This window comes from Sinohyriopsis cumingii, chromosome 8 (assembly GCF_028554795.1).
Source record: "Sinohyriopsis cumingii isolate HCF-2022 chromosome 8, ASM2855479v2, whole genome shotgun sequence".
NCBI lineage: Eukaryota > Metazoa > Mollusca > Bivalvia > Unionida > Unionidae > Sinohyriopsis > Sinohyriopsis cumingii.
In genome coordinates this window covers 82,010,539-82,266,173 of record NC_142968.1, presented here as the reverse complement: position 1 = coordinate 82,266,173, position 255,635 = coordinate 82,010,539, and the positions used below count along the sequence as shown (strand labels likewise).

General features: G+C 36.1%; 7 protein-coding genes across 8 annotated transcripts; 3 read left to right on the top strand and 4 right to left on the bottom strand.

The window, feature by feature from the left end:
- Nucleotides 1–12,125: 12,125 nt before the first annotated feature.
- On the bottom strand, nt 12,126–22,921 carry LOC149794000 (peroxisomal membrane protein 11C-like). The gene is made up of 4 exons (XM_089967925.1): nt 22,650–22,921; nt 18,357–18,541; nt 17,651–17,731; nt 12,126–14,956 (listed from the first exon to the last, which is right to left on the bottom strand). Exons 1-4 carry the CDS (start codon nt 22,869–22,871, stop codon nt 14,710–14,712), a joined length of 735 nt encoding a protein of 244 aa, XP_089824051.1. The 5' UTR covers nt 22,872–22,921; the 3' UTR covers nt 12,126–14,709.
- Nucleotides 22,922–33,083: 10,162 nt separating this feature from the next.
- Nucleotides 33,084–45,624, top strand: LOC149793999 (uncharacterized). The gene is made up of 3 exons (XM_089967921.1): nt 33,084–33,415; nt 40,338–40,692; nt 41,597–45,624. The coding sequence occupies exons 1-3, from the start codon at nt 33,269–33,271 to the stop codon at nt 45,592–45,594; spliced, it is 4,500 nt and encodes a 1,499-aa protein (XP_089824047.1). The 5' UTR covers nt 33,084–33,268; the 3' UTR covers nt 45,595–45,624.
- Nucleotides 45,625–47,631: 2,007 nt separating this feature from the next.
- On the top strand, nt 47,632–148,797 carry LOC149793997 (dynein light chain Tctex-type 5-like). 2 transcript variants are annotated; one of them, XM_089967923.1, is made up of 3 exons: nt 47,632–50,545; nt 141,211–141,286; nt 147,939–148,797. In XM_089967923.1, exon 3 carries the CDS (start codon nt 148,069–148,071, stop codon nt 148,612–148,614), a length of 546 nt encoding a protein of 181 aa, XP_089824049.1. In that variant the 5' UTR covers nt 47,632–50,545; nt 141,211–141,286; nt 147,939–148,068; the 3' UTR covers nt 148,615–148,797. The 2 variants fall into 2 exon arrangements, with proteins under 2 accessions (XP_089824049.1, XP_089824050.1); XM_089967924.1 differs by lacking the exons at nt 47,632–50,545; nt 141,211–141,286 and adding an exon at nt 145,649–145,709.
- On the bottom strand, nt 60,100–85,477 carry LOC149793998 (SAC3 domain-containing protein 1-like). The gene is made up of 8 exons (XM_089967920.1): nt 85,346–85,477; nt 80,596–80,655; nt 79,706–79,834; nt 75,215–75,376; nt 73,208–73,411; nt 68,281–68,427; nt 67,276–67,459; nt 60,100–66,829 (listed from the first exon to the last, which is right to left on the bottom strand). Exons 1-8 carry the CDS (start codon nt 85,426–85,428, stop codon nt 66,704–66,706), a joined length of 1,095 nt encoding a protein of 364 aa, XP_089824046.1. The 5' UTR covers nt 85,429–85,477; the 3' UTR covers nt 60,100–66,703.
- An 11,397-nt stretch (nt 148,798–160,194) lies between the features above and the next one.
- On the bottom strand, nt 160,195–191,202 carry LOC149793996 (uncharacterized). The gene is made up of 15 exons (XM_089967919.1): nt 191,133–191,202; nt 188,840–188,925; nt 186,416–186,619; nt 185,191–185,427; nt 182,018–182,172; nt 179,936–180,058; nt 179,173–179,278; nt 175,736–175,899; nt 174,013–174,117; nt 173,522–173,596; nt 171,095–171,215; nt 170,295–170,404; nt 169,723–169,887; nt 167,999–168,116; nt 160,195–160,482 (listed from the first exon to the last, which is right to left on the bottom strand). Exons 1-15 carry the CDS (start codon nt 191,165–191,167, stop codon nt 160,337–160,339), a joined length of 1,950 nt encoding a protein of 649 aa, XP_089824045.1. The 5' UTR covers nt 191,168–191,202; the 3' UTR covers nt 160,195–160,336.
- An 8,590-nt stretch (nt 191,203–199,792) lies between these two features.
- LOC149793995 (uncharacterized) lies at nt 199,793–232,876 on the bottom strand. The gene is made up of 15 exons (XM_089967918.1): nt 232,722–232,876; nt 231,915–232,041; nt 230,828–231,037; nt 225,932–226,180; nt 222,081–222,244; nt 220,235–220,360; nt 219,647–219,758; nt 218,588–218,751; nt 217,841–217,945; nt 217,332–217,406; nt 216,060–216,183; nt 208,030–208,136; nt 203,981–204,163; nt 201,854–201,956; nt 199,793–201,146 (listed from the first exon to the last, which is right to left on the bottom strand). The coding sequence occupies exons 2-15, from the start codon at nt 232,030–232,032 to the stop codon at nt 201,064–201,066; spliced, it is 1,923 nt and encodes a 640-aa protein (XP_089824044.1). The 5' UTR covers nt 232,033–232,041; nt 232,722–232,876; the 3' UTR covers nt 199,793–201,063.
- Nucleotides 232,877–248,059: 15,183 nt separating this feature from the next.
- Nucleotides 248,060–251,467, top strand: LOC149793994 (uncharacterized). Its single transcript, XM_089966497.1, has 4 exons — nt 248,060–248,205; nt 249,054–249,179; nt 249,812–250,019; nt 251,307–251,467. Exons 1-3 carry the CDS (start codon nt 248,154–248,156, stop codon nt 249,979–249,981), a joined length of 348 nt encoding a protein of 115 aa, XP_089822623.1. The 5' UTR covers nt 248,060–248,153; the 3' UTR covers nt 249,982–250,019; nt 251,307–251,467.
- Nucleotides 251,468–255,635: the final 4,168 nt, after the last annotated feature.

Below are 255,635 nucleotides of genomic sequence, written 5' to 3'. Positions count from 1 at the left end.
ATTTAAAATATGGATGTTATATGAAATTGACAATAAATGATTAATATTTACTACAAGAAATTGTTTCAATTTCATCAGTTCCAATTTTGAAAAGTCATAGTTTAAATAATGAAACGATACTGGGTACTCAGCTCTTCTGCAGCTATGCTTAGTACAGGCTATTAAGAAGAGTAACATGTTGCATGAGATTATTCATGCTAAATAAGTGATCTGTGTCACTATCGTATATAGCTCTCCTTTTCGTTGGAGGAGGTGAAACTGTTTGTGACATACTTGTGTTGTCCTTTATATTGATTGTAAAATTACCCCCATGTATAAAAGACCCTACAAATAGGGACCCTAGCGGATAATCATGTGCTAAACTTTCAAGTTCACGGATTCTTTGAAAATTGATTTTTCTGTCTTGGAAATATGGCAAGTGCTGCAGTGAAATTTTGTTATGGATTAGTGTGTTGACGGATAAATGATTTCTTCTGGCTGGTAAGTGCATTATTTGTCGTTAAATATTGCTGGTGTATTTTTGATTCAACTGGGGCACAATGGAGATGCTTAACAAAATTAGAATAAAGCATGTTTGACTTAACACATTTTATCTTATATGAAGGCCTAGCTCAATACATTTCCAGGTCAGCGTCATTAAATGTATATAAAGCTTCCTAACTAGTTTTAAATACTTCGTGTGAAACAAATTATATACAGTTAGCGACATTTAATGACACTGACCTGAAAAATGACTATGCTAGAGATAGGATAAAATTTTCAATGCTGTGTGAAATGAATTACGACAGAAAACACTGACCTATACACTTCATATCCTCCCAACTCTCTTAACAACTACGAAAAACTTAGTAACAGCCAGAAATGTGTTAGCTATTTCAGCTATTTTGGGTGTACATATTGTAAGGTCTATTGCTGAGAGGCAATGTTACCTGGATTAATTCTAGTCCTGGCACCGCTTTTGAATACTACTAGGATGGGTTGAGTGACCCACCTTTCGATATTTATCCCTCTTCTATCCAGGTGGATGCCTCCCCATTGTTAGCTGTGAGCATTATGCCTAAAATTTCCACATATGATTGCATAATCCCATAGAATACCAACACTATTATGCTATATTTTAAGAGTAGATATGTGGCTACCGCCAGGGTCATATACAATAAATACTGTTATTTCTATGTATCCAGTGTTTATTTTGATTGATTGATAATCTGATGTTTTATTTGTATTGTGTGCGGTTTGAGGGGGCCCTACTACCATACGCTGACAAAAATGGCCAGACCCCCCTCTTCTCCATTTGGTCTGTGTTTGAAATACCCTACTGAATACCCGGGAAGTTTTGGGACGTATTTCATGTTATTATTAAGGTGTGTTTATTGCATGCATACAAATATCTGGTTTTTGAGTTTCCTTGTTTATTTTAATTATCAGTTGGGGGATGTTTTCAATCACTCCCTTGCAGTTCCACCACTAGATATGACATTTGTGAGTTTCTTCTTCTTCTGTTTCTGAATAAGTATTAAGGCTAGTTCTTTAAAATTTTGAACGAACTGTTAAGAAATACTTATCCTCCAACTTTAAAGTGTTTACCCAGCAAGGAACTCATTATGGAGCATGTTTGCTGCACTGGTTTTTTGTTGTAGTTCGGTCAATAACACCATCCAGCAGGTCTCATATCTTTAATTAAGTTAATGAGGGGGTACTGAACTGTTTTTGGTAGCTTTGGTTTGTTGTGGAATAGTGGTTTTAGGTATGTTATGTTCATAATTTTTGTTTAGGTTGTGTGGACTGTTTGTTTTATTTTTATTTTTGATATTGATTCTGTATTAGTGAAGGGGCAGATGTAATGCTCAATATTTCGGGATCATTTATGATTTGTTTTTGATTTTATAGAGCTTTACTGTCTGTATCTTTTGTTTATGCTAGATTTTTGTAATACGGGTAGTGTGGGTGTTTTATTCATTTGAATTGCGTTCTTATCCTTTCGATTAGTCTTAACCTGTTCTACACGATTGTTTGGTGTGATACCTACTTTTTTTCGTTTCCCAATGGTAAACCTGGATTTTCCCTATGGTAGGGGATATTGTCTTTTCCCATTAGGTTAGTGATGTCTAATCCCAAAACGGTTATTGGACAAGCCTAGGATCTGAGGTGATGCTGTCCCTTGTAAATGTCACGTTTTTGCCCTAAGTTAGCATATTTCCCTGAGTAGTTTCCGCCATATTTGTGGAACTTTATCTAAATTTACTTTTGCCAGTGTAGTAACCTCATCCTTTGCACTTGCTGAAAAATCTTGGCGTAACTTTGTGTTCTTCGAGTCTGATTAATTTGCCGTATGGGCCTGATCTGACTACTAGTGGAGGAGATTTTTGAAATTCCAATGGTGCGTCTGAGGATTCCTGTCCTGGCATGATTGTGTTTAGATGGGTAGCCATTGCCGCTAAGTTCCCGAGTTAGCTGGATATTTCATTTGGTATTGTTTGAAGGACTTAACATTAAAATATGTTGTATAGTGGTTTTGGTGGGTTTGTTTAGGGTGCTGAATAAGTCGGTACTGAGTTAGATGATTTATGCAACTGTGTCTACTCACTGTGAGTTCGTAAGGGCCAAACTTGGTTACTTCCATGAATTATCCAACTTGTCGACTAGTGTTGCGCCATATTATTATGTAATTTTGTTCGGGTGAATGGTTTTAAATTCTCACCCATGAATTTTAGTGAGCTCAGATGTTATGATGCTATCACTAATGTTTTTTCTTTGTGATTCTTTTCTCTTGATGTAAGGTGTAAATTCCTTTGTAAGTTTCTTGTGTGGGAATAGTGGATTTGGAGTTAGTGGGGTATTGTTGCATGCTTGTTTATATTTATTTTGCTCATTTGTTGATCCTTTCAGGTTGGTATCTTTGTCTTTCCTAGTTATTATGCTTTTTTGTGTGTGAGTTTTGCTTTGTTTTTCATTGTGAACCCTTCTTGATTTGGTAGTTCCCTTTGAATGCTGGGGATTTTGTTGTTGTTGTTGTTATAGGGTTTAACGCCATCTTTCAGCACACGATAGGCTATACATGGCGGCCAGAATTAATGGTGGAGGAAGAACCCGGGAAAACCCCGGAAAGAACCACCGACCCACGAGAAGCTACTGGCAAGCTTTCTCACATACCCACATTAGTCGAATCCGAGACTCAAACCCACGCAGACAGAGGTGGAATGGCAGTGATCCGTAACGGAGAGCGCTTTAGACCACTCGGCCACTCGGGGCCCCGGATATTTTTGTTTGTTTTTAGTTTATTTGATCTTTCCTTATCTTTATTTGTTTTTTAATTATTTTCATATCATTGGTTGTTTACCTTTGCATTACATTTTCTTGTAGTTACTATTTGGGGAGGGTGATCGCCTTCTTTTGGGGGGATGCAGATAACATATTGATGTAGTGATTGGTATGACGATCTTCAATCAATATGTGACTGCGTACATTATTTTTGAGGATCCCGATGTTTGGCTGCTGTGTATTCTTAATGACTGTTTGGTTGGGTTTTATTTTGTTTAGTTTGTATACAGTCTTGAATATATGTTGCCCTAAATTATGTTTTGTTGTTGTTAATGACATTTTAGTGACTGTTGTTGCCGTGACTTGCTTGGATTCTCCATTCTCCTTAACAATCGTTGTATATGATTTATTTGGTGAGAAGGTTTTACTCTCTAGCCCCTTGGAGTTTTGTGAGTTCGCTACTGGTATGACCATAAAGTGGGCTCATTTGGATGACTTTCTTGTGCTCCTATCTCACCCTTTGTTTGTCACCCACCCCCACCCCCATACACTATAGGTTTGATCTGTCTTGAAGGGTAGTTTATATTTGTTCGCGGAGAGGGTAAATACATGTTTACTGATACTTAGTTTTCTCCCCTTTGGTTCATACGCCGTTGTTCAGAGACTGACAGTATTATTGTCCAGCGCCCCTCCTACCTTAATAATGATTTTCGGGTGGACGACATTGGAACAGTGTTATTCAGTTGCTGATTCAAGTCATCCATTGACTTGTTGAACTTAAATGTTATTTCTGGGTAATCACCGAGGGATGGGGTATGAGGTGGCATGCCATAGCTGCATTGAACTGCAATTGCGTCTCTAACACCGTCTTTCCAGTAGGACCTGATTGGATTAATCCTATGTGTGGGGGTTATGGTTGGGGCTCTGGTGGGCGTGGAGTACTGATTGCTGCTACATAATATCCATTTTTTCTTAACCGAGTTCCTGTGCCCTTTACTTACTTTACATTGTTGAGACATTTTCAAAGTTGATTTGAGTTCAACTGAAGAATGTATTGATGAACTAAATAATTACAAATTGAACGATTATTGCAGTTGAAAGGATGCCTCCCTGGTTCACCTGTATTGCCCAGGTATTTGCACGGTCTTGGTAACGTGCAATAATTCCGTCTTGGTATTTGTTAGTATGTGTCTCAGCATCCGTTCATGAGAATGGATGCATAATTGTACAAATGACTGGCGGAGCTTGTCTTATTGACATGTGTGGTCATGTGACCGTTTACACCAACTTACTAAGTGGGAATGGAGCCATCACTCAAATAAATGTACCTTTAATCTGTGTTCATCTCAAAAAGCACACATTTCATGGATTTAAGTGTGCGCACCGCGCACTGTTTATTGATTCGTCGAGTAGGAAACGGTGCGTTCCTCTTGACACTTTACTGCATTTACTACATGCTTATTATTTTAAATGTCAGGACGAGGCGAATCAGGAGAAGATGCTGAAGGAAATATGGCGTGGACCTGAAAGAAACTATGCCTGTATTTATTTTGTTAATACAAACACACTATACGGCATAGAAACACAAATTTGTAACGGAAGAGCTTTTTGTGAAGAAAGGTATACAAACACACTATACAGCATACTAACACATATTGGATAATGGAAAGATATACTCCAACAAACACACTATCAAACAAGCACATAGTGTAAGTGTAAGTGTTTATAGACACATTACTATACACATACGTACAAACACACAGTCGAGAAGGGAAATGTTTCCTTTTTGTTGGGAAAAACATATGCACAAAAACACATTTTTTTGGCAAAATGATTAGTATCTCCTTTCTAGAGATCATGTGGCTCTGAAAAGAATCGTGTTTTATATAGTGCACCTAGCTCAACAAGCACAGCGCCTACTCCATGCACCTCTACACCATGGAATGATAGAGATGGAGAATTCTGAATGGCCTGACTCGCTTCAGAGGTCCAATCCTACGTTTGAAGGACTCTGAAGGATGCGTCCCTCATCGATTGTCGATATGCTGTAGGATGCTGCTGTGATGATTGCAGTTGCTTCTTCTGTTACACCATCTCCAGAGTTCAGTCCTCTACTTGGGAGATACTCACTCTTCTCACTGGTTGGGATGGTGCCCCATTCACGACGAGCATCACCGAACAGGTGATTTTAGGCAGTTTTTCTATACGTAAGTTTTGTCCTCTTCCACTTCACGGATGGGGAGGACCAGACTTTACGCTATGTTCAGATGCATAGCTGTCTTCTGGTGCCCTTCGGGATCTGGATCTGAGACTTTTTTTTTCACTAGCCGGCAAGCATATTCTTAGTGCAATAGAACTTCATATAACATTCCAGACTTGTTTTTCTCCATTCTTTTAGGTTGATGATGAGTCAATATTGGGTAGCCAGACTGTCTGTTTAAGTAACGTCTTTTATGACAGTTCTGCTATGTACGACTGGTTATTGTTTACAAAGCAAGCTACTTATTTTCTCGTCGGGTGGTGAGCAAGCGAGTGCCTCCACCCGACACGTTATTGCACACCAAGCAGTGTACACCACCCACTAACAACCCGGTTTCGTGCAAGCATGCACTTCGTAGATTTTAGTTAATGATAAGATTGGGAACGGGACTACTTACTCTTATTTTCGTGTCCGGAGGTGGCCGAGGAGGGAACGGACCATCAAGGGTTGCGATGTCACTGGTCGGAATAACTCCATCCAGGGAGACATAGATCTGAAGTTGTCATTTTGCATTGAATTTTGAATAATTTATATCTGTGCTTTTGGAGGCTGATAATATTTAATGAACAGAGATTTGACAAAGCATTGATTTGAGTCCCTAAATTTAAGCTTTTATTCGCACCTATTTAGTTAATTATTTATTTGTGAACAAGTTCGATCATTGTCATCTAGTATGACTGAGCCTGATGGATGGGGGATTTAGCCACATTATACCTTCTAATTTATATGGAGGGTTTTAAGATAAAATGGTGCTTCAGTTAATTTAGGTAGAGTTACCACCTTGTGCGGTTGGGCCTGGTGGGTTAGGCTTATACCACCTTATAATTAATAGTTTTATGGTCAGTTTTATTGGACCTTATCCTATTTTCCTTTCAGAGTTAATCTAAATATACCGCCTTGTGCAGCGGATCCCGGTGGTCTGGGCTTAGTACCATCTTCTATATTTAATTTATGGTTTTTAGTGACTTATATATTATGTATATTTTTATTGGTTCAATTTTTGCCACCTTCTGAGACCGGACTGATGGTGTGGGCTTATGACCATCATATATTGGTTAACTGGTATTTGTGGATGCACAGTACTTAGGTAATTTTTCATCTGGACACTTCACCAATACTAATGCAAGATAATGATAAATTAGTTATGGTGGAAAAGAATAGATGAGCAGTTGGTTAGTTATAGTTTTAGTCCTAATTTTGCTAAATATATTTTATTCAGTGTGTTCTAAAATGTTATTTTGTGGAATTTCGTATAGTATATATAGTAATTAATTTAATGGCTTATAGAGTAATTAATTAATGTCAATGTTATGTTGTTCTCGTTGATCTATATTTGGGATATAACCCAGGATATTTTGAAATATTTTAGAGCGTTTTTATTACCTGGTATTAGGAATTCAGGATATGTTACTGGGGCTTTGATTTTCATGTGTTTTTCTTGAAATAATTTCCTCTGCACCATATAGTGTGGGCATTCATTATATACATTTTCTATTGTTTCAGGTTTGGGACAGCGGGGACAGTTAATGCTGCTACTTGGTTACCTGGTAGGGACTTTCCAAAACTACTCGCAAAGAGTCTTTCCGGTTCTTAATCTTGCTATGACCTTGATGTCATTCGCATTGATCAAAGTTTGGGCTGTGTTCTTTCAGTTCACAGTCATCTGGGTAACATATAGCTTCCTGCCCTTTTGGCTGCTGCCCAGTTCCCTTTGTCATTTATCACAGATTCGTATTTCTAATAATACTATACATTTCTCGTACACTGTACTGTATGGGAAGGTTGTATGGCTTTGGTAAACGTTCTGGCTACGTAAGCTAGGCCAAACGGCAGAGTGCAAAATTGGATGATCTCGTCCAAGCAAAATCGGAATACTTCCTGTGGGGAGGAAAGACTGGGATGTAAATGCGAGTATCCAGAAGGTCGATCAGGCCTTTTGTCATTCTTTACTTACGTTGTGGTCGTCTCCATCTCGATAGGTTCATTCTGCCAAAAAGGGTTTAGGGTCGGAAGGTCGATAATTAGACGGAACTTACCACCCATTGAAGGAATGAGGAAACTCCGGTAGTAGAAAATCAGAGAATGGTCGTTGAACACCTTCTTTACTGCACCCTTCTTCTGAAGGAGGTGCGCCTCTTGCTTTAATCGCACAAGATGCATCTGGTGAAACCACATGTGGATCCTTACCTGAGGACGTTTGAGAACCGAAGCCGGTATACTCCTTATATGATTAGAATAACCTAACACTCGCCATTTATGCTGATAAGTGACTGGTACTCGGTCATCTGCCATCTACTCTGATCCATAAAAAGATCCTTCCTCCGATCATAAAGACTTGGATCAAAGCTCTTCCCTTACTGGATGGCTCGATCTTGTTGCCGAAACTTGGTTTGGGAAGCAGAGAAGATGCTATTCCTCCCTCATGGGGAGGTGACTCTCTTCCTCTGCCCTACTGGAGTGGAAAGGCTGCTGCTTCTTCCTCACAGAAGGGGGGGGGGGGGGGAGGAGCTATCTGACAGCTTATTTCCTCCCTTGGGCTGGGCACGAAAAGATCGACCTGAATCCTGCTCTGAGACCCAAAGGGATTCCATGGGCCTTAAATGCTTCTAAAGAGAATGATCCAGTCCTACTCTGAGCCCTGAAGGATAAAGACATGGATACCTTACTAACTAAACTACACAGATGTGCTTACGGGTGTTATGAGTTTCCAAAGAGCAATGGATTCTTGCCCAACTTCCTTCAGAGGTGCCTTTGGGCCTTGAGTGCTCCAGAGGGACTGAACCAATCCTTGGAAGAAAAAAACCCCTGAACATTATGAAAGAGAAGAGGAAAGTCTCCTTTATTCTCCCTTGCATGTTTGTCTGTGTTTGGGGAGGTCCTAGGCCTCATGAACAGATACAAAAAAGGATAGCCATCTGTGCTTACACATATGGTATATACCAGCTACGGGGATTTCTTGTGCCCATATGTACCAACACTTTGTCTTTTAAACATTGCTAAAAACAATTCATTATCTGAGTACTGGAGATGAATAAAGCAATAAAAAAAACAAAAAAAAAAAAACAGCAATGTAAAATGATTTATCTTGAAAAGGAATACTATCCTTCATTGACAATATCAAATAGGTGTGTGAACAACTCAACACAACAGAATATGCATTCTGGCGTGAGATTTACTTCCATGAGACCTCTGCAAAAATGAAAAGAATATTATGTAAAGTTTGGGAATTCATGTCTCAATAAAATTAAAAAAAGGATGGCTACAAGATTGGTAGGGATAGGAGACTAATATCTAGCTAAAAACTGGAAAACAAAAAGATGTCAATTTAATTGAACTGGAATAAAATGCAAAACAAATTTAACCTAACACCATGGGGGAATGGGGTTTGGTTTACCTAAGGGAAAGGTTAAGAAAAACCACTGAAAATATTAAAAATCTCTCAGGAGAGCTTAATTCCAACAATGAAAACACTTGGACTAAAGGTAAATGTACTAAAAAATTATGATACAAAATGCCCAATTCACGCTAATAAATGCAACACAAAAGTAAAATTTCATAGAGTATAAATTTCTGGACCCTTAAGTTAGCATCATCTAGAAAACGATAACACAACGAGGATTACTGGGCATGTATCCTCCAGAAAGTTACCCTATCAGAGGATTAATTCTTAACATACGGGCAAGAATAATTCCTGTCACAGAAAGGTTGGCTACTCAATAGCAACAATTTATGTATAACTGAATATGTCATTATGTAAAATGTGTTTATTCAACAGTTTCATGTATCCTATAATCTTTAGTGCAATGGATATGTTCACAACTATATATCCACAGGGAAGGACCAAAGGGTCAAATTAAAACTCTCATATGACATGCACTGACATTTATGTTAATTAGAAATGCACTAATTTGCATACTTGTCTCATAATTTTAAAGACATTGTGCACATATAAAAATCACCCCAATCATATCCCAAGATCTGAAGTCTGTCTTGAACAGTGTAGGAGGATTTTGTACAAGATTACTCATGCAGGCATGCACATTCAGGCAGGCAGAATCACATAATCTCCAACTTTTCTTAGAAAAGTACAGGGACAAAAACCTGAGGAGAATAAGCAAGGATACTAAAGGGAGAAAATTACTCTGTATAGTACTGGTGCACTCTGAGAAAAATTCTTTGGATTTGACTTTGCTTTACCCTAACCAGTGTGTACTTTAACTTTAATATGCTGCTAAATTGACTCAATATGAGAGAGAGAGAATAATGCAACCTCAGCTCTTTTAAGGAAGAGAATTTTTACTTCCAGAAGGATGAGGGTACTGACACTGCATTCTTGCAACTGTTATCACAACTTTATGCATAACATGCATCCACTACAATGTTTAAAAGTCATTACAGTTGTACAATGTGGGGAGAAATTTATTTAATGGGCATGCATATATATGCAAATCAAAGAATGTGTGATAAGACAAAACATGAAACCAATGAAAGCCTGAGAATAATCTGACATACCATGGACTAAAAGTCACACTATAAAGTCACAACTGGTCTTTTTTTTGTCTATTCCTGTAAATTGTAACCAAATATGAAAATCAGTAAGATCCTTTATAAATATTTTAACATGGCAAATTTGAAGAGCCACTAATGAAGAATCACAGTACTGATGTGACTATTTGATGACGGACCAATATAAGTTATACAAAAGCTTGAAAAACAATGTTACAAAGATACTTCCTACTGAAGGTGATAAAAATGGGTGTGCTCAATATAATTGTTAAAAATTGATAAGGATCTATGATAGTAAAGTGGTAATGCCTGCTGTACAATTAATGAAGACAAATGAATTTTACATTTAAATAGAGCCCCAGAAGAAGTAATTCTATATTTTGTTTTTATCTCAGTAATGGCAGTATTACAGGATGATATATCTACATAACTTAATTAAGATGTATGGGCCCTAATGTAAAGATATATCTCTACCAAATTTATTTGATTTATCAGGTTTTGAGAAATTGCTTAAAGGAGCAAATGTTGACAGAAAGAAAATGCATTACAGACAAGGGGTGGCACATGATAAACTGGCTGGATTGTATCCTCTGGACCATAAAGAAGCACAAAATTGATCAAAACTTCTCATAAGGATATAATACAGGTTGCCCCCCCCCCAAAAAAAAAGAGCCCCAATATTTTTTTTTTAAAAATCTTTAATTATCATAATTATTTTTTGTGACAAAGTAATATTTAACAAAATCAAGATATCATTATTAAAATACATCATATACCAATACACTAAATTTTAATTTTCTAAAATCAATTTTTTTTTCTTCACTTTGAATACTATACTGTATATGGAATTTCTCTCTCTCTCTCTCTCTCTCTCTCTCTCTCTCTCTCTCTATATATATTACTCTCATCGATTCACTTGTATAAAATGTAACTTTGAAATTACATTATTATAACATAACTAAAGATCATATCAACAATAATTAAATTTCAGAAAAGCATACAAAATAACCACAATTTCGCATTCCATCTGGGAAATAGCAACTCTCATCACATTAAATCACATGAATAATTTTTTTCCTCATGGGAAAGTATAACAACAACAACAAAAAATTATATAAATCATACATTTTCCTCCTTTTTTTTCCGATAAAAAAGTGACAAATAAATAAGAACTTTATTTTGATTCTCTAGCTACTGACAGTCTAATCTACTTCACATTCTTTTCTGCAAAGAAGACACATTTTCAGATATTCATTATTATGAACATTCTGCATAATGATAATGACTGAAGCAACTGTTTACTAGAGTTTTGTATAATCATGGCAACAAATTCTAAAGATGCTGTGCACAAATTCTTCATTCTCTCTTAAGTAGACAGCTGTTTCAAGTTTGTCATCCAACATCCAAATGATTGTCATTTATCATACATAACATTTTGATCTACAGACAAATTAGCTTTTGTATGCATTCTTACAAATCAATATAATACAAACATTCGTTTTGAGATCTTGCAGGGAAAACTGTACATCATGCAGATATCATAAAACAAACTAAGAAAGAAAAATAAAATGAACCTGAACACACATTTCTGTAGCTCCTAAATCAATCTCCAGTTTAAATATGTGCACGGGTACATGGTGGCCAATTCAAATTCAGTAGTTACATCCAGTTTCTTCCATCTCTAAAACACACTAAAATCAACATCTCAGTCTTTGGTAAGAAACTTCTATCATTAATGTAAAATAATTTATTCTTGCACAGGAAAAATAAAATGGACATGTGTATATTATAAAGACCAAGTATGCATCCTGATATCAATGGTTTCTCTGTCTAATGTTCTGAATTGTTTTTATTAAAACTATCTGTTAAAAATTACCTTCTACATTTAACCCTCTATTAAGGAAATTTACAGCATGATAGTAAGTGATGTGCATGAGACATAACATGCTTCTCTGCAGCAAAAAATAATTACAATCAACTGTAATGAAGAATTATTCTATAGATTTGTCTGGTTGGCAGTGTGTAATTTTCACAACTGTTTATGCCAAAATTTATGTAGTTGTGCTTCTATTATCGACCTTATGCCAAGAAAAGAAACTGCAAGTATTGTGTTCTTTATTAAGCATATCTTTTATGACAAGTGGTGTAAGAAATTTCACTTTAGTACTGAAAACCCATCTTAGTTAACTTTTCAGTTCTTTCTTAGATACTTTCAAACTACTGCAGGTGGATAAATGTAATTTGATTCCCCCTTTTCCATTATACAAAAATAAACATAAAAAAATATGCTCAAACAATAATTTATCTCGATAATTTGGAACAATACAAGTCAATTTCTTATTAATTTGTGATAATTACAGGAAAATAATTGGAATAAAATGTGTATTTATTTTCCTCAGTAATACTTATCAATCCTAATACAAAAAGCAGTATGACTAATACCACACAAACCCAGCCCTCTCAAGCTGATTTCAGAAATGAAAGTCCATCTGACCACCTAGACAGAAATCAGGAAAAAACGATATAATATCCTTCAAATGATCTTTGGATGATAGAATATCTGAATCTTCATAGTGACAGTAAATGTTTTTTAAGGAACTATAATTGCAAAAATAAGCGTTACTGTCACTATTAACATTCTAGCATAATGAGAAGGGCCAACCAACCAATGAACACATACAAATACTACATGTATTACTACTAGCAATATTGTTCCTTTGTAATATCTGTCTTTAGTATATTCATGTTTACTGAATAGGAACGAAAAAGCTAGTTACCTTTAAAATGTTTTCTTTATCACAAAAAGATAATGTGGTGATGACCTAGCTAATGAAACATCCTAAAACAGGAAGACATACAGAACATAACAGATGTAAACCATGAATCCATACTCTAGATTTAGTCTAATACCAATAAAACCATGACCTATTGTTGGACCATAATTGCAAGGTCAAAGGTAAAGTCAAATAGTTTACAGTGGTCACCCTCTTATACGGCCATGTAAAAGTAATATTAATTATTAAAAGGTTCTACATTAATAGTTCTTATTTTTGACATAAGCATGATATGCGAGCGGGTGCTGCTGTCAAGCACATTGCAAAACCATTCAAAACATCATCTAAATCCTAGTACATACATAATTCTCTTCCCATTTGCTCCATTTTACCACTGCTGCTGAATAATCTCCTTATAAGTTATGACGTTATTTATTTGAGTGTTTTCAGCATACCAGTGAAATTGTTTTATTCGAGTCTTTTTCTACATAAAATTGTTGTGCAAGTCCCCCTCCCCCCAAGCAATCTAGCAGAATAACCAACATTCTTCTAAAGTAATACATATCCGTTTACGTGACAGTATGTTAATGTAATGTTTGGTAATGATTTATTGGGATGTTGCTACCTGCATGCATTTTAATTATGCAGATGAAACTTTTGTAGAGTGGACGAAATGCCTTCTTCATAAAGGTACTCTGTTTTGTTCAAGGTTAATTTCTGTGCATGTGTTAATCCACAAAATCTATATTTAGCCTGTGCTGACCATGTTATGATCTTGACAATTACGTCTGGTTGTGATCATCATAGAGAAGTGTGTGTTATTTGGACTTTTTAACATAGCTTTAACAATTCTTCAGTCATATCGCTATGATGTCTGCAGTGTGGCAGCTTATAGTGATGTCTAGCACTGGGGCATCATGCTGCAGACATGTAGCATGATGTCCCACCCAGTCACATTATCCTGACACCAGGCCGACCAGTCCTAACACTAACCTCTTAATGCTGAGAGCCTAGCGAGGTAGCTGATAGTACCATTTTTGTAAGTCTTTGGTATGACTCTGCCGGGGTTCGAACCCATGACCTCTCGCATCAGAGGTGGATGCTCTAACCACTATGCCATGGAGCAGTTCAGAGAAGAACTTGACAGATATGTGAAGCCCAACACCCTATCACAACATTGTTGAGCCCATTTCCTGTAAATGTTGGTTTCTACAGACAATGATAAAATATTAATCTTAGTGTTACATGTACTTTAGCCAACACTCTCACATCGGAAGACAAGTATCGATGGTAGAAATAATCTGATTACTTACCTTACGATATGAATTAATTACTGGTTCTGGACACATCTGAAATAAAATGTGGCCGCTGTTGAGGAGAACAATTTACATTTTTGTACTAATATGCTGGCCGCTGGACGTGTTAGAGGGGTGGCCATTCTTGTGGGGTACTTTTGAACACAAACACATTTGATGCCAAGGGAATGTGGCCGTAAGAAGTGGGTGGCCACTGATCAGGGGAGGTTGTTCAAGAGGGGGACCACTGTATTGTGTGCATTCAGGATGCCAATGTTCTCTCTTTTAAGCTTATTCACAGGTCTACTGATATCATAGGAGTACAAAAAAGGATAAATTAAAATGACTGTGTAACAGTCTTGGAAAATCTGCACATATCTCTAAATCTACAAAATGGATACCTTTGACCAACCCATCAAATCATGGTAGACTTGGATTAGACAAAATAAACTCGGTGCAATTTATTTAAACAATAATTCCTTCCAATTATGATATAATGTACTCAACATTTTCAGCTCAATTAAAAGTAACATTAATGTGGAATTACACATCAGGGTCTGCACTGTTCAAATTACGATAGAGCTTGAAAATTTAGAAACACCCTTTATGTGCATCAGTCAACTTTCTGGCTCATCTCTGATGGCCACATTTTGTATAGCATGATAAGAGTAGATATGATCCCAAAGAATCCTGCAGTCCTGCCAGAGAAAGTCCCTCCCCAGAGGAATCCCTTAGGGAGCCAGTTGATGGCATTCATGAGGTCTGCTAGACACTGGAACATGGTCAACATAGACTCATTATGCTCTGTCCGCAGAGTTTTCAGTTGCTGTTTGATGTCCTTCCCCATCTCTGTTGTCTCCCTACAGTACAGAAAACAACTACATTGTCTATTCTGTTTTGACTCAATGATCTTAAACTAAATAAAAGAAATGAGTGAAAACCAACAAGTTTTGTAAAATTCAACAAAAAATTTATTTCCCTTGAATACAAAGTAAAAATTTATAATGAAATTACAGTATTGAGAGCTAAATCCCAAACTGTCCTAAAAGTCCTATCACAAGTCAAAATGTATGAAGTTCCAATTGAATTCCAGTGGTATTCCAAATAAATTCCAATACTGAATGTGTTGGTATGTCTGTAGTCTTGAATGTGTCATGTACCAATGACCTGAAATGTGACAACTGTTAACAGTCTTTTGCTGTATCTCAATAATATAATTCAAAATGTCCTTGTCTGAATTGCCTATGATTCCAAATTAATGTTTTAGTCCAAGAATATTATTGAACACTTTGTAATTCCTGTGAATAATAACCTGAATAAATAAATCCACCCAAATTAAAAACTGAACACAACAATAAGACTGATTGCAATTCAGATGTTATTACAAGAATTAATTATCTTAAGACAATAATTGAGTCAGGTTGTAAAAAGTCAATGAACTCTGTTTGCAATTAAATCAATGAGAAAAAAAATGAAACCATGATGCTATCACTATGAATAATGAACCAAAAGAGGAGCCAAAGGAATTCACACACCCTGAAAGCAAACTGACTACAGATGGAAGCCTGGAGAGAGAAGCAGCAATCGAAGTTAGTAAAGAAAATATATGCTGAATGTCACTAGATGTACCACCCAAGAGAGCCCTTTCCTGAACACTGGATGGCCGAAAGAGGAGTCAGTCCAAAGAGACCTGGAGAAGGACTATAGAGAAAGAGCTAACAAAATGTGGCCTGGGTGAGCTAGTAAATTTGCAATTAATGTCTATGGAATATGTTCACTGTGTTGTCTGAACATGCAATGATGCACTGACTCATCCCACTAGCCTCTTGATGGACAGAAAATAACACAAAAGAATCCACATACTTTATATATCCATTTTAAGTTTAAGTGCAAACTGCACAGAGTCCATGGATCATAATGGACCTTGGGTACACAAATTTAAGTAGCTTTCAGTGAACTTACAAGGACCGTTTCCTATTTTCAAGGAGCTAATTCTGCAACATTGTATTACTAATTTTAGCATGTATCTTTGCTTTAGAAATCCCTTTAGCTTTGTTAGGACCATGACACAGCTTCAAACACATAACATAATCATTTCAATTTTTTTAACAACTGAAGCATAAGTTTATGTTTTCATAACAGTAAAGATGATACAGTTTAATAAAACAAAAAAAAGAACCACTTCTCATTTATATAACATTTGCATCAGTCACTTTTGTTATTTTTCATTTTTCAATAATTTATATCTAACTGTTGTCTTTATAATAACTTATTTATTTGGTCCTACACCAAAATTTAAGTTTTCTTTAGTTTACTATTCAAACTCTTCTCTAACTTTTCCTTTAAGAATTAGACTTTCCCAAGCAATTCTCCTCAAAGAATTTGCTTGTGTCGCAAAACTAACTTCCCTTGTGGTCTCAGTCTTTCACACAACTCATTTGAATCAGTACATCCAAAGAGTGCTTTATTTATCAGCACATATTGCATGTAAATAATAATTCAGCTTTCAACAAATCATCCTTTGAAATGTAGTGTTAAAGTGGCCTATAAAGTTCTAGAGTGGGTGGGGTATAGTCAAGTCAGAAACAAGTTCATTCTGCAGTATATTATTAGTTCTTTTTTTCTTTTTCTTTAATAACAATAATATTTACCTTAGGTTTAAAGTTAAGAACATGCATTTGATGCTGCTCACCTCTCAGATGTGACTTTTGGGCATATTCCCTCATGCCTGAAATGTCTTTTACAAGAAACCGGCAGTGCATAAGACTCTGCTTATCTCCCTTAAAAGGTTTAATCCATTCCTTGTATGCTTCATCCATGCCCCATTTTGAACTGCTTTTAATCCATGATTTATAGGATTTTGAAAGACATGTTTAGCCCATGCCAAATGTGTAGTTTACTTCTGCCATTGTACCAGTTGAACATTTACTTGTAACCCTTGTTAAATTAATCCACCTGTAGATCGTCATAATAATGCGAGAACAAGGAATTCACAATATTCCATTTTATTTAATATTCGTTTTTGATCAACATACTCCTTTTTAAATAGCATTCCATCTGCTTCTTGGATTTTAAGGAGGTGTTTAAAAAAGATCAGGAGTTTTCACACAACTCTAGGAGTTTTCAAGAAAAACTTTTATTATCAAATTTACAGATTTTTCAAGGAACAAGCTCAAAATTCACCAAGTTTTCAAAGACTACAAACCTTAACAAACCCTGATCTTCCATTGCATAATGAGCAGGCAGATCTGGGTCTCTACAATTTGTTAGGAGTAGTCAGTATAATGAATAATAAAGACACTGATCTGTCAGCATATTATACAAGAGCACAGCAGGGTCTACGTTGTGCAAAGTTGGACTTCACTTGTATGCAATTATATAAAGTAATAACCACACTTCACATCTGTAAATTATACCATCCAGCAGAGTAGCTACATCCACATCTCAACTTAAAGCTTCCTAACATTTGCATTATCCATTTATCCAAACATATACATACCTGTCATAAAAATACATATCTTAGCAGAGTAAATAATACGTAACGTTTTACTTACCTTTCATCTGGAGCATTCAAATGACTCTCTTTTCTAAGTCGCCGAGATTCCTTCCTCTTCTGCAATATCAGTACCAAAGACCTGTAAACGAAAATTAAAGTTTTGAGTGTGCTTACATACTGTTATCATATGAATGTTGACTTTCACAAAAATACACTTATCCATTAATATTTATTTGTAAAAGAAAACATCTCTTTTGTTAAAAATATGCCAATATTCTGACCCAGAAATCACATGATCTGGGCAAGTAAATATAATAAAAACTGCACTCTAAAAAAGACCTGAAAAACTAGCAGGTACAGTTTCAATGACGGTACTGCAGGATTAATGCATATGGAGCTATCTAGCAAGCTAGCTTGCTTAAACACCAATAAACATTGCATTCTATAGGAATCAGAAATTTGAGATAAATGTCCAAATGTTTCCAAAACTGAGGGACGGTACGGCTTATGGAACAACCAACTGAAAAACCAATTTTAAAAACTGAAAGTCAGTGACCAGAAACTGAATGTCCTAATACCATGTACAGTACAATGACTTCATGCATAACAACGGGCTGGGTCTCCATATGACAATACTCCATGCATACAAATTCTTAAGTCTTTTTATATACAAAAGGCTACAAAAAGGCTAAGAAAAGCCCTAGGTCTGTTTGTAGATTAACATGAAAACATTACAGGCTTAACAATCACAAAGGTTAACATACTTGAGAATTTCCAGAACAAGTGACATGGCCCATATGGCTACTGTTGCAACCCACCAAGTTGCTGATGTGCTGGAGAAGCCAACTACCTTCTTGTCGATTAACCAGGCAACATGTTCTACAGGGTAGTACAGCTGATTTGCTATGTTGCTCAAAATCTGAATTATACGAACTGTTGGGTTCTTTTCCTGAAATGGTAAATAATACAATAAATAAATCTTATACCACAAAGTCTGAATAAATGACATCAAGATATTTACCTTCATTTTTATTGGGCCATGTCTGTAGAGAGAATGTTGCTGTTTGTTTTCTGCAATAAAATGCACTCTTGAACAATACACCTGCTTTCTGGTATGTTCTCTAATATTATTTTCTAATTCTCCCTTTAAATGATGTAAAATTTCATTTATATATAAGAATTTGATCGTTTATATCATTAATTTTGTTATTGTTGCTGAAACTTGATCTCAAGAGTTGGAGGATTCGAGAAGTCTGTAATTTTATAAAGCTTCAAATAAATGTTTTAACATCAGCCCTCAGATCAACTATGTCTGGTACAAGCATGGCCATAATACTTTCACTCTTATAAACTGGAATGCAAAACTCAAGAGAAAACTTCATTATAAGATTATCCCCTCCATATTCCTTTAAAATTGGTGGACTAATTGCCTTCTTTTTCAACTATTTGATCTAATGCTCAATCCATTAAGCCATGGTACAGAAGGTTTACCATATGCACTCACTTATAAGTTCAGTTCAATTGCAAACAAGATAGACCCTGATCTGCCATTACATAATGCACCAGCAGATTAAGGTCCATGTCGTTTGTTTGACAGATAACTCCTAACAAACTGCATACACACATAATTGTTACCACATTATGTGATAACAGATCTAAGTCTGTGCAGTTTGAAGTATGACTCAATTTATAAGTGAGTATATATGATACTGGCTGCCAATCCACAGCTGAATGTGTTTAAAATCTTTTCTTTCTGCAGATAACACTCAGAAATATTTATAACAGCAAGTATTTTTACTCCCCCCCCCACAGATAAAGTTCAATTTCATTAACATAAACCCTCATATTAACTGATTATTTTTTTTGGTCATGAATGTATATTTTCAAGCTTCCCTCATCAGACATTATCTTGATGTAGCCTTTTGTATAATATGCAACACTTACAATCTGCATACAAAATTCTGACGCCTTTGCATTTTTTGTACTTAAAATAATAAAATAAATCGCCCTTCAGTGTGCCAGTCATTCTTAATTCAAATGCCATAACTCCCATTGTTTATATACTCTGACACACCCACTATCATGTTACATGTACTAAAACTTTACAACTGGTTCAAAACTATAAAATACTCAAAACTATTAACAAAACGCACCCTGATAGCTGGCACACTATCCTTACTACTATAGTCAAGAACCAGTCTATCCCTTACTAATGAAACACCACCATACTATTTGGCAAAGGTCTTAAATGGAGTTCATATAAATGTGCTATTTCAAAACCATAATACAATTAATTTGAAATTCATTGCACAAAACAAATGATGTAGCAAAGGTGCACTGTGTTCAATTCATTTCAAAGAAGTGATAGAGATATTAAATAAGTTCAACAATACTCTCGGTATCACAAGACATTACGCCCTTCTTTAAAAGTCTGAACTGGATTAAAGTGTGGCCAAAGCTTGTTGTGATATAAAACCAGATTCAGAGAATAGAAATGTTGATTAACTTATTTCAGATGTTAAGGAGATACTGAATCACAGACTGCATTCAACATTGGAGAATACAATTTTAAATTAAACTCTTGTGCTAGAACTGTCATTATTTACCTACAAGTTCTCTTAAAAATAAAATACTTCAATAAAATACTTCAACAGACATTTCCGAAAAAAGTGTATTATTGTAAAATCAACTGATAAAACTTTGTTCAAAATTAATTTTCCATGATGATACCATACCTCCATGCCCCTCCCACTGACAAATTATGCACACCAAGTTAAACACAAATCTTAGATTGTTTGAATATGATATATTAATCAGAGGTCTCGCTAGGATTTTAAAACTAGGAGTCCAGGACTACCATTTTGGTTAAAATAGGAGTACCACCAGCAAAAGTTGCAGTCCCCTCCCTAAAAACTATGAAAATTATAAGAACTATTGATTGCCCTTGAGTTTAATTTCTACATTCTTTATAACACCAACATCGCTCTTGTTTGTCCATCAGAGTGAGACTGAATGTTGTCAATCCAAGTAAGGACTTATTCCAAACACTAAGCTAGGCATCACACACCTTTTTACACTTAGCTGCTGTCCCATTCGAACTATCAGTTCTAAGAACTTTAGCAGTCTTCTGAATCTCGTTACAATCATCGTCAGTTTGCCATTTAAACCCAAAACACTTATCCAAATTTGCGAATTGCATTTTGTCTAAGTCTCAACATGTCTTGATTCCGAGGTCACGTGCACTGCTTATTCCGTTACATTCAGAAAGGAACACAATACTGAAAGCTAAAGTTTATTTTTAATGTACTCTTAATAACCACATGTAAATCTCTAGGTCTTTCTGCCTCTGATGAATTGAATCACTGTAAATATCTGTACATTTTCTCACCCAGCTGCCAGTCAATGTCTTTGAACTTGCCGCCCAGCTACTGTATCATGTTCTTTTGATGTACTCTTATAATGGCAACATGTACAACTTTCAGCCACTGAATTCTGTCATTGCAAATGTCACTGATTCAGCACAGCTAAATGAACAACACATTTTCCCACAAAGCAGGTGGCTGAAGCAGGACTGGCAAGTCTTTGAATTTTGCCACACACCTATTACTTGCGTATGGAGGACTCCCGCCTAAGTGATTTTCTGCATCCCAGATAAATAATTGGCATCCAAATACGTGTGATTAAGTGTTTCCGAGACATATGTTAATTAAGGCCATGTCAATCAAGATCATATTTTAAATAACTGTGCTTTGGAGTTGCTGATGTCAGCTTATTCAAGATGTTTCAAAATCATGATAATATGGCAGTGATGTAGTAAGGAAATAATTTATAATTTATAACCTGGTTGTCAGGTGTCCTAAATACTGTCAGCTTCCTCATATTTTGAAGGAAAAAAACAGGAGTCTCTTCAGAAACACAGTCGCCATATTTGCATGGGTAAATCTATGTTTTCAAGCAACAGATGTGATGTAGTTCACTGTCATTCATAAATTATTCAATGCATGTCACATTTATTAAATTTCCAAATAAGGCAGCAATGTCCTCATGGCACACATAAAAACAAGGATGAAAACAAATAGTTATCAGTTTAAAGAATGCAGATAATTCAAATGAAAATATTGGATAAAGAAGGTAAATGATAGTTTACACATCTTTCTAGAATGATATACAGCAATTCTGGTATTAAATAAGAGGAATATTTCTTTCAGCAGATGTAAAGAACATATTCAGAATATTTGATAGCAGGCTGAAAATGCACCAAGTATGAATCAACCAGCTGCTCCACTAAAACACATACATATAGTTCATGTTATTCCATGAAGTCTGGGTACTGTATAGACCTACAACGTAAGACACATCACCTGATTTTTTTTATAGCACTAAAACAAAAACAACATGTTCTATGTCTTACATTGTAGGACTAGGGTACTGTAGCACTTGTAGTAATTAGTCCTACAGTGTAAGACATAGCACATGTTGGTTCTGTTTTTTTTATACATAAATATCAGCGCCAGAGTCTTACATGTAGAACTATTGTAGTAATGAGATGCTACGCTCCATGTCAGTTCAAAAGATGCTGAAATACTTTCTAATTTGTAAACGAATTACTTACTTTTATCTATATTTAATGAAACTTACATGAATATTCAATGAGATACAGACGCGGATATCATTCGCAATGCTGTGCGGAACGTGCTTTTAAATTAAGTTTTAACGATTTATTTCTACAATCTGAACTAATTAACTACATGATAAAATTGGCACGAAATTCTAAATATATCATGCTTTGCTTTACCCGACATATTAATATTCCTCAGTTTTGTTTATTGAAAATACCAGCCACAATTTATCATGCCAGTTACTGCTGGTATTCTCTTATGCCACAAAATCCAAGATGCATTTCTCTGTTCTCGATGTTCCTAATGAATGTGCTCATGTAAGCTCAAGTTTAACCGCTAGCCACATGAGGACAACCTTCAAATTCTGGCATACTGATCTTTATTAATGCTGATACAGTAGTTATGTGTAGCGGGTGGTTTACCAGCCCATTTATTAACCTTTGCTCCTATCCCATAGCTGAGGCTGTAAGCCAACATAGGCAAGTCATCAAAGAGTCGCAGCACCACTCGGCACCCACTCATCTCCTTGGCAACGGCCAGAAGCCTCTGTCCAGCCGCAGTTTTCCCTTGCCCTGCCAGGAAAGTGCTGACATACGACGTAAGGCGAATAAATTTGTCCCGTCCACGGTGTGTTGACAAAACGTTTACAACATGTTCCATTTTGGCTGTTTCCTGGAGTGACTTCCCCTTAATTGGGCAGACTGGTATTTGCCCTTTTAAAAGAAATGTATGTTGTCGTAAGTGTCATACAATTATAGTGTATGCAGATCTCTCTCTCTCTCTCTCTCTGCCGAGGCGGAGTTATGTAAAATCCATGTTATCTGAAGATAAATTCATGCTGAAGCTGTATAATATATACCAGAGAGTCTCCATCCGTATTAGGTTGCAGTAGTTAGTTAACTAAGGGGCCGTCCATTTAGAACGTACGCATAAAGGGGGCGGGGTCACCCAAATGTATACGCCTGCGTATGGAAGTGGGGGGTGGCGTGTCTTCTGAAAATGTACTTACACATAGCAAAAGGTGGGGGGGGGGGGTGCGTGGGTGGGGGTGAAACATCGATAATAATTTGTCTAATACGTAACCTGTTCGACTGCGTTTGAATTTTAGCGGACACTAGACAAACTGTTTAAAGTTGCGCAGCTTATTTCTTTGATGCAGCCAGACATTCAACGTCGGTGGACTATCTGTTTTATTAAACGCGTTAATATTATTAATCCTTTTATGGTTTCAGCGTGGATTGGCCGTTCTATAGAATTGGATGGGGGGGGGGGAGTGCGTCAAGCGTACGTACGCAGGTGGGTGTGTGTAAAAAAGTACGCATGTGTACAGGGAGGGGGGAGGGGTCGAGCTTTACCAGATTTTTGCGTACGCACTAAATGGATGGCCCCTAACTGTACATTCAACATTATAGGAAAGACACAGCAGTGTGCAAGTGGTTAGTGAAAATAAAAAGTTTGAGAAGCACTATTATAAACATATCAGTAACAACGGCTCGTATTGTTGCCTTCAATTTTCCTATACATATACATGTACTTTACAAAAATCATCGAACACCCACCGTCCTGCCCTTCAAATTTTTGACATAAAAAACAGCGCCATCAATCCTTCTATTCACTACAATTTAACATAAACACTAGACAGCCAAACCCTAAAACTGTTATAAAACCACTTGTTCATCTACCCTCCTCAACACCAAATTTTACAAAAATTCTGTATCATAAAACCTTTAACACAAGCCCACCCACAAAAACCCATAGACACTCAAATATTTAAAAAGCACCGTTATCTATGATTCAGAATCACAACTTATTTTGTGAAAATCGAAGAGAACTACCTATAGTGTTACTTAGCTAATGCTTTTTTTCCCTTTCCGCGCATCATTCCTATCATTTTGCAATTATGCATTTAAAAGATATGAAGCAAAGATATGGAAGTTCGCAAATTCTAGTTCACAAGTTGGTTAACCGATAGTTTGAAGACATGACCATAGCGAACGAGTTCTTAAAAGTTCATAAGTGAGTGAAAGATAGCAAGGCTAGCTTTTAAGATAGGTTTAAGATTATTTAAAATATTGTTTCCTTTCTTGCAGCAAATCTTTAATAGCCTTTTCTTTTAACTCCCACATTTACTGGAAATGAAATGGAAGACAGTGAACAACAAATACATGTTTTAAAAAATTAAGAAATTTCTTATGCAAGAGTGATTGTGAGCAAGGTAAATCCACAAAGGTTGAAAGAACCACATGGAGTTAAAATTTGAAATCGTTCTCAAGATTTTAAAAAGCAAAAGCAGAAAAGTTTTAAAAAAAAGTCAACCGGAAGGTTGAAAGCAAATACTTGTCAGAAACTGAAGAAATTAACATTATCTTTACATGGTATAATAATCGTTGTTATTTGAATTATTCAAAATGTTATTTTAAGACTCCAGTGCAGAGAACACCTTCATAAACAGTGCAAGTCGCAAGCAGATACGTCGATAGTTGTAAAGAACAAAGTAGGACCATTCCCAGGAATGTTACGAGCAAGACGAGAAAAGTTTAAATAGCTTTTTAGGTAAAGAAACGGCATGTTAGACGTACAGTGCGATGAACTATATTCACCGCGTTCAAAGGTTTTACTTGTGCTATTAGAATGCTTTTAACGGTGATATTAATATTTATCAATGGGATCATCACCGGACGTGGGTTTTAAAGAAGATTTTAACTTGATTATGTCACTTTCTTTAAGTAAGTTTACTTTTGATTGTCTGATATGACATAATGTTATTCCAATAAAGTAATTAAGTAAATAAACGAGCTTTAGTGGATTTAAGGTGTGATAGATTAAAAGAGAGAATCGTAAGCACTCGACTAAAATTGATCAGTCTAGTGAGAATCGACGCTGGTTCTAGGAAACAACTCAGTGTACACAGTTATCAGGTTAGAAATTAGAGAGAGAACCTAGAGAGAAAAGCGAATAAGTTCCAATTATTAGACGTTCTAACCAACAAGTGAGTGTGCAATGCAAATATAAGTTTGTTAGTTTTAGTGAACATTGTCAAGAAATTTGCAACACAATCGTAAAAGAGATAAACGTTCAAACTACGGAACCGAAAATAAAAAACTAAACTGAAATGAAAGTTGTTAGTCTAAACTATTTCTTACATTTAAATGCGATTGGTGCGAATAACCATTGACTGAAACTTTACAAGAAATAAAATTCCAAATTTAGCAGCTCCGATATAAAATCTGATGCAACTGGGGCCCCGAATGGCCGAGTGGTCTAAAGCGGTCTCCGTTACGGATCACTGCCATCTCACCTCTGTCTGCGTGGGTTCGAGTCTCGGATTCAGCCAATGTGGGTAAGTGAGAAAGCTTGCCAGTAGCTTCTCGAGGGTAGGTGGTTCTTTCCGGGGATTTCCCGGGTTCTTCCTCCACCATTAATACTGGCCGCCATGTATAGCCTATCGTGTGCTGAAAAATGGCGTTAAACCCTACAACAACAACAACAACAACAGCAACAACAACTTATGCAACTCATGAAGGTTTTGTATTAAAACATGCCGACGCATAAATACATACGACTTTGGAAGAAAATAATCAGAAAGTATTGATAATCAATTAACAGATGTGAATCAGAGTGTTAATCAGAGTATATCAGAATGAGTTACTAGTAATGAAGAGTTACAAGCACCGTTTGATGATAACAAGAAAACGATTTTGGATGGAAAGGATTTCTTCCAGCAGAAATTTTGTGAATTGTACATGGATTCCTACTAACTGTTTTAGAAATAAAAGGAGAACTGTTTTTCAGCAATTCTTTCAGCCAACTCAACAAAGAATAAACTCTGAAATATAACCATTACATGCTGAAATGAAAACAGTAAAGAAATCAGTTAGAAGGCTATAATACTTAATAATCATAATTAGGTCAATGAAAGAAATCCAAAAATGAAACACAACGAAACATTCGAGAAATTAAAATCTTGGTTAATGCTTCTAAAGGCTCTGTATTGACATCACATGAATAGAAAACTTCTCAAACGAATACGTTTTAAGATTTGCAGATTTGCAATAAAAATGACAACGGAAATAATCAAAAGATAGAAGAAAACAAAAAAACAAGATTAATGTTATACGATTTACTTGAATTAACTAAAACAAATCTCAATGACAAAGATCTGGTCACAAAAACTTACCTTCATGAATGGAAAAAGTACTAACAAGTTCTCAGAGATACTCAAGTACATAGAGAATGAGAATCGCTAAATATTATTTATGTTTTACAGAGAAATATTGATTAATGATTAAGAAAAGATTTTAATGTAGAGAAAGAAAAAAAAACCTTAACAAGAAAAAACAGATGAAGTTTAAAAAGAGAAACTTTAGTATCAAGTTTAAGTTTACTGTACGAATCCCCGGAAGAATTGTTTACAACAATATAAAAAGATTAATTTTTGTTTGAAAACCGTTGTTAATTTGACAAAATGAACAACTGGAATAAATTAATTTGTAGGTAATTGTCCTCAAATCTGTAAATTTCTTAGCTTGAAATGGCACAGAATGACGTATAAAGATCCATGCAAGTCGACTGCCTCTCTCTACCTATCTCTCTCTCTCTCTCTCTCTGTGCATATATATATATATATATATATATATATATATATATATATATATATATATATATATATATATATATATATATATATGCATTGTTCGTTAGTTTGTTTTATGTTTTTACTTCATTATATGCTATTTTTATGTAACATTGTCCAAAATCAAGTTTATTTTCTACTTGAACTGAATCATATATTTTTTAAATTCTGTAAACAGCTAATACATAGCTAAACTATTCTCTCTCTATATATATATGTGTGTAATATTAAGAGCATTATTAATAGAAGTAAACATGTTTATTTGGGTCTGGGTCTAGGTTATTGGGATTCTCCTGGCATACCTGAAATAGTCCAGGTTATATATCATAATATTAGTCACGGACTTTCTAATTATAAGTAACATTTTATTTTGTAAACATTAATACGTTTCTAGAATCTTATTTTCCATTAGGTAATGTTTTTTATTAAATAGAAAGTGTTAATTGTGACCTGAGGTCAAGTTAAAGACATTTTAATATTGTTACTGGAAAGAATATTCGTTTCGTGTTTTATGAATCTACTTGTATTATTGTTGTATCCAGTATATCATTTGGGCTGGAATTTATTTCTTGAAGCTTTTCAGTTTAAGTGAGTTTTCTCTGGAAATAAAGAGTGTTTTAAAAATATTATTTTTGGACAGAGATATTAAAGTGGAATTTAAAGTGAATTCAAACCTGAATTTATCTTAAAGTGTTTCACCAAAAAAATGTTGTTATGTATATTTGATTTAATTATATCTGATTTAATATATATTTATTTCATTTTAGTTGTTTGTCAGTTTTAATTTTTTAAAATATTTTTTATTACATGATATTGTAATGTAAGTTTATTCATTAGAGTTGATACTTTTTGCAGAAAATAGTTTGACCTTGATTGTTAGTTTATAAACACCAGGTGTTGATCTAAATCCTGACCTCGTTTCAGAATTTGTAGCAACCTTCGTAAACAAGTTCTATTTTATTTTAAAATGATTGGTTGTTTCCAAGGTAATGATGGGACCTTGTCTTTAAGATATAATTGTTTTTAATTTTTTTATTTCTTAGAGTAAAAGTGATTGATTCTCTTCAGAGTCACAATGGGTAAACGTGAGCTATAACAAGTACTTTCTTCAATAAACTTCTAAAAGATAATCAGGTGACCTTGTTTACGTTTTAGAAAGCCCATATAACCCATGTTTGTGTTTGAAGAATTAATCAGTAGAAGTTGTATGTTGTGCTGTTTGGAGTTATTTCAAATTACTTGGTTTGTAGTTATTTCAAATTACTTTAATTCAAAAGGATTAAATTCTGTTATTTCTCTGGAAAATACGTTTGCTCTTGTAATATTGTGAAACAAGGACAGTTTCTTTATAAGAAAAAATATTCAGCTATCCGAAACCGGAGTGATAATTCTTATATTTACAAGGAATTATAGACTTCAGCACTACATATTGTAGCATAAGTCACCGTCACCGTCTTCCATATTGGATTCTTTGTCGGGATTCGAACGTGAAATCAGTTGAACATTTTGTTATTAGGACTACTAAAATTGTATTCTTTGATTAATTTTGGATTATTTTTGGATTTGATTCTATAAAACCATCAGTATATGTTTCAAGAAAATCTACATTTTATAGATTAGATATAAGGTAATATTTTATTGGAGACTATACAATGTTTCACACATCATTCGTGAATTATTTCTACTCAAAACGTTAATGTCCTCTAGATTCTGATTATAAAAATTTAAATGCTAATAGCAGAAATAGCATGTAAATTTATGCCCATTAAAAACTTAAATACTAATATGAGAAACACCATGCACATTTATGACCATTAAAAACTTAAATGTTAATATCGGAGACACCACGCAATGCTATGACCATTAAAACGCTCAAGATAACAACATAAGTAATTATTATTGGAGGAGCTATGTACATGTCACATCACTTTGGCCTTGCCCTATCGTATTCTTCATCATGTCTTGCATTTGGCCATCGTTATAACTCAACATAATGCTCATGATTTGTTGATTTATTCTCTATTCAGCTCTACGTCTAGATTCAGTTATTAACAAAATCATGACATGGTCTGTAATTCTGATTTTTTGTCTTCACTTAGTTTCAAATTATTACCATGAACTAGTCTAGATGTACTAGCATACTGTGCTGGGTCAGTTTTTTGTAATACTTAAACATACGGATCTGAATTCTTATTTTGTTTTTAGATGACATTGAACTATCTTTCTTTACATGATGTTCATGAATGGCACCAAGCGAATTGAATTTCAAATGCTTCATTACACCATCAACATACTGGTAATCCTCAACGCTAATTACTGATTCGCTGAGGTTTGATTATATAGTTTTCCACTGGCGATCATTTTGCATCATCAAACTTTTAAAGAATTATTGTCGTTGTATGTAAAAATATCTTTCTTAAAAAGTGAAGTGTGGTTTGTTGTTTACGCCTCGAAGTTGAGACTTGTTCTCTAGAATATCTTCGCCTCTCTCTCTCTCTCTCTCTCTCTCTCTCTCTCTCTCTCTCTCTCTCTCTCTTTTCGATCATGGCGTTTTTGAAGTTCCGATTAAGAGGCCTGATGTGCTAATTGTAGGTGCTGCCATCCTAATTAACTTGTGCACTCACTTGATATACGTAAAAGCGATTGCACTTTGAGGATTGTTTGATAGTTATCTTAAATATTGTTTTTGTTCCATATAAATTATGTTTTACATTTAACAGTAGTATAATTTTCTGCAATGTATGTTAGAATTATTTCTGTATTTAAATAAAGTTGTATTTCTTTTGCTGGTCCGTTGAAGAGTCCTGATTTATTGTACTGTCATTGTGTCTTCATTTATTGTACTGTCATTGTGTCCTGATTTAGTGTCATGTTAGTATCACCTAAAGATGAAAATTCATTTCATGTAGTTTTCATATTTTCTTAAATCTTCTTGGTAACTTTTAATAACTTAGTTTTGCAGATGTTATATTATGTTACACGTTTTACTTGTATTAAAGCTAACTTATTTTTGCATTAAATCGGCCCTTTTCTGACAGTGTCATGAAAATCTGGTCGATTGTATTTTTTCTGACGTCACACTATGTTATGCCCCCCCCCCCCCGCAGTTAAGGTGTGATAATTAATATAAATATATTGCTTCGTTCGAACGTATGACACCATCTTAGAAACGTCTAAACATTATACGCTTATGTTGTGCAAACGATTAATTCAGGTGAAATTACTCTTTTATTATCAGCAACACATCTTGTCATCACAAATATTTATAATTTGAATATCTCATGAACGTATTGCAATAAAACAAATTCTACTAAACGTTAACGATATCATATACGCTATGTACTTAATACAATATATAACTCATTGCAAATAGATTGTCAGTTTCTGTAGCTAAAGGTGTGTTCCTGAGTGTCTTAATGTTTCGCTGACCGTCTTTCTGTTGTTGTGTTTTACAAAGACTGGCTGTGTTTAGTCTAAATTACTAGAGGATGTAGATAACGGAAGGGGAAAAGTTATAATTAGGCCAGTAACGCTCTCGAGGATTGGCAGTAAAATAAGCTATAATTTTGAATATCTAAGCCTGCGTTTTGTAATTAATGGATTCAACGGTGCTGAGGTAACTGGGTATGGGATGACGCACGGAAAAAATGCAAGCGTTAGCTAAGACTAAGTAATGCATCAACCAGATTATCTTGTATTTCTGCAAACTAAGTTTAGATTTTCAATAATAAAATGGTGGGGTTTTCAAAAATATATTTTAATATTGCTGGTTTAGTGTTTTAGTTTGTATTTAATTTATATTAACTTTTATCTATGGTTATAAGTTGTAAACAACATATTTACATAGCGAACCCTTTTCCGTGATTGCAAGATGTAAAAACTTGTTTAGGTGACGCTATACAATTTCGCATTTTGCATAGGATTTTAAAGAAAAAGAATTTCCCCGACTTTCCTCACTGGTTATACTGGCTATTTAAAAAAGACCTTGTATATCTTAGGTATAATTAAAAGAACCTTTAATTCCCTTTATTTTGGTGTATGATTGATGGGTGTACTATGGGTTATAGAGTATACAGCTTGACCTTACTTCAAATGTGCATCTTTCAAAAAAGTGCTAGCTCTACTTGGTCATTTTCACTCCCTGAACTTCAGAGGTAAATTGTATAAAAAAGACCTGATAACTTTTTTTTACATTTTATATATTTGGTAATTCATTCATTGCATTTTCAGAAGCTGGTATTGTCTAGTCTGGCACAATTCATTTTCCCTATTTTAATAGCTGCTATGTATAGTGTACTTTAGACTAATTCAGGCCGATTTTTAACACAAGGGAGCAGTCATTTTAGTTAGCAGTGTGCTTAAATCATGTAAAATTTCCAAAAGTACAATATCCAAAGAAATATCATCCACATTACATTACTATAGCATATAGGTATGCCAACATTCTCTCCATTGTGCATGTTTTAAATGCAAACTACTTCACCTTACATACGTCACTCTCTCTAAAGTACATATTAATTGGTGAGCGCCCCCTTACGTAGTAAGAGTTCAAAGTCAGACTTGTTTACAGTTAGACTAGGTTTATCCAATGGAAAATCCTTACGTTCTATTGCGTTATATATCAGTTGGAAATGTATATAAATATGGATTTGATAAACAAGTAATTAATTCACTTTTTAGGTCTGTCTCTGGGAATCCATTTTCGATCACAGTTAACAGTTATATTAAGATATAATTTGATAGAAATTATTTATCTAAACTGTTCATTGGAATTACTGCAACGTGCCCATTGACGTCTGATTTAGCACACTACTTTGGATTATTGTGAACTCATTGAAAGACTTTTGGATTGCATCATTGTATTGTATCAAGACATTCAAGACTATTGGAATTCATTTGGAACATTCTATGTTTTTGAGCTTGTGATATGACGTTTAGGATTATTTGTAATTTAATTCACAATACAGTGAGTTTCCCTTGAATTGTCACTTATATTATCAATTGTTTCTTTGTCACCCTTTGGTATTGTTTTCAAATCTACGTTGAGTAAAGCTGTTGTATGTACACTTTAAAGGAATATATATGTGTGTGTGTGTGTGTGTGTGTGTGTGTGTGTGTGTGTGTCCCAAACGAATGTGTTAAAACGAGTAACAATCCTTTATATTTACTTTATTTCCTTTTCAGTTAGTTGTTGTGTGTAACATGTGTATCATTTTAAGGGTGACTGTCGTCATTAGGGACAGCAGTTTTTGTATCGCTGTTTCCATCAATACATGCATAAAATTATACTTCCCGACAAAATGTAAACGTATATATCTTTTTATTAAGAAAATGCAATATCCACGTAGTAAAAATGTAATCAACCAGTGCTGCTCTTTTCAGTGCCACAACTCTAATGAACATAATGCATTCTTTTATGTTCTAAACTGTCATTCAAAATAACGATTTTTTGTCAAACAGACATTGAAATAAATATATAAATTTTCTCTCTTTTTTTTCTCTTAATTTTGTTACCGATTAACACATCGGAATCGTAAAAGGTTAATAAAAACCGAATAACAATCTATCAACCATGCCAGCATATATTTGTCAAAAAAATATTGGCAAGAAACATTTTTTACGAATAAAAGAGTAATGTATGTGAAATCTGCACCATACGAAACGAACAGAAGGAACCAAACAAAAGAAGAAAGAAAATGAAATAGACCTAAATACGGAAATACAGATTTAAATAACATGCATACGGGTATATATATTTCCTAAATGGGAAAAGAAAGTAGTTCCAAAAGTGATATCGTCACTGTGGCGATAAAAGTGATATCGCCACTGTGGAGATAAAAGCGGTATTGGAAGACAATGCCATGACAAAATGTTATTAATACATGCAGCGTGGGACAACCCAAATATGTAAAACAACAGGAAGTGGTATTATAATAATCGTGCTCGATAATTACCACTAATACGTAGCCCATACTTATTAATATCTTCCTTGACAAGTTTTACGGGGGCCACAGACGGGATATATTTGCGATAGCGGTAAGCTTAGAATTTAGGGTTTTGGAAACTGAACGTTCGGATGCTAATTGTGTAGCTATTCTTATAGAACTATAAACAGTAAACATGTCACTTTTAATGGTATTTGCTGACCAGTCTTCTTTGTTGCCAAACGCTGCAAATTAGTTTTTTCATTTCAGGACGATATTGCATGATAAGAAGCCAGATGTTGATTGGGTCCAATATTTATGTGACTTTTAGACTTTGATGGATGTAGTTATTCTGCCCATCACTATATTAAAGCAGCGGAACAGTCGTTTGGTTGAAGGTTCAGACAAATGTGTCTGTCATAAAGTAAAATGTATTAAATTCATACAAAAGTAAGACACGTGTTGTAAGCATTCTTTCTTTAGCAGCTACAGTGTCGCAGATGGAGTTTAAATGCATTGCAGTTCTTTTAATGCTTTTTCTAAGTCCTTGTTCCATTGATGGTCGGATTCTGTATGCGGATTATTTATTAAGATACTACACGGGTAATGTCGGTCCAGCTACAATATCCAGCTGTGGAGGATTAAACGTGAGTAACTCACTCTAAATGAACATATTAACATAAAAAATGTATGATTATTACTTTTTTATCTTCTTAAAATTAGTTTTAATGTTCGTTATCTGAGACTGGCATGACCTACCTGATCCAAGATGAATCTATTACATTCATAGTTGTCTATGTACCTTGCCAATACTAACAATAAATTCACGTTAGTATAAATAATACTTTTTAAATAATAATTATTTTTATGATAATGAAATTATACAAAAATAAAAATAATAAATAAAATCTTGAAAGCAAATAAACAAATCAACTGAACCGTCTATATTCGTCTCTTTTATCCTGGCGTTTTGAAATTCGTCACTGAGAAACTGTACATCACTTATTATCTCTCTAACTTGCGGGATAAAACTGCTTTATATTCTTGGACAAAATCTACTGAGGACCTAATCAATTCCATATTCACTACTTTTTTTTTCTCTCATTCTCATTTCGCTATATATTTTTGTCCTGGAATGTGAACGGAATACTTTTTCATGGAACAATCAAATATATGTCAATATGGTTGGCATGTATGCACGAACATGCGTGTTAAACTTTGCCCCATACTATCACATTCTTCTGTACTTGCACTCTCGTTTTTGTTTCATATGCAGTTCCTGTCATTGATACCAACTTCATATATTGTAATTACTTCATTATGATGCATGTACTAATGTGTATGTGGTTATTTCTTTGTACTTTGGGGAAAAGACTAAACCACGTTGGTAGAACTAGTGTCAAATCTGATTGTTTTTTTTTTATAATAATGGAAATACAATTTGCTTAATGCAGATATTATCTTGAAGAATGGAGTTGAAAGGTTCATTGATTTTGTTCCAGCCCCACAATATATTTGGAATTGAAGTATACAAATTCAGAGTAGCTTTTTTTATTATTATATCACTGCCCCTTTGTGGTAAACTAGCGAGAGCATTATTTAATGTGAAGACGATCATAATGGTATGTAATTTATACTTCGGTGATTCTTTTATCGATATTCTCTTAAACATCCTTAAGTCAGGCGTTAAAACGCTCACCCATTCATTCAGTACTGATGTTCTTCCTTTCGTAGGGTTTGAAGACCCTTTACCAGTCTTTCTACGTATCAAGGTCTACCATTTTCAGGGGCGGGGGCGGAGCATGTCGAAATGCGATGGTCATCGAACACCTAATAACCTCTTTAAGCTTAGGGAGGTAGCACTAACTCGCGATATTCCCAAGTCTTACATATTGAGAGAGGCGATCGGGATTTAACTAACTCATCAACTGTAAAAGGTAGTTCCCCGATACACATTTGTAGTTAATTTTATTAAATTTAAAATGGACAGTTCCCTAATACACAGTTGTGGTCAATTTTTATTAAATTTAAAATAAAATATAAATAACATTCAACAAATTAAATCGAAATAGGAAACAAATACGAAACAATTTCTCTTTAAGTTAAAACTCGTGTTATGTCTACCTGGTTTATATTTTTTTTTAAATTTTCTATATTTGTACCATCACAAAAGAATTTTTTAAATGATCAAATTAATAATTTCTCCAAAAGCGGACAATATAGTGGAAACAATGCATGAACTAATAAATCATCTTGTATGAATTCAGATGAAAACAAAGCTTTCAATGTTAACTATTGAGGTAAAAAAAATCGAGGTATATAACTTTGAAAGTATGACCGAAGCACCATAGATTTTACAATTTCAAATTATGATAATTAGAAATTACAATAATTGAGACCTTCAAGAAGTGACATTGAAACAATGAACATTATTATCTTAAGTAATTATATCAGTTATGACAACATTATAGGATATAGAAAACAGATATCAGAAAAGGAATTGAAATTTACAAAGAAATAAATCAGTTATTTTATCGAAAAAGTTTCAAAGATCAAATGCCTTCTGGGAAGTATTCATAACAACCAGTGAAAATACAGTACTACATGTATTCAAATACCTGAACAAATTGTTGTTATTTACATGCAAATGCCTAAACAAAACGAAAGTTATAAGGAATATAAATAAATATGTCATACTCAAAAGTAATTGATTGATATGTCGTTACAACGCTTATCTGGTTTATCTCATCAATATTCTACCATAATCATAAAATGTCTATTTTGTTTACTCAGAATATCTCCGGTTTAATGCAAAGGGACGTTACACGTATCTGATTTACGAAGAGGGCATTCCTGACATATTTCATTAACCAGTTTCATATGTTTCTTAAATAGGCTAACATGAAGGCATGAACCTTTAGCATATACTGCTGTTATACGACATTAGGAAAATGGATACAAAAGATAAAACTTTTAAGCATAAACAATAATTTGCTTTTTAATTACACAGTAAATTTATAGCCCCATTTATATATGTTGATAATAATAATAATAATAATAATAATAATAATAATAATAATAATAATAATGCTTTATTTATAGAGGGTGACTCATTAGTCAATGACTATACTCCCTAGAGGCCCTCTAAAAAAGATAAAGATGTTGTAGGCTATTGTAAGATATTCTTCCTTAAATGGGCCTAGAAATGTTTGTGATCCTGGCAATTTTCATGAGTTTTTTAATATTAAAAAATCTATTTTGGAGATTTTATCTCAAAAGAAAGCTAGAAATAGATATCTTTTTTCACGGTTTAATCCACTGGAACCTTCTTTGGTCACCGCGCTAGACGAGGCCGAACATAAATGTTTACAAGTTAGTGACATTTGTTTGAAATTGTCTAAATAGAAGGCATCCGCGTGCATTCATCAAGGACACATAATATCCCAGGTAATACGTTCGACAATAAATCAATGTTCAAAATCAATAGAGGGCGCCGTATTCTTCGCAGCGAAAGTAGATTTTCAATTTGTTGTTTATGAATGATGTAAAAAGATATAAATAAATGATGTAATTAAATTGAACAAAGGTAATTCTGATTCAGTATAAACCTTGAAATAATAAAAGCAAATAAAAAAATAATTCTAATTTGAGCACATAAACAATTGCTTTTCAAAATAGCTGGCTGATATGTGGAATTAGTCAACACAATAAACAAGAAGCAATGAAGTCAGCAAGAAATACAATCTCGCATTCACTTCGTCTCGTCGTGTTGTGACATGAGACTGCACGTGCCTGTCAATATTTGCACCGTTGTACTCGTACACCGTAAACAAAACATGCGCATGATGGATTAATGTTTGTCATTATCCTCGACAATAAATTAGTTTGATTAATGATGGATATTCCGTATCGTTAAAAATAAAACTTTAGATATAATCTTTTCATCAATAAATATTGACTTCTATCTTCGATACCAAGATTTTACATTAAGGCATCCTTTTTCTAATACTAGCTTTAATAATTTTTACAAGCTAACTTTTTTTTAAAGATCCACCCAGAATTATTAGCATACAGCATTTTTGTGTGGAACAAGCAAATATATATATTTTTTGTGGTTAAATATGTAAAGCAAGTTTGCGTTTTAAAATGTAAAGATAATAAAAAGATACATTTTCAGCTTTCAAGGCTTGATGTTACTATGTTCTAAGTGAAATAAGCTGTACGTTAGTTTTTGTGGTCCCACTATGTTATTTTTATGAATACAAGCTTTCATGATGCCAGGTAATAGCTTCTAATAATGCTATTGTGAAAATGGAATCTTAAATAAACTCTACATAATTTATCATACCAAATGAGCAAAAAAGTAGAAGCATATATATATATATATATATATATATATATATATATATATATATATATATATATATATATATATATATATATATACGGTTTAATATTTCGTATTAAATGGAACAAATTTCATTCTACTGACGTTTTCGTAAAAGGAAACGTATAGTTTAAACTGGACTTCACCGCCCCCTTAGTTATGACAAAATAGAAAGTTTACGTAAATGTGTCACTTGTGAAGTTTATAAGTAATATTGTATTTTTTGACATGAAGAATTATTCTTAGAATTTCTTTTTATTTGTTTACTTATATAGTTTAACGAACTTAAATTGAAGTCATGTCGCGGAATAGGAAAGATATTTTATATTATATTAGTGCTTTCTCCAGAGGAAGCTGTTCTCCAACAGTGTTGGTTGGTGTGTATACTCAAACCACAAGGGCTATAGAAGGTCAGTTCTCCGAGAGGGAAGGCAATAACATATTTAGTGTTTCGCATAACTGAATGCGACATCATATACGTTTGCGCGTGGCAATATGAGTAATGGTTGTAACAAGGTATAATATGCAGGAGTCAAGAGTAAATATTGTAAATTAAACCTAAAGCTGACTAATCGGAACTAGATAGTTTATCACGTGATATACTAATTTGAAATAGCTATGATAGACGTAGCCTATAGGGGATAAGCGAAGAATGAGATAAAATAGAACAAAGTCTGCATATAAATAGCAGGAAAACAGCCATCCAAACTCACAAGATGAAAGCAACAGCCAAGAGTGTCAACGGTCCAGGACAAGACAGAAAACTGTCTAATAGAACTAGCTCAGATACTGAAGAGATCGATGAAATACTGCCCAGAACTCTACATTAGTGTACCATGAGGGCCGTCAAGTGTTACCAGTGTACCTTTCTGTACACGAATGATGACGACTTCCTCATCTTGTGAGAAGAGGACGAAAAAACAAAGACGTCACTCTAGCCAGGCAAGGCAGCATGAACATATATCACGAGGGCAGGATGTAATGCCATATTGTGAGGTCAAATATATAATACAATTTGGAGGACATGGAAATGGTCAGAGCTATGGACTCAGCCCCCTACCCCCATCACAATCTTCTAAAGAAGGGCATCCTTTAAATAAGGACAACCTCAAACACTATTTAAACTACAGAACCATCAGTATGATAACGCAATCCAGTAATGCAATGTTGAAAATGCTCCTGAACCTATTAAAACACTGAGCAGAGAACCTCAATACAGGAGAAAAGAACGTTTCAGAACAGGCTGAAGCATTACAGCGCCACTTGATTGGTGAAGAGCGGAATATCAACCTGAATTCAAATTCAAAAACTTGATGAAATCTTATGATGAGCTTGGCACAAGACACTGGGCTACCATGATGAAGTTTAGTATGGAGAACAAACTCAGAAACATCATCCAGGAACTTTACAGAAAGTCAGAAAGTAAAGTGTTAGTAAATGGTACAGTTGGGGAGCGGTTCTCAGCAGCAGTGGACGTACGCCAAGGCTGTTTATTTTCCCCTACGCTATTTAGCATCCTTTTGACAGAGGTCATAGAACACCACGGAGGAATTGTCAATTTTTGAAGACTCGTCATTTTAGACCTTCGTTTTGCAGCTGATATTTTTGGAATTGCAGGCACAGGAAATGAGTTACCGGAGCAGACAGGCAACGTGTACAGAGCCTCCTTGGGTTGCAGGATAGCGATAAATGCTGATAAAATCTAAAGGCCATACACAATCAAACAACCATCTTACAGCATAACATCCGCGTCAATTACCAGTAACTAGGGGCAGAATACACCTTCAAATACGTTGGATCTACCATCGCAAACGAAGTTGGTTCACCAATTAAAGTAAACTATATAATTAACCTGAAAAGTGTGTGACAATACAAAGGTATCATTGCCAAGAACAATGTTAACTATTGAGGAGACTGGGACTATCGGAGTTTCAGTGAGTCTGTGAAACATGGAAATTAAACAAACACTGAAAAAGAATAAGAACCCTTAAAACGAGATGCTCTATATACATCTTAGACATCCGATACATGGTCCGTAAAAAAGCAAAAATGGGTGTTGGGGTTCTTTTGAATGCATGACATAGGCAGATTATGTTCCAGATTGCCTGTTAGGTTACGTATGAACTATTTAAAGAACGTTATCCTGAAATGTATTTCAATCGATTTATTCCTGTCTCTGCAAACGAGTCCACATACATCTTTCAATTTTGAAAAAGTAACCGAAATAGCTCCACTGTCAGTGAAGTTAATTTTTATTTATTCGCTAATCTTTGCACTGAAATCAATCTGTCACTTGCATAATATACGAATTTTTTTATCAATGGTTTTGGACAACAAAGGGTAGTTGTTCTTATGAAGTGGTTCATTTAAATAAACATGCGGACGAGAAACCGCTTTTCTGAGTCAATATAACCGATGGTATTTCATGACAGGTGTCTGTTTATAAGTGTTTCGTTAGAAATGATGTATTGGGCTGTAATGTAAATAAGACAATATATTGGTTAGATTGTGTACTTGATGTCGGCATACTGTATACTGCTTTGAAATACAAATGTCAAAGATGGATTACAATTCATGTCTGAATAATAATGTAAAGATTGACAAGAAAACCTCTTAGGGATATTATAATTCGAGGTTCTCAGCTATGAAATGGGCTTAAACGGTGACTGTGGTTGATTGTCATATCACGTGTTCTTTTTTATACATACTGCTTGACAAAACGACTCATTGTTGGTCAATATTACCCATACAAAATACCATACCTGACATTAAGACAACATTAAACGTTTAAGCACATACATTACGACCCTCAATTCAAGATTTCGTAAAGCAAAGGAAATAAATAAAACGTTTATCATTTGCTACTGTTCTATTATATCGATGAGAAACATAAGGATTGACATTTTAAGACATTTAAATATATATTTTAGAGTGACACGGAAAAGATATCATCGTATCTATTTTTAATTCGTTACATTTGGGCTCTTATAGTATTATCGTGGCGTACTTTTGATACGGTCGTTTTTTATTTCTAATTCAGACGGACTTGAGAAGTAATCACATTAATGTTTTTTTTTATTGATAAAAACTTAATACGGTATCATGTGATTTAGTATCGAATTGGTGTGATATTGAATAATGAAGTGAATCAGTCTAATTGTCCTCCGCTATATTCATTGCAGATCCAATGGAGTTCAAATCAAGGAAAATGTTGGCCTTGTGGAGAGATGCGGGGCGAGACAATCACCACTCATACCGTCTTGAAACCTCTTCTTTCGATTTCGCTGCCTAAAAATATTACAGTAGAGTTTGATTTAAGGCTTCGTGGTCACATGGAATTTCGAATCTGTCCCTTTAAAACGCCGCCAGGGGTTGACGTCCCAGTTCCATATTGTAACCAAAAGAAACCAATTATCATAGAAAACGTCCAATTGAAAAGCTTCAAGCCGAAGGAAGGAGAAATGTCGACACCTGTCGTTTTGAGTTTCGACGAAAGTGACTTCTGTCCAAAATGTATCCTTGAAGTTGTTTATAAAGGTATCTTTTTTTCTTTCTTGTTTATTATACCTTAACGAAGCATCTTTTGAAACTATTTTAAGTAGTTACTTGTATTTAAATTTAAGGCAAATAAAGCATGTGTACTAGTCGTCGCAGAACTATAAAACGATCCAATGACGTAACATTACATGCAAGTGAACATTTTATGATGTTATTATCTATTAGATAAATTTCTAGGTATTTGGTTGTTAAATATCCAACGCATTATGCATATTATATGCAGTTCTCACGGTGTATAACGAAATTTGGACGAAGCGCAGCGTATGAAAATCACGCGAAATTTACGGGTGTAGGAATAACATCAATGGAAAAAAGGATTCGGACCAACTCGTCTATTTTTGCGTCACGGATGTATGACAACCCAGTAATTTAAAGAAAAAATCATAAATTTTGTTCACTAGAAATTTATACGCAAAAAAAACCCTACAGTAATCGCAATCTATTCGGTCAACTGTTAAATTGTTTAAAATGTTCATAGTTGATCTTAATTAAATTTTACTGTTCAATTTAATCCATGCAATTTGTTTTCATGTACTTCTAAGTTAGGGAAGGAAAAAATCAATCATGCTTAAGGTGTAATAAACTGGTTATACTCTCTGCTGACAGTACAACTAATGTGATCTAGAGGGTAATATATAGATATCGAATGATACTGATTTTCTTTAAATGTTGTTTGTTTCATTTTCAAAAGAGGAGTTCTGGAGGAATAGTGTGTGTTAATGGTGTTGTGGTTGTAGTAGTTATTGTTGTCCTTAACAATGTTGTTGTTGATGATGATGACCCCTAATGCACAAATACTATTCCTACTATGCCACCATAGTTATTGTTATTGCTACTACTACTACTGCTGCTGCTACTACTACTACTACTACTAACATTTCAGAATATCGACACCATCCAGAAGTCTTGAACTGTCAGGGTTGTGGAGCGCAAGAGGAATCCTTTAATTGTGCTCTGATATTGATTGACACAGCGGACCAGGATGTCAGTCGTGTCCGACGGCAGGCAGAAAATTCAAATGCATCACGTGTATCTACAGAAAGTGAAGCAAATACGACAAGCTTGGTAGACTTGAATGGAACAGAGACATTCCTGGTGAATCAGACATTGAAAATAATTGCAGATGAGCAAAATTCTAATTGGACGGATGATTTAAATGCAACATCAAATGAAACGTCAAGAGATTTTGCAACAAATTCTGGAAATGAAACTTTGAATACAGCGCCTAGTTTTTCTGGAGATGATAATTTTGATAAACTTTCGAGTTCTAATTTGACAGGTGATGGGAACTTCACATCGAACGAAACATTAGCCATAATGACCCCGGTTTCAATTTCGGTCGATGATCTGAAACCGAAGGAAATTCCCTATGATCCGAACATTCTTAAACTGGTTGACAATATTGGTGGTGTCCCAATCGACACAAGGTCAAACGTTTCTTGGCATTTTCCAGAAGTCAATGTTTCGATACAGAGTTCAATAATTAAAGCCTTTTTCACTTCTGAAAACATGTCTTTATCAGATTACAATTCGTCGATCGCCACTGTAAGGTTTGGAGAGTTTCTTCAGGGCCTGCCTGTAGATTGGATGCAGAACCTACTGAACGAAACAGATGAATTTAATATTTCAAGCAATATAGTCGCCGATTTGGTACCTATATTTAGCAGTTGGAGCAGAAATGTGTCATGGTCTCACAATGTCTCTTATGGCTGGAGCTTTTCTGTGGTAACAGATACAACAACTATGTCACATCCTGTAAATACCGAGGGTATCGCTGCTGTCGAAGATAAAGTGAGGAATGCCGGATTAAGAGTTCCCGGTGCTGTAGAGAATGTTGTTCTCGATAGAGATATGCGTTTCGACAGGTCAACAATTCTCAAGTCTGACATCGGTGTTGATGTTGGTGCTACAGAAGGTGTAGGTCACAGTGTGTCTCTAGATATGGCTAGTTCTGACGACATTACTATGAATAATTCCATGAAAAGCGCGAGTTCTAATGCCCGTCTCGGCGTAGGCAATGTGAAAAATAACGGTTCAGGCATTAGTACAAATAATGATTCCTTGGATGGTGGTTCTGAAACGAAGAATGTCGCCTTTCTTCTGTCTGACTACTTTACTCTTGCGTCCTCTTTGGAAAATGTAGGCATTAAGGAAAACATCAGTTCGGACAGCCTTGAATCCGTTACAACTTACAACGGTAGTAACACGGTCACTGAAAATAACACAACCAGCCTACTTATTTTTGAATTTAACAACACTGCCAATATAAATGAAGACCATTCCTTTAGCAAGGACCGAGATCTAGGTAGTAATACATTGTTAACTGCCAGAGAAGTGACCAAAGGTAGTAGCTCCGTTAATTCAGTCTCAAGTGGACTCGAACTGGGTTCAGTATCTCTTTTCGAAAGTTCACCAAGTATTGGGATGGACTCTATATTAGACGCAGGGATTTCTTCAGGTATACACGTCGGTACATCGAACGCCGTGTATATCAATGACATCACCACGTCTATTCATTCAAACATACATAAACCAAAGTCATTAGCATCAGACGGAAAATCAGAAATTGTTGTTGACCACATTATGATAAATGAAACGACGGAAAGCAACCTTCCAGATATCCAAACTACCAAATTCATTTCAACCACAGAGAAAACTGTTAAGATGAGCAACAATTCTCAGACGTTAGGTGGAAAACCCACAGAAACAAAATTTGAGATTGACAAGAAACTTTACACTTCCACTTTCAAAACTGATTCCAGCACTCTGTCCGGGAACGCGCATACAGATCCAGTCTCAATCAACCTGCTTTCCATTACAGATTCAGGAAGGTTACTGATAAGAAAAGACGAAATTAGAACTGGAAATCTACCTCAGCAGAACAATATATCACAGGCAAATCTCTCAACTGAACATGGATCAATATTTCCCCGGATCAATAATTTGACATTACTTGAAAATGAAAGCAAAAATCATATTCGAAATTCTAATTTTTCTCAAATTTATGATGTCAAACATAAAATAGATATGTTAATTCCGAGCGGCCAAGGATCGGATGTGGTTATATTTGACCCTTCTCTTAAAAAAACACAAAATGCACGCGACGTTAGGTTTAAGCTGGAACAAGGAAGCGTGTCAGTGGGGGAGGAACCTTTTAGGAGTAAAGGTAGAAGCATAAATGATATAAGTATTGCTCAGATAAATCAAGGTGGTGATGGAACTGAGGGAGAAACTAATAACGTATATAATGTGTGGCTTCGTGAGGCAAGACGCAACTCTCAAAATGGAGGCCAAGAAAGAAATATCAAAGAAATATTATCTGAACTTGTAGTTGATAGACATATAGATATAACTAATTTGGGAGGCGTTGCAGGAACAACGGACAGAAAAGAATGGCAAATGGGTGATCTAACAGGATCTGATACGAATTGGCTAAAGAATGACACCATTGGTTTCCAAAATGATCTAAGTCTGGTTGAACTGGGTATATCGGAAGTAACAAACACCGATTTTTGGGGTCCGTTCTATTCTTTTCCTTCCGATGAGAATCAAGTATTCACTACAGGTACAAAATCTAGAGACAGAATGATTGGTACCACAAAGTCACCTATGTCTCTGACGCCGGATCCGATATCTGTGAAGGTTTGTCCACATACAAAACGACTAGTGTGTGAACCGATTGGAAACTATAAATATATCCCTGGCATGAAATGGTGGTGCTATTCAAATTGCAAGGATGGTATATGTCCTGCAGACAAGTGCAAGTGTATATGTGAAATTCGTATGGATATTATGCCTACCATAAGCAAAACAGGTATCACTAGCACTAGAATACAAGGGGTATCTGCAAACGCGACTAAAGATGATCCACTGTGGTTACATGAAACTTCTACGGACAAGCCCTTCCATCAAGTTAAAACTCAGACAAGCTTCAATACCGAGAGTGTCCAGATAAAAAATGCTTCCTCTGCTGGCAATGCTGATATTGATTTTCGTAGGTCTACCAGTAACATCGGTAAAGGTGATGTCGATATTATCAGGATTAGTTCGAAAGCGGTAGCTGAAGGACACCCAATACATTCAAGCACTGTCGGTGAAACTAATTTGATGTGGCCAAGTACGACACCAGCGGTAACGAGTGGCACAAGGGTATCAGGGATTCAAGATCAGGATGAGACAGGCTGGTTAGCTGCAATGACGAAAGGTATACAAGGCATATTAGGCATTCATGGGCAGAATATTGGAAAATGGTCAAGTTCGAAGCCCATGTTTGAGGGAGATATAAAACTATTAAGTACTGAACGTCAGGGTAATGTGTCACGGTCAGGCTTGAACTCAAATACAGTAACTACCGGAACTCAGGAACATGCTAATACGAGACGGCCAATTTCCGTAGCAGGTGTACAGGAAGTCTCAGTGTCAAACATTCAAGACCAGAGTAATATGTGGCTAGATTCGCCTGGAGTGGTTGAAGCAAAAACTGGACTGGCAGGTATCCAAGGTCAGACGAATATAAATTCGCCAATTTCGACATCGGGTGCTGCTGATCGCATAGAAATGTCAAGTTCCAGAGCTCAAGAGAAGGCGAGATTGTCAGACTTGAACAAAGTGGCTAATGGAAATGCAAACATGCCGGGTACTCAAGACAAAGTTAATCTAAATATGGTGGTGAATGAAGGCTCGGGTATACACACACCATTTGTGGGTTGGCAGAGCGCAAGTCAGACTAATACTATTGCAATGGCTGGAGTGCCGTATACGGTACTTAAGTGTGTTGGTGCAGGTGCTTTTAGAGATGTTATGTCGATACCGGAATGGTGCGAAAGAGTGTGTCCGTCCGGGTTATGTCCAGAGACTCTCTGTGATTGTACGATTCTTTAAGTTCTTTTGATATATTTATTATAATTATAATTATTATTATTATTATTATTGGGAGGTGTACTTCTATATCAGGCAAACGAACTATTGACTATAAGAAGGTTTACAAGTTAGTTACTAAATCGAATTATATAGGTCTCCAAAGGAAACCGCAGGAGTTGGGGAAGATTCTTCCTTCCAGTTCATCAAGACTATCACTTAAAGTTGACTGTAAATAGCGCTATCAATAAATCCTTCTTGCACTAAAAGAGTTAAAATGAGACGTCTTACTGCCATTGCCATAGTCATTCAACATGACCCAGATGATACAAATGAGACGTCTTAATGCCATTGCCATAATCAATCAACATGACCCAAATGATACGATGAAACATCATACTGCCATTGCCATTATCACTCAACATGACCCAAATGATACAATGAAACATCATGCTGCCATTGGCATAATCACTCAACATGACCCAAACGATACAAATGAGACGTCTTACTGACAGTTCCATAATAACTCAACATAACCCAAATGATACAAATAAGATGTCTTACTGACAGTTCCATAATAACTGAACATAACCCAAATGATACAAATGAGATGTCTTACTGACAGAAATAACTCAACATAATCCAAATGATACAATGAAACATCATACTGCCATTGCCATAATCACTCAACATGACCCAAATGATACAAATGAGACATCATACTGTTATTGTCGTAATCACTCAACATGACCCAAACGATACAAATGAGATGTCTTACTGACAGAAATAACTCAACATAATCCAAATGATACAATGAAACATCATACTGTCATTGCCATAATCACTCAACATGACCCAAATGATACAAATGAGACATCATACTGTTATTGTCGTAATCACTCAACATGACCCAAACGATACAAATGAGATGTCTTACTGACAGAAATAACTCAACATAATCCAAATGATACAAATGAGACGTTTTACTGACAGTTCCATAATAACTCAACATAACCCAAATGATACAAATGAGACGTCTTACTGACAGTTCCATAATAACTCAACATAACCCAAACGATACAAATGAGATGTCTTACTGACAGTTCCATAATAACTCAACATAACTCAAATGATACAAATGAGACGTTTTACTGACAGTTCCATAATAACTCAACATAACCCAAATGATACAAATGAGACGTCTTACTGACAGTTCCATAATAACTCAACATAACCCAAATGATACAAATGAGACGTCTTACTGACAGTTCCATAATAACTCAACATAACCCAAATGATACAAATGAGATGTCTTACTGACAGTTCCATAATAACTCAACATAACCCAAATGATACAAATGAAACGTCTTACTGGCAGTTCCATAATAACTCAACATAATCCAAATAATACAAATTAGACGCTTTACTGACAGTTCCATGATAACTCAAATATGACCAAAATGTTACAGTATAAGACATCTTACTGTCATCGTCATAATCACGCAGCATGTCACTGTGTGAGAACAATTGTGCGCACGCCACTATAATTAAACTCAACAACAACAACAACTCAACATGACCCAAATGATACAAATGAGACATCTTACTGCCATCGCCATAATAACTCAATATAACCCAAAGGTTATAATTAGATGTTTTCGTAACCAAACGGTCTGTTCACATGGTATGGAAAATCATATCTGATGCAGCACATGAAATGAGCAGTGTAAATAAATTTTATGTAAGTCTGATAAGCTGATCGTGTTTGTGTCCATCTGTCACAACAGATGGAATATCGTGGTGATTGATTAAATTTTCCTAACCACTGCATGATATGCACACAGCAACAGAACAACGACATTGTCATCAGAAAACAACATAGTGAAATTAAAACCTGCATCTGAACACAATGATTTATTTCTATAAATTATATCCATTATAAGAACAGTTTAAAGACAATAGAGATCTGCATTATGAAAATCGTTAACAAGCCTACTGTTTTCTTTGAGTTCATGATCGCACTCAAGCTGTTGGTCTTTAGTGCTTTTATTAAAAATCTCATGATAAGTTGCGACATTTATTAACTGCATTCAGATGCGATAACTTTTATGGTACATAGCGAAAATTATTAAATGCAAACAGATGTGATAACTTTGATGGTACATAGCGAAAATTATTAAATGCAAACAGATGTGATAAGTTCGATGGTACATATCGACAATTATTAGATGCACACAGATGTGGTAACGTTGATGGTTCATAGCGACAACTATTAAATGCAAAACAGATGTGATAACTTTGATGGTACATAGCGACAATTATTAAATGCAAACAGATGTGAAAAATTTGATGGTACATATCGACAATTATTAGATGCATACATATGTGGTAACGTTTATGGTTCATAGCGACAATTATTAAATGCAAACAGGTACAAGAAATAAAGTCCATTGTGAAATTTTTAGACCTGGCAACTGGCATAATGTGCAAGGTATCATATGATTTGGTTAACGCAGAAACACATGTCATAAAATCATATCTGATTCAGGTAAGTGCATTTAGACTGAAACTTTTCGAGTCTTGTTTTGGGAATGATGATAAAGAAAGACTATTTACAAATTCGCACTTGTGGTTTTATTAGTAACGGTAGTAGGAGAACTGGAAGTTATATCTATTTCTCTTTCTTAATACCTTATAAAGACACAATAAGTTCATGCTTAACAAATTGTTAAACAAATCGCACAGCAGAGATGGAATCGGGGATATTTATTTCATATACTGAAAATAAAACAAAACAAAACATACTGGGCAACCTACTCATTTTTCTAAAGAATCCTCCACACACAAAAAATGGAACAAAACAATGAAATAAAAGAGCATTTTTAGTATTCTGTCGCTGTGTGCCATTAAATATGTCAGTTTAACGCCCCATTTACAATATGTGAATTTTGATTGGTACAAATATAAACATTTCGTCATTGATAAAAATACATTTTGAACACATCGATTATGGACTACACTTGTATCGAAAGACTGTGCAGAAGCACATATTGAAATTTACACCAAAAACAGAAATGAATGACAGACAGTGGCCACATAGCTTTACATTTTACGAGTAGAAAAATATCCATGTACTTTTCAAATGTAAACTTGAATAAGCAGTATACTCGTTAAGACGCTAAACTTGAACCAACTTCAGATATAGTTTGAAATAACATGATAAGTTTGTTTATGATGACATTGACAATGAAGGCAGATTTATCGTTGCTTATGATGACATTGACAACAAAGGCAGATCTATTGTTGCTCATGATGATAATGACAACGAAGGCAAATCTATTGGTGCTTATGATGACAATGACAACGAAGGCAGATCTATTGCTGCTTATGATGACATTGACAATGAAGGCAGATCTATTGTTGCTTATGATGACACTGACAATGAAGGCAGTATTAATGTTGCTTATAATGACATTGACAGCCGCTGTATTATGGTAACACCGATTGATGTACATATTTTGAGAGGTTAAAGAATGTTTTCTTACTACCATTTTACGGTAAATTCAGATATGCCACAAAAGCTAATGCTGTATTTAAGGTATCAAAGGCTAATCGATATTTGTTGGGATGAATATCTTATTCTCTTTGTATTCAGCTGGCTGTTCTACAGCTGTTATGGTACTGTTTTTCATCACAATGTCTTTTTCAGCATGAAAATCACTTAAATCAAACAAACTCTTTAAAACATATTTCTTATGTTTCCTGATTCAGGCTATATTGCTATAAAATAAATTGGAATGAAAGAGACGTAAATTTAGGTTAATTTACGGGGTGAAAGGGAGTTCGATTATTAAAGTGAATAATTGCATGTCCCGTAGGGTCGACACTAATTCAATTTAACCACGTATAAATATAATCATGCATGAGCGTTCACTAGGTGTGAAAATGATGGAACTAACTTACAGCAAGTTACGTACCTTTTTACTCAAACGTTTCATCACTTTTCATGTGTCTCATGAAGACATCTTTGAGATTTGATATATGTCATTATTCAGGAGCATTGCTAGAAATGTTTTTGTTATATACAATTCTTCTTCGTCTCCTTGTACATTTAACTGTCAAGGCAAAGCTGTGTTTGATCACCCTTTTTATTTTCGGCACAGCTGTCAAGCGTTAGAAAATGCTCAGTTATATGCACTGCTATATGCAAATGACTTGGTTGCTTTTCCTGAAACTGCTATTCAGCTTCAAAGAATTGTATAAAAGATGAAAATAATATAGCAACATAAAAAAACTGAAGAAAACTAAAATGACATATTTTAAGAAAGGCGGATATTTGAAAAGATAAGAAAGTTGGAGTGTTGTTGATAGCCTGATTGTAAATACCATCATATTATAGGTATATTGATTGTGTATTCTCTTCTAAGAAGAAGCTAGTGTTTTATGCCTTCAAAAATATTAACACAAACAGTAAAAATACTTCATGGTCTGATGACAACATAAAGTGTTTTGATAAATTGTCACAAAATCCAAACAAAACTATATTTTAAACATCTACCACTAAAATATCGCCAGTTTCTAATTATTGGTCAGATGTTTGGGGTTTCAACAAAGCAAGTGGCCTGGAGACTGTACATACATAGTGTGATATAGATGCTGTACACCCATCACGTGATATCGACGCAGTACATACGTCATTTTGTAAATATGTTATTAGTATTACAAAACACGCACCAAATGTTTTTATCTACCACGAATTACGTAGAATGCAAAGCAACGTAGCACGAAGCAGTACAATACTAAAATACTGGCAAAATTACTTTAGATGACTAATATATTTTTAAAACAAAGTTATAATCTACATTTGACTTGAAGCGAAAAGTGTGAATACTGGCCAAATCAAAGTAAAAGTTTTATATTTTTATACGGAACGGAAGACATTTTGGGCAAAGGCTTCGGCGATGAGTAGCTCAAGGTTAGTGAGTTAGGTTAGTCTCTTAGTTCTGAAATTCTTATGTCCATGGTAGTACCATATTTTCATTCCTCGATGTAAATTTGAACTGAGGTCTATGCTATGGTATCTATATCTATCTATCTATCTATATATATATATATATATATATATATATATATATATATATATATATATATATATATATATATATATATATACACTATTGCACTCGTTAACAATATGAGCCAACAGCATGCCTACTAAAACAAAAGAACATAACTAAAATTTGCAACATGAATTTCCCTTCGTGTTCCTTCATTTCGATGCGTCAATAATACCATAATTTCTTCGTCTACATTGAACATTTAAATTCTGTTTTAAATGTAACATGTTTGGTATTTATAATCTGAACCAGAGATACAATACAAAGTGATGTAGAAGTCTTGCGATACTATATCCATCCATCCATCCATCCATGTATATATATATATATATATATATATATATATATATATATATATATATATATATATATATATATATATATATATACCGCCATGTCGGCCTATTCTGCGCGTCGGGTAATTCTGCGCAACGATACGTCATTTCTGTAAACATTGGATCACGTGCTATTTTGGGTCAAAAATCCATTTTGTATCAAGAAAGAAGAAGCGTACATTAATTAAGAAAAGTGGTATTCATAAAGTGTACAAAAATATCTCACATTTAGACTCGAAATGCACATAAAAATGTGATTTCTAGCTGGCAACGTGAAGACCCATTCCATGACCTTCTTGAACCTGTAACACAGAAAATTCGATTTACTATTCATCTTTTAGAATCATACAAATAAATACATTATAAAAAAGATGGAAATGTGTACCTTAATACAAAACTGTATTTTAATCCAAGTTTCACATTTTGCAAGAAGTTGTCCCACACGTACAAAATCGTCTGCTACCTAACGTGTCTACTTGACGCTAGAACATAAATTCTTAACAAATTCACCGGCGTATAGTCTGTTTCTAAATTCTATAGTAATTTTTCCCCATCAACAAAACGTTGTAAACACATTACATCCTATTCATTGTTGTTTCTCTTCCGCGTAATAGCTTATTTTTCATAAAATGTTGAACTTTCCTAACATTTTTACAAGATCGGTTTAGTTACCTTAATATATCTTGCCATTTATTGACATTTGTACGTTGAATTTTATAAAACTAGCTATAAATCTAGCCTAATTACTCGACTGAACTGCTGACAAAGACAGTCCAAAGTAATACATTTCATTTTTATAGCACGATAGATAAATATTACATCTTTTCAAAGATGTGCGCAGAATAGGCCGACATATCGCGAGTCAGGAAAACAGGGGGGTGGTATCCTCTGTGTCCAAAATTGATATTAATTTGAACAGAGTATTCTGGTGACAATTGCATCTTTTCAAATGGTAAGCATTGCTCTATTTTATTTTTGTCAATCGCTCGAATTCGGTTTGCGTTTTGCTTCAATATTGGAAACGAAAACCTTAGGTGCGCAGAAATGCCCGACAGCAGTGTATGTATACATATGTTTATATTTGTGTGTATGTGTGTATATGTGTATGTATATGTCTGTATGTATGTATATTTTTTGTGTTATGTATGTATATATGTATGAATATATGTATATGTGTGTATATATGTGTATGTGTGTATATATGTATATATGTGTGTATGTATTCATATGTATGTATGTGCATATATGAATGTATATATATATGTACATGTATATATAGTGTACTGTAAGTCCATTAATGTCAAGCTATGTTCCTATCTTTTCTGTATTAACGAAATATTAACTGAATGAAATCTCTTCTGAAGAGGAAATAAAGAAAGTCAGTCATACATACATACATGCATACATACGTGCACACATACATACATACATACATACATACATACATACATACATACATGGGGCCCCGTGTGGCCGAGTGGTCTAATGCACTCTCCATTACGGATCACTGCCATCTCACCTGTCTGCGTGGGTTCTAGTCTCGGATTTAGCCAATGTGGGTATGTGAGAAAGCTTGCCAATAGCTTCTCGTGGGTCGGTGGTTCTTTCCGGGGGTTTTGCCGGGTTCTTCCTCCATCATTAATACTGGCCACCATGTATAGCCTATCGTGTGCTGAAAAAATGGCGTTAACCCTACAACAACAACAACAACAACATCAACCGCTGTCAGTTATTTTTCTTTTACTGTAATGGTAAATTTTAGAGTATGTTTTTATCAAGTATAACAGGCTTGTGCAATCTACGTCCCGCAACCCGACATGATCTGAATATTTAGATCATAGGGGTGTGGCTTTAAAATCGCAGATCTGGCCCGGGCCTTGAGGAAGTTGCACAAGTTTGGAATATACCGTTTGTATTTTACAAGGCACAAAGTGACCGCCACTTAAAGTACCGTGATGGAAACAAAATTTGTTCAGATGTCATATATAATGAATCGTACATCTAAGGTTATAAATCACTTTTGATGGATGGGGGTGAAAGTTGCTATTCTTTCGTGAAAATTCTAAGATTGATCGACTTTAGAAGTCATGGAGGAGAGGGGTGAACTAGAAACAAGGTTTATCAAAAATGACAGGTGTCTGGTGTCTATTACATCTTTTCACATAAGTTACTGTTTGGGTTTTAGGTTTTTATTATAGAAGTATTATAAACTCCCGTTCTATATTATAAACCCCCTTTCAGTCATAAAAAAGCGATATAATCACTTATAAATTGCGCATGCAAAACGAGAAAATAGCAATAGTGTATTGGATGCATAGGACATAAGAAGCATTGCCTACTGTACCACCCCATGTATCAAACGCCGTATTAATAACATTATGGTGAAATGTGATCTTTGTGTTGTTCGCTTGAATTTTCAGTATCTTCTCCGAGCGAAAGTGCAATGTAGGGCCCCTAATTATGTAAATAACTACGAATCCCCAAGTTCCTCCTGTCTGCCTACCAGCTGTCAGTCAAACAAAGTTTATTCATCATTATAGTGGATCGCTCACTTTCAGTCCGCCTCTGTTAGATTTATTACGTATTAATGTCTGCAGTGCCAAGTTAAAAAGTCTATAAAATTTAACTAATGATCTGTCATTTTGGCTACCTGTACTAAATTCACAAACGATTTAAACTTCACTATCTTTCACCAACGTTTTAAAGTCGTTAGATTTTGAAAGGAAAATCTTTGTTTGTAAAGAAATTTGCATTTCTTAAATTGTATATGTAATTATTTTTGCATCGGGGATTGTTAAATTTATTATTCCAGCCAATGGCCAATTACTGATCAATCCACTGGTAACATACCATGCGACCTTTGATCCGTAGTTCAAGACAGTTATGACCTTATGAACTCATCGAGGATTAAGTCTGATTATGAGTCTGATCAGTAATTTAATTAACTGTTCAAATTATAAAGTGGTCTTGCTAAATTTGTTAACTGGCGTTTCGTACTTTTCAGCTTGGTCAAGTACCATTTGTATATTTGTCGATTTAAGGTAACACGATGGCAACGTTTCTAAACATTTTGCTCATTTCATGTTATGGTCATTAAATACAGAATTATTTTTTGGAACGAAATGGTTTCAGTCTCCAGAGCTACTGCGCAATACTCACGCAATATTCGACTTAACGTTATTTGTTTCCAATTTAAAGCGGATCCCTCTTTCTTCCTGATCTCAATGAGATTCTTATAATAAAGTCCGTTTTTTATTATCTCCTATCAGGTTTGTAATAAAATGGTCTGTCCAGCCCCAATCAGCGGTAATTTAAACATGCAAAGACTGTCAGAAGGTATGAGATAATGTGTTTCCAAAATGTTTACTCTGGTTTGTCTCAACTCAGCCATCTTCCGCTGTTTTACCTCAGTTGACATATTTGTCGGGCCGTTATCGAACGGACTCAGATTCAATTCATGCTCCAAACAGGGCAGATCCCATCACTCGAAGTCAATAATGTATTGCGAGCCTAGCCCATACGTCAAACTAAATGTTTACGCTGACCACGACAGATTGTACTGCGAAATTATCTCTACAAATATTTGCGCCATTACAAAGACGATCCTTGTAATAGCCATGTGCCAGCCAACGCTCGCTGCAAACTTTAAATGGTCAAACAAACAAAAAAGTATTCGAAAACAATGTATTGCCTTTGACTAATAATAATTGACTTGGATGAATTTTAGTTGTATACTTAGAGGTACCGATATATTAATAAGACTATTTTGAAGATTATTCTTGACTCTCTGACACCAGAAAAACAAATTGCTGGTGGGATGATATATCTCCACCACTATTTTCGTTAACCATGGTATTGATATGTTAGCCTAGTTACACCTTGGCGGATCGATCAGATATTTCAGTGCTTCGAATCTGGGTAAACCGCCGCATCCAATCAAAATCTAGTTGTTCAAGTCTGAAAATTATTTTTCCTTAATCGAGACAAGGGGTCACACAAGTTGAAAGGACTCATAGATAAGCGATTTTCAACTGCCGGTGCGTGTTTGCACAAATTTATTTTTTCCGTCAAATACACTTGTAATGTCGTCTTGGTAAATGCAGTTTGACTTTCGATATTAAACTTACAAAGTATTCTTTGAATAAATTGCATCCATATTTTACGGCCGATGTACAATGCACCGCTGTTACACGCTGTTGGTTAGTTGGCATTACATATTCTGTTAGGAAACTCGTGAAATCCAAGAGATGTAGTTAGTGCAAAGCAGTGAAACATCCGATCGATTCGCCAAGATATTTAATAAGTTAACATATTGGAACCTTGGCTAACGAAGATGCTACACTACCAAATAAAATGATAGAAGAACAGAGGTTACAAATCTTCCAGTACATCAATTAATAAGTAGTTTATCAAGAAATATATGCATTTAACTACTGTAATTTTAAGTTTTATTTTAAGTTACAACTTAAGTTAAATAGATTACCTGAGGGTAAACTTTTTTTTATGGCGTTATGACAACATTCTTTCAAGATTCTTTTCAACCGAGTTACATTTATCTCCTTTCAACTGTACATGTACAACGAATAGTAACTTAACAAAAGCTATCAAGTACAATTGAAACATTTTACCTCAGGTTATGTATTACACCTTGTTAAGTCGTTCAGGTTTTATTCTACAAGGAGTGTGCATAAAACAATGGTGTGGTGGATTACAATTCTTAACATCTTAATACATTCTTTTTCCTGATTTTTTAAAGGAGTTATAAAATTTCCGTATGTTGCTTCCTCCAATTATTTAAGTACTGAGTAACGAAACATTGCTCAATTAATCTTGTATTGAACCAGCTCACCTTGTTCCATTTTCATTGAATTTTGTTTTGTTTTTGTTTATTGAATCTCCTCATGTAGTTTATATTATCTTATTTACTCTTCAACGGTTCCATTAGGATCAAATGACTTCAACAGATAATTACGTCCTGTGAATTCTAAACCGATAGCTCCTCTAAGTATTACTACAGATGTTGCCATATAATGATAAAACATGTTTATGCTGTCCGCAATTAACAAATCCACGAATTAAAAAATGTGTTTATTTGACTTTTTTCTTATATACTCTTTTCTGTTTAAAATTGTTTTTGTTAAGTTTGTTTTGGAAGAAAGAGTTTATATACTAGAAATCCAAAATTCTAATCCATATATAGCATTATTTCGCATGTTTCTAAGGTTAAATATTAAATATAATACCGATTTATTTATTTAATAATATACATCTCTGTCGGACCCTTAGCTATATACTGCTTGAGGTGTAATGGAGCATAGTCAAATCCATACCTAGTGAATAATGTTGGTGGTGATGTGAAAACAGTTAATATTTTCAATAGACTGTATAACTGATCAGAACACACATTATGTGACTGTGGGTAAGTACCTGTTTTTACAGCAACACCATCTTCTATGAAAATCAAACATAAATGTCTTTCCAGATAATTTATCATCATCAAACTTATCTGACCGTTTGTTTAAATCACTAAACCTTTTATTACTATCAACACTTGCAAGCGTCTATATTTCCACGCCTGTTTTTAATTTAGCTACCGGTGGTGGGTATTTGCTTGATGTACAACACTTAACTTCTTGTCCATTTGAGGTTGCAAGTTTTGAGGCATTAATACAAAAACTTGTATACAGTAGATGTAGGTGTTATATAGTCTTTCATGCAATTTTGAAGGTAAATAGGAGTTTTTTATAAATAAAATTTAAAGGTCATTAAGATTAAGGGTTTTTCATAAAATGTTTAAATTTTGAAGGTCAGGGGCTTTAGATTTTCCATAAAACTTTTAAGGATATTAAAGGGGTGATATAGAGTTTTTAAAAAATAAAAATGTAATGGATAATGTTATGACTCTAGGTCTTAAAATGAGTAACAAATGTAACAACTTAAGTAAAATCAAAAAGTTATTTATTTGTCAAAACACAAAGTGGAATATCAAGAATTGCTTACAGTATTGGGAATTAAATTCCAAATAATCCTAAATGTCTTATCATAAGACTAAAACTATAGAATGTTCTGAATGAATTTCAAAGGCCTTGAATATCCTGATGAAACACAATGATGCAGTCCAGAATGTTTCTGAATGAGTTCACAATAAAATCCCAAAGTAGTGCATATAAATTTACAAGTTAATGAGCACTTTAGCACTTCCAATGAATATTATAAAGAAATAATTCCTCTTGAATGATATGTAACAGAATGATCTAAAACTGGAACAAATTAATTTGTTATCAAATACCCATTTATACACATTTTCACGTGATCTATAATGTGTGTGTGTTTGTGTGCGTGCATAACTTGGGTTTTTAAGGTAGCTTTACAAAAAGTTCAGTCATATTTTTTTAAGGTAGCTTTACAAAAATTCAGTCATATTGCTAATATGTCTACTGTGTGGCAGTTTATGGTGCTGTCTAGCTCTGGAGCATCATGCCGCAGACATGTATCATCATGTCCCACCCTGTCACATTATCCTGACACCAGGCCGACCAGTCCTAACACTAACATCTTAATGCTGAGCGCCTAGCGAGGCAGTGGTTAGTACCATTTTTTATAAGTCTTTGGTATGACTCGGCCAGGGTTTGAACCCATGGCCTCCTGCATCCGAGGTGGATGCTCTAACCACTAGGCCATCGGAGGGGTCAATCTATGTAATAGAATGTGAAGATTTCCAATGGAAAAATATAGTCTAACTGTAAACAAGACTGACCCTGAACTCTTCTAATGTAAATACATTTATAACCTGCAATCATGGACATAAGTTAGACATGAAAACATTCTCCTTACATCTTACTATTACAGACAAAAGATAAGCACACAAAATAAATTAAATATACATAACAACCGTCATATTAGAAAAGAAATAATTGAAAAACCAGTTTAGAGTGGATGAAAACTGCATAGGACAGGTATGGGCAACTTCCTCCAGGGTGAAGGCTGCATAACCCACACCCAATTATGTAAATTAAGGAATAAAACCAGGTCATGAGCCAGATCCAGCCAGTGGGCTGTATTTTGTTTGCCAACCCCTGGAAGAGAACATGTTAAGTAGCCCAGAACTCTGGCTGTCAGTAATATTGTCACATTTAAGGCAGCAACTTTCTCTGAGGATTTATCAATCTTTGAAATTTCACTTTTTCTTTCCTCTAACTTTCGTTTATTTTATAAGGGAAATTATGTTATCTCATCTAAGTTATAATTTCAAGTTAATACAACATTTTTAATGTAATAATAGTAAATCTTACAAGGTATAGCTTAATTTAATTGATGCAATAAACAGATTCCGTAACATGCACAAAATGTCAAACAGAAAATGACATAACTGAGTTTTACAAAACTAGTGCTTACTGCTAACCTTCTGATAAAAAATTCAGTCAAATACAGAAAGCAAATGGAGAAAGGACAACACTAGAATTAATATATGAAGGAATATATAAACCAATGATATTCTAATAATGAAAATTAAGTTTAATTCAAATGATAAGATTAAGAGTTCAGATGAAATGGTAATGTTCAGTGTACCATCTACAGCCTTATAAAACTGATCACTAAACTTCACAAAACCAAAAGGTGTGAATAATTAAGATCTTGAAAAAAATGTTACATGGTGCTCGTCTTTCTGAATAAGAAAAAATATTTTAACTGGTTGAATATGATATATAAAGACTAGGTGAAACAGATAAAATGTATTATAGCATACAATAAAAAAAGAAATCTGAGAGCACAATAGATAAGTAGTTGTCAAAATTGCCAACTTTATGATTGAGAATACTATATGTAGTTTGATCTTCCTCTGTTGATGTTTTGACATTTCTATGTTTAAATGTTATCAAACTATCACTCAGCACACATACATGTAATCCCAACCTAAATCATAAAACCAGTGAAGTTTCAAATACAATTTGATGTTGTGTAATGTTTAGCTGTAATTCATTCAAATTACCCAATTATGAAAGAATTTAATACACTTTTAATTTAATATCAAATAATTAATTAAGACTCATTAAGAAAGAGTCCCTCCAATTCCAACATACCAAATTTGGTAAACAAATTATTTTCCTAACATGCTGATGAAATACCTTTTCGGATAGTTCAAATGCTTTATAATGGCCCATGACCTTGAACTTGATATCACGAAAAGAAAATCAGTGAACATGTCTAAGACAATGCCAAAATATGCCCACATCTTAATTTTGGTTAAATATATAATAATATTTTGTGGATTTTTCTTTAATTGGCATCATTCAAGGTATACATCAGATATAACAGCATACTGTATTTATACCCCTCCCCCAATCATTCACACTTGTTTTATCAAGCTCAAAAAGCCAGAAAAGACTGGCATAAAACCTCTGACTTGAAAATCACGAATAAAGTGCTATCAACTTGTTCATCTGAATGTAACTAAATCCAAAATCAAGACAAACTTCACTTGTATATGTACAAGTCACAGTTTTCATGATCTCAGTGATGTAAAAAAATGCAAGCAATGACCTTTGACTCAACCCAATTGTCTGTTCGGTCAGTTTTACGAACTTCCCTCATAAAGGTGCAGATATGTTGACTGCAGGATCAGCACAATCTTCATAAAGAACTTGATTGCAAGAAGTGTTTTACTGAAAATCCCCATGTAAATGCTCCAATGCATGCAAGAGGAGTAATGATACTATTTTCAAGATGTAGGTCATGTAAGCACCATTTTCATTTAGAACCAGCTAAATATTGTGATAACAGACTTAATGAAACACCCATGTCAGTAAGGTCATCCAATCAGTACTAGAAACCATATATTAAATTTCTGGGTGTCTGTCAAGACAGCCATGTTGAAAGTTAGATAAGCATTATTTCAATAAAGGAATAAACACCATTGTGTCATTTAGGAAAAGTAACTGTGACATTTTCAAATTCTACTAGGTTAAAAAATTGGCATAAATATGGTGAGAACTGTTTTAGTGAAAATTCCATCTCAATAAGACCATTCAATCAAGAGGAGTAGTAATAACAACATTTTCAAGATGGCAACCAACCAGAGTGAAAATGTCATGCTTACAGAGATATCACTGTAGAAGTAGTGGCTACAAGAAAATTTTGAATATGGCTACCACATTGTAGGTCTGATGGGCCATCTACATATAAAAAGTCTTTTTATGACCAATGCTATTACTACCAACAGTTCATCAGAAGTTATGATAAGATTTAAAATAGGGTCACCATGGCCATGACGTTGGTGGTCTGATTAGCACGATTTTCACTAGAACTAACTAGTTATTATATTAAATTGTATTACTTGATGTCCAACGGGCAACATTTTCATTTATGACCAATCAGACATAATAAGCCTTTTAGTGAAAATCCCATGTCAGTATGAATGTGTATTCAGGAGCAGTAACTATAACAAGATTTTCAAGCGAGCCACCATGGCTGCCACACTGGATGTCAGACTGACATCATTTTCATATAGGGCCTACTGCACATCATAAGAAACCTTTTAGCGAAAAGATCCTATGTTTATATATGACAATCCATTTGGGAGGTGCGTTGGTAAAATTTTCAAGATGGCCACTGTGTGGTGGCCATACTGGATTCAAATAGGTTCCATTGTGTTTCAGGACCAACTAGACATCATTATATGTCTTGTGGTGAAAACTCAATGGTGGTATAACCATCCATTCATGAGAAGTAGCAGAAACAAGAGCTGATGCTAATGCCATATTGGATGGCTGAACAGCACTATTTGCCTTTAGGACCAACTATAGTCTGATAATACAAACACGTTTGTTTGAACCTACCATCCAATTTAAATAACGGAAACCTTTAATGTGACAAAAAGTGCAAGGAACTTAGTCGATGTTGATATTGTAGGGTGTAACATCATTTTTCAGCACACGATAGGCTATACATGGCGGCCAGTATTAATGGTGGAGGAAGAACCCGGGAAAACCCCGGAAAGAACCACCGACCCATGAGAAGCTACTGGCAAACTTTCTCACATACCCACATTAGCCAAATCTGAGACTTGAACTCACGCAGACAGAGGTGAGATGGGAGTGATCCATAACGGAGAGCGCTTTAGACCACTCGACCACTCAGGAACTTAGTCAATTCATTCATTGATTTATAGTTTCTAACCTTACTCTGAGTAGAGTGGCCCTAACACCGTCATCTTACTTGCGTTTCATGCTTAACGGAAGTTTTCAGTGCAATAGACGGACATGCTCAGATCCATATCCAGTTTCTGGACAAGTCCATTTTTAGCAAAGGGGTGTATCACAACTACAGATGTGCATACATAAGTCATCTGCTTCCAATATTTACAATGTCGAATCAAGCAAAGAAAAACGAAAACTATGCTTTTTGTGTGGATTTAACAAGCGGTTTAATTTCTATGTTCATGTATGAAGAGGGATATAATTCCAAACTCTCAACGTTATGTAATTTACACAATTATTCAGCATTTGCCGAATAGGATGAACTATGTCATTATGTTGTCTGATCGAAATAAACTAGCCTATAGTGTACACAATATGGCGCTGTGTTAGTATGGAAAGTCTGTTAAGCATGAAATGGTGCAGGGGATGCCAGCATTAGTGCCATCCTGGTCACAGTCAGGTTAGAAATTATAAATCAATGATTCAATTGACTTAGTTCTGTGCACTTTTTATCACATTAAACGTTCTCATTTTTGAAATCGATAGGGGGGTACAAACAAACGGGGATGTAGAGTCAGACTATAGATGGATGTGTGTGTAAAGTTTCTGACCAATCTAGTGAACAGACCACTGAAGCAGAGATAACAAACTTTTGCTAAAATATGGACAGATGATGGAAGACAGACAATAGGCCAATGCATAGCTCTTTCAGGTTAAAAACCAGTATACTTAAAAACTGATGTAAAAATACTCTATTACCATGAAGTCAGCAGATAACACAAACTTTTACACGAGGTAATCAGAATAACATTATCACATTACTCTATTGCTACAACAAAAGCTGGAACTTCCTCGAGCCTTTCGGTTGTGTGAAGTAAATAAATTGCTGAAATAAAATGACAAATCTCTTGAAAAATTAATAAAAATGACCATTAGGCAAAAGATTATTGCTCGAAGATGGTGTAAAAATTGCCACCATATTTACAACTATAGGTATGAATGTATCAACTGTTCCACTCTCTATACCAAAGTTTTGGTAAAAGGTATAGTTAAGTGTGCAGGAACTAGTTTAGTTGAGTGTGCAGTAACCAGTGCTGTGGTAGCGATTGTAGAAAAGGCAGCATAATTCATTCATGAAAAAAATCAAACATGGAATGAGAACTATTGCTAATATTTTTTTTCACCTATTCAAAAGAAGACAGCAGCAACAAGGACTGTAATAAGCTGGATTTTTGTAAATAGCTGAGAATGGTTGTGACAATGTTAGCTGAATATTTTATTTTGCCTATTATTTCATTTGAAATTTGCATGTGGAATCTTATCGTAACATTTTCATCCAAGTTATAACCCTGTCTGCCTAAAATCAATTTCTCATATAATGTTTGAATACTACTTTGAACAGTGGAAACAGGCTGTGCAATAGATGTTCTCCTTTGAACTTGAGCACCTAAAATATAGATCACACAAGACCTGATACCATGGTTTAACAAAGATAAAGCCTTCCAAATAAATGTATAATTAAGTAGAAGACAAACAATAAAATGTAAAGATGCAAAAATTCTGTAAATTGTATATAAAACAAAAGATAAAGTTAACGTGTAAAATTCTTAAAACAAGATGAAAATTTATTATATAAACCACATTCCCTTAGAAAATCCAAGATTTTCTAGAGTTACATGTCCCGATACATTTTCTTCAAGCAGTTCTCATCAAAATAATTCTGTCTACCAGGATGGAAATCAACATGCTTCTAACAGGATGGAAATCAACATGCTTAAATGAAGTGTTCCATTGCCAGTGGACACTGGCAAGGTACACAATTTGGTAAAAGTTCATCCTTCAAGAGGTAAGCATGTCTGATAAGCAAGAAAAAGGTGGGCTTTAAGATGTACTTTTATTTTCCACTGCAATCACTGTACACCCGACACGTTTCATAAAAACATCTGCCAGACATGCTACTCTAAAGGAAGAAAGGCAAACAATACCGACTTTGTATAAGCTTACTCAATAGATGATGAGTAATTGCTCAAAGTTTTAAAAAACAAATAACCTACACTTCAGATAATTGCATGCAACAGTAGACTTGAACCTAAACCCATTTTCATTAATCCTTTGACATATAGATTCTACTTGATATAAATGGGCTAGATTTGTATAGTTGATACTTACAAAGGAATTTTTCTCAAAACATTCCTAGCAGGATACAATTTCAGTTTTAAAATTTGCCTCTTTGATGCAACACTCTCAGGATGTAAGTGTGATTTGCTGGCCTTACCAGGAAACTATAGCTATTCTGCCAAAGTTCAACATTATGGTCTAAAGGAATTTAGTTATCCATGCCCTCATGTAAAATCCTCTATATACATGTATCTACAGCACTGCTAAACTTCAACAACGAGTGAACAAAAACTAATTTCCTGCCAACATGTCTCTTTAAGATAATCACCAACATTGGTAATGCAGATAACAAGTGATATACATTGGTAATGCATATATCAAGTGATAAACATTGGTAATGCAGATAACAAGTGATATACATTGGTACTGCAGATATCAAGTGATAAACATTGGTAATGCAGATAACAAGTGATATACATTGGTAATGCATATATCAAGTGATATACATTGATACTGCAGATATCAAGTGATATACATTGGTACTGCATATATCAAGTGATATACATTGGTACTGCAGATATCAAGTGATATACATTGGTACTGCAGATATCAAGTTATATACAATATTCAAAGTTCAATGAAACTTAAAATTTGTATACAATGAAAGTGAAGTATATTGTCATCGATCTAAGTATGAAAATATTCAACAAAAACTACTGTTCTCTCCATCTGGGTAATTTATGTACACATGAAAAGTAGAAATTTTCCTAAATATTTTGTCTGGAAAATTAATGTTTTTTCTTCATATAAGACAAAGATAACAATTCTTTTCCTATTTAATTTTTTTCTGAAAGTGTTCAAAACCAAATGACAGAATTTTTAGAGGAAAATATCAGCAGTCTTTAAGTAGCATATATACTTGTTTATAAACTGAGTCCAACTGCAAACAACACTGTATAGATATACCTACTTATATAAAGTGCCATTACAAACAACATTGACATCGATCTTGGATAGTATAATTCACTGGCAGATCAGGGTCTATCTTGTTCAATTGATTACTTTTATAATACTGCATAGACACAGATTTTCTGGTGCATTATGCAATGGCAGATCTTGGCAGTATGCAGTTTGCAGCTAGTTTGTCTTATAAGTGAGTAGACTGTATTTAACCAGTGCTTTAAAAAAAGCTGCCAATTGATACACGGGCGAAATGAGATAATTTTAATGGCTAAAGATGGTATCTGTAAAAGGAATGAATGTCTGAAAGGAAAAGATTTCTTCTGATCTTCAAATTTTATTCATCAACTGATTCAGACCCATCTTAAATTAAGCCTGGCTTAACTTAATTACAAACCATAAATAATATTTGAAAAATGAACACTATGAATATGTTTAATGAAGCGCTTCTATAAATTTTTTCCTTCTACCTATTAGGCATCACCCATGTGTAGTATATAATATTTTAAAAATACCCAAGAACGTTTACATCTATACAAGGTAGATGGCTTACACACAATTGAATTTCACGTAAATCATCATCAACAAAGGGTAGATGGCTTGCACATAATGGAATTTCATGTAAATCTATATCAACAAAGGGTAGATGGCTTGCACACAATGGAATTTCATGTAAATCTACATCAACAAAGGGTAGATCACTTGCACACAATGGAATTTCATGTAAATCTACATCAACAAAGGGTAGATCGCTTGCACACAATGGAATTTCATGCAGATCTTCCAGTGACAGGTATTGGAAAAAATTACAAACAAAAGATGCATCTCTCTTAAAATTTCCAATGAACATATAAATATCCAATCAAATATACATGAATAAAGTTTAAAACATCTACAAGTATCCAATCAAATATACATGAATAAAGGTTAAAACATATACAATTTTACAAATTTTATGTGTGTACAACATTTGTGTGTTTGGTGAAAATTCAGCAAAAAGGCTGAATGGGATTAGCAGATTCCAGTTAAGAAAGGGACATAATTCAATTACAAGGCTAAAGGGGATAAGCCACTGGTCCCAAACATGTGGCTCACAGGCCACGTGCAGGGAGTGGAATTATTTCATGTGGCCACCAAAGACACCTAGAATTTGAGAAATAACTAACAATGCAAATTTTGCCTTCACAGTCAGCAGTTTTGATAAAAATTTGGTTGTTACATTGTTTATTTCTTTTTCCCAATATTTCAACTGACTAGATTTATATGAGCCACTTTTGCTGCAGGAAAAGGTTTCACTGATGTGGCCAATGTACTAGTCCTCATGTGTCTCTTATCATGATTTGAGTTTGAGACCCCTAGGGTAAGTTGAAAAGGCTGAATGAAGTAAGCTGAGTCAAGTTAAGAAAGGGGCATAATTCAGTGAAAATGCAGAAAGGGGTAAGAATGATAATTTATTTAAAGGCTCATATACCAGGTAACTAGTTGAAATGTTGGAAACAAGAAGTAAACGATGTCAACTGATTCTAAAAATACTAGCAGTAGTAGTAATGGCTCTGTCACTCAAAACTGCATGAAAAACTTGTTGGCCTATTTTTGAACTTACAAGGTAAATAAAAAGTAGGACACAAAGATGAAAGATGAATGAATATTATGTAAACCTTTCTTTGAGGCTTGCAAAACATATATTACTTTAGAGCCAATATGTAACGTGGCTGTTCTAATAAATTTCACTACAAACAAAATGTCACTTATAAAATTTTAAAAATCATTCAATATGTGCATCAGTTACTCATGGAGTGATTTCAATAAATGCATTAGAGAAAGAGTAGGAAGGAGAGGGATGGAGAAATAACGATTGAATCAGATAGAATATATTGTGTAAAAATGTTCACATAGTTTACTTATAAAAATATCACATGATAATGTTATACATTTACGAAAATTATTTAAACTAAATAAAATCATGATTAGTAATTTCCATTAAAATCTTGTTTAAAAAAAATTCATTTATCAAACTGGTAATTTGATGACACAGTTTAACAATTTAATTTCCCTCTAAGAAGCAAATTTGTAATTAAGTCTCAGAAATTCAAAGCTGTTGTTGTCGTTATAGGGTTTAATGCCATTTTTCAGAACAAGATAGGCTATACATGGCAGCCAGTATAAATGGTGGAGTAAGAACCTGGGAAAATCCTGGAAAGAACCACTGACCCATGATAAGCTACCAGCAAGCTTTCTCATATATCCACATTAGGTCAGCCTGAGACTTGAACCCACGCAGACAGGTGAGATGGCAGTGATCCGCAACGGTGAGCGCTTTAGACCACTTGGCCACTCTGGGAATTCAAAGTACTATGTATACAAGATTCAGTAGTTCGATATCACATTCTACTTCTTGCTCCAAATGTCAAAAATGAAGAGTAGAATCTAAAGTTCTTTCCAATTCCTCTACATCTGTTGAACCCAGTAGAAGATGAGGTATTGTCCATTTATCCAAGTTTTTATCAATGCTGGCATTATGACACCTTGGTATCTGAAATATAAGAATGATTGCATCATATAAGTCAAATAACTGGTAGGAAAGTATTATGTCATTCATGCTTTCCAAACTTCATGTAAAAAACTATCTCTAAGTTGTTCCCGTAAAAAAGGCATGTATGAATTGGAGCCTGGAGATCATCAAAAGTAGATCAAAGTGATCAAACTGTGACGCATTATACTCTTTATCTTTCTCTATTATTTAGCCACAAAAGTTGGACTATTTTTAAAATAATGTATCGAAACCTAGCATATTGTCCTGAAAAGCAAGTTTTACAAAACAATGGCATGTTATCCTCAAAAGTAAATTATGTATAACTACAGCACATTGTCCCAAAAAGCATAAGAATAGAATAGTTATATTTTCCTATTTTAATGGACAACCAATGCAAACTACAAGTCCTTATAAAATCTGCAAAAAGGTTAATAAACCAGTCTAACCTTTGGCATGTGCTGGATAGCTGTCTTTGAGAATGTAACATGTTGATGCTGAACCTTCAGTCCAAGGAAGGATGTAAGAGATTCCAGTTCTGGCTCATCTATACACAACTGATGACAGATGTATTGCTTGGGAACACTCAGCACTTTACTACTGTATGCTGTATTCATCACATGCAAGACATGTCTGACAAAGACAAAACCACAATTATTTTTATAATGCACTTGGCTATTCATGTTTCAGTTTGGACGATTATATTCCAATGTCTATTACTAAATTAAAAAAGTTAACTATAAACCTAGACAGCGCAAGACCCTAATTATTTTCAGCAAGAGAAATAAAATCAATTTTGGTTAAAAATACGACTTTAGCGGAAGATGGAAAATGTGTAAATTCCTGTACAAATTGGATATTTGGGGATAGTTTTCTGCAAGGCATTCTGGGCATAACTGGTAGGATATTATATATTAAGTCACCCTTTACATACAAAATTGTTCAAATGACAACCTCATATCATTCATACCCATAATACTTTGCAGAACATTATCCAAAATGATTTGAAATGATGGCACTGATTTGGACTTGAATTTCCATTATGTCTGCAATTTTTCTGCTACAATTTATGCTTCTAATCTAAATCTGATTACATTTACTTACAGAAAACAACTGAAGTACTTTTTTGTTAAAGTCTATGGTAATCATATTAAATTTGGCAAACTATAGTTTGAAAATAATTATTTGGAAGTATCTACTCAATCCTATTCAAATGAACTTTACTATGGATCAATTCATAGCTAATATGAGACATTGACATACAATAGGCTTTGCAATGACCATTTTCACATTTTCCTAAAAGAAATCTTGAAAAAATGTCAGATATTTACTAAACTTATAGATGGTTCATGCCACATTAACTTTTAATTTTGTTTGATTCAAAAGCCACATTTTCTCTCTTTATGTTGAAATTAACATGTCCTTGCCTGTAAGCTGTGGAACTACATACATACCTCTGTATGTCGGGGAAGTGTCTGTGTAGTGCACATTGCAACAATGGGTGATGATGGAGATTGTGGAATGTCTTCCATATTTGGACCCAGTTCCCCAGCAGCATGGCAAGACTTGCTTTATATGCCTTTCTCACCAACTGGCTGTGTCTGGGGGAACACATGAAATGAATTTTAAATAAGTACTCATTTAAAATGAAATTTAAGAAAAAGTTGAATAACAACCACATACTGCTAGTCTTAAGTTGCACAAGTATATCAAAAATTTCATAATCATCAGTGTCATGTGACAAACATACTTATTTGACTCAAAAAGTGTGCAATCAAATGCAGTGAAATCAGCTTAGTCCATTTGAACACCTTGGATAACATCCCTTTGCCACTTGTGATGTGATGAGGGGCCATTACATTCAAAAATATTTTACAAAAATTAAGTGGCTTTATTAACCTTAATTATACAGTAGTCATGCAATCAAACTTAAGAGTAAACATATAAAAAAGAAGTCATGTGATAACCTATGAGTACAATCTATAAAGTAGTCATGGATAAAACCTATGAGTACATCCTATTACATGGACATGGATAAAACTTATGAGTACATCCTATTACATGGACATGGATAAAACTTATGAGTGCACCCTATTACACAGACATGGATAAAACTTATGAGTACATCCTATTACACGGACATGGATAAAACTTGTGAGCACATCCTGTTACATAGACACGGACAAAACTTGTGAGTACATCCTATTACATGGACATGGACAAAACTTATGAGTGCACCCTATTACACAGACATGGATAAAACTTATGAGTACATCCTATTACAGAGACATGGATAAAACTTTTGAGTACATCCTGTTACATAGAAATGGATAAAACTTGTGAGTACATCCTATTACATAGACATGGATAAATCTTATGAGTACATCCTATTACACTGACATGGATAAAACTTATAAGTACATCCTATTACATGGACATGGATAAAACTTATGAGTACATCCTATTACACAGACTTGGATACAACTTATGAGTACATCCTATTACACTGACATGGATAAAACTTATAAGTACATCCTATTACATTGACATGGATAAAACTTGTGAGTACATCCTATTACAGAGACATGGATAAAACTTACAAGTACATCCTATTACACAGACATGGATAAAACTTACGAGTACATCCTATTACACAGACTTGGATACAACTTATGAGTACATCCTATTACACGGCCATGGATAAAACTTGTGAGTACATCCTGTTACACAGATATGGATAAAACTTATAAGTACATCCTATTACATGGACATGGTTAAAACTTATAAGTACATCCTGTTACACAGACATGGATAAAACTTATAAGTACATCCTATTACACGGACATGGATAAAACTTACGAGTACATCCTATTACACAGACTTGGATACAACTTGTGAGTACATCCTAGTACATGGACATGGATAAAACTTGTGAGTACATATTATAATGAAGTTGCCATGGGATAAACTTACGAGTACATCCTATTACACAGACTTGGATACAACTTATGAGTACATCCTATTACACGGACATGTTTAAAACTTATAAGTACATCCTGTTACACAGACAAGGATAAAACTTATAAGTACATCCTATTACACAGACTTGGATACAACTTGTGAGTACATCCTAGTACATGGACATGGGTAAAACTTGTGAGTACATCCTGTTACACAGACATGGATAAAACTTATAAGTACATCCTATTACACGGACATGGATAAAACTTACGAGTACATCCTATTACACAGACTTGGATACAACTTATGAGTACATTCTATTACACAGACATGGATAAAACTTGTGAGTACATATTATAATGAAGTTGCCATGGGATAAACTTACGAGTACATCCTATTACACAGACTTGGATACAACTTATGAGTACATCCTATTACACGGACATGGTTAAAACTTATAAGTATATCCTGTTACACAGACATGGATAAAACTTATAAGTACATCCTATTACACGGACATGGATAAAACTTACGAGTACATCCTATTACACAGACTTGGATACAACTTGTGAGTACATCCTAGTACATGGACATGGATAAAACTTGTGAGTACATCCTGTTACACAGACATGGATAAAACTTATAAGTACATCCTATTACACGGACATGGATAAAACTTATGAGTACATCCTATTACACAGACTTGGATACAACTTATGAGTACATTCTATTACAAGGACATGGATAAAACTTGTGAGTACATATTATAATGAAGTTGCCATGGGATAAACTTACGAGTACATCCTATTACACAGACTTGGATACAACTTATGAGTACATCCTATTACACGGACATGGATAAAACTTGTGAGTACATCTTATAATGAAGTTGCCATGGGATAAACTTATGAGTACATCTTATAATGAAGTTGCCATGGGATAAACTTATGAGTAGACCATATAGAGTGCATTCTTTCATCAAGCTAAACTTGTTGTTTAACTGCAAGAAATAAAATGTATCATTCATATGCAGACAGAGCCATTAAAACTGGTCACAGCTACAGGGAAATACTGTCAAAATCTCCAAAATTTGATTATTGTTCTCTTTGTGAAGAATATCAGAAAATGTCACAAGGACATTATCAAAAAAAGGAAACAATTTTATGGCATTGTTAGCACAAACTCTTAGAGATAATGACAAAATTGAAGGCAGTTTATTGCCGAGTTTGTTGCAGCAAGTTTAGACAGTTGACAAATGAGATGTGAAAAAAAAACTAATGTAAAAAGAATGCTTCTACTACAATTACCAGTACTGAGAAGGGACCAACATGTTCAGTCCAGAATAAAAAAAGCATTGCTGCAAAATTTTACCCAAAGCCGTAACAAACTGTTGGCACCACCACCACATGTAGAAAAGTGACTTGTATGTCCCACTTTTCACTAATATGGGCTCAACATTAAATTATTATTGTTAATTCTTAATATGGGCACTTTAGGAAAAGATCTTGTGACATTGTGTTTCATCCGGGTATCCCCCCAGAGGTACAAGGCAACAATTATTATAGCGGAGAGTAAATATAACCATGAATGTAATGAAGGACAGGTCAACATAGTAATCAGCACAAAATAATTACAATTTCATCATTATCATCATCATAATAATGATGTTGCTGAAGCAAAATACTAGTAATGTAATGGACTGACCATTTACTTTTTGAGGGCTTTATGTTTTTGGGTAAAATGTTACCCTCAAATTGCTTGATAAAAAGTGACCTTGCTCTGATTTATCAATGGTGCTTAGAAAAAGAAATATGATGATACTAATATCTGGTGATGCTGGTGAGAAAAGAATCAAAGCACGTTAAAGTACAAACCTCAAAACTATAAGAATACCGATATCTGGTGATGTAGGTGAGAAAAGAATCAAGGAACCTTAGGCATACATTAAGACTGTACCACAATTTCTATAGCATACACACAAGTCATATGAAGCTCAGAAAATCAGAAATAATCCCTCTCCAAATGATATTACTAACACCTGCTCCTAAAGAAGATGGATCGCAATTTTACTGTAATTATATTGGAGATGTTTCACAATGTTAAAATTTTGGGCTAAAATTATAACGTTATTGTATTGGGGATGGATCACAATGTTATTGTAATTATATTGGGCATGGATTATAACATTATTGTAATTGTATTGAGGATGTATCACAAAATTATTGTAATTATATTGGGCATGGATTACAACATTATTGTAATTGTATTGGGGATGGATCACAATGTTATTGTAACTGTATTAGGGATGGATCACAGGGTTATTGTAACTGTATTAGGGATGGAGCACAATGTTATTGTAACTGTATTGGGGATGGATCACAATGTTATTGTAACTGTATTAGGGATGGATCACAGGGTTATTGTAACTGTATTGGGGATGGATCACAATGTTATTGTAACTGTATTGGGGATGGATCACAATGTTATTGTAATTATATTGGGGATGGATCACAAGGTTATTGTAATTGTATTAGGGATGTATCACAAGGTTATTGTAACTGTATTGGGGATGGATCACAATGTTATTGCAACTGTATTGGGGATGGATCACAATGTTATTGTAACTGTATTGGGGATGGATCACAATGTTATTGTAACTGTATTAGGGATGGATCACAGGGTTATTGTAACTGTATTGGGGATGGATCACAATGTTATTGTAACTGTATTAGGGATGGATCACAAGGTTATTGTAACTGTATTAGGGATGGAGCACAATGTTATTGTAATTATACTGGGGATGAATCACAAGGTTATTGTAACTGTATAAGGGATGGAGCACAATGTTATTGTAATTATACTGGGAATGAATCACAATGTTATGGTAATTGTATTGGGGATGGATCACAGATTTATTGTAACTGTATTGGGGATGGATCACAATGTTATTGTACTGGTGATGGATCACAAGATTATTGTAACTATATTAGGGATGTATCACAATGTCATTATAACTGTATTAGGGAAGTATCACAAGGTTATTGTAACTGTATTAGGTATGTATCACAATGTTATTGCAACTGTATTAGGGATGTATCACAAGGTTATTGTAACTGTTTTAGGGATGTATCACAATGTTATTGTAACCGTATTACAATATTGTAATTGTTTTGGGGATGGATCACAATGATATTGTAATCGTATTGGGAATGTATCACAGTATTACTGTAATGGTATAGGGGATGTATCAAAAGTTATTGTAATTGTATAAGTTATACAAGGTGGAAAGTTTCTATCTCTTTTGGTTTAGGACTTGACATTTTTACAAACACACATGCAAATATCCTGTAAAAACATTGACGGACACAACTTCAAAACTTCTTTCCTTTTCAAAAGTGAAGCAATAAAAATCAATCTCACCTTAACTGTGTGGATGAATTTGTGGAGTGCCGCAGTGCATCTGTGTCTCCGAGGTTAAACAAAAGATACAAAGCCTCAAATTCTGCCCTGTTTTGCGTCAGCTCTGTGTGACATATGTACAGGTTCAAAAGACGTTTCAGACACTCCTGTGTGTGTTGATTGTTGATTTTTGGATCAAACACAGAGATCGGTTTAGTACACAAGCTGCAAAGAACAAAAGCATGAAGACTGAAACCATAATCGGCAAACTATGTCATGTAATCAATCAGACATGAAATTCATTGAAACTAATATACTTTTTGGGAAAAAATTACCGAATATAAGACTTGGCTGAATAATTAAAAGTAAGTTGATTCAATATAATATTTAAAGAGAAGTAAATTTTCTATGACAAAGACAATGTCCACAAATGTATTAAATCTAGATAAAACATATGATGTGTAGACAAATTTATTAAAACACTTTGATGCAATTATAAAAGGAAAATAATCTCAAATGCTGTATTAGTTGCATAGTGCAAATATAAAGGAATAATTATGATAATGGTTCAGGAGTTTTTATGATGAGGGAATTTAGTTCGAATTCCCCACCTACATCTACAATGAAACAAGTATTGCAGTAAAACATGATCTGATTGACATCTGTATCCACACAATATAACATTAGGATGCATCCCTTGCTTCCAAATATAACCACTGAAGACAGTCCTCATAACTGAAAATAACAGGTGATACCAAAGTACATCTAAAGGCCGAAATAATAACGATGCTCCATCTGAAAAAAGCATGGGTGGGTTGTCAACACTATAAACAGGTATGGCAACAGCATCTAGCACTTTTGACTGTCCAGTGCCTCAGAGTCAAGGCTCGATCAGTTTCGGGTCCTTGTAGAAGGTATGGCTGAACTGTCTCAGATTTCATCCCGCAATCTCTTTGTAATGTCTTGCGGTCTAAGGTCAAGAATGGATGAGATGAATAAATATATGACATTCAAAAATGATGCATGGGTTGCCATTGGAACAGCCTGTGTCATGGTGGCCATCAGCGATGCCAATATAAAAGGCACTATTGGACAAGGGTTGGTTGAAGGTTATGTGATCGTGTAGCATAGTGGTTCCCAACTCCTGGGTCAAAACCAAATCAGGATAGTGAGGACATTCTGGAGGGTCACCATGTTTGTTTTTTTAGGGTGGGAAAATGTTAAAAAATGTGGAAATGGGGTTGTGAGGTTCAAAACAAAAAATCAAAAGTTTTAGGGCTGTGGGCAATAAGAAAGGGTTGTTAACCACTGGTTTAACATATGCTGTGTCACCGGTTCTTCTACCAGCCTGTCCAATTTTTCAGAGGTAATTCTGAATGCCCCTCTAGCCTATAAGCCTTACCAGACAAGGTCAAAAACTCTTCTGAGCTTGCCTGTTTCATAACAGAACCTTGAGCCTATCAACATGCTCCATACATTCTTCTTCAAAGGCATTAAAGGGAAGTTCTCGATGGAAGGGGAGGAGAGATGGAGTATCCCCAGTGTACAAGGTAAGGGCCTTGGGACCAGTTGTATCAAGTTAAATCCAAGATTCCTGAGCAAGTCATACATGTTAGTGTCCCTGGAAATAACGTCTCACAGGTTTGTTTGGGGTGGGTGGGGTATAAGTAGTCTCCAACCTTGTCACAATCAAAGGTAATGCAATCATTGCAAGAGGACTCCTCCTTCACTCTGTCTTCCCATATATGCTTCAGGTTGTCCATGATGGCATTCCACTGACAAACCCCATCTCTAAATGGTGTGTTAGGCTTGTCAAAAAGCCACCCTCCTCCCACATCCACCAACCTATAGGGTATAATAAAAGTGCTGCTGCTCTGTGAACCAAATGTTAGTGCTCCGTGACTTAGCTGAATGTGATGTGAGGTGGGGGCCAAACCAGCCTTTTACTATTATTTATTTTTTAAAGATATGTATCTTAATGGTTTTTACTACTGATATAGAGTTATATGGGAACCTTTTGTCATTTACCAATAATCCGAATAAACATGAAATCGCACAATCTTCTCCAAAATATCTACAGCTTCCTTCCCATCCAGGTCTTGAACTGCCATATCTTGTCGTACTGATCTCATTCTGTCAAAAATGAAGTCATATATCTCACTCCAGCTGTGGCTTTCTCTTGTGGCTACACTGAAATTAATAAAGATTATCACCAATCTGTATTGATACTACAATATAAGTTGAGAATACATCCTATTACATGGACATGGATAAAACTTATGAGTATATCCTATTACACAGATATGGATACAACGTATGTACATCCTATTACAGACATGGATAAAACTTATGAGTACATCCTATTACATGGACAGGGATAAAACTTATGAGTACATCCTATTACACAGACATGGATAAAACTTACGAGTACATCCTATTACATGGACATGTTGAGAATACCTCATGAATATATATGCTAACAGTCACCTAACTTCATAACTTCTCTCAGTGTCTTTCTCTGATCTTGTTTTCCATTTATATTTTACCTCCACTGAAGCCAAATTTGTTCTACCTATATATAATTATTAACACATTAACCCCTGGTAACAAGTTAATGTGGCAGGAGGTAGTAGCCTACTGCTGAGCTCTGTAGCATCAAGGTTATGTATGAAACACTAAAGTTGGTGGCAATGTAGAAAGGTAGACCGATGAAGCTCTACAATGATACCAACAAATCTGGAATTTCTGGTTGCACTACAAAATAGAGGGAAAAACCTCATTTTTTGGAGCCAAAGTTTTTCTACACATTTTTTGCTCATGGTCAGAATCCGAATTTGTGATTTTAGACTTTTTGGTCTCAGATCTAAGGCAAACCATTATAAACTGCAAACAGACAGATGAACCTTTGCAAAAAGTAGGATAAGATGGGCATTTGGATTAAAGAGTGGTCTCAACAAAAAAATAATTAGTCTGTTAAGCAACTTTTACCCTTCTGCTCATGCACGAGCCAAATAGCCAATGAAAAATGATGTTTCTAACACAACTTGGCAGTATATTATTGGAAGATCACCTAAATGTGTTTCCTACTCGAATTTCAGACAAAAACGAAAATAACCATCAGGGGCTTAATATGATAAAGAATGTTACACTTTGTACAAAATTTGATAATGTATAATGTTGTGGACATACTCAAACCCTATATCTAAATATTTGTTGCAAAGCATTCTGCTTCACAGTTATTAAGTACTTTTGAAAACAGAACACTTAAGTACAATGCATTTGCAAAAAAGCTACTTTCATGCACTGTGACTAAAACTGCTTTAATTATATATATATATATATATATATATATATATATATATATATGGCATTTTGAAAACAATGAGCTGTCCAATGCAGAGAGCTGCTCGAAATGTCATCTTACATGTGCTTATAAATGAACTTGAACTAGTCCAAAGTGCACTAACTTTAGTAGTCATTAAAATATGGAAAATAAATTTCGCCAGATTATACAATTCAAGGTACAATTAATAAAAAAGGCCATGTAGGCATTCAATATCCATTATTTTAGAGATTGCACATATCTTTAAATAGCAATTATGCATTTTATTTACATCTTCATAAATCCACATTCACTGGTACGTCATTATAAACACACCCTGAGAAATACGTATGGCAAAATCAATTTTAAAGTATATGGACGTTTTTGGATGAGGTCAACTTAAAAATGCAATCCATTACAAACCATATTTAATCTCACTCTGATGTCATAATGAAAGCTGCATTTCGCTCCATTCCCCCTAAATAAAATTCACACTCTCCTCTTTTTAGTAATGATTAGACCAGATTTCCTCTTGTCTTGACCCACTTTAGCAACTGGTCACCACTGTAAAAGTAGTTGACAATTTTTGTCTTGAAGTTTTATTTTATGATAGTTAAGACAGACAGCATTCAAGAATCAGGCACAATTTTCATTTAGGAGAATGAAGACATCATTGGAAGTCCTTTTGTCAAGACCCCCTGTCATAATGATCATCCATTCAGGGTGATCAGTGTCAACAAGATTTTACTGTCAGCCATCATGGCAGCCATATTAGATGTAAATTAGTGCCATTTTATTTAGGACCAACTGGGTAGCATAAGAACTCAAATGGTAAAAACCTCTTATTGATAAAGCCAATCATTTGAGAACAGAGATAGTGATATTTTCATGATGGCCATACTGACAGTTAGTCGTTTTCAATTTGAATCAAGTAGATGCCATAAGAACACTTATGGAGAAATCCCCCCAAAAATGTCAAAATGATTTTCCCTTTAAGACATGCAGCTAAAACAAGAGTTTCAAGATAGCCACATATTGGATGTCAGTTCCATTTTAATTTACAATCAACATTATAAAACGTCTTTTAGTAAAAACCTCATAATTATATTACCCTTCCTTTAGACGCAGTAGTGATATGAAGACTTTCAAGATGGCCATTGTGGCAGCCAAGTTGGACATCAGATATGCACCATTTTCATTTATGACCAAGTAGACATCATATTAAGTTATTCAGTGAAAACCCCATGTTGATATGACATTCTATTCAGGCGCTGCAGCAATAAAAATATTTTCATGATGGCTGCAGTAGATGTCAGATCTGCACCATTTTTATTCTGGACTAAAAAGACATCATATGAAGTCTTTAAGTGAAAACCCCAAAGTGATCTGACTGTACTGTACATTCAGGGAGAGAAATGGTAAGATTTTCAGGATGGCTGATGTGCTGGCAATACTGTATGTGCCAGCAGCACCATTTTCATCTAGAACCATGAGATTTGAATTTGTTAAGGATAATGGCAATCCTCCACAGACGTTCAGGAGGAGTAACGATAACAAACCTGTGCTAATGGATGGACAAACAACTGACAACAGACCATCCTTTAAGTTCTTCTGGTCTACAAACACTATCAGCTAGTTTTTTTCCAATTGCCTCTTAGTCCAGGAAGTGAAAATGACCCTGCAAGTGGAACTAGCTGTCTTCTGAGAGATGCACATCATTGGCATGGTCAAGCTGTATACCCTCCAGCCCAAATCATACCCATGAATCATATACCCAGAAAGGGAATTGAATGTCAATAGTATCTAATAAGTTACAGACATAATAAAATATGAATGTATGTCATGCTTATCTCTATCTCATGTTCTAAGAATATGTGAACCTGTGATCTTCCATGTCTTAGTGGATACAGTATTCAAATTTGATATGGACCTCTACAAGAATAATTCACAATGCACTTTAAATTCCAAAATTTATTTTAAGGAGTTTGTGCGTTCTTCCAGTTGAGAAGACAAGAAAATGGTCATACTGAACATTGGTTATTCGGCAGTCCCACTGATGCTTTCTTTTCTTATTGGCTTGTACATGTATATGTGTGCATGTTATGGGATGGTGATATATTGTATGGGTTACATTTGATACAAATTATAAATGATAAATCTCTTCAGAACATTGTCTTTTACTTATTTCGTTCTTTTATAATGTACAAGATGGATATAACCTTGTTTGCATTTTTGTTTTGGTGCAAAATGTCATGTTGACAAATATTAAATACTTTAAAATCAATAAATAAATGCCTGCGAAAGATGCTATATCTATATGTCTAAGTCCAGGTATGATTCAGAGGGACCAAATTTAACATCAATCAAATCACAACATGACCATTCATATCACTGAACTTGCGTATAGGAACAATCCCATCTCCATGCCTTCTTGCAAATCACAATACTGTATGAACATTGAGTCAAATGTACATGAGAAACTAACCCTGAACATAAAATTTAACCAGAAGTAACTGAATTGTGAAACTGAGGTCATAGTGACCTACTTTTGGCAAGACTGTGTTGAACTCACTGAGAACCATCTACATCCCAAGCTGCACAACTATTGGGATAACAATGCTTACGAAACTTACTTAAATACAAAACATAACCTATGTGACTGAAGCACGACATTTAGGTCATGGCGACCCATTTTTGGTATACTGCACTCACCAAGATACATCTGTACACCAAATTGCATGACCCTGGGGATGACAAAGCCTGCAACATTTATCTACTGCTAAATGTAACTTAAGTCCCTAAAACATGAAATTTAGGCTATAGTGACCTACTTTAGGCTGATGTGTATGGTATTCACCAGTACAAATCTACATACAATGTTTCAAAGGTGAGGAAATTACAGTGCCTGAGAAACTGATCTGACTTCAAAATTTACCAAGGTGTTATGAATGGATGTACAAACACTTGGACAAAGGTAACAACATATGTCCCTTCTTCATTCATTGTGTGGCATAAAATAATAATTCACTGTGATCATTTTTGAAAAACACTTCTACTGATAAAAATACTATGTGATCTATAACTCAGTTGGTTACAAATAGTTTTAAGAGAACTTCCATGGTGGTAAACAAATCAATATCAAAGGAATGTATAACAATGCTCCAATTACATATAGTATTCTAAAATAAGACTGTTACCAATTAATGAGGTAGTTTACTGTTGTTACCAGGGCTTGAGGGGTCCTGATCTGGGAGGGGTGGGGGTCTTCTTTCCCTGGGGTTGGCCTAGTGTATTCCTTCACCATCTTGTGCCTATCTGCTTTGGGTCTGATAGGAAAAATATAAATGATATACAATATAAATGCAATTATTTTGTCATAGTTTTCCCTCACATTGGCATATAACTACATAAATGTAGATGATACATATGTATGGTGTATACATGTGTATCAATGTGTGTGTAGTTCCTTTGTACATGGAATGTGTGTGTTAAGTATGGTAAGTGTGGTATACCAGTAACTAGAAATATAAATCTGATTGAATGTATTGTTAAACACATTTTTATTTATCAATTATTTCGCAAATTTTCATTTAGAAAAAGTAATGGACTATCCAGGTCCAATGATTACATCTCTTATTTAAAAAAACTCTATAGGCATACATTTTCATTCTTTTGTAAGAACTGATATGGACTGGGAAGTGGGTCCTAATGTTTCTGAAGATGGATAATTTTAGTTATCCAATGGTTTTTCATTCATTTTTGGAACTCCAAAATAATCTGTATAAAATTATGGAAAATATTATTTTTACCTCCTACACCTTTTTACTGCCAGCAAATGTCTAAAATGTTTTTGACAAGGACAACGGTGGTTTCTGACATCACTGTATAACATGTACTTTTAATTGCTTATATATGATTGTGGAGAAAAAAAATCTTTTGATATTTTATAGTCTCAATGTTCATATCCAATAAAGTTCAATTTGCAATTAAAACAAGAGTTCATATGTAGGATTTCTATATCAAGAACCTGTCAGTACTTAACAAAGGAATTTTGATATTCATTTCTTGCACAGAAATTGAACAATACCTTTTTGGATGATGATCAGGTGCAACTTCAAAAGGATGCAGTATGTTCTCTCTTTCTCTCCTGAAAAAAGAATGAGATTTAACTCAGCATGGAGGGCAATGTAAAGTCCTTGTCACATGTTAATCTTTTCTTACCTTATATCAACTGCACAAAAATGTTCAAGTAAGTGAGATCTATAGTAGTGTGTGTGTGTGTGATTTCGATTTTTTAAGTAGCTTCAACAAGTTTTCATGCATATCGCTACTATGTCTGCAGTAAGACAGTTTATAGTGATGTCTAGCACTAGGGGATCATTCCGCAGATATATAACATCATGTCCCACCCAGTCACATTATTCTGACACTGGGCCGACCAGTCCTAACACTAACCCCTTAATGCTGTGCGCTAAGCGAGGCAGCTGCTAGTGCCATTTTTATACGTCTTTGGTATGACTAGGCCAGGGTTCAAACCAGTGACCTCCTGCATCTGAGGCAGACACTCTAACTACTAGGCCACCATAGTGGTTGAGATCTACAGTAGTAACTAAACATTGTTGACAGACCATCTGATAACACGAGAAAGTACAAACATTAAACCAGAGGAGCCAAAAAAGTCAACCAACAACAGGGATTGAACACAAGGTTAAACCTATTTTTAAGCCTCTGGCACTACGAGTCCTAGATCTGTAATCTCGAGGAATTACATTTATGGAACAGCTTAATGGGATTTTAACTAATACTTCAACAGGATTATGCCAGTAAATGTACAGATACCCATATGATATGGATAGCTGTTGTCAACGACAGGGATTGAATACAAGGTTAAACCTATTTTTAGGCCTCTGGCACTATGAGTCCTACATCCATAATCTCGAGGAATTACATTTATGGAACAGCTTAATGGGATTTTAACTAATACTTCAATAGGATTATGCCAGTAAATGTACAGATACCCATACGGATAGCTGTTGTAGGGTTTAACACCATTTTTCAGCACAAGATAGGCTATAAATGGTGGAGGAAGATCCTGGAAAGAACCATCAACCCATGAGAAGCTACTGGCAAACTTTCTCACATAACCACATTTGCCAAACCTGAGACTCGAAGACATGCAGATAGGTGAGATGGCAGTGATCCATAACAGTAAGAGCTTTAGACCACTAGGCCACTCTAGGCACCCCATGCGGAAAGTAAGTGACAAGTGAACAATTAATGTAAGATGGGTTCACCTCACAAGTCAACAATTAATGTAAAATGGGTTCACCTCTTGAACAAAATGACTGGATGTAAAAATTAAAAGGTGAAAAACATTGTGTTGGAACTCTAAATGGCAATTCTGGCCTGTCCAGATGACATATTTCAGGGGTGGGGAATACTCAGTGGTTTAAAATAAATCAGCAGATTAAGTCACAGTAGATAAATACTGTTTATATAAGCACTACATATGAGATATTTATTCTTTATATAAGCACTACATGAGATAATTACTGTTTATACAAACACTACATTTGATATTTATTGTTTATAAAAGCACTACATGAGATATTTACTCTTTATATAAGCACTACATATGTAATCATTACTGTCTATACAAACACTACAAGAGATATTTATCGTTTATATAAGAACTACATTTCAGATATTTACTCTATATATAAGCACTACGTGAGATAATTACTGTCTATACAAACACTACATTTGATTAGATACCCGGTAATTACTGTTTATACAGCCAATGTGGGCATGTGAGAAAGCTTGCCAGTAGCTTCTCGTGGGTCGGTAGTTCTTTCCGGGGTTTTCCGGGTTCTTCCTCCACCATTAATACTGGCCGCCATGTATAGCCCATCGTGCTGAAAAATGGCGTTAAACCCCACAACAACAACAACAACTGTTTATACAAACACTACAATTGATATTTATGGTTTATATAAGAACTACATTTCAGATATTTACTGTCTTTATAAGCACTGCATATGATATCTTTCTGGTCTACCTCTAAAACGTTACTACACTACAATCTAGGTACATTTGTTTCAATAAGCTGTCTTGACACTTGACCTAATTTCTAATTACTTGATCACCTTAACGGGTAATTCTAACATCTCCGTCCCTCCCTCTATTTTTACTAGTAGAAAAATAAAAAGAATTTGTTTTTATAACTTCATAAAGCATGTTGAAATTTTAACAAAAAAAGACCTAAATATCATTTGAACATTACTGACTTTTTAAAGTGTATAACATAGTCATAAACGTACTGACTGCATGACAGACTAAATGGAGTTATCACACTGCTAAATGACAAATCATTTTAAACATACCAGATTGCAAAAACTGGCATATTATTCTGATTTGTCCATTTTGCTCCATTCCCCCCAAAGTCCCACATCCCAAAGTAAATTTTAGAAAATAACATTTTTTGGGGAGACATTTTTTTAAAACAATAATCACTTGATGATACTGATACTCTACTTGATAAAAATAATTCACCGGCATTTTGAAAAAATGTACACTATTTTTAAGAAACTGCAACATATTACATTTGGTAACAAAGCTATTTTATTATTATGTATCTTTAATTTGTATTGTGTGATGGCTTTTGTTCATGATTATATGTTATATATTTAATTTGTATTGTGTGAATGAACTTTATCCATAATTGATGGTAGGAGTATATGATTGTTTATAATTTAAAATTTTCTGGAAATGAACTTTTGATGCTCACTCTGGTTCTCGAAGTGTGTTTTAACTTTTTTAAGACTGATTAGATTGGAATTACTCATTCCCACATTAACATCTGAAGCGGAATCAGTTTTGTTGTGTTCAGTATTTGAGAGGAACCATTCATTTAAATTATTCACTGGAAATACAAAGTGCTCATTATTACTTCTTGAACAATATAACTATTTTCTGATTACTGTGAATTCATTCAAAGACATTTTGGATTATATTATTGTAATACATCAATATTGTTACCATATTACCATATTCCAGGCTATTTGTGTATCAGCTCATTCGAACTTGGAATTTATTCGGAGCACCACTGAAATTCATTTGAAATTCAATACCTTTTTGACCTGTGATAGAGCCTTTATGACTATTTGGAATTGAACTCACAATACTGTAAATTATGGTTAAATGTACACTTGATATTCGAGGGAAATCAATTATTTGTTCAATTTACAAGACTTGTTGTTTTTCCCTCTTTTGTGTTACATAGTTTGATATCCCAGAGTCATAACATTATGTTGGAGTTAAAATGTTCACAAGATACTGGTTTGATTGGTACCATTTTCATTTACGAACTGCTAGATGCAACAAGTAGCATCATAATGGATGTCTGTGACCAAGTTTGCCTATTATGATCCCCCAACTCAGAACCCCATCAAGTTCCCCTAAACTTTTCCCCACTGGGGCTTTGTTACATACAAACGCATCCACATGGAAGATTTGTTTTTCAAGCCCATGAATCTGCATGGAAGCAATGTCATGGGTTAGTTGTTGTTCTTTGCTGTTGTTGTTCTAGGGTTTAACACCATTTTTCAGCACATGATAGGCTATACATGGCGGCCAGTATAACTGGTGGAGGAAGAACCCTGGGAAGAAGCACCGACCCATGAGAAGCTACTGGCAGGCTTTCCCACGTAACCACGCTAGCCGAGCCTTGGACTCGAACCCATGCAGACAGAGGTGAGATGGCAGTGATCTGGAATGGTGTAGGGTCAGTTGTTGGGGACACGATAAATGAAACTGGTCTCATACATACCCAATGTGATACTGCTGACAGATATGGATATGAAAAATATTCAAACTGTTTCTTCCGTGATTTCATTTATATATTTTCTGACATCCATTTGCCATCATTTCCAAATCATTACTCTATAATAAAAAGATCTTTTTGAGTTTTACTATAAAGTGTCTAGATATTGCTGAAATCATTGCAAGCATTAGTTTACTCAATGGCTCTAAAATATCATCTTACATTTTTTTATATTGCTTGATCCAGCAATGTTTACTGCCACAACGAATCCATGCAGCACCCACTGAATATTTCACTTAGGAGCTGTAGATCGTTTTCTTTTTATACCTGATATTTCTACATTTGGGCAATATTTGAGAGTATTTGGTATCTGATATAATCTGGTTGGCCCGATTCCATATAGTGCTTGTACTTGTATGTATGTAGTCCTTATGTGTTAATAGAGCAGTTACATTTCTGATATTTGTGTGAATAACAGACCTTGATTGCTGCCAAGTCATGTAAAATAATAATAGTGGTGGGGAATAAAACTTGTATAATAATGCAACGAAATTTAAATGGCTTCGATTATAGACGTTTCGAATAACGTTACCAAGATGAATGTCGGGAAGGAGTTGACTCAGAAATGGGTTTTGATTTCTGTCAGAGTTGCCTAAAGAAATTTGACCGACTTGTGTTTAACAATTATTCTGAGTTATTATTTATCAACGTGCTCAGAGGCCTGTTCAACTTGGCTTGAATATGAACACAGTTGGAGTACTAATATTAGTACAAATAAATTACCTACAAATCATACATGTAACATCTAATCCAATTTAACTACAAATCCTAACTGTACTATATAATCCTAGAATTAAATAGTACATTTATGACTTGCCGGTAGGTAGTAAACAACATTATGAGATTAGTGTTCCCAGAAATTGCGCCAACATGTCATGATGTTTACTTCTTGTGCATGCTCACTGATTAGGGAAAAAAACAAAAAAGACAAACCAGGTTCCAGTGTTTTTCTCACATTTTTATCTCTTCTTCCGGACACATAGTATAACATGTTCCTGCAATCGGTCGACCAAAATCACTTTCAATGCTCAAATACATCACGATTAGTGCGATACAGTCAACACTCAAATCAATATGGTATAAGGTATAACGGTACCAATTGCGCAAGTCCAAGTGGGCGGGGCTTAAGGTGTATGGATTTCGAAATAAACAACAAAACTAGCTGTGATTGGTGCATTATATAAGTTGTACTTTCTGTTTGGCTTAAAAAAAAAGTTGTGCCTCCTGGCAACATGTGAGATTATGTTAATTCCTATCTAGATGATATTTTGTATTTTTTATGATTTTTTTAAATGTGGTACACATGTCTGAAACTGTCTGTTGTGACTAGATAACTCGTACCCCTGTCTAGTTCTAGCAGAGTTATCTCTCTTAAATGCAATGGAGTACCTGGTTTTGTCCTTGTCCTTATAACATGATGGCAAATTTCGATAAGAAAATTAGTTGTTAATATCACTTTGATGCATTCTGATTCAGTAGTGCCACTGATTATGTTAATTATACACTTTGGAAGAACTGCTAGCCATCACTATTAGCTGCCACACTGCAGACATCGTAGCGATATGGCTGAACAATTGTTAAAGCTATTTTAAAGTTCCAAATCACACAAACACGCTTGCTTGCTTGCCTGTAGGTAATTTTTTGGAATATTTCTTTTCACTAATCACTTGTGACACTTACGGTTATTACTCACTAGTATTCACTATTATAGTTATTACGCACAATGTCCAAACAATTCGCATTAATGAAAGTACCAGGTGAACATTACTAATACAGATAAATGAGGAACATTGATAGAAACGGGTAATTACACTGCATTGAGTCTAGTAAACAATGTGGGGATTGTCTCTAAATTGCACCACTAAACTTCTATTTCTACTCCATCACAGTGGCGTAGGGGGGTGGGGGTGGGGGGTGGTACCGAGTAATATCGTCAGAGAGGTGACACCAAAATGCCTGTCTATAAAATGTACTAAGGATTCTGTATGGTTTGTTACAGAAGGAGGTCCATGGAGGTGAGAACATGAGTTACCGCACTGTGTGACACCAACACTAGTGGTGCAACTGCTCCATCATTCAACATTTATAAATGAAAAAGCACATTTTTCGCACTAATGAAATTACAGCAAGTACGAATCTAAATAGCCAAGATCCACAACGTTCAAGATAGCTTGTATACTGAACACGAATATGGCATTGTTTTAAAGACATCTTGTATACTGAACACGGATGTGGCGTTGTTTTAAAGATATCTTGTGTACTGAACACGGATGTGGCATTGTTTTAAAGATAGCTTGTATGCTGAACACGGACGTGGCATTGTTTTAAAGACAGCATGTATAATGAACACGAATGTGGCATTGTTTTAAAGATAGCTTGTATACTGAACACGGACGTGGCATTGTTTTAAAGATAGCTTGTATAATAGTAGTGAAAGGGGTGAGATTAGCGACAATGGGAATTAGCATTAAAAACACCCCCTGGGTAAGATTAGCGACAATGGAAATTTAACATTAACCACCCTGGGTAAGATTAGCGACAATGGAAATTTAACATGGGCAAAAAACCCTGGGTAAGATTAGCGACAATGGAATTTAACATTGGAGAAAGGAAAAAAAAAAGGAAATATCCATTTTAGCGACAAAGGCATTCGAACAATGGAAAAAAAATATCGATTCTAGGGACAAAGGCAATTGAACATGGGGAATAGAGTTTGGGTCTGTCTAGGGACAAGGGGGAATTGAACATGGGAATAGAGTTTGGGTTTGTCTAGGGACAAAGGGGAATTGAACATGTTAGAAAAAAAAACTACTTTAGGGACAAGGGGAATTGAACATGGCATTTTGTTTTAAAAAAAAAATTAAAAAAAGGGGTAGGCAATCGAAAGGCTATCTCTTTTCGAGAAATGTGGGTGGCCCTGAAAAGGGCCTTTGGGTTTCTTCTTCTTCTTCTAACTTCTCCACTTCTTCCACCAAGTCCTCACTTTTTCCATTATTCCTTTATTCTTCTTTTTCTCCTCTGGCATCCAGTCTGGATGGCCCAAGGCTCTAAACTTTTCCTGGACTTTGATCCAATTCTGATTTAGCCTTTCAAAATCAGCCTGTTTCTTTTTGTTTTCCTGATCTTTTCTTTCTTTATTCCATCTCTCTTTAATCTTCTTTACCTCTACCTCCATCACTTTTCTCATCAACTCCTCTCCTTTCCTCAGTCTTTCCTGACCTCTCTCCACAAAAGAGCACTCTGTCCCATGTGACATATTTTCAAGAAAGCACCTGACTTTGCTTGCATTGTCAAGTGCTTCCTTTAGGCTTCCCACTCTGACATAGGTGGGATTTATAATACCTCTCAATCTCTTTTCCTCCTCTTCTATCATTTCTGCTATCACTTCTTTTGCTACGTTTAGGCATTTAGCGTAGTCCAGATACTCTGCTATCTTCCATTCTTTTTCTAGTCTCTCCACTACATAGATACCATCCATTATCCAATTGTATATATGTACCAAATTGTTGAACAACTCACTTGCAACCACCATCTTCGTTTTTATTATTCCGTAGAATGGTTCGAACATCAAACCTTGTGGGTTCTTATAGTTAAAGTACGGACGTGAAGGAAAACATCCCCTAAAAACATAAAATTGATCTAACCTAGATCATGACCAAACAACGCACGGACGTGAAGGAAAACATCCCCCTACTTTTCTTAATTCATATAATATACTATCCACATAAGTGAAGCAACAATAAACTAACCCCAAATCTACTATTTACACACGCAAATCATTAAAACAAAATCCATAATCTACTATCCACACAATCGTACGTGAGCGGTTACAAAACCCAAACTATACTCTCCACATACGCTAAGAAACAATAAACAAAATCCCTAATCTACTATCCACACAATCGTACGTGAGCGGTTACAAAACCCAAACTTTGCTCTCCACATACGCTAAGAAACAATAAACAAACCCATAATCTACTATTCACACAAACTTACGTGAGCGGTTACAAACACAAACACACAAACACATACACTCGCACTATGAAAAAAGAGTCAGTGTTTATATTCACACTACTCTACCTACACACATTGGCAAATTGATGGTTATTTCTTTTCTAGAGTATTGGGTAGCCCTGAAAAGGGCTGTTTTTTTTTTAACTTCATGGACACCTGGTTAATGATGGCACCTTCCAGGCCTGGCGCCACATACACATCTTGTTCTCCAGTTGCTTTTTACTTTTTTTGGGGAGAGAGCAGAGGGAGGATAAATAGCTTCAGAATCCCAATTTTCTGTCTCTGGGATTCTGAAATTTCTTCTCTCCTTTTCCTCCTCTTCTTTGTTTCTTCTCTTCTCCTCCTCTTCTTTGTATCTTCTCTCCGCCTCTTCTTTGTATCTTCTCTCCTCCTCTTCTTTGTTTCTTCTCTCCTCCTCTCTCATCCTTCCCTCTTCCACAATGGCTTCCGCGGCCAGTTCGTTCAACAGGCGCCTGGCATAATCCAGATGCACATGAAGTTCCAACAGTTTCGCTAGTCTGGTGTTCATTCTGGTGTTGATCAATCAACAAGGGTAGCTGGACTGCCGAACGAGTTTCAATTTATACTAAAAGTGCGGACGTGAAGGAAAACATCCCCCTAAAAACATAAAATTGATCTTACCTAGCTCATGACCAAACAAGGAGCGGACCTAAAAGAAACACTCACTCACTTTTTTATACTACCCATTCCTATTCTAAAATTTTTTTTCACTAATCACTTCAATATACTATTCACATACGCAAAGCAATCCAATCACCCCCCCCCCAATCTACTCTCCCCACACCTCAAACAGCCAAAAACAAAACATGATCTTAATCTACTATCCACACCAACGTACGTGAGATGTTACAAACACAAACACACAAACACATACACTCGCACTATTAAAAAAAGAGTTAGTGTTTATATTCACACTACTCTACCTACACACATTGGCAAATTGATGGTTATTTCTTTTCTAGAGTATTGGGTAGCCCTGAAAAGGGCTGTTTTTTTGGGGGTTTTTTTGTTTGCTATGGCAATCTTTTAGTTTCTAAGAAGGCGATGTCCTCTGAGGATAGACTTTCTGGCGATAGGTCTGCTTCTTCGGAAAGAGAAGAAGAACTCTTTGGTGTCGATACGACAATCGACAAAGCCTCTGTCAGGTTCCGGTTGCTGCTGCTGCTGCTGCTGCTGTTGCTGTTGTTGTTGCTGTTGCTGCTGCTGTCTCTGAAGTCTGTACTTCTCTGTCCATTCTTCTTTCTCCCTGTTCACTTCTTCTCTGAAGAGCTCTTCTATCAGGTCTTCAGTAACTTTTAACATTCTCACATTCTCTATCTCTTCTGGCTTCGGTATCAGACTGTGTCTGACCCTATGCAAATTCACGTAGGCTTCGTTTAGCTTAGCTAGTTTGGAGCACATCTTCGTAGGAGGATGAGTCGACAATGGATGGTTAGACTGGAAACAGCCCAGTTCTTAAAGTCAAAGCGCGGACGTGAAGGAAAACATCCCTCTACGGTTTTCGAGCCGCAACGTTCAATGAGTGTCATGAGAGGGATAGTAAGAAGTCAAAGAGCATAAATCAACATTCTTTTAGCCATACAAACCACAAAGGCATTTTTTTTCAAAACACAACATTTTTTATTCAAAGTCACTTAACATTAACCAACAACTCTAACATTTTTAACAATAATCCAACAATATAACATCAAACATTTTTTCAAATGACAAACATTTTTTTCAGTTTACACTCTACTTTAAACAGGATTGGCAAAGTTGTGAATGAAATTGTGATTTCCACTGTTGCAAGTCATTGAGTCATGGATGGACACTACGTTTCCTAGCTGAAGACAACAAAATAAGCATACTAGTCACAAAATCAACGATTTACTTTCTCATCGTTTCTAGAAAATCACGATCAAAATAAGTCACTAAATGTTCTTTTGCTGATAATAAGTGATCAATTTCGATCTCGACTTTCTCTTTGAATTTGTCAAAGAGGGCTTTGATGTAATGGATGTCTCGAGTCGTTAATGGAGGACAGAAATGTTCACGCAAGTCTTTATACCACCAACGTAACACGTCTTTTTTAAACAGACTCCAAGCTTCGTCCAGATATTCGTTGAATTTTTCTTCTTGACTGATGTTTTGACATTCATAGTAATCATGCTTCATCCACATCGTAATTGTGTCTGCCAGGTATGTAGCACAGTAGGAGACCAATTGCTGTTCTTGTTCTGGACATCTCGACTTGATCACGATGTCCTTTTCGTATTTGTGTTGGGATTCTCCTTCCACGGTCTCCTCACATTCCATCTTCAAAGCTTCTCCACTAGGTAAAGAGGGAGAACAGTCTTCCATGGCTTCTAATAATCTAGAATGACTTCTCTCAAACTGTTGATTTCTATCGTATTATCGAATTCTGCATACAGGATGACGTTCACTGTCTTGTCCAGTGGTTCTGCAAACTGAAGTTCCACACGAATCTGGCCGGATTTTATAGGGTGGAAATATCCCTCGTCGCTGCCCTGATCTGGAGTGAAATCGAAAGCCCACAAAGCATAGCCTCCTGCGTAATCTTCGTACGTAATGCCGTGACTGGTGTTGGTTCCTAACTGTCCGGTGGCTTCGTACAAGGACAAGTACGATCTCAAGTAATTCATTTTATTGGGAGAAAAGTTAGGTTCGAAAGGTCGGGTACACAAGGTCTTGCCATCGCGACTGACTTCGATTTTCTTCACGTTGAAGTGTTGAAAGTTGAAAGGATTTTGATGGAAGGCTCCGTTGAAGGCTGAATTCAGGACCATACTAAGGATTAAACGCTTGGGTAACTGTCCTTGAAACAGATGATCTTCGATCATGGAATGATGGCTAGAGGGAATGGTGAACGTTTTCACTTCCACGCGTCGTATGGGATACTTGGCGGTCGTTCTGCTCAACGTTTGACTGATGTCATTTCCCACTTTGGGTAACACTTCCACGCGTCGTACGTAGAGTTTGACGTCCTCGATTTGGCTTTTAGGATTGTCAGCAGCAGTATCAGCCAACAAATGGAAAGCGGTACTGCTGCGATTCAGTCTCAAGCGAACATTTACCCCGTTCAGCAAATATTTCTCTTGCAACCACATGTCCAAATGCAAACGATCCATCAGTTCTAAACTCTTCTTATTTAAGATTTTGCTTCGTCTTTCCTCAAAGCCGTCATATTCTTTATCTATTTCGTCAAACTTGCCCGCTTCGTCAGGTTCCCATAGAACACAAGCATTGAGATGAGTATTCTTGGCATCTATTCCGTACGTCAAGAGATTTTCCAGGTAGGCACGGTAAGGGTAAGTATCCATGCTGCTGCTGACCAGTTTGTTATTCAAGTACAAGTCCACTGAGCTGAACAAGGAATGCATGAAATTGTTGACGGGAGCTATATTCTCAGTGTCTTCTACTGCACCATCATCCTTATCTAGAACTTTGATTTTCAAGTACAAGTAACTGCTATTCAGATCGATGTAATCTTCGGGCTGTCCCTTGATTTCAAACTCGATGGGCGCGGAATCGGTCAGTGAGGAGACGGGATGAAATTCCACCCATTGGGATTCTTGCATGGTCATCATGGTGGGCGGCATGGCAAATAGATCCAGTTCCGACTTGGAACAGGCGCATGACTCTGGGTGCATCATTTTTTTGTTGCTGTGTCTCAATAATCGAAAACGTCTAAGTCTCGAACGGTTCTTCTTTTCTTGGCCTTTCTAGTTTTAGAAGTGTGAAGTCTGGTGAAAGGGTGTTTTCTTCGTCGTCTCTTTCTGCCTTGTCCTTGCTGAATGCCTGACTCGGTAGTGTGCAGGGCATTTATAGGTGTGTCTCGTTGGCCCAAAAGGTCTTTACCCGTTTGCAGCAAGACATTTTTGCCTGCCCTCACGAAAGCTTCTTTAGGGTTTTGTTTGTCGATGATGACATTTTGGAGAAATTCTTTGCCTTGCGTCAGTGCTGCATCTTTCAAGGCGTGCAATCCGCGTGTCACCATCGGTTTCAACACCGGAGCCACCGAACGAAAGGCCGATTTTAACATATCTCCTAAACCGTGTCCTCGCTGTCGAGCAACCCCTCGGTACACTGGATACATGACTTACGAGTCGTGAGAGAACCGTTTTCGAAAATGGAGTTTCACCGTGACTTTCCCTTTGGTGAATGGAATATTTTGTCCCAAATCTCCTTTTATAGCAATGTTGACCGTGTCCAAATACGACTTGCTGACAGGCAAATAGTGAGGATGGACAAATTCGCGGTGGACGTGATAAGTGTTTCCACCTTCCTCGTCAGTGACAGAATTCACTTTGAAAGGAATGACACGCAGTAACGGCACAGAGGTGTGTCCCACCACGTTATACTCCACCACATCGGAGTACACAAAGATCAAATTCAGTCCCTGGTTCAGTTCTACCGGGAAACGAAAGTACCTCGCAAAATGCCAGTTGTTGTCAATGTCTGCTATGTGAATCTTTTTGGTCTGCTTATCCATGACCATATTGAGGTCTCCACCCAAAATGTCATACAATTCAGGGCAAAATTTAATACGTATACTTTTTTCCTCACTTTCAAATCTGATGAGTAGACGGTGAGACAGTTTGTGGTACTCCATAATGATACGTTTATTTAGTTTGGTCAGAACTTTGTCAAATGCTGCATAGAATTTGTCAGCGATGGCCTCCACCAGATGTTGACCACTAAAATAATGGCCTGAGTTAATTTTAAAGTGATAAACTTAAAAAGGAGGAGAAGTGTCACTGTTGAGTATTGGGGTCTTGGGAAGTGATATATGTTGAGAAGTGGTTTGCTGCACAGTTGGGTCCAGAATTTCGACGTCAAAAGTGTTTTGAGTTTCAGTGATGTTTTTGATTTGTGTTGGGTGAATCATTTCTACCAAAGCCACTTCCCAATGGGCTTCGTGATCTAAGGGGATGGCCTGAGGTAATTTGGCCGTGTAACAGCACAACGTGTTGTGGGGAAACACCTCCATGGAACTGTCACTGGGTAAGGATAAGTAACATTGGTTTTGGTGACTCATAATTCCAGAGTTCTGTGGCTGTCCAAGGGGTTACTGGACGTCAGAGGCGTGTCTCCGCTCAAAATGGGGTTCTGGTTGTTGTTGGAGTGGTGACTGGCACTGGTACTGGACACAAGGTTCCCGTGGTTCCCGTTGGAAGAGAATTTCAGGGAGGGATTGGGAAGCAGGTAACCGATGCAACTGCTCAATAAAATGGTCCACAATTGTTTGTCTCCTTGTTGCAAACTCAAATTGGCAATGGCTGCCCCGATGACACAATACACCACGAAGATTTGGCAGAAAAAGACGATATGCGTTTTAGGCACACGTTCTTCGCACCACACCCACAAGGGTTGTTTTTATAAATCTTGCACAGAAGAACTAGGTGAAGGAGTGGTCGACGTAGCTGCGTCTGTGTGAAAGGGCATGATGGTCACTTCTTTTTATAGTCGATGACTTGCGAAGCGTCGATCCAAGAATCAAAACTGGGTGGATATCCTTTCCAACGTACTTTGACTTCTTTGACACGTCGTTTGCCCACTTTACGGGTTCTGCGTTCGAGAATGCTTTCGATGTCGTACACGTCGTCTTCTTTTTTGGTGACACGTTGTAACTCGGGCAAATAAAACGTTCCTTTGAGCACTTCTCCGTTCATGTCTTCCAATTTATAGACGGCAGGATGACGGCCATGCACTCGTCCAGTGACACGAAACAATTCGGTCGTCCAGTTAGGTAAGTAACCTTTGTCGAAAGTGCGTTTGGTTTTGCCAATGCGCACCCAATCTCCTACGGCCAACTCTGCACTTTTCTTGGGGACAGCCCTCGTCGGGGACGTACCAAACAGGCGCTCAAACAGCAACACTTCGTTGTCGGGAGTCACTTCTTGCGGGGCACGTCCGATGCTTCGATGGTAAGATTGGTTGTACGCTTGCACCAGGTGCGGTAAGATGTCCATGTACTTCAGAGTGTGGTGATGCGTAAAATATTTCCACATGCGTTCTTTCAAAGTGCGTTGAAAACGTTCCACGATGCTGGCTTTGGTTTCGGGATTCTCGGTGGTAAAAAAATGAATGTCACGTTTCTTTAATTCTTTTTGGAAAGCTTGGTTCAGAAATTCGGTACCTTTGTCCGTTTGCCATCGAAGAGGGTGACGGCCACTTTGTTTCAACACTCGTTGCAGGGCTCGCACTAACTCGCTGCTCGATTTGGAAGTCAAGGGCACGACCCAGGCAAATTTGGAAAAGACGTCGATGACACAAAACAAATATTTGTAGCCACGATTGTAGCTGGCCAAATGAGAGACATCGGCTAAATCGGCTTGCCATTGATGATCGATGCCTTCCACTCGGGTGCGACTTCTGGCAAACTTGCGTCGAATGGGTTTGTGTAAAGTGTAGTTAACTTGTTCTTGTAACCATCGTTGCACTTGAGGTAAACGGAGACTTTTCAGTCGCGTTTTGGCAGCACGATACAATTTTTGAACTCCTGCGTAACCTGCAGGATGGGAGGGATCGTAGTAAATGCTGGCTAAGACTTTTTCCATTTTTTGTGTTGGTTGGTGTGTTAATAAGACACCCACTCTTGGAGGATGCTACTCTTTTTCTCTTGGGGTATTTTCTTGGATTGCAATGCTTTGCGTGCGCGACCGGCAATAGGTGTTGAAGAGGAGGATGTCTGAGCGGGGGATATCGGTTCTTGTTTCACTTCTGTCTTCACTTCTGTCTTCACTTTCTTTTTCTCTTGTGATGAAGAAGGGGTGGCCATCATCCTTTTAACCCATCCAATTCTGGAGGTAGGTGGTGTTGTTAACTTGCGTACTTTTTCTGGTGGAGTTTGAAACCCTTCTTCTTCTTCTTCTCCTTTTTCTGTCTTGGTCACTGGTAGTGGTAGTACTGGTACTGGTACTGGTGATGGTGCTGGACTTTTCATCAAGGTCTTAAAATCTTTCAGAGTGGGTAGAGCTGTTTCGTCTAAAGCTTTCTGGTGAAAGAGTTGCAGTCGTTGCAAGAGTTGACCGTACTTTTGCGATTTTTCTGTTTCGGACAAATCTTGGCGATCCATCAAGGACTGCAATTCGTGTTGCAACTGGGACATCTCGCTCAAATGGGGATTGGGAGGTAAATGCGGGGTGCGTTGTTCTTGCCACCGATGGTATTCCATCCATCGTTTGTAAGGCACTAAAGCTAGTTTTCGTCCTTCCATGGGGTTGTCAGGGGTCGATTCTGAAATCTTGGGACTTCCGAGAGCCTTTTTATCTTGCTCCCACCAGTCCTCCCAACATGGTTCCCAAGACTCCTTTCAGTAAGGGGCCTAACAAGAGAGGTAAAATGCCTCCACGTTGGACCAACATCTTCTTTTTTTGACGAATCGGAATTTTCTTTTGAACCATTTGGCGAAGAACGTGACGATGTTTGCTTAAGCATTGTTTCTGGTGTTTGGACAAAGGGATCGTGCCTTTCAAGACGTTCAAACAACATTCGCACACGGTATCGATGACCTCTTTGGAGGCCGATTGAATGAGTTTTTTTCGTAGAGGTGGAGAAGCTTTGGACAGGACAGATAACATGTCCCCATGTTTGACTAAACGTGGTGGTAGTCCTTTCCTTTTTTTTCCTTGGGGTTTTCTGGAGGGTGACATCTTTTAGTCTTCAGGAGCACCAAAAAAACACTGATACCCTACTTGGTCACACACCTTTTTTATACTGGAACGCGTCGCCACTGATTGTCTTTACGTCGTATCAATTTGAGGACAGGCATGACACGTCGTGCACGGGTACGTAACGGACTAAATCGAGCCAGTTCTTGCTTGGACATATCCAGTAAACTTTGTAACATGCCCGATCTTTCTTGAACTTTGATTTTGGGAGAAGGTACTTTGTGAGCAGCAGCCACTGCCACTAAATTGGAGGGTCCTGCCACTGGGGAAGTAATTTTTGGGGTCATCAACGGAGAAGTTCTTGGTGTGATCAACGTCTCCAAGTACTCTTCAGTTCTTGGTGTCATCAACGGAGAAGTGGATGAACGTGAGGCTGCCGGAGATGCGGTCACCGCCGTGGCAGGTCGTGGTTTGCGAGTGTAAAGTTGCGTCCTGGCCGAAGTGCCTCTCTTGCGACTAGTTTTCTTCTGTGGACTTTTCTTTTTCTGGGGACTTTTTCTCTGTTTCTTTTTCTGGGGGTTTCTTTTCTTTTTCTGGGGTGGTGTCTGGTAAGAGGAGGGTCCCGCCACTGGAGAATTTCTTCTTGGGGACGTGGTCTTTTTCTTCTTCTTGGGGCTTCGTTGGATTTTTTTCTTGGGGAGAAGTTTAGGGGCATTAGGATCCCATCTTAAGAGAGAGCGAATGATGACTCCTCCTAGAGTACCGCTCCCTCCAGGTTTCAAAATGATTTGTTTTTTGGTTTGAGTGTCGATGCGGGGATCGGCCAGTTGGACCAAAGCGACTTAGTTCGATCGAAAAAGCGTTTGGTTTGATGAGGAATCTGAATGATTCCTTGTAGTAATTGACGTGCCGTCACCGTGAACCATCGTAAGACTTCTTTGAGACTAGCTTCTAAGACACGAGCTCGTATTTGTGGATTTTTTTCTCGACTGATGCCATACAAGGCACGAATCAATTTGACGGGAAGATGCGACTGAAGGGACGTCATATTGACGTTGTGTGAGACAGACGAAAAGGGTCTGAGGTTTTTATAGATTTTTTTGTGGAGTGAAATTAAGTCGAGGACGGAGACGTGTACAGGACAGGCCCTCCGTCTTGGCACCAGTGGTGAAACAAGTGGGTACGAAATCGCAAATCCTCGGGGGTCGTAGGTTTCAAATCGACGAGTAAATAGGCGTGTGGAGTTTGAGTGGCATCGTCGCACGCCTGAGTCAGCCAAGGCGTTCCTAACTGTTTGGCTAAGACTTGCACTTGCGATTTATCTCGAGGGCTTTTAAACAAGACCACGTAATGCGCATTGAGACTGATGGTGCGATGGGCTTTACTTTGTTGAAACAAATTTTGGGTGATGTAAACGACACTGGCATTACGGTGATGCCCTTTGCGCGTGAACCACAGTTTAATTTCTTTCTCGTCTTCTCCTAACATGTCGTCAAAAATGACCAAATGGGTTATACGGGAGTCAGAAACGATGCCGTCGTCTTCTTTAGGAATGCCTTCCACAAACACGATGGAATCGCCTTGACTTTCTCGCAAGAGGCTGTACGCCGATTGCCACTCTTTGTAACACCACACGATCCGTTGAGGTGGCCGATCGATCAAATGATGTTTATGTTCGATCAAACGTTTGACGAATTCGGTTTTGCCTGAACCGCTAGGTCCAGCAATGAGCATGTTAAAGGGATGGCGAAGATACAAAGCCTCCCAACTGGCACGATCTAAGTGTTCGTCGATGACTTTGACAGTAGAGGAAGAGGGAGCAGAGACAGCAGAGGTAGCCATAGTGTGAGAAATGTCATTTGTGACACGAAAACAAACAAGACAAGAGTTTTTATACTTTTTTTCAGGACACGTTTATTAAATGTTTCAAACATGAATACGAAAGACAAAAATACATAAAAGCCAAAGGCTTAAGTATAAGGATAAAAGGCACATGATAACCATTAACGTGGAATAAACACAAGTGTCTGTACAACATGTTTTGGGTAATGTTCTAACCAGTTCTATAGTAGGGGGTAAGATCACACAAGTGTCCTCCCGAAAGAGTCTTTCAGGCCTGTCCACGACAGTCCCGTCCTGGGTGACGGGTTCTTCTGGCACCGTCACTAACACAGGTTGAAAAGTCGCAAGGCTCACAATCGCATTCCACTTCAGAAGCCCCACACTTGAATTGTGCCTTTCTAAACTTGTTTTGTGTTTCTCTGAAAGTATTCGTAGCCGTAATTTTTGGGACCAGCACTGACGAAACATAGAATCTTGTCGTCGGGATGTTCGTCTGTCCAGGCTCCTAAACGGTCTCCTTCGATGTCAGGGTGCTGTTGACTCGGGTGATGGATGTAAATGCAACTGTCCGTGTCAAAGTACACTTCTCCTTGTTTGTCCCGGTATTCGTAGCCGTACTTTTTAGGACCGCCACTTGCGAAACTTAAAATTTTCTCGTCGGGGTGCTCGTCTGTCTATCTCATAAACGGTCTCCTTCGATGTCAGGGTGCTGTTGACTCGGGTGATCGATGTAAATGCACCTGTCCGTGTCAAAGTACAGGACGCGTTCCCCTAACAGTTCTAAAGCTTTGTACAATTTTAAGCGAGCATGAGCTGTCACGTAAGCCGCAATGATGACATTTCCAAATTCGTCGGCTTCTACAAAGTCCAGATCTTCTTCGTAATTGACTAAGATCAAATCCTCACGAACCACGTCCACGTGTTTCATGTATTTGGTTTTGTCGTGAATCATCTGGAAGTAGCGGGAAGGTTCTGTCAAATATTTCGTCTTGGGTAAACACGGTCGTTGTGCCATTTTACCCCACAAGCAATTTAACATCACTTTGGCAAATGACCGCCTGCCTTCGTTTTTCTCGATGTGGTCTAAAGAGATGCCTTCTTGTTCATAGTATTTGTCTTTGAATGTCTTTTCATCTTCGGAAGTGTGACACCAGGAAGGATAGCCGCTGGCTTCTTGCTTTAGTTTCAAAAAAGCATCCACGTAGTCGGCGAAAATGCCTTTCTGACTGGGGTCACCCTTGTGGTATTGTTGTGTCTTGGGAAAGTGGCAAATTTCGTACACTTCTAACAGTTGGTATCCAATGTCCAGAGCTTTGAACAATTCTACGCTGACCCAGGTTCCCGTCAAGGCCCGTTCTTCCTGGGTGTGCTGACAAGGTTGGTCTTGGTTGCACGTTTCGGTACAAGTACGGCACAATGGAAACATCAGTTTGCCTTGACAATGGTGAGGTAAGACGGGATGGTATAGGTTCGTGGGAGGCAAAACTTTACACTTGATCAAGCCTTCGTATTGTGGAATGTTTTTCAGGTCGATGTGTTCCGTGAACAATTGTGGGTGCCCTGCAGGAAAGGGACAATATTTGCACACGTAGGGATACAGCGAACACACGTCCAAGTATTTGATTTCTTCTCCTTTCTCTTCGTCGGCTTGGTACAGCAAACAGGTGGCATTGGTCCTTCCTCCGTACAAACTATCCCTCGGGTTTAGGGGGTCCATCAGCTTGTAACTTTCCACGGCACGTTTAAACTCGGGATCGGTTTTCATACGGTGATCGTACTCGTGTTCCCACATTTCCACCACTTGGTATCCTTGCTGTTCTAACTTTAGGTGTCGCTGACAAGTGTCCTGGTACAAGTCTTCCATGGTTCGTTGTAAAAACTGATTTTTAGTGCTACGATCAGGGTAACAGACGGGACATCCGTGAAATAAGCAACCGTTAAACTCGTACACGATCTTGGGGTTTTCTAAGTCCCAGCCATCGACCGAATACGTTCCGATGGTCTTTTCGCCTCCTCCGTTGCGGGCATGCTGAATCCATTTGTCTTCCTTGTCGCACAAGTAATGTAACCAACGTAGGGCTTTGACCGAGTATTGACGTTTGACATAGTGGGTCGTTTGAGGACTGATGACATCCACGGTGTTTTCAGGCATGAATCGTTGTCGATACACTAAGGAACACGCTTTGGCAATGGTGCAAGCTTCTTTCAAAGGATCGACCCCTCCGTGTTCCATGAACAGTTCTCGAAATTTTCCACAGCAACGCCGTAAAATGTCCACGTCAGAACGACAATACTTTAGCATTTCTTCCTGAAAGTCGAAAGGGTCGGAGGCGTGAGTCTGGTACCAAGCGTAGAAAGCTTCTCGTTGTTCGGTACGCATGTTGTCGGGGTCGTAATAGTGAGCCTCAGGCAAATGGGGTAGAACGGCGTGTTGATTGGCTTCCGTATTGAAAAAGTGTGGAAAGTACCCTTTAGCCATTTCTGTCATTCCAAACGTTTTAGGCATTCGACTCAAAGGCATGGCCAAATAGCTGATCGAATCTTTAAACTGCACTTGTCCCACTTGCACGAAAATGATTTTGGCTCCGTTCAAAGTGACTTTAGGACGTTCGGTGCCTTGTTCCGTATAGTATCTGAGAAGAAACTGTTCATCGTATCCGGAGAAATTGTGAGCCATCACTGTGGCATGACGATGACAATCTCCGTAACGTTCGATGTCCTCTTGGCTCCACGTCTTGTCGATGGGATCTAAGACCCATTGGGCAAAATCGGCTAACGTGTTCGGTCCTCGAAAGATTTTTTCACGCCCTCCGGGAATCTTGCTGCAGTGAGGGCAATGACTGAAGATAGGTTCTTGAATGCACTTCTCGCACGCTCGATGAGCCACGCAGAAATTAGGAATGTGAATGCCAGTCTCTTGCATGCATTCGAAATCGAAAAAGATGAAATTGCCTTTCTTCTTGTGACCGTCCTCTTTCTCTGGTTGGGGTTGGTATTTTTGCACGTAGCATTCGTGTTCCAAGTCCACGATGTGGTGACAAATGTGACATTTTTTTCTTTCCTGAACATACGTGTGCCTTGGCATTATTGGTACGTAGGCCTTGTCGACACGTAGGGCACAGTCTCAGCAGCTGACTAGCACATTTCTGCTGTGAACCTTGCGTCTTCAGATGTTGTTGGTAACAGGCAGGGCTGACAAACGTGCGCAGACAAGCAGGACAATGTACTCTTTCTTGTCCTTCGCTCAGACAGGGTGGAGAGGCCAAACATCCTGGGCATTTCCATCCGCAATGTTTGTGTTGCTCTCGATTGTTATAGCCATAGTCACATTTCTCACAGTAATAACTGTATCCCAGGAATCCTGTGATAGTGGTAATGGTATCGAAATGGTCATCGTGATAATAGACATGAATGTATTTTCCGTCCTTAAAGTCTTTCCCTCGAAACAACAGAGGTCCGCGCATTTCTTGAGGGTGCACTTTCAAGGTGTAGAGTGGAGCTAGGACATCTTGAAATTTCTGCATCTCAGGAATGCCACAGGGTGTGTCTTTGGACAGTCCGGCTTGTTGTAACAGGAGTTCTGCTTCGTTTCGTTGTTTGGCTCGATCGGATCGTTGAATAGTTTTCCAGGCTCTTTTCCATTCTACCGTGTCGTTCTTGTTGGCATAGGTTCGTCCCACAACGATGGCTCGGGCTAAACACATCTGGTCTTGAGAATTGTGAATTTGGACGAGACTCTTTTTGGTGTTGCGAAGGTCGTTCACCAATAACACCTTATTGCGTTGTCCGGTCCCTTGAGGAGGAGAGACGTGGGCCATTTTCAGTGTGGCTTTACCATCGGTGATGTCAAACTGGTCATTAGATTGTTGTACGTGTTGAATCTTGTCCATGACTTTGGAAGGGGTTAGTTCTGCGGGTCTGCTAAACTCGATCCAAACAGGGCATTTCAAGCTGTCGTGATCTATGGATAGTGTCAAGCGATCGTCTTCTTTGGGTTGACATTGTCGCTTGAGTGCGGTGAGCAAAGAATCCCACATCTCGGTGATAAACCCTTCTGCTTTCTCCAATGGTACGTCGGACTTGAAATCTTTAAACTTCACTGTGTAGGTGTAAGCCGTGGTTCTAAATTTTCTAGAGGAGCGCTTTTCCGTCTCTCGAATGGAATAGTACTTTTCAGGGTTGACTAAGGGTGGTGAACTTTGTTTAGAGGGTTCGGATTCTGGTTCACTCATGTCCTCTTCAAAATCACTGGCATGAATTTGTGCCAAGACTTCAGCTCTGGTACGAGGCGATAGATCACGTTTCTGCCTCTTACTTTCTTCTTCTTCTTTCTTCTCGAATGAATAGGATCGTTTCATCTTGAGTGCAAAACGTCAAATGACTCAAGTTTAAACACCATAGACTAATTTATAGTCATGGCAAACCAGCGTATATAAAAAGGGTGTGTGTCTTGTCCTTTCACTATTCATTTCACTCTTAAACCGAGCACAACGATGGAAGAGACTACCCAGATGGAACGTTTCATCAGAGCTTTGCGAGGGGTCATTAGAAAATTCTCTTCAGACCAGCCGACGGACTACTCTCCTTCCTTTCGAGATAAAAGTCAAGATACTTGCTATATCTGTCAGAAGAAAGGGCATTGGTCTTCAGAGTGTCCAGACCGTCAAAAAAGAACAAAAACAGGGGCTAGAAAAGACAAAAGTCAAGATACCTGTTATTATTGTCAAGAAAAAGGACATTGGTCTCCAGATTGCCCAAAAAAGAAACAAGAGGAGTCGGAAGAAAAGAGGGATTCTTCAGAAGAAGAGAGAGATTCTTCAGAGGAAGAAAGCAGCCAGGTGAAGAAAAAGAAACAGGAGAAGAAAAGAAGAAGGGAAGAAAGTGAGGAGGAAGAGGAGGAAAAGACTGTGACAGTGAAGAAATTGAAAAAAAGAGAGAGTAAAAAAAGAAACAGAAGAAGTGAATGTAATTTATAAAGTGTTCTGTTGTGAATTGTGAATTGGATTGTAACTATGGAGAAAAGAATACATTAATTATATAAGGTAAGTGTCTTTGAGTTTTGATTTTAAAATAAGAAGCTACACTCACGCACTCATACACAGATATGTACTATAAGGGTAAAATGTTTTTTTTTTGTTGATTTTTGAGTTATTGGCAAATTGAAAGGCTATCTCTTTTCGAGAGAAGTGGGTGGCCCTGAAAAGGGCCTTTTTTGGTGTAGGGGTGAGTTTAAGCAATCAACTTTAACCGCCTTAAGCCTTTGCCACGGCCGAGGCCTACTTCTGATGATGATGATTGGGTTGAAATCACTAAGGGTGGTACGATAGGCTTAGTCACAGGGTTGGCGTGTTTAGCTCGGGAAGGTCGTATTCTCTTCGGTCGTGATAAAGAAGTCTGATACATTTGTTTCAGACTTCTTAACTCCGCTAAAATGTCCAACAGTACCGTAGCCGTTTGATTTTCACCCTCTTGTTTCTTTGCTGCTACTTCTTCTTGTTGTTGTTTATTTCTTACCTCTTCTTGTTGCTGTTGCTGTTGCTGTAGGAGAAAAGCTTGTTCCGCTTCCTTTTGTCGTTGCATAAATTTCTCCAGTTCTTCTTTCTGTCTCTGTCTAAAATTCTCCACTTGCGGTAATGAAGAATGAGACGAAGGTTCCGGAACAAATTCTTGCGAGGTAAGAAAATCCACAAAATCCCAATGTACCTCTTCTGAAAGTAAGTCCGGGTTCCCTTGGGCGGTCTCCACTGCTGGTGCACCCCAATGGATCGTTTTCGAGTTTCCGTCATGTTGAATCACTGTCGCATAGATTGACAGCACACAGGCGCTAGCGAATCTATATAGACCACATGACGTCACAGACTGCTCTCTTCGGATTGGATGCGGACTGACTGAATTTTGTAACGCGTGTTCGGATTAATGAATGAACTCAATCCGTTTCAATCCTTCCTCTACCTATAAATAAGCGCAGTTCACTGCATTGATTCACCTGTTCTCGTCGCCTCACGATGTGGACCACAGTTGAATCATCCACCCTTGTGTCTTCAATGATGTTTAGGACGGACATGCTCATGTATGTCCGGTTCAAGTGGACTATTGTTGATAGGACAGATACTAGTCTATGGATGAGAAGAGTTTACATAGAAAGACAAGGATGCCTCAAGAGGGTACTTGTGTATGGACCTGCAGTTAGAAGGAGTTTAAGAAGAAGAAGATGTGACAGATGCCGTCTATGTTAATATTAATATTAACATAAACCCAAAGGCCCTTTTCAGGGCCACCCACATTTCTCGAAAAGAGATAGCCTTTCGATTGCCTACCCCTTTATAAAAAATTTAAAAAAAAATAAAAAAATCCCATGTTCAATTCCCCTTGTCCCTAAAGTAGTTTTTTTTTCCTAACATGTTCAATTCCCCTTTGTCCCTAGACAAACCCAAACTCTATTCCCATGTTCAATTCCCTTTGTCCCTAGACAGACCCAAACTCTATTCCCCATGTTCAATTGCCTTTGTCCCTAGAATCGATAATTTTTTTTCCATTGTTCGAATGCCTTTGTCGCTAAAATGGATATTTCCTTTTTTTTCCTTTCTCCAATGTTAAATTCCATTGTCGCTAATCTTACCCAGGGTTTTTTGCCCATGTTAAATTTCCATTGTCGCTAATCTTACCCAGGGTGGTTAATGTTAAATTTCCATTGTCGCTAATCTTACCCAGGGGGTGTTTTTAATGCTAATTCCCATTGTCGCTAATCTCACCCCTTTCACTACTTATAATGAACACGAATGTGGCATTGTTTTAAAGATAGCTTGTATACTGAACACGGACATGGCATTGTTTTAAAGATAGCTTGTATAATGAACACGGATGTGGCATTGTTTAAAAAGAAAGTTTGTATACTGAACACGGATGTGGCATTGTTTTAAAAAGGGCTTGTATACTGAACACGGATGTGGCATTGTTTTAAAGATAGCTTGTATACTGAACATAAATATGGCGTTGTTTAAAAGATACCCTGTATACTGAACACATATATGGCATTATTGTAAAGATAGCTTGTATACTGAACACAGATATGGCATTGTTTTAAAGATAGCTTGTATACTAAACACAGATGTGACATTGTTTTAAAGATAGCTTGTATGCTGAGCACGAATGTAGCATTGTTTTAAAGATAGCATGTATACTGAACACGGATGTGGCGTTGTTTTAATGATAGCTTGTATACTGAACACGAATGTGGCGTTGTTTTAAAGATAGCTTGTATATTGAACACGGATGTGGCATTGTTTTAAAGATAGCTTGTATGCTGAGCACGAATGTGGCATTGTTTTAAAGATAGCATGTATACTGAACATGGATGTAGCATGGTTTTAAAAAGGGCTTGTATACTGAACACGGATGTGGCATTGTTTTAAAGATAGCTTGTATACTGAACATAAATGTGACGTTGTTTAAAAGATACCCTGTATACTGAACACATATATGGCATTGTTTTAAAGATAGCTTGTATACTGAACACAGATATGGCATTGTTTTAAAGATAGCTTGTATACTAAACACAGATGTAGCATTGTTTTAAAGATAGCTTGTATGCTGAGCACGAATGTGGCATTGTTTTAAAGATAGTATGTATACTGAACACGGATGTGGCGTTGTTTTAATGATAGCTTGTTTACTGAACACGAATGTGGCGATGTTTTAAAGATAGCTTGTATACTGAACACGGATGTGGCATTGTTTTAAAGATAGCTTGTATACTGAATACGAATGTGGCGTTGTTTTAAAGATAGCTTGTATACTGAACACTGATGTGACGCTGTTTTAATGATAGTTTGTATACTGAACACAAATGTGGCGTTGTTTAAAAGATAACTTGTATACTGAACACATATATGGCATTGTTTTAAAGATAGCTTGTATACTGAACACGGATATGGCGTTGTTTTAAAGATAGCTTGTATACTGAACACATATGTGGCGTTGTTTAAAAGATAACTTGTATACTGAACACCGATGTGGCACTGTTTTAAATATAGCCTGTATACTGAACATGAATGTGACATTGTTTTAAAGATAGCTTGTATACTGAACACAGTGTGGCATTGTTTTAAAGATAGCTTTAAATATCATTTTCTCATAATACTGAAACTTCACCTCTGGCTCAAATCGAAGCCTAATTAGCTCGCTGCCTTTATCGTTTGTCATCTTTCGAATTTGGTATTTATTGTTTACAGTGAATACATTATTGGTCGGAACTTTTTCATCTCTACTAGATTCGAATTGATGAGTTTAACTTGCTTGCATTATTTAAAAGTAAGACGTAACTTTTTATTCCTTGAAAGGAATCATTAAGAATAGCCTACTTGTCGCTTATTGATATATTTTCCTCCCAAATTACTCATTTTGACTCAGATTTCCGCCGAGTTGATAATTCTTCTATTAAGGAACAAAATGCAAAAATGTGCTGCCAGATATAATTGATAAATTGTTCCTATCAGAAGAATGTGATACGAACTTGCTTTTTATCATCAACGTAGACCACCAGCTAAGTGGTCAATTAACAACATTGTTTATTAATCTATTGTTACCTTGTTTTTAGTCTGTTTTGTTGCCGTATAGTTTTGATAGTTACACATAGCAAGACAAAGGTGTAATTTACACGTTCACTACATTGCTATTGTTATCATCAACTGGCCTGAGTATGATTGAAATTTTGACTGCCGGTGTAGTGTTAAATTTTGACCCTCGTTGAATTCTAACCCTCCGGGTCTGCTTTTAACGTTGAAAGTTGACCCAGGGTCAGTTCTTAACGTTGAATTTTGATTTTCACAGTCGTTGAAAACTGATCGCAGCGTTGAATTTTGATCAGATTTCCGGGTCACTTTTTTAACGTATATTGTTTTAAGTTATGCATACATGGGTTTATGAATAAGGAAATGCTTAGTATGTATAAAATCAACAAAAGCAATGTAATGCAGTACATGTAGTAATGAAATTATAAATATAGTTATCTTCCATATTTGAAATGGATATAATGTAATTTTGTTTGTACTTCGCCTGCTGCGTTCCATCAAACAATCATTGACCCTCTTACAGCCATAACCAAACAAAATCAACCATGGGAATGGAGTGAAAAACGATAAAGCGTTTGAAAAACTCAAACAGAATTTAATAAAATAACACAATAATAGCGTAATTCGATCCTAATAAGGAAACGCAATTACTTGTACATGCAATTCCTGTCGGTCTAGGCACATTATTAACTAATAATGGAAAGATTATTGCCTACGCCTGTAGAGCACTTTCAGATGTAGACCAACATTTAAAGAAAGACATCAGAGTAGTATAGTGGGACGATAGGGCGATAATGGGAATTAGCATTACAAACCACCCTGGGACGTTATGGCGACAAGATTTATAGCGACAATGGGAATTAGCATTACAAACCACCCTGGGACGATATGGCGACAAGAGTTATAGCGACAATGGGAATTACCATTACAAGGTCCCTTGGGAAGATATAGCGACAAGTACTTTGAAGTACAACCTGGGCCTGTATAGCGTCAAGGGAAAATTAACATAGGAATATATCATGGGCCTGCCTAGCGTCAAGGGGAAATAAACATGGGAATATATCGTGGATTATAAACACTGATACCACATTTAAAAAATATTTTTTTTTGGAGGGTTAGGCATGAAAGTCACTTGGTTCTTCTGCTTTTTCTTCTTCTACTTTCTCCATTTCTTTATCCATCTCCTAAATTTTCCCAATATTCCTTTCTTTTTGTGTTCCGGCTCCGAAATCCAGTCTGGATGACCTATAGCTCTATATTTCTCCTGGACATTCATCCAGATTTTGTTCATTCTCTCAAATGCTTCTTTTTTCTTTCTGTTCTCTTGTTCTTTCCTATTTTGCCCATGTGTCTTTAACGTTCTTGACTTCTTCTTCCAAGACCCTTTTTAATAATTTCTTCTGCTTTATGGACTTGGTCCCGTGCCCTTTTGACAAAAGCCCACTCTGTCAAATTGAAGATATCATCCAAAAAACACCTGACTTTGATAACAATTTCAAGAGACTGCTCTAATGTTCCGACTCTTACATATTCAGGCGAAATGAAACCTCTCAACTTCTTTACCTCTTCTTATGTCATCCCTTCAGTGTTCTCCCTGGCTATTTTCAGATTGTTTGCAAAGTCCAAGCTGTCTGGGAACGTCCATTCTCTTTCAAGTCTTTCCACTACATACTCCGCATCTATCATCCAATACAAACTCTCCTTCAATTGGTTAAACAAGTCAGATACTGCTACCATCTTCTTTTTTACTTATTCCGTAGAATGGCGCGAATGACGGGCCCTTTTTACTTTTATATCTAAAGCACGGACTTGAAGGAAAACATCCCCTACCTTTGTCTTCTCATATTATCTACTATTCACACAAAGGTAATGAGACAAAAAACTAACCACATTATATACTATCCACACACGCAGAGATGCCAAATCAAACCCCAAAATCTACCATCCACACACGCCAAGAAGCAGAAACAAACCTACCATTTACTATCCACACACGCAGAGATGCAAATCAAACCCCAAAATTTACCATCCACACACGGGAGAAGCTAGCAACATAACCACAATCTACTATCCACACACGCTGAAAAGCAGAAACATAACCATAATATACTGTCCACACACGCTGAGAAGCCAAATCAAACCCAAAATTTACCATTCACACACGTCAAGAAGCAGAAACAAACACACCATTTACTATCCACACACACATAGATGCCAAATTAAACACAAAATCTACTATCCACACACGCGGAGAAGTCAAATCAAACCCAAACTATACTATCCACACACGGGGAGAAGCCAAATTAAACCCTAACTATACTATTCACACACACCGAGAAGCAAAAACAAAAAACAATTATAATATTAACACAAAAGGAAAGTTAAACAACCACACACTCTACTATCCACACAAACCTACGTGAGCGCTTACAAACCCCAATAATCTACTATCCACACACGGAAAAGCAGAAACATAACCATAATATACTATCCACACACGCTGAGAAGCCAAAACATAACCACAATCTACTATCGACACACGCCGAAAAGCCAAAACATAACCACAATCTACTATCCACACACGAGAAGAAGGCAAATCAAACCCAAAATTTACCATTCACACACGTCAAGAAGCAGAAACAAACCCACCATTTAATATCCACACACGCAGAGATGCCAAATCAAACCATACAATCTACCATCCACACACGCCAAGAAGCAGAAACAAACCCACCATTCACTACCCACACAAGCAGAGATGCCAAATCAAACCCCAAAATCTACCATCCACACACGGGAGAAGCTAAAAACATAACCACAATCTACTATCCACACATGGAAAAGCAGAAACATAACCATAATATACTATCCACACACGTGAAGGTTTAGAAAACCATACTCTCTACTATCTACACAAACGTACTTCAGCGCTTACAAAACCCAATAATCTATCATCCACACAAACGTACATGAGCGCTTACAAACACATAAACACACACACACACACACACACACACACACACACACACACACACACACACCAGGAAAGGAGAGAGTGTTTATATAAACACTACTCAACATTCTCACATTGGCAAATTGAATAGTGTTTCATTTTTAGAGTTTTTGGTTAGCCCTGAAAAGGGCTGTCTTTTTGGAACTCTACATACACCTGTTAGTGATGGCACCTTCTAGGTCATGCTCTACAAACACATCTTCTGCTCCAGTAATTATCCCATTTGACTATTGCAGATGGGAGTGAAGAGGCTTGATGATTAGCCTCATCACCCCAATCTTCTGTCTCTGGAATAATATAAACTTCCCTCTGTCTTCTTCTTTGTCGCATTTTAGGATGTTTTGGCCTCCTTATTTCTTCTTTCCAGCTTTCAGTTAGGCGAACCACAGGTAACTGTACTACTGGTGGAAGAGTCTGTGGCTGTGGTTGACGTTGTGGTACTGTTACTGTTGTTTGTGGAGGCGTCCTCGCCTCAGGTTTCACCTCACACTTAGGTCTCATCCCTCTCTTCTTTTCCTCCTCTTCTTTCTTTCTTCTCTGCTCCTCCTTCTCTTTCATTCTTCCTTCTTCTACAATGGCCTCCGCTGCCAGCTCATTCAGGAGGCGCCTGGCATATTACAGGTGCATCTGGAGTTCCAACAGTTTGCTTATTCTGCTACTCATTCTTCACTGATGGCTCGTCGACAATGGGTAGCCAGACTTAGGAGTGTTTCCGTATATATACTTGAAGCACGGACGTGAAGGAAAACATCCCCTAAGACCCAAATCTTACATTACCTATATGATTACAAAAAAAAAAACAAAAAAAAAAAAACGCTCGGACTTAAAAGAAACACTCACTTTTTTCTACTAATAATTACTTATTCAACATTCCAAAAGGAAATCAGACAGGAACCTCATAGCGGTATTCATAGACTTTGAAAAGGCATTCGACCTAGTGTGGACAAAATGCTTATTAGCCAAATTAAATCACTACGCCATAACAGGCCGAATGTACAACTTCATCGAATACTTCCTAACGAACCGCAAGATAATAACCAGAGTCGGTGACACTCACTCTGATTTACAACCCTTAGAAAACGGAACTCCACAAGGGAGTGTACTCAGTCCCACTCTGTTCAACCTCATGATCAATGACCTAGATAAGAACTTGGCATCTAACCTAACTGAAATATCGCAATTTGCGGACGATAGTGGAATATGGAGAGCAGGAAATCCCTCCAACCACAAAACAATTAAAGGCTTACAAGATAGCTTAAACAACATAGGAAAGTGGGCTGGCAAACGGGGTTTCAAACTAGCACACAAAAAACTATAGCCGTAATATTTTTACGCCAAAACGTAAAAAAAACAAATAACACCCTACACTGACAATACAAAATTATGAAATTAAGTACGAAAAATTTGCACGATTCCTGGGAATGTATTACGATGAGCGCTTAAGCTGGGGACACCACATCAAAGAATCAATTAAAAGATGTAATAGGGACCTCAACCTCCTCAAAAACCTTAAAGGGACCGACAGGGGATCCAATCAAGAAACACTGCTAACCTGATACAGGGCACTGATTAGATCCAAACTAGACTACGGATGCCAAATATACAACTCAGCACCTAAACAGCATCTTAAAAAAATAGACAATATACAAAGAAAAGCCCTCATTACAATCACTGGCGCGCTACCATCAACATATCTAGCAGAACTCCTAGTACTAACCGGAGAACTCCCGCTCTGTCTCCGACGACAAGAACTGATTCTAAGATACGCAGCCAGATTAACATCCCACTCAAATTCCCACCCCATTAGAATAGCGATAGAAAAATGTGACAAACCATTTAGCAATAAACTGCAACACCTAACCCCTACAGGGAAATTAGTGAACGAACTTATAGAACAACTCTACATTGGAAACCTCAAACATAAAACAAACAAGCACTTCGGAACCGAACCTTGGACCAACAAAGAGCCAAAAATCAATATCTCCCTCACCAAATATGGCAATAAAAAGGATCAAGAACATCAATTACACACCATCGCAACAGAAGGAATTAACACCAACTACTCAAATTTCCTTAAGATATACACTGATGGATCAAAAACTAAAGGACCAGACAAAACGGCAGCCGCATTTGTCATCCCTGAATTAAACATCAAAGTAGGACATAGACTACCCGACCACTGCTCAATATATACGGCAGAATTCTGGGCCATAAAAGAAGCACTTAAATGGGTCGAGACTAACAACACTCCGATGACAGTAATTATAAGCGACTCACTTAGCGTCATCTCCTCAATACTTAACAACAATACCAAATACGGAGAAAATTTTCTGAAACAAACCAACTTAACGCTAAAAAGCTTAAACAACAATAAACAGCAAATAGAATTCCTATGGATTCCATTCCATATAAATATACCAGGAAATGACCTAGCAGATTCAATAGCTAAACAAAAACTTAACGAACCTAGCCACGTCCAATTAGACTACAAGGTTAGCGAAATATACAGCCTAACAACATAATTAATGACAAAAAAATGGCAGCAAAAAATGAAATGACAGTACCCAAGGGTGGAAACTTTACAACATCATTAATGAAGTCAAAAGAAACAGGAAACCACCCGTACTCCAAAGTAAAGATCAAAAGATAATTAATGTAATATATACAGGTCAAACTAAACTGGCTACCAGTTATGACAAGCACATAGGACCATTCCCACACAATCCTAATTGCTATTATTGCCGGGTGCCAGAGGACCTACCGCACATATTGAATGTATGCCTTAAATTTAAAAAAGAAAGGGACGTACCTAGTATATGATTGATGATTAGGCATGTTGAACGGCGAAGACTCGAACTGCTAGAGGAGTGGGGTGTGTGTGGGTACGGGGCAACATTGTTACAATCTAGAGGGTCTGAGATGGCATTTCATGCATCTTGTTGAGACTTTCTGAACCTTGGTACTGTTTTAATACTGTAAAAAAAACAAAACATCAAATTCTTATGAACAGACTCAATAAAATCGAGTTTGCTACTATCTTGTTCGTGTTTTTGCTTCTAATGAATCCTCTTTTCCGTATGTATTGTATTATATAAATATAGATTTCATATCGGTTTCGTGAGTGAAACTTAAACCATTGAAAAAAATCGTCAAAATTCTGTGTAGGCAGCTGCCTTTCTGCCTTGTAGGCAGCTACGCTCCTGATCATCGCTAATATACTGTTGAGTTGTTTACCTGCCCTGTTGAACCTTGCGACTTTAACGAAGTGAAACATAGTCATTCATTTATCAGTTTGTCCAATTTGTCCAAAGCAAAGTTCAGCTATTTTGAAAATGTTCTGCATTTTGGGACATTTAAAAAAAAGTATAACGGAGAGAATTACGATAGTGACAGATTAACAACATTCTATTGCACACAATTGTTTCCTTAAAAGATAAAAGAAAAAAAAATAAGAAAGACACAACTCAGTGAGTAATAAGTTGATTTCATTTTAGAAGTGGTTCAAAAATCAACGTTGAGTTTTGATAACAGAACATTTTACCTTAAGGTCATAATTTCACCTGAACGGGTCGTTATTTAACAGGACATTGAAAAAGGGTCAGTTTTTAACGTGAAATTTTGATCACGTTGAAAAATTACCGACCGGGTCAGAATTCAACGAGGGTCAAAATTTAACACTACACCGGCACGTAGCTTTAATAACCAGTAATTAAGAAACATTGCTAGTAGCATACAAAGGGTCGACCGTTCTTCCTAGGTACCCCTCAGTGCCAATAGAAAGAATTTCTCAAGACTAATACAATAATTGACGGACCGTCAAACCACAATACCACCTATCTATTGATGAAGGAAGTTAATGATTATATTGCTACGAATCTATGGTCTAAACTAAGTACCAGAAAAGAGCGAAAACCAACAAATTTGGTAAATTTCAACAAATAATTTATTTCCCTAGAATATAAAGTGAAAATATATAAAGAACTTACAGTATTGTGAATTAAATCCAAAATAGGCCTTAAATGTCTATCACAAGCCCAAATCTATGTAGTTACAATTGAATTCCAGTTGTATTCCCCCCAACATTCTGATATTGAATGTGTTGATGTAAATGTTGTCTCGAACATGCTAAGCTACCTTAGGCCTGGAATATAATGATGTGCTAACAGCCTTTTTTTTTTTAAAATTGACGTATCACACTAATATAATCTAAAATGTCCTTGTCTGAATTCAGTATAATTCCAAATTAATAGTTCAATCCAAAAATATTATTGATTGTAGTGAATAATAATTTAAATAAATAAATCCACCCAAATGATAAACTGAACTTAAAAATAAGATTGATTTTGCTTTGAATGATAAATCAAGAATGAATAGCCCCAATGTAAACAAGATTATATACCTATTATCATTTTCTGGTAATGCTCTGTCAACTTAATGGAACTTTCCTTTCGAGTAGTTTCTACGTTCAGAATCTAAACTATAAACATATTTACCATTAATACTGCATATTTAATCAGCAATCATAGAAATTTATTTAACTATGTATTATGTTGTTTACAAAATAATTGTTACTGGTCAGGTACACCAGGAACTTTGATTTTGGATACGGTCAAGTACAAAATACATAAATTCATATTATACAATTATTAAGAAAAGCGAGAAAACAATACAACTTAAATATACATAACAATATCTAACTGGATGCATTACGTTATACAAGTTTTACTGCACCGATATAGTATTCTTGTTTCTTTTACTCTAGCAATTAATCCCAAGATTTACATATAAAAGAACTTTTGGTTTTGACATCTAGATTTGGGTAACAGTGTAGTAGTATGGGATATATTTTAAACGTTTTGTGTAGTTTTTAAATAGTTTTGGGTAGTTTTGGGTTAGCTTTGGCTAGTTTTGGATAGTTTCTGGTTAGCTTTAGGTAGTTTTGGGTATTTCGTGCTGCCCTATTGTCTGTACCTATTGGTGCGGTAATTTGTGTTAGCTCCGGAAATGTGTCTCTGAGACGCATAAGAGTTATCTCAGGTGGATTCATTTCACTTGTCTACTGACCACTGTATTAATATTTAACTGTGGCGTGCAATATCTTTGACATAGACAGCCACTTCTGGTTTCAAAGCATCGAAGCCAATGCTTTCAAAGTGTAACCAACTAGCAATGCACACTTCTTGGCAAGTAAGAAGCTTGCATAATGTTTGACAAATGTCTTTCACATGCAAAGGTACACAACTTGTTTTCATCATAACTGTCTACACCTTTACCACAGTTTGCTTTTCAAGCACAGATAAAGTTTGGATGGTCGTATCCTTGCTGCATGTACAGTTCATAACTGTCCACAGCGAATTTGCTGAGAAACGAAATCCAAGAAAAGGAGTCACTAATATACACACACGCGCGAGCACGTCGTCCAAAATTTAATGGATTCGTTGGTGGAAACAGTTCTTGTAATAAGAATTAGTCTTCATGTACTGTAGAAATAGCAACTGTTTAAACATAGAGAAATGATGTTGAGTTTGCGTTTCATCGTATCTTGGCAAACTCTCTGTAAATGTGTCGTCGCAACCCAAAGGTAGATTCTGAATGGACGCTTCTAAATTATTCGTTCACAGCAATGTCTTTCTTTTTGAGGAAGTAGCCAATCTTTTGCCAAATGGTATTGGTGGTAAATTATATGGAACTAGATAATTGATTAAATCGCAGGTTACAGACCGTTAAGAAGTAATTTCTAGAGGCGATACGTTTTTTAAACGTTTCTCTTAATCCTCTAAGTCTGTGTCCACTGGAATTCAGTGTATGGCTGCCACACTGGAAATAGAAGTCGTAGAATCGAAATTCATCTAGTTATGGGTTGTTGATCATTGTCTGACCATTTACATTTTTTCCAAACAACCAATCCCTTATAGCATTCGGGTACAACTGATTTTAAAAAAATTATGTCGTAAAGGATACAGTTGTTTGCTTTGTTTTAATTGCATCTGTACGTGCTTTTTAAATGCGTTCTTATACCCCAGGAAGCCCCAACAAAATGAAGGTTTTGACAGAACGGAAACCATCTACATGTTCCAGTAAAGTTGAGGCTTTATACTCCCATTCATAGATCTTCACGCCGCAAATGAAACATTGTACATGATCTCTTCGGCCCGAGTAGACAAATCCGGCTCAAGCTAACGATTTCGTAGGGGTTATTCCATCCATATCTTTAGACCATTATTTTAACGGTTGGAGGCAAATTTCAAAGTCGTAATAGTCCGGTAAAACCCACAAGAAACATTTTTTTCCTTTCGATTAGTACCTTTCGATAAACTAGTGGTATCCAGTGATTTGCGAGTTATGTATAGATGAGATTTGTAGATAGCTGCATTCGCGGCATCAATTTATCAGTGAAGCAAAAAGGTCGTGCTGCATTATTGATGTCGCAGTGCACAGCACCACTTTGGTCACAAAGTATAGCATCACTCACAGCAGACTTTTCTCTATGCTGCTTCTTGAGTTGGTTTGTATAGGTGAAAATGTGCTGGTGTCGAAATTGAACTTGGAAATCATAGTTGGTACCTCACTCGGTTGCTGTGTCGAATTATTCATTCTCTATTTTGGTCGACGTTTGCAGTCACAATAAAGTGTTGGGCTCGAAAATGTTCCCTTTTCCATGCTAGAGCTTGTCGTGTCTGTACGGTAAAGTCTTGTGGTTTCGAAGTCGCAGTCGTTTCTGGTATACAATTTGATGGACTTGTTTTAAAAGTCAACTGACGATTTGATGTAAACGTATCTTTTGTGTCGATCTAATGTTTTCATGCGAAAGTCATGATCTTGCCCGGGTCATAAAGCTTCTTTCAAGACATAATATTTCACCCGTTGACTGATCGTCGAGTGTCAGTCCCTTGACTTTGCATCATGTATGAACACGCTGAATGTGGCATGAGTGTTTCCCTTTCGGTCTCTGTATTGGTATCCATAATTGTTTGGGCCACTGTTAGCAAAATTGAGCTTTCCTTTGTCATCCATCATTTGAAAAAAGCGGTTAGAATCTGCCAAGTATTTAGTCGTAGGCAATATCAGACGCTGCGCCAATTTTCCCCACAAACAATTTAACATGACCTTGGAAAACAATATTCTTTCCGACGTTCTTTTCCACATGTTCCAAAGTGATGCCTTATAAAGCGCAGTAGTATTATACTGGTTGCAGCTGCAGTAATAGTCGTATTCATCGTACAATCACTCCGAATATACGAGGTATCCATAGCAGGCTCACCCCAATACATTGCATCATTTTTTCGATAACACTAGGAAAGCTTCTTTATTGAATGCGACATCACGCATCCGCTATCTTCTGATTGGATGAGAAACAACACGCTCTGACTGAACTCTGTAACGCGCGTTTTGATTTGCGCAATAGTTCAATCCGTCTCTTTATATATATATATATATATATATATATATATATATATATATATATATATATATATATATATATATATATATATTGTCCATTGTCCTGTGATATCTGTTCTTAACACAACCTGAAATAATGGTGTGAGTAAAACAAGGGCCATCGACAATCATTTCCAACATGTTACTAGTTCACGCTACCTAGTCTATGTTAAGGAATCATGGTCCATCACCAAGATTACGGACACAAAAGAGTGTATGAAGAAAGACAGGGGTGTTTGAAGAGAGTATTAGCCAGTGCCGGATTTCCAAATAGGCAGAGTAGGCCCCGCGACAACGGATCGAAATAATATTGATAAAAACGTATTAGGAGATAATTTGCGAGGGTGTCCCCGAGATTTCGACTGCATAAGAGCCTAAGTGCCTCCACATGGTTTAATCCGGCACTGGTATTAGCGTATGGACCGTCAGTGCAAGAACGTTGAGGAGAAGAAACGTGAAGCGGTGTGGTATTGTTAACACTCTTCGTTGGTTAACAACTCAAACGGCTCTTTTCAGGGACGTACAGATCTCTATAAAAGAGAGAAACTAATCCTATTTGCCAGAACATTTTGTGTTTTATGTTTTGTGCATGCATGTGTTTGCATATATTTGTGTTGCTGACAACTTAAACATCAAACCATCTTTACACTTACTCTTATATTTTTATGTGTGAGAGGGTGTAGCAGAGTGTCAATAAACACTTCGTACTCTTGTGTATGATAGTATGTTTGTGTGAAAGCGTGTATAAAACACTAATTCCTTCACTGTTGAATTGTATAGGTGTTTGTTTGGATAGCAATGAAAATTAGGCGCTGGATTGTAGGGTCTGGTTTTATTTAGTTATAGGGGCCCGGAGTTGCCGAATGATCTAAAGCGCTCTCCGTTACGGATCACTGCCATCTCACCTCTGTCTGCGTGGGTTCGAGTCTCCGATTCGGTCAATATGGGTATGTGAGAAAGCTTGCCAGTAGCTTATCGTGGGTCGGTGTTTTTTCCCGGGATTTTCCCAGGTTCTTCCTCCACCATTAATACTGGCCACCATGCATAGCCTATCGTGTTCTGAAAAATGGCATTAAACCCAACAACAACAGCAAAAACATTTATTTACTTATAACAAAATGGGTGCTGGATAGCATATATTGTGTGCTTGGATTGTAATCAAAATGCGGGCGCTTGATATTGTATATAGTGTTTGGATTGTAATTTTACAAAAGCGGGTACTGGATAATGTTATGTGGTTGGATTGCACTCAGCAAGCGGGTGCTGGATATTATATTTTTTTTCCTTCCAAATTCTAAACAACAAGTGGGTGCTGAATAGTATATGTTGTGCATTTGGATTGTAATCTAATGGCGGATGCCGTAGAGTATATATTATGTGTTTGGTTGGTTTATACATATTTAAACATTACCATTTAAGTTTGACCCCATAAACGATTTTGATCCTATAAACACTTTTAACCTTATAAACACCTTTGACCCCATTAACGCCTTTGACCCTATGAACACTTTTTGACCCAATAAACACGTTTGACCCTATAAACACTTCTAGTCTATAACACCATCACCATGTTAAACCGATGGACCTTTACAACATATGATTTCCCGTATGACTCAATATCGACCCCAGATTGTCAACCTGCGGCATAATGTTAATTCCTATAAGGGCCCCAATTCGTTCATATAACTATTGACAATTCCATGCAATGTTGACCATTTTTTCTTTCTGTGACTGGGAAGATATCACTTTGAGAGCATCACTATAGAATATTATAAACTTTTAATGAAGTTTTCGATTTCATATAATTTTGTGCTCTTTTAAGAATATGTCTTTCTAAAATCTGAGGAGAAAAGTATATACATATATTTATTCAGGATTTCAGATTTCTCCAAGGTAACATGAATCATAGCATTCAGGTAGACAAAGTATCAATACGCGTCACTTTAAGAATGTCAAAGAAATTGTTTACTATTTTGTACATTTATTTCTTTTTATATTTTGAGATCGGACATCATAGTAGTGAATGGGGGCGATTTAGGGACAATGGGACGTACTATTAAAAACAGGGTCCCGGCACTCTGGGGACTATGTAAATTTAACATGGGGAAAACTGGCTAGGCACTCTGGGGACAATGGGAATTTAACATGGGAATATATTTTGGGCCTGTCTAGGGACTAGGGAAATGGAACATGGGAATATATTTTGGGCCTGTCTAGGAACAATGGAAATGGAACAGGGGAGAGGGATAGAACACAAACAATAGACAACAGACTTTTTTTATAAAAAAAAGGTAGACATGAAAGGGAATCTCTTTTCGAGGCATGGGAGTGGCCCTGAAAACGGCCTTTGGTTTCCTTCTTCTTCTTCTATTCCTCCACCAGCTTCTTATTTTCTCTCCTACACTTTTTCTCTTCTTTTCCTTTCTTTCTTCCTCCTTTTTCTTTTTTTCTCCTCTTTCTGCTTCTCCTCCTCCTCTTTCTTTCTCTTCTTATATTCTTCTTCCTTTTAAATTTTTTCATTCCAAGCTCTCATCCTTATCCTTTCCTCTTCATCCTCCTTCTCGTTCTTTATTTCTTTCAACAGATCACTTATTATTTCCTTTAGCTTTTTGATGTTCTTGATCTCCATCTTCACTCGATGGGGACTATAAGAATAGTGATCCTCGTTTAGGTTAACTAACATTTGCTCAATCATGCCCAAATTGTCAAGGACGTCTGGCAATTTTTTCATTTTGTCAACTTGAAGGTGGTTCGAAGCCATCTTCTTATTTATTCTTTGTAGAATGGTGCGAACAACGAACGTTGTGGGTTCTTATATAAAAAGCGCGGATGTGAAGGAAAATATCCACTACTTTTCTCTTCTCATATTATCTACTATTCACACTAACGTAATGAGACAGCAAAATCGTAACCATAATCTACTATCCACACACGTTAAGCAGCAAAATCAAACCCAAAATATACTATTCACACACGCCAAACAGCAAAATCAAACACAAATCTACTATTCACACACGTGAAGCAGCAAAAAACATAACCATAATCTACTATCCACACAAACGTACGATAGCACTTACAAAATCCAATAATATACTATCCACACACTTGAAGCAGCGAAAAACATAACCATAATCTACTATCCCCACATACGTACGTCAGCGCTTACAATCACACACACACACACACACACACACACACACACACACACACACACACACACATAAACACATACAATCACACCAGGAAAAAGGAGTCAGTGTTTATTTTCACACCACTCCACATACACACATTGGCAAATAGATTACTATTTCTTTTCTAGAGTATTGGGTAGCCCTGAAAAGGGCTGTTTGTTTGAACTCCAGATGCACGGATCTAATGCTGGCACCTTCCTGGTCTGGCACCGCACACGCATCTCTGACTCCAGTCTCCTTGCCAATTCGCCCTTGTCGCTGGAAGCGCAGAGGCGGGTTGAGTGGCTTCACTATTCCAATCTTCTGTCTCTGGAATAGTCAAGACTTCCCTTTCTCTTCTTCTATTTCTAATTCTAGGATGAATTGGCATCCCTACCTCCTGTTGTGGTTGTGGCTGTGGTGCAGCTACAAGCTGGAGAGGTGTCCTTGCCTCAGGTGTCATCTTGCACAAAGGTTCATTATAGGGTGACACCTGATCTCTCTCTTTTTTCCTCCTCTTCCTTCTGTCTTCTCTCCTCCTCCTCCTCATTCTTTATTCGTTCCTCTTCCACAATGGCCTCCTTGGCCAGTTCATTCAGTAGGCGCCTGGCATATTCCAGGTGCATCTGGAGTTCTAACAGTTTAGCTAGTCTTGTGTTCATTGTCTTGCTGTTAACAGGTCAACGATGGATAGCCAGACTGCCGACTAGTTTTGTATTTATACGATAAGCACAGACGTGAAGGAAAACATCCCCCTAAGACACAAAACTTATATACCTAGATCATGACCAAACAACGCGCGGACCTAAAAGAAACACTAACTCACTTCTTATACTACCCGTCACTATTCTAAAAAACTTTGACAAGCCACTTAAAGAAAATACTCACACACACACACACACACACACACACACACACACACACACACACACACACACACACATACACACACACACACACACACACACACACACACTTTCCAAGCAAGACACAGAAGTCATGTGCTTATACACGTACTTCTATTTTTTAACTTATTATAGGCAATCGATTGTTATTTCTTTTCTAAAGTATGGGATAGCCCTGAAAAGGGCTGATTTTTTTGTGTGTGAACTTGAAGCTATGGCAATCTTTTAGGTTCTAAGATTGCGACCTCCTCCGACGATAGGTTTTCTCCCAGGATAAGGTCTGCTTCTGCGGAAAGAGAAGAAGAACTCTTTGGTATCAATACGACAGTCGACAAAGCCTCTGTCAGGTTCAGGTTGCTGATGCTGATGCTGTTGTTGCTGTTGCTGCTGTCTCTGCTGTTTCTGAAGTCTGTACTTCTCCGTCCTTTCTTCTTTCTCCCTGTTAATTTCTTCTCTGAAGAGCTCTTCTATCAGGTCTTCAGTGACATTTAATATTCTAACATTCTCTATCTCTTCAGGCTTCGGTATCAGACTGTGTCTGACCCTATGCAAATTCACGTAGGCTTCGTTTAGCTTAGCTAGTCTGGAGCACATCTTCGTAGGAGGATGAGTCGACAGTGGATGGTCCGACTGGAGACTGTCCCGGTTTTATAGTCAAAGCGCGGACGTGAAGGAAAACATCCCTACACGGTTTTCGAGTCGGAACGTTCAATGAATGTCATGAAAGGGATAGTAAGAAGTCAAAGAGCATGAATCAGGATACCTATAGCCAAATAAAACACAGACATTTTTTCTTCAAAACACATTTTTATTCAAAATCACTTAACACTAACAAGTAACTATAACATTTTAACAATATCTATTCAATTTAACATTAAACATTTTGTCAAATAACAAACATTTTTTTCTGAAATCACTAACACTATTTTGGACTGGGCTGACAACGCTGTGAATGAAATTGTGATTTCCACTGTTGGAAGTCATTAGGCCATTGATGGACATTACGTTTCCTAGCTTGAGACAAAAGATAAGTATAATGGTCACAAAACCATCGATCTACTTTCACATCGTTTCTAGAAGAAGAACGAGGATCAAAATGAGTCACTAAATGTTCTAAAGAATAGTCCAGACTGCGATGATGCAGAAAATGCACACAGTACTGTCCACACACCAAGGAATCCGTGCCTTGTAATTTCACATTATTGAATCGTGTGGTCTGAGCATTTCTTCTCATAAAGTCAATGATATCGTCTTCCAAAGGAGGCAATCCATACGAATCGAAATATTCCACACATCCTTCTTGAGGAAAGTAGACGGCTACCCAGTGGGCTCCTGGGAGATGACTGTCGTCCGTATTGATCACATAAGCTTGATGGTCTTGAGGTTTGCGATGAGGGAGTTCATCTTTAGCACAGACGACAGGATTCCAAGAAGCAGTGTACGAACTGTGGTTCAAAATATAATAAAGTTCCCAGGTATCCATGTTTTGTGTGTTTTTTTTTCTACACAGGTAATGATAAGTGATCAATTCGATCCTGACTTTCTCTTGGAAAATGTCTGACAAGTAAAAGGAGTTTATCTCCGACTTCGGACCATGGTTCACGAGAGTTTCGATGCTACGGATCTCCAGAGGCGTTAATGGAGGACATGAATGTTCACGCAAGCCTTTATACTACTGATGCAACACGACTTCTTTCGAGATGAGACCCCAAGCTTCGTCCAGATACTCGTTGAATTTTTCTTCTTGACTTAACATCAGACATTTATCGTGTTGAATTTGACTGGGATGATCGTTGTGACATCCATAGCAATCTTCCTTGATCAATTCCTTAATTTTTTCTGCTAGGACTGTAGCAAAACAGGAGACTAAATGGGCTTCTTGTTCTGGCCATCTCGACTTCATCATGAGGACTTCTTCGTCTTTGTCTTGGGATTCTTCCTCCACAGTCTCCTCACATTCCATGTCCAAAGTTTCTCCACTAGGTAAAGAGGGATAACAGTCTTCCATGGCTTCTAATAATCTAGAATGACTTCTCTCAAACTGTTGATTTCTATCGTATTGTCGAATTCGGCATACAGGATGACGATCACCGTCTCAGTTAGAGCTTCTGCAAACTGAAGTTCCACACGAATCTGGCCTGATTTTATAGGGTGGAAATGTCCCTCGTCGCTACCTTGGTCTGGAGTGAAATCAAAAGCCCACAAAGCATAGCATCATGCATAATCCTCATACGTAATGCCGTGACTGGTGTTGGTTCCTAACTGTCTGGTGGCTTCGTACAGGGACAAGTATGATCTCAAGTAGTTCTTCTCGTTACCAAACTTAGGTTCGAAAGGCCTGGTACACAAGGTCTTGCCATCGTGACTGACTTCGATTTTGGACACTTTGTAATGCTTAAACTGGAATGGATTTTGATCGTGGGTTCCGTTGAGTGCTGCATTGCTTACGATACCAACGATTAAACGTTTGGGTAACTGACCTTGGAACAGATGATCTTCGATTTTGGATCGGTGTCCTCCGGGAATGGTGAAAGTTTTCACTTCCACGCGGCGTATCGGATACTTGGCGGTCGTTCTGCTCAACGTCTGACTGACGTCGTTTCCCACTTTAGGTAACACTTCCACACGACGCACGTAGAACCTGGCTTCTTGGATGATGGTTTTGTATTCGTTGGCATTGGCCATCAAATGGAAAGTGGCACTGCTACGATTCAGTCTCAGGCGGACATCCACTGCGTTCAGCAAATACTTTTCTTGTAACGACATGTCCAAATGCAAACGATCCATCAATTCTAAACTACGTCCTTGCAGAATTTTACTTCTACGTGTGTTAAACGTCACATTGTGCTCATTAACATCTTCTGTCAGGGCTGTGTCGTTAAACGTGTTCTCACCCGCTGTGTCAGCTTTCCATACCACGCAAGCACCCAGATGAGTATTCTTGGCTTCTTTTCCGTACGTCAAGAGATTTTCCAGGTACGCTCGATAAGGGTAAGTATCCATGCTGCTGCTGACCAGTTTGTTATTCAAGTACAAGTCCACTTCGCTAAACAAGGAATGCATGAAATTGTTGACAGGAGCTACTCTAGCAGTGTCTGCGCGATTGGAGTTGTTCGTTTTGATCACTTTCGCTTTCAAGTACAAGTAACTGCTATTCAGATCGATGTAATCTTCGGACTGTTCTTTGATTTCAAACTCGAAGGGAGCTGATTCCGTCAAAGAGGAGACGGGATGAAATTCCACCCATTGGGATTCTTGCATCGTCATCATGGTGGGTGGCATGGCAAACATATCCAGTTCCGACTTGGAACAGGCACAAGACTCTCTGTGCATCATTTTTTTCTGTTTCTCAATAATTTAATAATCGAAAACGTCTAAGTCTCGAACGGTTATTCTTTTCTTTGTCTTTCTAGCTTTAGAAGTGTGAAGTCTGGTGAAAGGGTGTTTTCTTCGTCGTCTCTTTCTGCCTTGTCCTTCTGTGGCGTCAAGGAAGTAGGAATGCGTGACTCGGTAGCGTTCATGGCATTTATAGGTGTTTCTCGTCGGCCTAAAATGTCTTTGCCTGTTTGCAACAAGACATTTTTGCCTGCCCTCAAGAAGGCTTCTTTTGGGTTTTGTTTGTCGATGATGACATTTTGGAGAAATTCTTTGCCTTGCGTCAGTGCCGCATCTTTCAAGGCGTGCAATCCGTGTGTCACCATCGGTTTCAACACCGGAGCCACCGAACGAAAGGCCGATCTTAGCATATCTCCTAAACCGTGTCCTCGCTGTCGAGCAACGCATCGGTACACTGGATATATGACTTACAACTCGTTAGAGAACCGTTTTCGAAAATGGAGTTTCACCGTGACTTTCCCTTTGGTGAATGGAATATTTTGTCCCAGATCTCCTTTTATAGCAATGTTGACCGTGTCCAAATACGACTTGCTGACGGGTAAATAGTGAGCATTTACAAATTCGCGGTGAACGTGATAAGTGTTTGCACCTTGCTCGTCAGCGTTCGTGGCAGAATCCACTTTGAAAGGAACTACACACAGTAACGTTACGGAGGTGTGTCCCACCACGTTATACTCCACCACATCGGAGTACACAAAAATCAAATTCAGTCCTTGGTTCAATTCTACCGGGGAACGAAAAAACTTGGTTAAAGAATCGTTGTCGTAAATGACTGGTAATTCGTTTTTCTTGAGCATGGTCATCCTCATCTCCATGTCCCCGCCCAACATGTCAAACAATTCAGGACAAAATAAATTGGAAATCGTTTTACCCTCGTCAAATTTCATCAGGAAGCGACGAGCTACTTTATGGTACTCCAGGGTGACACGTTTTTTGACATTCTCCAAAGCTTTAAGAAACACGATATTAAACCTGAAAATAATGGCGCTCACCAAATGTTGTCCACTAAAATAATAGCCTGGAGGAACGAACAAGTGATAGGTGGTCGACTTTTAATTTTTTGTGCTAGGGATTTTCTTGTCATATTTGACATGGGTATCCAAGTACTGTTGCATTTGTTCGTCATGAACTTCCACTGAAAAAAAAATTTTGGTTGGGAAGGACATTAAGGACTTCGGTCGGGTGAATGATTTCTACTAAAGCCACTTCTCAATGGGATTCGTGATCTAATTGAATGGCCTGAGGTAATTTGGCCGTGTAACAGCACAAAGTGTTGTTGGGAAACACCTCCATGGAACTGTCACTGGGTAAGGTTAAGTAAAATTGGTTAGGGTGACTCATAATAATTCCAAAGGTTTTGGATTGTCCGTGGGGTTCCTGGAAGCCAGAGGAGTGTCTCCGCCCAAAATAGGGATGGGATTGTTGTTGTTGTTGGAGTAGTGACTGGCACTGGCACTGAACACAAGCTGAGTCTGTGTGAAAGGGCATGATGGTCACTTCTTTTTATAGTGGATGACTTGCGAAGCATCGATCCAATAATCAAAACTGGATGGATATCCATTCCAACGTACTTTGACTTCTTTGACACGTCGTTTGCCCACTTTACGGGTTCTGCGTTCGAGAATGCTTTCGATGTCGTACACGTCGTCTTATTTTTTGGTGACACGTTGTAACTCGGTCAAATAAAACGTTCCTTTGAGCACTTCTCAGTTCATGTCTTCCAATTTGTAGACGGCAGGATCACGACCATGCACTCGTCCAGTGACACGACACATTTCGGTGATCCAGTTAGGTAAGTAACCTTTGTCAAAAGTGCGTTTGGTTTTGCCAATGCGCACCCAATCTCCTACGGCCAACACTCCACTTTTCTTGGGGACAGTCCTCGTCGGGGACGTACCAAACAGGCGATCAGACACCAGCACTTCGTTGTCGGGAGTCACCTCTTGGCACGTCCAATGCTTCGATAGTAAGAGTGGTTGTACGCTTGCACCAGGTGCGGTAAGATGTCGATGTTCTTCAGAGTGTGGTGATGCGTAAAATATTTCCACATGCGTTCTTTCAAAGTGCGTTGAAAGCGTTCCACGATGCTGGCTTTGGTTTCAGGATTCTCGGTGGTATAAAAATGAATGTCACGTTTCTTTAATTCTTTTTTTAAATTCGGTGCCTTTGTCCGTTTGCCATCGAAGAGGGTGACGACCACTTTGTTTCAACACCCGTTGCAGGGCTTGCACTAACTCACTGCTCGATTTGGAAGTCAATGGTACGACCCAGGCAAATTTGGAAAAGACGTCAATGACACAAAATAAATATTTGTAGCCACGATTGTAGCTGGCCAAATGAGAGAAATCGGCTAAATCGGCTTGCCATTGATGGTCGATGCCTTCCAGTCGGGTACGACTTCTGGAAAACTTGCGCCGAATGGGTTTGTGTAAAGTGTAGGTAGCTTGTTCTTGTAACCATCGTTGCACTTGAGGTTAACGGAGACTTTTCAGTGGAGTTTTGGCAGCACGATACAATTTTTGAACTCCTGCGTAACCTGCAGGATGGGATGGATCGTAGTAAATGCTGGCTAACACCTTTTCCATTTTTGTTTGTTTGTTAATAAGGCACCCACTCTTCTGTGATGCTACTTTGGGCGGGACGAAAGGGTGGCTTGGAAACGGATTTACGTGTCCGATGGGCTACGGGAGTAGAAGTCGAAGGTAGTGGTGGAGGTGGTAATGGAATGACTTTGGTCTTCTTTTCTTTTTTACTTCTGGTTTACCTTCTTTCTTTTTCACTTCTGTCGAAGGAGGAGTAGACATCATCTTTTTAACCCAAGCTTTCATTTCTTCTTGTTGGGCTGTGGGGGACGGGGTCAACAAGGACGCTGCAATCTTACTAGAAATGGGAGCTGCTGACGGTGTTTGAAAAACTTCTCGTATCTCTTCTTCCTCACTTCGTGGGGTAGCGTCTCTGGTGACCCCTGGGGATTGTAGCAGTGGTGGAGGTAGTGGTGATGATGTGGAGGATGGACTTTTCATCAAGGTCTTAAAATCTTTCAGAGTGGGAAGAGCTGTTTCGTCTAAAGCTTTTTGGTGAAAGAGTTGCAGTCGTTGCAAGAGTTGACCGTACTTTTGCGATTTTTCTGTTTCGGACAAATCTTGGCGATCCATCAATGACTGCAATTCGTGTTGTAACTGGGACATCTCGCTCAAATTGGGATTGGGAGGTAAATGCGGGGTGCGTTGTTCTTGCCACTGATGGTATTCCATCCGTCGTTTGTAAGGCACTAAAGCTAGTTTTCGTCCTTCCATTGGATGTCAAAGGGTCAATTCTGACATCTTGGGACTTCAGAGGTCCTTTTTATCTTGCTCCCACCAGTCCTCCCAACATGGTTCCCAAGACTCCTTTCAGCAATTGGCCTAACAAGATGGGTAAAATTGCTCCACGTTGGACTCACATCTTCTTCTTTTGACGAATGAGGATTTTCTTTTGAACCATTTGGCGAAGAACGTGACGATGTTTGCCTGAGCATTGTTTCTGGTGTTTGGACAAAGGGATCGTGCCTTTCAAAACGTTCAAACAACATTCGCACACGGTATCGATGACCTCTTTGGAGGCTGTTTGAATGAGTTTTCTTTCGTAGGGGTGGAGAAGCTTTGGACAGGACAGATAACATGTCCCCATGTTTGACTAAACGAGGAGGCAGTCCTTTCCTTTTCTTTCCTTGGGGCTTAGAAGAGGGATGTTTTCTGGAGGGTGACATCTTTGAGTTTTCAGGAGCACCAAAACACTGATACCCTACTTTGTCACACACCTTTTTTATACTTGAACGCGTCGCCACTGATTGTCTTTACGTCGTATTAACTTGAGGACAGGCATGACACGTCGTGCAGGGGTACGTAACGGACTTAATCGAGCCAGTTCTTGCTTGGACAAATCCAGTAAACTTTGTAACATGCCCGATCTCTCTTGGACTTTGATTTTGGGAGAAGGTACTTTGTGAACGGCGGCCACTGCCGCTAAAGAGGAGGGTCTTTCCACTGGAGATGTTCTTGGTGTCATCAACGGAGAAGTTCTTGGTGTTATCAACGTTTCCAAGTACTTCTCAGTTCTTGGTGTCATCAACGGAGAAGTGAATGAACCTGAGGTTACCGGAGACGCGATCACCGTCCTTGCAGTTCGTGGTTTGCGAGTGTAAGGTTGTGTCCTGGCCAAAGTGCCTCTCTTGCGACTAGTTTTCTGTGGGCTTTTCTTTTTCTGGGGACTTTTCTCTGTTTTTTTTTCTGTGGGCTTTTCTTTTTCCGGGGTGGTGATCGGAAAGAGGAGGGTCTCGCCACTGGAGAAGTTCTTCGAGACAAAGGGTCTCCTTGGGGCCCTGGTCGTGACACGGTGGCTTTTTTTCTTCTTGGAGCTTCGTTTGGCTTTTTTCTTGGGGAGAACTTTGGGAGCATTAGGATTCCATATTAAGAGAGAGCGAATGATGACACCTCCTAGAGTACCGCTCCCTCCAGGTTTCAAAACGATATGTCTTTTGGTTTGAGTGTCAATGGGGGGATCGGCCAGTTGGGTCAAAGCGACTTTGTTTCGATCAAAAAAGCGTTTGGTTTGATGAGGAATCTGAATGATTCCTTGTAGTAATTGACGTGCTGTCACCGTGAACCATCGTAAGACTTCTTTGAGACTAGCTTCTAAGACACGAGCCCGTATTTGTGGATTTTTTTCTTGACTGATGCCATACAAGGCACGAATCAGTTTGTTGGGAAGATGCGACTGAAGGGACGTCATGTTCAGACTGTGTGAGACAGACGAAAAGTGACCGAGGTTTTTACAGATTTTTTTGTGGGGTTAAGTCGAGGACGGAGACGTGTACAGGACAGGCCCTCCGTCTTGGCACCAGTGGTGAAACAATTGGGTACGAAATCGCAAATCATCAGGGGTAGAAGGTTTCAAATCGACGAGTAAATAGGCGTGTGGAGTTTGAGTGGCATCGTCGTACGCCTGAGTGAGACAAGGTGTTCCTAACTGTTTGGCTAAGACTTGCACTTGTTGGTAATCCTTTAACTCTTGTTCCTCAATTCATTTCTCCAGGTGAATCTCGAAGTAACCAAAATTATGAAAATGTCGATCATTGGCGACCTGGAAGTATTGAACAAGGTCTGACCACTGGAACAATTTCTGACGAATCAGTTCTCTTATAGCATTCAGCTACCAGTGGTTCAAACACCGGTGACGTAACCGATGCAATTGTTCTTTACGTTTCACTTGTATTTTGACCAGTTCTCGGTAAATGCGTTCTCTCAGCTCCACAGGCAATCTACGAATGTTCTCTTGTAAAGTATCCATGAATAGGTCATATTAAATCCTCTTTTGTCTGACCCAAGAAATGTACTGTCTGCACAGACATGGTTTTACTTCAGTGTCGAATTTAAATCGTTTAGTCACTAATTTACACATTACAATTCGTTCAGAAGTTTCCTCTTTCACTAAGCTGACATTGTGTAAAAGATTTTGGTAAGTCTTTAACTCTTCCTCTGGAATTCGATGCAGTAAGTTTATAATGTAGTACATAGAATCATCAATAGCAAACCAATCCTTTTTAAAACCATGCGGTCGTTCATGAATGTCTGTCCAATGGAACACCTTCAGCTGAATCAGTCCTTGTATTGCATTCAGGTACCAATGATTCAAGCAACGGTGACATAACGGATGCAACTATTCTTTACGTTTCACTTGTATTTTGACCAGTACTCGGTAAATGCGTTCTCTCAACTCCACAGGCAAAGCACGAATGTTCTCTTGTAAAGTATCCATGAATAGGTCAGTCAGTACAATTTACAATCTTCTCATAGAGCAAAAGTAATCCACATAGTAAGTAATTTCTGACCACTGCCACTCAGGGTAACGTCCAAGAGTCTCACTGAAATCTTTTGATGTAAACGGTCTAAAGCGGTATAACAGGATGAATGTACCCTTGATCCAGAGAAATCTAACACATTGGTTGAGTTTTTTCACTTTCCTCTTGTGAATTTCTCGGCACAAAAGTTCTACAGTTACCCATTGAGATTTCACTCTAGCAAGTCCCTGCCAAACTTCCTTGTAGATCTTCTCTTGCAGTTCTTTAGGTAATGATTCAATATCATTTTTGAAATGAAGTTTAAATACTGGTCTCGGTGATGTCCAACATTTGACTCCTAGCCAATCTGGTTTCTTCTTCAACATCATGGTAAGTTATTTTAATGTCTCGGTCCCACTAAAGGTAAGTAATGACAATTCGGTGACCATCGAGCATGTTCTAGGTAGGCCGAATCTTGTGGTTCCCAGTGGTGAAGTGACACACCGCAACTGAAGAACTTGACTTTATCCCCTTCGCCCAAGTAGAAAAATCCGGCTCTGGCTAATTCTTCCGGGGTCGGTCCACCCAGATACTTAGGCCATTTTCCTTTGAACGATTGAAGACGATTTTCAAAGTCGCAGTATTCAGGCAAACGCATAGGAAACGAATATTCGTCTTTCACAGGACTCGATGAGGGTAGGGTGACATCAATAGGAGTTTGCTCAGGGCTGGATGACATCCGAAGGGTGGTAGACGTGAAGGTTGACATCCACATTTAAAATGAAACCCAGTAAAGTGTCCAAGAGGACGAGTTGCATCGCTTTCGCATCCATCAGGTTTGACACGTACAGCATCACTTTCCATGATAGGGGTAGTGAGAACAAAGTTCCCATGATGCTTTACGGCATCGCTAAGGTCACAACGTATAGCATCGTTCCCATCGCAAGGCTCACAATCGCACTCGTCTGCAAACTCCGTTACGCAATTACAATGGTAACAGCATGGACACTTGCAGTTTCCTTCCGGACATTTTCCGTCGCAATGTATGGGTCTTATCCATCTAATATTAGTCACACTAGGGAAAGATAAAACTTTTTTACAATCCCCAAACTGGAATGTTGTCTCTTTCAAAAGATTTATCTTGTTCACTTGGTCTTCGTAGTCACAATGAACTATCGATCTTGGACATTGTCCCTTTTTATATACAGACCAATACCAACATGTCCATACGGCAACGTAAAGTGATTGTGAAGTCGCACTCACTTCTGGTACACGATTTGATAGACTTTTTCCAAGGGTCGACTGACGATGTGGTGAGTGGGTAAACGTACAATCTTGTTTGGCTGATAGGTGGTCACTTTAAAGTGTTCATCTTTTCCAGACTGCAAGGCTTCTTTCAATACGCCAAAGTTCAGCACTCGACTGGTACGATAATTCAGAGTCAATCTTTTCACTTTACACTTCGTGTGCACTTCTCCTTGTTTGTCCCGGTATTCGTAGCCGTACTTTTTAGGACCGCCTCTTGCGAAACTTAAAATTTTCTCGTCGGGGTGCTCGTCTGTCTATCTCATAAACGGTCTCCTTCGATGTCAGGGTGCTGTTGACTCGGGTGATCGATGTAAATGCACCTGTCCGTGTCAAAGTACAGGACGCGTTCCCCTAACAGTTCTAAAGCTTCGTACAATTTTAAGCGAGCATGAGCTGTCACGTAAGCCGCAATGATGACATTTCCAAATTCGTCGGCTTCTACAAAGTCCAGATCTTCTTCGTAATTGACTAAGATCAAATCCTCACGAACCACGTCCACGTGTTTCATGTATTTGGTTTTGTCGTGAATCATCTGGAAGTAGCGGGAAGGTTCTGTCAAATATTCCGTCTTGGGTAAACACGGTCGTTGTGCCATTTTACCCCACAAGCAATTTAATATCACTTTGGCAAACGATCGCCTGCCTTCGTTTTTCTAGATGTGGTCTAAGGTAATGCCTTCTTGTACCCAGTATTTCTCTTTAAATGTCTTTTGGTCTTCGGGAGTGCGACACCAGGAAGGATAGCCACTAGCTTCTTGCTTCAGTTTCAAAAAAGCATCCACGTAGTCGGCGAAAATGTCTTTCTGAGTTGGGTCACCCTTGTGGTATTGTTGTGTCTTGTGAAAGTGGTAAATTTCGTACACTTGTAACAGTTGGTATCCCATGTCCAGAGCTATGAACAATTCCACGCTCACCCACGTCCCCGTCAAGGGGCGTTCTTCTTGGGTGTGCTGACAAGGCTGGTCTTGGTTGCACGTTTCGGCACAAGTACGGCACAAAGGAAACATCAGCTTGTCTTGACAATGGTGAGGTAACACGGGATGGTACAATTCGGTGGGAGGCAAAACTTTGCATTTGATCAAGCCTTCGTATTGTCGAATGTTTTTCAGGTCGATGTGTTCCGTTAACAATTGCGAGTGCCCTGCAGGAAAGGGACAATATTTGCACACGTAGGGATACAGCGAACACACGTCCAAGTATTTGATTTCTTCTCCTTTCTCTTCGTCGGCTTGGTACAGCAAATAGGTGGCATTGGTTCTTCCTCCGTATAAACTATCCCTCGGGTTCAGGGGGTCCATGAACTGGTAGTTTAAACTCGGGATCGATTTTCAAACGGTGATCGTACTCGTGTTCCCATATTTCCATCACTTGGTATCCTTGCTGTTCTAACTTTAGGCGTCGCTGACAAGTGGCCTGGTACAAGTCTTCCATGGTTCGATGTAAAAACTGATTTTTAGTGTTACGATCAGGGTAACAGACGGGACATCCGTGAAATAAGCAACCGTTAAACTAGTACACGATCTTGGGGTTTTCTAAGTCCAAGCCATCGACCGAATGCGTTCCGATGGTCTCTTCGCCCCCTCCGTTGCGGGCATGCTGAATCCATTTGTCTTCCTTGTCGCACAAGTAATGTAACCAACGCAAGGCTTTGACCGAGTATTGACGTTTGACATAGTGGGTCGTTTGAGGACTGATGACAGCCACGGTGTTTTCAGGCATGAATCGTTGTCGATACACTAAGGAACACGCTTTGGCAATGGTGCAAGCTTCTTTCAAAGGATCGACCCCTCCGTGTTCCATGAACAGTTCTCGAAATTTTCCACAGCAACGCCGTAAAATGTCCACGTCGGAACGACAATACTTTAGCATTTCTTCCTGAAAGTCAAAAGGGTCCGATGCGTGAGCCTGGTACCAAGCGTAGAAAGCTTCTCGTTGTTTGGGGCGCATGTTGTCGGAGTCGTAATAGTGAGCCTCAGGCAAATGGGGTAGAACGGCATGTTGATTGGCTTTGGTATTGAAAAAGTGTGGAAAATACCGTTTAGCCATTTCTGTCATTCCAAACGTTTTAGGCATTCGACTCAAAGGCATAGCCAAATAGCTCGTAGAATCTTTATACTGTACTTGTCCCACTTGCATGAAAATGATTTTGGCTCCGTTCAAAGTGACTTTAGGACGCTCGGTGCCTTGTTACGTATAATATCTGAGGAGAAACTGTCTATCGTATCCAGAGAAATTGTGAGCCATCACTGTGGCATGACGATGACAATCTCCGTAACGTTCGATGTCCTCTTGGCTCCACGTCTTGTCGATGGGGTCTATGATCCATTGAGCGAAATCGGCTAGCGTGTTCCGTCCTCGAAAGATTTTTTCACGCCCTCCAGGAATCTTACTGCAGTGAGGGCAATGACTGAAGATAGGTTCTTGAATGCACTTCTGACACGCTCGATGAGCCACGCAGAAATTAGGAATGTGAATGCCAGTCTCTTGCATGCATTCAAAATCGAAAAAGATGAAATTGCCTTTCTTTTTGTGACAATCCTCTTTCTCTTGTTGGGGTTCGTATTTTTGCATGTAACATTGATGTTCCAAGTCCACGATTTGGTGACAAATGTGACATTTTTTCTTTCCTGAATATACGTGTGTCTTGGCAGTGTTGGTACGTATGCTTTGTCCACACGTGGGGCACAATCTCAGCAGTTGACAAGCACATTTCTTCTGTGAACCTTGCGTCTTCAAATGTTGTTGGTAACAGGTAGGACTGACAAAAGTGCGCAGACAAGCAGGACAATGCACTCGTTCATGTCCTTGGTCTAGACAGGGTTGAGAAGCCAAACATCCTGAGCATTTCGATTCACAGTGCTTGTGTTTCTCTCGATTGTTATAGCCATAGTCACATTTCTCACAGTAATAACTGTATCCCAGGAATGGAGTGATGCTCGTAATGGTATCGAAATGTTCATCGTGATGATAGACATGAATGTATTTTCCATCTTTAAAGTCTTTCCCTCGAAATAACAGAGGCCTTCTTGAGGGAACACTTTCAAGGTGTAGGGTGGAGCTAGGACATCTTGCAATTTTTGCATTTCAGGAATGCCACAGAGTGTGTCTTTGGACAGGCCGGCTTGTTGTAACAGGAGTTCTGCTTCACTTCGTTGTTTGACTCGGTCCGATTTTCGAATGTTCTCCCAGGCTCTTTTCCATTCTGCCGTGTCGTTCTTGTCGGCATATGTTCGTCCCACCACGATAGCCCTGGCTAAACACATATGGTCTTGAGAATTGTGAATTTGGACGAGGCTCTTTTTGGTGCTGCGAGGGTCGTTCACCAATAACACCTTTTTGCGTGGTCCGGTCCCTTGAGGAGGAGAGACGTGGGTCATGTCCAGTGTGGCTTTTCCATCGGTGATGTCAAACTGGTCATTGGATTGTTGCACGTGTTGAATCTTGTCCATGACTTTGGAAGCGGTCAATTCTGCAGGGCTGCTAAACTCGATCCAAACAGGGGATTTCAAGCCGTCGTGTTGTATGGAAAGTCTCAAGCGATCGTATTCTTTGGGTTGACATTGTCGTTTGAGTGTGGTGAGCAAAGAATCCCACATCTCGTTGATGAACCCTTCTGCTTTCTCTAACGGTACTTCTGACTTGAAATCTTTAAACTTCACCGTGTATTTGTAAGCCGTGTTCTAAATTTTCTGTCTCTCTAATGGAATAGTACTTTTCAGGGTTGACTGGTGAACTTGGGCTAGGTGCAGACTCTCTGGATTTTGATTCTGGTTCACTCGTGTCCTCTTTAAAATTACTGGCATGAATTTGTGCCAAGACTTCAGCAATGGTACGAGGCGATAGATCACGTTTCTGTCTCTTATTTTCTTCTTCTTTCTTCTTGACTGGATTGGATCGTTTCATCTTGACTGCAAAAAGTCAAATGACTAAAGTTTAAACACCATGGGTTACTTTATAGCCATGACAGACCAGCGTATGTAAAGGTGTGTGTCTTGTCCTTCCACTATTCATTTCACTCTCAAACAGAGCAGAACATGGACGAGACTAGACAGATCGAACTTTTCATCAGAGCTTTGCGAGGGGTCATCCGAAAATTTTCTTCATACCAGCCGACGAACTACTCACCCTCCTTTCGAGATAAAAGTTAAGATACTTGCTATATCTGTCAGAAGAAAGGGCATTCGTCTTCAGTGTCCAGACCGTCAAAAAAGTAAAACAGGGGCTAAAAGAGACAAAAGTCAAGATACCTGTTATCATTGTCAAGAAAAAGGACATTGGTCTCCAGATTGCCATAAGAAACAACAGGAACAAGAAGAAGAAGAGGGGAGTGATGGAGAGGAAGAAGAGGAAGAAAGCAGACAGGTGAAGAAACAGAAACAGGAGAAAAAAAGAAGGGAAGAAAGTGAGAATGAAGAGGAGGATAAAGCTGTGAAAGTGAAGACATTTAAAAGAAAGAGAGAGAGAGAGAGAGAGTGAAAACAGAAAAAGAAGAAGGAGCCTATGAGCTTTTTAAAATGTTATGTGGTGTTGTGATTTGGATTGTAAAATTTGTACCAGAATAAACAGTCTTTATAAAGCAAGTGTCTTTTGGTTTTGATTTTTATAATAAGAATCTACACTCACACATTCACACGTACACTAGGGTAAAAAAAATGGCTTTTTGAGTTTTAATTGATGTTGGCCATTGAAATACTATCTCTTTTCGAGAAACATGGGTGGCCCTGAAAAGGGCCTTTGGGTCTTGGTGGGTTTTAAACAGCAAAACTTAGGAAGCAATCAACCTTAACTGCCTTAAGCCTTTGCCACGACCAAGGCCTACTTCTGGACTGCGTACTGTCGATGATGATGATGATTTGGTAGAAATCACTAAGGGTGGTATGGTAGGTGTTGTCACAGGGTTGGTATGTTTAGCTCGGGGAGGTCTTTTTCTCTTCGGTCGTAATAAAGAAGTCTGATACATTTGTTTCAGACTTCTTAACTCCGCTAAAATGTCTAACAGCACCGTCACGGTTTGACTTTCACCCTCTTGTTTCTTGGCTGCTTCTTTTTGTTGTTGTTTTCTTCTTACCTCTTCTTCTTGCTGTTGCTGTAGAGGAAAAACTTGTTCCGCTTCCTTTTGCTATTGTATAAATTTATCCAGTTCTTCTTTCTGTCTCTGTTTAAAATTCTCCACCTGTGTTAGAAAAGGAGAAGGTGGCAAAGGTACTGGTTCCGGAAGAAATTCTTGCGAAAGAAAATCCACAAAATCCCAATTTACCTCTTCTGGAAGTAAGTCCGGGTTCCCTTAGGTAGTCTCCACGGTCGGTGCACCCCAATTCATGGTCTTCTGAGTTTCTGCCATGTTTATGCTCACTGTGTCGCTTGGATTGACTGCGCACAAACTCTAGTGCCGCTATATAGGGAATGTGACGTCACGGACTGCTCTCTTCCGATTGGACAAAGGGTGACTGAATTTTGTAACGCGTGTTTGGATTGGTCAATGAACTCAATCCGTTTCAATCCTCCCTCTCCCTATAAATAACCACCGTTCACTTCATTCCTTCACCTGTTCTCATCACTAAGATGTGGACCAACGTAGAATCGTCTACTCTCGTCTCTTCCATGATGTTTAAAACTGACTTACCCATGTACGTCCGATCGTCGTGGGTCATTGTCAAGAGGACGGATACCTGTGTGTGGCAAAGAAGAATATACGCCGAAAGACAATTTTGCTTAAAGAGGGTCTTGGTTTACGGCCCAGAAGTAAGACAGAGTTTAAGGACAATAAGAAGACCAATGCGGTGCCCTCTGTGTTAACAGTATGGTATGTTAACATAAAACCAAAGGCCCTTTTCAGGGCCACTCCCATGCCTCGAAAAGAGATTCCCTTTCATGCCTACCTTTTTTTTTATAAAAATGTCTGTTGTCTATTGTTTGTGTTTTATCCCTCTCCCCTGTTCCATTTCTATTGTCCCTAGACAGGCCCAAAATATATTCCCATGTTCCATTTCCCTAGTCCCTAGACAGGCCCAAAATATATTCCCATGTTAAATTCCCATTGTCCCCAGAGTGCCTAGCCAGTTTTCCCCATGTTAAATTTACAGAGTCCCCAGAGTGCCGGGACCCTGTTTTTAATGGTAAGTCCCATTGTCCCTAAATCGCCCCCATTCACTACTCATCATTCATTATTATTCAGTTTATGTCAAAGGCGTTGAGTCATTAGGCAAGTTAGATTCGATTCGATTTTATACGTGGAAGCTGTTTTAACTATGTCGCTGTTGCAACAACAACAACAAAATTTAGTAAAGAATACACACTTTTAAACGCGTACCTATCAGACAAGTAGGTGCTGCTAAGTGGAAACCGATAAGCATAACATGGAACTAAATTTTTATCGGAGATCAATATTTCTTTTCAGGATTGGTCAAACAACATGCATTATATTCTTACTGGGTTTTCAATTTCTTATTGAGTCAATAAGAATGTATAACAACTGCTCTAACAAACAGATCATTATGTTTGATTGTAATGAATACATCGTTGAGACGAGGGTCCAATGTATGTACTTGTAAAGGTAGTTAATATGTAAATACAATAACATATGTTATGAATGTTTGAACGGAGAATAAAAATAGATTATGTTAGGATATGGAAATGATGAATTAGTCTGAAAGATAGATAGATTTCTTTGGTTTATATGCAATGGCAACTCATTCACATGTACATACGATTACAAAGAAAGCATATACTGTTTGTTTGATTACATGATCAATATTTTAAGTATGCGGAAGGCGTATATACAGGTTTAATATAAGGAGTCAATGTTTCCATTTTGTTATATATCATCGCAGATTCTGGACCTTGGCATATATTTAAAAACGCTTTCAGCACACACGTAAAATAACATAAATTGATTTTGAAGTCTGTGTAAGTAGTCATGTGTGTATTATGTTTATTTAGATAGTCGTTATTATTATTATTATTATTATTATTATTCTATTGTTTGTGTCTCTATTGTTGTAACTGCCACAGTTGACTGCTATTTCTATAATTACTACCATTATAACTACTACTCTTGTCTGTAACTCTTGTTACCACCACCAACACCACCACCATCATCATATCTATTACTAATATCGATATCACTATTACTGCCACTGTCATACAAGATTATCAAACCTATATCTGCTCTCTACCGTCACCACTTAAGCACCGCACCTCCGCAGTGAATCTGGCTGCATAGTTGTGTAAATTATCCTTATGCCAACCAGCTAGGCGGAAACATATCCCTGGTAAGAGTCTAACAAAATAGAACTTGACAAATATTCGTTTAACTTTGCCGTGATGATTTGCAAAGGTCATCTTATGTATATATTGTCTGACATTTAAAGTAAATAATATAATTCTTAAAAACTGTTAACGTGTTTTTGTAAAATGCAAAACTCATGTTTTTCTTTTAGCTAGAATACACGTGTTTTGAAAATGCAGAACATAATGCCAAGGGTATATTCTTGTTTTTCAAAACACTGTTGTCAGAGTAGATAAAAGTCAAGTGTCAAAAGTACCCTTAAACTGTATTAACACTTCTTACCGTTATGTCTGACTTTCTTAGGATCTTTGGGGCCCCGAGTGGTCGAGTGGTCTAAAGCGCTCACCGTTACGGATCACTGCCATCTCACCTCTGTCTGCGTGAGTTCGAGTCTCAGGCTCGGCTAACGTGGGTACGTGAGAAAGCCTGCCAGTAGCTTCTCGTGGGTCGGTGGTTTTTCCCGGGGTTTTCCAGGGTTCTTCCTCCACCAATTATACTGGCCGCCATGTATAGCCTATCTTGTGCTGAAAAATGGCGTTAAAGCATACAACAACAACAACAAATCTTAGGATCTTTTGATCACGTGTTATTATCATTATCATTCTGTAAAGCGAAATCTTTATTTCCATTGACCAAAAATACTTCAATGAATGTTCACAAGACATGATGTCGGCACATTTGTTTGAAACATAGTTTCGTTGAATTGTCAAGAATCCATATCATATGAAGAATCTTGTTATCCCCATGCTTTAGTGGGGAGTATTGTTGATGCCCTTCGTTTTTCCGTCTCTCTGACTTCAGTACCCACAGCCCTTCATAAACCACTAGGTAGCATTTCGTCAAACTAGGTACATAGTTTGCCCATGTGATAACGAGCTGAGAGAGCGGTATGATTTTGGATCTCTTTCCCCGGGGTCGCCGAGACATGGTTAATATCAACCATGAAAACATAGCACATGCAGTGACATTTCTGATTTTTGTTTACATATATGTCTTTGCAAACTTTAAACATGCAGTCATATTACAAGAAAGCCTAAAATATATATAGCGGGTTTTTGGGTTGTTGTCGCTTGATCAAGGTGGATGTAACTCTGATGCTAGGGAAATATGTCATAAAAAAGCACGGGGATTGCCTTTAGGAAACGTGACGGTAGCTGTAATCGCTTCAGGTTTTATCACCCATGCCATCACACTTTCTTTTCTTCAAAATCGATGAAATGATATTTTTGTGAAAGGTCGCATACCCATTTCTGAATAAAAAAAATATACACAAAGCAAACAAACAACATATCTCAAACAAATAAAATGAGCCATTATCATTGATATGCATTTTATTGGTAAGAATTCACATAAATTGCCATCCAAACCACATTAATCCTAGATGATTATTCATATTGTTGTGAAATTATTATTTCAATACCTGACATGAAAAATAGACCATTACATTTTGTAATTTAATAACCATGCTATGTTTACTTTATAACTGATTTGTTAGACCAAACATGTACGGTATCCCCTCAACTTGTGACTGAATATAGTGTATTAGTGTTGGGTTGTATTTGTTCATTCATAAATCATTGCCGAGATCCCTTTTGGAAACATGTGACACACGTATGTTTTTTGTCTGTCACAGCGCATAGAAAGTTGCGATGTATAGGTATGGACAAATAGAGAATAATGTTTTAAATAATTTTTTATAATCTTTTCAATTTTCCTCTTACGCATTTGGGTGAATCCGATATTTAAATATTAAACCATCTTAATGTAAACCTCTTTCTCTCATCCTTGGCTTAGAAGGTAATTTTCTCAATCTTGTGCATTTATATGTATGTATGTATGTATGTATGTATGTATGTATGTATCTGTGTGTGTCTGTATGTATGTATGTAGGTATGTGTGTGTGTGTCTGTCTGTCTGTATGTATGTATTTATATATGTATGTATGTACGTAGATAGGTAGGTACATACGTATGCCTTTGCATTTACGACAAGTCTTGTATCCAATCTAGTGTCAGAAAATATTTCAATATTTGGATTTTCCACAACGTTTATTTTTGTTGCTGCTGTAAGAACTGTATATTTGAAGGTCAGTTCTTTTCAGCAACGGAAAAGGAAGTTTGTATCAAGCCACTAGTAACAATGGGTGTATTAGTTTTGTGTCTGACGAGGTCAGATGTGTAATGGTTTGGGGTCAAGTGAAGATTTGAACGGGTAATAAATTTATCCCAGTTTAGTTAGATCTTTAATCGGGCAGATAATCTTTCAATATTACGTGAAGATCATGCTATAAAGTAGGACTATTTTTAGGTATGGTACGGTTATGTGTACGGTTTTAATCGTCAGGCATGATAATGCTCTTTTGCATGGAATATTAATTTAATAATGATTAGTCCTTACCATAAAACGTGATTTCTGTCATACAGGTACGAGAGTATAGTTGACTGATGGATGTTAAACGTGGGCTGGACGGATGACATTTATTTTCATGGTTGTCAAAAGGTAAGTGTAAACGTGATTTGCTTGTCAGTTTGTCAGGTGTTATTTCATAAAAGGGCGGGGGTAGTTATGCATGGGAATCTTTAAACAGCACCTTCATTTATCAGCTCTATTTAGTGTAATCTTCAATAATTATACCGAATACATGCAAGCGTATGATATGTAAGTTGACATGACAGTATGAAGGACTAGAGTGCGTGTTTAGGATCTCGTAAAATCTGAATTATCTGATCTTTTGAACAGTTACTTGCTAATACTGTATCTCGTAAAATCTGAATTATCTGATCTTTTGAACAGTTACTTGCTAATACTGTATATCGTATGTATGTATGTATGTATGTATGTATGTATGTATGTATGAACACTTTTGCACCATATTCAAAACACGAGACGGGGCGTTATTTAGTCTGGTAACTCGACTTCGGCACAAACGATAAATTGAGAGATATATTGATTTAAATCTAAGTGATGTGACGCTGTCACTTTTTGCAATAGGGTGCACATACATGCATAATACACAGCATTTAAGTCATAAACTTTGCAATCCTTCTTTGAGTCGTCTTCTTTTATACTTAAAACAGTGCTGGAATGCCTCTGTAGTAACCTGTGTAAACGTACACGTATAGTTAGTTAATGGTCCGTATGATACCTGTTAAAGATAACAGATCGTTACATGGATCGGAGTTTAACATGATAATACACAGCGGCAGAAAATGTATGTTGGGTTAGATGTTATTAATTAGATAAGCCCGAGGTGTAAGACATTGCCAAATAATTAAGAACTCATAACAGAAATGAATCCACCCGTTTTTTCTCGATGAAATGACATTTTCCAATAACTGGGAAGGTATCCCAAAACGATGTTTTCAGCTCTGTATAATTTTATCCACACCTCTTTAATATATAGTAATTCTTGTATTAGGCTGTCCGTCCATCAGTCAGGCCCTTTTCAGGCTGTCCGTCAATCAGTCCGGCCCTCTTGAGCGCAGTCAGTCCCGTATTATGTGATGGATTGCCATGAAATTTGAGTAGAGTATGGTCATCGCCTATACACGTGGATATGGAGAAATCATTTTTCTTCAAGAGTTTGTGTTTGAGTTATTGGCCTTTGTGTTTTACAGCAGTGTATGACACAAACTCGTTAGCGTAATTAATTCTGTAGATTTTGATGGTCTATTATACGACCTGTTAAATGTTATGATCATTACTTGAAGTTGTGCATGTCGACAAATCGCTTTGCTCCTGCAAGTTTTGTTAGAGTTATTGCTCGTCTTCAAACGATCTATGACACAATCTTGTTAGCCCAACATGTCAGTCAATTTTTGATTGATTGCTATGAAACTTGGCGAATATTATATTCATCCCCTGAAGATATGGACAACTCATTTTGCTCCTGCGGTGTGGTTTCTTTTGAGAGTTTGTTGCATGTTTTGTCTTTTGCATAATGCAGAGTAGGTCTGACATAATCTCGTTAGAGTAACCAGACATGCAGTTTTTGATAAATCGCCACGAAGCTAGATAAACGCATAACGGCTACTATCATTGCTTGCATAATTAGAGTTGCTGCCCTTTGTATATTGTAATTCATTCGGGTGTATGGCATAATATTTAAGAGCAACTAGTTCTGCATTTTTGAGGGATTACCATTAAACTTGGAAACTGGTATGTTTATCGTCAGAAGATGACTGCTCTCGTAATTTGTGGCTTAATGCAGTTTATGGTACAATCTTGTTAACGCAAATAGTCCCGCAGTTTGTCTTGTATTTTTGGGGGGAGGGATGTGCTGGGGGTGGCTTTGAAATTCGGTACATACTGTAGTCATCATCTAAAGATGCATATATTGAGAAATCTTTGTGTTCTGCTACATTGTATAAGAGTAAGTGCCCTTTATATACACTGCTGGAGGCTAGATATGATAGCGTTTTGTGAATCAACTTCTCGAGCTTGATTTAGCAGAATTATGTGAAACTTAGTCCACGTGATGCTCATCGTCTGATATTATGCGTGCTGATAAATCTTTGTACTCAAACCTGTTTTCAGCAGAGTTACGTTTTGTTTTTCTGAAATGAAGGTTCAACTCAATCATGGATTAGGTGGGGGAGAGGTATGTGTATAATGAATCTTCCATGCGCTCCACAGTTTTGTAATTTCTCTTATACGGACGTCTTAAGCAGTGCTCCAGTATTGTTTCTGAGTTTAGTCTTTTGGATGGGTTCGTTAAGTATGGGCATTTACAGACCGAATTAATAGAATACAGGACTCGCGTCCCTTGCTAATTAATTACTGACGTCTGATTTTTTTTTCAAACAATACTTGCAAACAAGCAAGTACGATAAATGCAGTAATTTAGTTTCCTGATTTAAAAGAAATTCTGTCATAAATTTCGCTTCTGAACTGAGGAGACTCTGAGGCAGATTGACTGATACAGACAGAGTGGGTGTCTTTTGGCACATTCTGCAATTTATGCCTGTATAGAGACAACCGTCAATCAAAATATTGATTTTGTATCTTATGTCGGTCATTTGCCTAACGGATATTTTTATTATAGCGAGGAGAGCTTTAGTTAGCTTTTTAGATAATGTATACATACAAAAGACGTAAAAATTACACACTTCTCAGTCTGGAAACAGTAACATCATAAGTGCCTTATTAGGTTATGTTCAACAATTTTTAGAAGCTTTCACTTTCTCACAAGTGTATCGTCTGCTCGAGGTTTAATTTTAAGATGACACATGTAAACAGTTGTACATGTTCATCTTATATGATCCAAAATAAGTTCTCTATATGTTTAGCTTGTGATTGTGTCGTATGTTTCAGTCAGACATATTCTTCATTCTGTCAGCTTGTGAACGAGCAGAAGTATTTCAAATATATTTCCAAACTTCGGAAATAGTGCCCTGTTCCTGTTTACAATAATAATAATATGATCCTAATAGTCAAATGTCAGGAGTTATCTTTTCGTTTGAAATTTAACCTTGTGCAAAATACAAAACTATTCAGTGGATCTATAGTCTCCGCCATTATCTCCTGATGTTGTAAGCCACTCACTTAGTGCTCCTATTCCTTCAGAATCTATCGCGCTGCCTTAATGCTGTTTTGACAACGAGGTCATCTAAACCTTAGTACGTCGGCTCGATGCATTTCTGCACAAGCATGTTGACTGGATCACACCTTATTACTATAATGACAAATTGCAGTTCAATAATACCCAAAGGCCAAAGAACCAAAATGTGTATTGCTGCATACATGCGCAGCATTGTAGCGTTGCCAGTCCTGTGTTCCATCACTAGGAGTAAAGAATTCCTTACTTTGTTATCTTACGTAGTTCGCAAAATATTCCCACTCTGCATTAAAGTCAATGTAGAGAAAAGAACGTAGCAGATACACCCTAAGTGACTCTCATGCAGTTGTAGTTATCATAACATAGGTTTTATTCAGGCATCATTTTATCATCAACTTTATATCGTTGTGGCAGTAATGGTCTCGTAATCACGGGAATTGACCGATTGTGAGACGTATGGTTTTGGGCGTGCTCCGATAAAGGGTGGGTGGGTGTGGACGGGACGACAAATAAAGACGGGTTAGTGTTCGTGACGTTCGCCAGCTTATTTTCTTGGTCAAGGGCGTATTCACCGTCAAAAGTCTTATACTTTTATACTATTATTTTCATTTCAACGACAATATAAATAATTTCTTCCAACTGAAAAGCATTATTTTAGACAGGAAAGTTACGTGCACAAGACACACAACGTTGCATTTCCATGACGTCACATGAGGGCAGAAAGAACACTCACACACACACACAGTCAGACACACACACAGACAGAAACACAGACAGACAGACAGACACACACACACATACACGATCAAATTTCCCTCTCTGCAAGATTTTACCTATCTCATTCTAAATATTGCTACCGTACAAACTTTGGTTTAGCATTGTAGAAGTGACAATTATTTGGACGAACATTGATGTGTACTTGGTTTCTTTATGGTTTGTCCACTTCTAATGGACTGATGACAAAAAAGCCATTCTCAAGATGTGAGTTTGATCATTTATAGATTTCACTCTGAGATGGAATGAAGACTATTTAAAATGGTCAATTACTAGGAGATTGACATAAAACAATTAAAGATATCGTTTTCTGCCTTTTTTTTGGCTAAGGTATTTCTGCTTGCCTACATTGCGTGTCAAAGACGGTAATCTTATATCTAAATTATTTACTTGTTTACGCGTATTGTAAATCTGCATAAATAATCATTACAAGATAACAATCAGTGGCTGATAATGAACTGTAATCTGATCCCTATGCAGCACACGGGCAAGTGCCCGATTGCTGTAAATGACCTATATTAGACGGATATAATTTTAAGCAGAACAATGGCGCACTAAGTCAATCGGCACATCGCAACAAATACACAAAAGGTACATGATATATATATATATATATATATATATATATATATATATATATATATATATATATATATATATAATTGATATTTGTTTTCATTCTTTAAACGACTAATACATAACGAATATTTTCTCTATGAGTATGGGTTTAAGATTACGATCATTATAAATAGAAGTAACCATATGTATCTTGGTCCGAGTCAAGCACATTGTGTTTATCAAATTGTATATTTTATTTTCATTAATAGATTCAATTTGTCTTGTAAAAATGTGTAATTTTCCAGAATTAAATTTTCCATTAGATAATGGTTTTTCTTTTTAGAAAATGCTATATGTGATCTATATCAGATAGAAGAGTATACTGTACATCTCGTTTAATGGAAAATTTATTTATTCTTGCTGTAAGATCTCGAAACAAAATTTTTATGTTCAGTGATTGATTTGGGCTGAAATTATTTAATTCAAATTATGCTTTGCTGGAAAATACAAAGTGCTTTATATAATATTCTTGAAAAGAGACATTAACTGGGAATTATAGTAATTAATACAAGTTAACTTGAGAGTATCTTATTGTGATTCGATAAAAGACTGCTGGCACATCTCCATTTTACAGGTCGCTACAGGCACATCAACACCGTCCGCGTTAGAAATTATTTGGAATATTTTAGAAAATTATTCATTATGACTTGTATTAGATATTTTATGATTATTTGATTCGCAATACTGTAAGTACTCACCTTTATATTCTAAGGAAACAAAGTATCTGTTGGATTTGACAAAACTTGTCAGTTTTCGCTTTTCTTCTATTACATTGTTTAAGACCACAGAGTATCTAATGTGTATATGTATGCGCGCGCATGTCTGTTTTAGATGGGCAGTTGCTGACTGCAGAAGGCTTCAAAATATTTTATTTAGCGGTTATGAATCTATGGTTCTTTGAAGTCTTATAAATAAGTCTTCAATAAACAGGATCCATTTTGTGCTTTTTAAATTATTTTGTTTTTAAGACACGAGTGTTTTAAAAGCGAGGAAGAAAAGCTATATGGAATGTGCACATATTTTGACCTTATGGTGCATACCTGTGTATGAATATTGTCATCTTTTTGAACAGTCAGCATTTTTTGCTTTATCCAGGGCCGTTGCTGACCTTTCTTGCTCCTTCCGACTCCACCCTCCACCCTGCACTTCAAGTACAACTACTCTTACGTTTTACTACCCATACCCCAATGAACCTTTGTCCTGCCATGCATGATACAACCACACCCACCCCCAAAACCCAAGATACAGTAATCACAAAATCCATCTTTCTATCCGATGTCTTCATAAATACTCTTATTTTTTTTTTACCATCTTTATTATCAGCTACGTTATCTACCGTTGATTCTATTTAAGAATAATGTCTTATATCATCTATCAATTTTCCTTAGGCTGGAACGTAAAGTTTACTAGATAACATAAAGAATCACAAATTATGAAATAGTCTTGAGGTCAAAGGTCAAGATAACAATGGAGCGTAAATAAACAAAGTATGTATACTTAATTTATATTGCGTGCTTGACCTTTATCCATGTTTAAGGGTCAAAAATGTGCCTACCCGACTCCTGTCACGTTTCGAATACCTAATTTATGTAATGTTTATAAATAGTTAACAAGATGTTTACTTGAATTTAAGTTCAAGATCTGACATTGTTTATGAGTTAGTAAATTTTTCCATTATAAATAATCAGTTTCCAGAACATGCTATTGCGACATAGGTCAGGTGACAGTTTGTATTAAAGAATTTTTTTTTGTACAAGGTCTTCATTCCTGTTTTATGCTCAGCTTTTTAATCATTTATATTTGTGTAGAAATATGATTTGAGACTATTTATTTCAATTATTCAGTGATAATGAAGTGCTCATTCTCTTTTTGGGCAAAAATCTGCTTTAGGTTTATTAATAACTCATTCAAAGCCCCCATGGATTATATCATTGTGATCCAGGAAGACACTCAAGACTAGTGGAATTATTTCGAATATATTATACTTTTGGATATCTGATAGGAAATTTGTAATATTTTGGATTTAATTGACAATACTTTAAGTTCCTTTAAAATTTTCACTTTGGATTTTAGGAAATAATATATTTGTTGATTTTCTAAACATGCTGGTTTCACTTCGTTTTTGTTACATATTTTAAGTCGTAACTATATATATACAGTTAACATGCACTTTTTGTTAAAATGTTAAAATTTTCATTTTAGACTGTGCAAGGAAGAGAGTAAGTTAGAGCGGAAGTTTTAACATACATATCGATTACGTCATTAGCAAGTGGTGACGTCCGCTGTTTTTAGTTGGTGAAAGTTGACTATTGAAACGTTGAAGACATTTGACATGATAGGCCGGAAGTGTCTAAGCCACAAGAGTGGGAGCATGGAGCTCATCTCTCCTCGTTTGAAAAGATCAAAGGGAGAGGTTAGCACCACAACGATTAGTAAACAAGGCCAGGATTTCAAGGAGATGAACTCATTTCTGGAGATAATATCTCTCACCGACAAATCAGAAGCTGCGAAGAGAAATATTAGAATGGAGAACACATACAAAACGACATCAGATAAACTATTCAAGCCACATGAGGTGGAAAAGGTGGCAGAGAGAATACTCAAAGAAAGTCTAAGCGACTCGGAGTACGATGCATTGCAATGCCGATCATTAAGCCAAACATTATCTTCCAAAATTCTCGAAGAAATACAATCTTTGGGCTACAAAAGATATAAAATGGTATGTGTTGTTAGCATAGGTGGCATGAAGAACAAACCAGGAATGCAGTTCGGGAGTCGTTGTCTATGGAACAAAGACACGGACTACTTTATCAGTGTTAAATATAGTAATGCCTCACTTTTCGCTGTAGCCATGATATACGGATTATATTTTGACTGATGTTTGTTGTTACTTTCTCTTTTTCGGATAGAACACAGCTGACGGAGAAAAAAAAAAAGAAAACAGAAAATATGTGACGTCATAAAAACAATACATAAATTTACAAGTGAAATAGCGCATATCAAATATGAGTGTATAGTCGCTTGTGTCTTTTAATACGAAATAAATGAAACGACACTGAGATATAGTTCTTCAGGCTGGTTAACCAAATTGGCATTTCTACGCTCTTTACCGTACGAAACGGGACTATGTACACCATGTGCAGATGTCCGATTCCGTGGTTAATGTACACAAATATATAGCTTTAACTGGAGGAATACAAATTTTCAATTTGTTATATATTTATTCTAATAATTACAAATTTTCAAGGTCATGGAGATATACTCCCATCCCATTGTAGTTGCAAACTTGTAATCGGTGTAAAACACATACGAGTTATATGCAAAACAATAGAATTGGAACTGTAACTACAAAACGGAGTTCGACGATTTGATACGGAATATTGCAGATTTAGAAAATAATGTCTCAGTTTACGGTCATACTGTATAAAAATGTGGACCAGGTGTTAATAGTCTAACAGTTTCGAGGTTTTATGACCTAAAAGGCACTGACATACTTTTGAAACCCCCATCATTTTTATAATAGAAAATTCAGAGTCATTAGAAAGGATATTTCTGTCTGGTTTAATGCTGAAGATAGAGAAAGAGAAAAAATTACAAAGCAGCTTTAGCTAATTATAAGGTATTGTTATTTAGCTAATTATAACTTATTGTAAATTTAGCTAATTATAACTTATTATAATTTAACTAATTATAATGTTTTATTATTTTGCTGAATATAACTTATTGCAATTTAGCTAATTATAACTTATTGTAATTTAGCTTCTTATAACTTATTGCAATTTAGCTAATAATAACTGTTATATATCAGATTTGAATGGGAAGGAAAGTTCATTGAAGAAAATAAATTTAAAAAAGATCATAAAAGTAAATTTCTTTATAATAGATCACATGTTCAAAAATTACACGATGTATTTAAAAAAAATGTATCAAAAGAAGTTTCGAATATTTTTAAATGAAGAAGACTCTGCAATGTTGAAATGTGTATGGATTTGTAGGAAATGTTTTAAAGCGCTAGCGTCAGCAATGGCTGAAGTATATACAGAAGTGTTTGAACAACGTTCTGATTGATAATCAAGGTACTTGGAAAAGTTTTTCAAATAAATCCATATTTGCTGATATGAACAGATGAATAATTTTGGATGAACTTTCTGCGTATGTATATCTCAGTACTGACGCTGCTTAAGGGGTATATATCGGAGTCCTTTTTTCGTTATTGACAACTTGTATGTTCAAGTTTGTTGATATGATAATACATGGTGACATTTATCACTCAGAATATGAGAACTCTTATGCCCATTATTATAACAGAGGATCCAAATGATGCTAATATATATTTAGAAATAAGTTGTTTTTTTTAAAAAATTAGTACTGGTAAAATATTTATTGACATTATAAATTAGAATCTTTCGTCTTGAGCTGCCGAAATGACTTCATTACTGATGAACAGTTTGGATGTCAGGAAAAATAACTGCACAATAGGTGCCATTTATGTATTTATTGTTCAATCCAAAAGTACATCGATCAAAAGAAAAGCTGTTGCGTGCTTCGAAGAAATTGATTATATCGAGAGAACAAGCCTTTAGTATCCGTAAAAAACGGTGTCTGTCAGAGGTACAGTGTTTCCAAAAATAAAACCTTTAGTATCCGTAAAAAACGGTGTCAGAGGCACAATGTTTCCAAAAATAAAGTAACTATAGCTTAGTGGCAATCATTCGTAAAATACTTGTCACTTGTACCCAAAATTCTGGAACTATTTGCTTTGGCAATTACACGGCAAAAATCTTTGCCCTTTTCTTTTCTCCACGTACAAATACGATTTCGAATTTCCAAATTTAGTTTGCTTGTGTAACTTTGGAAGCAGTGGCCTAGCATCTATTGATATTTGCTGAAAAGACCGTTATAGCTTCATAATCCTATGAAGTATTTCAAGCTTCGCAAGGCAACCAACATGGTCTTATTTTGGCAAGTTATGAAAAATACTTGATAATACCAATCAGCCCAAAGTCAGAAGTTTCAGTAAGAAAGGTTCACAGGTCAGTTTGCTTTTTTGAAACATTGTCGATAATTTTAATTATTTATTTTCAATAGCTGTGGATCCTTTGATACCTTTAATTATTTATTTTCAATAGCAGTGGATCCATTAATAACTTTATTCATTTTCAATAGCAGTGGATCCTTTAATAACTTTATTTTTAATAGCAGTGGATCAATTGATAATTTTAATTATTTATTTTCAATAGCAGTGGTTGTTGTTGTGGGGTTTAACGCCATTTTTCAGCACAAGAAGGCTATACATGGCGGCCAGTATTAATGGTGGAGGAAGAATCGGTGAAAACCCCAGAAAGAACTGCCAACCCACGAGAAGCTACTGGCAAGCTTTCTCACATACCCACATTGGCCGAACCCGAGACTCGAACCCACGCAGACAGAGGTGAGATGGCAGTGATCCGTAACGGTGAGCGCTTTAGACCACTCGGCCACTCGGTGCACCCAATAGCAGTGGATCCTTTAATAACTTTAATTATTTATTTTCAATAGCAGTGGATCCATTAAAAACTTTAATTATTTATTTTTAATAGCAGTGTATCCTTTCTTTGTGGTACTTATTATATTTCTGGTAAAGGTGTTGCACTAATAATGGCGTCAATATATTATACAAAAATAAAATTTACATTATCAGGCGAACATAATGTGTGATATATAAGATTCTTTTGTATTACGTATCTTGTCAGTGACCTGTTTGTGAAGTATTGGGAGTTTGGACAGCTGAAACTATAGAACGAGTACATAGGAATGGCTGTCATAGTCATTTATATTCGTTATGTAATCGTTCTATAGTTTCATTTTGTAAATTGTTCTTACAGATTAATCCATCTACGAATATTATGCTTGTATACTGATATTCTGGATATGATCCACTTTTGTCCATAAGTGTATGCATTTAATTCAGTATTGGTTCAAATCAAAATTGTATTCTTCGGAAAAGTCAGCAGTTATTGTTATTGCATTGTGAAGAAAGATGGCATACAAAATGAGTGTCTAGTTTCATACGCGTTTATAAACATCAGAATTTGGAGAAGTTTGTATAATCCAAACTTTTAATACTTCGTTTAAAGTAGGACTAATCGTGGTGACCCTTTAGGAATACTCCAACGCAAGTGTTTTGCAATCTGAACTCTTTGAATACCATAGTGAAATTGAAAACAAATTTCACAAACAAAATAATTATTAATTGATTAAAAAATAATATAACATATATATGATTCGAACAACTCAATGTAAATGGCTTTTCATTGGGAGTATAACTCGGTGTGAATAAATATTGCTGGATACACAAAGTTTCCGTTCGTAAGGGTGTTGGTCCAGTGCAACAGACAAAATACGGGTTTGGTGTAAAGAATAAGTATGCGCTGTGTGAAAAATGTGGTGTTGGTAGTCTCCGGTTAAAGATCTGGAATGCCGCTAGCAATCCCTCTCAAAAAGGCAACTTAATGTAAAAAATAATTAGAGTTTTCTCAGTTAAATGTAATACTTATTTGTATATTAGAGATTACACTAGCAGAACGTCAGAACATTTCTCGTGAAGCACTTTTTAAATACTTTGAACTGGCCCTCACGTGCTTTATCACAAATTAAATGTAATGCTAACCAATCTTCTCGCAGACACAGGGAGGATCACGGAAGACAAAACGTTACTCGATGAGGAACTATAGAGACAATCAAAGATTGAAATCGATTATTAACCTTCCCTTGAACTCTTTTCTGGTAGTTCTTCTGCAAAATTTAAAGATTGATTTATGCGAACGTTTCCGTCATGTCAGGAATAACGTTTCTAATGACCATTTCCGGATTTAACTCCGAATGGAATATTACATGTGACGGACGTAGGACGATTGCTAATTGGTAATTTTACCGCAGGAGCATCTTGTAATTGTGTGTTTGTGTGGACGATTAGTCACAGACCCAGCCGAGTTTAATTTTCTCATCTGAGATTGCACACAAAAGGGTTCATTTGTTTCTTGAACCCCCAAAGTAAATCTGCATTTACCATTGAGTCATTGCCTACATTTGTCTTCTTGTATAATGATATACAGGTCCAGTTGAAACTGTGGCATTAAAAGTTTAGAATTCCATGAAATTAGGCCTGCGGAAAGATGAATTTCAGCAGCCGCTTGCTGAAACTGGGACCGAATCAAATGCACCAACATCAGTAGAATCGAACTGAACAGTTAGCACCATTGCCATGGTCTTAGTCTGCATCCTGTTTCTATATTCCAAGCAAATTATGTAACCAAACTATTTTAAAGCATCCTTTTCATATGATGGAGTCCTAGTCATTTTGAATATTTATTTTTCTTCTTGACCTTTGGATTTGTAGCGTATATATATATATATATATATATATATATATATATATATATATATATATATATATATATATATATATATATATAATAATAATAATAATAATAATGAGGACTTTGTATAGTGCCTAATCTTTAGAAGCTCTAAGCGCTTTACAACATTAGACAACACCTATAAGATAAAAAACATATACTGATCTGATTGCAAAAACAAACACCATGACATTAGAAAACATTGATAAACATGCTGAGAATATTTAAGGTAGGAAACTTTATTAGGTCTTTAAGTTTGCACTTGCAGTTGAAATAAGTGAGTTTTGAGAGCATTCTTGAATGTGATCACTTTGTCTTTGTGTCTAAGTTCAGTGGGCAATTCATTCCACGTTGCTGGGCCCTGGTATGCAAAAGAACGCTGTCCATATGACTTTGTTTTCATACTTAGAATAATGAGTATACGATTGTCAGAAGAGGAGCGTAAGTATCTTGCTGCTGTGTACACCTGGGTGAGGTCGGATAGGTATGTTGGACTAGAGTCCGACAGTGAAACATAGCACAGAGAACAAATTTTGTGTTTGGTTCTGGATCGAATGGTTAGCCAGTGTAGGGTACAGAGCAGCGGGGAGGAGTGCTCTGGTTGTGGTACTCTAAGTATGATCCGAGCAGCTGTGTTTTGATCTTTTTGAAGTTTCTGGAGCAGATATTGAGATGAACCAGACAGAATTGAGTTACAATAGTCCATTCTTGAAAGTACTAATGAACATACAAGTGTTTTGGTGGCATCATCTGAAAGATATTTGCGAACTGAGCTGATGCGTCTCAGGTCAAGATATGCAGCCTTGCATATTTTCATGACATTTTGGTGCAATGTGAGAGTGCTGTCCAGAGTAACACCTAAGTTTCGTACTGATTGTGTGAATTTAATGTTGGTGTAGCTGATATTTATTGTTTGAGGTAAAGGATGTGAATGAGAATGTCTTTGTGCTGTGATCAGAATGGCCTCAGTTTTATCATCATTCACCTGCAGCTTGTTACATGTCATCCATGATGTCACATCAGAGATGCACCTCTCTACACCTTGGATGGTAGCATCAACTTCAGCAGGGTGGCTAGATTTGTATATTTGGGTGTCATCAGCGTACAATTGGTGAGACACTGGATGATGATCTATGACTCTTGAGAGCGACTGAGTGTACAGAATGAAGAGAACAGGTCCAAGAACAGACCCCTGTGGAACACCACAACATTGATCAACTGGGCTGGAGTGTATTCCATTTGCAGATATAATTTGTGTCCGGTTGACCAAGTAGGACTTGAACCACAGTAAGGCTGTATCATGAATGCCACATACATGCTGGAGACGTTGAAGTAATATATCACGGTCTATTGTGTCAAATGCTGAAGACAAATCAAGAAGGGTGAGGTCTGTAATCTTTCCGCTATCCAACGCAGAGAGAATGTCATTAGCTACTTTTAGAAGAGTAGTTTCAGTACTGTGGCAAGGGCGATATGCAGATTGTACATTGCTAAAAAGACTGTTTGAATTTAGATGAGATACAAGCTGGGATAGAACAACCGTTTCTAAGATGTTTGAAATGAATGGGAGATTAGAAACTGTGCGGTAGTTCTTTAAATCGTTATGGTCTAGTGTTGGTTTTTTCAGCAGAGGCTTTACAATGGCAGTTTTGAAAAATGATGGGAATTCCCCGGATGAGAGAGAGAGGTATTAATAACATCAGTTAGTGAAGGCAATACTGGATCTAAGCACTCAAGCAGCAGTGATGTTATAATTGGATCAAGTTCAAATGATTTTGGTGCACTCTTCATCAGGATTGTACGTACGAAATCCATAGAGACAGGTTCAAATGCTGCTAATGGTTGCCGCTCAAATTCTGTATCCTAACTGTGTAGCGACGACGAGTCAATTGAAATTGTGGTGTCAAGCTTATCTCTAATGATTTGTACTTTGTCATCATGGAAGAAAGTTGCAAACATGCCAGGAAGGTCGACTGGAGAGAAGATAGTTGGAAGTGGTGTAGATTTGTTCCTTGACATTAGCTTGTTAGTAATCTCGAAGAACTCTTTGCAGCTGGAACTTTTCATGATCTTGATAGTATAGTGGGCTGATTTCGCTGCATGGACTATATTTGTGACATTCTTCTTAGCGGCTCAATAGATTTGCTTATGAATAGTGAGTCTGGTGGAAAGCCAAAGCCTCTCAGCTTTACGGCGGTCTCTTTTAGCAGTGCGAAGCTGGTCCCTAACACTGCTATACCATGGAGAACACTTTTGAATTGATACTCTGCTGGGTCATGATTATCAAACAATGAACGCAGACAGTTATCAAGTTGTTCTATTGTAGGAGGTAAGCAAGTTGTTAGGTTAGCTTGGTTGTCGTGCATTAGTTTGGTTCTATTTATCATACGGGGGTTTCTCTTAGTAACAGATAAGGGTGGAGGGTTAGGGACTGATACGTCAAGATGGCATATAATGCAGAGATGATCTGATGCAAGGTCATGGGATACCAGGGAGGACCGTAGAATGTTATCATCAGGTCTATGAAGAATCCAGTCTAAAATGTGACCATGTTTATGGGTGGGTTGGTTAACTGACTGTTTGAGGTTGAAAACATTAATGGAATCTATGAGTTTTGATGTATTTGGGTTTCCAGGACAGTCAAAGTGAAAGTTGAAATCTCCAAAAATAATCAGGTTGCCACCTATCGAATTTCCATCGTCCGGGAGATTCGGAAACTGTTCCAAAAAGAGAGAGTCAGCCAGCTTGTTTTTTCTACTAGGAGTAGGGCGGTATAGGCAGAAAAAATGGACCGACCTTTGCTCCAGTGTGAGTGTGGTTTGGACTAGTTCAAATGATGTGTGGTCGCAATTGAATGTTGTGGTGTGGTTAAGACGTTTGATCATGGAGTTCTTTGTGATGACAACAATTCCACCTCCGCGAGAATTACGGGGGAACAACTACCAGTGGGTGTTAGATCCGCACACTTGGGCTCATCGCCCGATGTTTTTAGCCATGTTTCTGTCAGGAAAAAGACGTCAATATTCTGTTCGTTGATAAAATTAACTATTTCTTTGCGCTTTTCCGGTGGTCCTACTGACTGGGCATTGAATAATGCAATACGCAGAGGTATCTCTTGGATAGCTGACACAAAGGTTTACGAATTAATAGCGATTTGAATTAGGTTATCTAAATTAACGGTCGAATGTTTTTTTAATTGTTGAGCCGAAATAAGGGAGATAACTGGAATTCTTCTTCATGTTCTAACGCCGGCCAACTTTGAAACATCGTTTCTTTTTTCACTTCTGTTTACATTTAGGTTATGATGAATGTAGTCCAAGTTCGTTTAGTCTAGAGCACAATGTAGCGTGGAGAGCCAAGGAGTGATCATTTAAAGCAATTAATGAGGGTCCATCGTAGCATAAACGGGTTGACAGGCGAGTATCACGTGATGGCGATTTGTTCACAAACATTGGAGCAAGACAGCTAAGAAAAAGTCTAATTGTTCTCATTTCCGAAACAAGGAGATGAAGAAACACATACGAATTTAACAGCCAATACATAATGAACACAATAACGTGGATGAAGACATGCAACAAGCACAAATATCATGAAAACGGCACTAAAAAACAGAACAACTGCTTCAAGCCGGTTAAGCGATAGCGGCCATCTTGTCAAGATATATAGTGTTATGAAAAGTTTTCGGAAAAGCGCATTGAAAATTATCGAAAAAAGCATTGAAAAATCTTTGAAACAAATTTGGAAACTATCGATAATTTTCATGATTTTTTTCTTCTCAATATAGGCATTATCGATAATCAACATTTTCAACATTATCAATAATTCTCGAAAATCCTAAATTCACTGAATATGCACTTTATGAGATGAATCAGCTCAGCATTGAATTTTTCAAAATCCGATGGATCTTTTGTCTTACAAAGACCTGTATATTTTGAACGCTCCTGCTTATTTATCGCGGCAATATTTATTATCTGTGCAACACTTTTATCAACACAATCTTTGGTTTTATGAACGTGTTTTACCATGCGTTGTCGACAAATACGTCACGAACTCCATTAGCAAGATAACGATTCACAGTGGATTCTTTGTACCGTTTGATTATATTAAACAGTCTAGACACTCATATGGTATCTGTGGTTATTCTATTACATGTTACATTTGTCTCATTTAATTTTGTTTTGTTTGTTTGTGAATTTGCTTTTCATTTTAGCAGCGTATGCGTGCTGAACAGATCGCAAAACACACCCATACGGGCAAATGAAGGGTCATACGTTTTTGTTTAGGAAAACGCAGAATGGGGTTTCCCGGAGTCAGCTAGGCTTCACTGATGCTAAGCATACATTGCCAGTATCACTGAGTAATATGTTAATATCAGAATTAAATCAAACTAAAGACTTGTTGGCTGCTGAGATTAAGTTTTGGGACAGCAGTTAGACATGTTGTCTATCAGAATAGTGCCAGCAGATCTTAGCATAATATATTCTTTTAATAGATGGACTATGTTGATTACCTGTACCTATACTATATTCATGCTGTTCTCGTGTATTTGGGAAGAGCGATTATAGATAACATCTGGAGCGGGCACCCTTGGGAAGTGTAATGTGTCCAAGGTCCACCAGGCCAGTGCTAGGTCCTGTGCATTTTGCAGTATAGGTAAACGGAAGGTCTCTTCAAGTGCTTGCCAGAGGGACCAACCCATCGTTCGTTACAGGTATAGGGCTCAGGCCAGATAATGTTCGGTGGTTGGTTAGTTTGTGATTCAAAGATTGGGGACGCTGGGTCTTGTTTTTTATATTTTAGGGGCATGCATGTCGGCTTCAATCGCCGGTTTGACATTGACAGCTCATGATACTATTTCAATAGGTAGTCAGCATATTCCCTTGGGTCCAGACCAAGGCAACTTTCATCATTTTGAGATATCTCAGTTTTGTGTTTCGTATTTTCATAAATATTCGGACTTTGCATGCCATTTTGTAACTAGGTCCGAAGCTGAAGGACTGCAAACATGGCCGACACGAGGGGGGGGGGAGGCAACTGGTCCGAACAACACTTTTTAATTGTATAATAGAAAATATTTGTTTGAATAAAAGCAAGGGAGAGGCCCGGACATTTCTTACCCCAGGGCTGGTGATCGCTTCCTACGGCCCTGACTGCAAATTATAATGTCTTCATCCATTATGATTTGATAGCAATGATTTTTTGAAAGGCAGAATAAACTCTGTCCCACTAACATACTTTCAGCATGCCCCACATGGTCTTGAATGGATCGCTAAATGGATGTCTGGACAACCGCCAAAGGCACCTTTGAGTTGAGCATGAGTGGGATCTAGAATGTAGGCACAATACTCAATCGTTAAAATAAACGTATATCTCTTCATACGTATCAAAAGATTTTGAAAAACTTGGTACGTTATTCAGTCGGTTCATTTTGTTTTTGTTGTATCCGTAAAAACTGAAAATTTGAATCTTGTAGAGTATATATATATATATATATATATATATATATATATATATATATATATATATATATATATATATATATATATATATATATATATATATATATAAACTCGCACGCAAATATCACTCTATCTGACGAGAAATATCTCCACACAATCTTAATATTTAGAAAACGTTTCGAAGATAATAAAAGAGGAGCGATGAATGGGCCCAATCCTATTTCTGTTTGTATTGGAGATCACGCCGACGCTTAACTGTAGGGTCCCTCTAGAGGATTTCTATTCGTAGCATTTTACGGTGCATGAGAGTCACTGCAGACGGTATTCAGGGGTCGGGTCTAATCAAAGTTCGACAAGAATGTCCTGAGCGCTTGACCTTTCAGTGGAATATTCATGAGTGGCGAGTCCACTTGGAAACAGGATTTACAAGAACAATGATAAAACGAGGAATGTACAAGTTCAGTATTACTGTAAACAGACCATGCCACTACCCACGCTCCTCTACGCTCATATTCTTTCAGAATATATCTCTGATTTCTTGCTTTGACCTAATGGTCATGACAATATTAGTGCATCGTCTCTGACAACAAGTACACTGGCACGTTGATTGAATACTTTATTCCTTAACCGGGCACAAATTTAAATCAAATTTTGCACCATTGCCAGTTTAGAAAAGGATACAAAAAAGTTCAGTATAAATTGTGTTTTATGAATTTATCAAAGCATACGGTTTTTTCTACGTTGCGTTGTACCTATAATTTTACAGTTTGTGGCAGTGACGTTTTCTTTCTGAAGGGAGGTAACCCAATGAGCCGACTATGATTACTATCCTTAAATCGGGAGCATGGGTAGTTCACAAGTTGCACGCGTGTCGTTTCCAGGCAACTGCGTTGCACACCTGAAGGCGCTCGTTGTACCTGTTTATAACCTTATTGGATCTGTATGGATACATATTTGTACGTATGCATCTTATCAGCATGGTAGGAAAAAATTATCTCATGTACATTCAGTACGCACCACACATGTATACCACTGTAGAGTGGACTAAAGTCTAATGCGTATTCTAATAAAAGGTCCAACAGAAATGCTACTCTTGTCCACTCATAATTTTTTCAGTTAACATAGATGTTTTACGGTAGAAACAGACAATATTGGTTATCACAACTTCGTCATTAAATACTATTTTTATTACAGAATAAAAGTAATCAAGTTCCATTTAAGTTAAATTAAGCCAGACTTTTGCAAACGAAGATTTAAATAAAAGAAGAAATGTATAATAAATGAAAAGAATGAATTAATCACCAAATATTTATTTGTTCGTTAAAGCAGTTCGACCTCAAATCAATTCGTTGTATTTTTTCGTTGATACTTTTTTTTTGTCATTGCAAAACGATAAAAATGTAAACACCCCCCATATATATATATATATATATATATATATATATATATATATATATATGTGTGTGTGTGTGTGTGTGTGTGTGTGTGTGTGTGTGTGTTTGTGTCTGTGTGTGTTTGTGTGTGTGTGCCACTTGCTGACTGTTGGTTCAATCACATCTTCATAGCCTTTGTTTGATAAAAAACCTTGTAAGCGCTATTAACCATCGTGTAACAGTTTATTTCTAAGCTGTGAAAGATGGACATGGGCTGTAATGAAGAGAATCTTTCGTAAACGATGGGAGTTTCAACCTTGTTTTTCATTTTATACAGCATTGGTATATTCATGTAAAATACAATGTTGGGTCTATGAGGCTTCCTTTGTATTATCTTCGTTTCTAAAAGACTTGTGTTGAAAGCTTCCGCCCATTCTTCTGTAGTAAAAGTATGTCCCGAGGACGCCCAGAATAAAGAAGACCACTAGGAATGACACGCCCAATGCAGCTAACGTACCTAAAAATATTACAAGACAGATTATTGAATCAAACGTATAATCACATGGACGTTCTTAAAATATAGACTTCATGAGACATACTACATAATGCTTTATGCAGCGAACTACTGATGGGGTGTGCCATACTACGTCATTCAATCTGTTGCAATAATTCTATCAATTAGCACACTTTTAGGATTATATTGGTCATGTAACTGTAACATTTTCATGGCATTATTGCAGCGTTAGTTAAGTTTTCAAATGGTTTACTATGATATTTTCATGACATTCTTACAGCTTTTATTGATGATGCCAAACGGTTTACTATGGTATTTTTATGGCATTATTACGGCGTTTAGTGACACGGACAAATCGTATAATACAGTATGACACACGAACTTGTTACGTAACGGTGTATTATTATATATTCATTTTGTTTTCCGTTAACTTTAGGTTGCCAGAATCGTGCAGTATTTTACGAGACTGAACATCCTATACTGCACGACACGTGCGTCTAAAAATAGTATAGTGTATTATTAACTACATTGTAAACAAATAATGTACACTCATGTAGCAGATACTATAGGTTTTTGTTTAGTAGATTTGTTTGTGGATGAACTAAAGAAGCTGTTGCGGCTATTTGAAAGCAGAGATGATAAAGTGAACGATGTGGACGAGTTTATTGAATCAGAATTGAAATTTTCCAACAAGCAATCGAATGAACGTGATATTAACAATGTCCACGACAAACGCGGGAGACGCAGTATTGAAGATACTATTTTGATTCTAAATTAGAGATGAATGAGAGAAAAGAAAGCACTGAAGGTTTTGGTAGAAAAGTAAGGACTTCAGAGCCAATAAGCCAAGATGACGAAGAATTCTTATTTCCACAGGCTGAATGGACTGTCACCCACCAGCTGCTTTGCAATTTCCCGTCTTTACATTTTTAATACAATGTTTTGTATTTAGGCTAGAGATAGATATCATAGCCCAATCACGTAGACCTCAAGACGTCTGTTGTATTGTCCAATTACTCTTAAAACTGATTTAATTATGATGTGATAAACCATGTGGTGTATGAAGTGTTATGTTTATATAATTTATATAGCATGCTTGACTGTTGTCCGTAATTAATGATTGTGGATATAGGTTTAGCATACCTGACTTTCGTCATAGCTGTAGCTAATAAACATAGGCCTAAACGTGTTTGCAAGTTAGCGGAATTTTCCATTAGTTTTCCAGAAAATACTATTAATAGTAGTTCAAGTGAAATATTTATAGAGGTGTCTTGGTGTGCAAATTATTCATTATTGTTTTAAGATCAGTCTGTGGAGTCATATAGTGCTTTCACATAAAATATAGATTTTATTTATTAAAGTTGTTATTGGAATTACAAAGTGCTCGTTGATTTCAGGACTAACAGATTAGCTTGGGATGGCTGTGAACTCATTCAAAGATGGTTTGGTTTGCATGATTATGATACATCAGAACATTAAAGACTATTGGTACATCAAGGCATTCAAGACTATTGGAATTCATTAGGAACATTCTATACTTTAGGACCTGTGATGGGTTATTTAGGATTATTTGTTATTTAATTCACAATAATGTAAGCGTCTCATAAATTTTCATTTTATAACCTAAACTAATGGAGGGAACCCAACCTCAAATGTTTCAAGACCAAGGAACAAAAGAATCTCACCTAAATAGCGACATCACAGTACATGAATGGAAGATAGCCCTACGATCCAAAAACGAAACATTTTATAACCTAAACTAATGGAGGGAACCCAACCTCAAATGTTTCAAGACCAAGGAATAAAAGAATCTCACCTAAATAGCGACATCACAGTACATGAATGGAAGATAGCCCTACGATCCAAAAACGAAACATCCCCTGGTAAGGATCAGTTAGGTTACATTATCTACAAAAATCTACCTATCAATATAACAATAGCCATAATCAAACTCTTTAATAGGATATGGGATAAAGGCCAACTACCCACCAAGTGGAAACAGGCCATAGTAATACCAATCCCCAAGCTAGGTAAAGATCCCAACAACATAAATTCGTACCGACCCATCTCCCTTACAAACAATATTTGCAAAATAATGGAGACAATAATCGCAAATAGGTTAAAACACCACCTAGAAACCAATAACCTACTCTCCATAAATCAATGTGGCTTTCGGAACAAACGGTCCACAACTGACCAACTTCTCAGATTGGAAACAGACATCAAACTCGCTTTTAACGCACATAGGAAAACCGATCGTAACCTCACAGCGGTTTTTTTTAGACCTAGAAAAAGCGTTCGACCTAGTATGGACCAACGGACTAATGGCCAAATTAAACCAATTTGGAATAACTGGACGCTTGTTCAACTGGATTGGCGATTTCCTCACAGGCCGGAAAATTACCACAAGAATAGGCAACACCCATTCGGAAGAATTTTCACTTGAAAATGGAACACCGCAAGGCAGTGTAATAAGTCCGTTACTTTTTAACCTAATGGTAAACGACCTTGACCTCAATGCAGCCTCCACAAAAATAAACTTGTCACAATTTGCAGATGATAGTGGCATATGGAGGAATGGAAATCCTGCCAATAACACAGTAGTTAAAGAAATCCAGCAGAGCCTAGACAACATAGGGAGATGGGCGGACAAATGGGGTTTCAAAATATCTCATGAAAAAACTGTGGCAATCATATTCACCCCCAAACGAAATAACAACCTAGTCTATCCAAACTTCTATGTACAAAATCAATTAATCAAATACGTAACAGTAGTAAAATTCCTAGGAATGTTCTTTGACAACCACCTCACATGGAAACAGCACATTGAACAACTCACCCAGAATTGTAACAAAGATCTCAATTTACTCAGGAACATCACAAGGACTGACTGGGGATCCAACCAGGAAACCCTCCTCACGATATATAAAAGCCTAATTAGATCAAAACTTGATTACGGTTGCCAAGCATATAACTCGGCTAAGCAGCCTGTACTACAAAAACTTGACACTATCCAGAGAAAAGCCTTGCTATTATGCACAGGAACACTCCCTTCAACATCATTAGAAGAACTACAAACACTAACAGGAGAACTACCCTTAAAATTACGTAGGCAAGAACTGCTCCTCCGATACTCCATTCGATTAGATACCCACCCAGACAACCATCCCACCAAAATAGCTATAAATAAGTGTAAAGTTGTCTTCAAACCCAAAATCATACCTATCACACCAAGTGGCAAAGTAATCCTTGAACTAAGAGAAAAGATACCTCTACTAAAAAAACAGGTAACAAACAATACAGACCAGAACAAATCACCATGGTTACAAAGCCACCAAGGATTAACATTGAAGCTACCAAATTAGGCAATAAAGAAGGACAAGAAAACTTACTAAAACCTGTACTGGTAAACGAAATCAACCAAAAATACCCGGACTATGTTAAAATATATACCGATGGATCAAAAACAAACAACCCACCAAGAACAGCAGCAGCAATAGTCATCCCTGAATTCAATATACAAACGGGATCCAGATTACCTGACTATTGCTCCATTTACACCACTGAATTCTGGGCTATACTTGAATCACTACAATGGATCAAAGACAACCAAATACCTAAAGCAGTCATTATAAGCGATTCCCTAAGCGTTATCAAATCGATCCAAAATCGTAATACACACTCTAGGGAATAATTCCTCGACAGAGCATGCCAATTAATCGACGATATCACCACAGCACATCAATTAGTTGAGCTCATGTGGATACCGTCGCACATTGGAATCTCTGGCAACGAAACAGCAGACAAAGTTGCAAAAACCAAACTAGGAGATCAAAACTATCAAACTTAACTATAGCTCTACAGAAGCAATAAGCTTCGCACAAACGTATATAGACCAAACATGGCAAGATTTTTGGAACTCCTCCACAAAAGGGAAAAATCACCATGAAACCCCCAAAAAACGTAGATAGGAACATACAGCTGCCTAAGGGTACCTATTTAGAACAGAAAACCATAAACAGGATAATAACTGGAAAAACTAAACTAGCAAGCAGTTTTGGAAGGTTTATAGGACCCAAACCAGCAACCATTAACTGCTTTAACTGCCACACCACCGAAGATCTACACCACGTATTCAATATATGCCCAAAATATCAACTCGCTCGGAAAATATTTATCAAAAACCAAAAAGAGATTGGATTACCACACACATACCCAGAGTTACTTATGGACTCTAATAAAAATAAACAATCAGCATATAAAAATATAAATCAATTCATAGACTCAGCAGGACTTAGGAACAAAATATAATTACTATCTCCACAAAACCAAAAGACCCAGTAACTAGCTAAATAAATGTAGAAGCCACCACATAAAAAATCATAACATATCATTCAATTTTATAAAAGTATTAAAAAATAATTCACTTACGAAGCACCTATAAAAAACTAAGGAAACCGCAAAATCGGATGCCCTAGATGTCCTTAACGAACCTAGTAATCAGCTAGGATTCCTGTCCTAGATGTCCTTAACGAACCGTGTAATCGGCTAGGACTCCGGTCTCTTGCTAAATAAAGTATAAATAACATTCAGTCTCTAAAAACATCAATTAATAAATAACTTAAAGAGGTAATATCTAAAAACTTATAAATAACATAACGTAGGAAACACACCCTAAACACCTCGACTAGTAATACCATAATAATCTTGAAAATCTCTCTTCATACATGATATCTACTAAGAACCTCTATAAACAGCATAGAACATCCCCCCTCCTTTTAGAACATTTTGAAGAGGAAAAAAAAAAAAAATCTCGAAAAAAAAAAAAATCTCAAAAAAAAAAAAAAAAAAAGGCAAATGCAACAAGAAACCAGCGATGTAAAGCAAGCAGGACCGTTCCCGAGCTCTCCTTCCCACTAATGACAGCCAACCATTCAACTGTAGGGACCTTTATGGACGCAAAGATTGAGGCCAAACTATCAGGGTTCCTTGAATCCATAAAAGCCTGGGGGAGGTGGCACCATCCCCTTCCCCAGGAACAACTAGCAGGCTGCGGTGCAGTCAGAAAAAAAGTGGCACATGCACAATTGTGCGAACGCTACTATAATTAAACTCAACAACAACAACCTAGAGATTAAATTGTTTGTTGATTTTGCTAAACTTGCGGGTATCGCTTCTTTCTAGTGCATAGTTTAAAATATAGAGCCGTAACAGTAGCAGATATTAAAAGTTTAAATTTAAATTAAAGAGTTTTATTGAGGGATTCTCTGGGGCAGTAATGGCGGAGGTACTTGATCGTGCTGTAAGAAAAGTAATATTTTAAAGCCTGGAAAACCAGTTCAGACCACACAAACTTGAACAAAATGACTTTGGATGCCAAATTAAAACTAGAATCAAAACCCCGATCTCACTTTTGACACCATGTTTTTAAATTATGGGATAATTTAGGCAATACATACCAAATATTTTATATTTTGGTTCAAAATACGACCTCTTATTGGATGAATGGGGAATAAAAGCATCCCTGTCTGTTTTGGAAAACAATCTTTCTCTGGTTCATGGCTGAATTGTTTAAATCTTGGCCAACCGACTATAACAAGGTGTGTACTCGAAAACACGAATCACCCACAATATACAGACTGTTAGAATGGAAAATATGACTCTGGTTTAGATTTATTACAGGCCAAAGTTTTCATGAGAAATAAATAGCTACCAAGCATCCGAAGAAGCAACAAAAAACACTCAGTCGTAAAAATAGGTCACAGTGGCTTAGTTTTGGCAAAGTTTATTGAATCTCAACTGAGGTGCATCCATTACAAATTTTCATGAGTGTAGATGAATTAGGTGTTAATATATTATGGACGTAATGAACTGCTCGATACAAACTGATTAGGTCAAATTGATCTAGCTTTGGTATGACTGAGATGGATCCGCACATCAACTTACGAGAGTGTAGGTCATTATTTCCTTCCATAGAAGATTGCATGATATAACAATAAATCATCTGAGTACAATCAGTAAATAAGTACTACAAAAATAAACACACAAAAATTTAATATTAGAATACAAATTCTTACTGTATATCAATCAATAAAGTGTTCCTCAACTGCATAAGTTGCAAGTTTCAGTACCTTATTTGCAGAAGATAGCTGCACACTGCATATATTGAGGGTTTAAATAAATGATAGCTGAAAATACACAAGCAATTCCAAACTCCAGTGAAAAATTGGGACACAATGACCTATTGTAGTATGGTCGAGCAACACCCCTCGAGGTGCATCCGAATAACAGTTTTCAGAAGAGTAACTGAAAAAGATTTCCCAGTATTTACTATATAATAATGAAGGGATAGAAAAAAACTACAAAATTCATAAAAGGATTACAATTTGATGCATTGGCATAATTTTGCCCTGTTGAAGTATTCTTTCTGGGATGCATCGATATGTTAATTTTCAACAGCGTAAACAAAATAGGATCCAACATATTGGTTGCTTAGCAAAGGATAGCGAAAATAACTAAAGTTATTAAAACGTCAAAATTGGATCACACTGATTTAGGTTTAATACTCTTCATTCATTGTCCTTGAGATTCTTCCACACATAATGTTTTAAACGTATGTGAAATAAGGTACATTATATTGAGGGTGTAACTTAAGTCAGGCAAGGGTAAACAAATTGGCTCACAATGACCATTTTGTTATATAGGTGTATTGTATCATCATTAAGATGTAGCCACATGCCAATTTTCGTGAATGTAGGTGAAAGAGGGTTGAACATTTTCAAGGTGTCACAAACGAACGGATGAACACACGTGTGTACGGCAAAAAGCTGTATACCGTTTTAGCTTCGATGGCGACGGGATAATAAACTGGACGCCAACTACATCATCACTGCAACAAACTGCATCTTTTACTGTAATGATCGATGTACATTATATTGAAACATTATTTCGACCACAAAAATGGAAAACGTTTGTTCTTTCTTGCAACTTCTCGTCTTTGTCTACAATTATAATTGTTTCAGCAATTTGGATATTAATCAGAAACATGTCTTGGTCTGTACAGCGCAGAGCTGATTCTGTAGCTTTGCTCCTCTGCAAATTCTTGGTTCCCAGCTCGTGCCAGGACAGGTTCTTGCCGACAAAAGTTGGTTGTTTCTGGAACCTCTACACCAAAAATTACTTCGCATCCATATTTAAGCCTTTTACAGTACGTTTTGTTATTGGTATGATATTCGTACATTCATCAGAAATTAAATTTCTAGGACGAGTAGTTTCAAAGTTGGATAAAGCAGTTTGAGGTGGGGGACATAGTTCACTATGAACCGTGTTTTGCACAGTTGCGGAAATAGACATGGGTGCTTCGATTAAGACCTCAGGCACAAAACGTGTGATAAACAGCAGAGACCTATTAATTATATTCACGGAAATCTATTTTACAGTTACACGATACTTTCCGTACGGGATAAAATATGGACTCGCTGGAACTACTTTTGAGTGAAACATCGCCGAATGAACCTACCTCCTGTATAGCCGCTTTTAGAAGTCGTTGTATTCTGTTGGTTGACATAGTTTGTGTTGGTCACAACACTATCTTGCGTAGCAGAAAACGAGTATGGTTTGGCGGTCAGAGATATAGTCTATAATAATAATAATAATAATAATAATAATGATAATAATCATAACCATCATCATCACCATCACCACCACCACCACCATCATCATCATCATCATCATCGTCATCATTATGAGCATCATCACCTTAAGACAAATACATTCTGTTGATGTATGGCAGTAATCCCACTGAGTATCATGAAGATCAGTATACAGACGAAATATCTTTTTTTATACCGGCCCGAAAGAGATCATGGAACAATTGACCTTTCTCGGCCTAAGATTTTAATATAAGAGTGTGAGATGAAAGAGAAGGACTGGTAGTATTGTTTGAGAGCGTAGGATTTGAACTGTTGGGCCGAAAAGAGGAGGGAGACCGGTTTATGTATTCTCAGCTAAATCGAAATTTAGCATGTTCGAAAACTAAATGTAAGCTTGAATCATCAAATTTTTTATAATCTTGTCAGAACAGTTAGGGCAAAAATACCAGGTAAAGAACTAAATATTGACATCTGAAGACCATTTAAGGTACACGGGACCATGCCATTAGTACGTATTGATCGCCTCAGGTCATTTTGCACGAAGAAATGCTGATATGCGTAGAATTACTATGCGAAAAGTGAGAATGCGTACGCAAATAACTTTCCTCTAAGAATGTATAAAGTAAGTTTTGTTTGTAATTTTTTGGCGTTATTTAAACTGAATTTGGTAATATTATCTGTCATGTACATAGATTCTGCAAGATCTGTTCTTGGCACATCCACGAAGTTACAGCATTCCCCCCCCCCTCCTTGCGATGAAGCTGTTATAGTTACATGGGATGAAAACTGTATGGACAGTCACCTAGAATCATTACAGTTTTTAAAGACTTAAAGGCTTAATATAGTTTACTTCCTTAATTATTGTCAGCATGTTTTTGCTTTGTAGTTTCATGTTGCTTATTTTGTATATCTTGCCGTTGTGTATTTTTTTGTTTTATTTGATATCGTAAAGCATTTAGAGCTTCTAATGATTAGGCGCTGTACTAATTCATCATCATCATCATCATCATCATTATTATTATTATTATTATTAGTAGTAGTAGTAGAAGAAGTAATTACTAGCATTCTTCTTTTTTTTTCTTTCTTCTTCTTCTTCTTCTTCTTCTTATTATTATTATTAGTAGTAGTAGTAGTAATAGTAGTAGTAGTATTAGTAGTAGAAGTAGTATTAGCATTCTTCCTCTTCTTCTTCTTATTATTATTATTATCATTATTACTATTATTATTTTGCACTTTCATGTCACGTTGAATCTGAAAACTGCTATTTTAGCTTCTAGAAAGCTTGACAAAAAGTAAATAAATGCTATAGAAGTTATTTAAATCAAAGTCTTTCAAAGTAACGTAACAAGATAGAGTACACTTGAAGAAAGAATTTGACTTGATTTAGATTTCATGATCCTGACATTTGCGCTTATGTACTCAATTATTGTAACTAGGACTGGGATATTATGGTAGCTCCCCCCCCCCCACACACATGACACGAAGGCATAATATTACATAAGGAATAATAATAAATACACAAATAAAGATATAGAGATAAAGAATCCATCAATGAAGTGCAAGTCAGTGTTACAGCAGCAAGTGTACCCACATTCATGCTGACGACAAATGATCCGCCGTTGACGTTTGCGTCGAGATTCTTCACGGCTGCATCTAGGCTTATCTCTTTTGACGGGTTAGCCACGTCACCAATAGGGGGCGCTTTATCCAGAAGAGTGAAAGATACGACGATGTCCTTATTGTCAACATAGTCGAACTGCATGATACAAATATTAGACAGATATATTCCATGCAAACTGTACATGTATACTGCATACATTTAACGACGTAGGTATTTTACATCTAGCAGATTCTGTTCACATTTAATTGTCTTCCAAAACCTGAACAGAGAGACCTAGTTGGTTATGTTCTGCTTCACCCAACCGAGGTAGGTACATAATACGAGAGAGAGAGAGAGAGAGAGAGAGAGAGAGAGAGAGAGAGAGAGAGAGAGAGAGAGAAAGAGAGAGAGAAGAGTTAAATATTATAGAAATTGCACAAAAATGAGAGGCATTTAGATTTTTCATTGCCAGCAAGTGAACAGGTTAAGTTTTGCGCATGTGTAATTGTAGTGACTTTAACGTTAACCTTACTGCCATGGAAGCTAAAAGCAAAAAATCTAACCTGAATATTTGCAACTCTTATTGGTGATACACCAGCATAACGCTGAATGGAGAGTAGCACAAAGTACTTGAATGATTCCTCGTTACCCAACACCACCCTCTGGAAGTCACCTGGAACAAGACACCTTCATTAAACTACACCGAACACTTCAAATGCGCATGCAATGACATAGGATAGAGAAAGACTGGTTCTTTGAAATGATTATCCAAATAAAGAAAATTGCTGAAATCTAATATATATTACCAAGTTAAAATAACCGCGGAACATCTGTACTGACATTGAAGTAAATATAGTATGCTGCAACACCACTGCAAATATATTTGTAATTTGAACCCGTTATAACAGTTAAAATTACTTTATATTTTCAACCAGTTTGAACCGGTTATAACACAAAATTCTAATTGTTTTACGAAAACTTTGTGGAATAGAAGGGTGTCTTCAAAAAGTGTGCGCACACGGCAACAAAAACAATGCAAGAATCTGTTTAACTTTCCAATATCGTTAGCTTTTTCTTCAGAAAAAACGATTTATAAAATTGTATTATCTCTCTCTCTCTCTCTCTCTCTCTCTCTCTCTCTCTCTCTCTCTATATATATATATATATATATATATATATATATATATATATATATATATATATATATAGTGCGAAACTAGTATCTCGCTAGTCTGAGCGCTATAGACTCTTTAATGAGTCTTTTTCGATGTATTTTTGGGTGTAGTGACAAATACATGAAAATCTTAATATGTGAATACTAACGCTAATTGTGTGATTAATAATTGAAAGTATATGTATTTACCAGGTAAGATGAACTTGAAATCCTTTCTAGCTGTGTAGTTGAAGCACGGACTAATATCAAAGTCTCCGATATTCGGCCTCTCCTCATCATAAGCGTAGATATTGTATTGATATCTTCCAAGCTGTGGTGAGGAAGATATCATTAAATTGATAAAGTCAACAATGACTATATTTCTTAATTTTCCAATGCCTTTAATATGATAAATTCGTATTCTCTTGTAAGTTCTGTCTATGCTGTTGCTTGCACACTTTCCACAGGAAGAAAACATTCGCATTAATACAGTATACTGCAACAAGAGCAGAACAACAACAACAATAATAATACTAATAATAATAACAATATCAATAAAAATAATAATAATAATAATAACAGCAACAACAACAACAACAACAACAACATCTAACGCGAATTATTTGTAGTTATCCAGAATAAAAGCTTTGCTTCTGGTTTTTTATTTTTGTCTTCTTAGATGACTTACTCCGTGGATTACTTCAGCAGATAGTACACATTTCAGAATAAAAACCAAAGAAAGTAAAAAAAAATAATCAAATTTATGACTTCAAGTATGTTCAAAATTCATCAAAGAAAGCTAACAAAATGCAAATTCATGACTTTAAACTTACGTTCAACGTTTATCAAAGTATTATTCCACGCAACGCAGAAACACTTCATTACGTTATGCAAAACAGTTTCATGACGTATCACAATATTATTGTATGCACATTTTTGTCTCCGTTAACTTCACATTGTCGCAGTTGTGCAGTATTTTACGATACTTAACACATATCATATTGCACGCACGTGTACGACACGTGTGCCTAAAGATGGTATTGTTGTTGTTGTTATGGGGTTTATCGCCATTTTTCAGCACACGATAGGCTATGTATGGCGGCCAGTATTAAAGGTGGAGGAAGAACCCGGGAAAACCCCCGGGTAGAACCACCGACCCACGAGAAGCTACTGGCAAGCCTTTCTCACATACCTACTTTGGTCGAATCCTAGACTCGAACCCACGCAGACAGAGGTGAGATGGCAGTGATCCGTAACGGAGAGCGCTTTAGACCATCGGCCACTCGGCCCCCCCCCCCCAAGATGGTATAGTGTATTAGGAACTACTTTGTAAACAAAACATGCAGACTCGTATGCTTTGGTGAAAGCTTAGCTGTGTAGTAATATTCATATTTGACAATGTATTTAACTTTTCAATTACACCCCCTCTCCCACCCACCCCACACACTATAGAGAAATCTAACCTGAAGCTTTTGTCCTTACGCTAAGGACTTAGCAGACTGATGTGACCTCTACTGACAGTCAACATCGTTTCGGTCATGGCGTTAAGGAATCGATTAGGTTAAAAATATATCAGCGAAAAGCATATTGAAGCCAAGGGCTATCGCATATCTATAAGAGAAGTACCATTCCAGAAGGCTGTCAAAATACTAGATTCGATATAAAAAAAAAATGCAACGGAAGGTTTAGGTAGGGAACTAAGAGTTCCACAGCTAATATCGAAGACGACGAAAAAGCATTATTTCCGCATGATAAATGGAGAGTCAGACAACAGTTCCTTTTCAAGTTTCTCCGTATAACTATTTTCATACAATGTTAGGCTTGCGACAGAAGACACACTATACGATACAGGTCATAGCTGGAGTCCCTCCAACAGCGAGATGCAAGTGACAGGGCATAAGCGTGTTTTCTTCAGATGGTAATAAATATACTTACATTTATGCATCTTGGAATTACTCAGATTGTACTTTCTTAGTTAGTTCTTCAAATCCGACCGACATAGGAAAGTACATAAGAGAAAGTGATCAAGCATTCTTAACATCATTCCAGGAAAAGGGCTTTCTAAGAGAGAATGATAAAATAACGATTGCCAGAAGAGGAAGTGCATGCAGAGAGCATTAGAATAGTAGAAAAATACGTGGATAGTTTATAAGGTAAACAGAGATGGCTTTAACAGGGAAAACTAATGACAGAAGCTCAGAATTATTCTGTAACTTTTGCAAAATTTAAGTAAAACTAGGCAATATTCAAGGAAAGTGCCTCTTAATTAGAACGAAATTCCAAGGAGTCTAGATGACTTAAAATTTAAATTTGAGTTTAGAGGGTGGTTTTCTATCTGACTGAACATAAGCGGTTTGCTGTAAGCAGATATTTTTCGGATCACAATGGAAGAGTTTGCGCGCAACGGTTTAAGGTTTGCTTTGAATTCTCTGGCTAATATTTGTATACAAAAAATTGTGTAATCATTATTCTTACATGTTAACATGTACTACAAGACTCAGCAGAAAGAGTACTGCAACACGAATATAACACTGCATCCAAAAGAACATTGATGTTTGAGTATGGCTGACATAGTAAAGTCTTACGCGTCAAGGTAAGTAAAAAGGGCCTGGTCATGTGCAAATTCAAGCTACTTACCGAATTACCGTTCAAAATTAACATAATCGGCATTCCGAACTGCAGATTATTGCCGCTCTTCTGTGCATACGACCCCTGAGATGAAAAAGGCAAATCGATTGTAAGTGGAAATCTTTGGAAAGGACTATAGGAAAATAAGATTTAATTTAAACCAATTGGACAATACAGTAAGAAACTGGTACTTCTAAAAAGATCACGCAAAAAATAGTTTCTATTCATTAGAAGAATTCTTAAAAAGATATGCGAATTAGTCAAAGAGCCTTTAAATATGGAGATTTTATCACAGATACAAAAATGACTGTTTGAAACGCTCAGATATATATATATATATATATATATATATAAATATATATATATATATATATATATATATATATATATATATATATATATATATATATATATATATATATATATATATATATATATATATATATACTCCGAAGCTACATTACGCCTGCTATGTTAAATCAACTGCTGATGTTCATTACCGTAGCGAAGTACCATTCCCACGTCGAATTGAACCCAGCTCCCGGTGCAGGCCAGTCATTCCTTTGTGTTATCCACACGTCACACAGTATACCTCGCACACGTTTCTGTACAAGACAAAATTTAAAAATAGATTAATTTGATGAAGAAGAATATGAGACAACTTTTGGAAAAGTGCGATTGGAAAAGGAGCAGTCTTGGACCCTGACGCAGCATAGATGCATAAAACGTTGTAACAGTCAGTAAAGTGTCAGTAACGTTATTTCTTAGTCTTATCAATTTTGTAGTTGTTCTTATTTACCGCTGAATTTGATAGACATACAATATTTGGGGTTGGAGGAATTTAAAAGCACGAACAGAGTTCTTTGCTTCAAATATCCATGCATGAATTCTCATTCCATGACACAGCATCTGTACATGTTTATACTAAGATAACTTACGTGAACTAAACGATTTGTGGAAACGCTAAACAATCACGTTTTGTCATTATGACAATACGTAGCAACTCTTTAATAAAATAAAGAATAATACCCACAGCTCAAATGATGATACTTCTTTGACACGTACGTAAACATAGTCCCCTATAGACATGAAACAGGATCGATAGAAAAACAAACACACACTAAATTATTGTAGAAGTAAGCCAATGCTTGTCCTTAAGTGTGTGTTTGTTCTCCTATCCATCTTGTTTAATGTAAATAGAAGGGTCATGTTTGTGTATTCTATATTTTCTCTGCTTTCACTCCACGTATAATAGTGTATAAGTGTGTTTGTCAATGTGTGAGCTCTCCTACATGTTGGTTATTAGATGAATGGGTGTTGGTCACTCAAAACGGCGTATTGGACAGTAAATATTGGGTGTTAAATTATAATTGTTGTGGTAATGGATAGTATATAACTATTCTCATCTTTGTCTAGAGGATCCATAATGTTAAACCTATGGGGACTGTTTAACACAGGGTTTTTCATCTTGTCCCAACAGAGTTCCCCGAACGCGTTACTCCTATGGAATAAAACCTATTTAACATTATTTCTCCATCTTGCCCAAATTGCCCACTTCTATTTGCATTGATATATATATATATATATATATATATATATATATATATATATATATATATATATATATATATATATATATATATATATATATATATATATATATATATATATATATATACATACATACATACACGATGGCGTTAGCGTTTTCTAAGTAATGTTTACTGTTAACAAATCATCTCCCAGTATTGTCCATTCTCAATTGGATTCATTGGATTCAGTTATATAGTGATTTGTGTTTCCGTATTACTACTAGGCGTTACTATATGCCTAATTAATCGTACATATATGCATTTTCAATTATGCAGTAGATTGCCTGTCTTCAGCTGCTTGCAATTTATATATTGTATGCTTGTTGTATAAGTTTGGCAAGGAAGGTCTGTTTTATTTGAAGATATATTAATGTAAATGCGATAAACATATGCTTGTAAATCCAATGTTTATTTTATGGCTTATGTGAACTTCATTATCTTGGACATAATGACAATATCTCGAATATGTATCGTTACTGAAACGTCGGCACTTCGGACAAACATATTTTTTATCAGATGGAAATTTTGTTTTTGACTTTATAATTTGTTTTTAGATGTTAATATTAATCTGGATAATCACTGTGTACTTGGAGTTGTGCATCTGAGCAAACACAGGCGAAGCTTTACTTACGGTCCCCTCGTAGCTGTATGATAAACTATCGAAATAAAAAAATTCTTGAGAAGTCCTAATTCGAACGTGGACACCATCGGATGCGGTTCTGGCGTCAAAGCCCTGTGCAGATATACTTGACAAAGAACAATTACCCCTTATCGGGTCCATGATGTAAGCGACTCCTGAATTAATAAATAATAATAATAATAATAATAATAATAATAATAATAATAATAATAATAATGTGGGGGAGATGTAAGGCGAGATTGCCACTCACAACATCAGTAAGAAGGACAATAATGACGTCAAAATCAAAGACTGGGAGGGAATAGAATCAAGGTAAAAGGAAATAAAACACCCTTGCAGGACACTGGGAACGTCTATTGAGTGCGTGATTAATTTCAATACTTGACTTTCAGTGTTTGCTTTGTGAAGAGGTTAATTTTTATGATCAGCAGCTGCCCTTTTGAGTGATCTGAAAAACTAATACATTTATTACACAAGCACCACTCAAATATAAACATCATATTTGCCAATTCAATTATTCTCTTATTGCAGTTCTTTATAGATGTAAGAGAAATCACTCTAATTTTATTATGCTGTGTAAATGAATTTCGAAAAACGAAAACAATAGACGTATGGACGAATGAATTAATATTTCATATACCGATGTTAGATGTTTGCGTATGATACTCTCTGCTGTCGTCTTTCTCTTCATTTTTCTATATTTATTTTGGAATATTTGTATGCATAAAAAATGTTTTAAAATCAATAAATCGCTTTCGTTCTTACAAATAACAAATCATTTTTCAACCTGCACTAAGTTAATTAACGCATAAAAATGCTTTAACCTTTCCATGCGAGTAGTACTCACGGGATACGTTCTGGCTTAGATGACAAGGTCATAAATAACTTTATTTTAATTTTTCAAAAACGAGCCCCCACCCCCACGAGACAAAAATCAATCAATAACAAGCATGAATCCCTGGCCAGTGCCAACACTTTTTTTCTCCTAAAACTAACTTCCCACCTTACATGATATTTTGTAAGACCTGGCTCATCCACAGGTAACCTTTATTTATTATTTGTCAAAAGATATGATCTCAGAAGACGAAAATAAATTAATAACAACCATGACACCATTGCATCTAAAAAGTCTTTTGGAAATAAGGAGTCACGAACTAAACACAAAAATTGTCTGTATCTATCCAAGCTCATTAATACATAAAGTGATACTTCTTTCTACGTGCAGCATTATGTTCCAAAAGTAGGCGTAAAGTATGGATAAATATATTCGTGTTTCTGCTAAATTATACATATAGAAGGACTAAATGTAAAATAGGTGAGAAAATTGGGTTCTCATAACATAAAAATATTTTTGCCAACAGCTCCCTTCCTAATGATTTACATCTTGTTATTAATAAGTATACTAGGAATACATATCCACTGCATTTTGTAGTTTGACAAGCAGGAAATTATGCAACAAATTAAATACACAGTCCAACACATCAATGTATGACATACACACCAAGAAACATTTAACTTTAATAAACGTTAGAGGTAGACATATAGATGGTAATCTCAAATGTATTGTTTGTGCTGGATGTGAAGATAGAAAAAGATGCTGTTGCTTAGATGATAATGCACCTGGGTACATCACGTGTAAAAAATTACAGCATATGTCGTGGAAATAGTAATATTTGCAAGTTGAATGACTATATCTAAAAGGCAATCAGAGAGTTGTGATTGTCCAATTTTGCTAAAACAAACATAATGTTTTAAGAATCATATGAGTGAAAAAAATTTAAAGTTACGATCCGGAGAAAGTGATGCACAAATACTAGCAATAAAATGGCTCAATCTGCTAAAAAGTTAAGAAGGAAATAAATTTTCAGATACTAACACAAGATCCTTGCACTTATTTTCCAATTTTAGATTTAATAAACCTTTATTGAAAACCTCTGAAATAATAGCGTGTGGAAACTATCACAAACTGGACAACAATTGCTCAGGTGCGATACAATTACATACGTACCAGTGATATAATATGTTAAAGACAAATACTAGAATATCACTCATTTTATTTTGTATGGTTACAATGCATGGAGGGAAACCCTAAACTTTGAAAATCCTTACGCTTGATTCTCAGAGAATGAGTTTAAAGGTCATTTTGTTGGTACTTTTTAAGGAAGTCGAGACAATCAAATTGATACGCTTCTCAGCTTCATAATGTAAAACATCTTACTGAATATAGAAATCGGATAAATATTGTTTTCTTTCTGTATTTCCAATTGATACACCGGTTTCCGCACGCTACACAATATTTATTGATAAACAAGGGCAAGCACTCAATGTATGCACTTTATCTAATTGAGACTAAATAAATAGACAATTTCGATTACATCGTTGATATTAGTACAAATGAAGTTGATAGATCAGATGACATCATGTTCGTACTAGTAGTCATCATTTATATTAGAGAGTTATTCACTGAGTAATTTGTTTTGGTTTTATTGTGTTAAAATAATTGTAAAACTATATAATATGTTTCAGTGTCGCTGTAAATGTTTGATCAGTTTAATTTTAGACTGTTATTCTAAAGCTATGAATCTAGACTATATAATTTTTCTTCTTTCACGATACTAAGCCTGTCTTAAAACCCGATTCTCCTTCACAATATGATTTTATTTTTCCTCTTCATGCAACAAACAACTATACATTTCTTACTAGATTTTAGTAATGCCTGTTTTCGGCAAGTAACCTGGCGGAAGCTTTTGACGTAGCCACATTTACCTGCGATTTGCAAATATCACCACATAAAGATTTCTGGCATGGATTATTGGCCAAAGACAAAGACAAGTAAACATGCAACAAAAAATAAAAAAGATAGGTATAACGAAACAAAATTGATAAAGAAACAATGGAAGTGTACTGAATCAGGGAACACACCAGATCCCTAATAGGTCATACTCTATCATAATGCATCGACCAGTAGATACCACATTCCTAATAGCTCAGTCTTTGATAATAATATGAACGCCTAAGATAATAAAAGCCTTAGTTAGTCATCTTCTCAAATTAATACGTCGGAAGCTTAAATTATTGTTACCAGTGCTCTAAATCCTATCACCAAATATATACAAATCCTATTAGTTTTATCTCCGGTATGTTAAACAAAATCTAAATATTCTGCACCGAAGTCATATAAGAGAAACACCGTTGGTTAATACAAACTAAGTTAAGTGTCATTCAGCAGTTATGAAAGGGTATGGAGTTTTCCATTTGGAAATTTTTCAAATCTGTCTTGGAATATTTTTCTAGGAGACCTTTGTATATTCGGTTTCAACAGTGAACAAACTAAACATTTATATTTTTATACCGTCGGCTAAATAAGTGGAATTTTAAATGGGTCATTAATAGAATCATCATATTTGCATAATGAAACTTTATCATACCGGTATTAAAGTCGTGCACCTGTATTTGCGGGTCAGGGCCATATTGGTCAATACCCATCGGAGTGTAATCGTACCGCACCAGGCTCGTGTTCCGGTCAAAGTATTCCTGTAATGAAAGATAAATGTAAATGCATATGAAAAAAAAGATTCTACTATTGATGCAATGAGTAGAATCTACTGGGTCATGAATTATAATTTTGATGTGCATAGAAAGTTGAAAATAAATGAACGCAGCAGAGAATCATAGAAACAATGAAGAAAAAAAAATTAAATACAAATTTTCAAGTACAAGTACTTTAATGATTCAAAATTTTCAGAATTAAACTGTTGAAGTGTGCAATATAAAAATTGCCATGAATCTCGGTGTTTTAAAATATATAAAAACAGGCGTGGGATTTGATACCGCTTTTATTAAACATTGTTGACAAAGCTGATCAGCTTTTATACCACTGAGAAAATATTTAGCTTATTTCTTATTATTTGTTTCTCACACAGTTATGACATTTGTTGCTGAATGCTTGCAATACTGTTATAATTTGCAAACGAAACACAAAATAAAAAACTCTGATGTAGACAATGCTTATTTTAAGAATCTCAATCATGATACTATGAACATGTTATACTATGTGTAACGTTCTGCTGATATTTACTGGATCTTCGGACTTTAATGGTTCCTTAATAGATATGCCCATGTCCACATATTCAGGAGATGATAGCCATGCCACGACACATTGTTAAAATCTCGCGATTGACCTCCACGTACCTTTATATGACCAATCAAGTTGACATCCGATTGTATAATCTCAGATTGGAAATGAAAATAGTCGGCTGGAACAGGGAGGGGTTTCGTTAATTTTCGTCCTGGACAAAACACGCCCTCTCGAGTCTGCAAAACAGCACACCGGAATAATATCCTCCATTTTCAATTTTCAAGTATGGAAATTGTCAATAATTATGGAAGTGTATTTTTCTCATGGGTATTTAAAACTGCAGGAAGTTAACTTCATACACAGGTGTGTGCTGCTTTCATTCTTAAAATTGAGATGCAATAGTCAGGCAGTGACAGTATTGTTATGTATATTTGATTTATTTTATATTTGATTTTAACTTTTAAAATCGTGTTATTTTTAATTTCATTACATGTCAAGGTAATGTAATTTTGTTTTCAAGGAATTTGATATTTTCCAGAAATTAGTTTGACCTGACAGTTTGTAAACACCGAAATTTGTCTCTTTTGCTACCTAGTTCATGGCCTTGATTGAGAATCAAGTGAACAACTTTTTCAATTCAATTTTAATTTTTGAATGATAATAGTGAAATTGAGTCTGTTCTGGAATACGTGACATTGGACATGTGAATACCTTCCAAACTGTTCTGGAACGTGATCACCTGATCCTCATACGGTTATCTGTTTTGCGCATTATGTCTGTATAACCTTTGTATATAGAGAAATACTCTCAGTTGGGCTTTAACCTTGAACACTGGAAAAGTGTTTGTTTGTGACTAGTTTGGAGTCGCAGTTTAACTTTTATTCAAATTATTTGGATTATAAAAGTTTAATTCTTTTTCCAGGAAATATCTGAGCGCCCATACATAATTATTGAACAAAAACATTTATTTAAATTTTATTCGAAAATTCAAACACCGGATTATTATTGTCTGTGGAATAATAAAGAACTGTGGACACTACAGCACCATGCTGAATACAGTATACGTCATCTCCTTTCATTTTGTTTTTTTCGTCGGGACTCGAACTTGAATTCATAAGAACATTTAAATACTAGGATTTCTAAAATTTAATTCGTGAATTATTCTCGGATTATTTTTAGGATTTGATTCTTGAAGCCTTAAGTTCTTATTTTTTCATTTTCACAGTGTTTTTCCAGAGAAATAAATTATTTGTTAAATGTTTTGAATTTTCTTGTTTTCAGTCTTTATTTTGATACCGTTTATTAGAGCCTAAGCACGTAACATAAGAGTACTTGTAAATGGAATAGTCACGCACTGTCAATAACTGTAGCTACACTAGTCATGCTATGTCAACAATTGTAACGGCAATAGTCATATAACATGAATAAATTGTAACCAGCGAATACTTGTAACGGGAAAAGTCATTCAGTGTAAATAATTGTACCGGGAATATTCATGCATTGTCAATAAATGTAACGTCAATAATTGTAACCGCAATAGTCAAGAAATGTCAATAATTGTAACGGGATTAGTCATGCACTGTCAATAATTATTACGGCAATAACTCGCAAAATGTCAATACTTGTGACGACAATAGTCAGGCACTGTCAATAATTTTGAACAGCAATAATCATGTAATGTTAATAAATTGTATCGGGAATGGTCATACCGTGTCAATAATTGTAACGGAAATATTCATGCAGTGTCTATACTGGTAGATGATCAATGTTTTAATGTTTCACAAACCTAACTTACGGGGAGAATCTAATGCTAATGTTGATTTCTTCAGAGTAACTCATTAGTTAAGCTAACAAAATGCAAGTTTAGATGTCATAATAGCTTTATTATTATTATTATTATTATTATTATTATTATTATTATTAGTAGTAGTAGTAGTAGTAGTAGTAGTATTAGTTGCAGCAGTAAATAGTAGTAGTAACAGTAGCGGTAGCAATATTAGTATAATTAGTAGTAGCAGCAGCATAAACAACTAATAAATCCCCCATGTCTTCGTAATATACTATGAATCAAAGTATTGCACTGAATTTCAGCATACAATTTTATTGTAATATCATCTTTAGAATTTACTGCACACATGCATGAATGCCACAAGGAAATAGAAGCCAGAAGGAAATATTATGTAAAATCTGTCTACCTCAAATACAGTCGGACGGTCTATAGAGTTTCGAAATTCCGTAAATTCGTAGATGTGTTCAAAGTCACGTGGCGTACCAAAAAGCCAGACTCTTCCTTTGACATGAGCTCTGACTGGAGCATTGCTCATCATAGTCGACGTCATCCACGAGCTCGCTGGAAAACAACAAACATTATTAGTGAGCTGAAGCGATTCTCTTCTTTTTTCTTCCAAGCAAGTTTCAAGATAACGGGATAGTGAGTGATCACTGTGGATGTGGCGATGATGGTGGTAGTGGTGCTATTGTAAAAAAGGTAAAGTCCTTGTGCATCTTTCAGTTTCAAACATATATGTCCAAAACATTTAAAAAATGTTTGTTTTGATCTCAGCTCATGTAATGTATTCAAGCACACACTCAAAGTCCAAGAAATCCTAGACTTTAAAACATCAGTTAGAACAAATCTAGAATCACATTAATCTTTAGATTTCCTGAACTTTAAGTTTTTCCAATTATTAAAATACTAAATATCAATCAAATGTGCTACCATAAACACTGAATATTATATCTGATTTTTGGGTTTTCAGTTTGAGATGGATTTACTGGCTGATAAATGGCTAAACTGGATAACTAGTTTATGCAAGAACGAAAATACCGTTTAACGTTGGGCAGCAGACAGTGTTCACGAGGAAGTTGCCATTGCTGTACAAGTCATGAAGCGAGTGGCACAGGAGCAATGAAAAAGTTATGGTAAGGCGAGTTAGGAAAAGGTCGCTTTTTAAACCATTACACAAGAAGAAATTACGTTCTAAATCTGCATTGTACAAGGAAAGGCTACTGTTTGCCTCGTTAAGAGAGAATTGTTCTCTATTCTCTAAGCAATATGTGTCCTGTGAGCTGTGAGGTGGGGACCTTGATGAGTTATTTCGTTATGAGAACCAAGTCTATCCACTATGATTGTCCAGTTTGAGTATTGATGGTTATGAACCAAGTCTGAATGGGAATCATGTTTACATAAGCCATTGTTATTTTCCATTGAGGATTCTCCTGTATTTGATGCAAAAGTTCTTTGTGGCGCAGCAATATTCAGTATAGTTAAATCATTGGCTTCCTTGACATTTCCTGTTCGGAAGATATAAGTTTAAAACATATGAAATCAAATCTTCAGAATGTAAGCAGAATTGGCATAAACTGCGATGAATACTATCCTGATGGCATGAAACCACAACCAGGAGCAAAGAGGGACATTTTTTTATATTAATCACCTCATTTATCCAATTGTGACTTACATTTCTTTTTTGTATTGCAAAATTGTTTGATTATGACCGGACAGAGCAGGCGAGACACAGTATTATGTGGAATTCAAGTTTTCACCATTCGTTTGCTATAAATTAATTCCGATTGGTAGAAATCTTGAAAATGGTGACCATGGTGATTCTTTCAAAAATAGCTCCATATCCCCAATCAGTCAGTATGTCACGTACCACTATTGTATCATGTTTAACGCTTTTAGACCCAAAGACACAATTCTTTCATTATTCTAAAACAAAAATATGCCCGATCCAAGAAAGACGGAATATAAGTGGCGACACCGCAAAACACTTTATCTTTTACTGCTATCAATAAACTTCCTTTCTTCACAAATCTGTGGTTTTTGTTGCCTAAGAATATAACGAAGCCATAAAATTGCACTTTAATGATGACACTTACATTCACCAAATTTCATTTTCTGTATTTCTTTAAAAAAAGACATTGAGCAGGAAAATGTAGCAATAACCCGACTGTGTCTTTAAATTAAATGACTTTGTAATTAAAACAGGCTAAAAATGTTAATTTAAAGAAGTACTCTGAAATTTGACACATGTTTGTTCAAAATGCGAGATCAAAATGCGTATGCCATCGGAAATAACTCCAAGTTGGAAAAATGGTTTCATTGTTTCAACTCTTGGATATGTCATCACAAAATAAATTATGCCGATGCGCGTTATGAATGCGTCATTCATTGTCTTGAAAATTGAAAATAAAATGCACTTATTAGGTAGAATACAGAAGTTTAGAAAGACAATACTTAGAAATATCGACTTAACGTTGCAAGTTTCTCATACTAAATATTCTTGGGAAGAAATTACATTTGTTTCTCATGATATCTATCGCAAGTAAATCATAAAGTAAGATCAATTAATTAATTATGATTTTAAATTTACAAAAGAATAAGTTGAAGGACCATACAAATGTTGGTTTCATTTTTGTTTTCATCAACTGAATTTGTTTTCCCTCCTTTATAATTTCGCTGCAATGAGAAATTATAGAAAACAACATGGCTTATGTTGAAATTGCAGAAACGTACCGAAATTCAGCCATGGTTGAAGTGACAGCATGTATTTATTTACCTCCTTATGGATCAATTATTGCGATATGCTAAACTAATCTGATTAAACTAAAACTGATTTACGCTAATTACTATCTTTCAAAGTCTTCATTTTGTTATACTTTTTTAAAATGAATCATTGTATTGAGCAGAATTTATTTATTAATATATTAAATGAATATAGATTTCGTTCGTTTTTGGTGCGTTCGGTGCTTATTTCGTTCATTAATTTCTGTCATTTTTTATTTAGATATGTACCTTTTTCATGATTTTCACACAAAAATACTAGATGAATTAGCAAAGGAAACAATACACAAAAGAACCTAAAGTACGAAGATTATTTCTTATTTTAGCTGGCATGAATAATAATGTGAGACTCCTGGAGAAAATATGGCAGTAAAACGTATTTGCTCTCGTCTCCGCCATCTGAAAGCGATTATAAACTTTAGATACACGGGAGGGTACAAACATGCGGAGTTTAATTTCAAGAAATAGACTATGGTCGATGATGGAACTACCCCGCCGTTAACATTGTCAGTGAAGCTTCACGGCTTACACGAACGATTTAAAAAAACAAAATAAACAACCAACCACTCCCACCCCCCAAAAACCTTTAGTAGTTGAGCAAACGGAATTTTAATTATGACTGGTTATTTTTATCGCAATTGCTGGTATAGGGAGGTTATAATAGGAGGTAATTTTGGACTGGATTTATATTCGCGCCATCACTATGAGACCACCATATTGCTAACAATTTATATTTCTAAACCACTGCAAATTCCATGCTTTACGGTATCTCCTATTTCGTTCTTGAGGAGCCAGTCTTACCACTGAAGTACCAATCCACGGTCATGGTGGCGTTGATGGAATCCCAATACACACATGACCGCCATAGGTTGCATTGAATTCCCCTGATGGTGGTTTGGTTTATCCACTGCTCTGAAAAATTCCTGCCAAAGTCCAGTGCTCCTCCCGCCGTGTAGATATGGGACTTCCCGTCTGAAGTGGCGTAGCCAAAGAGCTGGCGGTTGGGGTCCGTGGACAATGGATCAACATTGCACTTTTCTGTAAAAATTAGAGTGTTCGTTCAATATTGCCAACATCTGAGACACATAGTACCTCCGCATAATGAACCAGACTTTGGTTATGCAAACCAATAATAACTACTCATGTGGCATAACAGTTGGATCTAGAGATGTACATGGTGGGTGAGGATCATACCAGAAGCAATTTACATGCAAAAGTTGACCCAAAAAGGATATTATTGATAACGGCAATTCTACAGACAAGTGTGATACACGAAACGAAAAACCGGAGTAACTATCAATTTGTGGGAAACAATGATCTTTAATCTGCCTATAATCTCTGATGAAAGTGATAATTTGTGTATCATTATGGCAGACCACTGATCTATTTCTCAAAAAGGGAAATTAAAACCATTATATTAAATGGATAAATTTTGTTAAATCATTTGAAGTTTGTTTGTCAAGGAGTAAGAAGGAAAAGGGTCGATTGTATTTGATCAAAGCTTTCTAACCTAAACTTCTATTTTTTCTGGTTCACGAAATTTGAGAAATTGGTCTAACATGAAATTTATACTACACTAACTTGATTAACAAGGATATCATGGCCTTCCGGTGGAACACATCCATCCATAGTCCGAGTTTCATCTGTGTGATTTTGACTAATTCCATTTTTTCGAAAGGGAAAAGGTTCTGATCTTTTAACCCAAACATAACTGTTCAAACATATAAAACGGAGTGGGAAAGGTCTGATGAAACTTAGACTAACCACCCATTATTCCTCCATATGTTGTATGTTTTCTATCAACCTTTATGTTCCCTGTATAAACTCTTGCTAATAACAAAATTCTTTAATACGCTCATGCCATCCTGTGACCTACAATAATTGGGGGTGAGTTTAATTGGTAGCGAATTGGTAGCGATACGTTCCAGAAGTTACAACCGAAACTAGTTTATTGTTCTAAAAGTGCCAAGAAGAGTGGGAGAGAGAGAGAGAGAGAGAGAGGGAGAGAGAGAGAGAGAATACATACTAGTATCCCTGTCCACTGTAATGAGCTCGTTGGTATTAAAATTGTAGATGGCGCTCTCGTGTGCCCCACTGTCGTGCTCATCGACTGCTGCGCGGCTATTATTGTAGTCAAACCATTCGTGGTAGTTTGTCGTAAAGTTTTTGTTTAGAATATTGCATTCTACAGCCACTGAGTACACTGTTGGTAAAGCTGGTTTCTTGGGACCTGAACAGAAAGTGACATAATTGATTGATACAACGATATTCATAGGAAAAAGAGTTGCGAAGGGTACATGTGAATATTGGTGTAGGTTACTGTGAGTGTTGAAGAGTTACCATGGAGATTTGCAAAACCGCTTTATTGCTAATTAGTTTGCTTGTATGTATATTAACAGAGGTTGATGAGTTTCCATGTTTAGCATGTGCAGGAGAGGTTGCGACTAGAACCACATTTTAAAATAAAATGTTTGTCTGGTAAAATTAATGACAAAAGAAACAGGATAAAGTAAAAGAATTAAAAGTTAGCAAAGACCCCAATTTTCCGGTATATATTATTAGAGCTGTACGAACCCAAGCCACATCACCATGTACACGTGTTTACAAGCCGCAGTGATACTAGAATATACCTTAGAGCTTTTGCTGAAATTCGCTTTGCTTTGCTAGGTGAAATATTTCATCTGGGATAGGAAAAGAACTCCATCCGACTGTTGGTGTAAAGAAACTTTGATGTGCACAGATTTGTTTAGCTTGTTAATTTGTTGATTCGTAGGAGGTTTAAAAAAAGAACGAAACACTACAACCATCAACCATCAAAACAACACCACCACCAACACCACCACAATAACAACATATACGGATATGTGCGTTCAACTCCGTTGTAACTGAATGAATAGTCAATAAAATGCGTAATATTTAATTGACATATAAAAGTGCAATAAAGTTGATTTTGAGAAAAGAAATAAATTCCATTAGTACATAAGAACACGATTGTCTATTTACCTTAATGAGTTTCAGTGAGACCTAACTTTTTAAATAGGTTTACAGAGGTTTACATGTTAGCGTCTGAGAAACAAAAAAAAAAAAATACCCAACAAAGAGAAATATATAGCAATTTGCTATTAAAAGGGACAATGGATGTTATTTCATTTATCGAAGGACAGATATTCCTGCATCGCCTTTAATTATCTTTAGATATAAAAAGGGCAAGGGCTCTGATAAAACCAGATAAACGCTGAGACCTGAATGATATTCATTTTAATGACAGCTAGTTGGAAAATATATAAAAAGCTTTGGGACTATTTGCACACACACATTATCTGACATCACATAATCAAAACAAAAACAGGAAGGAAAAATATATTAGCAAAATTACATAAACAAATCACTACAGTATAACATAAATTTTTTAGAACATCCATTATAACTTGAGTGATAACTTTTACAAGAAATATTATATGTATAGGACGATCATCTAGTAACATTAAGTGAACAATTCTGGATATAAAAATTATCAGATCCCGACTACAGCTTGATACAGGCATCTTTATCCAATGTGTCTGCCGTATACAATATTTATAATTCATTAGATACATTACGACTAGTTCAGCATTCAAGATATATCATTTGTTGATAACACAGTAAATACTTAATACAAAAATGGTGAGAAAGGTCTTGAAGAATTTATTTGAGCATGAAACAGTGCTAAATGTCAAATCTTCACTTGACATCATAATCGGTAAATATTTTCGTACATGATGTTAATCACATGTATTTTGTATACATTATCCCTCAGGAGTAATAATTGTAGACGTATTGGAGCTAAACCAAATAACTATTTACACATCTTCGTCGGATGTTAATAATGCCTGCCAAATTATGGAATTATATATCAAAAGTTGTTTTGCTGTGTATGCACGATGAATTATCATCGGTAGGGAACATAATCTATCGGAACAGGAAGACGTTTCATTACTAGGACTTCTAAAACTTAATTTGTGAATGATTCTTGGTTTATTTTTGTATTTTATTCTTAAAACAGTAAGTTCTTATTTTTTCTCTCATTTTTACATTGTTTTTCCAGAGAAATAAGTTATTTGTTAAATTTTGCAAAGCATGTTGTTTGCACTCTTTCTTTTGTTACTGTTTATTAGAGCCTAAACACATAACAATATGTATAATAAATTGATGTAAATAATATATGTTATGTTAAATATATTTTACGAACAGATGCAGAAGAAACTGTAGGTACATTAATTTCTAGAAATGATTAAATCTATACCCTTGCCATATTCATGCTGAGACATAAAACCTCCTGAATGTTACTTGCCGTACTCGTGTCTGAGGAAACTGAACTGAACTGATTTCTTTGATATACATAGGACCTGTGCTCAACAAAACTGCACGTTTGGATGTTTCATTATTTCTAAGGTTACAAATAAATTCTTACCATTTTGATTAGGTGGAAAATCGACACAGACGCTCGTGTCCTTCTGTGCCGATGTAACAACAGTCAGTGCAATCAGTAAGGCAATTCTGAAATGAGGGATGTCTTTCAAATTACTAAGCATATATGTTACATACACACACTGTGTTACATACATACAGATACTGTGTTACACACACGCACACACTGTTACATACATACAACGTGAATATCAATATCTTATTTATTAGTTTACATCAAACGACTAGCAGCTTTTGCTTCTATTCTATACAGTGGGAAATAGCGCAAACAAGGTTTGATTACATTCCATACCGTGTCAAACAACAATAACAAGGGTTGGTTCCATTCAATACCGTGTCAAATAGCGCTGAGAAAGGTTTGCTTAGATTCCATCTCCTGTCAAATAGCAATTACAAGACTTGCATCAATTCTATACCGTGTCCAAATAGCGATAATATCGATAACAAGGCTTGTTTTCGTTCAATACCGTGTCAAATATCGTTAACAAAGCCTTGATTACATTCCACACTGTATGAAATAACGCAAGCAAGGCTTGCTTCCAGTCATACCGTGTCCAATGGCGCTAACTAGGATTACTTCCATTCCTTACTGTGTCCAATAGCGATTATAAGAATTGCTTCCAGTCATACCGTGTCCAATGGCGCTAACTAGGCTTGCTTCCAGTCATACCGTGTCCAATGGCGCTAACTAGGATTACTTCCATTCCTTACTGTGTCCAATAGCGATTATAAGAATTGCTTCCATTCCATACCATTCACATAGCGCTAACAAAAACTTGATCACATTCCATACCGTGTTAAAGCCCTAACAAGGCTTAACCACACTCCATACCGCGTCAAATAGCGATATCAAGGCTTGGTTCCATTCCATTCCGTGTTAGATAGAGATAATAAGGTTTGCTTTCATTTCATATCGTGTCCAATAGCGAGAAAAGGCATGCTTTAATATCATACCGTGTCAAATAACGGTTACAAGGTTTGCTTCCATTCCACAGCGTATCAAATAGCGCGAACAAGGCTAGCGTTCATTCATACCGTGTCCTATTGCGCTAACAAGCTTGCCTTTATTCCGTACCATGTCAACTAACTCTAATGGGTTTGCATCCATTTCATACCATGTCAAATAGCACTAATAAAGTTTGCTTCCATTTTTGTCGTATAAACTACCGCTAACAAGGTTTTCTTCCATTCATACCCTGTCCAATAGCACTAACAAGGCTTGCTTTCATTCCATACCGCGTTAAATAGCGCTAACAAGGCTTGCTTCCATTCATACCCTGTCCAATAGCGCTAACAAGGCTTGCTTCTATTTTTTATCGTCAGATAACGCTAACAAGTCTTGATTCCATTCCATGCCGTGTCAAATAGCGCTAATAAGATTTGATTCAGTACGTACCTTATGAAATAGCGCTAATAATGTTTGCTTCAATTCATACCATGTTAAGTAGCTCTAACAACGTTTGCTTTCATTTCCTATCGTGTCAATAGTACTAACTAGGCATGTCAAACAGCAATAACAAGGGTTGGTTCCATTCAATACAGTGTCAAATAGCGATTATACGATTTGCTTTCATTCCATTCCATGTCCAATAGTGATAACAGGCATGCTTCCATTATATAGCGTGTCAAATAGCGCTAACAAGGTTTCCTTACATTCCATACCGTCTCAAAAAGTGCTTGAAGGGTTTGTTTCCATTCGAACCGTATGAAATAGCGCAAGCAAAAAGTTTGGTTCCATTTCATACCGTGCCAAACAGTGCTTAAAACGTACCGAATTTCATCTTAGAACATTACCTAGGCGACAATTGCAGCTCTTTTTATACATTTCAATAATTAAAACTTGAAATATGGTTTTACATTACTGTTAAAGTCTTGGTTACCAAACTCAGTAAGTGGATATACATTTTCTGTTGTGTGTGTGCGCGCGCGTGCGCGCGAGTGTCTGTGTGTGTGTGTGTGTGTGTGTGTGTGTGTGTGTGAGAGAGAGAGAGAGAGAGAGAGAGAGAGAGAGAGAGAGAGAGATGTTTCTTTGACATTGACTCTTTCTGGTGGCTATTGTTATGTAGACAACTTGTGGTGCGCTTTCAAACCCGAATTTTGAGCTATGTTCTAAGCATATTTGCACCTTTATATTCTCATAAACTCATTAACAATAAGAAACAAGACATACATCGAAATATTTAAATACAATCGATTAGAAACAACACACAATTAGAACTAATCAAATAAGAACGATGCGGACAAAATATTTCACCGACATATAGTCTTAGACCTACCTCAAAGTTGTATACGGGAGATATTTATCCGCCATGTTGCTTACTCTCCACCCAAGAAATGTTGTTATCAGGGATTCAAAGGTCAACATGTGATACAGATAGACTGAGTGTTGTCATGTACATATCTATATTTGCCCAGCATTATTAGTGTCACACTTCATATTGTAGCAACTGTTGTAATGTTACATGACCCGTATAGAGGCTGCTCGAAATATTTAGTTTTGTGCATTTTCGTTTGTTCACCATGTAAAAGATTAAAACACGTAATGTCAAGTGGAATGCGATTAAAAAGCGGGTTCCTGGCATTGTGAAATGCCTTGCCTTTTATTCCGCCTTAGTGGGAACGTGACAATAAATAAAGATCGCTCATATTGATTATATAAGATTGGCTTGATATTAGAAATCACTGTTTGTCTTCCAACGAAATTAAATTGTATGTAATGTCTGATTAATGTTAAGTTTTCGTATAGTCTGATTCATGTTAAATTGCATGTTCAGTTTGATAACTTACATTTTACGTATTCTGATTAATGTTAAATTGTATGTACAGTCTCATTAATGTTAAAATGCATGTAATGCCTGATTAATATTACATTTTATGTACAGTCTGATTAAGGTTACATTTTATATAGTCTAATTAAGTAAAATTGTATGTACAGTCTGATAAATGTTACATTTTATGTACAGTCTGATTAATGTTAAATTGTTTGTACAGTCTGATTAATGTTAAAATGTATGTAATGCCTGATTAATGTTACATTATATGTACAAACTAATTAATGTTACATTTTATGTAGTCTAATTAATGTAAAATTTTATGTACAGTCTGATAAATGTTACATTTTATGTACAGTCTAATTAATGCTAAATTGTTTGTACAGTCCGATTAATGTTAAAATGTATGTAATGCATGATTAATATTACATTTTATATACAGTCTGATCAGGGTTACATTTTATGTACAGTCTAATTAATGTAAAATTGTATGCACAGTCTGATAAATGTTACATTTTATGTACAGTCTAATTAATGTTAAATTGTATGTACAGTCTGAATAATGTTACATTTTATGTAAAGTCTGATTAATGTTAAATTGTTTGTACAGTCTGATTAATGGTACATTTTATGTAAAGTCTGATTAATATTAAATTATTTGTACAGTCTGATTAATGTTACATTTTGTGTACAGTCTGATTAATGTTACATTTCATGTACAATATGATTAATGTTAAATGTTACGTATTCCAATTAATATTAGATATTATGTACAGTCTAAAAAATGTTAGATGTTATGAACAGTGTGAGAAAATGAGATATTTGTAATACACAAAAAAGATGGACTTATAGTTGCAGCTACAGCACAGTTTTCTGCCATCTGACGCATCTGGTATGTCTTTCAAATAAAATATATGTCTTTCAATTAAGATATATGTCTTTCAATTAAAATATATGTCTTTCAATTAAAATATATGTTTTTCAATTAAAATATATTTTTACATGATGCAGATCCATAATCGAATAAAAAAATGAAAAAAAAATTTCAATTAATTCTTTTTCAAAACTGTTCCAAAAATGTGACCAAAATTGACATTAAGCATTCTGGCAGAGGTGGATTTCAATATTCAGATATGGCTTCCGCTGCTAAAAGTATGAAAAAAAAATCATCAAACGAAATTCCTGTCAAACATCACTCAACGTAATTAGACCTTGTTTCACAGAAGGCACCCTGGCTTCAAGGATTGTCAGATTCATACTGATGCTAACGTTGCCAACAAACCATCATATTTGAGTAGACAAAAATTTAAACAACTTTCTCTCAGAAATTGCTAGTGTTAATTAACCAAATTTGATAGCATTCTGGTAACAAGACTTTCAAAGTTGTTCAAAAGAATGGCCACCGTTCCTAGAAATAGAAAATACTACCTATGACTTACATTCAAAGGTATTCAAGAGAAGTTGACAAACGTTTACAAGCATTATGTCACAAAGCATATTTGAATTTATACAAATATGCCAATCTGCCATGAAATATGACTGCTATTGACAACATGAAATATGACTCCGATTGATAAAATGAAATATAACTGCTATTGATAACATGACATATGACTGCTATTGAATACAAATATGCCAATCTGCCATGAAATATGACTGTTATTGATCCTTTCTTTCCCTCTTTATCAAATTCATATATTAATTTAGAAACACTTAAAAACAAAATAAATTTCTACCGGAAAGTTCTATAAGTAACACACGTAATTGATATCATACTTGCGTTATGACAACACGTTACATCAACCTTTGAACAAATCTGAAAATTTAGCAGCAACTGAGACCAAAATATACGGGGATGTGAAACCCTTCCTTTTCCACCGTACGATCACCCGTTGCTTAGTGTTGTGCAGATCAGGTTAGCAATGTACGGTATGACTGTAAAGCGGTAGGTTGGGAGGGCCAGAGAATCTCGTTCACAGTGCATATTTTGTAAATCACACTGATCCTACATTTAATGATTGACATCAAATACTATCTTATACATTAACTGACAAACGATGAGTGAGATCTAGGGTGTAAGAAATTTTGACATTTTAGCAAAACTATTGGAAAAATGAGAAATCAGATGAATTTTAAATTTGCATAGAAAATTTGAGGTCTGGCTTTTTGCAACCCACTTTACAAATTCAATAAGCAGGTTATACGAATACAACTGATTCAATCAAAATTGCATTGCTGCTGACTTTAATTGTATAATCTATATTATTTACGTACTTAAATGTATTAAAATTTAAAGAAAACGTTGACGTAAGACAGGAAACTGTTAAGATACATGCTTAAGAATAGCAAAAGGTGGTCTTTTCGCAAAAATTTTGTTTGGCACTGTTATACAATTGATTAAAACCTTTATCATCATGGATTTATCAACCTAAACTTTGCTCATCTTGTACTGATTAATAACTAGATGGACAAAAACTACTTAAATGAGGTCATCACTACCATTACGGCCAAACATACTAACCCGAGGGTCATCATCATCATTACGGCCAAGCCTACTTACATGAGGTCATTATTAGTACGCGAAGCATGCTTCCATGAGGTTATGATCATTACGGCAAAGCCTACTTACACGAAGTTATCATTAGTCTGGCAAAGCCTACTTACATGAGGTTATCATAAGTACGGCAAAGCCTACTTCCACGAGGTTATCATCCTTACTGCAAAACCTACTTACATGAGGTTATCATTAGTCTGGCAAAACCTACTTACATGAGGTTATTATTACTACCGCAAAACCTACTTACATGAGGTTATCAATACTATTACGGTCAAGCATACTAACCCGAGGGTCATCATCATCATTACGGCCAAGCCTACTTACATGAGATTATTATAAATACGCGAAGCATGCTTCCATGAGGTTATGATCATTACGGCAAAGCCTACTTACATGAGGTTATCAATAGTCTGGCAAAGCCTACTTACAGGAGGTTATCATGAGTACGGCAAAGCCTACTTACATGAGGTTATTATTACTACCGCAAAACCTACTTACATGAGGTTATCATTAGTCTGGCAAAGCCTACTTACATGAGGTTATTACTATGTCGGCAAAACCTACTTACATGAGGTTATCATCAATACGGCAAAGCCTATTTACATGAGGTTATGATTAGTCTGGCAAAACCTACTTACATGAGGTTATCATCAATACGGCAAAGCCTATTTACATGAGGTTATGATTAGTATGTTAAAATCTACTTCCATGAGGTTATCATCATTACTGCAAAACCTACTTACATGAGGTTATCATTAGTACAGTAAAGCCTACTTGCATGAGGTTATCATTAGTACAGCAAAGCCTACTTGCATGAAGTTATCATTTTTACGGCAAAGCATACTTATTAGAGGTTATCATTACTACGCCAAAGCTTACGCGCATGAGGTTATCATCATTACTTCAAAGCCTACTTACATAAGGTTATCATCATTACTGCAAAGTCTACTTACATAAGAGTATCATTATTACGGCAAAGCCTACTTATATGAGGTTTTTGTTTGAAATTACTGACTATCGAATCTAATTACAGTATGGTACAGTGACATATAGTATGACACAGGCGTGCGTTGTTTACTCATACTAATAATCAGTGACATGTAGTATGCACCCAAGCACGTTGTCTTCACTCGTACTGGGAGATAGTAATATGTCGTATGCACCAGTCGTGTTGTCTTCACTAGTACTGGGAGATAGTAAGATGTTGTATGCCCCTAGCATTTTATCTTAACTCATACTGGGATCTCCAGGATATCTAGAATATAATAATGGTTCTGGTAGAGTTAGAGAAAAGAAAAATATGATGTAATGGCTTTACGAACTTTTTACATCTAAAGGTCGGTAGCCTATTCTTTTGTTAAAAATAACTTTGATGGTTTGTGACCTTGGACTGTCTTACTTTCACGGTTCTTGAACTATGAAATTAAAAATATTCAGAATGTTGGTGACCTAGTGCTTGTGTCGTGTCATATTTATATACCTTTTATCATAAGTTTTATATATGGTTTCGAGTTAAATGCTGCGCGGATACTAGAACCTAACTTTTCCAGGTTTTTAAAAAGAAACAGGAAAAGAAATTCACGTCGAAAATATTGAATATTGTACATTTTGTTTGACTTTGATTAGTAATAATATATTACGGTTTGTACTTGAAAGAGAGGATATATATATATATATATATATATATATATATATATATATATATATATATATATATATATATATATATATATATATATATATATATATATATATATATATATATATATATATATATATATATTAGAGAGGCCAATATACAAGTGGGCCGTGGAAAAAGGGATGCGTTATTGCAACGTGAAAAACTTGTATGGATTGTGGAACAAGGGAAATAAAAAAAGTTCGTTATAGTGAAAGCTGTTAAGAGTAAAAGTGACGATATTACTATACAATATCCGCTCAACATAATCTCAAAACTAGGTAAATGTAAGCAAACATTTGTAGAACATCTATATATGAGCTAAGTGACTGGACGTACATTGCTAGATTTGACCGAAGTCGACATTAAAGTATGTATGAAAACTCAGAAGAGGATTTGAGTAGATAACTAAAAGAAAAGGCGACAAATTCACGCCGAATTTGACCGGTGACTGTTTGCAAGAGATGAAGGTATAATGGATTCTGGACGTAAACAGTTGGATGGTGGTAACAGTCTTACATCGGAAGGGATGGGAAGGTATACATTATCCAATGTCACATAAACTGTTAAACCGATGGATCGATTTGCTCTATTGTCTTTAAAAGTGTTGGAAACAATGGCATTAAAGTCTGAACAGGATAGTTGTTATACCAAAGAGCAGAGTTAAAGACAAGTGAAACGACAATCATATAGCGAATCATTTTAACGAAAACCTACCTTGTGTGATTTTGCATTGGTAGGAAATGAAAGTACGGTTACAGGTTATATAGGGTGGTAAGTAAGTCATTTTGGATCCAAAATCAAATTTGCTTCCACCGGATGGACTAGAGAATTATATTGACATTTCCAGCAAAAGTGAGTCCTATCATACCTTAATGTTAGGACATAATGTCACCATCCAGTTGCTGACATTCATAAGCCACAGCGAAATTAACCACACGCTACTGTTGTCCTTTGGTGCAGGACTATTTTGCTTGACAGGAAACATGATGTACAGAGATTTCCAATGACAGAAATATCAAAGTCGTGATATTATAGATTGTAAAAGATAATTTCAATATTATATATATATATATATATATATATATATATATATATATATATAGAGAGAGAGAGAGAGAGAGAGAGAGAGAGAGAGAGAGAGGGAGGGAGGGAGGGAGAGAGAGAGAACGATATACTAAGTTTTGCATGATGTACTTTTGCGCATAACGTTTAAAAATGAGTTTTCTCGTTCATCGATATTAAACACATATGAAATGAAGATCAATAATTCTTTTTGAAAAAAGAGTCCTTTTTATAACGAAGTTCTATATATTGCATGGTTGCATGTAGTTTTGAACTTGTCGATATACCCTTCTTGGATGGATATGCCCGTAGATTCGTTAGTGTCCTCATAACCACGGTATACTTTGCTAATATCCTGATATGCATAATTTCATACTAATATATGTAATTATGAATACCATCATATATACTATTAGAATATGCGCTTTAGAGCAGTTGTGTTAGCTGCGATAAACCGTGGTAAATAACTCCTGATGATGACACGAATAGCCTACCGTACTGCGTTAGATAAGATTTGATTTCATAGTCTACAGCAACCACAGCTTGCGGCACATGACACATGAATTTATCATATTGTTATAGATAAAGCATGAAATTGTCACCGCATACAATAATATCATAACTGATTAGTAGTTATACTTAGGGTCCCTATCAGAGCAAAGATCATGTATAAACATTGTGTGCGGCACATTAGTGCTCCAGGTAGGGACGTTTCAAAGGATACGTTTGGTCATGACTAACAAAGGCAATGTACCCATTGCTATTTGTATATAGGGTAGACGAGATCTTGATACCATATATATCGAAAAACTTTGATGTTGATGAGTAAGGTAAAGATATAAAACACTCATGGCTTACATAATCTTTCTACCCGCTATAAGTCTAACTGTCCATCGTCCCATAAAGGCCACCTCCCTCAAGCAACAACAACCTCTCATATCCAGTCAGTGTTTGATGTTCCATTCTCTTGATTTAATCTACATATTAAATCGCTTTTTATTGGCTCACTCGATCACGTTTCGCTAAAATCCTACGGAACGCTAGACATAAAAGAGAGTATGGACCTTTCATTTACGATTGTTAGACCACCCAAACCTCCCGTTTATGCTATGCCATGTTATTAATTTACATTTATGGAAGTTTGTAATTATTTCGTTACCATTTTTTATCACGCAGGGAATAAGCAGGATTCATAATTCCACATTATTTAGTTCGAAATCTTACATCATGTTTATCAATTAAGAAGTTTATTTTGTCTACGATTTGTTTTGTTCCTTGTTTCAATGAATAAAGTAACATAGCTAATGGCTGGGAGCCATGTCAATTATGCTATCACCAAAGGGCATGTATTTTTTCTTTGTTTTGTTAAGTAAAATTATAATTTTCAGTCTGTCAGCCCTCTATAACTTACACTGTCGTGTTATTGTTGGTGTCGCTTTGAGTTCATGTTTCTAGTCTGTCTTTGTGATAACCCTTTCGTTTCACATCATATTCGCGGTGGTCGTATTTGCTATACCACTTGTGTGCAGGATGGAGTTGATGTAGACATAGAAATGTTTTTCTGATAGTTTTTCAAGTTATCAGTTACCAGGATATAATTTATACTGCTGCTAATGCTTCAGTTTGAAACTTCATATTTTTATACTTTTATTTTATGACGAATCCATATTTGAATGCTTATATTGTATTAAGGCTTTATATTTGCATTCCTATAATGTATTAAGGCTTCATATTTGTCTGCTTATAATGTATTAAGGCTTCATATTTGTCTGCTTATAATGTAATACGGCTTCATATTTGTATGCTTATACTGTACTACGACTTCATATTTATATGCTTATATTGTATTGCGACTTCATATTTGTATGTTTATATTGTATTACGACTTCATATTTATATGCTTATATTGTATTACGACTTCATATTCGTATGCTTATATTGTACTAGGACTTCATATTTATATGTTTATATTGTATGACGACATAATATTTGTGGACACATTATAACTTGTTAGATTGATGAGGATGTGCGTAAACGAAGTTACTGAAAAAGAAGATAGCCATAATGCCATTTTTACATGCTGTATTAGTTAATAAAGAAAGGTGTGCATATTGTATTTAATATCACCCGTGGTGAATGATAACGGATTGATGCAGTTGGCGTCGATTGCCCAATACGAAAGAGAATAGTAAAGTTAAAGACAAGAGCTGCAAAATAACCAAAGAGCAAATGATAACCTGAATTTCAAATTTATGTTAGTCGGTCACGTTCTCGTTTGGATTTTAACTCCTTAGTTAATATAAAAGAAAACAATTACCGTGGTTTAATACATGATTTGAAATTAATACCAACTTGTTAGTCAAACGCAGAAGATTCCCATTGTTGATCAAATGACCGAGATCTGCTTTCAAATACATGTCTACATTATTATGTAAATGGCGACCAAAACGCATACAATTACTTGGAAATGATCATGTATATTTACACTTTATTCTATATAACCAATGATTCTTTGCAATCTTAAAGAGTTATAAACATTGTCTCACACATCATAATGCATTTGATACTGATTATGTTCAATGGTATAATAGTAATTCTTACATTAAATCATTATACATGGTATGTGTATTAATACTATTAGCATTCTGTGTATTCATTACGTTTTCTGTTGATATTATGCAATAATAAAAATGATTGAATGTAATCTTTTTTAAATAAGGAACAAAGAAATTTATTCGTTCATACGGATAGACAGACAGGGAAACAGATAGAAGAAGGACTCTTTTATATAGAAACAATTAATAAAGTCCAAATAATTGAGAACGATATTTATTTCTTGAGGATAGAAATGAAAACTAGGGTAAATAATTGTATTAATGTTTTATTTATATTTCTTAAGCAATGGAACTCAGATAGATTGCAACAATCTTGAAAACAAATGATGTCAGCATGCACGTTTACCTCCATCTCATGCATCATTTGTTTGGAAAGATTGTTTGACACTGAAGATGGAGACAAGGACATGATGTAAACGACCAATCACTCATGATGAACGAGTATTTATACAATTTTTCCTATTAGTAAGTGATGTTTACAGGAACGACTCACATACTAATAAACAAAGTTGTGCATAAAGCAATTTTGAATTAAATTTGAAATGCCTCTATCAATAGTTGAAACTTTGTAGATTTCAAGAAGAAAACAAAGCACTGAAAAACTAGCTAGGCAATATGTATGTATGTATGTATGTATGTATGTATGTATGTATGTATGTATGTATGTATGTATACTGAACCTTGACTCCACTGAATTTAGAAAAATTGAAAAGTAGAGGACAAATCAACATGTTTAGAAGATTATAATAGTTGAAATATAGGAGAAAAAAAACCCTGGCAAAATTTATGTTAATGAATTGTATAATGAATTGTATGCTTTTTGAGGCTCATTTTGCATGCATTCAGCGTATATATATATATATATATATATATATATATATATATATATATATATATATATATATAATACAGAAGGAACAATAGAAATTACCCTCGTCTAATATTGGTAACCATACATTTTCTGTTGGTGCAATTACCAGCACTACAATTCTAAGAATCAAGTCAGCTTGTAAATTGTATAAGCATTAAAAGCTAGAAGACATCGGAATTTTACGGGCAGTCAACGGAGAGCAAACGGACTATGTAAATATGAATATCACAGTGCACATAAAAGTCGTCTGCTGCTTATGATTCTTATTTAGTGTCTCTGATCATTTATGCGTTCTGACATCTTTTACTTATGTCGTGCTAGTATTATTACTCAAATATAAAGACAAATAAATTGAACTACTATATCCCTGGACTGGTTATCAGTTCTTAGAATACGCCATTTTTTCTCCATTAGGTTTCAAAGCTGGAATAATTGACATAGTTGATAATTCTCTTTATTTTGTAGACAACCAAATATACATAGGAAACAATCCAATACTTTTTCTTATACTTATTTGAAAGAAACCTCATAGGATGTTACACTCTACAGTTTTCACAAAATTGCAATTGTTTTCACTGAAATTAATTCAGTTTGTATTTACTACGAATTGGTTTGTTTTCTTGCCAAAAGGCGACTCTATCGTACTACGTCTACTTGAAGAAGAAGTATGCAAAGGCGATGCCCATCCCGACGCCAACAATTGGCATAGATACTCCAATAGCGGCCATGGCACCTGTTGGAAAAATTAAATTTTTAAAAAAAATTGATTTAGAAAAAGAAAGCATATAGAAAACGTTTATAGTAGACGTTTGGAAAATAAATCTTTTCAAGCGTGGACAAAATCTAAACTCTGAATAATACTCTTTAAATCATCGTAGCTATTTCTTGTATAAAACTTAATTTGTCATACTCTTCCCATCACCAGCGCTATTTCTTGCATTAAACGTTTTTGTTATATTCTTTCCATCACCATATTGTTTTCTTGTATATAGCCTTTTTGTTATACTTTTCCCATCACCATAGCTTTTTCTTGTAAAAAAAACTTATTGTGTCATACTCTTTTCACCATAGCTATTTTCCATAACACTTATTTTGTCATACTCCTCCTATCACTATAGCTTTTCTTGTATAAAATTTATTTTGCCATACTGTTTTCACCATAGCTATTTTTGTATAAAACTTTATTTGTCATATTCTTCCAATAACCATAGCTATATCTTGAATAAATATTTAATTGTCATACTAAAGTCATGAATAATTTCATAGTTTAATCTTTGATTTTTATTCCTTAATTTACAACAGTTATTGTTCCCTATTTGAAATCAGTTAAGTCTGAACATTTCATTTTGTCTTTAATCCTCTGACACCACACTCCTTTCAATTGTGTCCTTTTATTTATTTTCGACTTGCCTTCTAGACATAGCGAGAGAGAATGCTCACCTGGTCCGTAGCCCTGTACCAGTTGCTCAGTTGTCTCGGAGACTGTCTGAGTTTGGTAGGTTTTCTCCACTATGCTGTGTTGCTTAGCAACAATGGTCTTCAACTATAAAACAAATTAAAGTAATTATGTAGTTAAATTTAAACCAGGTCACGCATAAATACACCTTCCCGTATCAGTAAAGTTCATAATGGCTTTTTCTAAGTTATATCGGTAGAGTAATATTGAATGCACAAGCACACAGATGGGTACACTTTATTGTACATACATACATAAGAAAGTCAGTCAGTCAGTCAGACACACACACACACACACACACACACACACACACACACACACACATACATACATACATACATACATACATGCATGCATACATACATACACACATTCATATGAACATTTGCTATTGTTCTTAGTGGGGTAGATCCCGAAATAATATTCAGTGCCAAAACAGGTTAGAGAAGGGTCTGCGGAGTGAAACCTTAAAGTTGGGGACCAGTTTTTTAAGTCCCTAAAGTTCTCGCATTTTAAGCGTCTGCAGGACATACTTTTAACGATGTGACTGTAATAAATTCTAACTTTAGGAAATATTACGTTTGTATTGCGCTCATTGTTTGTGAGGGTCGGGGAGCGTCAACTTCACCCCCTTCTGCCCACATCCCTTTGGATCCTCCCTCAATTCTTAGACTGATTAATAATACATATTACTTTTGTTGATAAGTTCAGTATTGATAGATATTGCTGTGGCTTTTATCGACTTTCATTTTTATTATTAAACTACATTATTGTTATTTAAATGTCATTTCTTATTTCTCGTTACTCTGCTATAAAGCCACGAATCAAGTTATCGCATACTGATACAGTGCAATGGGAATTCAATAAGATCTACCAAGTCCCAAATTAACTGCTCTGTAGCCTAGTGGTTAGAGCTTCCGCTTCGGATGCGGGAGGTAACGGGTTGGAAACCCCTAGGCCGAGTCATGCAATAGACTGTTAAAAATTTTACTAGATACTCAGCATTAAGAGGTTAGTGTTAGGACTGGTCGGCCTGGTGCCAAGATAATATGACTGGGTGGGGCATTATGCTACATGTTTTAGGTTAGGTCGATAAATCAGCCCTTCACCCGTGATAATTTTCTTTCGGGTGAGGGGGCTGATATCATCTATTGATTACAAGCTGCAATTATCTGCATCCAAATTTGGCTGCACACGTCGATGTATATTTTATACACTTACCGGTAATTTTTCGTGGCTGTGCAGCTGCCGTCGGCTGAAGGGTTCTCTTGGCGACATATAGATTATATATCCTGAGCAAATCATATGATTGGTGACTTGTAAATCCACAAGGAATAGCACAACCAACTGTCCTGTGGCCATATTTGAATTTCGCGCTTGATATGGCCGATACGAATTAACGGTATGTGTCTATAGTGTACGCGGGTTTGCTCCGTAATGATAAAATTGCATATTTTAGTGAACAGGTGACCTTATACTCACAACATCGTCCATCAGTATCAACACAGATTTGTGGAGCTGATTTATCGGACTAGTCTGCGGCATTAGTCCCCAGTGCTAGTCATCACTATAAACTGTCATACTGCAGACATCATAGTGATATGTCTGAACAATTTTTATGTTTGTGATATGGATTTTTAACGTAGCTTTAACAATTTTTCAGTCATATCGCTACGATGTCTGCTGTGTGGCAGTTTATAGTGATATCTAGAACTGGGGCATCATGTCGCAGACATGTAGTATTATGTCCCACCCAGTCACATTATCCTGACACCAGGCCGACAATAATAACACTAACCTCTTAATGCTGAGCGCCTAGGGAGGCAGCTGTTAGTACAATATTTCATAAGTCTTTGATATGACTCGGCTGGGGTTCGAACCCGCGACCTGTCGCATCCGAGGCGACCACTGGGCCACCGGAGCGGTGAACAATTGCCAAAGCTACGTTAAAAATACAAATCACACACAAACACACACACACACACACACACAAACACACACACATGCACACACACACCAAGTCCCCAAACTGAATCATTTGTATGTAACTACTTCAAAGAATGCCTATAACACATCACTAATTCACTCATAATAGTAAAATATGCACTTACATTTGGGTAATTGTTATTGCTCGCATCAAAAGTAATGACAAACTGTCCCCCATTAATTGCGTTAGTCAACGTATCTGCGGCAACATCTAAGGGTACTTCTCTCACAGCCTTATTAACGTCACCAACTATTGGTGCCACATCAAGGAGTTCAAATGTTACTACAATATCTTGGTCAAAATAAGTCTGGAATTAGAGCAGATGGAATTTCGATGTCTTATTTCATTATTACATTTTAACATTTTGTAAATTGCTTCATATTGTACGTAAATGGAAGAAAACGTTCAATAACATTATTAAGTAAAAAATCGTAAATATGACATGTTATCGCTAGCGGCTAAACTGATATTAAATTCTACTGACGTCTATCACACACACACACACACACACACACACACACGCACACATCATTTGACTTTCATCATATTATGTTGTTATATATGTGACATACTGCGAATTGACACAATGTATTCAAACTTACTGATGCCATTTCTCAAGTGTACGAAAAATCTTTTCCTGAATGGAAAAACTAAAATACTGAAAAGAAGATTAAAAAGTACGAGAAGAAAGAAAGAAAGTAAAGAGAGAAAAATGGAGAGAAAAGGAGAAAACGGTGTTAGCCGTATGCAAATCTCAATTAAATTTATTAATTAAAAAACTAAGATTGTTTGATTAAATTTAGGAGAAAAGTCTGTAATTAAATATACAAAATTGAACCCATCACTGACTACGAATACACAGAAAATTACAATTTATATTTCAGATAGATAAATTACGGCAAGAAAGCAATAACGATGAAATCAATTTTAACGAGTTTTAATCACTTTAAGATAAAGGGAGGCTAAATAGTGAATGTCCAGGCTGAATGGTCCTGTGTACCCGCCAAATGAATTCCCTTGGAAACAAATACACCTGTCTGTCTCCTTAACGTATTTGCTGACTGATGAAAAACGTTTATTCTACAGTTAGCTAGTCGTCCCTATTCAGGTGTAATTTTATACTAATTTTAGTTATTATTTGTAAGATGGATCGAAGTAGTGAAGCCCTGCAAATGTTGAATATATATATATATATATATATATATATATATATATATATATATATATATATATATATATATATATATATATATATATATAGAGAGAGAGAGAGAGAGAGAGAGAGAGAGAGAGAGAGTAATACAAACAAAATATATAGCCACATTTTCATCTGCAGTGACACTTTGACATTTAGAAGCTGGAGAAATACAAACCAAGTATAAATCCAAGTTAAATTAACTATATGCATACCTTAATCTGGTGTGAATAATATTTTGTGTCCTTGGTTGTAAAACCAATGTAAATGGAAGGAATTGATTTTATTCTGGAAGACCCTTCCAAGAAGGGGAAAAAAAGTGAAACTGATGGTTTGTTTAGTGAAATAGTAAGGATGTTAGATTGTCCGTCAGATAGCTTGTTGCCAATTGATTACAAAATACATGTTTCATTGTTAAATATTTAACTGTTGGTCTCTTTTCCAACCCGTATCCTAATAGAAGATTTGACATTAGCAATAATTAGCAATCCATTTATTATTGCAGAAACTTCTAAGTAAATTATTACCAGTCAACCTGATTCTTATGCTGTGCATTTACGCTCTACCTCTGAAACATATTCTAAATATTCAAAATAATATATTATCGGCCTTCTCCAGGTTGACATATATCAGACAATGTTTGGTCCAAAGGTTCCAGTTGGTGAAATCAATATTCAAAACATCCCACAGAGTTTGTGGATTTGAAGAAGAATACATTAACAAATGTATCACCTGCAAAAGGTGGCCCGAGTGATTTCAGTATATAGCTGTGCAATTGACATACATTAGAAATAAAAGAGAGAACACCTGCAGATAGTCTGAATCCTGATGAAGAAAGTTTATGTATATTTTCCTACTTAGATATAGTGACTAAATCTGGTCTCACAGAAGGCTATGTGTACAAGAAAAACACAGAAATTACGGGGTATGACTGGAGAGCTTTCTTCATCTGTCCCTCTTTCTCCCTATTTCTCTATATTTAAACGCCTATTCCATTTTCATTATAGCAACCGATCTTCGCCCACAGTCGCTCTATCTCTGTCAGTAAGTCTGTCTGTGAACTGCAGTCACTGAATGACAAATTGTAAGTCAGTCTGTCTGTCTACTGTAGTTATTACCATGACAATCTGTAAGTCAGTCTATCTGTCAAAGACAAATTGTAAGTTAGGCTATCTGTCAACCGTAGTAATTGGCAGACAATGGTAAATCAGTCTTTCTGTCAACTATGTTCGTGGCCAAATACAATTGTAAGTTTGTTTGTTGAATAAGTCGTTCCAAAAAATAGTACTTTCCTGTAAAATGAAATTATTTATGCCGGCATGGAACACAACAAATATACATGCAATATAGATGTAGATCCCCATTGTGAAACAATCCAAACGTTAACACATTAGAATATGTAGCTATTCTTATGTTACGTGTTTAGTCTCCAATAAACAGTAGTACAATAAAGAGTAAAAACAACAAGATTTGAAAAATATAATAATTTATTTCCCTGGAAAATCACTGTAAAAATGAAAAATAGGAACTTACACTTTTAAGAATCAAATCCAAAAATAATCTAAGAAATAATCCTCGAATAACATTTTAGAAGTCCTAATAATGAAATGTTCTAATGATTTCAAGTTCGAGTCCCGACGTAGAATCCAAGATGGAAGACAGTGACGTATGATATAACCTGTAGTGTGTTGAAGTCTACAGTTCCTTATAGAAACAAGAAATATCACTCCGGTTTTGGAAATCCAAATAGATTTTTCAAAAGACATGTGGTTGTTCAAGAATTTCACATGATCACGCGTATTTTCTAGGAAAATAGAATCAATCCTTTTGAATCCAAATAATGTGAAATAACTCCAAACGGTACAAAAGTCACTTTCCATTGTAATAGCCCAACTGAGATCATGTCTCCAAAACAAAGGTTACATCGTATTCTAAAACGCAGGTTCCAAAATCCCTAAATTGCGAAATCGAAAGGAGGGGGATCACGTGATCGTGTTTATATCACGTACACTTAACATGACCCTGACGAAAACCAATCATTTAATTCTAATTAATAAAATAATTAAAAATTGTTTACATTTTAAATCTATTTGTCTTATCATGACCTCGCCAACAACCTATCATTTTAAAATAAAATAGAACTTATTTACGTGGTTGCTACTAATTTTGAATCAAGGTCAGGATCTAGGTCAACATCTGGTGTTTATCAAAACGAACAGTCAAGGTCTAACTATTTTCTGGAAAAAGTATCATCTCCAGTGAATAAATTTACATTACAATAGTATGTAATGAAAAAAAAAATGACAAACAAACAATTAAATTGAAATAAATATATATATATATATATATATGTTGTTGTTGTTGTTCTAGGCCATTTTTCAGCACAAGATAGGCTATACACGGCGGCCAGTATAACTGATGGAGGAAGAACCATGGAAAACCCAGGGAAGAACCACCGACCCACGAGAAGCTACTGGCAGGCTTTCCCACGTACCCACGCTAGCCGAGCCTTGGACTCGAGCCCACGCAGACAGAGGTGAGATGGCAGTGATCCGGAACGGTGAGCGCTTTAGACCACTCGGCCACTCGGGGTCCCGAAATAAATATATATTAAATCAGATATAATTAAATCAAATATGCATAACACTATACAGAAATGCAACATTTTTGACAAAAGCAATCATCTAAGAAGAACAACGATAGTACACTAAAATCTGTAAACTATTTATACTCAGGTATCCATCGGTTAAGAACTTAATGTATATATTTATATTTATTTCTATTGGTGAAAGTTTCCCTTACCAATAAAAACTGTATGAAAAGCATGCAACGCTGGGAAATATGACAATATCTTAGTCAAATTGAAAACAGTAGACAGTTGTCCTGTTTGAAAACATTTCGGAACAAAATCCTGCAAATGTATTAAAGCCAAATACATTATATAAATCAGGAGAGAGAGAGAGAGAGAGAGATATTACCTGTAAGTGTGACACACGAAGAGGGGAGACACCAGTGACACTCGTTATGGCGTTCAGAATCGCAAATTTGAAGTCCTCAAGACTTGAAACTGACGGTATATAACTTCCTAGCAAGAATGCACAAGGTAATAATTAAATAATGTGTAAGAAGGAAAAGTATCGTTGTAACGCTCTCACAAACAACAAGTACAGTATATAGTTGTTTAGTGTGACATTTGGAAAATCCAAAAGTGTGGGGTTCTTTCAAGCCTCATTAAGTAATGTTCTGCATTTTCAAGCTAACAATTTACATCCACAAAACAAACACTAAATACAAAAGCCAAGACGAATTCGTGACTCCTACATGTGTGACGTGGGAAAATACATATATAGGATAACAAAGGAAAGAAGAAAAAATATTATATGGGTTATAAAACCTGTAAATAACATAACTAGTTTATGCTGTCGTCAGCCCAACAAAAGCTGCCTAACAAAAATCGAAAAAGGGATTATCGTGCTTTTATACTGTGAGTCAAAATGGTTTAATCTTATTCCAGGCTGGGAACAAATGACAGATGAAAATCAAAGCCCTGTACAAAATGTACAGTACAAATTATATCCGGGTAAAGCTATGTATGGAATAACTAGTATGTCAAGAGCATGTTGTAGCGGAATAATGGACCCGAGTTATTCTAATGCTATTACTACTACTATTACTACTACTACTATTACTACTACTATTACTATTGCTACAACTACTATTACTACTACTACTATTACTACTACTATTACTATTACTACTACTACTATCACTACTACTATTACTACTACTACTATTACTACTACTACTACTACTACTACTACAACACTACACAAAGACAGCCATACTCTCCTTATGTTCTAACTTGGACACAACATATAAAAAGACCTTTTTGTCCAATCCACCTTTTTATTAAGCTAGTACAGATATACATAAAAGGCAAGTACAAACTTTGAATGATGAAGTTACATCATGTACACGGGGCCTCTAGTGGCCGAGTGGTCTAAAGCGCTCACCGTTACGGATCACTGCCATCTCACCTCTGTCTGCGTAGGCTCGAGTCCAAGAATCGGCTAGCGTGGGTACGTGGGAAAGCCTGTCAGTAGCTTCTCGTCGGTCGGTGGTTCTTCCCTGGGTTTTCCAGGGTTCTTCCTCCACCAGTTATACTGGAGGCCATGTATAGCCTATCTTGTGCTGAAAAATGGTGTTAAACCCTAGAACAACAACAACAACAACAACAACATCATGACACGGGGGCCCCGAATGGCCGAGTGGTCTAAAGCGCTCTCCGTTACGGATCACTGCCATCTCACCTCTGTCTGCGTGGGTTCGAGTCTCGGATTCGGCTAATGTGGGAAAGTGAGAAAGCTTGCCAGTAGCTTCTCGTGGGTTGGTGGTTCTTTCCGGGGTTTTCCCGGGTTCTTCTTCCACCATTAATACTGGCCGCCATCTATAGCCTATCGTGTGCTGAAAAATGGCTTTAAACGCAACAACAACAACAACAACCACTACTAATACTACTATTACTACTAATAATAATAATATTAGTACTAAACAATTTTTTAAAAAGATTTAAGGAATATTTACTTGGGTATATATATATATATATATATATATATATATATATATATATATATATATATATATATATATATATATATATATATATAGATGCGTTGTTACTTATTGAGTCACCGACAACGATAATCACTGTAATATCATCAGAAAAGTGAAATATAGTGCTGTATTGTTTCACTATAAGCTTTATTTTGAGTTTCAGCATCCGTTTGCACGACCACTGTTGCAATGGACTGGTGAAGTGGGTCTTCCGCAGAACCCATTGAGTGGACGCTCTACATAAATTATATATTTCTGAGAGAATGACAGGTGTAAGTTAAAGTCTGCATTTGCAATATACTCACTGGAGAGAATGTTGGTATACCTCCATAGTAATTTCATGTACCGTAGCTAAAATTTCTTTGAGTAACGTACTTGTGGAAATTATACATGATCTAAGCATACAGCTGACCAAAATAGCTGTTCCTATGTGCAGGAAAAATAAACCTGAATTACTCTCAAGTACACTGTCTTTGGCTGCTATTAAAATATGGAAAACTAATTTTACCGGACTAGACAATATAACTTCTGAAAATGCACCGTACGAATTGCACAATGCATATAAAAAGTGGAAAACATTAACAGATTTTTTTCCTAAAAGTTCTTCTTTGTCTTCTAGTAAGTAAAATTGCCCAAGCGGATCTACCATATTATTTTTATACAAGCACATCTGAAGTCGAAACTGTATAATCTATAACCAAGGCACCAGGGGTGGGTAGATGGATGGGTGAATCGACAATTCGTGAACGTTTTTAAAAGTCCGTTTCTTAATTCAGGGCCTTAAAAAAGTTTGAGGTATTGTATTTGTATTAAAAATGCCGATCCGAGTCTTCCGCAACGTCATTTAGAGGACCACCCCTTCCCCCTTTTTGTAGTGGGTGACCACAGGGTGTGTTATAAATTAACTGACTTATCGTTGATGTACTGACGGGTTGCTCAACCAAATGTTTTGTCGAGACCAGTGCGATATCGTGTTCTTCGATAGTGTAGATTAATGAAATTAATCCATGTGAGGTTTTCTGAGAATGTGCAAGGAAGTGTTTAAATTTATTTATGTCCATGTCGCCTGGGCACCTAGTCTGATGAATATTTCTCAGCATATGTGTATTAACGCCGCTAAAGATAACCGAAAAATTGCAGTTATCTCTCATCACTTTGGGGATCTGAGCCTATCGATGTGGAACGTAAATGACATCCGTGTTTTTATGCCTGCCAGGTGAAAATTTTCTGGCTGAATTTGTTTGTCAAGCATGACAATATAAGCCAGAAGATTATTGATATCTCCATTAAAATCGTCGACTTCGGTCGATTCGGAATCATTTACAACTTCATTGAATTCATTGAGAACTCCATAACATCGCTGGATGTCCGAGGATGGTGCCACTAAATAAAATTGTTCCATTTGAGCCATCTCTTTATTAGGATGGGTAGCAACTGACTTTTACCAGACTCAGATGGACCAATGATGATGCCGTGGATAGAATTGGGTAATGCTGGATGATGCTTGATTTGTTCATGCTTTTGTGTAGTTGAAAATCAATCACGTTCATCTTGTAGGAATATATTATTATGTACAATCATGAGTTTGCGATGTGTTCGATGCAAGATGGGCATTGATACAATTGGATTAAGAGCTACAACGGCACGGAATCGTCGACGAGCAGGAACGTGCGTGAAATGCGATACAAAAAAGAATAAGTTTGAGAGCTGTCATAGTCGGCAAAGTCTTGGTGGTGATATCGCCGCAACACTCGGGGAATTACCAGGAACTATATACGCTAAGCACCCGGGAGAAAAACTTGATATTAAACTTGACGAGGAAAATCGACCAAGAGCTGCGAACTATTCAGTGAATGTGATTGATTAAGCGTGCCATGGTCATGACGTCGCTTATGAAAAATAAAGATCTGCAACAACGAGATAGCTCTGATGTGAAGCCGATTCACAAGCTAAAATCTATTATAAAAATATAAGGGAGTCACTGTCCAACTGGTTGATAAGATCGGCGATGAGCGGTAAAGTAGCGGATGGGGTCTAGCCACCCACCCCCCCAGGGCTGGCAAAATAATTTTTCGATAATTATATAAAGGAATCGATTTATTATAGTCCAAGATGATACTGGAAAGGCACAGCGACAATTAGCAAACTCGCTGATGCAGCAGGTCTCGAGACATGTCAGTGTGACATTTTCGCTTGTGTGGCCCAACCTACTATCGATTCTGTCCGCAGTAAATTGTCGTGGTTTATTTGAAAACTATTGCCATAAAATTATTGTATTGCGAAAGCACGCAATGTTTTGTTGTTGTTGTCACAGCGTCATAATAAATTCAGCATCAAGATCAACAACATCATTAAGGACAAGTGTTTGCTGGGTCGCCGAACCTGGATTATCAACAAGAATTTTTTGGAACAGGTAACTCAGGTCATTTTCCTTATGACGCTGATATATAATTCAGGTTGAAGTTAATCACGAACTATTTTCCTGGATTCATCTATCAGATCACGAGGGCGTCAAAAGTTTCAGAAATCACCAATTGGCGTTTCTGGAATTACTCTGCGAATTATCTCACATTGAATCCTGTGATCCTCTAACATCTCTGAATAATCGACATATTATATTTTAGCCAGTTATGTGGGGATTCTCCTGTAACTGGAAGGGGTTACTCACGATCGTCACACAAGATAATCGCCGTTGATTTTCTCGATAGCCAATCCAGAAACTTTGTTGATGTTTTATTTGGACACCGTTCATACTTAGTCCCAAATGATGATTTTAGGAAATATTTTTTCTCCCATTCGCCCTGGAGTCCATTGATCACCATGCCATTGAGAGAAGCCGTGATGACTATTAGCCTTAACCCCCATTTCTTTCATCTCCATAGCAAGACGGTGAGTTTGGGTTAGCATTATCATGTCAGTGGGTGAGACTGGTATCCCCTTAAACAATTCTACACACGTATTGTTTGACCAGAACCACCAGAGCCATTCAGATAAACTGTTTTATGTCGGGAAATAAGATCATGATGGTGCCAATGACGGTTCATAATAATCACAGTAACTGATAATACTAACAATTGCAGTTCCATTTGTTACGTCTGCCCGCTCACTGGTGGCTAATAACCTTTTTTGTCCGCATTATCGATTATAAAATCCATTTCTACTTGGTCAATGATTTAACCTTGTGCAACGACGTTTGTTATCAGATGAGACTTCTTCTGTAAATTCGCACATGATATTTTTCGGCCCATATCTTTTGCAAACGATATATCTTTGTCGAGCGAACGTAGCTTTTGGTAGCCAGACTCTCATTCGTGGTCTATACAAAACTGTTACTTCACTGACTGTCAGCGTTGTCAGTATCCCCTTAGCAAGCATGAACCTCAATAGAGCTATTGACGCCCAATCGCTTTAATTGTTTGCTGAGCAACCTCCGTCTGGTTTATTAAAATGACTACCAAACCACTCAGGAATAGCAAGATGAATATTGTTAGCAAACTCAAAAGATTTTATCTCGGCAAATCCAGTTAAATCGATTGGATTTCCATGGAAATTTACCGGCAGCGGACCGTTTATTTCAATTCTGGTCATTTCGTGCGTCGGATGTCCAAATCGCTTAAAATACGACTCGCATGCGCCATTTACAAGAATGCTACAAGGATGAACAAGCTACCATCTCAATGGAAATTACATAATCGGGATTGTATTTTGTATCCCAGGGGCCATCAAACCCGAATTCAATACGTGAACGCTGTATATTCTCTATAAAGACCCTTGAAGTTGGGCCATGAAGTTCATTTGCCGGCAAAAGTGAGCAGCGACAGATGTGACTGTAAAACAATTATTCAGAATTCATCGACTATATTTGGTGGTCGATGGTAGTTTCTTTAGATGGAAATTATTTGCGCTTGCCGTCCATGCATGGGCGTTGTGGTGAACTATCGCTATGGGAGCACCCTTCGTTTGACATCTAGTTGCCGGAATTGTACAAAACCTAGTCGGTTATTGTTTTTCTATTATATAACATTTTAAGTTTTGTCTAACGCATTGATGTCTTCTGTTTTGGCTCCCTTCTCTCAAACCCTTTTGGCCAATTCGCGTATTCTCTCTTTGTGTAATTCTGTCAGTCCATTTTCCAATTCATAAAATGTTCTGTGACACTTTCAGCTGTGCAGTTTAAGATACTAGTTCGCATTGGTCGAAGAGAATCGATAGTATGTTCGTTTAACGTATAAAACGCTTAAACAACGAAAGTCAAAGGATATGCTCGCTTATAATATGGCCTATTACTACCTGTAAGCAACCTCGGTTTAAAAGTTTGATCCACGACGACGATGTGCTGGCCTCGTCTTTATTCGCAAACAGAGTAGAATTTATCCTTGATGATCCACATTGAACCGTCTTGATGTACGCCATCATCGTCGACGACAACAAGTTTGATCCTGAACAGTACTTATCGCCGTCCCTTAGTCATCCAGAAGGGTTATTCATTGACGCATCGATCAAAGTTTTGTCACTGGGATTAATTCCAGGATTATCAATACGGAACGTCGACCAAACGTGCGATGCTCTATCGCGCCTGAACGCTCCTTAGCCGCGTCGATATATTTCAGTAATTTTAAATCATATAGTAATTTTTTTGGTATTTTTCTTCTTGTCTATTACTATATAAAAATCAAATCTTGTCGCCCCCTGGGGCGCAAGCACAGATAATCTTGCAAATTTTCTTGGGCAACTTTCGATTGAGGAAACGGAACTAGATGAAAATATTCCTCTCTTAATCCCCTTGTGACACTCCACTTGCTAAACATATAACTGAAGCAAATTGTTTATTTAATTAAAGATCGTCTGTGTTATTATATAATGATGTAAAGAGCAAAAACAAAAACAACAACCCCCCTCCCCAACAAAAAAACCAACAAAAAAAACAATTGTCAATGGCTAATGATTGAATCAACGACCCCTTGTGGAAAACCTTGTTATAAAGACTGAGATAGTATTGACCAGTGTGCTGACAGTCAGCTTGGTTTATCGCAATGATCGATGTTAACTGTTAGACCTAGACACGCATAATTCCTGGCATGATCAAGTCCTCTTGGAACCTTGCTTGGATTTCGTTTTGACACCTAGGGGTTCGCCGGGGTGTGTGCTCACACAAAACTTAACACTGATCAGTACATATCCAGTTGGTCATAAAATAGTATATGAAACAGTATCAACGTTCTGTAGAAAGCGTGTCTGTATATATATAATTCTATATAGATCAAAGGAAATACAACTAGTGGGCATCCCCTGGACGTGATCATCTTTTGGTGTTAATTAAAGAAATATAGTAATTGCATAATGAACCAAGAAAATATTAATGCGATTATATCTGCGACTGGGAAATTACAGAGGGATCGTATTACACTCATTGATTGAATTGATCCAGAAACAAAATCGATTGATTCTGCGTTGAGGTTCATTATTAATTTGCTCAGTTTGATATGATTCAGTTGAAATCCCCACGATATTCAGTCGGGTGTTCCATCATCCTTGTTTTATGCCCGAATGTCAATAAATTATTAGAGGATAATCAACCAAAAATGATTTTGCACTGATGTTTTTGGCCGGTTGTAATAAACTCGTAGTTTTGCCAGTACAGTCTCAATTGACTGACCATTGGGCCCGCTTATCGGTGTAGGGAAACTGATTTCGAAGTTTTGGTGATTAATTAAAGAAATTTATTGTATAATTGGTGATTATTGCTTTTTAATGAATACATAATGCATGCGCTACCGTTACCACTCATTCTACCGTCGCTGATTGGGTAATTTACAGAGTTCACCGTCGAGAGAATTCCCTATGCTCTGGTTGTGGTTGTGGTTGCGGTTGTGTGAGTCCAGAAAAAGTCGGTGCTACCAGAGGCCATTTCAAAATAGTTCTGATCGACGACTGACACATTTCAACGGCGTAATACGGCGTTGATATTTCAATGGTGGCACTCAACGTTGACACCTGTACCCTGATAGCAATCTTAGATTCGTTTCCTGCTATTCGTTTGATTCTGCGTTGAGGTTAATTATTCATTTGCTCAATTTGAAATGATTCAGTTGAATTGCCGACGACGTTTATAAATGATTAGGATAACAGGTCAGGAAAACCCGGGAAATTCTTTTTCTTTAAAAAGCTAGCCTTATGTCAGGTACGAAATTGTAGAGCGCTACATAATGTATCTCGACGTTCTAAACCTATAATGAGTTTTCCGTAAGTTGACAACAAACCTATTGCACCCTTTATTTAAAAACGATAATATGAGTTTATTCGGTGTTCAAATAGGGGAAACAAAAGGTATAAAAGCTAATAGAAGTGAATCAATATATTATTTTTTGTCAGAATGTGAACCTAAAATACCAACCTGGAATACTAAACTGGAACACTCTCCGGTTTCGCATCACATAGCAAGCACTGATATCGAATTTCAGGAGGTCCGGCTGGTGCTTTTTGAAGTCGTATATGTTGTAGTTGAAGTCGAAATTGAGCTACAACGAAGGCAAAACTCATCCAAAAACATTTTAAATCGAAACAATCTGATACTGATATGGTATTAGAGCCTACAATGTTACTTTAGATTTGCAATTTATTTCAAGTTCCGGGTGATATTATCATCGCCTAGTCCAAGAGTGCCAAACTGTATACAACCTTTCCCGCAATATTTAATGGTAAGTCCCTTTTTCATTATAAGAAAATTACTTGTTTTAGGTATTCGTTTATCTATATAAAAATAAATGTAATTATATCTAGTCGTTGCACAGCATTTAAAAAAGTATTTCGGATTTTATTTTTGACACCTTGCAAGGTATCTAAACTGTGATAATTAGTTAAGTATGTAAAGCCACACAACCTGGATGATGGATCAATTCTAGGAGACAAAGTATAGCAAAATAGGCACATTAAGTGTTCATTTAGGACTTTATTCAATGCTTATTATTACCTGAGAATAATATGTCAAGTATAGGAACACAATATCAGTCATTTAGTGCGTAGTGATTTGATTCAATCTGAAATTCAGATCTCCACTGTCGTGGGTGTGGATCTGACAACAATCACTCAAGGGTCATTTTCTCATGGCCATTGAGTTAGCCAGTGGCAATGCTTGCAGCTTTCAGAAGGCTGAGTGTAACTCAGATCGATAGGCACACATTGATGCTCTTCAGGCATACTGTTCAGTCTCCCAAACGCGAGGATATATGGCTTCATCCGATTGACTGATAAAATTAGCGATTATGATAATAGCATAGGTCAACAGAACATGACCCCCCTAGCGGTCGCTATCAAATCTACATGTAGGACAGTGGAGATCTGTTATTAATCAGATTGTGAGTTGCTTTCTTCTTAATGTAAATATATTGCTTTCCTATAGCACATACAAAAAATATTATTTTCGGCATGATAGTATGATCAATTCTAAAACTTACACTGGAACCAGCAAAACCTAGAGTACAATCAATGAATTTTTTTTGCTGAGGACTGATATTTAATAATTCATTTTAATACATGAACATTTTCATTAAAGAATCCCTACTTTTATATTATTTTTTGTATTTGACGCAAAGAAAACAAGCGGATTTTCTTTTGTACATTTTACTTTTCATTTTTATAGAAAAAGTAGTCTCAAAATGAAACTTACAAGAGGTGCAGACACATGCATTTGAATTGGGATCCCTCCAACCTCTTGACCAGGATTAGTTTCTGTCCAGTCACTCTGTAAATCAATTACCAAGGAGCATAGAGTCTCGATATACAAATCAATGGTTCATGTATTAGCTCAATAGTGCTCTTGGACTATTTTGTAAATGTATGTAAAAAAATGTGCAAATCATGCAATAGATAAAATCTTAAACTCAATAGAATTATGTCTTGATGAATTTTACAGTACGAATATTAGTCTGTGACAAGATTTAAAGGAAGACTTACGTTTGTACACCTTTCAGATGGCAACTTATAATGTTCCGAAGTCTTGTTTCTCGTCTAGGTGTGAAAATGAACCAATAGTTCATGTCAGTTTCTTAAAAAATAAATTGAAAATGAAACAACTGATCATAGACGATACATATTTGATTATACAAGAGTAAAAAAGCATACCACTAACGTCGACCAAAATCATTTATACACATTGCAAAAAAGTCATATACATACCGTAGCGAAGTACCATTCCCACGTTGAATTGACTCCAGCCTGTTTTGTCGGAAAATCGCTTCTAAACCCAATCCAAGAATCACAGTCAATGTTCCGATTCTTTTTCTAATCAAGAAAACATTTAATGGAAAAGGGTACATATTAATGAATGAGTGAAATTAATCACACATGCAATTTGAAGTTTTTAATAATCTGTACATTCACCATGATGTGCGAATGTGATAGCTATGCGACAGGTCACGTCACTTGCGGTACGGTTCCGAATCCACCTTTGAACGAATTATATCTTTTTAACCTGTCTGATATATATATATATATATATATATATATATATATATATATATATATATATATATATATATATATATATATATATATATATATATATATATATATATATATATATATATCCGTGCGTTTATGTGTGTGCTTCTTTCACCATTTTAACTGACAGTCATTGAGCGGTGACCGAAAATGTATTAGTCTAGGAATACAGAGGCAAAGCAAAGGTGCCTGGAAGAGAAGTAGTGTTTTCGTCGCCACTTCCTTTGTATCACTAAATGCAATTGAAAACTAATGCTGCATTAGGTGGTAAAACTTGACAAACGTTATGCACGTACCGTGAATAACTTGCATGGCTGACCCAGTTCTACTTTTGCATCTTGTATAAACTATTAAGTTCTAGATCCAGCTGCCCGATATACAGCTGATTTAATGGAACAATATATAGCATTGATTTTTACTTACAACTCCTTCGTACGTGTAGTTAGTCGAGTCGAAGTAGAAAAACTCCCTTGAAGACCTCATCCGAACATGGCGAGCGTCCGGAAGCGTTTTGTCATCAAACATGCCCTGCTCTATTGTCTGTATGGTACAGTTTCCGTGTGTAACATCTGTAATGTAGGCAACTCCTGAAACATAAAGAAATGACTGTATTGTACAGTTTCCGTGCATAATGTCTGTGACGTAGACAACTCTTGAAACAAAGAAATGACTTTGATTATATACTACTAAATCTAATTAGTTATCTGAATATGCATCTTCTTTGGAAAAGGTTTGCATGAATTAGAGGTCAATTTTAACCGTAACCCTACCGCCACGATTAGATAAGGATTGCATATCTGGCATCGAAACGTTTTGTATGTAAAAGCTTGTGTGTATGCTTTTTGTATTTTGCATTCAGTTATCGACGAAAAAACTAAATATTTCGCTATCAAACTTATGAGGAAGATTGCATTTGGAACATTTTAAACATTCACATATGCTTTAAAGTGACCTAAACATTTAGCTCACTCTACGTGACTGGTGGCCACGACTGTTTCATTAGCAACATCAAAAAGTCATCAGAACTCATTACTGAGGAAAGAAATGTTGAAATTCTTCCCTGAAATGGATCATATCTGCAATAAGGTATCACACAAGTGTTTTTTTTTTCTCATTTTCTTCTAGCTTTTCCTCGATGCTTTGGCGGTAAGTAAATACAAAGCAAGTACATAATGTCTGTATTGTTAAATTTATTGGGGAAGCGAACTCTTGACAACTGTGAATTTGATCAGGTCTAACTTGACTTTGTCATTCTCTCTCTCTGTTTCTCTGTATATATTTGGAATTATTATAGAGACACCAGTCCTGCATAGCCACTTTCTCATTTTCCAAAAGCTCGTGTCGGGCATGTTTGAATATATTTATCTCTCTCTCTCTCTCTCTCTCTCTCTCTGTGCATATCATTTAAGGAAGATAGATTTTAGAAACTCATAAAACAATTGCATTTTGTGATCATTGTGTTAAAATGCGATATAGTCTTACCTGTGTTGAAATCATGAATTTCTATAATGTGATTCGTGCCATAGGGGCTGTATTCTGTTGGCAGAGGACGGTAATCGTATTTCACCAGCTTGTCTTTGTAATCAAAGTATTCCTGGATATAAATTATATATATATATATATATATATATATATATATATATATATATATATATATATATATATATATATATATATATATATATACATAGAGAGAGAGAGAGAGAGAGAGGTTTAGTTGTTTTGCATTTAGGTTTAGTATTTGTTTCTACTTTTGCCAAGATAAATACTAATTTTATTCTCCGGAAAATGTATACACACGTTGAAAAAGATGATGTATAGTGGGTTGCTAATTGCTCTATTTTCCATCGCAATCTTGTCGGGCAATCAAACCGCCTACATAGAAAATATATCCGGTTTTACATCTAAGGACAAAAAGTAAAATATTTCTGCCATACAAACTTTATAGATGCCTGTTCTAGTGAAAGACATGTATGACTTGCACAGAAGATACCATCAGCAAAATCCACACGTGGTTCATCAGTACAAAGTTTAATGAGAGAGAGAGAGAGAGAGAGAGAGAGAGATTACATCCATGAAGGAGATGGTGTTTTGTCTGTTGTCCAAGATCTCGGTAGTGAAGGAAAAGGCATCAGGAGGGATAGTGGGTAGCGGTTTAGTATTCTTCCGCCCTGGACATTGAACACCGCTGGGAGTCTGAAATAATAGAAAATAGAAAAGGAGAACAACATTGACGAGAATTGGAACAAAAGAACAATATAAATTTAAACATTAAATCCTATATCTTCCACCCAGTAGATAGCTGTTACAGCTTATGACAGAGATAAAAGAAACGAATCTTTGCTAGAGAGGTATGGAAGAATAACAAGTTGTCAACACATTTTGTGTACATTATCGAATCTTTGCCAGAGAGGTACGGAAGAATAACAAGTTGTCAACACATTTTGTGTACATTATCGAATCTTTGCCAGAGAGGTACGGAAGAATAACAAGTTGTCAACACATTTTGTGTACATTATCGAATCTTTGCCAGAGAGGTACGGAAGAATAACCAGTTGTCAACACATTTTGCGTACATTATCGAATCTTTGCCAGAGAGGTATGGAAGAATAACAAGTTGTCAACACATTTTGTGTACATTATCGAATCTTTGCCAGAGAGGTATGGAAGAATAACAAGTTGTCAACACATTTTGTATACATTATCGAATCTTTGCCAGAGAGGTATGGAAGAATAACAAGTTGTCAACACGTTTTGTGTACATTATAGAATCTTTGCCAGAGAAGTACGGAAGAATAACAAATTGACAACACGTTTTGTGTACATTATCGAATCTTTGCCAGAGAGGTATGGAAGAATAACAAGTTGTCTTGTGTACATTATAGCAATAAATCTTTAGATGTGATTCACTAAAGGAAAAAATGAAATAATTTTGTCGAAACAAAAGACGAAGATCCCAACAATTGTTGTCCCAGATTCAACTCGGTTTTTATATTAGGCGGCGATTTTTGTAAATGAAAACTGCAGGTGAAATTAATATTCAGAGAGTTTATACAAGGTCCTTTCCATCTCCAGTTCATCAGTTCATTCTTTTCCATTTATGGCGTTTTAAAATCTACGTGTTGAACAGTGTGTTATAAAATTCATGTTCCAGCAGCCAAAGCTATGTTATGTATTAATATGCATATTTAATTTATATTGTGTACCTGACGGTCATCATGCAAGTCATGGAGGGCTGTGAAAATGGAGTTTTTGCCTATCTGATTTTTGTCATGAGTCTAAGAAGTAAGCCAATATATTTGCTCAAATCTAAGTTCAATGCTTAAACTTGTTTACGAGTTGAAAAAGTTCTGGAAGCGAATTTGCCTGCAATTCAATGAATTTGTCCATTAATAATAACTAATTTTCAGGAACATTCGGTTGCGTCATAGGTCAGGTGACAATTTTTATCTAAAGGGATTTGTGAACAATTATTTATGATTGTGTAATATTATTCTATGGGAATCTATGATCAGATTTTGCATATGTAATCAAATGTCATTCTAATGGAGTTATTTCATTGCCTTATTCATTGCCATTACGAAGTGCACGTTTACGTTTTAATTAGAATACCACTTTAGGATTAATGAGAACGTATTCAAAGACATGCTGGATTATATCGTTGTGGTACATCTGGACATTCAAAACTATTGGTACATCAAGACATTCAATATTATTGAAATTCATTTGGAACATCCTATACTTTCGGACGTGAGATAACACAATTAAGATAATATGGGATTTTATTCACAATGCTGTCTTTTGAACTTTCACTTTGCATTATAGCGAAAAATATTTCTTAATTTAACTAAACCTGTTGGTTTTGCTTCTTTCTGTTGCATAGTTTAAGATCAAAGAGTCATAACAGCATGCATACCTCAAATATTGAATTTTCTGATCCTTCGATGAACGGGAAAAAGTGGAAAAATTCGTAGTAGTGATCGAAATCGTGAGACTGAGTATTTCCAGTGTAGACCCGTCCTTTGACATGAGCGCGTACAGGAATAGATATTCCAACTGCCGAGTCCCATTCAGTCTCATCTTTTGGAAGATAGATAAAACAAAATATGTAGGATATGAATAAATCTTTCTTGCCACTGTACTAATATATCCGTTTGCCGTGTAGGACACATTGAACAGATTTTGACCCATTATTATCAGATTTATGGATACATGCTTACAATGGTCGTCCTAATTAGAAGAACACTACCATAACTGTACTGAGCTTAGATGGTCATTTTGATGTAATGATTTTCAATAAGTACATCCAAGTATGTATGTGAACAGTTTTACCGAGTGAATATTTACTTCAAGGGAGGTTCTTGACGTCATCGTCTGTTTTTCAAACCGCAAGCTACATAAAATATGAAGATGGCTAAGTCAAATTTTCGTAGATAAGAAATAATAAGAATAGTAAAGGATACATAATGAATATACAACTGATGTTAATTCTCAGTAAGTAGACGATACATCACGAGTCAAAATAGTTTATGATATCTAATTCGGATCTTTTGGTTTGGTTTGGCTTGGTTTAGGTTGGTGCTTTTCGGCACAGCAACTAACATAGGTGAATTGGAGTAAAGTGTTTTGCCCAAGAACACACCATGCTAGCTGACCATCGCTGGTCCGACGGTAGGATTCGAACCCGCACCATTTATGTCGTGCATCCGGTAATGCTAACCACTAGGTGGTCCACCACGGATCACTTGGATCTTTTGTATTTATGTTTTAAATTCTCGAGTCTTAGTATTAATAAGTAAAAAATACAAAAGTGATATGGAAAACAAATAGAAAATTCTTTTAATTAAATTTTGTTGCCGAGTGGTCTAAAACGCTCACCGTTACGGATCACTGCCATCTCACCTATGTATACATGAGTTCGAGTTTCAGGCTCGGCTAACGTGGGTACGTGAGAAAGCCTGCCAGTAGCTTCTCGTGGGTCGGTGGTTCTTCTCGGGGTTTTCTAGGGTTCTTCCTTCACCAATTATACTGGCCGCCATGTATAGCCTATCGTGTCCTAAAAAATGGCGTTAAATCCTACAACAACAACAACATAATTAAATTCTGAAGGCTACTCAGGTATCAATATTGTTTGTTAGGGAATATCGTGTTCATTTTATTTTGGAAAGCAGTAAATTCTCTTTTGGAATGTGATTTATGTTAGTAACGAAGTCTAAATTTCAGTACAATTTCTAGCTGTGGGTCAATTTTTGGAATTCGTGTAATTTTGTTTAGCAGAAATAGCTAAGAAAGTACATTTTGAGGAAATTCAGTCCTCAGAAAGGCAAATACATTTATTCCCATTCATATTACCAGCTATAGATGACTTATATTTACGCCGCATCACTTGCATTGCTCTTCGTTTATGGACCCAAGCTACGTTACATGTATGACATGTATCTTACATCAAAACATTTCTCAATACAGTAGTAGAACGGGGAACACTGCAAAGTAGCTCTGTGCGAGAACCCATTTCGCCAGCGGCAAAGGTCTTCCTCGACAACATGGTATATCGGCTATGAGACTCCTGATCTTCAACCGAAATTCGCCTTCTTAAAATGCATTTTCCCCCGAATTTTGTGCTTGTACTCATATGTGGAACGTCTCAGAGAGAGAGAGAGAGAGAGAGAGAGAGAGAGAGGCGTAGTGAGGACAGCCCTTGACCTTAACATACCTATTTATTTTATAGACTCTAGACGTAGTTTTATAAATTTTTCAGTAATATCGCTGCAATGTCTGCAGTGTGACAGTTTCTAGTGATGTCTGGCACTTGGGCACCATGCCACAGACATGTAGCTTGATGTCCCATACAGTCACATTATCCTGACACCAGGCCGACCAGTCCTAACAATAACCACTTAACGTTGAGGCTAGCCACGGTTCGAACTCGCGACCTCCCGCATCCAAGGCGAACGATCTAACCAGTTGGCCACCGGGGGCGATCTTGGAACGTTAATTACATTTCTACAAAATGCGTTGTTAAGTGATGAGAATTATAGTTTTAGTACCGTATGTCTCCCGTTTGTTGTGATAAAGCCACCGCGTGACTTGTGGATATCACGTTCAGTCGTCTTCTTGGTTGATAGGTTCTTTGTTGGCTCTATTTACTGTCCCCATCGACAACTTCGTCATATCTACTTTCATATGGATGAAATGGCTTGCTTAGTTCACGAACTTGTTTGCAATTTAATGAATTAGTTTTCCAGAACATTCGGTTGCGTCATAGGTCAGGTGACATTTTTTATATAAATGGATTTGGTAAACAATTATTCATGCCTGTTTAATATCAGTCTTTTGATATTTTCCATATTTTGCAGATGTATTCAAACGTCATTCTAAATGAGTTTTTTCGTTAATTTATTCATTACTACTACGAAGTGCTCATAATCGTATCTTGTTTGTTTACAAACAAAACGTAGTTCCAACACAAATTACCATTCTTAGACACACGTGTCATATAGTATGATGAAGTGCAGTATGCAGAATGCACGATTCTGACAATAAATGGAGAAAAAATGAGTATATACGCACACCTATTTAAATGGTTTTAAAAGTTTCTTTCATGAATATTATAAAGTAGAAAAATATACTGCAACCAAATTGGACAGGAAAGAAAGTGTTCGATCATCTGGGGATAGTGAAAACCGGATGTGACGTGTTAAGGATTTACTGCACGATATATGACTACTAGAAATAACCAATCTCTCTCTCTCTCTCTCTCTCTCTCTCTCTCTCTCCACAAAAAAAACAAACATATAAAAAATGTATATACTATAAAATAGCTATTTTGGTTATATCTGAAAACGGCACATACATTTCATTTCAGCGTTAAAAAAGATAATGCATAAAAATACCTTGAATGGGAAAATATTGACACGAAATGGCGATGGCGATTAGACAAATGGTCCATTGAAAAAAGTCAATGTTCCGGTCCATTGAAAAAATCAATGTTCCAAAATACTGTTGGCGTGTGAATTAAAAATATATGTAAATTTTCACTTGACAGTTCTTTTTCATGACATTTGTATTTTTGAATAAATGTTACTCAATACAATACTATGAAGATTTACTATCCACCATATCATTATTGTAAGTGTTATATTGCAGTTGGACAGGTATTGATTATCCATTTCATCATCCCCAAATCTCCAATCGTATACCAATTGTAGCACGAATATGACTGGCCGGGGGGGGGGGATAAAAGAATCGATATTCCATTTATCTGCTGAAATCACAGGGATGCCGATACATCAGCTACATAAGGTGTATAGAAAAGTCCGATTTAAAAAAGTGACTCAGTGGACAAAATGGACAATCACACACACACACACACACACACACACACACACACGTACGTACGTACGTACGTATGTATGCATGCATGCATGTATGTAGTTATGTATGCAAGGAATGCTAAAACATGAAAATTTTAGCAAGGATATAATGTATTTGAACAACATATATTGATCTATTTAAAGGTAAAAACAAGGCTTCTTAGCCTTCCTAACATACATATATATTACTTCAAGGGAGACTCTTGACGTCATCATCTGCTTTTCACACACACACACACACACACACACACACACACACACACATATATATATATATATATATATATATATATATATATATATATATATATATATATATATATATATATATATATATATATATATATATATATATATATATATATATATATATATATTCATTACATTACATTACCTGTAAAATACCAGTCTATTGTCATGGTTGCGTCCATGTCCGCCCAGTACTGGCAGGACGACCATTTATCCACGCGGATTCCTCGCACAATGTCCTTTCCCATGTATACTTCATTTATCCCCTTGCCACCGAAATGGAGAGCGCTGTTGGCTGAATAGATGTGCGGTTTTCCATTTACTACATTATAGCCGAGCAGATATCTCTGGTCTGACGTGGACATGTCTGAGACAAAACACTGCCCATTGTCACCTTTTGAAGAAACATATTGTAGAGATAAATGTGCATTGTCTACAGTACAATGCCACTTTGAAAATCAATTGCACAGACCATCTCAAAGTTCTTGCACATTCCATATTTTTAGAGAAAACAAAGTATTAGCTTTTCACTTTTTGTCTTCGTTCAGATAAAACATAGCAAAGCAATGAGAATACACAGGTATTTAAATAAATATAGTAAAGGAGATGTTATTTCGCCATTTCTGCGGGTATAAAAATGTGTAATAAATAAACCTAAGGTATATTCACGTTTCAGTTTATAGTTTTGAAAGATTTCAGCAATTGTTTTTTCTTTGGCTATATGGAACTGGTGTTGGTAGTGTATTTTTTAAACCGAGTCCTTAGCCAGTACTAAACCGTATTATTGGGACTTATTGGGAGCCTGGATTGGTTTCGTTAATTAGCTTCTGTCAAATTTATTGATATAAATTTTCTTTGTTATATTTTCACCTATTAGAATTTATTCCTTAAAGACAGGATTAGTTCTGTATAATATGTATTTGGATAATGTAATTTGAACCATATCGTGAGATACCGATCTAGGACTTATATTTGCGTTCTGATCAACCATACAGTGTAAGATAAAATCAGCAATAAAAATGCAGTTCTATACCATTGTTTTGAATTTCCTTACACATGTTATATTTTCAGCCGCTGTCAGTGTTTGTCCTACATTTTCAGTTTTGTGTATCACGTGATACGCATAACACATTTACATGACGCGTCGCCGATCTATGCTATATAAGTAAGAAATTAGATTCTGGTGCATGTACGATCTTTAGTTAGATTGAGGAAAATGAATTGTGGTACAAGCGCGTTTTCTAGAACCCTGCAGCGACAAAAACTGTAATGGGGAGATAACAACCTGAAGCAAATTCCTAGTGTTTGACTTTCTGTTTTCATTTCTTGGTCTTGATGTGAGCTTAAAACCAGTTGTTGTTAGACATATGTCATGTTACAGTGTTATGACAAAATATCGAATTCATATTCGAATTACCTTTAACAGACTAATTATGAATAAAAATGACAATGAATATATTGCCGCGTTTTGATGTGGAATCATATTTTTTTAAAAATAAAGTAGAAAACGAGATAAGAACACAAAATTCATCAGAGATATCGTTGTTAAATATAAACAACACATACTATAGACAGGATAAGTTTGTTAAATCTACAGAACAAGTTATTTAGAAATAAAGCACGTCAATGCTTTCGAGGGACCATCTGCAACAGTATTTCCTTTATTTACGAGGAGAATTCTGTCAATTTGAAAGGTGCTAATGTTCGTTTGCCTAATATACCGCAGAGCAGGGCGCTTTGGTGATTAAAATAGCAATTTAGCGGTCTCATATTAAAACAGGGAATATTAATTTAGTTACTGTTGAGAAATTGTTGGATGAAACAAACACCACTGAACAATCGTCCATTTTGTTGAATGAGAATGCTTAGGTAACACTAAAGAGTTTGTATTATTTAGCCATTAAGTCAAGTATCGATTAAAGAGAAATCTTTACTTAAGTCCATGTTTTTTCCTCGTTATTTACAATGGTTGTAAGAATGAATGATTGAATTTTGCATGTACTAGAAGACAATTACAGAGCAGAAACACGTATTTGTTCTGGATTATGTTTAGTCTCTCAATGTGCACCGGACTGATTATGTTTTCCCAGCTGCCTTTACATGTTTAGTTATATGTTTAGCACAGTTTTCGTTGTGCATGATTTTCTGGGAAATCATTCCCTCCGTTGATCACTTTCTTCTTCATTAAAGGAAACTCCTTGACACAATTTTCACTGCCTTATCTATGACATATGGTCGATTTGTGTAGTGTATGTTATTGTTGGGACTGAAATTTAAGGATATTCAAGCTTTGCGGGAAAGGGGAAAGTGTCACTATATAGGAGACTTATGTTTCGAGTGCTTTTACTATTCAGTATCTTCATTCTGACTTCGTGTTCTTCCAATCCAAACCGCGTTTGTTTTTCATAATGACCGGAGCGTTTTGCAAATCTTTCTACCGTTACATAAAAGCTGTATAACTATTGCTTCAGTATCATCAAGGAATGTAGAATGCCGCCTGCGTATTGCGATAAACAGAATTCCGAATCATCCAAGAATATTGAATGTCCTTTGCGTCTGCGCATTGCGATCAAAAAAATCCAGTATTATAATTGCTCCTTTCCTTGGTTTCTTTCTAATCATAATTGCTTGTTTGTCTGTACAATAGAATGAATTCATATTGCGACAGGGTATCTCCTTGCCTGTATCCTCCACCTGTGTTAAACCAAAACGATGGAAATTACTGTTTTCCATTTCATAACCGATTCACCAAACTTGAAATAGTACAACATGTTTCTTATAAATTTACAGGCTAGATAATACCTTTCAAAATCAACTAGGAATATGGAGTCTATGAATGTTTGTTTTGGAACATAATTTAACAGATCATATATAGTTCTAATGTGTTTTCCCAATAAGACCGCATGACGAAAAACCAGTTGTGTCTTCACGTATGAAAAAAGGGAAAACTTGTTTAAATATATTGGTTATGCGCGCTCATGTGTGCAAGTTTATGAGTAGCATTATGTGAGAATTATTTGTAAGGTTGTTCCTTCATCCTGTGACAATAGTTGATTAGAAAACCTGAGGAGTGGACAAATTATTTATTAAATCAATCTGAGAAAGGAAATTTTCAGGCCTGGACTTTTGTTATTTTGTTAATTGTACGTGCTGCATGAGATTTTGGGTAAGTAAGTTCGCTTTACAAGGAATTTCTTTTAACTTTTTTACATTTCTTCTTGTATAGCGATTTTGGCTAATATTCGTCTTTTGCTTCTTCTCTCTTATAATTATGAACTAGAATATTCCTAATTTTACTGATGAAAACCCCTTTGCCTAAATTGCAAATATATTTGCTTGGTTTTTCTTCCACTTCATTCCTTACCTTCCACTGATCGCTTTAATTTCATTTTATGCCCGTTTACCTTAAGTTCCTGGTGTTTTGTCTCTCGTAAACTGATGTATTATACACATTGACTATACAGCTTTATTTTCCTAAAGTTCCTGTTTTCTTTATTATCATTTTTATTCTTCTTCTAAGCTGAATAGGATATAGTTTTCCCTCTAATTTCCATTAAAAATATAAGATAATGATTGCTAATTGGAACTTTTAGTCCGGTATTACTTCTTTAATTATGCTTATGTTCTCAGATTTCTTTAAAAAACAGGTATTAAATGTCCATAATGGTTCGGATTGTTAAAAACTAGAAAAAATAAAATAAAATTATAAACTAATTGGAACATGACCAGATCCGTTAATTTCTTCAATATTTGCATCATGTACTTCTTACACTAAATTGCTTCTCTTTATCACATTTAAATCTCTGGAAATATTTACTAAATTATGTTCGTTACAAACAATATGTCTTATTTTCTCAAGCCATGATCATATTTAAACAAAACAGGTCAGTATATCAGTTAAAGGATTTATAAACATGGTTAAACTCTCAGGTTAAAATAATTTGATTAAATTGTGCAATAGCTGGCCTTATTCAGTGGTAGAAATCTGTATACACTACTTTATTTGGTACACAACTTTTGTTCCTTATAAACTCGTGTCAGTCAGAAAACATTTCAACTGTGACTTTCTCTTTCGCAATAAGTTTAGGTAATGCATACAAACACTTCTCTGCTCATTCTTAAATTACAATGTATTTCGGCCATTGACTTCGTCGTGCATAAACGATCTCGTTTGAGTCCCAACTGCACACATTTTATTCCATTGTCTTTACTTCAATCACTTGATCACCAATAAACTTTGTATCCACACGTGAGTGTGATTTTTATGAGTGTGTGTGATTTAGATTTTTAACGTAGCTTTAACAATTTTGTAGTAAAATATCGCTACGATGTCTGCAGTATGACAGTTTATAGTGTTGTCTAGCACTGGAGCATAATGCCGTAGACATGTAGCATCATGTTCCACCCAGTCGCAGTATCCTGACACAGGCCGGCCAGTCGTAACACCACTAATCTCTTAATGCCGAAAGCCTAGCTAGTATCATTTTTAGAAGCCTTCGGTATGACTCGGCCGGGGGTTTGAACCCACTACCTAGCGCATCCGATACTGTTTCCGATACTAGTACTAAGATCTTTCAACTCATGTCTTTTATCAAGAACCTCCTCAGCCATCATGTTTTATACATATATAATTAGAACATCCAAAATCCTACATTATTCGCGAAAAACCTAATATTTCAGCAGCCTTGATCTTTCAAATTCCAAAGCGTCAACATATTTATTCCCGACAAAATAATCGAACATAAGGCTTACAAGCATAAAGACAGCCGTTTTTATTATGACACGGCCTTGGGTTACGTGGATACAAATTGATTTGCTTAAATTTGAACTTGTTCTAACAACTCGCTCTTAAAAACGTAGAATGCAATTTCTAAATGTTTGATAAACCTTTTTCAACACGAGCTAGTTATTTCGAAATATGTTTTCAGGTTAAATATATCAAGGTCTCTTTTTGTGTGGAAAATAATGTTTGTGCAGTTTAAAAAGGAACGTTTATTTTGCATTCCCACCGAGGAACACAAGTGTCAAGTGTCACACTCACCAACAGTTGGATAGTAACCGATGAACTCGTTAGTGTCATAGTCATACCAGGCGTAGAACTCTATACCTAACTCCATCTGTCGTACCATACCACGGTTGTTAACTGCGTCAAAGTATTCGTGTATATCCGTTGTCAGGTTGCTGTTGACGATGACACACTCTACCCTCGTATGGTACTGGTTTGTAATATTTGGCTTGACTTTGTTGGAGGCTGTGAAAGTGAAACTGCGATAACTTTAAAAGTTTGCATGCGATGGTGATAGGAATATTGACATCTTATTGTATAAAGACGACAGAGACATTTCAATAAATTGAACTTGTTGGCACAAAATATTTTGAGTTTTCTTATAAATGTTAATTTAGAGAATGGCAGAGAAGACGTGTAAGGGTTGGCATAAATGAGTGAAGAACGAATTAACTTAAACTTTCAGCGATCATTTCATTTGATAGTTATATATATATATATATATATATATATATATATATATATATATATATATATATATATATATATATATATACAGACACACAAAATCATGCATTTTAGTTAAAATCTACGTTTTGCATGATTTCGTCGAAGTCTCCCTACACCACGATAAGCACTCATACAAAAACAAACAACACGAAAAGAGGACATGGAATCATTGTTGAAGTCAGATTCTGTTTTCTTTACATCGTTATTCTATCATAGTCTAACTTTGTCTTGCTTACATGTGCAAAAGAGTCCACTAATTTTGGGTACACTGTTCTAATTAAACTGTGCGTGTGGGGCACACTATTATCATATTGTGGTAAAAAAATGTATTGAGCTGAGAGAGAGAGAGAGAGAGAGAGAGAGAGAGAGAGAGAGAGAGAGAGAGAGAGTATGGTTTAAATAAAGAATTACTCTTCTTCTTCAAGAAATAAAAACTAGTTTAACAGTACCGCATGCAAGAAACCATATACGATACAGAGAACTCTCAAAGGTCCTTTAATGATTGCTTCTCTTAAACCTATGCTTCTTCCTTACGTATACGTAGTAATGCAGTACATAACTTGTCTAGTGCCGTTAAATTATGAATTTAATAAATGTCAGCAAGCCCACTTACTCATTGTTGGGGGTGGTGTAGGGTCTGTGCATACGCTATTGTCTTTGCCATGTTTCGGAATCTGCGCATAACTAACACACAACAGGACTGCTGCTCCTAGAAAAACCGCTCGCAACATGATAAGGACCTGCAAAGAAGAAACTTAGTTTATTTTTCCAGAGTGTTTTCTTGTTAGCTCTACTTTCTTTTGTTACTGGCACTTTATCCCGCGAGTTTCATCATCACCCCAACCATCTATTCATCCACTCAACAACCCATCTATCTATTCAACTACCAATTCATTCATTCACCCTCTCATTAACTCATCCATCTATTCACCCTTTCATCAACCCATACATATAATCACCCTCTCATCAACCCATACATCTATTCAACTATTCATCCATCTTACCACCTACTCATCAACCCATTGATCTATTCACCCACTCATCTATTCATACGCTCAACAGCGCATGCATACACTAGGGTATGGCAACTACAAATATACGCATATACATATGTTCACTGCGGTACACAAAAAATAGGCTGGTAGGTAAACAAATACACGCATACAAACGAACAAACAGACCAATATATAGATTGACAGGCGATAAATACACATTTCCAACTAAGTATTAATAAGAATTTATTTTCTGTTGTTTCGAAATTTTATCTTGGAAGTACGTGAAATACTATATCAGAAAACAGAAAAGATTAAGCGAACCTTGTATTGAAAACATTTGTTTACTGGACACTTCATTTTGCATTATTAGTATGTGACTGTGGCTTTTGTACAGTAATGTAGAAATATTAGAAATTAAATCTTACCTAATATTGATTGTCGTCTTGTTCCACCTACTTGTGTCAGTTGCGTTGTGGGCTCTCGTGTATCAAAGTTCATACTGCTATCTTTGCTACACAACCGCCATTTGTAGCGGTTATCTTGTCTTGAAGATATGACAACACGTACCCACCCAGAAATATGTCCAACGTAAACACAATTTGTCGTTTCTCACTCACTGAGAAGAATTTTTTTTAAAGACAAAAATGCAGAGAATATGAAAGAAGTGAAGATGGTATGTATGTATGTATGTATGTATGTATAAATATGTGTGTGTGTGTGTGTGTGTGTGTGTGCGCGCGCGTGCGTGCGTGCGTGTATGTATGTATGTATGTATGTATGTACTGTCTGAGTTTAGATCTTATATCAGCATACAATTTAAAGATGTAGACATTACAGCCCTAATGCAGGCGTTTCTAATAATTTGGAAAGAAGAAATTACTTGTTAAATATCAGATTTTAACAGTTCTTTGAAATAATCAAGATATTAAGTTTGAACTACCTTCAAATATTCAGTCTCGATTTGAGAGGTGGCACATCTTAACTCTAAACTGAATATTTGAAAGTCGTTTGAACCTATCAATCCCCGATGTCGTTCGTAATTCTGTTCTTTACCGGAGTGCTCCAAAAGTAGGGGACTACATACCCCAACTCTGTCCTGGCTGAGCACAAAAATATGACAATCATTTTAGGACTAAAGAAACAGATAATTCGAGAAATGAATGCAGTAGCGGATTAAGGTAAATGAAATAACTCATTGTTTAAAGATGAATCTGGGTAACCAACATGAATTAATATTCTATCACATTAAAACTTATTCTCGAAACAAATTATAAAATTTGTTTTTAATCAACCTTTTTATTCACGACCGAATAATGTAATAGTTCGTTTCGATTAAAAATGTGTTCCATATACTGATGCTATCATTAAAAATATTTACATACATAGAAACTGCGTTCATTGTAAGTTATGATAACTTGCTGTATATATGTCTTATCAAAAATGAAGTTTAAACTTTAAGCAGAATGCCATTGTATATTTTTATGACAAACTTTAAGTTATATCTATTATCGATGACAAGCCAAGAGCTGACACAGAAGTGCACATGCGCAGCCATAACCACTCATGGGTAGGCGCTGTGGCTTAAGAGTGAACATGACGGATTCTCGACCCTAAGGATACGGGTTCAAATCACGCACAGCGCAGACAGGAGTGGCCACTTGGTTTGTCTCTTGGAAAAGAACTTTACATAAGTCACCCTAGCATGATAACCAAGTATGTACTGATGTTCCGTTAAAAACCATTCGGTCACATGCGCATAAGGAGTCATACTGCAAATATATAAACCAAGGACACAGTTACATCTTAATTGTTACAGTGTATTTATACCTTACTTCTGTACCAAATGTGTCTTACATGAATTGACGTAAAATCAGAGTCGTCGCGAGTTCTTCGCAAGACGAAAAGGCAAACTCATTATATAAAATAAATAAGACATGATACGAGAACCAGGATAAGTGGCAAGCGTTCATTTCTAGTACATTCTATGCTGAAAGAAGATAAGGTCTATCAATAAATTTATAATTAAAGAAAACATAACAAACATCAGATGCACCAGGGTTTTCCACGGAGGTATACCAATGTTCAAGATTCAGACTAAGCTACCATGTTTATCTCCGTTGATAATGATCCTAATATTTAATCTAGCCTCAAAGAGAAAGATCAGCTATGTAGTATGCTCTGTACAAAATCAACATCCCTTGCTAGGTACACCATAAGGTCAATTACAACATACGATTATAACGAACATACAATTATGGAGAAAAAAGCCAACAAACAATATAGATTAAATGTACCTAATAATAAAAGGTAGAATTTGTGACGTAAACAAGGACGCTGGGATGATAATGATCTGTTTAGTAATAATAATAATAATAATAATGAGGACTTTGTATAGCGCCCAGTCGTTAGAAGCTCTAAGCGCTTTACAACATTAGACAACACCTGTAAGATAAAAACATATAGTGATATGATTACAAAAACAAACACCACGAAATTAGAAAACATTAGAAAAAAACAACATGCTGAGAATATTTAAGATAGGAAACATTATTAGGTCTTTAAGTTTGTTCTTGCAGTCGAAATAAGTGAGTTTTGTGAGCCCTCTTGAATGTGATGACTGTGTCTTTGTGTCTAAGTTCAGTGGGCAATTCATTCCACGTTGCTGGGCCCTGGTATGCAAAAGAACGCTGTCCATATGACTTTGTTTTCATAGTGGGAATAATGAGTATACGATTCTCAGAAGAGGAGCATAAGTATCTTGCTGGTGTGTACACCTGGGTGAGGTCGGATAGGTATGTTGACTAGAGTCCGACAGTGAAACGTAGCATAGAGAACACATTTTGTGTTTGATTCTGGATCCAATGGATAGCCAGTGTAGGGTACAGAGCAGCGGGGAGGTGTGCTCTGATCGTGATACTCTAAGTATTAATCATGTCTAATCTTAATAAACAAGTTATATTTTCAATCAAATATCATATTATGCAAATACATGTTTTTTACTTCAATTTCTCAGCATCCTTATCCGATGAAAAGAAAACAACAAACGTTTATTAAACTCGTATCGGAAAAAGTCGCCGTTTTTCATATGTACGCGATGTGTGCGAGCAATGAGTGTGGTTCATTAGGAAATGAATGCCAAAATGCTATGCAAGTGTTGGCAATAGACTGTAAATAATGACTGGATATCAAGTTAAATACAGAAACAGCAACCAAATAGAGACAAATGCAAATATGCTTATCGCTACACATTTTACATATGATTTCCTCGAAGACAGCACTATTTATTATTAACAAACTAGCAACAAGGATCAAGCATTGAAAGTGTTAGGTTGACAAAGTGTAATGTACTTTACAATAATTGAATTTATTTTTAAAAAACCCAGCAAAAGCCTGAATTGGCTCAGATAGCTACAATTTAAAAATTTAAGCAGTCGTTAGTTTGTTTAATGTGAATTCACATTAATTTTAATGAGTATCATTTACTATATTATTTACAAAGTATTATTAAAGAAGGAAATACATGACATATTTATGAAGCTTCGTTATCAGTATTTAGGTCAAAGTTTCTTCTTTCTTATTTCACTAAATACTTTTAGATTATATTGAAAATATTAAAATAAGGTTTAGTAATTATGTTGTTAGAGTTAACAAAAATACTTTCAAATTCCCTAATAAAATGGAAGAGCGGAGAAGATAAATGTATGTAGAGAATCTTTCGTTTGACAATAATTTAGTGTGGTTCGGTTAAGTTCAGGATATAGTTGACGACATGATTTTCACACATATTGAAAGACTAATTACAGGCACTGGACGGTCTAACGAGAGATAACTCCAGTTTGCTTCACCTACCAGCTATTGCTTTCCCTTCCACAAATATGATACCTCGTTGACCTTGCATGACTATAAATGAAGACTTTGTCATTTTAATCTGGTATTAAAATGACAGAGAAAGTGATCTTGAAAAGTATTCTTATTCAGCAACAGACACTATCTGTTATAGTGTGATCCGTTTTGGAAGCGGGAGGTAGCGTATACGAACCCGGCTGAGTCATAATTATCAAATAGTACGAGCAGCTACCTCGCTTGGGGCTAGGCATTAAGAGGTTAGTGTTAAGACTGGTCGGCCTTGTGTCAAGATAATGTGACGGGTGCAACATGCTGCTTGTCTGCGGCATGATGCTCCAGTACTAGACACCAATGTAAACTTCTACAATACAGTCATCGTAGCGATATGACTAAACTTGTTAAAGCTACGTTAAACACACACACACACACACACACACACACACGCGTGAAATTATTATCCATCATGTTCTTATTTACTGGAGTACAAAATTCAGCAACCAAGCAATGCCCAGATACAATAATTACAGATATTACAGACGCTATGAAAAAGGATAACATAAAGATTTAGTTTTAACTATATTTCTAAGATAAATTCATTCGGAACTTTCTATACTTTTAGACTTGCAATAGAAGAAGAAAGCAATCCTAATCAATGCTTCCTGCTATTAACACATCACAATGAATTGTCAGATATTAAATATTTAGTCACGTTCTTATTCTATATAATTCGTGAATATAATCTGCTTATGTAAAGGAAGTGTAAACAATATTCCATTTGAGCCTCATGTCGGCATTTACCTGTACGTAAGCCTTTTAATTGACTAAGCGATAAATCACGCTTAAATATTCCAAAGTGCAAACAGTACTTATACGAATTGTTTAAAATCAAACACTCCAGGCGCGATTGTAATTGCTAACACTTGTCTACAGGTTTTAAGAAGTCGTCTGCTTCAAAGATAAACGTGTGCTATTTATTATGCTATTTATTATGGATTTTGATGTGCTGAATCTAAATATAATAATTAAAACAACTTATTGGTTACTATTTCCAATATATTTAAGTTTTTATATTTTTGCGTCTATTTACATTGTGTAGATAGTTGAGTTTTAATCATAAATCGTAAACCTAAGTCCTTCCATGTGTTTATGGTTGCATTACATGATAACATTTCAACTGTCCTGTTTATGTAACACTTCAAAAAACAGCAAAAAGGGTTACATAAATAAAATTTATTATGAAACTTGAGGTAAAATCCTGTAATGTATATATAATTACTTAGTTTAGCCCTTATTCAGTGTATACCTTGGGCGTCTTGGCTTGTCTCTTGTATTCAAGTGAGAATGATTCTGGTGCATCAGGAACCGGCAGTCCTTCTCCGTGGGGTACTCAGCGTATAGCATCATTTTCGTTCTCAGTGACCCAGGATTAGTAAAGTTTGACCACATCTTTTTCGGAGGCATTTTGGCTGTAGACCAGTGTAATCGTTAGCAAACAATTTTACATTTGTACATAATTGTAAATGCTTAGTAAACATATGTATTCTGATCAAAATGGTTTATTTGACGTTATTTGGGTAAGAACTCAGCTAATTTGCTTGTGTTATTCATCTAATATACGTAATTAAAACGATATTAAGATCATGAAAGTTGAAGAGTAGTGACAGCAGATTCTTATTTACTTGGATTATTATAGAAATATTAGTATATGTTGTAACTATAAAAAAGTTACAGTGATTTGTGTATTGGAAAATTTTGGAATGCCAGCCAAAATATATTCATGACTGAAAATAATTTGATTGTATTTAACCATTGCTGAAATTGTTCACAGGAACTGAAGTCAAAATAACTAATGTTTAATTAGATGGCATGCAATCACCTTAGGAGTACCACACATAAAAAAACAGAGACTAACTCATGACGGGTAAATTATAATTATTCACGGTTGGATTACTGCAAAGGAACTGATATCAAAATACCTCACGTGTGATTAGATGGAATTTAATCATGTTTGGATTATCATTATGGTCCACAGTAAAATAATATATGAATTCGTCGTTTTAATTTAGGCGGAACATGAAGTATATATTTTAAAAACTATTAATTATTTTTGTTTTATTGTTTATTTTACCAGTTCTAATACAACAACTAAATAATAGACAATTGTACGATATTTCTCGTGTTTGTTTTCTCTCGTCTACCATTCGATTTGTAGTTCTTGATCTTTCTGTTTCATATTTACATTTGTATGATTTTCAATCTCTTTTTGATGTTATCGATATAGTTTCTTTCGAACATACTTTATGTACCTTTGTTTCGCACCGTTTGTCAAGCGAAATATATTTTATCGTCAAAACAGTATTTTTATTTCAGTCTTTTTCATCATTGATTTTTGAAATAAGATGATAAGTCCTGAAATATCAGCTTTCTGCATATATACACAGCTGGCATATGTGAAAAGAAGTGTTACCTTTTGATCTCTTCCATTTTCTTCTTTCTTCGACCACTGTTACATATATTTTTCACTTTCATTTATTTGATGAAATAAATTTTATCAAGACTTTATGGTATTAAAGTAAGGTACAGAGTAGAGTTAAACTAACACGTTTTGTGAAATTTAATAAATAATTTATTCCCCTAGAATGCAAAATGAAAATTTTAAACAAATCTTGCAGGATTGTGAATTAAATCCAAAGTGGTCCCAAAAAAACGTTATACCACAAGTCCAAATGTATGAAGTTCCAATTGAATTCTATTGTTTTTCCAAATAAATTCAAATATTTAATATGTTGATTTGCCTGTAGCCTCGAATGTGGTTTTGTTAATCATGGCCTGGAATGTGCCTATATGTTAACAGTCTTTTGATGTATCACAGTAGTACAGTCAAAAAATATCCTTGTCTGAATTCACTATTATTCCAAATTATTGTTTTAACCCACACATGTTACTGAGCACTTTGTAATTCCAGTGAATAAGAATTTGAATAAACAAATCCAGGCAAATTAAACACTGAACTAAACAATACGACGGATTCTGCTTCAGATGTTAAGGCAAGCATGAGTATAATTTCAAGTAAACAACGTCATTTGAAGACTTAAGAAACAGTTATAACACCAACATATAGGTCGGTCTCCTTTCTGAAACATTCAAAGTCGCCAACAACTTTAGGAATTTCCAAGTGAAAAAAAACTAATATGCAAAATTCAGACAGAAGTTAACATGTTTATTTCGACTGATAATGATATGAATAAATAATATATAAACTGAGAGAAATATAAGCTATGTATTACATTATTTACAAAATATATGTCGCTGGTTAGTTTTACTACTATGAAGCTTAGCAACGTATCATAAGTGTATATTTGCATTTGTAACCATTGAATACGGCAGGACTCGTACAAAATAAAAATAGTCCGGTTTCTTAAAAATATGTTTCTGGAAATTGTTTTGTTGTTTCTATACTATTGTACCACTCACCCAGAATATTTTTATTAAGAAATATTGGGGTACAAATATTACTATACCTTATGTTTCAAATGATTTATTATTGGCATTTGCATAAATTGATATTAACGTGACAAAATTAGTGAAAAAAGACCTTTTGAAAACACACAAATAATGTTTACTTAGGTGCCTTGTGCTTTACTAATTTATTCAAATTTCATAATGACTGTCATGTCTTTGTATATTTCTAATATTTAATTATTTGTAACAAGAAACACTACAAGATGCTGGTGCTTTTTTTTGCCTGGTTAGAGCCGATTTTAAATTCTTTGTTTATTTATATCAGCGAATGATTTGCTAGAAATTAATGATATTGGTGGCTACTTCTATAATTTCGATGGGTAGCAATTCCCCGTAAATTAGATTTTATTGATATGTCTGTACGCCGTCCCGTATTCATATAAAACAAATTCATAGCCACAATGCATATAGCCTTCCATGACATCACCTTACTTAATTAACATCAGAAATTGCTGACTGTAATTAAAAAGTATCCCAAATATAGTATTTAATTCGTAGGAATATCAACGGAAGCCGAATGATGATGATAATGACGGCAATGCTGCTGCTGATACTACTACTACTACTACTACTAAATAAATAAATAAAAAAATAAATAATAGTAGTAGCAATGGTAGTAGTAATTTCACATACATAGAAACAGAAAATGATGAACCGTCATTCACCAACTAAATGACTACTTCTAAAAAGGGCAAACAAGCGTCGAATAATTATGCAAACAAAATAAGTTCTCTGTTGTAGAAGTCAGAGTTCTATCATCTAAATTCATCTTTGTCTTTAAAAGCTGCAATAACGACGAGAATGAGAGATATATGCAAATGTCCTCACATTATAAATTTGCATGGAAAACCCAACAATTTTTTTCAATTATCGACACACCCAACCTTTACATACTTTACACTGATGGTTGTTATAAATACATTTTCCAATCAGTTTAGAACTTCATACATTCTAGACATTTCCTCAGCGTGTTTTGGTCTAATACAGGTGTCAAAAAGCGTTGATTGCGTGGCACGAAACTGGAAAATTTAGGGGTAGGCGATTTAAATTGTTGTCGTAATACCATGTATGACTAAATGTCAATCGATTTACAGTGTCCATAAACTGTAAGTACTAATGATATTCAATGCTGTCCTTAATGTTAGCCGCAATGACCGATTTACTGCGTCCGTTGATTGATTACTTAGATTAAGCGGCACTCGCAGGATAACACGTAGGAGGACAGGCGTGCATTGAAAAGGAACAATAAACTGTTGAATAATTATTTCATGTTCTCCGTCATTTCGAGTATCTTTTCTTGCATCCCTAGAATAAAATAGGATGTGATTTATATGTGTGGTATATACTGAAAAAATTAGAAAGCATGTGTTCAAGGTCAATTTTTGTTTCTGAATGATTTGACTGAGATTTCATCTTAAAAAGTCAAAGTACATTTGACCAAGCATTTATGAAGTCAAATTTAATTTGAAACTTCGAAAATTCGTAAAATAGGAATTAAATATCATATGGAATTATATTGGGATATAATAACGCTCACTTGGTTGTCTAGTAAATCTGTAGTATGTTCCCATGAAGGTAAAACAATGTTGATGTGAAAAATGCATTTTGATATGTATTAAAGTTCTTACCGACTACTATAGCGAGCTCCAAATTCTATGATCACACATTAAATGATAACAAATAAATTCGTGTCCTAGTAGAAGATACAACAATTCTCCGGCATTGTTAGGAGCACGGTTATTTTTGACAATGTTCTCCCGTCAAACTTGTGTCGGGTAAATCATGGCGACGATGGGGAATCAAGAAGCTTGTTATATTTCATTTAAATTGACAAAAATACAAGCATCACTCAAAATAATGATGAAAGAAAACTGAAGAAGCTTACAAATGTTGAATTCAGAGAAATTTGATGCACGAGTTTAACAGTCCCACTATTGTAAATCTAAGATAGTGTTTATTAGTAAGGCCTTTGCATCTATAGTCATACAAAACAGTATATATCATTACATTTAACTCCTTATTAATTTATGTAATACAATATTACATACAACGCAATGCAAAAGTGTTTGGCTAAATGGATCGTTAGGAAAGAAAAGCCCAGAAAGAAAAAGAAGATGACCATTGTGAGAGACAAAATACATTTGGAATAATTTAAATTTGCATCGTGACAGAAACACCAAAATAAGATTGGGTAATTTGAATTCATAATTCGAATCTCTTTTTTTCATTCAATTTTTATCATCAAGAAAATCAGCTTGAAAAGAAAGTCATAGCTGTTAGCATTTGATAACAAATGACAGAGATAAAACACTCAAAATCTCATTGTATACTCATTTAGGTACAAGTGGTTCAGAGGTATCAGTTGTAGATGACATTTGGGTTAGTATTTGAAAAGAAAGCGTAAATTTATTCACAACGATACAATAATTATATCTGAGTTTTCTCTCACAAATGTGGCGATACACGTGTTTTAGTATCATACTTGGTGCCGTATTTAAAAAATGAGATCACAACAAGACACAAAAGCGCTTGACGGATAAACAAAATATAAATAAAAAATGATTTATTGCCGTAGATTTAACGGAACGCAAATACGTTTTTTAAAACAGAAACACATATAAAAAACGAAGTACTAGAATACAGTTAGGTCAAGACATATCAAGAAATACACAAACACGGTGAAATAAATGTGTATGGTCTATCAAGCTGATGAAGAGATACATTAGTACATAGCAAAACTGTCATTATCATGGTGTGTGTAATAAAAAAAAAACAAGCAAAAATCAATCAATCAGTCAGTTATTAAATTAAACAAATAACGGAACAGTCATACATACAAAAGGTTTTATTATATGAATTAACAGAACCAAAATAGTTTTGTTCGCTATAAAATTATAAAACATTGTAATCTGAGCAGGTGTAAATCATGATAATGAATTTTGTTTGTCTTACAAATAAATAAATTACTAAAATGATAGTGACCTTATCGAACAGGCTTCACTTTCCGCCAGATCAGAGAAGTGAAACAAGACCAAAAACCCCGCGTCTAATACAAACACATCATTTTGTGTGTATACAAAGATCTGGACATCTACTAGAGCTAGATAGAACAATACAAACCGATACTGCTGAAAGGCATCCTGTTGCAATAGAAACCATGGCTGCATTTGTTGTCATTGGTGCATGTTCGACCCTTATATAATGAACCTGTACGGCATTCGCCACCTGTTACAAGGCAAAAAAAAACCGCATACAGTTTTAAGCATTCTGTTTGCTTGAGGAATTAGAGCTGAGACGGGACAAACTTAGGTTACATTCCACTTTTGACATATACACTTTTTCTATATATATATATATATATATATATATATATATATATATATATATATATATATATATATATATATATATATATATATATATATATATATATAAAGGCATTGAATTAAACAATTTCTCAGGACAATGAAACTTGTTTTTCAAAATTCCAAGATTCTCAAAGATTGTGATTGGTCATTTAATTATGTGTAAACATAGAAAGCTTAACTTCTATCCTGTCAAGGCAGCTATAAATTGAACATATATGCTTGTGATTATATTAAGAAACAATCTTATAATGTCAGATGTAATTAAACAACATAACAATACATATTTCATTGATATCAACGTGTTCGCATGAAATTATTTGCTCATTTCACCTTTGAAAACATCAGGTGGACTGCCTAGGCAGCAGATTCCTATGGTTTTATCGTTGTCATGGTGGCAATAGTAGGAACGGGGGCATCTCGTCCTGCCTGGCTGACACTCAAGCCACTGGAAAGCTCTATCAGGACACCGCTCATTTTCCAATACTAATCCAGAAGAAATAATGGTATTGCATTTATTAAACAGACATATGCAGCAAAGATACAAAGCAAGCACTTTTTGATGTCATTCTTTGCCAATGTATATGCGTACACAGTCAAACAGGATAAAGTAATTCCCACCTGTTCTCTGAAAAACAGAAAAAAAACAACAAATGGTTCAATTAAGCGCGTAGCACCGCGTCTTCTAACTGGGAAACTGCTAGACTGATAGGCAGATAGCTTTGCTGTGAAAGAAAACAAAATACCGAAGAACATTCGTCAACCAAGCAAACGGCTTTTATCTCCCTTCTGAATTAAGAGTGAAGAGTGGATAGGGTGCATTTAAACAAAGCCAATCATGGGCAGTTAATCTGCAAGACAAGATTGAAGCCAAGCAGATTCTTTCTTCTTGCAAGATAATGCATGGATCAAACTGTTCCGCACAGTTGATAAAAACAAATGGTAAGCCATGCTAAGAATTTCCCAAGCTTAGCTGGTCAATGGTCACAGCTTTGCAACGCATGGTCCAAAACTACTGATCATCGAGCTAGTTTATTAACACAAGGCCTCAAAAGAAAGTTAACATTTTAAAGTATTATTACTGCTAGAGCGGTGAAAGTCCCTAAGAAACACATTTTCAAGGTACAGCAACTCTATACCAATACATTCCAAATTTATGAAATTCGTAGATGTATGAAATTATATTGGATCGAGAATAAATGTGATTGAAATCCAATTGCCAAAATACTGATGAGTATTTACCAAATACCAGAAAGCGAATTCCAAAACCATACTGATACTAATAACTCTCAGAACCTTAATATGATCTGCATCATTCCAGAACTTTAAAAGTAGAAACTTTAACAGAAGATATGGATGAAATGGAACCAAAAACTCAAACCAAAAACTCAAACGTTTGTGTTTGAAAGCCGTTTAAATTCCCTGTTATAAATCATTCATTGTAGCGTTGCGGCGAATTTGGTTTTGATCAATCTAAAACAAACGATACTTGAAAAGCGTTTAAAATGACTTTTGGAAATTGATATAGAGCCATACCTTTCTGAAATACTTTCAATATTTCCTACTCAGTGGAGTCTCTAAGAAGTTAGGAAGAATCTAAAACATTTTTCTTTGAAATAAAACAAGACATATCAATCATGTATCATTAAAATGCCTCTCGATCATTGTCGGTCAAGGGTCATATATTAATAGATATGTTCTTGTTCAAGAGCTCATAGCGATCCTTATTGGTACCTGGCTTCATATGAACATATTTGGACAATTCAAGTTAGATTAACGTGGATGTTGAGTGTTTGCAAGTTTTTGTACGGATGAACTGATGCAGAAACAGATGAACTTTTACTATATTTAAGTACTGGGTATATTTTCACACACACACACACACACACACACACACGGACATATATAATAATCGTAATTTGTCAGCCATTCAGCAATTAAACTGAATGTCATTAATTGTATTTATATGAAATACTACGAATCATTCCGATCCTTATAAATGAACGGACTTGAGTTCTTTTGGTAGTCAATAGGTTTGAAACATTCCTTCACGATTTGTTGTTGTTGTTATTGTTGTGGGGTTTATCGCCATTTTCAGCACACGATAGGCTATACATGGTGACCAGTATTAATGGCAGATGAAGAGCCCGGAAAAACCCTGGAAAGAACCACCGACCTAGGAGAAGCTACTGGCAAGCTATGTCATATACCCACATTGGCTGAATCCGAGACTCTAACCCACACAGACAGAGGTGAGTTGGCAGTGATCCGTAACGGATAGCGCTTTAGACCACTCGGTCACTGGCCCCCCCCCCCCCTTCACATTTTGTACGTTTACCGTAAGGGACATGTAAAGTCTTATTGCTTACGAATCATGTATCAGCTTGAGAAGGATGAATAATATGCTTTATACAACAGCCAGAGACTATAATTTTATAGCAAGGGCCAGGTCATACTACTACTACTACAACTACTACTGCTATTATTAATATTACTACTAATAATGGTAATCAAAATAATATTACTTTACTGTTTCATCCTTATCTACTTACCTACAGAGTAAGACAGAAGAAAAAATACACGAGATGATGAATATCATCAAATACATCCTGAAATAAGCCGAGTTTTATTTTTATTTTATTGCAAACCTCTTCAACTATTGGCAGTGAAACGAATCTACTACTTTTTTACAAAATATTTTCAATGCAAGTTGCATTGCAAGTGTAGACCTCTGTTGATTTTCTTCAAACTGATCTGAATTGTTGTAATGTCCGTGGCTTAAAATAATGTCACCATGACATGCGATGTCTATACTTGATCAAATACATCGTAAATTAAAAGAAGCAGGCGCTCAATCACGTTCATTTAAGAAGTTAACGACTAAAATGTAAATATAATGCTAAATGATATTCATATTTCCGATAGAATGTTACTCAGGTATATGTCTCTATAAGATTAGATATTTATTTTTCTTATAACCATTTCTCATTCATATGTCACAGCCAATTGATTTATGTCTTATTTACTTACTTTATAATATATACAATATAAAGGAGCTTAATACGTTAGCACAATTTATCATCCTTAACAGGACAAATAGGTAAATTTAAAATATTGTTATTACTGTAACTAATATGCATCGAAGTTAGATATCGATAATTATTAAGTGAACTCCACACTGTCCAAATTTATTCCAAATTTTACTTCGTAAACTTTTCTTATTCTGGGCAAATCTATCCTCTAAATGTGATTCACTTTAATTATAAAATTCATTTTTCAGACAGTACCAACGTAATGTTCGAATTTTAGTGTTCTTTTAAGACATACAGAAAAATAAAACTGGACCGCTTCACTTTGAAACTGACTATGATATTTTTACTTTAGACAAAAGCCACCGAAAGCTAAACTTGATGCAGAAAAAGGGGGCTCTTGGTCTGCACACTCAGATTATATCTTAGAAAAGTACCACCGTATTTGCCTTAAATCTTCAGAGTGTTACAGCTGAAGCTTTACTAGATAATGCTCTGAATAAACTGAATTCAACCATCAACGTCAGTACAGGCAAATACATTTATCGAGGAACTTGCTCCGGGCTATGATAAAGTAGGACTGACAGAATCTTCGATAGATATTGCTTCAGGAAATGATACTTAAGGACTTTGGTCTTAACTGATATATGACAAGTTTGTTCATGATTGCTATTCCCAACATGCAAAAATAATCACGAATGAGTCCATAGATTTGTGCTACATGCCTATGTTTTATTTCTATACATTTTGTCTTATCTAGCCTGCTTTGAAATATTGCCGTTCTTTTATATTCTGATTCTTTCAGCTCAACAATACAGCGGTTGTGATAAGATTAATATGTGGTCATTCACTCGGATCATTCCATTAGTTCAGTTTTTGTTTATACACAACATCACCTTTTGAAAGACAAATGAAGAAACAAAACATTGCTCGTCATTAGCAGAATCGAGTGGTGAGACTTTGTTTGACATATAGCATATTTGGTGCCAGGACGTTGTAATATTGATTACAATTATACGTTGCTGCCTTCGAAGATTTGTGTCAAAAGAGGATGCAACGATTGTTCAGAGAGAATGTTGTATGCTGTCAAACGGAAATGGAAAATCTAACCGGAAACTGTACATAATTTGTATTCGCTGAAAGAATAATTCAATACCTAAGGTCTGGCTTTCAAACTTTCATTCACTATACATCCCATGTCGAAATGTGGCATATCAAACTATCTAACTTGACTTTACAAAGTTATTGCCTATTAATTTAACAGCAGGAAAACGGGCCTACTCACCTGACAATGCACAGGTGTCATTTATTAGTGGACGATCGAATTAGATCTTGTATTATCACTTCCTCTCGGTAATTAAAATCCTAAATACACAGTCCAGACATACAGTATAGTTGTCAGATAATGGTGACTAAGCAGATAGAAATGTCCTCTGCAAAAGAGTTTTACTGACGCATGTCAGTTGACAGAACTACACCTGTTATTTGCGAGTTACAGTGACTAAAATTAAAAAAAAACAACAACAAACAAACAATTTCGTCAAGCATTTTTGAAAAAGAAATGATCGTGATAAGAAAATATTGACTGAGAAAACAATGAACAAAATAAAGAAATAATTTGTATATTATTTTTATGACATTAAATTTTCGTGAATGAGATGTCCATATATATGCCATTTTACTACACTTTTACGAACATAAAATATTTAATGAGATATAATGTAATGACAAATTCACCTCTAATCAGTACCTCATAGTTTATTTTCGGCGAAAAATAGCCGTGTCTTTATAAACATTCTTAATTTTTTTTCCTTTCTTTATCTCTGTCATATTAGCCATCTTTTTTAATTATAGTTTCCCAGAAACTATTGTTCACGTAGAAAACAATCAGGAAATAAGTAAAATAGCAGTATAAACTCTTGTTTACAAGATGCTTTGTACGTGTTTTAAAACGAAACACGTGTTTTGTTTAAAACACTACTCACGTTTATGCCCTGCACACCGAACTATGTGGTAACCTTTTTGTATAAAAACGACAGGTGCAAATAATAGTTTCCAGTGTACTGGACAACATTAAGTGTGAAAGTTACTGAAAATGCAGCTCCCTTTAGCCGCGATCATCGTAAACATATGCTTGTGGGGAATCTGTAAGTATGATTTTGTAATATCTGTTTACATCACGAATAGGTTTATTGTAAGTTATAACACACACACACACACACACACACACACACACACGTACGCACGCAAGCACGCACATGCATACATACATACATACATACGTAGAACGCATCACCAATATAAGCCAAGCCATTGAAGCATTTTCTGATTGTGATGTGACGACGATAATCAAGAAGATTATGTGAGATATTAACAAAAACATACCAAAGCATAAAATGATCTTGTGCACATTGGTATTGGAGAAATTGTGCAGTCTTAATTAAAACATTTGAAAATTCTCAAAAAATGAATGAATTATTTGCTAGTAATCCACAATTGGAAAGGAGGTCAATTTGATTTAGATGAACACTGTATTAAACATAAATAGTTTTTATAAGAAAGAACATTTTAGAGAATAACTGATGAAAAAGAAAAATTATGGCTTTAGGTAATAGGTTGAAATGCTAATAATTTTCTAGAGAGACCGAAAGAATGCCTATTCAATGCATTAAAGTTTGAAGTTAAAAACGTAACGTTATTTGCAATCTTGGAATACATTTGCATTATAAACCTTTGATAAAAATAAACAATATATATTTGTGTTCCACATTGTTTTTCTCTTCTTTCTGTTTGTTTTGGATCAAGTTTGCCTTACAAAATTTGATAAAAATAAATAAAATTATGTTTAGACATTTTGGATTTCCCGACCAGTGTTTTGTTTCTTTTTATTTAAGTTTTTTTTTAGTTTGCAGCTTGATTACATTATCTGTAAGGTATATAAATTTTGTCAATAGACGTAATGCGTTACATTTTATTCCACATTTTATGTTTGCAGGTATTGCAACCTGCCCTGATGGAAGTTTCAACACTTTGGTTTGTGGACCCTTTATTCCGTTGCGATGTCCTGAGGGATATAGCTGCGTCATACCAGGAGGAGTTAGCGGCCTGTGTTGTTTAGATCGTCAGTACAATATCTATATAGTTATCTGTTCTCTCCTCTTTCCTTCCTATCTGCTTGTGTGTCTCTTTTGTTTATTTCTTTGTTTATTTTGAATTTTCAGAGTTTGCATCACAGTAAAGAAGCATAATACAGTCAAACGTATTTTTTCTTGTATTATTATTGGTTGCAGTTGCTACCCCTAATGATGCGCTGTTATCATTAATTGGCTGCTACTGTAGTCCAAAATAACGACAAAACTGTATTATTAGTGGTACCTACATAGTTAATTGTGTTGGCTGATTGATATAATGGATTGAAGCGATACAGAAAATGACAAAAGCAAAGCCGCTAATAACAAATCAACAGCTAGTGTGTTAAGTGCGCTACATAATTTACCTTGTATCTCGTGCAGCTAAATGACAGGCAAAGCTTACATCTAACTGAAGTCTGGTCATCTTAAGGTACCCTCCACCGGGTGTAACACTCTTTCTCTTGAAATATCACAAACCATTCTGCATGACGTAAGATGCTAATGCAGCTTTATGCTGCATACTCGTATCATTCCTTAATATATAATATAGATCATTGGAAATGTTATTTGAAATAAATGACTTAACAAATATCAGGAATACGTACCAGCTCGTTTATTTTAGCTGCCTACAGGTGTGCTGTAGGATTTCCTATTGGTTATGGTGACCGTCGTGGTTTGTTCCGGTGCAATGTCTCAACTCCGAACCCACAACAGTGTCCTTTCAATCATTCCTGTCAAGCTGTTGAACCGACTGGAAACAGGCCAGGAATTTGCTGTCCACGTCGCATCTAATTTACAGCGGATATCATTCGCTTATCAGAACGTTGAGCGTAAGTTTGAAGTTCATATTATGATTTTGTTAACATGTATGATAAAGTGAAAAAATGTACTCAATGGTTAATGCTTGACAAATGCTAACTGAAAATAGAAAGCAATATACAAATATATTTATAGAGCGTAAAAAGTGGAGTCTCGTTTGTTTTTCATTGTATAAAAAATATACATTGAAGCGTTTATAGTCCAGTGTAACTGTACAGAATAGCGATACTAAATCGAGCAAATAATGGTCCCGCCACATATACACATAACAAGTAAGGAAATCTTGTGTCCTTAAGTTAGTCAGTCAAAGACTTAGGTTAATCAATGAGAGACTTATGTTAGCTAATAAATATGGTACACAAAAGCTGAAGAATAATATATTTTCATATCCCAGACAGTCTTGTAATTTAGCAAAATTATTTATTCCGTGAAAAATACATTAATGGTAGTCGCAGAATAAAAATATTGTCTCAATAGGGGCCAGTGGGAGGACATCTCTGAGTATTTCAATGACATTTTAAAACAAAACTCAACTTGTATGGACGAAAGCTTTTTATATGGCTATAGTCGCATGTATAATGTCAACAGAGTCGTCATGGAAACACTAAACAATGGCTTAGAAATGATCATGAAATATATTGGGTCATTTATGTGCAGCACTTATTGAATTCACATAATCAAAATTTCAGGAGACTTTTGTTTTTGTTAAAGTTCATTATTGATATGATATATTTTCATACAACTGTTCGTTTGTCATATGTCTGTTTCAAATAATGTAGTCGCTTCATTTTCGTATTTGACAAAATTTACACGATTATCTTCTTGCTGGCAAACATCAAAGCTTGGTATGTATATGTATTATTAGATTACATTTCTTAGGACGCTAAGTGTCGTAATGGACTACTTGCAAAATGGCAAAGGATCACGGGCAAGCGTTCTCCACAAAACGTAACGCAACTCTTATGGCTCTAGAGAAATTGTGCCGTCAATAGAGACAAGTTACACCGATAAGTAATAATAAATAAAAAATTAGTACATAAACAAGTAAATTATCTGACAAAACCAATCTTATTTGTACTAATATATATTTTGACTGACCACTGAGTGACTAGTTAATTTTAATCTTTCTTATATCTTCCATGTGACCATCAGCGAAAGAACGCTACTTTTCAAGTTTACAGGGAACGAAACCGTCGGAGTGGAACAAATGATTACAGGTCTTAGTAAAGTACATATTCGGAGTACATATATTAATGAATCAAGCATATGAGATACGTTTCTTTTTCTTTTATATGTAGGCATTGAAAGTTGCTGACTTGACAGAATGGATTGAAGAGAAACAGGCGACGATTTAAAATCAAATTTTGCAAAGTTTCACATCTTTCTTTGTCACGACAGCGCATTTTACGCGTGCTTATAATAACAATAATTAAAGAATAATAAAGAAAAGAAAATTTCATGTTTTGTGGACTCTTTTATTACCCAGATTAAATGATTTGTATGCAAATAAAATGCAAGCATTTATTGACTTTTGCCACTTATTATATTATATGTTATATTTAAATCATTGTGGTTCGATATGGATTGTGTATTAGGGTGTAAACGAATACGTAGCCTAATGTGTACATCAGCGAGGTGAGACAAGCCTGAAATTGAATCCTTTAATATATGCAGTCTGTTAAGAATTGTCGACATTAGGACTTTGTTTTATAAAGCAGTGTTTATTTGATTTCTGTCCTAGGTACATGTTTTTGTGATCATCACCGTTATTTATTCGTAGCTTAACATGAGCTCTTTTGGAATTAGCTGTAGTTGTGTTCGGTTATAATCTTGAGAGGATTTATTTATTCAAATTATTCATCGGAAATACAAAGTGCTTATTGAACTGTGGACTAAAATATTATTTTGGGATCATTATGAATTCATTCAAGGACTGTTTAGATTATATAATTGTGGTAAATCAAGAATATTGGCACATCATCACATTCAAGATCCGAATATTCATTCGGAATGCTACTGGAATTCATTCGGATTAGTTAATACCTATTACACTTCTCATATAACGTCTATAACTATTTTGAATTTATTTCACAATATTGAAAGCTCGTTTTTATTTTTCACTCTCTATTCTAGGGAAATAAATTATTTTGTTGAATTTTACTAAACTTGTTTGCAAAAATGTAACGATGTAAAATAATACATAAAAGCGTCTAACCTAAGCAAATTAACTTTCAGCTGTAGACATTGGAATTGGTAAATCGTACAAAAGTACAATCCTGTTAAGAAAGATTGAAGAGTGTATACACAATGTTTCCGCGTGTTTTACTACAAGGAAAAATGTCTCCGAATATTGTATCTGACGAGACCACGTCGTTGCGGACGAATATAGGTAGAAACTGGATAGTTTGCATCAAAATTGTGATATAATCGGAAGCTAATTTGTCTACACTGCAAACCTTTTAAAAGTTTGATGAAGTTATGCAGATCATGATAGAATTAAATCCTTTCCGTGGTAAGTTCGTTGTCATTAAATAAACAATCTGTGTAGATCTCGTTTATGTTTGATGTATTCCTTTACAAATTTACTTTATTCTTGATTATGTTAAATTGGTATGTTTCAGTTTCAAACCATTGAACAAAATATTTTGAGCATGGAGCAATATAAGACAATTTTTCTCTTATTATGCTGGACCAAAAGTTCATAAAATCAGTATAACGAGTTACAAATGAACGCGTGTCAGCATTCACACCTGCCAAATTCTAAGTGTTACGTTGACAAAGTTATTGAGGTTATAAAAAAAATACTGATATACATAAAATTCCACCGTAAAAATCAAATGACATTGAATCGAGAAGCTGGAGTAATAACCTCTTGTTTTGGGTGACGAGGAATAATACAAAGGAAACTGTCGAACTTATTCAAAAGTTTATGTAATACAAATTGCGGCTCAATGCAATTAGCATTTATTTCGCACGTGCTCATATACTTGCCACACGCAGTATAGCTCGACGTTACGATAGAGAATATGATCAATAAAGGTCATATCATAGAGGTGAGACTGAAAATATTTTGGCCAAAGTCTCATTTAGTACACTGGAAAGCTTATAACTAATGAACTGTCCTTAAAAATGCGACTGGAATGATGTCATAAAATGTTCTCGTTATTTTGCGTATCCTGATGTTGAACCAATGTATGTATCCAAGAAACATATTCCAGCCAATGCTTGTCGCACTGCTAGATTTAACATGAAGTATTTCGACCTGGTACAAATACTGTTCTAATACGCCAAGTCATATATTCCATGGCAAGCAGAAAGGTGCTGGTTAAGGTCAGGAATTTCAGCGGAAGTGCTCAAGTGTAGAAAATACACCTGCTACAGATCTATCATCTCCTTCACCTTTGTTGACAGGAAGGAATGAACGCGACGCCAGCATTTTCACTCTATACAAGAATAACGGAGACCGCGTAGACTGTAACAACCTCCACGACAGTTCAGGCTCGGCATTCTTGGGAAGGCTTTCTGCTAGAGTCATCTTCTAGAGGCTCCGTAAACTAGCAGACTGAGTGCTAACAGAGACACGTTTTTACTTCAGAGCAGGCATATCAACGATGAATATGGTCATTTCCTTATTCCAACTGAAAGAGATACGTACGTCTCAACAGAAAGCAGTCTTTTTATTTCATTTGTAGTGTGTTGGCTTTTCTTAATGATTATATGTTTATATACATTTTTATTTTGTACCTAGCCTTATTCAAAATCAAGTTCATTGTATCGGACCAAGGAATTATTTGTTTTGGTAAACAGTATACTACATAAGTGATATTTCTTTGAGTATATATTAAATATTATAACTATTATCAATAAAGTAAACATATTTATCTTAATCCGAGTCTATAACATTGATATTCCCCAATTGAAAACATAGTGTACCTGATGTTGTTCATATTCTTTATTATAATTTTAGTAATAGACTGGCTTGTATACATTTTAAATGTTCTGGACATGAAATCTAGACATTCATCCTAGTTCTATATTTGTGACATAGCTTTTAATATAATGCTTACTTGATAAATCATCCCTTCGTGGCTTGACATCTTGAAGTAGAATTAGTCTTAGTACTGCGTTTAGTCAGTTTTTCATTCAGATGAAATTACTTTTTAAAATTTATTATTCGCTGGAAATATAATGTGCTCATCAATCATGTTCGTTGATAGAAACATTAATTTAAATTATAATTAATTGATACAATACATGTTTGGATTATATTGTTGTGATATATCAATAGACTTTTAGGACATAGCGACAATCCGAGCCATTAACACATTACCACGTCTGAGGCTATATGCACATAAAAAAGTTCCAATAACAGAACATATTTGGAATATCAGTGGAATTCAGTTGAAACGTCATACATTTGAACCTGTGATATAACTGTAGTGACTATATGGGATTTAAATCAGAATGTTGTAAATTCCTACTAATATTTAGTATATTCTAGGGAAGTAGATTTTCTGTTGAATTAAAAAGAGACATTTTTTGTGCTCTTTTCTGTTACTTACTTTAACTACAGAGCAGTTGCAGTTATTCTTTCAGATAAATCAATGTTACTCGAATGCGTTGGTGGACGATTGAGAGTTATTGACGCTCCAGTAGAAAACATGTAATTAAATCGCTCATGATGTTATAAAAGTGTTGTATACTCAAGCTAATGTCGCTCTGACTTCCGGTTAGGTGAAAAAATTACAATCAAAACTTGCAAGTAAATGCGGAATAAACATATCACTAAAATATATCAAATTTCTAGTGGTGGTCCAAACAAAATATCATTAACCAATAATCAACTCAAACATTTTAATAAGGCTTTAGAATAAAAAAAACCGGAGTTCAGCTTCATCTTTCTCCGAGCGCCATTAATGACTCAATTAAAACAGGTAGTCTATTTCCACTTCTTGCTGCTATATCAGGTTTAATAGCCACTACAGCCCCAGTCATTGCAAAAACAGCTGCACTTGGTGTTTTAAGTTGTACTGCCGGAAAGGTTGGTTGATAAAATAACAGGAAAAGGATATAAAAAGGGAAGGTGTCTAAGATTACCAGGAACACCTCATCGATACGGAAAAGATCTGAGACTTTCAGTAACACTTCGCTAATTTTGCCTACGTCAAATTTTAATTTACTCAATGCTGCTAAAATTAAATATCAAGAATTTTAGAGGTGTTTTATGCCTGACCAATTACCAAAACAACCAAACAATTTTGAAACAGGAATTATTAATCTTGATAACAGTTTTGGTGTAGGAACTCACTGGGTTGCTTACGCGATCGATCCACGTGGAATTATTTATTTTGATTCGTATGGGTTGGCACCACCAATTGAATTTTTAAAATATACAAACACAATAAAAATATTCCAGTCTGGTATTCAACATTACCAACACAAACAATAACCGATCCGCCAATATGCGGCCCTAAAGCAATTGCTGTACCCAATGATATATTTTCACCAACATTACCACCTCATAAAGTCTTGCATGATTATACAAGCGACCGCATCGTTTTAAACAGATCTTAAAGTATAATGGTTGATATTTACGGAAGATCTTCTCTTAGTGGTACCATTAAGGG

Coding starts and splice junctions, on each gene's coding strand:
- LOC149794000 (XM_089967925.1), bottom strand. CDS start 22,871: ATGGAACATGTTGTAAACGTTTTGTCAACACACCGTGGACGGGACAAA. Junction 18,542..22,649: donor GCTATGGGATAGGAGCAAAG/GTTAATAAATGG, acceptor TTACCATTTCAG/GAAAAGAACCCAACAGTTCG. Junction 14,957..17,650: donor TTGAATGCTCCAGATGAAAG/GTAAGTAAAACG, acceptor TCTGTACTGTAG/GGAGACAACAGAGATGGGGA.
- LOC149793999 (XM_089967921.1), top strand. CDS start 33,269: ATGGAGTTTAAATGCATTGCAGTTCTTTTAATGCTTTTTCTAAGTCCT. Junction 33,416..40,337: donor CCAGCTGTGGAGGATTAAAC/GTGAGTAACTCA, acceptor TATTCATTGCAG/ATCCAATGGAGTTCAAATCA. Junction 40,693..41,596: donor CCTTGAAGTTGTTTATAAAG/GTATCTTTTTTT, acceptor CTAACATTTCAG/AATATCGACACCATCCAGAA.
- LOC149793998 (XM_089967920.1), bottom strand. CDS start 85,428: ATGTATTTGAGCATTGAAAGTGATTTTGGTCGACCGATTGCAGGAACA. Junction 68,428..73,207: donor AATTCATCCACACAGTTAAG/GTGAGATTGATT, acceptor GTGTTCCCCCAG/ACACAGCCAGTTGGTGAGAA. Junction 66,830..67,275: donor CTATCCAGCACATGCCAAAG/GTTAGACTGGTT, acceptor CTTATATTTCAG/ATACCAAGGTGTCATAATGC.
- LOC149793997 (XM_089967923.1), top strand. CDS start 148,069: ATGATAGGCCGGAAGTGTCTAAGCCACAAGAGTGGGAGCATGGAGCTC.
- LOC149793996 (XM_089967919.1), bottom strand. CDS start 191,167: ATGGCGGATAAATATCTCCCGTATACAACTTTGAG. Junction 188,926..191,132: donor CTCCCGTATACAACTTTGAG/GTAGGTCTAAGA, acceptor CCCTCATTTCAG/AATTGCCTTACTGATTGCAC. Junction 174,118..175,735: donor CATACAGCTACGAGGGGACC/GTAAGTAAAGCT, acceptor TGTCTTGTACAG/AAACGTGTGCGAGGTATACT.
- LOC149793995 (XM_089967918.1), bottom strand. CDS start 232,032: ATGTTGCGAGCGGTTTTTCTAGGAGCAGCAGTCCTGTTGTGTGTTAGT. Junction 222,245..225,931: donor AATAGACTGGTATTTTACAG/GTAATGTAATGT, acceptor ATCTTCCAAAAG/ATGAGACTGAATGGGACTCG. Junction 201,147..201,853: donor GGTACAGGGCTACGGACCAG/GTGAGCATTCTC, acceptor TTTTTCCAACAG/GTGCCATGGCCGCTATTGGA.
- LOC149793994 (XM_089966497.1), top strand. CDS start 248,154: ATGCAGCTCCCTTTAGCCGCGATCATCGTAAACATATGCTTGTGGGGA. Junction 248,206..249,053: donor CATATGCTTGTGGGGAATCT/GTAAGTATGATT, acceptor TTATGTTTGCAG/GTATTGCAACCTGCCCTGAT. Junction 249,180..249,811: donor CGGCCTGTGTTGTTTAGATC/GTCAGTACAATA, acceptor CGTTTATTTTAG/CTGCCTACAGGTGTGCTGTA.